This window comes from Megascapheus bottae, chromosome X, assembly GCF_031878675.1.
Source record: "Megascapheus bottae isolate mThoBot1 chromosome X, mThoBot2.hap1, whole genome shotgun sequence".
In the NCBI taxonomy this organism is placed as follows: Eukaryota; Metazoa; Chordata; class Mammalia; order Rodentia; family Geomyidae; genus Megascapheus; species Megascapheus bottae.
In genome coordinates, this window is record NC_143547.1 from 21,650,121 (window position 1) to 21,938,478 (window position 288,358).

A 288,358-nucleotide genomic window follows, 5' to 3' on the forward strand; every position below is an offset into this window, starting at 1 on the left:
AGGAGAAAAAATAGTCTATAATTTTACCACCCAGATAAGCTGGTTAACAACTGATCTTTTTTTTTCTTTCCTTTTTTTTTGTTTCAGTGTTACCTGTAAAATTTAAATTGGACCAGATCTAGGTGAGTGCTATTCATTGAAAGGAAAACAGCATTGTCCTTGGGCTTTCTGAAGGCTAGAGCTCTATCACTTGAGCCAAAGCACCACTTCTGGCTTTTTTTCTATATATGTGATACTGAGGAATTGAACCTGGGTCTTCATGCATGCTAAGCAATCACTCTAAGACTAGGCCAGACTCCTGTCCCTCCAATGATTATTCTTTTAATAAATGGTTTTGAATTCTTACTTTGGGTCAGGCCCAATTCCAGCTATCTTTACATATATTTCTTCTCTTAATTCTACTCATTTTTATATATCTAGGGCTACAGAACTTTTGGAAAGGATGAGTAGGAACATATTTTGAAGAATAGAAGCATTGGAGTTGGATTGGATTTATGCCCTAACTCTAGCCCTTCTGTTCAGTCCAACTCCAATGTTAGCAGTCCTTCCAAATTGAGTATAGTAATATGGATTTCAATAGAGGATTGTAAAATATATACAATTGTGATGCACACACCATGTATTCTAAATATATAGAATGGGAGACTGTGTGATTGATTAGATTAAAAAAGACAATATAAGCAGTCTGTGGATATTCAAGTGGAAAAAGGACAAACCATGAACAGCCTTCCGACCTCTAGGTTTCATCTTATTTCTTTAAATCTGATCACTACAAAGATATCAACATGGGCCACTGCATTTTAGGTGTGAGTTTTAAGTTTCTCTGTGATTAAACACTTGTACTTGAAGTGAAATTCCCAGCAGTTTAAGTTATAGTTTACATAATTCCAGAGAGCTTTCTTTTGCTTTTGCAGTCTATATGTGACCCTGTGCTACCCATGAAGGGCCTTTTAGGATTCCATAAATATTGATTGAGAGTCGCAATGTGTAGAGAAGAGACATGGGTTGGATGCATTTTCATGAAGGAAAGTCAGGATACAGTTTTAGCAATTGATGCATGAAATGAAACTTGTTTGAACTCCACTGTCAGTAGTACAACTAAAAAGGAAAAACAAGATTCCAGAGACTTTGAATGGTGAGAACTGAGATGTACGAGACATAAACTGATGTGAAAAGAGGGTTATAAAGAAAAATCCAGACTTCAACTTTGAAAACATAAAGCAACAGAGTGGGGAGCTGTATCTGAAGAATAGGGGACATTTAGTTTTAGTTTCAGTGGATTTTCAGTGGTTGGAAAGAAACCAGGATGGGAGGGAGATGGCTACTAGGAAGTTGGAAAAATAAGGTATTTTTAATTTTTTTAAATTATCGAGCTATTGTGTAGAGGAGTCACAGTTACATTCACCAGATAGTAGGTGCATTATTTCTCACACATTGATACCCCTTCTTATATTTTTGTTCCAATTTCCTTCCTCCTACCTCCCCCCAGTCAGTCATCTTGTTTTCCCCCCTTCCCTTTCCTATTTCAAATAAGTAAATGCATATACAATATACTAGGTAACAAAGTAAGATATACTAACAATATGAGATTAACCAAAGGGCAACAAAGGAGAAGAGAAATAACATAGCATATAAAGAACAACAATCACACAAGATAAACCTCTTGTTTCCATATCCTAGAGATCCTTTCATTTAGCGTCATCCTATGTGGCCTTATAGATCTAGGTTTTGAGCTATTGTAATCCTCTGCTAGGAGAGTCCTAGATGTGTACTAATTATTACAAATGAGGGAAACCATGGAGCCTATGCTCCTTTGGGATGGCTTACTTCATGAATATGATTTTTTCCAAGTCTTTCCAGGAAATGTAAAGTTTTGTAAGAAGGAGGTTACCTGCAGACCCTACATTATGATTGCATGATGATTAGGGAAAAATTGGGGAAGTTGGGATCAGAGGTTTGATTTAGGGTTCTTCACCTTGGAAGAAAGAGACAGGGAGATTGATAAATTGCCTGAGGGAAACAATGTAGAGAAAAATAGTAGAAAATGAAGAACAGATATTGAAATGAGCCTCCATTTAGAGTCAAGAGTTAAAAATGAGCTGGGAAAAGGAGCTCCAGGAGGAGGAAGAAGATGGGGAGAGGGAAATGAAGAGGGGAGGAGAATAAAAGGAGAAAGAGAAGGAGGAGGAGAGAGAGATACAGTGTCTCCCAGGAGGATATCTCAGCAGATAATGGACAGCCCAACCAGGCAGCCAGGCAGAGAATGAGGACAAAAGAACATTTTAAAAGACAACGGACAGATGGAGACCAAAAGGGAGGCATTGTGCCTACTGATAGCCAAACAACATCCAGTAAGGCACAAACGGAGCTGTAGCCCAGAAGAAGGATAAGGAACAGCGTAGGGAATTCAGAGTTTGTTTGAGCTTTATTTTGGATGACTAAGAAAACCACTGAAGTGTCTGACAGCTTATTAGAGATCAGACTATGTTTTCTGGAAGACAGATGGGAGCTCTGTATAGGATTTAAGTCCAGTTTCCAGGAAAATTAAAACTTATAATTTTATATACCCAAATTTATGATGATAAAATTTATGGTTTGAATTGCAAAACCTTGAATGCACAAAAGCATTTATTATCTTCTGCCTTCATAGATTAATTGCAAAGCACCTTGAAGTCTTCAAAGCTCTTCCCTTTTCATTATTTCCAAAGGAAACAGGGTTTGTGTGTAGCCATGCAAGAATCTCCACCCAAAACATTGGACTCCTGACTCAGAACTTCTGAAAGAGTTTGCTTTTTGTTGTTGTTTGTTTTTGTTTTGGTCTTTCAGGTTACATAAAACAAATTACATAAACTCAATATTCCTCTGGGTTAATACCTTACTAGTTCTGCTTACTGATTGCAATGAAATAGGAGTCCCCCCCCCATGTGTGTGTGTGTGTGTGTGTGTGTGGTGTTCACTTGTGAGTATATGTTAGTGAAGGGACAATTCAAAAGTTATTTTGTATCACAAACATTTCTGTAGCTTCCAACATATATAGGACAGCATAGTAGCCAAAAAGACTGGCTCACTGTATGATTTTGATAAGTTCCCTCACTTTCCATTGCCTCACTTTTTAATCTGTAAAACACGGGTGACAATATTTGCTTTCTAGAGAGGCTAAGAAGATTAAATGAGATCATTTGTGTAAAATACCTAACACTTTTGATCTTTCATTTGCAAGTATGCAACATATGATAGTGACTGTGTTACCAATACAAGCAGTGTACTGCTCTACTTCCAGATTCCATGTAATTTCATGGATATTGGAACTGCTCAGATATGATCTGTTGTGGCTTGGGAATTGGCTTTAGCCACTTATGCAGCCTAAAGGAAAAGCTAATCAGGCCAAAATGAAGAGAGATGGGTATTAAAACAAGGCTTGGCGTAGTTATCTGGGTATGTTTTTGTTTTCAGGGTTGCCTCACTAACATGTTGTTCCTTGAAAAATCTGTTACTATCTCAGAAGAAAGAAAGTGATCAAGCCTTGAATTATATACTATTAAGATGGGCCATTCCTTTCCATACATGAGGAGCAAAAGAAGAAAGCTAAGTGCTGACAGCCAGGTCCAATGAGCAGGAAAGGGGGAGCAGATTCTGAAGGGTTTTGAAGGAGCTATAAGGTGACACATGTGAGAGGAGATAGGAGGATCTGGAGGAGTATCAGAGGCTTGGAAAAGTGATAGTATCCCATCAGCTTTGAATAAAGCACACTTCTTCTCCATGGGCCTAATCCTGAGCTTTGGAGGGAGTTTTTCAATGGTGGAGTCAGAAAAGTTTGAGCTGTAAAGCCAGGGTTATTTTCCAAGGAGAAACACACAGATTTGAGTTATTTTTGAATTGTCAAGTTGTCATCCTGGTTATATCTAGAGTATATAATGGGAATCCATTGGATACTTGCTGATAGAACCACTGGATTAAGATTACATAGACACATTGCACTGAAACTCAGCAGATAAAGCTTTGCTTTAGCTGTCACCAGTGGCCCATGCTTGTAACCCTAGAGATACAGGAGGCTGAGATCTGAGAAGCATGATTCAAAGTCAGCCTAGGCAAGAAAATCTGTGAGACTCTTTATCTTCAATTAACAACCAAAAAGCCAAAGTAGAGCTGTGGCTCAAGTGTCAGCGTGATAGCCTTGAACAAAAAAAATCTAAGGGACTGTATGCATGCCCTGATTTCAATCCCCAGCATTGGTACAATACATGCATATTTGCACATGAATACACACAGACAGACAGACAGACAGACAGACACACGCACACACACACACACACACACACATACACACACCAAAACAACAAGGACAACAAAAACACAGCTTTGTTTTAGTTTACAAGTGGAATAGAAGGCCAGCCAAGCTCTGCCAAATCCTTGAGTTAAATGAAACTACTTCCTCAAAAAAGAAGTGACTTACAAAGGCATCAGTCATTATCATGGCATTTATGTTGCGACTCTGAGTGAATTAGGTCTTGGAGCAATCATGATATCCATTCTGGATGGGAAATAGAAAAGTTACCTCTTCTGGCTGCTAAATATTTTCCAGAGTTTTGCTGAAGTATACCTGAGTATACCACAGTGCTCTTCTTGTTGTTTTTTTTTGCCAGTCCTGGGCTTGAGCTCAGGGCTTGAACACTGTCCTTGGACTTTATCAAGGCTAGAGCTGTACCACTTGAGCCTCAGCACCACTTCCGGCTTTTTTCTATGTATGTGGTACCAAGGAATCGAACCCGGGTCTTCATGCATGCTAGGCAAGCACTTTAACCACTAGGCCAAACTCCTGGCCCGACAGTGCTCTTCTTTTAATCAAAATCCCTTTGCAAAAAGACTGACCTTTTCTGGTTCAACATATGGCTGTAATTTTATATCTGTGCGTCTTCTGGAGATATTTGATTTTTCCTTATATCATTTGTGTTCCCTACTAAAGTGATTTCTGATACTAGGAAGTAGGTTTCAGACATTTTGTGAGGAACCTGGGAGTTCCTACAGTCTCACAGGATGGACTAGTTCTGTATATTTCCCCCCATTACGGATTATGTCCCTATAATGTGAGCATAAGCTCTAGGTTCTAGCAGCCAGCCCTCTGTATAGCACATGGGTCTTCCCACCACATCTTTGACTATAGAAGGCAATCAATCTGCTTTGATCTGGTCCTTTGGGAAAGATGTATCAACCAGAATCTAATTTGAAAGGAAATAATTCCTCTAGACCAGCCAGAGATCTATTGAGTGTCCATAGGAGAGCATAGTAGCCGATCCCAGGATCCATTTGGTCCTATGCAGCTTCAGAAACTAGCTGTGTGTATTCCTTCTTGCTTCTCCTCAGCCTCTGGCTTGCCCTACTCCTCAAGGAAAAGAATCATAACTTCTCTTATTTGGTGGAGTCTGCAATCACATTAATGATTCTCAAAGTTGGATGTGTACCAGAATTCTCAAGAAACTTCTAAAATGGCCATAATAATAGCTTGTGCTTATTATATGCTAAGAAATACACATATACACATCTATGTACTTACTCTCATGACATTCTTCTGAATATAATTATTATCTGCACTTCAAAGATTAGAAAACTGGGTCTTGAAGTACTTCAGTCACCTCTCCCAGGCCCTGTAACCACGATGAGCTTAATATTGAAAGAGCACAGCTCCAGAGTCTATGCTTCTATGCACTATATTCTTAAGATTCTACTTTTCAGAGTTCCAATCTTGAGCTCTCAAATCAGGGTGTATTTTAGACATTCATATTTTTTGGCCAGACCAGGGTGCTGTCCCTGAGCTTCTTTGTGCTCAACGCTAGTGCTCTACCAATTGCAGCCTTTCCTTTTCTTTCTTTCTTTCTTTTTTTTTGGTGGGTCATGGGGATTGAACTTGGCCTGGGCGCTGTACCTGAGCTCTTCAGCTCAAAGGCTACTGCCCTACCTCTAGGCCTGGGCATTGTTCCTGTGCTCTTCAGCTCAAGGCTACTGCCCTACCCTTGAACCAAGCCCCACTTCCCATTTTCTAGGGGTTAATTGGAGATAAGAGTCTTAGGTCCATTTATGCCGGGCCTGGCTTTGAACCTTGACTCTCAGATCTCAGCCTCCTGAGTAGCTAGGGTTATAGATGTGAGCCACCGTGCCCGGCCAATTACAGCCTTTTCTGAGTAGTTCATTGGAATTAAGAGTCTTAAGGACTTTTCTGCTGGAGCTTGCTTTGAACCATGATCCTCAGATCTCAGCTTCTTAATAGCTAGAATTACAGGCATGAGCCACTGTCCCTGAGAATTTTTTCCATTCATTCATAATTTTAAGCATGATTACTCTTGTAACTCCACTGTGAATTAAGAGATGAAGAATATCATATGCCATAAGAATTCATTCTCTACTTGGCCAGGGAGAGATGTGTAGAAGTTTCCAAGGGACTGGTTATTGGTTTGTTTGGTTATTGGTTTGTTAGGTGAAGTTTCCCAACATTCATTTCTTATTCTGTAAGATAGGCAATACCAAAACACTTGGTTTATGTATTCATTAATGCTCTTGGCAAAATGTTAGTGCAAACTTACTATATACCACACATTGTTCTATATACAGGAAGAACATGGATCATATATTCTCTGTGTAGAAGGCAATAACCAAGTATTTAACAGTGATAAGTGCTAAATAAATGGTGGAGTTAGAATTAAAACATGGAGTTCTTGGAAAGTATCCTTGATAAGGATATCTGAATAAAGTCAAGATGGAGGAAATCTGGATTAGCAAGGAGTCAGAGAAAACGGCCTATACAAAGGCAGTTTGGTAGGTTGAAGGGCTATCTAGGAAGCCAGAGAAATTGAAGCCCTGTAATAGGGTTATAGGAAGGGGAAGTCTTAGATGAATCCAGGTTAAGGTCATGCAGGTTTTTACAAGTCTAAAGTATAGATTTGTATTTCATTGTGAGATGAAGACAAGTTGATGTGGTAATGAACAAAGAAACAACATGGTCTGACTTGCCTTTGCAAAGCAGCAATGTACAAAAAGACCAGTAGCAGCAGGGTAATGTTACCGTAGTAATCTCTGGGCTTAGACCAGTATGGTAATGTGAAGATGGCAAGAAGTGATTGAACTTCCACATTTTTGATATCCTGGTAGAGTCTATTTAAAGCCATAGGGACAGATGAGCCCACTTAGGCAAGATGTGTAATTAGAGTAGATAGGAGGAGCAACAGGGAATTTGAAGGATGCTTTGAATTTCAGAATGAGCAGAAAGAAGAAAGATTGAAGAAGGATACAGCAGGAATGACCAGTGAGGTGAGAAATCTGTCAAATGCTACAAAAAGATTCTTAGCCAGATGAGATGGAACATGAGCCACTGTGATTGACAATCTGAAAGTTGCTGGTGATGTGCAGGAGGGTAATTTCAGTACAGTGGATAAAGCTGTAAGCCAAAGTAGGGAGGAATCCTGAAAGAGTAGGAGAAAAGAAAGTGGAGATAGGAAGCTGGAATATGTTTTATTGAGAAGAGAAGCAAAGTGGGATGTGGTATTAACAGCAGGGGTAACAGAATGAATGGTTGAAGGTCGAGAACAGTTCAGGTTGTTTCTAGGTAGTTGGTTCTACCAGTCGAGGAAGGAACATTGGTATTTGTAGGCAAGATATTTTTGAGCAGTTAAGAGCTGATGAGATTCCAGGGCACAAAGAAAAGTGTTTCTTTAAGGCCCAGTGAAGGTCTTTTCCCACACTAGATGGTGGCAGACTCTTACAATGTTTCACTTCTGATGACTTCTGATTTTCGTTGTTCTTTTTTTTTTTTCTTTCTGGGCCAGTCCTGGGGCTTGAACGTAGGCCTTGGGCATGTTCCTGCATTTCTTTTGCTCAAGGATAGCACTCTACTACTTGATCCACAGCACCATTTCTGGCTTTTTCTGTTTATGTGGTACTGAGGAATTGAACCCATGGCTTCATGCATGCTAAGCATGCATTTTTACCACTAAGCCACATTCCCAGCCCGCCTTCTGATTTTCTTAATGAATGAGAAGGAAAGCTGGGAGCTAGGTGAAGAGGGAAGTCTTTCTCCTTATTCTACTTCATTGAACAGCCAAGTTTAATTTAAAAATTGTCCTTGCAGATATTTCAGTTATCACTGTTACATGTATATAACATTTCAAGACGGTTTTTTGAGAGGCATTCTACAATTTCATAGTCTTTGACAATGTTCTCTTCATAATCCAAACACAGTGTCTAGTCTCAACTGATTGCAATTTTTCAATGGAACATTCACTTCTTTCTCACAAGAGAAACATCAAATGGAGTCTTGTTAGCATTATATTTTAGAATGCATTTTTATTTATCCCTTGACTTATGGTCATTTTGTACTTTTAGATTTTAATGACAAACAGTTCAATTACTTTCTTTTCATTTCAGAAATACTTATATGAGGGTGTAGTGTGGTGGCACATGCCTATAATTACAGTTACTTGGGAGGTGGAGGCAGAAGGAGCATGATTAAAGGCTGGCCCTGGAAATAATATTTTTTTTGCCAGTCCTGGGCTTGAGCTCATGGCCTGAGTGAGCACTGTCCTTGGATTTTCTCAAGTCTAGAGCTCTACCACTTGAGCCTCAGCACCACTTCCGGTTTTTTTCTATGTATGTGGTACCGAGGAATCGAACCCGGGTCTTCATGCATGCTAGGCAAGCACTTTAACCACTTGGCCAAACTCCCGGCCCCCTGGAAATAATATCTTAATTAAAAAAATAAAATTAAAGAATCCCAGAAAACTAAAGGACAGAATATGACTCCGGTGTAAAGGGGCTGTTTTGCACACACTGAGTTCAAATGTTAGTATTTTTAAAATAATAAAAAAGAATATAATTATGCACCTCAATATTTCTGCCTTATTCCCTTACATATTCTCCTTCAAAAATAAGCAACAACTCTCTTCCAATTGAGTACCCAGTATACATACACCTTTGCCTTGTTTTTCCTATTACACTGATTATCAAACTTGTATATGCATCAAACCCTCTTGGAGAATGTCTAAAATGTTGAGTGCCCACCTGTGCTCGAAGGGTATCTGATTCATAAAGACAGGGAAGGAACCTGGAAATTCCTTTTGTATAAGGTGATGCTAATGCTGCTGGCCTAGAGACCACCGTATGTGAACCATGGCCCTAGCAGATTCTATCATCTTTGCATTTCTGGTAGTTTTGTGAGGGAGGGATAAGCAGCTACAAGGCTTTTCTCTGAGCCTGAGAAAAAGTGATGGGGAGAATGATACAGATGAGAATAGCACACCAGTTTGTTCCACCCCTTTCTCTTACCCAGAGAAGCTCGTGAGCTACCCCTGACAGAGGGGACCCTGGGCTGGGTGGACTTTTTATCTCCTCCGCACAGCCCTCTTTGATAATTTTCATGTCTGCCCTTGTCCAAAAACAGTTGGGACTGTAGCAACCCCAGGATGCTTTCACGTTTCAAGTCTTGATCCCTTGTGCCCCATCCCACCCACCTCTCACCCAAATCGCCTTTCCCTGCTCTGATCCCTGATCTTTGGCTTTCCACTGTCTGCTGCCAGTTGTTCCCCGTGAGCTCTTGGTACAAGGTGGATTGGCTTCATAATAATCCTGACAGGATGCTGTGGGCCAGGGCCTCCCCTTTGAGGCTGATGTGGCTTTGATTTTTAGAGAGATTAACAGCACATAGAAGCAAAGCCCATAGAAAAGGCTGGAGGGAAAGGACCCGTTCTCCACATGATGCATTCCTGTAGTACACCGTGACTGGCAGGTGAGGAGAAAATCTATTTGCAGTGCCCAGCAAGCTAGATGCTTGTTCTGAAGAGCTTGCGCAGCCTAAAAATACCACAAAGGGCAAGAGTGAGAGAAAGGAAACGTTAGCATGGAATATTTTCAAAAATTAAAAATAGACCTTCGATAAATGAGAGTCGCCAGCTGTTGTTCTGCTCACCACTTACAGGCTTTTAGGATTCTCAACAGACAGCCAGTAGCCAGTGTGACAGGAAGAGTGACATTATTTCTGGGAATGGAGTGAGGCCACCAGTAGATGGATGGCAGAGGAAAGTGTGGAGAGACAAAGGTAACACGTGGCAGACTGAATTGATTGGGATTGACAATAAACTAGTCTGGGATCTAATGAGATCCAATAGATGTGGGGTTGGCCTTCAATCTGATGAACCACTTTGTCAGGCTTGCTTAACCTTTGTCTCAAATCAGGGATGCTGTGTTGTCTGCAACATGACATGGATTCTTCTCTCTTGTTAGAATGTTAGGATGCAGCCCCCATCACCAAGCCTTTTCATTCATTCCTGGCAGGTGAATGGTTTATTTTGTTTTCCTTCTTACTGCTTTCCTAGGAAATGTTTGAATTGGTGAAATGAATGAGTACCCTCCCCCATGGATGAGTTAACTCAGTGACCCCATAGACACATAGCAAGACCTGAGGGCAAGGGGAACTGGATATTATCAAATCCAGAAAGGTTACCTTGTACCTCTTCCAACTCTTGGAAATAAAAAATCCTTACCAAAAGTGCAGTTGTATGCAGAAGAGGGACATCTTTCTAAGGGAACTCAGCAATTCAAGGTCAGTGTGCCCAGTAGGAAGAGATTTAGATAGAGAAAACATATTCTCTAAAATCAAGTTCTTAGTTAGGCACTGGTGGTTCACACCTATAATCCTAATTACTCAGAAGGCTGAGATCTGAGGATCATGATTCAAAACCGGGATGAACAGGAAAGTCTGTGATACTTTTTTGTTGTTGTTGTTGCTGTTGCTGCTATTCGTTGTGTGGCTTGAACTTGGGAACTGAGCACTGTTCCTCACCTCTTTTACTCAGCTCTAATGTACCACCACTTTAAGCCACAGTGCCATTTCCAGTTTTCTGGTGGTTAATTGAAGATAAGAATCTCACAGACTTTCCTGTCCAGGCCTGATTCAAACTGCAATCCTCAGATCTCAGCCTCTTGCCTAGCTAAGATTACAGGTGTGAACCACCAGCCCTGGGCATTTTTCCCAATCGTTCATAATTTTTAAGCATTGTTGTTCTTTTTTAAAACTCCACTGTGAATCAAGAGATGAACATCATGTGCCATAAAAATTCATTTTCTACTTGGCCAGGGAGACATGTGTAGAATTTTCCAGGGGACTCTTATCTCCAATTAACCACCAAAAAGCCACAAGTGGAACTGTGGCTGAAATGGTAAAGTGCTAACCTTGAGAAAAAAAAAACACCTAATGGACAGGTTCCAGGTCCTGATTTCAAGCTTTTGTATTGGCAAAAAAATAAATAAAAATAAAAATTCTCTGGGAAACAGAGCACAGAGCTGTGCAGCCAATGGGATTTATTTCTAGTTCATCTGAAGCAGGAAAGCAAAGAAGCAACAGTAAATGCTTACTGACTGAATAAATGGGTGATGGACTTAGGTATTAATGTCAAACTATGATACTGTCACATCTGTTGCATTTGTTAGGAGAGTACTCAGTGTGGAGTGAATTAAATTTAGGGTACTTTAGAGTACTCTGGGGTCTGACTGGCTACTAACTTTAACTCTCATGCATTCCTAACCATCAAGTTACCAACTGCATGCCAGGGGCCAGGCCCAGCTCCACCCACAGAGACAGTTGGCAGGGCCACTGTATTAACAATGTCACATACACAAGCATGACCTTAAAATGTCCTTGCAGTCTGCTCCTGTTCTGTTATCAAGCCTGTGGATTTCTGAAAATGCCTTCTTTCACCAGTTGGGTCAATAAATACTAAAGGTTGCTGAATTTCCATGGCACTCTGGGAACTTCAGAAGACTCCTAACCATGGATGTTATTTTGTTGTGCCAATTCTGGGGCTTTAACTCAGGGCCGGGGCACTGTCCTTGGGCTTTCTCAAGGATAGTGCTCTACCACTTGAGCCACAGCACCACTTCCAGCCTTTTCTGTGTATGTGGTTTCAAGTAACTGAATCCAGGACTCTGCATGCTAGGCAAGCACTCTACCACTAGCCACACTCCCAGCCCCATTGATGTTCATGTATATGAAAATACTTCTATGAACAGATTACCTGGACAAAAATTTCCTTTTAATAGACTTGACTTTAGAGATGGAAAACTGAAGAACTTCCTAGTGTCCTTTTCCAAATTTTGTTGGTGGATATTCAGAAAGATAGTATCTTGTATAATCTTTAAGGTATACATAAGACTAAGAAATATCCAACTTAAGATACATAGTTCAGAGACGTTTGACAACTTTCTTAAGACATCCAGTAGTTTAAGGCCTCAGGGTGTTAAAAATTAGCAAGCTAGGCTTAAAATGGAAGACAGGATCACAGAACTTTCTATATGGCACCAAACTGAATTCATCCTCATGACTGCGTGTACATGATTTCAAGATCAGAGATGGTAAGAGATATTAGAAAAAGGACCACTATTGAGCACCTTTTGTGTGTCTAGCATGGTGCCCATGCACTTCAGATACACTAGCATAGCTCATTTTTAATGTTCTTTTTTTCGTGTAATGATGAGATTTATTGATTAGCTTCTATTCGTTTGTTACAAATGTCCTCCCTGTTTTGTTTTTATTATTATCTTCAAGAAGTTGTACAAGGGAGTAATTTGGGTATTAAAAGCTAGCTTTTGCATTGATGTAAAGCAAATGGAAAGAAGTAGCTAAATAAGCACACTAAATTTAGGTATGTTATTTTGACTACAGAAGTAATATTTGATTTGCATTATCACTCACCAGACTGCCAACCAGATTAGCCCAGAGAGCTTTATAGGTGGACCAGACCCTACTCTCTAAAACTACCAGTGTACTAGGATTTTGGGTTAAGGGACGCAGAGGTGACATTGGCCTTGATACAACAATGCAAGTTGACACACTATTTCTTTGGTGATCAGTGAAGACGTAACAGAATTAATAATAGAAACATTATTGTAAACAACCACAAATTACATGATCCAAGATAGGAAACAATGGTCACTTCTATGTTCCCTTCACTGTCTCAATTGGAAGTTCATTTTTGAATGAGGCCAGCTTCAACCAATTCAGAAAGGGCTCCTATAATAGTTACAGAATGGCTGAATGAAAAAAGATCAGATTTATTTTAGGAGGTTCTGTACATGAATAAGGAGCAATAGTTGGAAATTAAATGAAGGCAGCATCAAGCCAAAAGGAAGGATGAGCTTTCTGGCAAGAGGTTCTGTATGACTGCGGAGTGTGGGTTGCTTCAGAGTGAGCTATATGTTCTCTTCCTTGGATTTGCTTGCTCAGGAACTTGGAAATACTTTGAAAGTTTGGATATATTTTCTACTGGATAATCTCCAAGGGTCTCAAAAAATCAGAGAATTTTTAGCATGTGATACCAACAGGTAGGTAATAGTTGAGTAGACGCTTTGACCTTTCTATCCTGACATCATGCAACACCTTTGCTTACTCTAGACATCATCTCCCTCAGAACTGACAGAAGCTGTAGTGATCCTGAATGCATCTTCAGTTGGAAACAAATTTGGCTCTTATCTCAGCCAACTCTAGTCTAGTACACACTGCCGGAAGAAGGATTTGGGGGTGGAGGATGAGACCCAAGTCAGATGAGTATGCGTAGTCCTACTTGAGCCATGAGAGATTTAAAGGAAAGAACAGGTGGTAGTCAAAAGGAGGCAAGACTGTCAAGATCCTCTGGAGGACCTTGAATAGTCACATGTTTCTTGTAGGCAGTCATATCATTGCCTGCGTAAGATACCTCAAAGACTGGCATTTGGCAACAGAAACTCTCTCAGGGGAGAGAAACTCTTAGCAAGGATTCTCCTAAGTAAATGTATCTATTAAAAGGAAACATATGCCAATCCAAAAACCCAGAAATTCTCTTCTGGATATATACCTAATAAAAATGGGATTTTTTATTTTCCAAAAGTCATTTTTTTGTTATTATCTTTACATAGTTGTACAAAGGAGTTGCCATTTCACAAAGCATGATGATTACAATGCATCTTGATCAGGGTCACCCCTTTTAACATTCTCACCTATTCCTCCCAAACAACTCCTTCCCTCACTTTTAAAAGAACTTTAGTAGGATTACATTGAATTCTTGACTGCATTCTCCCCCCTTCTCCTCATCACTTGTCTACACTTCTCCCCTTAACTGACCCCAACCCTTTTAAGCAGGCATTTTAAAGAAAATTCATGACAGCTTTATTCATAATAGCGCTCAACTAGCAATAACCTATAAAGCCCATCCATAATAAAATGGCAAGTAAACTTTGTGTTCGTAGAGTGAAATATGCAGTAAGGGAAAAGCCTGACTACTAAAGCCAGACACCAGTGTGGCTCATGCCTGTAACTCTAGATACTTAGGAAGGTGAGAACTAGAGGACTCTGATTTGAAGCCAGCCATGGCAGAAAGCTCCACCATAGTCCATCACCACTTGATTACCATAAAGTAGGGTAGGAGGCATAGCTCAAATGGTAGAATATTAGATATGAACAAACAAGCTGAGCAAGCATGAGGCCCTCAGTTCAAACCCCAGTACTGCAAAAGAAGTGATTACTGATATTGAAACAATATGAATATGGTTCATAGACCATTTCTTTTACTGAGTGAAATTTGACAAAAAAGTAGGTGATATGTAATTTCATTTATATGAAGCCCAAATAGCACAAATAATCTATGCTAGAGATATGAATAATAATTATCCTTTAAGAGAAGAGTATTGACTGAGATGGGACATAAACATAATTTGAAGAGTGCTGGAAATGTACTATATCTTGCTCTAATGGTGAACTCATGAAAAAATCATGTTTTGGGGGGCTGGGAATTTGGCCTAGTGGTAGAGTGCTTGCCTAACATGCAAGAAGACCCGGGTTCAATTCCTCGGTACCACGTACATAGAAAAAAGCCAGAAGTGGTGCTGAGGCTAAAGTGGTAGAGCTCTAGCCTTGAGAAAGTCCAAGGACTGTGCTCAGACCCTGAGCTCAAACCCAGAACTGGCAAAAAAACCCCAAAATTCATGTTTTTTTAAAACTTTTACTATATATGTAAGTTAGATAACAATTTTTTTAAAAAAATATAAGAGGTAGTAGTTTCTTTCTCTTGAAGACTGGGTTATAATCTAGATTTTTCCAACATTTCACTTTAAGGGGCAATTTACTGTTTTTCTGCTTTGATCATTTGGTTCTTAAACAAAAGAAATTATTGTAGCAATACCAGTGTAACCAATAATTACAGAAAATACTCAACGAAACATGTTATTATATGGATTTCAATATGCTCTGAATTCAGTTTTGGCTCCAAGATCTGAGTTCTACTTCCAGTTCTGCTTCTCATTAGTTGTGTGTTCATTCTTTTGTCATTTAGGGCTTTAATTTTCTCATGAATAAAATGGAAAGCCTGTCATTCATTCATTAAGCAAATATTTATTGAGTACCTACTGTGTGCAGTTCCCTGTGTGGGAGACCAATAAATCAATCTCTCATCGAGTCCAGGGGTTTGATTTTGCTAACAGAGGTAAAAATTGCATAATGTGAAAATGAAATAATAACAAAAAATTGTTATCAGGACATGGCAATTATACTCAATGCCACATTCAGTACAATGAAATAATTCTTTACCCTAGGAAATTGATACTTTTGTTAAAATATCATTCTCAATCTTCTATATTTATAAATGTTTGTATCTACTTGGAAATTGAATCCTGTTCTGAGATCTTTAATTTCAAATGTCCCTTTAGCTGGTACCCTGGTGGCTAATGTCTGTAATCCTAGCTACTCAGAAAGTTGAAATCCAAAACATCATGGTTTGAAGATAGCCCAGGAAGAAAAGTGTGAGTTTCATCTTCAATTAACCAGCAAAAAGCATTGCTGAAGATGTAACTCCAGTGGTACAGAGCCGAGCAAGATGTGTCTCACAAAAATGTGAGACCCCAAGTACAAATTTCAGTACTGGAAAGCAAAAGTCTCTTTAAATGATAACATGCAATCTAGTAACTACATAGAATACATTTGTACATATTTGGAAGTTAAATGTGTTTTGTGCCTAGTTACTTTGTCATGTGCTGGAAAACTACAAAATGAATACATAAGTTACAAAGGGAACAAAAAAAGATGAGTGTAGTATGGCATAACTTAAATAGGATTTTAAGCATGCAAGTGAATAATATATTGTTTCTATATATCTGCAAGACCACATGGTAAGAGTTAGAAAAATATCAAACTATGTCAACAGGCAATATAAAGTTATAGGAATATGCTTTTGACTGAGAGTCTAAGCACATCTGCAGATAGGGTCATTGGGCACAGAATTTATAGGACTATGGTGGGAGCCCAGAAAGCATGTAGGGGGAGACAAGAAAAGGGGAAACGCTGCAAGTCCTGTTGGGATCACTTCTGAGAGCAAAAAAAAAAAAGCCCAATTTTACTGTGGATAGTCAGAATTGTTTCCCCTAAGAACTACATCAAAGTTGGCCTTCTGCATCTACAGGTTATACATACATAGATTTCAGCTAACCTTAGCTAGATAATACTAGGGGGAGCGGAAATCCTAAAAGTTCCCCCAAACAAAACTTGATTTTGTTGTGTGCCAAGTGCAATGACAAATCCATAAAAATGAGTGGCATGGGGGGCACTTGGCTAGTGGGTGCAGCATCCAGGGCAGAGTGGGAGATGAGGAGGGGGTGTAGGTGCTTGATGTGTTGGCTGGTGAGTAGTGGTGGTATGGAAGAGGAGAAGAGTGCTACCGTGCGCTAGGGAGGGACATGGCTGGCCAGGACACCCCTGTGCCCGAGGCTCACACTGTGGAATATGTGGCTTAGGAGGGACAAAGCCGTCGCCCATGCCAAGACCCTGGGGCAGGACTGGTGTGCCTAGATGGGAGCCTGGGAGACTTGGGTCCCAGGCTAGGGCCTGGGGAAGCAGAAGAGCAGCTGGCGGGAGCCCTGTGGCCTTCGTGTTTACATTCTCTGCCATAAAACTGAAAAAAAAAATGAGTGGCATGGAAGTATATATTTTGTCCTCTCCTGAGCTTTAGATTCTCTCCAGACTTATTTGAACACAGATTTCCTTAGATTGGGGTTTGTGTGCCAGAAAATGTACAGGGAAGATACTGATAACTAAGCACAAACAAAAACATTGCTTAAGGAAGCTTCAGGAGTACCAATGTGAATACCTGCAGTCTTTAAAGCCTTTAGGGGACTATGGGAAGAAGTATTGATGGTTGGTCTTCCCTCTCATTGGAAAGACTCTCCTTACTAAAGCACTATCTACAGAACACAAGCCGGCTTTCTCCAGTGATTCTTCATCAACTCTGACTTCCAAATACAGAGTTTGAGAAGCTTATTCATCTTCTGTGTGAAATGGTGAATGCTTGAGACAGTTCTAATAATGATTCCATGCCCCTAAAAGCAGAAGAAAGTGATTTGTAACTTTCTCCAGTATATAGATCAGCTAGGCAGGATGACATTTTGCCCAGAGTATGATTCCTGTGCCCTTGAAGCCAGCATCTTTTACAAACATGAGTAATGAGTTTCTCTGTCTCCTTTCTTCCAGAGGTAGATTCACATTCACTAGTGTGTAGGCATGTTCACATGATGGGAAGAGCATCATTTATCTGCTATATGAATCCACAATAATGGTGGGGTTTTTTTTGGTCAATCAACTTAGCTATGGTATGTTAAATGCAATATTTCATCAAACCAAATGAGAATCATCCATAGTTGTGGAACTTAGATCATCTCCTCCAGTCCATTAACTACACAAATACCTTGAGTTTAATGTTTCCATCCTTGAATTAATTTACTTGTTTCTTATTTTCTTATTTTTATATGAGTACTAGCAGAAAAAAATGAAATTCCACAAATTTTGGTAGTGTTTTGGTTGAACTCACTACTTTTTGTACTTCAGACTTCATTATGCTTCACTGGTTAGTTTGACCTGTGAGAAATGATGTAGTTACATGTACTAATATAGTAAAATTATTATATAGTGACAAAGACATAAATTCCTTTTTTTTGTCAGTCATGGGCATGGGCATGAAATCTGGGCCTGGGCACTGTCCTGAGCTCCTCACCTCAAGGCTATTGCTCTACCACTTGAGTTACATCGCCACTTCTGGTTTTCTGTTGATTCACTGAAGATAAGAGTCTCATGAACTTTCATGCCTGGGCTGGCTTTGAACCATGATCCTCAGATCTCAGCCTCCTGAGTAGCTAGGATTACAGGTGTGAGCCACCAACAACCAGGTCAAAGATATAAATTATTAATCATAGTAAGAAAAATCTTATATAATCATACAACGTCATAACACATCTTCCTTCCTATGCTCAAAATAGTGAAATAAACCAAACAAAGGGAAGCCAGTATCTCGTAATCCTTGCTACTTAGAAAGCTGAGATATGAGGATCAATATTAGAAGCTAGCTCATGCAGGAAAGTCAATGAGACTCTTACATTCAATAAACTTCTAAAAAATCCAGAATTGGAGCTCTGGCTCGAGTGGTAGAGCAGTATCTTGAGGGAATGGAAGTTTGGCCTAGTGGTAGAGTGCTTGCCCAGCATGCATGAAGACCCAGGTTTGATTCCTCGGCACCACATACATAGAGAAGGATCTTGAATCAAAAATCTCAAGAGCAGTGGCTAGGCCCTGAGTTCAAGCCCTAGGACCAGCACATATACCTATAAAAATTAGGCCTAATTAGATGCATCCGTATCAAACTAATATGAATTTTTTTCTCATCTTATTTCTGAACACAAAATTACAACTATTTACTTATTTTTACATTGCATCAAGTATTCTAAGTCATCTAGGGATGATATGCATACATATATGTAGGTTCTATGCAAATATGATGCCATATTATGTGAAACTTGAACACTTGTGGATTTTGGCATGGTGGGTGGTAGCCAATGAGGGAAGACTGTATATTGGTACTTTCTCCATTGGAAGATATTTCTTTTTTGAAATTATATTTTTATTGTTTTAAGTAGTTTCCAAAAGAGTTACTATTCAATAAATCAGTTCATAAGTACAATGCAGTTTGACCGATGTTTCTTCTGGAGATGTTAATTTCCCCACATTTCCTTGATGAGGGTTCTCTGGAGGATTTTATGGAAAACCTTTGCACAAAATTAACTTGGGTCCTGGAAGTGGGCATACTGTTAGCATGGCTGAGACAGGAGTACTGGGGCATATGACATAGGATGCCAGTGTCACCTGTTCTAAGTTCTTATTCTAGGGAAGAGGAGTTCTTACTCCTGGGATAACGAAGAGCTCTAAAGGGAATTCTACCTGAATTGCTAATGTTTAATTTCATAAGAAAATACAGTAAAATGTTTAACAAAGCCGGAGAGCAGATGTATGGGTGTTCATTATATTATTTTTGATACTTTTCTGTATTCTTGAACTATTTCAAATTAAAAAATTAGGTTGCATCAGCATTAATTTGTTTCGGGGGAGCTCTGATTGAATAATTATGCGGAGCAGTTATGTGTCAAATAGTAATATAATTTGCCACTAGTTCTCAAATTAAGTTAATGTACCTAAGTATAATTTCGATGGAATTTGACTAACAAAATATTGAGTTTTATCCCAAATGTCATGGTTTAATTTTTATTCTACTTGATAGATCTCACTTAATACACTTTTGATTATATTTGCAGTTGTCTTACCAGAGTGCTTTTGTAAACGGGGGTATTTCTCCATTTTCTGGTTGGGAAAACTGTAACTCTGAGGAATTTACTAATTCACTTGAGATTACTCAGCAGTATAAAGTCAGGAGAGCAACTCAGAACTCTGCTTTTTCTTTTAATCCGGGAGTTTCCATCTCTGTTTTACCCAATTCTTCAAAAAATAAAGTAAATAAAAGGCAAACTCAATAGGACAAGTCTAGAGTACAACCTGGATACATATGTATGATCAGGTCAATATAGAAGTATGGGCCAGAGGGCCATAGGAATTACAATCTTTACACTCCAGAGTTTCATAATCTAGTAAAGATATGAATAATTACAAGAGCCATATCAGCCCATCTGGCGCTCTCATATGGGGCAATGGCCTTTGGTTTCTGCCCATAAAATATCAGCCACAGCAGCTTCTACCACATAGCTGTTTATCAAGCCTTGACTATACAGGGACTACTATAAGCATTGCTCATTTCCACATCTTACCAAACTCACCAAGTTCCTTTTAACCTTTCCTCAGATGTTTGTGCACTGTTTTGCCTCTTGATATAGGCAACTCCTTGGCCAAGAGCAATTTGTACTTAGCAAGAGATGTTTCTAAGAGCAAGCAAACTCAAACCTGACAACCACAGTAACCACAAAAAACAATACAATCCAACTTTGAGAACACCTCCCCCCTTGACTTTGTGCGATCTCTCTCCAGATCTCATGGCTCCACTCAAGCCAAACACTTTAGTTTCAAAGTGGTTGAACTTGGAACTTGAAATTAGAATCTCATTTTCCGGAAGCAACTTGATCAACCGTTTCAATGGTCAATGGGTAAATATTGCAAGAGAACAGCTCCAGACCTCTAGGCCTTTGAAACTCGTGACTGATGGAAAATGTCATTTGCACCCCTTGATTTGCATGTAAAATCCCCCGTGTAAAATTATAGTTAAGGGGCTTGTTATTTTTTTTTGCCTCTTCAGCCAAATGGCATTTTAATTGAGACATTCTTAGGGCACAAAAGTAGGTGGTCTGGTCTTCTCTATGTACTTTTCAGATCTATCACTGAACCTACGCATGGTTAAATATTCCTTTCTGTCCTAGCACCCTCATAGGTGTGCCCTAATTTCCAAAATTACTCATCAATAATTGACAGCTCTAACTGTTTCCATTTGGTCTTTGAGTTGTCAGAATAGTCAGTAACTGTGAAATTCAGAATTTCTGCTGAAACACACAAACAAAAAACCAAATTCTCTGACAGCAGCTAGTTCCTTAGTGGCTTCAGTGGAGACCCAGTTGGAGAAAGCTGGTATGGTGCCCTAGATGTCTGTGTGTCTGGACCACTTATCATTGCACATGTTAATCTTTAACTTTTTATCATAATCCAACTTCTCCCTCTGCACCATTTGGCTTCCTTCCCTTTCCCTGATCAAGGGTTAATCCTGAGGGCATTTTTGAATATACTTCCTGCATACCAACCTCCAAATCAGTCTGTCACCTGGAAAACTAGACCTGTGACAATGCCTAGGAATCATTCCTGCCCCTTGATTTACCCTACATTTCCATATATATATATATATATATATATTTGTGTGTGTTTGTGTGTACACATACATAATCAAAACAAAACCTTGTGTCTTGCCTATTGTGACTCAGAAACATCTGTTTGTGGATTCCTACTCTACTGGCTCTTTTCAGTTATGGTCCAGATGTCTCCTAACTACTCTCAGATTTCTGGTTTGCCCCTTTGATATATGCTCATCCTTTTGCCAATGGCACTCATTCTAAAAACTACATCTGACCTTACCACTATAATCAACAGCTCATTATCACCATAAAGAAAAGTTCTCTATGTGACCTTGCATTTCAGAACTTCTACTCCATAAATCCCTTATCTCCCAACATCTTGCCATATTGTGCTACAGCTAAAATGAACCACTTATTTCTAAGTTGACCACAATTTGGGGCCTTGGGGCCTGCCCTTCACATTTATTCCACACCTCAATCTCCCCCATGTAAGTACACATACACACATATGTACTTATATACATATCCACAGACAAGTATCAAATCAATATACTCTTAAAGACACTTTTTTTTTGCCAGTCTAGGGCTTTAGCTCAGCGCCTGAGCACTGTCCTTGGACTTTCTCAAGGTTAGAGCTCTACCACTTGAGCCTCAGCACCACTTCCAGCTTTTTTCTATGCACGTGGTACCAAGGAATCGAACCCAGGTCTTCGTGCATGCTAGGCAAGCACTGTACCACTAGGCCAAACTCCCAGCCCTACAAATCAATATACTCTTAAAGGATTTCTGTGCCCTCATTGTCGTACTGGCATCTCCACAGCTCTACTTTGGTGTTCTATAACTGAAAACATGTGCTGCATTTCTTAGAAGAACAGTCTGAATGAAGGTTCTTGGAAAACATAGTAAGCAGTATTCTAGAGATAGCTAAGAGTAGGAAGCAGAAGGGGTGGGTGTAGAGCCAGATGCATTATTAAGTCAAGTTCCTCAAGGGGTGAAGATCTTTGGTTCCATCCTGGGAGGAATTTGGAGACAGTGAAGGCTGCATCTCTGTAGAGTATCACAGTGAGGGCAAGGGTTTGGAGTGTGTATTTAAATTTCCTATTTATGGAGTATTTATACAACCAACAGCCAATGTGCTTCTCAGAAGCCTTGTCTTTTTTGTGCAAAAGGTCTGGTGCCAGCAAGTAGCAAGAGCCTCAGGCTCTGTGATGCAAAAGCCACAGTAAGCCCAGGAGGCCTTCAGATCTGAAGGCAGCCAGCCCTGGAGGGGACTATTGGAAATAAATCCACTGCCTTTACCATTACATTTAACATTGAAGGCGAAAGGAGTTAATTTCCTTATCCAAAGCCTCACAGACTAGCTGAAGGTCTGTGACAAATAGCAGAGCTGGGTTAGCACTCAGAGCTGGAAGCTTTTGCCTTTTTTTATTTGCCTTCCTTTCTGCTGCCCTGATTACATACTTCCACTCATTTGCCAATTCCCCCTTCCTTATATCTGAATTACTGCCTTTCTCTCAATACTTTTTCACAATTATTTTATCGAGGTAAAATAGGCATATACTGAGGTTCATTCAAAATGTACAGGTCAAAGGGCAACAACCTGTATGGGTACAGCCAAAGCAATCAACATTCCCAATATGCCCACGGCCATCTGAATTTCCCTTTGTCTGTGTGCTTGCAGCAGCCCCCTACTCCGAACTCCATCCCCAGGCACCCATTGATCTGCTTTTGGTCACTATGGATTAATTTTGTTTGTTCTCAAAGGTTAGATAAATGGAATCTTACCCTGTGTACTCTGTCCTGTTGTCTGTTTTAGTTTTTTAATTAGCAAGCATAATTACTTTGAAAACCTACCTTGACATTACATACTTTGTTAGTTTTTTTTTATTACTGAAGAGTTTTTCATTGTATGCCTATATCAAAATGTATGAAATTTTTTCCCCATTGATGAACATTTGAGTTGTTGCTAGTCTTTGGTTATTATGAATACAGCTTCTATAAATATTCTCCTTTGGGTGAAAGGGATTCACTGTGCACCCTGGTCTAGCTTGGAATTCATTGTTTAGCATAGGCTGGGCTGGCTCTTGTGATTCTCTTTCCTCTAACTCCTGATTTCTGCTTTTACAAACGTGAGCCACTACTCTTAGCCTCTGGAAATTTTTATACAAGGATTTATATATATATATATATGTATATGTATATGTGCATTTCTTTTGAGCAAATGTCCAGAAGTGGCACAATGGAGTCATATGGAGAGTGTATATTTAACTTTATAACTACCAAACTCATTTCTAAATTGGCTATAACATTTCAGTCTCACTAGAGAGTAGGCAAATTTTGCTTACTTTGTGTTTTGTCAACACTTGATACTGTCAAACCATTAATTTTATCCTTTCTAGCAGGTATATGTAGCTCTCTCACTGAGTTTAATTTATATTTCAACTATGGTTGTTGAGCACTTTTTCACATACATGTGGTTCATTTGTATTTCTCTCTGAGAATGTATCTGCATATTTTAATGGTTTGCTTGCATTACTATGGAGTTGAGAGAATTATATATTCTGTGTATGAGTGATAAATATTTCCTCTTAGTTTGTGACTTATAGCTTTCATTTTTTGCCAGCCCCAGGGTGTGAACTCAGGGCCTGAGCACTATCCTTGAGCATTCTTACGGCTAGATCTACCCCTTGAGCCACATCATCACTTCTGGCTTTTTCTGTGTATGTGGTACCAAGGAATCGAACCTGGGTTTTTGTGCATGTTAGGCAAGCACTGTACCATTCTACCACTCTACACCAAACTCCTGGCCCTAGCTTTTCTTTTTTTTTTACTTCTTTTTTTTTTGCCAGTCCTGGGCTTGAGCTCAGGGCCTGAGCACTGTCCTTGGACTTTCTCAAGGCTAGTGCTCTACCACTTGAGCCTCAGCACCACTTCTGGCTTTTTTTTATGTATGTGGTACCGAGGAAACAAACCCGGTCTTCATGCATGCTAGGTGAGCACTCTACCTCTAGGCGAAACTCCTGGCCCTAGCTTTTATTTTCTTAAAGGTACTTCTTAACTTAAAGTTTTATATTTTAACGAAGACCAATTTATTTATTTTTTCTTTTATGATGTGATTGTTGCTATCAAGGATTCTTTGCCTACTCCAGTGTCACATAGATGTTCCCAATTTTATTTCTGCAAATTTTATTTTTTCATCTTTTATATTTAAGTCCATGCTTCATTCTTGAAGCCTTTGAACCTCCTACAAGTCAGAAGGAAGTTGCTGATAGTGGAGGCAGGCTGACTACATAGCATAAGAAATTTCTAGTAGATTCATCAACGTTTTTGGTAGTACACCTAACAGGAATGGGAAATGTCCCACCCTCAGACAATTTAAAGCCCATGAAATCATTTGGTATTTGATTGGACAGACACACAATGTTTTTTTTTCTTTTGTTGGTAGTGAGGCTTGAACTCTGGGCCTGAGCCACTGCCCTTGAGCACTTTAGATCACGGCTAGCACTCTACCACTTGACCCACAGTGCCATTTTCAGTTTTCTGGTGGTTCACTGGAAATGAGAGTCTCATGGACTTTTTGTGCCCAGGAAGGACACAATGCTTTTTGTCAGCTGCTCAGGGCTTATTTGACTATACCGATAATTTTGTATGAGTGGCAGTGATGTCACAAATAATCCAACTGGCCCAAGGCTCTCAGATGCCTAGTAGAATCACTAGCCATGTGAAGTAGAGAAGCCATTTGACTATTTTGAGTCTTTTTTCCCCATCTATGTAATGGGGACAATGAAACTTGTGTTAAGGACTGCTGCCAGATAAAATGAATCTGCTCAATAGCCAACTGTCCTGAAACACAAGTCTGTCCTATTGCTACTCTTGATATTGCTACTGTGGTATCTTAGCATTTGAATGTCATGCAGATGGGTTGGCCTGCATTTTATGAAACAGGAGTGGATGCTATGAGTTGCCAGCCCTTTACAAGATCATTTGAACTGTTTTTTAAAAATAGAGTGTCTGCTATATTTGGCAGGTCACTGCTCTGGTATGAAGGGACTTTTAGGGCCATGCTGATGAAGCAGCTGAGCAGAGCTCAGGAGTGGCTGCCTGTCAGTGATGAGTCAAAACATCTTGTAAGAGTTTGAAAAATGAAATTATGTGCACACTTTCTGTTTATTCTCTGGAGCAGGGACAGATGAGAGTTATGGGAAGGAAGGTCTTACTCTTTCCTATGGCAGCCTATGTGTTTTCATCCATCTCCCTTCCCATCCACAGTGTCAGAGACTGTGACCCTAAGTCAAATTCAATGGAAGAAACAGGATAGAAGCACACATTTTAAGGCTTGTATTTTTACACATTGAGATCACTTTCCTTTAAGTCATTATTAGTGAAGTTGAATATTCTTTTCCCAGAACTTTCTCTGGAAAGGGACATTTTTAACAGAGGAGATCTGACCAGGGGCTGGAGTCAGTTGATCCTGTTACAATAATAAAAAACTCCATTCAAGTTATGTCACCTTGTGCCTGAGTTATCAGAAGGATGTTTAGGAAGGTCTTATTTGCACTTAACATTTTCCCTATGATCAACAGTGTCTACTTTGGACGTCACTGAGTAGTAGTTGATTAGACTCTCCTTGCTTCAATGACATTTGGTGGCTTCTACTTTTGTCCCAGTCCTTGGCTTCTAGGCAACTTCTTTAGAATCTGTCTTGAGAAACTCTAATTCCTGATACTTGTGCACATAAGAAAAAGCTTCTGTCCTTCATTCCAGTGCTGTTTGTTCCTCCAGTATGTTCTTTCTCCCATTCCCCTGCTCCTGTCCCTAGATCTGTGCACTCATACCTATCCATCCGTCTCCCAAACAATATGAAGGCCACTACCGAGTCAAGACAACTGGAAAAAGGGGACTCCATGATTATTGCTCCTCCTATCCTACTATAGGGCTCAGTCACACAATAGCTTCTGGAGCTTAGTCATTAGTGTTGCATGAAGATGCAAATGAGGATGTATACATGGAGAAAGAGAGACTTTCTTCAGGAGTACACAGGAGTCAGTACCATGGGGGACTCCCCCAAATAGCCTAGAAAATGGGGCATGCTTTCATGGCTACTAATTCTGACAATTGGGTTGAAACATTTCGATAGCCTAATATTGAGCAGAAGGCGGAGCTGCCATCTTACTTAAAGTTACCAGCTTACCAGGAACTGTGACATATATTTTAACTTGGGTTTGACTTGTGAGAATGTAAGAAGAAAATAATTCATTCTTTTTGACATTGCCTTATCAGACATGATTTCTCAGATACTTCTTTCTCACTGCTAGATGAAATCTCAGGAAGTCCCATAGGTTTTCAATCCCCTTTAGTCTCAAGTGCAATCTAATTTCAGTACATAAAAGGTCCCATCCAGTCTCACCCGAAAACTTCAATCTTTTATTCAATTTCAAACACCTTCTGATCCCTTACTCTGGGCGGCCTGTCTCTGACTAAGACATGTTCGCCTTTGTTCCTTTCACTGCCTCCCCTAGCAGTCTCTAGCTGCCATTTTTAGTTCTTCCATGGTTGATGTAGAGGAAGGAGGGGAAGACTGGGCAGAAAGCCTCTCATTAGACGTGTGCAGTTGTTACTTGAGAGGGAATTTTCCAGTATAGGGAATGTTCAAAGTTGATTCTGATTTTAGTACATTTCATGGTCCCTTGGGGCTGGGAATCTCTCACTAGCAAGTCTCTGATGAGGGTTCAAATCCCTTGCCTTACTTTCGGGGCGGTCCATTTCTTGGTAGAGCCAACTGTCCTTGTTAGTGGTTCTCATAAGCAATGCCCAATTTGGGTCATTCAAGTCTGCTCACTTCCAGCGTCCACATCCATCACAGGAAAAATGTGCGTGTGCTCTGGCTCCTCTAAAATGCAAACAGTGCTGGTGGTTCCCAGAAAAACTGCTTGCCTAAAGACTTGCATCTTTATACTTCCCCAGAATAGAGTCTGATGGCTGACACCATCTCTCAGTGGTTCTCTTAAACCCCACACTACCAGATTAAAACTAGAGTTCCCTGTTTCCCACAATCATGGTTTCTCTCCACTTTCAACTTCAGAAGAATCCCTTGGCTTTTTTTCCCCAGTCCTGGGCTTGGGCTCAGGCCCTGAGCACTGTCCTTGGACTTTCTCAAGGCTTAGCACTCTACCACTTGAGCCTCAGCACCACTTCCAGCTTTTTTCAATGTATGTGGTATCAAGGAATCGAACCCGGGTCTTAGTGCATACTAGGCAAGCACTCTACCACTAGGCCAAACACCCGGCCCCTCCCTTGGCTTTTCTAATGTAGTTTGGACTTAGGGGATAGGCCTACTAGCTTTCTAATTTATCTGTGACTATTTTTCACATGTATAAATTATTTCATTTGAGAGTACCATCCACACAGCATAATGAATAAATTGTAAGTGTATAGCTTGATGAATTTTAACAAAATGAACATGCCTGTGCAATCACCAGTTAGGTAAAATAACCAGGATATTCCCCAAACTCCAAAATACCCCTCATATAGTATCACTTTCCTTTAACAAGCAGACCCACTCTCCTGACTTCTAAAGCTGCAGTTTTGATATATTAAGAAATTTTGACAAGGGCATGAGGTAATTGACTCCAAAAATGGCCACAATTACTTCTCTTCTTGTAAACACATGCTATGTCTCCATATTTTGAGGTGGTAACTATTCTTACATGCCATTCATTCTGGGCTAATATCTGCTACTTTCATCAATAGAATGTTTCAAGTATGACTATTTATCTTGACTTTGAACTTCCATGTAGAAAGTCTATACCACTCTGTTTGGGAAAGATGGGGGGGGCTTAGAGAGGCAGAGAGAGGCAGAGACAGAAAAAGACAGAGAGATACAACTGATCCCAGAAATGTAAAGAAGTCAATCTTGATATATATGCAACAGAATTATCTGTGCTTCCATCAGAAAAATGGCATTGCCCCATTCATAAGGAAATGAAAAGACTTGGGAAAAATTACATTAAATGAAGTAAGCCAGATCTAAAAAAAAACACAGGCTGCATGGTTTCCCTCATTTGTAATAACTAGAACATGTCTATAAATCTACAAGGTAATCCAATGAATAATAAAATCAGAGAAATACACTTGGACATGATTAATCAAACAGTAGTCCAAGTATTCACACACTGAGAAAAAAGTAGGATGTTCTTAGGAGAGGATCACAATGGCTCAATTGCTATATGCATATGAATATATAAAATGATATTTATCGAAAAAAATTCCAAGAAATCAAAACAAATCGGATTTTTTATTGTACTGTTTGCAGTCATTTTTTGTTTATTTCATTTTTCCCCTTTGGTTTATTCCCTGCTGTCACCATTTTGAGTATCTGTACCCTTTGTCTTGTATTTAAGTTTGTCTGATTTGGGGAAGGGAAGGGGAATCACAGAGACAGTGGGACAAAGGGTGAATCAATGCAGCAGTGATACTTATTAGACAATACACTGGAAATGAACTTTACAACTTGGGGGGTGGGAGGCTGAGAGGGAAAAGTGGGAGAAAATGAGGAGGGGTAACACTTCAAAAATATACTCTTTACCTTACTTATGTAAGTGTAAGCCCTCTGAACATCACCTTTACAATAGAATTTAAATAAAAAAGAAGTCAATTTGAATGTTCAGCTCAGTGAAATTTTCCGAAGACTCCTGTCCCAGGGTCTATCTGACTACAAATGCTCAAATTCTCACCTGTGAATCTATAAGCAGAAATTCCCTGTGGTCTTTAGTTCCTATAACCCATCCAAGTGCAGTTAACATTACACAGAAATTACTCATTCTTCACATCTCCTTCTCTCTGGATGGTTTTTCCTGCCTTAAATAAGCCATGATTCTCATTTGATATGGAGATCCCGGGCATAAAAAGCATTATGTTTCTCCTGCAGGGCAAAAAATGTATCTTGCCTTGTTTGCTGATGACAATTTGCTGTAATGAGGGTGTCTAGATTATTACAGGTACAGAAAACATAAGATACTAACTGCTCAGAAAAACAAATTTATACAAATTACAGATTGTGATATGAAGTTCAGTGATGTTAGACTCTTCACAGAGACTTAGAAGTGGGTAGCTTCTAAGAATTATGTGTAATGTTAAAGGTAAGTAAAGCGTACCTTCTGGCTTTGTCATTCCTACTTTCACTCCATCTTCCTGAGGCAAATAGCTGATGGGATGCCAGAAAATGTCCAACCAGGGTACTCAAGGACAGAAGCAATAAGAAAAGCTTAGCTCAAGGTGGAGAGGGACCAATGGAAGAATCATTTCTACTCATATTTTGGAATAGAGCCATTTCTCCTTTTTGCGAACTAAGAGGTATCTTTGCTCATAGGGCTTGCCATGAGACAGCAATATCTCTGTCAATCGTTTCTCTGGGAATTATGCCTTCTGTGTAGCTTTTTCTCCAAACTTTTATAGAAATACAGGTTAATTGCAGGAGAAACAGGCAAAGCAGAGAAAAGACCTCAGGACTTTGGGGGCATTTATCCTTTACTGTTAAGAATGATGTATCATGTCGATCTTGAATTACTTTTACTACTGACATTCTGAACCCATGATTGTACCAGCTTGGAACTTCACTTTCTTTGAACTATAGAATGTACAGTTTATCAATATACATATAGCTCCAGTATGTGACTATCATAGGTCATATCCTAAGAAGGTAACAATTCATTTCATTTAGCATTTTTATTGGTTATACTTCCTAGAAAGGAAATATATTACCCATACTGTTTTAATGATTTGAAATGTAATTGCTCAGGATACTTGTTATGTATGTTTGTACACTATCATATGTGTTACCCTTTGAATAGTAAATGTCTCCCATATATCCATTAGTTAAAGATTTGTTCTGTAAGATAACAAAATCAGGAAGTGGTGGAAAATTTAGGAGGTAGAACTCAGTGGACATCTTGTAGTATATCAGTGGTGAAGGGGGAAACTAAAGGGTCTAGCAGGATACTAGATCCCTCCTCTTCCTCTTTTGCTTTTTGACCCTGAAGTGATTAGTTTTTTCTCCTAAGTGCCTCCAATCTTTGCCAGCCAGTATTCCCATTAGAGGACTACAAGTGTTCTACCTGACTATGAGTTAGGACCTCTAAATCCATAAGCCAACTAAAAACTTGGCTTTTTTTGTTGTTGTTAGTTGTGGGGCTTGAACTCTGGGCCTGTGCTCTTCCCTGAGCTCTTCAGCTCAAGCCTACCAGCCTACCCCCTGAGCCACAGCACCATTTCTGGTTTTCTGGTGGTTAATTGGAGATAAGAGTTTCATGGACTTTTGTGCCTGAGCTGGTCTTGAACCATGATCCTTACATCTCAGCATCCTGAGTAGCTAGGATTATAGGTGTGAACTACTGACCCCTGGCTAAGACTTGGCTTTTAAGGTGGGGTTTACCTGCAGTGTACAAACACTGGCAATTTTCTAGTTTTAAGAATATAATCTTAGAAATAAATACATGCTAAACTGTCTGGTTCTCATATGTATCTTTAAACTATGAACTTCTGGGGAAATGTCCATATCATACGCTTTGGGTTACTTAATCCATCATTTACTGTGATGACACCACAACATCATTCTTTAAAATCCATCTGGTTTGATGTCTGAAATAATTTGCAGGGAAGTGGATGAATCTAGAGCGAATCATTTTGAGTGAGACAAGTCAAGACCAATGGAACAAAAGGCGCATGGTATCCTTAATATGTGGCTATTAGATCCAAACAGTTCAAGAGTGAGGACTCAATATTTGCATACCCAATGCTATAGACATGGTAATGGAAATATAAACATAACTACATAGACATAAAAACCTATGACTCTATAGACATAATGTTTTATTTCATAAATTAATGTGTATCTATGATATATAAACCCTTAGCCTAATTTTGATTATATTCTAAAACCTAAGTGCCAGTGATTATATATAGAGATTCTCTTCTTGAATATTCATTTGTTAAACATGTCATTTGAGATATGATGTAAAAATCAATGTTAATAAATTCTTTAATAAAAAAGTCTATAAGAAAAGAAATAGGGAGAGACAGAGAAAAGTAAAATAAGAGTGTTATGCTTCAAATGACCTAGGCTAGAATAACCTAGAATTTTCTCTATTGATGGATAGAGAACAGAAAAACAGATGCTCAAAGAATAACAAGAAAGTTCTTGACATTTTTTCAGTGTCATTTTCATGATCAACACCCCAGTTTCAGAAGATGAATCAATGCATATGAAAAGCAGAAGCAACAGCCGATGGGTGAACGAGAGAAGAACATGTATTTGGAAGCTGTTGCCAAAACAGGTTCACAGTCTGTCAAAATCAACTATTAACTGAAGTTGGGGAGAGGCTGAACACTGAACAGAACTTGTCCATTTAGTTGATCAAAAAGCTTTAAAACCAAAGCCATATCTGATTTATCACGTCTTAGGCTTCTGATAAGTTGTTTTCCCCTCTAGTTAGACATATTATTTTGTTTTGATGTCACCATTCATTGTGTACTCTGTGTGCATATTGGGGTGTAGGGAGTGGAACACAATGGTCACACAATTTTAAGAACAATGAAAGCACACATATTTCTTAGTGAAGGTGAAAATTAGGTGTTTAAAAGAAAATTCAAGGCCAAGTGTATTCAGTGATGTTATCTGCCTGGTCTATTTGACTAAAGACCTCTGGTTTAAGGTCGTTGCATTTCAGTGCCTATATCTAAATATACAGATTAAAATTGTTGAACTCTAAGGTCTAAGTTAGCCTGACATTTTGTGATTCAGTGAAAAGTTGAGGCCAAATGCAAACCTGGTTTTCAAGTTTTCTTTAAAAGGAGAAAAACAGGTGATTGAAGAACAAGTTTATAATTAACTTGACTGATAATTCTGTAGGGCAAGTTGAAATTATGCTGAATGATGAGAATTTACCTTAACTGTGCTTTTAAAATAACTCCAATCTCCTTCTTGGTTGTCTTCTAAACAAAAGGGAATTTTCCCTGTTGGGACAACTGAATTTAGAAAAGCTAACTGGATTCAGCCTCTTTCCCAACGACTGGGTAATTCTCAAGTGCTGACTCACTGGAAAGACTCTGTCAGTGCCAAAAATATGTAGTTCACTGGGTTTCAAAACTCTAAATATATCTTCCTAACTTTGGCACTCTTGTGAGCTGATTGCAACATGAGCCACTCTTCCAAGATGATTTTGTTGAGCTGTCTGTTGAACCTCTTTACATTGTGTATTCCTGTATTCCTATTTCTATCTTTATTCCCTATAGTCAACAACCACCACAACCACAACAATCCATGGCCACACTGCTTTTTATTTCCTTCTCAATTTGCGTTTTCACTTCTCCAAAAGAGCCCCATGGTCACCTGATATTGAGACATATAAACCTCCTTAGTGGTTATATTTAGTTGGTCAATACCTATCAAACTATTGATGTTCCTCAAGGATTCATTCTTGTTTTACTTCTCTCTTCATTCAGCATAATTTCCATGAAATATTTTATCCCAACGTTTTATTTACATTCTAAATGCAGATATCTTCCAAATATATCTCTCTTGTCACATATATTCAAGTATACTTCTGCTTGAATTACCATCAGGCTCCATAAACTCAACATGTGTCAAAGGGGGAATTCATCAGTTTTCTCATTAAAGCTCCTTGTTACAGCTTGAACCTTAAAATTCCCCAAAGGGGAATGCTTGCTCCACCAGCCTCTGTTGCTATTTGGAAGTGGTAGAACCTTTAATAAGTGAGGCCTAGTGTGAAGAAGTTTGGCCATTGGAGGCATCCCTTGAAGGAGATATTGAAACCCTGCTTTTCCGTCTCCCTTTTGCTTCCTAGAAGCTATGAGGTGAATAGCTTTGCTTCACCAATGTGCTTTCTGCCATGATAATATTTCATTACAAGCCTAATGCAATGCAGCAGAATAACAATGAAGCAAAACCTTTGAAACCATGGAGCAAAGTAAATATTTCCATCTTATGAGTTGTTTAACTCAGTTATTTTGTTACAGTGTTAGAAATACTATTTCCTTTCTGAAGACTACCACAGGCACTCATTCCTTATTCTGTGTCCCAAAGAAACTTCGTACTCAGCCTTTCTCACAGTGCTCATCCAGTAATTATTTGGCTATTACTTTCATTTAACTTAGAACCTCCTACGGGCAGAGGTGCTGGGTATCTGGAATTTTTGTCTAGTCAGCATGCTCTTTCCATTCAGAAGCTGTTCTTCTACTTGATGAACTGTCCACTGTAACGTCTCATTTCTTCTACACAAGACACAAGGCCTCACCCAAACTCTAGTGTCCTCTATCCCATTAGTTATAGTAGTTGGTTTAGAGATAGATATGTGACCCAATTTGGGCCAATAAGAATCATTTATGGTACTTTAATTACGACTGTAAGATGTAAAAACCCTGTAAACCTACTGTGCAAGTGCCTTGTGGTGTTTCACAACAGCTCCATGGGAATAAAGCAACGTGGAAGAAAGTAGGCCTGAGCTGAGCATCTGGGACTGATATTCTGCCTCTAGACATCTTAGTTATCTAAGATGATTATTTTTATTTTAATTGAAATAGTTGTAGTTGGGATTTAGTTACTTGCAATTGAACATGTCCTGACATTGTGCAATGCCTATTGTATCTATAAGGAGTAGATTTTCTGACAGTTTTTGAATGAGTACAGAGCATTGTTTTCAATCCTCCTTTGCTTATAAGGATGGGAAAGTGTCTAATATCAATGATCTTTCATTTTCTTTGGTTCAATAACAATACCCCTTGACATGGAAAAAAGCAGAGAGGACAAGATTATTCTTCTCAAGGTCTTGGAATCATGAGAAGATTCTGATGTGAGAAGCCAAAGTATCATGCTTGTCTATATTGCAAATACTGACTATATTGCTTTCCCTCTTCCTCCTTCTTCTTTCTCTCTTCTGCTCAACTCCACATATGGTTGGACAGATAGAATATCCTCTTTTTATCTCCTGGAGCTTGAACGCTGGACCTAAGAGTAGTCCTTGAGCCTCTTTATGCTCATTGCTAGCACTCTTCCACTTAAGCCACAGCTTTTTCTGGGTAGTTTATTGGAGATAAGATTCTCATGGAGTTTTCTGCCCAGGCTGGCTTCAAACTGTGATCCTCAGACCTCAGCTTCCTGTGTAGCTAGAATTAAAGGCATGAGCCATAGGTGCCCGATAAAATCTACTTCTTTTAAAGGAGATGAACAGGAGAAAATTTGCCCAAATTCTGAAATTTGATATTATAACAATTTCTTGACAATTTGCTCACACTCTGCCATCTTTCCACTGGACCCATGCTGATTCTCATTCATGGTGGATAACACAGTCTAGTGTGGTCAACATTCTGTCATATTTTACTCCAAACAAGACATTTAAGAATGTCTTCCTGAAAGTGAGCCACAAATCCCCAAGATGCCATATTGTTAACTCTCTCTCTCTCTCTCTTTCTCTCTCTTGTTACTCTTAAATACTTCCATTTTTCATATGCCACAAATTGAAGAAATAATATTTAATTATTCTTAATTTTTAGCAAGAAATGTTCCACTGCTTACAGGGCTCCTGAATGCTCTACCAACTACTTTGAGCAAGGAGGGATGGGAAGGGGAATGACAGAAATATGTGAGTGCAGATAAGGCAGGGAGATTAAGACAAGCCAGTGTGGAGATTAGGGCTAGAATGAGGGGAGGCAGGAAAAGAAGACAGGTTTTCAAAAGAGTAATTATTTGAGTTAGATTCTAATTAGTCTTCTTGTATGTTTCATGATATAATCTTTCATCCTCCTCATCTCAAGAGATCATTAGTGGTTTTAAAGGTTCTGGGTAATATTAGATTTTTATTTCTCTGGATATATCATAGTGCTGAGATAGATACTGGCCTCAAGGCAACCCAATTTTATTTGAGTTGGACCAAAAACAATCAGATTACAAAGGCTTACATGGTCCATGACCAATTTCTCTTTGGGGAAACCAAATAGTGATTAAGATGACTAAAATATATATAATTCTCCTATGCAATAATTTCAAAAGTTATCATTACCTTTTAATTTAAGAACCTAGGAAAAATTTCAGTTGTAGAGCAAGGGTACCTGGGTTCAGATTTTTAGTTTTCCACTTAATACCATGGAAAGGTTGAATAAATTATTCAAATATATTGTGCCTAATTTTCTTCATCTGTACAGTAGAAAATAATCGATCATTTCACAAATGGTTGTTGTGGTAACAGAATGAACATATATATATATATATATATATATAGAGAGAGAGAGAGAGAGAGAGAGAGAGAGAGTTTATAACACCTCTTGGCACAGTACTCTATCAAAAGTTAGCTATTATATTAACTTTAACTTTATTTCAAAATAAAAACTCAGTTCAGAACATAGAAAAGGTATTGAAAAATCACCATATATATGTGTGTATATATGGGATTGTGCCCACATTTCTACATATTTGTGCACATATACATGCATACACACAGAAAGAAAAAAGGTTTCACTTTAGTAATTGACCCAGCATTTATTTACTAATTTATTCCATAGATAACTGCTGCAAATCTATCATGAGTCTATCTAACATGGTCAGACTTATGTATGTGTATAACAAGTATTGCAGTTGCTGAGCTTAGAAAACATTTCATAAAACGGAAACATAGGGAAAAAAACAGAGGGCAGGATGAGGTGCTATTTACCCAGTCTCAGATATTTTACCTGCAGAATTTTGAATATAACAGATCAGTCCAGTAGTCTTTATTTTTTCTGTTTTTCCACCTATGCCATAGAAATGATCACAGCAGCTTCATAAAGGGATTTGGAGGATTTATGAGTTAAATATGAACTCTTGCTGGCTCAAAGATCATCCTCTGCATTTCCTAAAACAACTCGACTTTAAGGCACAGGGATAATAATGGAGGGCACATTTTCTCTGTGCCTTGTAAGGATATTATAGCCAGTTCCTGTTTTCTATTAAAACTCATTCTAGAGTACCCCTGGAGCTCTGGTTCTTTCCTGTATTTGATGTGGACTCTTGCTGGAGGAAGGACCTACAAGGAAATGGATATTCCTCAAGCTATTGATGTGTTAAAAGCCAGTCACTTTAATAATGTATGCATAGAAGAAACCCAATCAGACATAAAGCCATATAGGATGAGGCCAAATTAATGGACCTCCAGGACATGGAAAGAAGAGCTTGATTGTAAGTGACTGTTATTCTTTATGTATCATGTTTTTCTCTCTTCTTTTGTGTTGCCCCTTGGTTAATCTCATATTGTTACAGTATCCCACTTTGTTACCTGGTATATTATATAGATGTTTACTTGTTTATTTGAAATAGGAGGGGAAAAATGAGGGGATGGAGTGGGGGGAGGGAAATGAGGACAAAAACAGAAGAAGGGATATCAATGTGTGAGAAGTAATGCAGTCTCTATCTGACGAATATAACTAACCCCTCTATACATTGAAATAAAAATTATTAAAATAAATAAAAGTAAAAATAAAAAAGAAGAAACCCAATCAGATAGTCTTTTGGCACACAAACCTTTGTTTATCAGCATCCTGTCTCTTGGTGTGATTTTGAAAATACACGTGGGGGCCTACTGAGAATTTTCCCTTTGCAAGGTTAGATATAGGGTAACCTTCACCTCTGATTCACTTGAACTCTGGTTCAATTCTGCAATAGGGAAATTGGAAGGGAAAAATAAAAGCTCTCTATTATAGAGTGTGGCTCAGGCATTCTTCTGAAAAGATTGCATTCAGGAGAGCACAACCAATACTGCTTTTGTAATTTCACACCTATAATGGCATATTGTATGGGAAAGGGTGGCAGGGACATCGTTTGCTTTACAATAATACCAGCAGTGAAACAGAACCATAGTGTCTCCCTGTTTTCAATCAATACTTTTGTGGCTGCCATATGTCTTTTTAAAATGAAGCTCTCGTCTCTGTCATTGTCTCATATATGAATCTTCTATGCCACCTTTTTATTTTGGATTCAGAATTGCTTTACATGTCTGAACATGGCCTATTTTGCTAATGTCATCATCATCTACCCAGCTCCCCTCTCACATTTTATGATCTAACCTCTCATTGTAGCTCAGATTTTAGATTTTGGAACCAGATTCTCTTGGCTTGAATCTAGGATCACAGTAGTATAGCTTTAGAAAAGTTAGTTCTTTTTTATGCTTTAGGTTTCCCATACATAAAATAGGAAAAAAAATAATACGATCATAATGCTACTGTGAAGGCTGAGCATGGTGGTTCTTGCCTGTAATCCCTGCATCTAGAAGGTTGAATAAAGATGATTGCAAGGTCAAGGTCAGTGTGAGCTACTTAAGTGGATGATGCTTCAAAAACAAAAACAGAACAAAAGACTACTATGAAGACTGAATGTTTTACTACTAAAAATATAGTGCTTTAAATCGTACAAAATACATAGAAGCATCAAAGAAGATAATACAACATAGTTATTATAAGTATGGAAATATGGTTTCCCTTTGACATGTACTTGTGTCTTTGCACATGAAATTTTTTATAACCTGGGCCTCATTCTGTTCTATCCATTCTTAAAAGCTAAGTAATGTATAACACATATAAAACATCAATTCTTTCCCTATCTTTGAACATCTCATGTTATATGATGTTTATCACAGTTTTGTAGAAATACATCTCTCTTGTATAGACTTTCTTTTTGTTTTCAGTATTGAGGATGGAACCCAGGGTCTCATTCATGTTAGGCAAGTGCTATAACACTCAGCTGTATTTCAAGTCAGATTGTGATTTATGATTATCAATGCTTTTGTTATCTCTAGGTCAGAGAACTTTTACTGTGAAACAGGCCTCGAAAAGTGATTTAGCCCTCACAAAAGCTGTACACATATGTTCATTTCAGGGTAAACAACCAGAATGCCTACCAACAGATGAATAGACAAATAGAATGTGGTATACTCCTCCAAGAGAATATTATACATCCACTAACAGGAATAAAGTACTGACACCTACTGAAACATGGATGAATCTTGAAGCTATTAAGGTCTGAGAAAAGCCAGTTATAAATGGCCAAATATGGTAAGATTTCATCCATGCATCATATGAAAATGTCCAGAATAGACAAACCTAGGCAGACAGTGAATTTATGCTTGCTGAGAACTAAAAAGGAGGTTGGAGGTATGAGGGGATGCAAGTTGCTTTGTTTTATACATTGGTACAGCATCTTGTTGTGGAGCACAAGCTGATCCAGAACTTACTACACAACTGAGGATGACCCTGAACTTGAAATTCTCCTGTCTTAGCCTCCTAAGTAGAAGCAAATACCGAGCTCAAAGTTTCTTTTGGAGGTGATAAGAATATTCTAAAAGTGACTATGATGATGATTCCATCACTGAGTCTAGGAAAACCCATCCAATTTGGCATTTTCAATGGGTGAATTCTGTGACATGGGCATTCTATCTGAATGAAATTACTAAAAAGAAAGGAAAAGACAATGACTGAGTAGAGAGGAACATGAACATAAGTGAATTTGCATTGGTGTTGAGTATCAACACTGCTACAGGCCAGATCTCAAGCTTCCCTGAGGAGAGGTCAGTGCTGAGGCTCCTTCATCTTCGCCAGTACTTGCTTCTCTTTCAGTCTCTCCTCTTCTAACTTGGATGTCCTTTCCTTCCCTTATAAGCAATCAGGCACTCAAGACAGTTTGCATAAGGCCATAAAGAGGATAGACACTTTCTTGGGAAACTGCAAGAGGAGAGTCTGGAAGCATCTATTCATGGGAACATTTTATTTAACATATAAATAAATGCAGCCTTAGGAAAATCAAGGAAATTTTGTCACCTTACACATTGAGTTAATAAGGACTGAAATTAGAATCCCAGTCTCTGTTCACCTGTTCAATGGAATCTCTGCCATCCTACCTGTTTGCTTCACTGCCCATATACCTGCCTCTAGGCTGGAATGAGCTGTATGTCAGAACAGGTGGAACTAATGAGAATCCCAAACCACATATTGAATAACTCACTACATATCACGTAGGTCCTACTCAATCTCTCCCCAAAATATTCAAGGCACAAATAATATCTCATTGCATTGAATTCTAAGAGGATTTCAAATCTTCTTTCCTTGGGTTTATTTTCATAAGTAATTACTTTTTCTGATTGTAGGGCTTGAACTCAGTTCTGGGTGCTCCTGGTGCCTCTTAGAGCTCAACTCTAGTGCTCTTCCACTTGAGCCATGCGCTACTTCTGCTTTTTGAGTGCTTTATTGGAAATAAAGAGTCACATTGGAACTTTTCTGACTGGGCTGGCTTAGAACTAGGATTCCTAGATCTCAACCACCTGTGTAACTAGTATTACGGTGTGAGTCACTGGTACCCACCTCATTAATAATTATTAATACATCATATAACACAAGGAACAGAAGACTGAAAATTCAGAGATCTAGCTTCAGTTTCCACTGTCATTAAACAGCTGTGTGACTTGTGCAAGACACTTAACCACGCTGGGCTTTACTTGCTCACTGTAAAATTAGAAGCATTTATTGTTCTTGCCTATTTCGGTGGTTCCATAATTTGGTAACTGTCGATTGCAATGACTATCACTTAAGATGTAGAGCTCGGTTCAAAATATACATTTTCTTCCAGGGAGAGTAGTGGCAATTAATTCTGATCAGCATAAACACATCTTCAGCAGCAGATGAACCCAGCAATAATCAAGGAAGCATTTTCATTTTTTAATTTAATTGAATTTATTTTACTTTTTACTCACTGTAAGTATCACTAGGCTATTTCAAGACACGACTGCTATGATAATAAGGGAATTAGAACCAAGACACACTTAAATGAAGGCAAGAAATATACACTCATTACCTTCATTTCTCATTTTAATTCCATCAGCCTTAAAAGGAAAGAAGCACAGATGTGAAAAGTGAGGATTAGAAGATAACCTAACTTGACCAGCTTCACAGGAAATTATGGGTGCCAGAAGAAAATGGCATCAAATCTGCCTGGAATCATTGAGTTACATTTTCTGCGCTTATTGGCTGCTAGAATAGTAACTTTCTAAATAACGTCCAAGAGTTGGAAAAGATGTCTATTTTGGCGTATGGTCTCCTACCACTCTAATTGTATCTAATGCTTCAGTCCCTCTGATAAGATCCTTAATTGATTTGGTATATTACTTGGCCCTAGCTGATTTCTATTTGACATAAGTTCTCAATGGCATTGACTGACCTAGTTTGGATAGGCAGGGTTTATGGTATAAGTGGGAAGTGGAAGAAACCTATCAGATGTAATAATGAATGTGTGGCTGGAATCCTTAGGGCCAATCGAGGCTATTAAGCTGGATGCAATTGTAGACCTAATATGAGAACTGATATTGAGAGAGAGATAATCTTAAGAAAAACCCTGTCCTGAGTAATGTTCTTAAACTTAAAAATTCTTTCTGGAAGTGTTAAAAAATCACAACTTACATAATTTGAGTAGTTCCTAACCATTTTGTAGTGGAACCAAGGATGTTCTAAAGAACTTCAGATGATTTATAAAGCTCTTGAATTAAAATTCACTGATTTTTTTCATATGAGTTTATGTTGAGGGAAAGAGAATCATCGTTTTCTTAATAAGTGCCCTCAACCAAGAAAATCTCTTCCCCACCCCTATCCTGGCAGGTGTCATGAAGCCTTTCATGTTTTTGGTCTCTCATGAACATTCCTTCTGCAGAATATATGGCTCCTTGCCAATATGGGAAAGGAAAGTTGAGCCTGAATCACCTATGATCCTCTTCCAAATGTCTGATAGTAAAAGACAGAGGTTTCAAGTATACACTCAGGTCCCTACTATACCACTTCTCTGTGTGTGAGGACAAGTTACTTAGCTCAGGGATCATGGTCAGCAGATAAATATGGATCCAGAGTTCACTGTTCCTAAAACATTGACAAACTTGGCCTCTGATTGTACGTTGTTGTCACTTCCTTACTCTCCTAGGCTACACTGGGTGTTCCCACAAACCTCCAGCAACTGAAATATTTTGTAATTCAAGTCAGAGTCTAAGTGTGGTCAAAGAGACCATTACTCATGGGCTAGACAAGTAGATGACTTCATAGATCTATAATATATATCTCTTTTTTCGTTGACACATGAACTTAATTACTCACTTTATAGCACACACAGTTGGTAACTGGCCTCGGTCCCTCTAGCACTCACAACCCTGTCACCCAGTGATATCTTACTGCACATGCTGGAGAGTCTCTTTCTGAAGGTGTTTTTCAGGCCCTAATCATGGAACAGATTGGAAGTTCTGGGAAGTTAGTACCCTGGGAACACATTGATGTTGGATGAGAATTCATTGTGTGAATTTTGACTTCCTCCTCAGGTAGGACAAACATCTATAGCACCTCTCACTGGTACCTAAAATACGGCTGATCCAAGGCTTCCCCAGTGTGGTGATGAATGAGGACTATATTGGCTTATTTCACCTCCTGATGCATTCCCTTGAATCTCATCCAGCAAAGCAGTGCTTCTTGGAATCACCTCCAGAATAAGCAACTTTCACCCAATCTTTGTCTCAAGGGCAGCCTCTGGGGCACCTAGGCTAAAACACATTCAAAAATAAATATTTACACGTATGTTAATGCATACATAATATTTTATAAATGTTGGGAGAAGAAAATTTTCATATATAATCTCCTCCCCAACATCAATAAAAACGCAAATTGAGAAATGTGAGATTTAATATTCCACAGTGGGCTGTCAGCAATTTCAAAGCCCAAAGATGTCTGATAAAACATGTAATTTATTCAACCTCATTTCCTATGATCCTCCAATATTTGCTTAACTGTATTAATACTGCGGGACTCATCTGCCTTAGTTGGAAGCCCTGTCCTTAAATTCTTTTTTAAATTAACGAACAGAAAACTTCTAACAAAAAATCTCTGCATCTGAAACGTATATCCTCATCCTATATTATTCAATGCTCGGGGAAGAATAGTCTCATATTCTTTACGGTATAAGTTAACTTTTTCTTGCCACTGTTCTTCCCACCCTGTCTGCCCATCATGAACTCTACTCAGCTTTCCCTTAAGATCTCTGTATGTGCCAGAAGAGAACTATAACAACTTTCCATCCATGGCTTAAGTTCTGCATTAGACATGGTTCCAGGACGACTTCAAAAATTTGGCCACAGTCCCCTAAACCAGATCACTCCTGGGAAACTTATCTCCAGCTTTTCCTTACAATTGCATACTTACAGTTAGTACCATACACATGCTTTCCTGAAAGAGCCATCCGTTTTAGTAGAGCAAGAAAAAAAGCTGCAAATACATGAACCCCGAGATTCCATTTCTTTATCTTTTTACTCTAGGGGCGTTATGAAAGGTTAGTATATGGGTCCACCATTGGTACAATGCAAACCAAGCAAAAGCATAATTACAAATTGGCAATGACAAGGTTTCCTCCAATACTTCTTTGCCACAGGTGTTTATACAGTTAGTGAAGGAAGTGAGGGGAAGTATGCTGGCAGCAAAGAGCCACAACAAAGCTTTCATTCTGTTCATCTCCACCACATTCTTTGTGAGCTATCTCAGGCAGCTATTGCCACAGTGCTGCATAACAAATTGGCTCCAGAGTCAGTATTTTGTTGCCTATGTGTATGTGAGTTTGCTAGAGATCAACTAATCTAGGCTGGGTTTGGTTTTTGGACTGTAAGTTAGAATTGGGTCATCTCTCATTTCTTTCTTTCTTTCTTTCTTTCTTTCTTTCTTTCTTTCTTTCTTTCTTTCTTTCTTTCCCATCCGTCCCTCCCTCCCTCTCTCCCTCCCTCTCTCCCTCCCTCTCTCCCTCCCTCCCTCATTCCCTCCCTCCCTTCCTTCCATTTTTTTTGTCGGGCATAGGGCTTGAACTATGGGCCTAGGCGATATCCTGAGCCCTTTAGCTCAAGGCTAGCACTCTACCACACTTTGAGCTACAGCACCACTTTCAGTTTTCTGGTGCTAATTTGAAATAAAAGTCTCATGGACTTTTGCGCATGTGCTGGATTTTAACTGGGATCCTCAGAGCTTAACCTTCCGAGTAGCTAGGATTACAGGCATGAGCCATCAGTACCCAGCCATTTCTCATTTTTTATCCTGCTTAGACCTACAGAATACAGATAATATATTGTTTTTATGTCAGTGTGAAGCCCTAGAGGGAAAGTTCATTTCAAGTAGCTGATCATATCATGTTTGTTTATTTCGTTGGGCTAAGGCAATCATACAGCGAAGCCCAAATTTCAGGACCCTAGAAAGCACTCCACCCATAGTGAGGCCATGGTAAACTGAATATATGCATGTATAATAAGAGAATTACCAACAATTGGTTTTCCAAATCTCATCATGACAACCCAGCATGGAAAAGCCTTCTAAAAACACTATTACAGTGCCCCAGCATTACATGGTCATATTTTTGAGGCAGCTACTAGATTGGGAGGCCAGAGCTAAGCATTTTCATCTTTGATTTCAGTGATATAGCAAAGAATATCGTATGTAGGATCAAAGCAGTCCAAAACCTGGATGCTCAATAAATGGAGACTAGGATAGAATTGAAATTACCTGAAGAGAGCATTATAAAATGTCTTTTATCTATCCATTAGACATTCCTCCCTAAATACGGTATGCTTAAAGTATCTACAAGTTTCATTTGAATCATCTTACATTCACAGTAAGATGCAATTTTAAATCATCTATCAACTAATCTTTCTTTTACACATGAATATTTGAATGGCAACATAAAAGAGTAATTGCTAATGTTGACTTTCCAAGTCTAATCTTGCTATTCAATTTTGCCCCCCAACTCTCTTTTTTTATTCCCCTTTGGTAAGAACTATCATTCTCCACTCATCAATAGTCAAAATTCTAAGGTTTATTCTTACCATATTATAACTTTTTATCCAGTCAAATTTGTGTGTAAACTATACAGAGTTATATTGATCCCTCAAAAGCTTTGGTAACCGGATTCAGTGATTGCATATAATTCACCCACGTCTATGTTGGCCTGCATAATCCATAACACTATAATAGCTATGTTTATTGGGAACTCAATGCCAGGCACTGAGTTCTCTTGTATGCATTATCTCGTTGTATGATGAAAGGATAAGAAGGGGATGTTCCAGGTATCTCTCCAGGGAGTTAGTGCTGCATTTAGACTCTTGACTATCTTGTACACACTTAACCATTATATTGTTCTGTCTTTGGATCTTTGATTTCTAGATTACTGGAGAGAGCTTGAACCAGGAAACAGGATACATCAGCTCAAGTTCTTTTTTTATAACTCAAGAGAGTCAGAAAGTATCTTTTCAACTGGAAAATATTTTTAATTTTGTGAATATCGGTTTATTGCTCTTAAGAAGAAACTCACAATTACTGACCGTGCAGTGGAGTTGATATGGAAATATTTTATAAATGTACAAATCCACTCAAATTATACTTTTGATAAGCTCAAAGACTTGTGCTTACTAGCCAAGCAATTTACTACTTCAGCTGAGTCCTTTTTCCTTCATGAAGTTATTTTTAGCATCACATATTGTGTGTGTGTGTGCGTGTGTGTGTCCCATTGTTGCTTGAACTAAGGGCCTCAGGCTCTCACTCGGCTTTTCCAATTACAGCTGGTGTTCTACCATTTGAACCATGCATCCAGCTCTGGCTTTTGGCTGGTTAATTGGAGATAAGGATTTCACAGATTTGTCTGCCCAGATTTGTCTGAACTTCAGTTCTCAGATCTCAGCTTCTTTAATAGCTAGTCTTAAAGGAATAGGCTCACAGAATTTTGTCTGGGCCATCCAGGGTTGTGGTCCTCCTATGTATGCCTATCTCATAGCAGAATTTACAGTCAGGCACCAACATGCCACCTGGCTTGATGATTGGGATGAGATCTCTAACTTTTTGACCAGACTGGCCCCAAACCATGATCTTCACAATATCTGCCTCCTAACTCATTGGGATCATAGGCATGAGCCATTACACCCAGATCATCCCACTCAAATTCTGAGACCACTTTATTACATTCTCTTCTAGTGTCCACCAACTCCTGTACTGTCCATCCACCTATTAGACAGACCTTCCTTCTTTGTTTCCTTCTGCATTTGCGGACAAGGCACATTTGGTCTTGTGTCCTGAGGAATTTCATTTCCCTCGAGCTTTTCTATTTGTTTGTTGAACAAAACCACACATCACTAGCAATATCATATTCTCGGGCTTTCTCACTATTTCTTGATTAATTTCCTCCTGTTGTTGCAGCTTCCCTGCTTTCCTAGGCTCTCTCCTGAGGAGATCTTCAGACTGTGTCTGGTTGTGTCTATACTTGCCAGAAGCCAAATGGGAATTTGAGAGCTTCAAATATTTAAAAAGTCAGTATTTTGTCTAATTGGATCCAAATATTTGCAAAGATAGGAGGCTTTTATTTCAGATCAAAGAATTTGGTTTCTGGTCAAGGCCTTCATCCCTCCTTCCCTTCTTTCCTCCCTCCTCCCTCCCTCTGTCTCACTCCCTGGGGATATAATGGTGACACCTGACCGTGTGTGTGTGTGTGTGTGTGTGTGTGTGTGTGTGTGTGTGTGTGTGGTGTTTATGCTTCAGTTGGCGCTAAGTATTTCCACTTAACTTGTCTTGCCTAATAAGAAAATGACAAAGGCAGACATTATATGTAAATGAAGCATCTGTATAGAATGTACATTGCTTAAGCCAAGGTTTCCTAGTAATTGGAAAATAATTTGCAAAGAACTGAAAAAAATTAAGCCATTGTTTAACCTGTGGCCATGTAGACATAATCTTCCCTCTCAGAGTCTTAGTGCCAGTTACAATTTCCTTTCAGCAAAAAACAATATCATCTATTATCTTCAATCAATGTCGTTAGAATTGCATTGGTGGTGGTATTTTGCTTAAATTAACTTGGAAATGCTTCAAGGCTTCAAAGACACAGGCAGACCAACTTAAGTATAAGGAATTTGTGGCTTTATATATATGCATGTAAAAAGCAATGTTTTCATTACATTCTTTTATTCAAAAATGAATATCCAAGAGAAACAAAATCATAAAAGTCTATATTCTACTCAAATTTCAAAACTACAAAAACTTCTGATTTTTCTCTGCACCTTCATTGATAGAAAAAAAACACAAACAAACAATGAAGGTATACCTTCTAAATATCACTTTGGTGGGTTTGGGGAAATAGCCTAAATGCAAACTTGATGTGTCTGGCTTTATCTCAAAAGTCATTTTCAAAAACTGTGTACTTCCTCATGTATAATTGGATCACATTACACACTCACTTAAAGTACTTGAGCCTATATTAGGTATCCCTGACCAGAAAAGCAAAGAGACAGACATGTCTACACTAGCAGGTACAAGAGGGCGATTATCAGATTATTGGAGGATACCACCTGTGTAATTTGGATTTCACTCTGGCCCCAGATCTTGTTCCAACCCTGTATAGCAATCAGTTCCTCATTGGTTTGCTGATGATGTTGTTGTTTCTGATGGTATTGGAGCTTGATCTCAGGGCCTGGGCACTGCCCCAAGCTTTTTCACTCAGTGCTAGCATTGTTCCACTTGGTTCATACCTCCACTTCAGCATATTTAGTGGTTAATTGAAGATAATCATCTCATGGACTTTCCTGCCTGGGCTGGCTTCAAACTGTGGTTCTCAGTCTCCTATGTAGCTAGGTTGATATGTGTGAACCGCCACGGCCTGTCTGCCTGCTGGTTTTGACTGATTTTAGGCAAGTGAAATGAGACAATGCCTCTCTCATGGGCTCATGAATTCTTTCTGGCCCTAGCATTCTCTGATACTGTAGTGGGGGATATGGGCAAGGGTCTACTCTGTTCAAATGCATGATATGGACAGTACAGTAAATGACCTTGGATTACCCTTGTCCAGAGTGAACTAAGCCCGACAAATGAATGCTGCCTCATTGTCCCCTGGGCAGGTGCATTTGAGGTATGTCATAAGGCTCCAAAGAATCCAGCAGTCTAAAGCACTTGTCACCTGTCACGGTGGCCAACTCTTTAATGCATCCTTATTAAGGAATACCATCCCACACTATTTCATCCCATTGTTTGCACTCTTGCTTCCAATAAACTCTGCATATAAGCCTTTGTCTCAGGCTATGCTTCTTCCTTAGGGTGAGGGAATTGCTAAAAAACAAATAAACCACTTTATTTGGTTCTTAACTGGAGAAAAGATTCTTAAGCACAAAAATTTAAATTTCCATCTTTTATTCTTCTGTTATTATTGTATATTTCTATTCAACTATGTAGAATTATACCATGTTATATATAGTTAAGCAATTGTTACTAATTATTAAAGCACATGTGCAGATTATTATTGAGGTTTTATTTATTTGATTCTAGAGACAGGCTCTTGCTATGTAGCCCAAGCTGACTTTAAACTCATAATCATCCTATTTCAGCCTCCCATGTGCTGGTATTATGGCATGCACCACCACATCAGGCATCTGCAGATTATTGGAAGTATAATATACAACATACAGACAGATTCATACGTTCCAATGTTGCAAACTACGGAACATAGGTATGTTACTTTGTGTAATTCTTTTAAGATTTTTCATAGGGAATTGAAACCTCTATATATGATGTAGGTCAACTCTATTTGTATTTAACATGAATCATTGCCAAGAAGAGTGTGTAGTGATAGGGTTACTTTAAAAAATTTTATTATAAAAATTAAACCTAGATTTAGCACAGGACTAGCAATTCTTCTCCTACTTACCAAAGGGAAATGAAAATGTGTCCACACAAATACTTGTACAAAAGGTATTAGATCCAGTATACAAAATGCTTGCTCTAGAGGCCTTAATGATAGCTGAACCTTAAAAACAACATAACTGTCTATCAGTGGAGACTGGTTTAAATGTCTTCTGTGTTCATACACTAGAATGCTGCTCAGCAGTAAAGATGCACAAAGCAAATGAATCTTAAAACCATTGTGGCAAAAGGAGCCAGACACCAAAGTGCACATACTATAGGATTCACTTAAATGAACTTCCAAAAAGCTGTATTTAAGTTATTGAATCTTTATTGCCTGACTTTTCATAAGCAACATGTGCTCCTTTAGTTCAAAAATAAGAGGAATAAAAGAGAAACCTAGAGGCTATCTCCTTTTGTCCTTTTGCCATTGGCCTAGAATCAGCTCAGTTTCTTGGGCCTGGAGGGTATATTAACTGTACAGGAGCAAAAATAAAAATTGGAGGAGGATGAAAATAGATTATAGCTCCATTGAGATGTTTTTCATATTTTTTGCCAGTCCTGGGGTTTGAATGCAGGGGCTGGGCAAAATCCTTGAGCTATCTCAAGGCTAGCACTCTAACACTTGAGCCACAGTGACACTTTCGACTTTTTCTGTGTATGTGGAACCAAGGAATCAAACCCAGAGCTTCATGCATGCTAGGCAAGCACTGTATCCCTAGGCCAACCTTCTGGACCTCTATTGTGATGGTGTTTATACAGACACATACATTTGCTAAACTCATGTATACTTAACATTTTTTTCTTTATATATCACCAAGTTGCTAATGGAAAACAGGAATTGCAGGTGTGGCTCAAATGGTAGAACATCAGACTAGCAAGGGAAAGACTGAGTTCAAATCCCAGTTATCACCATAAAACAAACAAATCAAAATGAAGAATTTTGCTGGGCACGGTGTCTCACACCTGTAATTCTAGCTACTAAGGAAGCTGAGATTTGAGGATCACTGTTCAGAGCTAGCCTGGGCATTAAAGAACCTGAGACTCTCATCTCCAATTAACCAGTAGAAAATGGCAAATGGGGCTGTTGCTGAAGGGGTAGGGCGGTAGTCTTGAGCTGAAAAGCTCAGGGACAATGCCCAGGCCTAGAGTTCAAGCCCCATGGCCCATAAAAAATGAAGAGTTTTCATATGACAAAGAAACAATATTTAAAATATTTGCTTTTTAATTGAAAGGACCTCCAGGATAGTGAAACAAAAGCCATATAATGAATGATTGTTGTCCTTAATGTACTATGTTGTCTCTCATCTCCTTTGCTGTCCCTTGGTTATCTCATATTGGTATAGTATCTCACTTTGTTATCTGCTATATTGAATTTATTTGTATCTGAATATTTGAAATTTGATAGGGAAGGGGGGAAAACCAAGACGGGTGGGGGGTGTGGGGGGGGGAGGGAAACGGGTACCAAGACATGTGAAAGGGTATCAATGTATGTGAATTAATGCACCTTCTATCTGGCAAATATCATGTAACCCTTTTACTAATTACAATAAAAAATATTTGCTTTTGCAAGTTGTAGAGGGTTTCTTCCTTGACCAATCCATCACTGTTATCCTTTGTTTGATAGGCCTGCTCTTTATCTATCTACCTTTTCCCAAAATGAGAAAACAAATACCCAAAGCCAGACTAGGACCTTTGACACTTATCTTCCAGCCTACTTTCTGGATTTCTCAGCATTATCTTTGTCAACAGTTTCACTAACTTTCTCAGCTAATAGTAAAATCGACTTTTAATCAGTTTTTCTTGAGACTAAGGTTGAAATAGCATCCAAAGGTAGCATCCAAAGGAGGATTAGCCTCGGTTTATATTTTAAACTCAAGCTTTTCAGGAGATGATAAAGGTTAGCCTTTTTTACATTTTAAAGCTTTTATTTGTTGAAGTTATATTTTATTATCCTTAAGTAGTTGTACAAAGGGGTTACAATTCAGTATGTCAGTTTGTGAGTGTGATGCATCTTGATCAAATATCACTCCTTCAACTTTCTCCCTCATGCCTGCCAAACCCACTCAACCCTTCAATTTTCCTAGTTTCATAGGATGTACATTGAACATTATGACTGCATCCTTAGCCAATTTTGTAAACTTGTCTGTCTACAGACATATTTTACAGGAATTCCAAGACCTAGGGTAACTCATTCCACTGTTTTCTGCTGCTCTGATTGTGAGTATAAATGTCATGGAAATAGTTCTATTCATGTCCCTTGGTATGGGAAGGTAAACTTCAGTATGTCGTGTGCAATCTTTTCTTTTCTGGCTTGCTTTATTCTTCAGCAGGGAGGACTCTTGACAGGTGAGGAGGCTGCCTCATTAGAATTCAGTGGGTGATCTGATTTTCCATTTAACTGATGAGGGAATTCTTGCACTGAAGGGATGGGGGAGGAGGTTCAGTCTGTCAGAAATCTGTTTCCTTCCTGCTTTACTGGCAGGAAAAGGGGCTGATTAGTGAAGAATAGAAAATGGCCAGCACAGGAGACACCAGAAATCCCCAAACCACTCTGCTACCAAAACAACCATCATTTTCAATCTCTAATTATCTTAGCATGTCACAAACACCAAATCTTTTTTTTTCCATCAGCCTTGGGGCTTGAACTCTGGACCTGGGTCCTGTCCCTGAGCTCTTCAGCTCAAGGTACCACCCTACCACTGGAGTCACAGTACCACTTCCAGTTTTCTAGTGGTTAATTGGAGATAAGAGTCTCACGGACCTTAGTGCTGGGGCTGGCCTTGAACTGCGATCCTCAGATCTCAGCCTTCTGTGTAGCTAGGATTACAGGTATGAGTCACCACACCCAGCTCACAAACACCAAGTTTTCCTTTTGAAAAATGACAACTATAGGTTATTCCCCTTTAGAATACAAAGACATATCAAATTGGCACTTCCTTTACTTCTAAAAGTTCCTTATGTGCAACTTTCAGCCTTCACAGAAGAGGATAAAGGACAGTAGGTTCCGTTAGGTCGCATTGAAGCTTTTACATTCTGCCTGTGATCACATTATAGAATTCTCTTTTCCAGGTTGATTTGCCAGAGACATTGCAAAGCAAGACCTTGGCTTTTTTCTAGCTTCATACATTAAACTTCACAACTATAATAGGGCTACAAGACTATCAGATCAAGCCCCTTTGTTTTTTGGAGGCAGAAGCTAAGAAGTGACACGAATAATCATTCAATTAGGGAGAAGACACTTAGAAAATCCTAAAAACTACATTCCCAATATGCAGGATTTACCATCTCTTAAATCACACCAATTGGTTCCAGCTTCTACACATTGAGGAAACTACGCCTCCTTTGTTTTTCACAAAGTTTCAGTCAAATCAGTTTATGAATAAAGATAACTTTAGTGCATGGGAGCACATTTTGCATGATTTATCAGACTGAAAGGAAATCAAGGTCTCATCTTAGATTTTATGAAGTATGTTTCCCTGTACCTACAGCTTTTTGACACAGGATCTATTTTCTAGGAGACAAAAGGTGACAACACACAGTGGTTTTCTTCAGAGGAGAAAGCAGCTTAACCTCTTGCAATCCAAGTTAAATGAAGAGTGAAGGAAAGTTGTTGGCTAATGATACACAGTGTGTAGATATCTTCTTTTTTCAGTCATGGGGCTTGATCTCAGGCCTGGGTGCTGTCCTTAAGTTTTTGACTCAAGTCTAGTCCTCTATCACTTTCAGCCACAGAAACAATTCTGGTTTTCTAGTGAGTAATAGGAGATTAGAATCTCATGGTCTTTTTGGTCTGAGCTGGCTTTGAACTGCTACTCTCAGATATCAACTTCCTGAGCAGTTAGGACTGCAGATGTGAGCCACCAGTGCCTGGCTTTGTAAATAAATACATTCTTTAATAGTTTTGTATTGCTATGAGTATTAGTTACTTTTGCATAGCTATGACAAAAAATACATGTCAGAATAACTTAAGGGCAAAAAGTTATATTTAACTCATGGTTTCAGAGCTTTCAATCCATGGTCATTTGGCTCTATGTTTTGGACCATGTGGTAAGGCAGAACATCCTGGTAGCAAGAGCTTGTGGAGGAGGATGCTGTTCACCTCATGGTGTACAGGAAACAGGGAGAGAGAGAAACATGAAGAAGAAACAAGATACCTCCAGGGTGCTATCCTCAGTTTCCCACTTTCTTTCTTCTCACTAGGCTTCACTTCAAAATTCCCTAAAATAATTTATGCCATTGCCAGGGAACCAAGGGTTCAAGTTATTTTAAAAATATGTTTGGGGTATCTGGAAGTATATGCCAGCCCTGTAGCTTTTACTCATGGCCTGGGCACTGTCCTTGCTAATATTCACAAAGATCTTCCCATTAAGGAATGTTACCCTGTTGGAAATTAGCTATTGTTATTTTCATCTGTGTAATGCATTTGGTATTATGTATCAATCACCTGAAGACGGTAAGAGGTATACAATTAGGGATATCATGTGTGGCATTAGTGAAGAAACTTGAACTTTCAGAGATAATTTGTTGATCACTCACTGGATTTGAGTTATGCTAGTCATATTTGTTCTGCAAATGAACTAAGAACTAGATGATGTAGATTACTTGGAAGTGAACTGAGTTGGAGGTACAGTAGGAACACTAGTCCTTTTTTGGCCATTCCTCAGGCTTGAACTTAGGGCCTGGCACTGTCTTTGGGCTTTCTGAAGGCTACTGCTCTACCACTTGAGCCAGAGCACCACTTCTGGCTTTTTCTGTGTATGTGGTACTGAGGAATTGAACCCAGGGCTTTATTCATGCTAGGCAAGCACTCTACCACTAAGCCATGCTCTTGGCATCAGGGGCATCAGGCTTAAAGTAGGAAGAGATGCAATTGAAAATGAGCAGAGTGTTGTAAAATAAGCGTGACTATCCACATGCATTCTACAGAACATGGCAAAACTACTATTAAAGGCCTAAGTTGCCAGCAACCCTGGATTGGTAGCATAAAACAATAGGGAAGAAGTTCAGTTTCACTTTAGGCCAGAAGCAGCTTTGGCAATTTGTAAGCAAACATTTTCTAGACAACTGCAACAAGACAGGCTGAAAGGGTCCAGAGGGAAAAAGGTGATAAATATATTGAAGTTTAGTTAAGGCTATGCATCCAAATGTATTTGTTAGTGGGAGTGAATTGATGTTTGTTAACTCATTCTGGAATACTCCAAAAATAAGACAGACTAATGAATGACTAAGAGGATGAATATATAAGAAAGCAACTGGAACAAATATTCAGTGTAAAATCTTCGTGTTGGATAGGTAAGTGTTCACTTTAAAATCTGTTCAACTTTTCAGTGTTTGAAATAAAGTACATTTCAAGGGAAAAATTAAACAAATTCCAAATGAGCTTATTTGGGGACAGTTTGTTTTTGGAAATATAAACCTATCCCTGATTGAGCTGCCATTATCAACAAGCTTGGTGTTTGCTGCCTCTTGTTCTTTGCTATCATCTGTCATCTTTAGCTTCAAGTTATTTCTTTGAATCTTTAAGCCAAGTTTTCCCATCAAACCTGCTTGGGTTGGTGGTGACAGAGCATTCACTTGTCCTGTCTACCCTTCTGCTAATGGAGTGATAGGTAACTTACAAAGTTACAGCTGTTTGACTCTTGACTGCACAATGGAAAAAAGAGAGCAGAGACTTTGAACTTGATATATTAGCAAACCTTACTTAATCCTGCTTCCTTCCTTCCCTACTTTTTTTCCTGAAATTTCTAGACTCTCTAATGACAGGCACTCTCATCTCCCCAGTTATACTCTCAAAACATAGAACACATTCCGTGGAATAGGTAGTCCTATTTTATAATAACGTTTAGCTAAATGCTCTCATTGTAGTATGTGTGCCTGGATGTCACCACATGTCCTTCCCACCATTGCAATCTCCCGCATATGCACGTCACACAAAAAGGCAAGTACACATCAAGAGGGGCTACTGGATGGACAATCAAAAACTAAGGCTCCCACAAGGTAATGCCTGTGGTCCTAGCTACTCAGAAGGCCTTGATCTGAGAATTATGATTTTAAGGCCAGCCTGGGCAGGAAAGTTCCTGAGAATAGTATCTCAGATTAACAACCAAAAAGATGGACATAGCGCTTTAGCTCAAGTGGTAGATGGCTAGCCTTGAGCAGAAAAGCCTCCAATAACCTAGGCCCCAAGTTGAAGCCCCAGGATCAGCACATAAAAAAGAAAAAAAAATGGGCAGGGGAAGCTTCCTTCTGATGGAAAATGATTTAAGCTGAAAACATTTACCTGTCCCCCTGACAGCCATATCTTAGAACTGTCATTGCTGCTGACTACACTGAATCATCTGTCTCCTGAACAAATATACCCAATGGTCTCAGAAGAGAGCCAGATCAAGGTCACATCTGATGCTGAAACCCCTGGCAGACACAGATGTTGTTGAAACCTTTTCTTCCTAATATTTAGTTGTAGGGGGATGTGCCATTTCCTCTTCAGCTGAGCTGAAGCAAATTCAGTTGCCCTTCTCAAGCTGTCCTACCAAATAAAACCTTTTGGTCTGTTGGGTTTCACCCTTTCTGCCCTTTTTCTTTCCTTGCACATTCTCCATGTTTATTAGCTTGAAAATGGAATGCTGCACTTGGTATTTTTCCATGTTTGTGCAGAGTGGTGAGACACAAATAAACAGACATCGTATAAAACGTCCAGGCAGGGGATTATGTGAACTAACACCTTCCATAGCATAAAAATTACTTAAAACAAAGTCAATTGGTTGAGAAAGCGGACATGTGGGCCGAATCACTTGTAGAGCCAAGATGGAACTACATCCCTTTATCTAGGTAATTATAAATTATCTGTGCTGACAAATTGAGATGTGATAGAGTTGATTTTTGAATGAAAACCAGGATTCAGGAAGGAGGATAACATACATTTGCATGAAGATCTGAGAATGAGCTACATGCTAGTGGCTCATGTCTGTATTCCTAGCAACCCGAGGAGCCTGAGATCTGGGAATAATTGGCTCAGAGCACAGACAGACAAATCTTCAAAGACTCCTATCTCCAAATGACCAGCAGAATCTGAAGAGAAAGTATGGTTAAAATTGTAGAGAACTAGCTGTAAGCAAAATGAGCCAAGCAAGGGCTTGGCCCTGAGGTCAAGTCCCAGTACGATGAAGAAATGACCTTTGAAGTTTTGTTTCTGTTTCCAGGCCAATTGGATTCATTTGACAACTACTGACATTGTACTTTGGTTCTTGGACACTCAGGTTCTTGTTGGGGGGGGGGCTTTGTTTTGTCTGTGTTGTTCAACAATTCCACTAGACTTCAGCATAATGGCTAAAACTTTGCTTATACTCACCTCAATATTTATTTTACCTTTGTTATTTCAATTAAAAATTGACCCAACCAAACAAATCTGGAAAGATGGCAGGAACTGCAGCAGTGGGCTTCATTTTAGAGTGTGGTATCTCCCACACTGGCACTTCTAAATGCTACCTGGCTTTAAAAGATTTGGCATCTGGCAACCACAATCCTGACCACCAGCTCCTGAGTAGCTAGAAGTAAGTCATAGTACATTGTGCCTACCCTATTTTTTGTTGACCAGCTAAGCTAGTCAATATCTTGCTATTTCTCTCCCTGAGTAGTCTTGAACCCGTGACCTTCCTGCCCTCAGCCTTCTGAATGCTATAGTTATAGGCACAAACCACACTCAGCTTGACATGAGTTTTCTAACTTTATTTTTGAAACAACATACATGTATAAGGGGAATTAATACTGACATTTTGCCGTACTTTGAACAAATTAATTCACTCCATCATATGTACATTCAATTTGCCCCTCCTTGCTTTGCAAACATTGTGTGGGCTTTATTATGCTGCATTTATATGAATTTGTTAGTCCTAGGTGCCGGGCCAGGCTATGGCAGGTATAGAATACAGTATTGTTGACCATCATAACAGTTTCATGAAGATACCAATGCAAGCATTAATGTTTTGGCAATGACTAGGGCTTGAAATCAGAGCCACATATTTATTATACCACTTTATACCACTTGAGCCATGCCTCTAACCCATGTTGCCTTCTTTTTCGTGTGTGTGTGTCTGTATGTGTGCGCGCGTGTGCATGTATATGTGTGTATACTGTGTGTATGTTGTGTTGTATAGTGTGTCTGTTGTTTGTGTGATGTCCCTTGATCTTTTTCAACCCTTAGCATCCCCCCCTTTTGCTGCCTTCCTATTTGAAAACTATAAATTATGACACATCTTGTCAATAGTAATCATTGTATCTTCCTTTACTCCTCTGGGATGTTTATTCTGTCACCATACCAGGATGCTAAGAAACCACAAAGGTCCTTTTTGCAGTAGAGTAGCCCTATGCTACAGAATTGTAGACAGTGTGTGTACTGGCCCCATGTAGCCTGTGTGAAGGGACGTAAGTACTTTTATGAAGTCTAGGAAAATCATCAGAAAATATTCATAGTTAATGGAATCCCGGAGATGATCAAATCCAACTTATTCATATTCCAAAACAAGCCAACCTCAATATACAAGTTACCTGGTATATTCTATATAGGTTTATTTGTTTATTTGAAATAGGGAAGGGAAGGGGGAAAACAAGATGATTGAGAGGGGGCGGGAGGAGGGAAACAGGGACAAAAACATGAGAAGGGGTATCAGGGTACGAGAAATAATACACCCACTACCTGATGAATGTAACTGTAACCCCTCTGTACATTATCTCGACAGTAAAATAAAATAAAAGTAATAAAAAATGAAAAGATCCCAAAATGTTATAAGCCTAGAGGAAGAGAGGTAGAATGCACACAAGCCCATTTATTTGGAACTTTCTAACATAATATAATCTTAAGGGGATAAAATATGGGGTGGATCCTTGCATTTGGAGTCAGAAAATGTGAGCTTATAAAAAGGGACTTCAGACAAATACGAATGTACCTGGTTTATCTCATGCTAGCATTAAAGAATCAGGAATATTGCTGGCACCAGGATCTGGTTGTAAAGCACTGCATACCACTCTAAGGGTTTGACTTATTTATATAGTAAGCTGGGAAACTATGTGAGAAAAACCAACCTGAGAACTCCATAACAATCATGGCAGTTATTACTAAAGATGGTTGCAATTATGTCAGGCTGAATCCATATGGCAATTCGTATTAGTGTTACAGAAATCTAGTCCTTGAGAAAGGGCATGGCTACATAATCAGTTGGTGTTCTCATACAAATTCCTAATGAAACTGATCTTAGAGTTTTATACCCTGGTGCCTGTACCACCCTGTTATATATATCTAGCTATTTTAAATTATATTTTTATTATCATAAAGTAGTTGTACAATGGAGTGATTATTCAACAAATTAGTTTATAAGTACAATGCATCTTGATCGATGTCATCCTTTTTATCATTCTCCCCCATCCTTCCAAACCCTTCCCCTCAATTTACTTAATTTCCTAAGATATACATTGAATATTGCGATGAATAACTGAAAAATTTCCAAATGTTTCAAAGTTAAACCACTTCTAGAAAAGTTAAAAATCAAAATTAAGTTACCAGATAAATCTGAGACTATTTTGAACTAAATATTAACCAAAACACAGGCCAGGAGTTTCGCCTAGTGGTAGAATGCTTCCCTAGCATTCGCAGAGACCTGGGTTTGCTTCCTCGGTGTACCACATACATAGAAAAAAGCAGGAAGTGGTGCTGAGGCTCAAGTGGTAGAACTCTAACCTTGAGAAAGTCCAAGGACAATGCTCAGGCCCTAAGCTCAAGCCCAAGACTGGCAAAAAAAAAATTAACCAAAACACTACACACGAATATTTGTGGAATACCACTAATACAGTGCTTATAGATAGAAAAAGGCCTGAATTTTCACCCTAAAAAGTTAGAAGGGCTGGACACCAGTGATTCAGGCCTCAGGCCTATATTCCTAGCTGCTTAGAAGGCTGAAATAGGTTTGAAGCCAGGATGGGCAGCAAAGTCTCAGACTCTTATCTCTAGCCACCAACAACCACCCAAAAACAAAAACAAAAACAAAAAAACACCTGGAAGAGAGCTGTGGTTCAAGGTCTAGGGCATTAGCCTTGAGCACCGAAGCTCAGACATAACATCCAGGCCCCTGGGTTCGAGCCCCAAGAACAACACACAAAAAAAGAAGAAAAAAAAAACAAACAAGACAACCGCATGAATCAGTATAACACAGAAAATAAATATACGATAGAGGAAAAGCAGCAAAACTTAAAATTGTTCCTTTAAATGTTTGGCAAAAGATAAACTTGCATTAAAAAATCTTGTATCAGAGTCATGAATATTTCTGATCAATTACCAATATTAAAAACAAGAGGGAAAGGGATTACAACTCTTGGAAGTCATAAAACAATAGCATACCAAGGACTGCTTAGCTCACACTTGTACCTATAGCTACACTTAGGAGGCTGAGATCTGAGGATTGAGGTTCGAAGCCAGCCCAGGGAGTTAAGTACTTGAGACTCTTATCTCCAATTAGCCACTAAGAAGCTGGAAATGGAGCGGTTGTTAAAATGGTAGACAAAAAGCTTACAGACAGTGCCCAAATTCTGAGTTCAAGCTCCAGAACAGTCACACAAAAACAAAAAAAACTAAAATGAGAAAAATCAGCAAAATTTAAAAATTGTTCTTTAAATCTTCAGCCAAATATAAAATCATGCATCTAAGTCAGGAAATACCTCTGACCTATTACCAACAATAAAAACAAGAGGACAAATTACTACAGCTTTTAAAGTCATTAAAACAATGTCTAACTTGGGGCGACGCACACTTGTAATCCTAGCTACTCAGATTTGACTCAGATTTGAGGATACAAGTTCAGTCATGATGTCAGTGAGACTCTTCTTTCCACTTATTCACCAAAAAAGATCAGGACCTGAGTTCAAATACCAGGATCAGCAAAATCAAATAACATTAACAAACAAACAAAAATAAACAATATAAAGCCAGAGCCAGGTGCTGGTGGCTCATGCCCATAATCCTAGCTACTCAGAAGGCTGAGTTACCAGAATCATAGTTCAAAGGCATCCTGTGAGGGTCTTATCTCCAATTAACAACTCGCCTCCCCCTGCAAAAACAACAACAACAACAAAAAAAACTGGAAGTAGAGTTGTGGCTCAAGTTGTTTAGTGCTAGCCTTGAACCCAAAAGCTCAAGAACAGGTACTCATCTCTGGGTTTATGCCCCAGGTCCAGCACCACAAATAATAAACACATAAAAATTAAAAATTAAAAACAAATAAAGCAAGTCAGGTACCCATGTCCCATGCCTGCAATCCTAGCTTCTCAGGAGGCTGAGTTACCAGCATCACAGCTCAAAGGCAGCAAGAAAATTTGTGAGACTCATTTCCAATTACCTTCCCCCCCAAAAAAAACCCCCTGAAAATAGAGCTGTGGCTCAAGTGGTAGAATGCTAGCCTTGAGCACAAAACTCAAGGAAAGCACTCCAGCTCTGAGTTTACATTCCAGGACCAGCACCAAAAATTTTAAAAATAAAGCAAGTAAGAAAAAAAAAGAAATGCCTGTAATCCCAGCTACTGAGGAGTCTGAATTACCAGGACCACAGTTCAAAGACTGCCCAAACAGGAAAGCCTGTAAGACTTATCTTCAATTAACAAAAACCAACCAAACAAACAAACAAAAAACCGGAGAACACTAGTTTTGAGCGAAAAAAGCTCAGAAGACAGGGCTCAAGCCCTGAGTTCAAGACCCAGGACCAGCACAAAAAATGAAATTGAAGAATATTGTGAATACTTTTATACAAATAACTCAATAGTTGAATGAAAGGGGCAAATTCTTTGAAAGACACAAATTATCTGGCTCTAAACACCTTGAATTTTGGACATTCCAGGTGGAATTGGGGAATGGCAACAGTAAAGTGCCTGTCTTTAAAGCGCTGTAAATAGAAGGTATAATATCCTTCTATGCAGCCTGTTGTGGTGGTTAATGTTGTACAGCCAATGTACTCATATTCCTGACCTGGGTTGAGTGCTGGAAGCTCGCCCTCTACTCCAGGTCCTTGCAGAACTTCGACATCTCCGTTAGCATTGGTTACTCTCAAACAGCGACTGTACAACTGACAAACCTCATCAGGACGTGCATCTCTTGACATTTCAACATTGATTCTGTACGAGAAGAAATACTGAGGTGGGTGTACAGAGCTGAGTTCTGGCAGGAACGATGTAGAAACTGAAACTGTAATGTCCCCGGTTGTTGCTACACACTGCGGGTCTTGCATGTATCTCAAAATCTGGTTTCTGATGACAGGGAATCTTCCTGACACGACATCATTGACATAAGAAGTAAACCAGTCAGTAAAAGAAGAAGCTGTGATGAACATTTCAATATTGGAACTATAAATCATTTGCTCTGAAGCATGGTAGAAAACTTCATTTTTGTTTCTGCCTTCTGCAGCTTCCACAGCGAGGAATTGACTCAAACCAGTATGTACACAGAAAGTTAAAGGTAGACAGTATCTCAATCCTCGTTTTGGCTGGAATCCTCCAGCAGCCACAAAAGCATCTAAAAAATCTTCAGAACGCTGGTGATTTAACAGTTGGATACTTCCAAACAAGCCGGGAACCACTAATTTTTGGCCATTGTGGATACGGAATGAACAACGGTAATCATCCGGAAGCTTGCAACCAATCTGGGCCTCGATGGCGTCAAGCTCTTCCTCACGAAGGCCTTCTTTCAGAGACAAAACTATCAGAGGGCACCGGGACCACAAATAGTCCTTGAGGTCATCCCAGGCCTTTCTAATAGCAGCATAGTGGTTAATGTATTTTCCCACATCCGAATAAAAGCGTATGAAGAGAGATTTCCAGCATTCATTCTTCCGTACTTTCTCTTCCTCCGTCACCAACCAATACTTTGTACAGTACCTTCTCCACAGCAGATCATAACCTGCTATCTGATTAAATCTCCGATTGACAAGGCTACAGTTGACGAGGTCTCTGTAGTCCAAAAGAGAAAAGATCATCAGCAAGGGATCGGCAGGCAGTGCCTCCAGGCTCACGAGAGACAGATCTCCCTCAACAGTCTCCATCTTGTCTGACTCGACAAAGCGTGACTCCGCGCAAAGCCAGTGGGTACATCTTGTATGGCACCGCCCCCATATACGTCATCCCGTCGGGCCCCTCCTCTATTATCGCCGTCTCACGTAGGGTAGTCCAGCCTGATGCCTGCTGCTTGGTTCTCATCTTACTTGGCCACTTGAAGTCTGCTTCTATGCCTGCCATCTTGTCTGATCTAGCCTTCACAGCTATCTTGCATGACGCTGTCCCGGTGGCAACCATCATATCTTGCCGGCAATCTTAGCAGCTCTTATCTTGCCTGGCCTGGGCCCCAGTCAGCCATCTTATATAGTCCTGCCCTTATGGAGCCCCGCCCTCATGAAAGTTATCTTTTTTAGCCCCGCCCCCATAGCCACCATCTTGTCTAGTCCCACCCTCACAGTTCTTTTGCCTAGCCCATCCCCCACGGCCTCTACCTTGTCTACCCTGCGCTCATGATCATCATCTTGTCTAGCTCAGTCCTCGCAGCTGTCTTGCTTGGGGCCAGCCCCATGGCCACCATCTTGTCTAGCCCAGCCTTCTCGATTGTCATCTTGTGTAGCTTGGCCATCAGAGATATCTTGCCTGGCCCCCACACCTTGTCCGCCTTCCTGTCTAGCCCTGTCCCATTACCATTGTCATCTTGTCCAGGTCGGTCCTCACAGCTATCTTCCCTGGCCCTTCCAACATGTCCTCATGTTTTCACTTTGCAGAGTATAGAACTAGAGTGATGATGATGACGATGAGGATGATGGGATTGATCTTGATAAGAATACTGATTATGGGTCATGAGAATAAAAGGGAGACTACCCAGGAGAGGACGAGAAACTTGAGGAGCGGATAAAAGGAGAGGATACTGAGGGATAAAAAGAATTAAAGAATGTTATATATCATGAAAGACTGGAGAACCCCATCAAATGCTGTTCAAAAAAACAGAAGAGGAAGAAAGAACATGAAAACAATAGTGAGAAGGTTCAAAGTTCATCATGTGCAGTACAAAAAATACATGAGCTTCCACTTATATTGTGAAGTTACACTAATTAAAAAATAAAATACAAAACAAAAAATGTAAAAAAATTCCTTAGATGAAAGGATGGCTGTAATTTGTTATTGAGCTACACAAATAAAGAAAATGACTAGTATATAATTAGTAGCAGAAAAAGAAAAGTATTTAGTTACTAAAAACTATCGTTTTGCTACTATTTGCTAGACATCATGCATCTCTGTTCTCCCTTATCTAAAATTTAACACTGATGTGCATATTTTTGGAAAAGCCCACTATATTTAATGGAATTTTTTCCATATATTTTATTCTAATTCATAGAAGGGTGACATTATATTCACCAGATAGAACGTGTATTACTTCACAAACATTGATACCCTTTCTCATGTCCTGGTCCCGATTTCCCTCCCCCCACCTCTGCCCCTCATCTTGTTTTCCGCCTTCCCTATCGGATTTCAAATAACCAAAAACACATATATACAATACCATATATCAGATAACAAGGTGAAATACTGTAATAATATGAAACAAACAAGGGACAGCAAAACCGATGAAAGATAACATAGTACATTAAGGAAAACAATCACTCATTATATGGCTTTTGTTTCTATATCCTGGAGGTCCTTTCATTTAGCTTCATTCTATATGGCCTTATGTATCTATGTTTTGTTCTATTGTAAATCTTTGCTAGGCGAGCCCAAGTTTTCTACTGATTATGGCAAATGAGGGAAACCATTGAGCTTATGTTCCTTTGAGTCTGGCTTACTTAATATGATTTTTTGTAAGTCTTTCCATTTCCTTACAAATGGGGCGATGTCATTCTTTCTGACAGCAGCATAGAATTCCATTGTGTATAAATACCACATCTTATTGATCCACTCTTCATCTGAGGGCATCTGGGTTGGTTCCATATCTTTGCTATGGTAAATAGTGCTGCAATGAACATTGTTGTGCTACTGGATTCAGTATGTCCTTGTTTCTGGACGATTAGGTAAATGCCAAGGAGTGGAATTGCGGGGTCTTAGGGGAGCTCTATGTTTAGTCTTTTGAGGAACTGCCATACATGAATGAGTTTGCACTCCCACGAACAATGTAGTAGTGATCCCTCCTGGCCACATCCCCTCTAGCATCTATTATTATTAGATTCCTTGATTATGGCCATTCTAACTGGAGTGAGGTGGAATCTTAGAGTTGTTTTGATTTGCATTTCTTTTATGTGTCTCTAGGCCATTCTTACTTCTTCAGAGAAGACTCTCTTTAAGTCTTTGGCCGATCTTTTTTTTTTTTTTTTGCCTGCCCTTGGGCTTGAACTCAAGGGCTTGAGCACTGTCCTTGGACTTTCTCAAGGCTAGAGCTCTACCACTTGAGACATAGCACCATTTCCAGCTTTTTCTATGTATGTGGTACTGAGGAATTGAACCTGGGTCTTCGTGCATGCTAGGCAAGCATTTTACCAAGAGGCCAAACTCCTAGCCCTGGCCCGTTTTTTAATGGGATGGTTGTTTCTTTGGAGATTAGTTTTGGACTGATTCAATTTTTGAGCTGTTGATATATTTTAGATATGAGGCCTTTGTCTGTTGTATGGTTAGTGAAGATCTTCTCCCACTCTATAGGCTTTCTAGTTAATTTGCTAGCTATGTCCTTTGCCATACAGAAGCTCTCCAGTTTAATGCCATCCCACTTATCCAGCCTTCCTCTGATTTGTTGTGTTTCTTGGTCCTTATTAAGAAAGTTTCAACCTGTGCCAAGGGGACCTAGTGGCTCTCCTATTCCTTTTTGTAAAGTTTTCAGTGTATCTGCTTTTACCTTTAGGTCTTGATCCATTTGGAGTTAATCCTGGTTCAGGGTGAAAAAGAAGGATCCAATTTTAGTTTTCTGCAGGTGCTTAATCAGTTCTGCCAGCACCACTTGTTGAAGAGGCTATCTTTCTTCCATTCTATTTTTTGGGCTCCCTTATCAAAGATTAGGTGGCCATAGGTCTGTGGTTTAATATCTGGGTCCTCAGTTCTATTCTGTTGGTCTTCAGGCCTGTTCTTGTGCCAGTACCAAGCTGTTTTGGTCACTATAGCTCTGTAATAGAGTCTAAAGTTTGTTATTGAAATTGCTCCTGTGCTGTTCTTTCTGCTAAGAAGTGTTTTGCTATATGATGTCTTTCATTATTCCATATGAAATTTTGGATTGCCTCTGCTATTTCCTTAAAGAATGTCTTGGGATAGTGATGGGTATTGCTTTGAATTTATAGATAGCCCTTGGCAAGATTGCCATTTTCACGAAGTTGATTCTTCCAGTCCAGAAGCATGGGAAGTTTTTCCATTTCCTCAGTTCTGTTTTAATTTCCTTTTTCAGGGTTTTAAAGTTTTCTTCAAAAAGGTCCTTTACATTCTTAGTTAAGTTAATTCCTAGGTAAAGTTTTCATCAAAAAAGATCCTTTACATTCTTAGTTAAGTTAATTCCTAGGTACTTTATTTTCTTTGAGGCTATTTCAAAAGGAGCTGCTTTCCTGATTGTTGCCTCGTTCCTCTCATTGTTGGCATATAGGAAGACAGTTGATTTTTGAGGGTTAATTTTATACCCTGCTACCTTGCCAAAGTTTTGAATCAGCTCAAGCAGCTTGGGAGTGGTGTCTATAGGGTTTTTTAAATAGAGAATCTTGTCATCTGCAAAGAGGGAAATTTTCACTTCCTCTTTCCCTATTTGGATCCCCTTTATGCTTGTTTCTTGCCTTATTGCTTTGGCTGGGAATTTTCATACTATGTTAAAGAGGATTGGAGAGAGTGGTCATCCTTGTCTCATTCCTGATTTTAGAGGGAATGGCTTTAGCTTTTCTCCATTAAGTATTTTATGGAATTTTTGAAGTCCACGCAAAATAATTTAATCTACAAAATTCATCAATTATACTTTATAAAGGATAAGATGTAGCAATACAGAGGAAGACAATTACTCAATGATGTGAAAGACAGGTTTTCTTTAAAATCCTCCTCCAAAATAAAGATACTTGTTTTGAAACATTGTTTGCTCTATTACAGTCCTGGGGAATAATGAAGTCTCTCCCCTCTATTGTTTTGCTTAAAGTCTTAATTGACAATTGTATCTGTCTTAAGAACACCTTGCATGTAACATATTTCAGTGAATCCACATAACCCTCAGATTGCACACAAGCAAGCAATCCTTGTTTTTCCCTCACTGTAGTTCCTCCACATAATCAGAGACTCCTAGAACCTCAGTATTAATGCTGGGGCAAATATGTTCGAGTCCAAGTTAATGGGAAGTGTTCAATCCATAGCTGCCAATGACTCAGCATGAAAAGGGAGGGATACGATAATATCCTTAATTGTTAAAGGCAGAAACCAAAGTAATTCCCATCTCTGGTTGTTGTCTATTTCGATTCATCATGTTGAAACATCAAAGAAATCCTTATGCCCCGTGAATCTTAAATTTCAAAACTGCCTCCTGTCTGGGAAGCTGTCAAATCTTTGGAATCAGTGGTCAGCATAAAAATGTTGGGGCTGATGAGACCATATATTACAGTACAAGCAGGAAATAATGAAAGTGATCCTAATATTCATGTTACTTAAAATATGAAGAAATAAACCCAAATAAGAATCTAGTACTTGCCTGGGAGTTTGGCCTCGTGGTGGAGTGCTTGCCTAGAATGCTTGAAGACCCAGATTCAATATTTAAATAGAAAAAAGCCAGAAGTGGCACTATCGCTCAAATAATAGAGCTCTTGCTTTGAGAAAGTACAAGGACACTCACTGCTCAGGCCCTGAGCTCAAGCCCAGGACTGGCAAAAAAAAGAATCTAGTACTCCAATTGGTTTAAGTGCATGCATATGATTTCTGTATGAAGATACATCTATTGATGTATGGGCATAAATTTAATTTTGCAGATATTTTGCAGTACAACATGTTTACAGAACACATTTAACAACTACAAATTTTACCCCTTTATGGAAGAGAAGATAATGTACTTCTATGGTAGACAATTCTGATGTCTACCACCCTTTTATTTCTATATTGTGAAGCCATGGAGGACTCCTTTTTAGACCTCTTACATTGATGTGAGGTCACACAATTATCTCTGGCCAGGAGAATGCTGAGGGAGGTGATTCTCTTGGGTTCTTCAACGCTAGGCCCCTCTGGTAAATTGTAAGCTCCTTCACTTGCTCTGAGTTTGTTCTAGTTAGCTGGAGGATGGATATAGATGATCTCCTAAGGATCCAGGGAAGGATTAAACCACCAGAGAAGGTGCTGGGGTCTTACCTTGGAAAGAGAAGTAGTATCTAGAAAAAGTCTGTCCAGGAGGACTTGTGTTGGATTTTCAGGAGGCATTCCATAAGCATTCATTGTTGAAAGTGTATTATGGTTTTACATGGTTAGAGTGTGTTCCTGATAGGTTTATGTACTAGAAGCTTGGTCCCAGTTTTTTGATTCTGAGATATAATGAAACCTTTAAGAGATAAGACCTTGGGTATGTCATTGGTAGATCATTAGAGGTACTACTCTTAGAATGAGTTAATCTCAGGATTAATGTAGTTCTCCCCAAACCCCAGTTAGTTCCTATGAGAGCAAGTTGTTATAAAAAGAGGAAGTAGCTCATACCTCCCACTTGAATCCCTTGAGCTTGCTTTCTTACCATGTATTCCTTTCTATATGTACTCCTGCTGCCATCATGATATCATCTGCCAAGAGGCCCTCACCACATACCAAAATGGGAGCATCATTCATAACTGTTCACTTTGGCTAGTTGTATTATTGCAGCTGTGAGATGGCCTTTCATCTCCAAATATAAAGACTTCATATAAAATCAAATGATGATGTCATTGTTTTCCCCAGACACCCACTAAAACCCTTAGATCTTAGTGAGGTAAAGAGATGGAAGTCGTGTATCAGGTGTATCTCCACTTCTGATCCAACACAGTACAATTAAGTGAGAAATTAATTCATGAAACCTTCATGATAATGTCTCTGTCTATTGACTGGAATGACAATATAAGAATGTAGACATGAAATCCCAACAGAAACCTGATGAGAAATTATTCTTCTGGTTTGGAACCATTAGGACTTCAGGGAACTTAGTGGGACAGCCTCTATGCTTTGGACTGAATGTTTCTGTCTCCACTAATTTCATATGTTGAAATACTAACTCTCAAGAAAATGGTATTGAAAGATGGGGAGTCTTCTGAAGGTGATTAGGTCATGAAGGTGGAATGTTCATAAATGTAATTAGTAGTGTCCTTATATAATAGACTCTAAGAACATCCCTTGCCCTTACTGTCATGCGTAGACAAAGCAAGACAGTAACAACTATGAACCAGAAAACAAGATATCATTAGGCATCAAATAGGCCAGCATATTCATCTTCAAGCTTCTTCTCTTGAACTGTGAAAAATCAATTTCTGTCACTTGAAAGCCATCAAATATGTGTTTTTTGTTATAGCAATCCAAATGTACTGAGAAACTAGGCCACTATTCACAAAGGATTTTTGTATATTAAAATGGAAAATGATCATCTTAACTCAGAATAGGCATACTATTAACTATTCCAAAGTTGCTCAAATTCTAGTAAGTAGCAGAATCCTCTGAGAGCTTATTTACACAAAGGCCTGGGTCTTACTTGAAAGTTTCTGACTTGGTGGATCTGTTGCAAGACACAAGAATTAGTAAGTCTAACAAGTTTCTAGTGGTGGGGATCCAGCTGGTCAATAGAACAGAACACACAAGAAACTCTGTTAGAACATCTGACCGCCTCTTATCTACTTAAAGACCGACATGGGCTGTTTACTTCTTTTCCAGTCAACTTTTCTCCAAAGTAAACATGTTAGGACCTTCATATTTTCTTTTTTTTTTTTTGCCAGTCCTGGGCTTGAGCTCAGGGCCTGAGCACTGTCCTTGGACTTTCTCAAGGCTAGAGCTCTACCACTTGAGCCTCAGCACCACTTCCGGCTTTTTTCTATGTATGTGGTACCGAGGAATCGAACCCGGGTCTTCATGCATGCTAGGCAAGCACTTTAACCACTAGGCCAAACTCCCGGCCTCATATTTTCTTATATCAGGCTCTGTCCCTTAGCATCTAAGGATGGAAAGTATTTGTGCTGTATCCACAAGAAGCTTACAATTGCATGGGTAAATAGAAAAAAGAATCTACTGGGCCAGAAGTGTGACCTAGTGGAACAGTGGTTGCCTAGCATGTATGAAGCCCTGGGTTTGATCCTTGGTACTACACAGAAAAGGATGGAAGTGGTGCTGTGGCTCAAGTGGTAAAGTGCTAGCCTTAAGAAAGTCCATGGACAGGGGCTGGGAGTTTTGCCTAGTGGTAGAGTGCTTGCCTAGCATGCATGAAGCCCTGCGTTTGATCTTGTTACCACATATGTGGAAAGAACCGGAAGTGGTGCTGTGGCTCAAGTGGTAGAGCTCTAGCCTTGAGGAAACTCAAGGACCACGCTTAGGCCCTGAGTTCAAGCCCCAGGACTGGCAATAAAAAAGAAAAAGAATCTGTTAATAATGTGTGTATTATACATATTTATTTTGTAGCTATTATATGTTGTGACCATTTCCAAAGGCTGCTGACTCAACAGTGAGGAATGTGCTATGAGTTCTTGTCTCAGACCAATGGAGGAGACTGACTAGTGAATAGGAAATGGCACTCCCGTGCGATAAGGGTGTGGAGAAGAAAAGCTGCTAAGCTCTGGTAGCACAGGGTAAGGACCTGAAATGGCAAAGCACAGCTGGGAAGTCAAGGCAGGCTTTTGGGAAGAGGTGATGACTACAGAGGCAGGGTTGAAGATCTGACTGTGGCTGTGATGTTTAGGTGAATAATCGCATTTATCAGGGCTTTGGATTGTAGTATTTCTAAGGAGGGTGATCATTTTTAATTTTTTTGCCAGCCCTGACGCTTGAACTCAGGGTCTGGGCTCTGTACTTGGGTTTTCTCAAGGCTAGCACTCTACCATCTGAACCACAGCACCACTTCTGTGTATGTGGTACCGAGAAATTGAACCCAGGGTTTCGTGCATGCAAGGCAAGCACTCTACTACTAGACTCCTGGCTCCAGGAGGGTGATCTTTTAAGGTTGGGAGAGCCTGCTAAAAAGAAAGGAGAACAAAGCCTCTAGATGCAAAGGATCCTGGGATCAAGTTCCATCTCTGCACAGATTCACTGTTGGAGCTTGAATAAGCCTCTATGAGAAGCTGCAATTCCAGGCTTCAAGAGTTTTGGTGGCAGGGTATCACATACTCTAAACTTGTGCCAAGCTGATTGTGTAAATATCTGCGGTTCTGGAAGGTAACTGTCTTGGCCCAAAGTGGCAGGTAGGATTAGGGAGTGCTGTGAGAGAAGATATACTGGCACTTGGAGGAATGAATCTGGATAGAGAAAGCAATCCCTCTTTGTAAGAAAAAAAATACCAAAGCTGAGATTCACTAATAGACAAATTCCTAGGTCATGTGCTCAGCAAGAATGGAAAGGGGTTTCTATTGTTCCATGTTTTTGAAGACTATATTGGAAAGGTGAATGTGACTGCACAATAAGGACTGGGGATAACGATTTGTGCATGATTTTATAATCTAAAATAAGTTCCTTTGATATTTGTTCAGTCACTCAACAAACAATAAGTGCCAAGACTGTGCCAAACATTCACTGTCTTGGGGATTTGCCAAGAGCACTTTTCAATTGGCTCTCCTCTGGGGATTTTCCTTGCCTTTTATTAATGTGAACAATTAGAAGTGACCCTAATTTCTTTTTCACTTCAGCCAGGCCCTAGAAAACTTCCATTTACATTGCTTTCCTTCAGTGATGCCTGAGTGGTTAGCTAGCACTGTGTGTTGTCAATCCTGTTGGTTAATGAACTGAGCAAAGAGGTTCAGGTCACTGTTTTGATCTCCAGGGGCTGATTTAACCTCTCCACTCATGTGCATTGTTCTTCATTCCCCACCTGCAGTGTGCCTGCTTTCCCAAACCTCAAGGCCTTTGTATAAGTTTTTCAGCCAGAAGCCATCTTGCTTTAGCCTCCAATTACTGAGTGAGGCAATGCCATTTCCCTCATCAATCTTTATTTTCCACTCAGATCTCATCAGGTGCCTCAGTTTGCATCCTTTTGGACACATGTAATTCTCTAGACTGGCATTTGTATTTACATACATATATTTACTAATATCTCTATTTGATAAAGATAAATAGTAAATATCAGTCAGGTAGCATTGAACTACAAGTAATAGGAAACTCAGCTGATTGTAGTTTAAATATCTGGGGGCTATTTATCACAACTAACAAAATAGGCCTTGGACCACATGGTTAGTGGCCCTGTGCTACTACATAGGACTCAGCATTCTTTTCTTTCTTTTTTAATCTGTTATTTATAGCAAGTGTGTGTGTGTGTGTGTGTGTGTGTGTGTGTGTGTGTGTGTGTGTGTGTTTGCCAGTCATAGGGCTTGAACTCAGCGCCTGAGCACTGTCCTTGGACTTTTCTCAAGGTTAGAGCTCTACCACTTGAGCCATAGCACCATTTCCAGCTTTTCCCTATGTATGCGGTACTGAGGAATCGAACCCGGGTCTTCGTGCATGCCAGGCAAGCACTTTGCCACTAGGCCAAACTCCGGCCCACATCTATCTATCTATCTATCTTTATATATATGCATATATATATATTTTTTTTGTCAGTCATGGGGCTTGAATTCTGGGCCTGGGTGAGCTCTTTAGCTCAAGGCTAGCATGGCACTACTTTAAGCCACAGCAACACTTCTGGTTTTCTGGTGGTAAATTGGAGATGAGAGTCCCCTAATTTTTGTGCCCAAGCTGGCTTTGAACCATGACCATCAGATCTCAGCCTCCTGAGTAGCTAGAATTAGAGGCGTGAGCCACCAGTGCCCAGCCTTTCATGTGGGTTTAATATTCATGCTTACCAGAAGGTGAATGCTAATACTCAAGCCAAGCATCTCTATTTTGATAGGAAAGTATAATGGAGAGGAGCCATGAACATCAACTGACTTGTATTGGTCAGAACTGGGTCATATGATCATTCCCAGTGGTTAAAAAAAGTTCAAAATGTAGTTGCTTCTGTTGCTATTTTTATTTAGTTTTATCACCTATGGAGTAAAGGTAAGGCAGATGGTAAATCAGCAGTGTAAACAAGACTACAGTACCTTCAATATGCTATTACTAAAGCTCAAGATCTAAGGTAGAAGGAAACATGTTTCTTTTATTTCCCAGCTATAGGTCCACCTCACATGTTTGCTTCATTGTAAGTAGCCAGTAGGTATATAACCGAGTGAAGAAATGAATTCCTAAAGATATCTGACACTATTCATCAGAAGGGGAAATAGAGGAAGACAGTCAGGTTAGTGCCATATTACCTTCACCAGCAGGAAGAGTTGAAGGCAAACACCATCATGGACCTCACTAGACCTTATGAGGTCTTTGCATGAATTAGGAAAAGGCATCCACCCCTACCTTAAAATATCTTACTAAGTGTGGTGGTATATGTCTGCAATCCCAGCTACTTGAGAGGTGAAGCTAGGAAGATGATAGCTCAAGGCCGGCCTGGGGAAATGTTAGCATGATCCCATCACAACAAACTTTACATGAAGGTATATATCTATGGTCCCAGTATGGGGAAGGCACAGGTAGGAAGATCAAGGTCTGAAGTTTGAAAAGTAAAACAAAGGCTGGTGTGGATGCTCAAGTGATAGAGTATTTGTTAACCAAGCAGAGGTATTGAGTTCAACTCCTAGTACTGCAAAAGAGACAGAAGACTTATTAATGCCATGTACTGGAAAACTACTTTAACAAAATAATGTATCTACTACTTTTATGCTCCTGCTGGCCTTAAACCTTGATCTCTAGATCTCCAAGTAGTATTATGTGCCTAAGTTATCATCCCCAGTTAAATCTACCACATTTTAAAATGTAAATTGTGTCCCCTTAGATGGGTAGTGTGAAGTCACTTAACAACAACAACAACAACCTAGAACAGCTCTGTGTCCACCTTTTGGTAAGTAAAGTCTACATGGCAAATGAAGGAACAAGCACACCTGCGAAATTCTGAACATTTCATTAGAGCAGAGGATAGTTGGCATAGGTAAGCACTTGGGGACTCAGGAGTGTAGTGAGGCCAGGTGTTTTTGCCCCTCATTCTTCACTTGCTACTTTTTATAATCCTGTGAGAATCACTTAATCCTTCTAAATCTCAGTTTCCTCATGTCTTAATCATGGACAAGAACTCTTCCTCCAAACATATGTTTAACATCCAATAAGATAATGAACTCATGAAAGGGTTGAGAGTTTGCTAAGCATCAGTAAAATGTAAGCTGCAGTTGGCAGGCACAGAGGGCTTAGAAGAAATAAGCATTGAGTGGGTGCTCAAATCCTCTTTGTACCACCCTGTATAACTACTGATCTTAAGATGTCACTTCATTTCCTGAGGCTTAAGTCCTCTCTTCCATGAAATAGGTATGATGATATCTGAACCTATTGTTCAGAAAATTTATGAGGACTCAAAATAATAAATGTTTAGTAAATTCTAATGACTAACAAAGGTCATTTGTGTTGCGTTGTGCTCTGCATTATATCTTTAGAACTACCCTTAAATGTTTGTTTGAATCACGGTTGATTAACTCTGAGAAGAAAAGAAAAAAGAAATGTAATAGAACTAAAGCTAAAATTGTGCACAAAGGGTAATTCATTCCATTTATTTGCCTCTGGTTCTGTTATGATGTCTCCCCTTCCCTACCCCTGCCATTCCCAAATACTTTTAATCAAACCTCCATATGGTTCTAACTGGATCATTGTTGTAATGTCTCAAGAAGTACTCACTGGGATTGACTGCATGGGAAATTCACAAAAGAAATGGGAATGGGGGAAAATGGCTATCCAGGCAGGGCAGGGCAGATCAGCCAACCAGAATGTCGGTTTTCCAGTGTTTGGATTCTCCCCACCATTTGCCTCCTCCTCCCTGAAGCCCTGTCTGAGGATTCAGACTACTGATAGCTAGAAAATCGTCACATTCTGGAGCTGTAAAATAGGAGGGCAGAGGAGTTTGATGTAGCAAGTAACAACAGGTCAATTCAACTGCTATACAACAGTTTACTTTCTCATTCACAGGTTCCCAGAACCCAACTGGCCCAACTGTCTAGTAGCAATATTTTATCTTGTCCTCTTTTCTGTTTGTCTACTCTTCACAGGCACCATGTCTTTCCTCCTGATCTCTTCAGGCTATAGAGTTACAGGGAAAGCAAGATTTTTTTTCTCTTTATTTCTTTATTTCTCTTTATTTCTCACATCCCATATACAGCACTTCATTTCCCTTCTTCAACGCCACCACAACCATTTTAGTGAAATTGTGCTGAGGGTCAAAGTTCCTGGACTTGCTTGCTATCTAGACTGATGCTGACATCTTTTGTGTGTGTCATGGTTTATGGTAGAGTGGTTAAAACTCAGTTCCCATTCTGGTGACTAAATTTTATTGACTTTTCCAGGGCCTGTAGTGGGACTGCCATGTCCCCTATTTAATTACTTCCTCCTTCTTGACAGCAGATTGAGTTTACCAGTGGACATGCAGGTGGCTCTGGGGCCAGAGAACTTGGAGTGGCCTTGGCTTGGCAGCTGAGAGGGGGTGAGCAGAGGCCTGGGGATGTAACAACCTGCTGGCAGTTGTGAGCTGTAGTTTTATGGCTGTGCTGGGGGCAATAATAGAACAGTGGGGCCTTTGGACTAATTTGAAGAATGCTTTGCATAAATCCCAGCTGCTCACCATATGTCCAATCTTTGTAGAGGGAAGGGTGTTTCCCCAAGCTCTTGTTTCCTTCCCTGGAAGTCAAGGCTAACCAAGCTTTTAAATGCCCAGCGGGAGTGAGGACAGGGCTGTGGGGGAGGAAGATAGGTTACAAAAGCTTCAGCTGATTTAATCATAACCTAAATGTATTTTTTGTTTTATCAGATTTTATTCCTTCCAATGATGTTGTGTCAAATCATCTTCAGAAAACTTCCAAACACAGGTCAAGTAAGAATTCTCCATCTGTGAAGACCAAGACCCGGTGATATGGTGACCAATAACAAAATCAGACTATGCATCAGACACTCTTATAAATATTTGAGAGATACTAATTAATTTCATATTTGCCTCAATCTTGCAATACAGGCACCATTATTATCCTTACTTCATTGATGAACGTGAGCTCAGAGAGGTTTTGTAACTTGTCGGAGGTCATACTGCTGGTAAGTATTGGAGTTGGGATATAAATTCAGGCAGTCTAATTCCAGAGACAGCACTTAATATGCTGCTGGCCAACTGGACACATGAATACTGACACACAGGTATGCACACTCCTAAATCCAGGCTTTCTTTATTCCATATCACTCATTTAAATTTGCTCCTCAAAGTTCCTTTCTTCCTGGAAGCATTTGCAACAGCAGATTAGGCTTGGACTCTTTTTATCTGGCATGGCAAATCTTTCACTTAAATTTATTTAACCAACCTCTGTCTATCTACTTACCATGAAGTCAGAAGCCTGCCCAGTCCAAAGGAGCTATAATGTGTGAGGAAATTATTATCAGGCTAAGATTTTGGAAAAAATACAGGTATGTAAGTGTCAAAAGTTGCTAAACTTGGCAGTCTACTCCCTAAATCAGATATTTTTCTCTGCCCATTTCCTGGGAAGAACAATTGTGGTTCTCAACACACTGGTTCATTTTTTAGTTTACGAGCATGCGTACTCCCAAATTTCCCATATCCAGAGAGTCAGCCTCTCCTAGCTCCCCTAACAGTCATGAGCCCCTTAGCTAAGATGAATTCCCAGCCTTTATTTAATCGGAATAAATCAGGTGAAAGGGAGGGATCTGTTTGAATGTGATTGCATCTCAGTTACCCAGGCCTACTTTCTCACAAGAAAAATCCCACAAAAGCTTTCCTTCATCTTTATTGATGTCCTAAAGAAGAACATTGGGTGTGCTCAGCGTTTTATGGTTCATACTCAAAACCAAATGTAGGTCACAAACAAATTAGAATGTGTAGCAATTACCAATTAGAGGATCATGACTTCCATTTTCAATTCTGAATAGTCATTTTCCTTTGTGGTTTACAAATGAACTGTGTATTGTGACATTGGACAAGGAACACCATGGAATTTTGGCTGAGAAACCACAGTAACAGTGAATGGATTCGAAGGTGAAGGACAAAATGGTTTGCATGATAGTGCTCCTTTGTTTGAGGCAAGCACTTCACCCCCAGAAAGCAGATCCCATGACAGAGGATTTGTATACAAGTTGTTTATTTGGGAGTTTATTCCAAAGCCCATCAGGGTGGGCTGAGAATGTAAATCAATGTTAGAGCATAAGTATGTACTTTGTGTACATATTTTCTGGCATAGATAAGGCCCTAGGTTTCATCCCAGCACCGAATGAATGAATAAATAGCATCATTAGGAGGTGAAGAAATGAAGTAGAGAAGAGAAAATCATTTCACAATCATTACATTTTGGGCTGAAACTAAAACTATATGATATTGAAGGATTCTGCTCATGTAGACAGTGTAGAACACCCCCAGGCCCCCTAGAAGGACAAGGAAGCCGGTATATATATTCACCATACACAGAAGGGTGGCCCCTTGCCTAAGTCTGTAGTACTTTGTTCTCTCCCACTTATCTCATTTGCCTACAGTAAGAAGATACCAGGTTACTTGGGGATGTCGAATATCGAAGGGATAGGAATAGGGCTCTGACATCATTGTCTCCTCTCTCTTTACAAGCCAAACAAGTTTATGATGGAGGAAGGTATGATGAAAGATTATAATTATAGTATTTTTTCATTTACAAGTCATAAAGTCCCATCTCAAACTAACTTGCAAAACAAAAAGTAAATGTATGTGAATTTTAACACAGCAAAGTCCAGGGGTAAATAGGCTCAGACACGGCTACCTTGTGTTTTCCTTTGGTTTAAGGTTGTTTCTTTCTATGCACACACACACACACACACACACACACACACACACACACACACACACATATATATATATACATACACACACACACACATATATATATATATATGATAATGTTTAATGTTTAAGTTTGGCACATTAAAAGGTTAATAAAAACAATAAATGAGAACAAGTGTAACTATACTATTATAAAAGTAATGTCTGGAAGTTTGGCCTAGCGGTAGAGTGCTTGCCTAGCATGCACGAAGTCCCAGGTTCGTTTCCTCGGTACCACATACATAGATAAAAGCCAGAAGTGGTGCTGAGGCTCAAGTGGTAGAGCTCTAGCCTTGAGAAAGTCCAAGGACAGTGCTCAGGCCCTGAGCTCAAGCCCTGGACTGGAAAAAAAAGTAATGTGAATGTGATCTCCCTCATTCATTCATTCAGTGCTGGGATGGAACCTAGGGCCTTATATATGATAGAAAATATGTACACAATGTACATACTTATGCTCTACAATTGATTTACATTCTCAGCCCACCCTGATGGGGCTGTGGAATAAACTCCCATGTAAACTACTTGTATAATTTCATCATTTTCCCTTCAGAAAAACCTTTTTCTACTTCGGAACATCACTATTCTTACACTTGGTGGCCATAGTCTGTCAAATAAGGGATGCTTGAAAACATGCACTGTAATTCTGTGACAGTCAGTCTGAGGAGTGAAGCTGCTGCTGAATAACTGACAACAAGCATAGCATATATAACATAGATATGCTGGACAAAGGAATGATTTGTGTCCTGAGTGAGATAAAGATTTTATTATGCTACTCTGAATGACAAGGGATGTAAAATTTATACGTTATTTTGTGGAATTTTTCCATTTAATGTTTTGGCTCTGCAATTGATTGGGCAATGAAAACCATAGAAATTGAAACTTATCATAAAGGAGAACTACTGTAGTACATTGAGAGGGAGCCTTCAAGCAAACAAAAGCCATGATTTAAAACTGATAGCCATGGCTGCCAACATGATGCCACTAAAGCATGGAAATGAGAAGAGGCACATGGGCCAGTACGAGCAGACTCCAACACACCACTGTGGATTTCCCCTTAAAGAGGGCTCCTAGGCGCCCGGCACATTTACTATAGCTGCACTGGGGCCAATGTGTATGTGTGAGGCCTTGGTATTTGTAAGGATCAGATTAAGTACTGACAGGGCATCTTCTTTGACATGGACAGTGCTTGGAATGAACCAGTATAGTAATAGTAGTTTCTGTCTCTGCCATTGCTCCTCTAGGAAATGCTTAACTGACAATTGGAGAACTTGACCATGATGTTTAGCAAAATGTGTTTCACTACTGTGGAAGTTCTTTGAGGACAGGGATTTTGCTCATTTGTTCATGATGTATTCTCAATTTTGTAGAAGAAAGCTGAGGAAAACACAAAGGCATGTGATGTGAATGCATGAGTGACCAACAAGTCCGTAGAGTTAAAAGTGCTCCCCAGTACTACGAAGGTATCTAGCTGTGTGCAACCATTGCTTACACACAAGGCGTGTGACATCCAAGGTGTGTGAATTCATGCTGCCCCAGGCAGTATGTTTGGCCTAGTGGTAGAGTGTTTGCCTAGCATGCACAAAAACCCAGGTTCAATTCTTGATAGAAAAAGCTAGAAGTGGTGCTGTGGCTCAAGTGGTAGAGCACTAGGGTGAGAAAGCCCAAGGATGGTTTTTAGGACCTGAGTTCAAGCCCCAGGACTGGCAAAAGAAAAGAACTTATGCTGCCTCCCACAGCTGCTACTGTCGACCCTCCAGATTTTCTTGCCCGAACCCTGGAAAGGAGCACCGCTGGTGACTAATGCCCTCAGTCTGTGAACTGTGCTGATTACTGATGTGAGGAACCATAAGTTTGATTCTCTGTCCTATAATGCTTATTTTGTGCTCCTTGCTCTATGAGTTTTTAAAGTTGGTGGTGCTTGTAGTTTTAGCTCAGGAAAGATAACTCTTCCTGTTTGGGGATCAGCCCTTTCAGGACAGGGACAGACCAAGATGGTATCTTCACATTAAGTTACAAGAGCCTGCTGGAGCATGTCTGATTAAAGTCTCCTTATACAGTGCTATAGAGAACTTTCTGCCTTTGCACTTTTGTTTCTGAATACTACTACTACTACTACTACTAAATTAAAAAAGCGAGCAGAGCTAGGAAGCTGCAGGTTGGAAAGCTGTTAAACACAGGCACAGTCACACCAAACTAGATTTGCTGATAACAGGAGAACTGGAAGGCCTGAAGCTGAGGGAGCGTTCCAAGGTCACTGGCAGAGAGGGGCCTGTGGTGGTGGTGATGGAAAAGATGAATAGACAACAGTTGAATGCATTATTTAGTGCGTTCCACATCGCAAAGCCAAGAATGGCTCCTTTGCACTAGAAGATTTGATGTATCAGGCTGGCTGACTCCTTGGAGGACGCCCCCCCACCACCCCCCTCCTGGCCGCCCAGTCTCCTCTTGAGTTCATGGGGACTTGGTTGTCTAGGTGACAACTGTCAGGCAAGAGGCTGTAAGCTAAGGAATAAAATCGCCTTAGCTAATAGAGCGGTGTGCTATTATGTACCTGAAGGTTTAAATGCTATATTACCCTGAAAGAATCATTTGGAGGGGAGGAAGGAGGCTGCTTTTCCCTGGGATACATCAGTGAATTCAATATCCATTGAAGAGAGACTTGCATGTTAAAAACCACCATGTGTGGAGCTTCCAGTTCTTTTCTTCTTTCGGTGAGAAATGATTTAATAATGAACTTACAACTGCAGGGCTTCTACTCAACCCCCTGGAGCCCTGGAAGAGGGAAGAGGCGGTGTGTGCAAGGGGCAGGGAGCTGGCAGGCTCCATCCTGTTTTGTCCCTGCTCAGGCCTAAGCTTTGTGACTGAGGTTACCCTGGAGCAACTTGCTTCAGAGGCATGTAGAGTCTGAGCGATAATTTTCCTCCCTCACAAGATTGCTGGGTGCCTCTAATTAACGACTGTGAATTCCTTAGATGGGGTTGTTATCAGATGGAAAGGGGCTAATTGTACCGGTCACAATAGTTAACCTCTTCCAGAAGGATGTGTGTGTGTGTGTGTGTGTGTGTGTGTGTGTGTGTGTGTGTGTGTGTGTGTGTGTGTAGGCTTTTTGGTTCTTTCTGCAAATAAGGCAAAAAGCTTGAGAATCATCAAAATTCTTTGGCATTAAGAGACCACAACACGAAAGACTGTATTCACTGAACTTTCACCAAGTCCAGTGGCCAACATTTACTGGACTCTTTCTATAGCTAAGCTCTTTACCAGTTTGATCATGTTTAATGCTCAGCATTCCTGAATCTTATTTGTGGTGATTATTATCCTTGCTCTACAGATGGAGAAACCAAGGTTTAATGAGTTAGGAGACTTGCCACAGGCCCCACCCTTTTACTTTCAGAAGGTACTGCCACACATGTAGAGCCAAACAAACAAAAACCCTGGAGCTTTTTATATTAAAGAGCAAACCAAAACCCTCATACAATGTTCCAGACAGCTTCATATCTGGGCATCACAGCTGTCTTTTGTCTTAACTTTTCCTCCAGTTCTTGGCTCTGTCTTGTGTTTTCATTGGTCCCCTTTGTTAGACTGGAAATCATCTGCAGATGATCTATTTCCTTTCTTTGCTAGTCCTGGGCTTGAACTCCGGGCCTGAGCACTGTCCTTGGGCTTTCTCAAGGCTAGTGGTCTGCTACTTGAGCCACAGCGCCACTTCTGGCTTTTTCTATGTATGTGGTACTGAGGAATCAAACCTGGGTCTTTTTGCATGCTAGGCAAGCACTCTATCCCTAGCCTGATCTGTTTCCCTTGAACCTAAGAATTTTGCCTTGCAATCATTTACACTCTTTCAGAGGCAATATTAGTAAGACATGCCTATGTTGGTCTTTATGTTCTGGAAGGTTCTGGGAAGCTAAAGAGACAAAGGTAAGTGATATTAAGACATGACAATGACAATAAGGAAAATAGTAACAAGAACTAACTTTGGAATATTTTCTGCTAGGCCTTCTGCTGAGCACTGAAAATGAACTCATGAAGAGAGGGACTATTAGTATTTCTATCCTAATAATGGGAAAATGAAGGTAGATGAAGGTTAGGACATTTGTCCAAGATTGTACAAGTAGTAAATGGCAAACCAGTCATTTGAACTACAACACAATTTCTTCAGAGCTGGTAACTACTGTGTTCTTTTGCTCATATACAGACCAGCATGCATATATTATATAGAAGATCCCACAAGTTACTTCTGAAGTAGAGAGGTTCAAAGAAAGAGGTAGATAAAGGGTATTAAACTGAGAAAGGAAAGGTCCATAATACTGGAGTCACAATGTAAGTACTAATCCCCTGTTTGGTTTTTACTTTAAGAGTAGTAAGAAAGAACATGGCTTTTCATATAATGAGTGATTGTTGTGCTTAAATGTACTATGTTATCGCTCATCTCTTTTTATGTTCCTTGATTATCCCATATTGTTACAGTACTTCACCTGGTTATCTGGTATATTGTTTATATGCCTATTTGGTTATTTGAAATAGGATAGGGAAGGGAGGAAAATAAGATGAGGGGCAGGGGTCGGGGGAGGGAAATGGAGACCAATACATGAGAAATGGTATCAATGTATGTGAAGTAATGCACCTTCTATCTGGAGAATATAATGTAACCCTTGTATTAATTACAATGAAAAATATATGAAAAATAAAATAAAATATAAAAAAGAATATGACTCTAGACTAGACATCTAAAACAATAATTAAAAAATGTAGATGTCTGCATTAGCTCTGGCTTTCATAATAAAATTCCATAAATAGATTGGATGGCTTGAAAAATAAAGTCATTATTTTTTACAGTTGTGGAACTAAGATGTCCAAGATCAAGATGCTGACATCCACTTCTCAGGATAGCATACTTCATGACTTATGGACAAGTCATAATTTGATAATGTGCTAACATGGCTTCTTTGTGGTCTTACTGAGGGAAAAATTCCTAGCTTCTCCTCTTTTTCTAATAAGGACACAAGACCCATTGTGAGAATTCCAGCCACATAATCTCATCTAAAACTAATTAACATCCCAGAGGCTTTACTTCCTGTTGCTGCATCACACCAGGGAATTAGAATATCAACGTATGAATTCTGAAGAGACCCACATATTTAGTCCATAACAGTAGGTGTTTACATGGGAAAACCCATCAACAACGGACTGGATTAGAAATCGTAAAGATGTAACAAGATAAATTAGAAATTTCATTCTAAAATTCAAAAGCTATATAATGCATGATTGTTGTTCTTAATGTACTATGTTATTCTCATCTTTTTTGTTGTCCCTTGGTTATTTATTCTCACATTGTTACAGTATCTTACCTTGTTATCTGTTATATTGTATATACGTTTGTTTATTTTAAATAGGAAAGGAAAGGGGGGGAACAAGATGAGGGGAGGAGTGGGAAGAGGGAAATGGGGACAAAACCATGAGAAGGGGTATCAATATTTGTGAAGTAATGCACCTTCTATCTGTCAAATATAACTGTAACCCTTCTATTAATTACAATAAAAATTATTAAATAGAAAAACAAGAAATTTGGTTATAAAAGTACCATCTAAATCCAGTTCGTGATATTAGTAAATGATGTTGGAAAAACGAATTAGCAATCTAGGTAAAATGGAAATTAAAATGGCTCTTACATCATGGAGTAGGAAAAATTCTAAATTTGTTACAAGATTCAACTAAAAGAAAGAGATTTAAAAGGTACTAGAAGAAAAAAATGGAAGAATTCTTGTGCAAGTTTGATGCAAGCAAGTATGACTTGAAATTGAAAACCTATAAAAGAAAAGCTTAACAGGTTTACATGTAAACCGTATTATAGGTTCTTCATGGGGGAAAGTGCAGTAGACAAACAAAGACAAACAAATGATAAACTAGAAGAAAAGTTGCAACTTTTAACATAAAGTACTGATTTCCTTTGAGAGATATTTCTCCAAGGAGAGAAATCGATAGAAAGAACAATAGCCTAATATAAAAATGAATAAAGGGTATAGATAGATTATAGAAAAGAAATGATTAGCTGGGCATCAGTGACTCATGCTTGTAATCCTAGCTACTCAGGAGGCTAAGATCTGAAGATTGCCGTTCAAAGCCAGCCTGGGCATGAAAGTCTGTTAGACTCTTATCTCCAAGTACCAGAAAACCAGAAGTGGCACTGTGGCTCAAGTGGTGGAACATTAGCCTTAAGCTGAAGAGTTCAGGGACAGAGCCCAGGCCAAGTGTTCAAGCCCCATGACAGACAATAAAAGGAAAAGAAATAATTAATGGCTCTAAAGGTTATGAGAAATGTAATATAACTAATATGAGAAACGTAATATAAATATACTGATATAGCATTTACTTTTACCTATCACAATAAAAAATTAACTAAGAACAAACTACCCTCTGTCTATTGCCAGAGTTACAGGGACTAGGCATATTCATACCTAAATTGACAGTAAGATGGCAGTAAATTTTGTATGATCCTTTATGATAGAAAAATTGTCAATATTCATCAAAACTACAGATGCTTATTCTATTTTGCTGGGCTCTTTAAATTTAGGACTTCGTCCTATAGAGACACTTGCCTTCATGTGAAATGGTGCCCACAAAAGGTATTCAATGCAGCATCACTTGAAATACAACGTGTAAATATTCCACATGTTCAACAGTAAAAGACTAATTAAATAAACTGCATTGTAATGTGTGTGTGTGTGTGTGTGTGTGTGTGTGTGTGTGTGTGTGTATCCTGGTGGTACTAAAGTTTGAATCCGAGACATAATACTCTCATTTGATTTATTCATTCTTGGATGGATTCCACACTTCAGTTATGCCTCAAATTCTGGTTTTTTGCTAGTTAACTTCAGGTAAGTCTCTCAGATTTGTCTGACTGAACTGGCTTTAAGCCTGGACCTTCAGATCACTACCTCCTGAGTATCTAGGATTATAGGAATGAGCCAGTAAGCCTAGCTATTCTATTATTTTCTTTCAATTGTTGTGAGAATGAATGTGGAGGGCTTCTATCTGTGGATATGGTATGATCCATTTTTGCCAGTCCTGGGGCTTGAGCTCAGGGCCTGAACACTGTCCTTGGGCTTTCTCAAGGCTAGAGCTCCACCACTTAAGCCACAGCACCACTTTTGGCTTTTTCTATGTATGCAGTACTGAGGAATCCAACCTCGTTCTTCGTACGTGCTAGGCAAGCACTCTACCACGAGGACAAACTCCCATCCCCACAGTATGATCTTTAAGATATACATTCTTAAGCAAGTTGGGTGTTGGTGGCTTATACCTATAATCCTAGCTATTCTGGAAGCTATGATATAAGGATCTTGGTTCGAAGCCAGCAGGGGCAGGAAAGTCCATGAGACACTTACCTCTAATTAACTACTAGAAAGCCAGAAATGATGATGTGGCTCAAAGTGGCAGAATACTAGCCTTGTATACAAAAACTCAGGGAGAGTTATTTGGCCCTGAGGTCAGGCCCTAGAACCAGCACACAAAAACAAACAAACAAAAACAAAATGAAAAATGCCAAGAGTTATCAATTTTTTTTGCTATTTTAGGAGGTTGAAATTGACAATGATATTCATGTATGTTTACATATAAATATGTGGAAAGAAATTAGGGAACAATCTTATGATATGTGCTTTTCCATATTTTAACAATTGTGAAATAGGAATGTGTTCCATTATATGGAACATATGGGATTATAATTATCCATATTATATTCTTTCTTGGTGGTACATAAAATAATGATGCATTCTACTAAAATGGGTGACATCTTTGATTTGATGGAGTGCAGTAATAACAGTGGTTACACATTGTGAAAGGCTACTGGGGAAGGGGTGGGTGGAGTGTCTGCATTTATGTGTTTTCAAAGGTTTTCATTTAAGCTATGGGAATTTATTTCCTATCCCCAAATTGAATAAATAAGAATATTATTAAAAATGAGATAATAGAAGCTAATATAAACTCATATAGTAGATCAATGTCTAGATTCAGAAACCTTCCTGTAGTGACGTTCTAAGTAAGAAATTTAGTCCTATATGATTAAAATAAAACAAGAACTCATCTAAGCTTGGCATATGCTGGTTAATGACAAATAATAATGTACTGTGCAAAGCTGGGTCCTCTTTGGAAGTTGTTGGCTCCTTAGCATCATAGTTCCTTTAATCAACAGGTGGGATATGTATTTCTTCCTAGATTAGATAAATTTAACTTTAATTTGGTAAGCAGAAAGACATCGATTGCATCATCATAAAGCCTTATGAGAGATAGAGGCACTGTCAAGGTTCTTACTGTGATCGAGTAGACATTTCAGAGAGATATTAGACAAAAGTCAATGCTTAGACAAACACAGGACTGAACCAGAACATTTCTTTTACCCTTCTCTCTTCAAAAGAACAGATGAAGTCTGAATTAGACAGGTTTTCCTTCTTGGCATTTGTTTTATTGATGACTGCAATTCCTTTTTTTTTCCATTTCACTCCCAGAAACTTCATCAGTTTCCTTAGGTTTAAATATAGTTTATAGGGGCTGGAGATCTCAAGCGTTCCCCAAAGGCCAGAATGGTGCTTTGGGAAGGTGGTAGAAACTTGAAGAGGTGTGGCCTAGTGGTAGGCTTTAGGTCATTGGGGTTGTGTCCTTGAAGGAAATTGTGGGGTCCTGATTTCCTCCTCTCTATTTCTCCTTTTTAGTTCCAGGCCCCATAGGGTAACCAGTTTTATTCTTCCACATATTCCCTCCATGATATACTGCAGGTCTGAAAGCAATAGGGCTAATGGATCTTGGATTGAAACCTCCCAAAATATTAGCCAAAATAACTATTTCTCCTTATATAGATTTACCTCAGGTATTTGTTATAATAACAGAAAGCTTGCATAATAAATAAGATGTTCATAGTAAGCAGGCTAACAAATGTCATTGGAAGGGTCATATGTCATCTTCTATGTTGTACTGCAAACTATATTTTATGAAAAGTAGAACTGGGAGAAACTCAGGTGTTTCTCTTATAAGTGGGTGAGTGGAATTATTTTTTGTTATTGTTTGCTTAGCTTATTTCAACACTTTGGAACGCCTGGGTGATTTTATAATACTCGTTTAGTGACTCTTTTCCTCAGCTTTCTTTCTTTTTTTTGCCAGTCCTGGGGCCTCAGCACTGTCCTTGAGCTTTCTTTAGTATAACATTCTAGTATTGAGCCACAGCATCACTTCCAGCTTTTTCTGTTTACGTGATACTGAACAACTGAACCCAGAGCTTCATGCATACATACTAAGTAAGTACTCTACCACTAGGCCACACTCCAAGCCCTTTCCCTCACTTTTCTTGTCTGAAAAATGGATGTGGTGATCTCATTTCTTGTTTCTTTAAGGAGTTAGAGTGAGAATTAAAGACATAGTGTCTGTGGGGACATTTAAACACAAATCTATCCGAGTACTACAGGCAATGGTAAGGCTCTGTTTCGCCATAATTCAAAGGAGAATCAGTTTGTGTTACATGGCTGTTTGACAGAAACTGATCACATCTTATCTAGTGTACTTTTTCTCAACTGCGCTGTGTGAAAGGAAGCCTCACTGAACAATGACAATTTGGAGCAGGGAGGAGCTAGGATTAGCACCACTTGAGGAAGGAACAACAATAATAACCAAGTGTCCATCACATGGTTCTTTTATACCTTTTCTATTATATTACCCACCCAACAGTTCCCTGAGTTAGCTATCAGCATTCTTATTCCTACCTTACAGGTGAGGAATCTGAAATTGACAGTTGAACTGTGTTTTGGACCTAGGTTTCTCTGGTTTCAAAATTTGTCCTGAATTCACTTAATGTCCTGTCTTTGTCCTTTATGCTCTGAAGTGATCCCAGCAGTATAGAAATCTAGGCCTTGGGCTCTGATATGAAACTTTTCTACATTTGATACAGGCTTTTAGCACGTGTATATTGGGGCATATGATAGCCATCTAGAATTGAAGCCATCTAGGTCATTGCTAACCACAATGTACTCAGGTTATATAGAATTGCAATGCTCTAATCCCCTACGTTTGCCTTCAGGGAGAATGCCTTTGGTAGATGGCGAGTTGTGATATTTCACAAAATAAAATATAAGTGGGCCATGGTACTCAATATGAAGATCATGTCCTAATCTCATCATAGATATCATTGTTGCATCTTGCCTTGCAAGATTGCAGAAACAAAAGGAACATACGCAATGGCAGTTCCATGAGTCAGGTGCTCAAATGAAGGCCCACATGAATAGTACCATCTGTTGCCAGGTAGAGCCCACCCAGCATAGGTAAACTATGGTACATAGATGAAATCTTGTCCCTGACATGTTCTTGGAAATATTTTAATTTTATTGAATCATGCAATGGTTTTTTTCATGTGTCATTTGTTTTTGTGCTTCAGTGTCAGAATTCTAGAGTTGTAGCAGAGGTGGTATTATTTGTAGGATGAAAAATGTTTAATATTTAACAATTTATGGAAAATTTAGAAGAAGAATACAAATCCATGTATATCCATGTCCAGAGAAATACCTAAAGGGGTTTAGAACTAATTGAAAAGTGCCAATAGTCTCATGGATTCAAGATTCAGGGAGCTGTAAACCATGTGTCTATCTATTTTACTTGGAGTCTGAAGAGTCTGAAATACCTGGCTAACCATTCTCCTTGCTGTCTTCTCTAACTCTCTGATGGCCAATTACAGTGGAGACAGAGTGAGCCCTTATTAGAAAACTATTGTGAGTGATGTCCCTGGGACATTGGAGCCTTTTCTTAGCAAATTAAATGCCTTGACAGGAAGTCTTCAAGGGATGGTAGAGAATGCAGTGACAGCACTAAATCAGGTTTTTATAGTCCTGGGATGCCTCTTAAACTACAACTCCAAACTAGTAGTTCTTGGGGGAACCCAAAACATCATCCAAGCCAAACGAATAGAATAGCACATTCAGAAGACTCATAGTAGTCAAGTCTTCCAAATCCTATTCCAGTATTTCCCTCAGTGCCCTAAGACTAAGACTAACACCAATCCATAGCACAGTATCTCAGTGAACTAATGACATCTTTATAGGTTCAGTATGGCCTTTTCCTTATGATTTGGACCTTCTAGACATAGATGGTTATTTGAGCAAAACCAAAACCCATGGTCATTCCTGAAGTTTTTTAGGGGTGAAGAGCATGCAGGGGGCTATGGCAAAGCCTTTGTAGACATATAGGAAACGAATGAAGGAGCAATGTGTGTGATAGTTGATGTATGGTTCTTTTATAAAGGACTGAAACAGTAATCCTGGGCCAGAACCATTGGTTCAGGAGCCAAGTCATGTAGACAACACAAGAGGGAAAGAGAAGCATATGTCAAGAGTTTTACTAAGGTCTAAGAGACTTTTCAGATCAGAATAAATATCCAAAGTTAGGGTCACTAAGTAAAAATAATGTTTAGAAAGGAGAGAGTTCCATTCAGATTGGTTGAGGTTGTAACATTAATGTACTGATGACATACTAACTTTCCTAGAATAGTGATGGTAATGTAGGCTCACAGGACTCCAGAATGCCTGTGTTGTTTTGCAGAAGGCTCTGCAAAAATCTAGAAGAAATGTTTGTAAAGTTAGTGTACATGATGACCATTAGTTCTGTAAAGATGTAAAGAGATAACCAATTATAAACACAGAGTCCCCAGGCAAAGGATTTTATGGTGGCAAAAAAATACCTTTCTAGGCATAAAAATAATTATGTCATTGTCACATTCTGTTCAGCGAGAACCTTCGCTCATACAAACAAGCATAAGGCCAGGTCAGTAGAAGACTTTAGCAGTATGGTGAGCCAAAAGTTAAACACACACACACACACACACACACACACACACACACACACACACACGGCAGACCTTGAAAACACTGTTTAGAAGCTTTATTGTTTGTGAAGCACGAATGGCAGATTTCCTCACCATGTATTTGGAAGTAAGAATGTGAGAGAGCAGACATGTTTAGAAATGAAATGCTCAGTATAATATTATTGGCAATTAGTCTAATTTGTCTTCAAGGATTGTTCTAAAGCAGCCGAGAAAATTAATTGGATACCTATAGGTACTGTAGTCTGAGGAAGGTACACAGCCACTTCTGTCTAGGACTTTTTTGCTTAGTAGGGGAAAAGCATAGCCATCTAATTTAGATATAATTTATTAAGATCCATAGAATTAAGAAAACACATAGAAGATCTCATTGCTCAGCGCACTATATTATGGAGACTTCAGAAAAGAGAAAATACTTGGTTCTGCAACATAGTTAGTAATGGGCTTAGTCAGTGAAGCAGAAGGAAAACCAAAGGACATAGAAGACAAGATAACGAGGTATTGAAGAAGTAATGAAGAAAACAGAAATGTAGAATAAAGAAGATAAGTGAAAAGCCTTCTGTTGGATTTAGAAATGTGGAAGACATTGGTGATCTTAGAGTGGAGGAACCAAGCGCTGGTGTTGAAGACTAAATGGAATTAAGTGGAAAGAGCTGGCATACGGTTACCCTCTGAAGGGCTGTGTCTGGGAATGGAAGAAAAAAGAATAGAGCCTGGAGGAGGTGAAATGAAGTAATGTGTACGTATGTCTGCGTGTGCAAGTATGCATATGTGTGCATGGGTTAAATGAAGGAGTGTGTATGTATGTCTGTGTGTGCATGCACGTGCATAGGGAACATTTTCAATTTAGTTTGGGGACTGAAGGAAATTTTGGAATTTTGGTTGGGGATTGGAGGCTGAGAAAAGAGTGACTAGAAAGGATACAATAAACAATGGGGATTACTGATAGAACTGTATAGGGCAAGTATGACCTTGAAGAAGAAGGCTGACTCATTCTCTGAAGCTGAAGGATAGGACTGAAGAAGAGTGGGAGCCCATGCAGTAGGTCATAAAGTGACAGTGGGGAAAACTTCCATAGCTTTACTTTTCTCAATTTGAAGAGGCACTGAGATTTTATGAGAGTCCAAGCTCTGGACAGAGGCCCAAGGAAAACAGAGCAATGACCCTGAGAGGAAAAGGAAAAGTGTTGAGGAGTTATATGAAGTTCACAGCATTCTGAGGTCTCAGCCACTGTGCTGTCCAGGTAACATCGCTTTGTGTGTTTAATTCACCATCAACTTACCCCATAACATGCTGTTCTGTTGCTTATGTTTATAGATTGGTCTTTATTTTTTAAATATTTTTAAATAGTTGTGCAAATGGATTTCCACTTAACATGTGGATTTAAGTATATGAGAGATCCGACTTTGAAGTCTTTGGTCTGTCTCCTTGGGGAAGGAGACTCTTTCCTCAAACATTTAAATAACAAGAAACCAATCTAGCAGAGTAGTTGAGGAATATCTGACTTTCTAAAACTAAGGCTTGTGACCTGATTGGTCCTGCCATTCTTCAGAATGACCCTGCCCTTCCTTTACAAGCTAGAGCAAGAGTCCTGCATGGTGTAGAGACTGGACTGCAGCCATTGTTTCCCATTGAAGTTCAGTTGCAACCTTCCCCCAAGTTTGACTGCCTATTAGAGCCACCCATCTTCTCTGCCAACTCTTAGTTTTTATTTAAAGAATTTATTAACATTGATTTTTTTACATCATATTTCAAATGTTGTGTTTAACAAACAAGTATTCAAGAAGGGAATCTCTATATACAATCACTCGCACTTAGATTTTAGAACATAATTAAAATTAGACTGAGGGTTTGTAGATACATATTAATCTATGTAATAAAACATTATGTCTATAGAGTCATAAATTTTTATGTCTATGTAGTTGTGTTTATATTTGCAGTATCATGTCCATAGCATTGGGTATGCAAATTTTGAGTCATCCCTTTTGTAATGTTTGGATCTAATAGCCACATATTAAGGATACCATGTGCCTTTTGTTCCTTTGGTCTTAACTTATCTCACTCAACATGATTCACTCTAGATTCATCCACTTCCCTGCAAATGCCATTATTTTTTCTTGTCTGTTGGCTATGTAGAATTCCATTGTATTTATATACCACATTTTTTGTATCCATTCATCTGGAGTAGGGCATCTGGATTGTTTCCATCGCTTGGCTATTGTGAATAGTGCAGAGATGAACATAGCTGAGCTGGTGCCCTTATCATATCCTGGGTTATAATGCTCAGGATAGATGCCCAGTAGTGGTATGGCAGGATTGTAGGGAAGGTCTATTTTCAGTTTTTTAGGAAACCTCCACACTGCTTTTCAGAGTGGCTGAACTTGTTTACAATCCCACCAGCACTGTAGTAGGGTTCTTTTTTTTCCCACAACCCCGCCAGCATCTGTCATTGTCTGAGTTCAGAATCTTGGCCATTCTTATTGGGGTAAGGTAGTGTCTTAGGGTTTTTATTTGCATTGCCTTTATGACAATAGATGATGAACATTTTCTCATATGCTTTTCTGCCATTTTAATCTCTTCTTCTGATAAGTCTCTCTTTAATTCCCTTGCCCATTTAGTGATTGGTTTGTTGGGTTTGGGTGGGATTCATTTCTTGAGTTCCCTGTAGATACTGGATATTAAGCATTTGTCAGATGTATTGTTGGTGAATATCTTTTCCCAGGTGGTTGGCTGTCTCTCTACTTTTGCCAATATGTTTTTATCTGCACAGAAACTTTTTATTTTTAGGTAGTCCCATTTATCGAGTCTCTCTCAAATCTGTTGTGACCCTGGGATTCTGTTCAGGAATCTGTTGCCTGTGCCTATGAATTCCAGTGTCTCTCCTACTTTATCATGTAGCAGTTTCACGGTTTCCGGTCTGACGTTGAGGTCTTTGATCCACTTTGAGTTAATGCTTGTGCATGGCGAAAGGCTAGGGTCAAGTTTTAGTTTTCTGCATGTGGCTTCCCAGTTTTGCCAGCACCAGTAATTGAATAGGCTGTGTTTGTTCCACTGTATATCTTTGGCTCCTTTGTCAAATACAAGTTGATTAAAGGTATGTGGTTTTATTTCTGGATCTTCTCTGTTCCATTGATCTTCTGGTCTATTTTTGTGCCAATACAATGATGTTTTTGTTATTATGGGTATTGTAATACCACCTGCATTGCTCTTTTTGCTTAGAATTGAGGAATTCGAGATTTTTTTTTTGCCAGTCCTGGGCTTGAGCTCAGTATGAGCATTGTCCTCGGACTTTCTCAAGACTAGAGCTCTAGAGCCTCAGCACCACTTCCGGCTTTTTTTCTATGTATGAGCTACTGAAGAATCGAACCCTGGTCTTTGTGCATGGTAGGCAAGCACTCCACCACTAGGCTAAACTCCCGGCACTCTCTCCACTCTTTTTTAAATTTTTATTTTATTGTCCAGTTGATATACAGAGGAGTTACCAGTGCAAGTGTACGATGAGTACATTGCTTGTCAAACATTGTTAATCCCTCTCTCACTTTTCTCCCACTTTCCCTCCCCCACCAAGTTCTAAAGTCCATTTCCAACATATTGTCTTGTGAGTATTGCTGTTGCATTGGTTTACCTGTGTCTTTTGTCTGCCCATTTTTTTCATATATTTTTATTGTAATTAATAGAAGGGTTATATTTTATTCATCAGATAGTGGGTGCATTTCTTCACAAATATTTAGACCCTTTCTCATGTCTTGGTCCCCATTTCCCTCCCCCTAACCCCGCCCCTCATCTTCCCCCCCTTCCCTATCCGATTTCAAATAACCAAATACACATATATCCAATACATCAGATAACAATGTGAAATACTGTAACAATATGAGATAACCAAGGGATAGCAAAAGAGATGAGAGATAACATAGTACATTAAGGACTACGATCACTCATTATATGGCTTTTGTTTCTATATCCTGGAGGTCCTTTCATTTAGCATCATACTCTATGGCCTTATGTATCTAGGTTTTGTTCTATTGGAATCCTCTGCTAGGAGAGCCCAAGGTTTCTACTGATTATGATAAATGAGGGAAACCATTGAGCCTATGTTCCTTTGAGTCTGGCTTACTTCACTTAATATGATTTTTTCTAAGTCTTTCCATTTCCTTACAAATGGGGCGATGTCGTTCTTTCTGATGGCAGCATAGAATTCCATTGTGTACAAATACCACATCTTGTTGATCCACTCATCAATGGAGGGGCATCTGGGTTGGTTCCATATCTTTGCTATGGTAAATAGTGCTGCAATGAACATCGTTGTGCTAGTGGATTTAGTATGTCCTTGTTTCTGGACAATTGGGTAAATGCCTAGTAGTGGAATTGCTGGGTCATAGGGGAGATCTATGTTTAGTCTTTTGAGGAACTGCCATACTGCTTTCCATAGTTCTTGAATGCTGTGAAACTGTTCACATAGTCCAATCTCCCCTTCACATGATCTCAAACTCACATATATTCTTCGGACCACTTAACTTCTCTGTTCCATTCCTGTGCTAATAAACTCTACTTGGGTGTAATGTTATTACAATATTTGTTTCCACTAGTCTCTTGGTATTTATTATCTACTGCCTTGCCCTTGCTAGTTTTTCTGTTAGCATATCTTATCAAGAAGATTAGTGACCTTCTTGAAGGCAAGAAGGAACCATGTACTTTTGTTTTAGCATTCGCCAGTACCAACCTGTATTTGCTGCTAAGTAAATATGGGGCTATTTTGGGATATGATGCTCTGCTTTGAAGCAAGCTAGCCCTTTCATAACCCATAGAACACTAGTATTTTGAAAGCAGCAAAGCAGACTCCCTCTCTTGTGGGAGCCATAGACAACATAACCAATACATGTGATTTTTAATTGAAAAAAATGTGTGCTAGTGTTTAGCAGTTATCAGTATTTCCTGATGGCCTCGGACACAATGCAGGAAGTCATTTGGAGAAGGATGTGGAATGGAAGCCTATACCTACTTTGGCTCCCACCATCTTCCTCCTGACCTTTTTTGGCAAATGACAAGTTACCCAGGACCCATTCCTGTATTTGATCTGTCATGCTGTAAAGGTGAAACTGATTTTTTTCATTTGATTTATACAGCAAGAAAAAATAACATTATGTAAGTAGAAACAAAAGAGATAAGTGCTACTCCTCAGATTTTGTTGAAGAGTTTCAAGATTCATGAATTTTTTGTTTTGATTGCTGACTCAGTTGCTCTTGTTTACAGGACTGAACCATCTTAGAGCAGTGGGAGGTCTACCTCTTAAATATTGATCTAAAGAAAACTCATTCTGATATGTTCAGAGTGGTATATGTCTGACTAAGTAATGATCTTGAGCATCCTTATTAGATGAGATACTGGGACCTGGTTTTTTAAACCTGGAAAAAATCAAAGGGGATTTCACTGCTTCTTCTAGTTAGAGGTGAATTAAAAACATGGTTTTTCTAATTCACTATCTTTCATTTTAGGTCTTGATGGTTTTGCATTTATCTCCTTTCTAGAGTTTGTTTCTCATACTAGAAACAACAAGGTAGTATTGAACACTTCAGGTTTCAAGGAATTTCATTATGATATTTCAAATTTCTTTTTCCTGTCCACGCCTCATTCCAGAACACCTGTCAGGTATCATTTATATGACACTTGGAACAGCCCTCTCTAAGTGATTCCTTCTAAAATATCACTAAATGTCACCAGCACAGAGCACAAGGTCACATATATAAGATAATGAGGCAATCCCTAGAGATTAGGAATGATGAGATGCCTCATTTTAACCACCTGCTGTGGTTTGAATGTGTCCCCAAAAGGTCATGTGTCGGAAACAATTCCTGATGCAACAGTGTTGAATGGGAGGACCTTTAAGAAGTAAACTATGGGGGCCGGGAGTTTGACCTAGTGGTTAAAGTGCTTGCCTAGCATGCATGAAGACCCGGGTTCGATTCCTCGGGTACCACATACATAGAAAAAAGCCGGAAGTGGTGCTGAGGCTCAAGTGGTAGAGCTCTAGCCTTGAGAAAGCCCAAGGATAGTGCTCAGGCCCTGAGCTCAAGTCCAGGACTGGCACAAAAAAAAAGAAGTAAACTATGAGAGTTCAACTTTCAAGGATGGATTAATGCTGTTATTGCAGGAAAAAGCTAACTATCACAGGAGTGGTCTCCTGATAAAAGGATAAGTTTTCTTCCTTTCACTTTCTCTTACGTGATCTCTCACCCTGTGATGCTTTCTAACATATGATAACATAGCAGAAACACCCTCATGAGATGTAGTCCTGCAGTTTCTCAGCCTGAAAACTAGTAAGAAATAAAACTATTTTTAGTATACTCTTCAGACTCAGATATTCTATTCGGATACCAAACAGACTAAAGCACAACCCTGATTTCCCTATCAGGTTATATTGAAGTGATAAATTCCAGAGTATTGATGTCCTATGATGTTTGCCTCTCTGTCTTATCAAGTATAATCAAATTTTAAAATTCAAGTTCTTTATACTTCAGGACAACACCAACTTTCTGATTCATCATGGAATCTCTTGGATTCCAATGACTGGTCCTTCTATAACACTAAATGTGATAGTTTTCATTCCAAAGATGTTGTTCTTTCTCTTTTTCTTTTTCTTTTCTATTGGATTGAACGCTGGGCCTGGAGCTGTCCTTTAGCACTTCATCTCAAGGCAAGTGCTCTACCATGTTGAGCCACAGCACCATTTCTGGTTTTCTGGTGTTTAATTGTAGATAAGAGGCTCATGGACTTTTGTGCCCAGGCTGGCTTTGAACCACATGCTCAGATGTCAGCCTCCTGAGTAGCTAGTATTACAGGTGTGAGCCACCAGTGCCTGGCTAAAGATGCTAGCCTATGTCTCCATAAACAAGCTCATACTTTTCAAGTCATGTGAGCCACGTTTGAATTATAGTATCTGATCATCTATAGCATAAGACAGAAACAAAGCTATATTTTTGTCAACTCTAATATATGACAATAATTCTAAAATCTGAGTGTGAATCATGTGAGATACTAAAGTGCTGATTCAAATCCAGTCGATCTGGGGAGGAACATAAGACTACATTTCTTACAAGTACCAAGGAGAAAAAAAACACATTGATTCAATATCCCTCAATGTAAGTATATGTATATGCCAAAAATGTAAAAATAGGTATTTTAAATTTGGCAGAATAAAACCATCTGGAAGTTTTCAAGTTTGGGTCTACTCTTACAACCACTTCTCCTTAACTCTTGGTTCATCTGCCTCTGATCCTAAAGGATTTGAGCTATTTGGCTTTTAATTTCATGGGTGTGCTATGATTAGTGCTTGGTGAATGCTGTTTGCTCTTACTGAGACTGATTATGAGTGCCCTTTGTATGTTAGGTTCTAAATCACTCTTTCAAGCATAGTGGCCCTAATTTTTGTCTTATCTAGCTTCCAACCTGTTGGATATCCTTAAGGCCAATAATCACACTATACTATTTAGTTAGCTTCAGATCAAGCCACTATCTGTATAGGCTAAAACCTTATTCTGTAATTTACCTGCTTCCACAGTTCAGACAGGCTCTGTCCACTTAAGAAAGGTGGAATCCTAGCAAGTAAATGGCAAAAGGGATTTCCAGAGGTCAGAACGTACACAGAACACATATTGATCATTCTTGAAATTATTTAGAGTTCTTCAGATGTCCTTGTATGTCTCTGTGTCATGAAATAGCCTGCTCCATAGTTGTGATGTTCTCATAGAGCCTTCTGTAGGACCTTCAGCCACATGTTCCTTCTCTGTCATTTCTACTATGGTATTGTCTTCTAGAACTAGCCCATCATTGACCATGTGATTTGTCAACAAATTAAAACGTACTACTCTGAATCCCTATGCCTTTTATTCATATGAAAACGTTAAATTTCTTCAATTATTTCTTGTGTGTTGATATTTGCAGACATTTCCTCCTTCTGGGTCTCAGACTCTGACTTTGCCAATATTTGCCTTCCCCTGGTCTCTCTGCTATGCCATGATCAAGCTTGGTTCTCAACATCTATACCAACAGCTATTATTTGCTTCTGAATTATATCAAATCAAGAAACTCCTTCAGGACTTTTGACAGGAAGTTGGGTGTCTCTCACTTTTATTATTGACTATTTGAATTTAAAGCATTTATTTTCCTAAATTTTATTTTGCTTTTTTTCATTCACTCCAACTATCTATGACTTTGAATCCTGATTCTATCATCTGGAAATTAGGACTTTCTTCCAGCTTTACCTTTCACACCTCTGCTAGATAATCTTATCTTTATCATTGCGAATAAATCTTGAAACATACAAGATTGAATGCTGATACTATGGCCTTTTACTCAGTCTGGTTGTCACTTCTGAATCCTCATCTGTGATAGTCTGCTTGTCTCCAGGAGAATCCCACTGGGGCTTTCTGATCCTCTGTATCACCTATAAAGCCAACCCCATATTCTCCTAAGCACCAACTTTCTTTATAAAGTCAGGACTAAGTCCTTGGGATTTGTAGAAATAGGACTCTGAAACAAGAATAAGAAGATCCTATGTTGTTTACAGCAGAGAGTGTCAAGGAAGCAGAGAGAAAGAGGGTGCAAGATAGGGTCTGAGAGAGGGAGAAGAGAGGAGGTAGAGAAGTAGGGAGAAGAAAGAGTAGGAAGAGGGAAGGCAAGGTGAAGGAGGAATAGGAGAGGAGGAGAGGAGGACAGAACAGGAAAAAAGAAGAGAGAAGAAAAGGGAAGGCAAGGGAAGAGACAAAAGAGAAAAGAAGGGAAAAGAAGAGAAGTAGGAAAGAAAGTAAATCCTCTTCAGATCCTATCAGAGGAGGGTTTGTATTTTTTAACCTTTTGACTGAGTGTAATTGCTAGTGTGGCTATTCAGATGTGGCTGAATGAATATGTGAGGTACAACTAGTATACAGACAAGCATTACCTACATGATAAAAACAGGACTTGATTGTTTGATTTGCTTAAAGGAGGGCAATCTTGCCCTAAACCTGAAAGCAAATAGTCTACAGATTGCTAGCTAATAGATTGTTATGGCCACTTCAAGTCACAACTCAGTAATTATACTTCCCTAGGCAACATGAGAAAAGTCAAAACTCTATGTTGATCTTTGCATTAAATCTTCTCTACCCCATTTAGGTTTCTTTTAGACTGAGAGGCTACAGCGCCAGGGTAGGGTGAAGGGAGATAGAATTCCTCTCTTCTCACTCATGTCCTTTTCCACTTTTCAGCCACCACTTGGTTAAAGTTGGAACCCAGCTGGCATTCATTGATGCACTGGAAGATGAATAAAGCTAATATCCTTCCTGGGCTTATTTTCTAGCCCTCTCAGTGATTCTCATGGCAGACCTCTACCCTACTGTCTCTTAAACTCTTAATATGTCTTCATAAAGGGTTATAGTTCCTCAGCTAGGCATTTGGAACTACACATCTATCCTTTTTTTGTTGAGTTCACTTTGTACTGGTGTAAGAACCCAAGGTGAATCCATATCAGCTCTGTCTCTTCTCCAAAATCACTGACCTATGGATCATATAGAAGCATCTACTCTCCCAACATACTTAGAGTTGAGGATCAAAATGGAGTCAGCTTATGCTGACTTGACTATAGTAGTCAATGTTCATTCTCTTCTATGGCTCCAGGCTGGCAGCAAACCCAAGTTCACAGCTTTCTATAAACGCATTCATGGACATAAATGTGGCCATGCATGGTTAACAAGTAGAGTTAAAAAGTAATACCTCAGTGTCTGCTGTGTGTGTGTGTGTGTGTGTGTGTGTGTGTGTGTGTGCGTGCGCGCGCACGCACGCGCACATGCGTGCACGCCTCTGCTGAAACTTAAACTTAGGGTCTGGATGCTGTCCCTTAGCTTTTCTGCTCAAGGTTGGTGCCGTGCCACTTGAGCCACACTTGTGCTTCCTGCTTTTTGGTGAATTGGAGAAAAGTATCTCATGGGCTTTCCTGTCTGAACTGGCTTTAAACTGTGATCTTCAGATCTCAGCCTCCTGAGTAGCTAGGATTACAGATGTAACACATTGGTACCTGGCTTCCCAGCTTATGTTTTAAAAGTGAGAGGAGGGTGCATTCACTAAAATACTTTAGCACCATATGTATTTCAACACTTAAGATCCTCTCTTGTTGGGTATAGGTGGCTTGTGCCTGTAATCTTAGTTTCTCAGGAGGCTAAGAAATAAGGATGGCTGTTCAAAGCCAGCCTGGGCAGGAAAGTCCCTGAGACTCTAATAAACAGTAAACTACTCAGAAAAAAAGCTGGAAGTGGTGCTGTGGCTTAAGTGGTAGAGTACTAGCTTTGAGCACAAAGATGCTCAGGGACAGAACTCAGGCCCTGAGTTCAAGCCCCAGGATGAGCTTAAAGAAATCCTCTCTTCCCATATTCTGGTACTATTCATATTCTTGAGATAGGAAATGAGTTTCAAAAATTCTTGAGAACAGCCATTTGAAAAAGTGGTTGGGGGTTGGGGGGTGTATCTCAGTGGTGGAGCACTTGGCTAGCATGCCCAAATGTGTAGTCACCAGCACCACAAATAAGCCAGCTTGGTGTTACCAGAGAGAAACTCTGTCATATACAGTTAGAATCATGTGTGAGGATGCTCATAGCAGTTCTGCCCCCGGGGTTACCAGACAAAATCCAGCATACATAGTTAAAATTCAACTTAGATGAGTCATGGTTTTTAACAAAATCACACCCCAAAGATTGCATGAGAATAAAATAATCACTTATCTGAATTCCAACTTGTCTAGGTGTCACTTATTTGCTATGACTGGTCCCTCTATCCCAAACCAAATGCCCATCAAAAGTACAACAGATTGTGGTATACACACACAATGGAAATTTAACAGTCATCTAAATGACTGGAGAAAGTTACACAGAAAAATATGGATGGATCTTAGCAATATAAAAACAGAAAAAAGGGCACAAAGCTAAATAATAATGTGATATAATGCTTTTAGTTGCAATAAAATTACAAAGAAGTGTAGGATAGATATATTACTTAAAACAGTAATAGAGCTTTCAAACAAGAAGGCAAAGTGATGAAGAATAGGCTACTATCTGGCCTGGAGTTTGGTATAGTGGTAGAGTGTTTGCCTGGCATGCATAAAGACCCAGGTTTGATTCCTCAGTACCACATACATAGAAAAAAGCTGGAAGTGTTGCTATGGCTCAAGTGGTAGAGCTCTAGCCTTGAGAAAGCCCAGGGACAGTGCTCAAGCCCTGAGTTCATGCTCCAGGATTGGCAAAAATTAGGCTACTATCAAATTCCTACTTTTTGTTTGGGATAGCGGCCTTACTAGTACTTATAGAATGCGCTTAGCTCAGTAATGAAAATATCCTTATCCACAGTTTTGCTTTCCACCATTTCAGTTACCTACAGTCAAGTGGAGAACAGCACAACAACTAGGTCATTCTCACTTCATTGTACCATCTCACAGAATTGCTATTTTTATAATAGTTCTTAAATTTAATTGTATTATCAGGGTGATGTACAGAGGGATTACAGTTACATGTGAAAGGTATTAAGTACATTTCTTATCAAACATTGTTACCCCTCCCACATTTTCTCCCACTTTCCCTCCTCCAGTCACTCCTCCCAAGTTTTATAGTTCATTTCCAACATATTGTCATGTGAGTATCACTATAACATTGGTTCACACTTTGTCCTTTCTTTCGCTATTTTGTTGTTCTCCTTCCCTTCTCTAATTTAAATAAACATTTATACAATAGACCAGGTACCACAATCAGATAGAGTGACAACAGGGAATAAACCAAAGGGGGGGAAACAAAGGAAAAAACGAAATGACTTCCTATAGTACATTAACAACAACAACCACAAAGAAAACCTCTTTTTTCCATATTCTGGAGTCCATTTCGCTTAGCATCATCTTATATGGTCATATGTACATATCTACCCAGCTATTGTGATCCTCTGCTAGAAAAATCCACCTGACAGAAATAAAAAAAAGGCTGGGTGTGGAGCAATAAGATACTTAGACATAAAGAGAGAAAGATCACGTACACATAACCTCTGTGATAGTATGTTGCTATATCTGTTCTGTTTTATTAAAAAAAAAACCATTTATTTGGCAGTTGTGGGGTTTGAACTCAGGGCTTGGGTGTCTTCTCTATGGCTAGGCTGTTGAAGACCGTATTTCACATGCTAAGAGGCATGGAATTTACCCTGAGGCCTCAGGGTGGGGAAACACCATATGAGTCGTGGCCTTGTAAAATATTGTTGTACCAGAGTCTCATGAAGTCTCGCAGGCAAACTACCGATAAAGCAATTGCTTATGGTGAATGGTAGAGAGAATTATAAAGAAAATTGCTAAAGAGAAACAAAACCTCCTGAATATTGTGGATGCTGAGTAAAAAACAGACAAGGGATGGATTATAATTATGATTCAAAATCATAGATACAAGCTGACTGACAGCTCTGAGAATAGAGATAGTTTATTGATTTAATGGGAAATGGGGAGTGGGGAAGACTGGCTTATTCTCCAAAGACAATTCTAAGAAAAATAAGAACAGTTTAACAAGAAATATTAGAAAATTCCCGGGATGGCACTTGTGGATGTCTTGTGTCTTGCCTATATCAGCATCTCCTCCCCACCAAGGCCAGGGAATCCAGTCTCTCAATTCATAGTATTCTAGTTAGCAAAATATACTGCAGTCCTATTCCTGTATGCCAGCTAGTATGTTGGATGCTGGAAAAATCAACATGAATAAATTACAATACTGATGTTATAACACAGAAGAAACACAAACCACCCCCAAGTATCTGTCCTGTGTTTGGAGAGTACTAGAATAAATACAAGTAACTGCAGAAGCCTGTGGGAACAAAGGGCAATTGGTACTACCTGTAGAAGAACTGTCAGAGCTGCTTGGTATTTGAGCTGGATTTAAAGACTGAGCTGCAGCTGGATGAGCAAATGGCAGCATAAAAACCAGAAAGAACAAGAGCAACATCATGAAGGTGAATTATTCAAAGGTAGGCTGGAATCAGGTCAGTATAGGCCTTCTAGATCTCGCTGAGGTGCTTGAACTTTGTCCTACTTTCAATGGCTCTTATGCAGGGCAGAGTCAGGAGTTGATCTTGATCTTTGGAACCAATCCACTATCGACATGTAGAGGATAGAATGGAGGGGGCAAAGGCCGAAGTCATGGCCAACAGCCAGAAGGCAGCTGTAGGAGTTCCCATGAGTCACTATGAGCCTAAAGAAGTCTTTAGGAATGGAGATCCAGTGAAATAGGAAACAGAAACAGCCTGGGTTGTGAGGTATGTCCCTCCTCTCATGCCAACCACATGAGCAGGCTGGATGTGCAAGCCACTGGCCTTACAGGAGACCATGACAGAGGAGAGTAGGGAAGGGCTGTAGTGGCAGGAAGGGTGTTTCCACTAGACACTTGCCAAGAGAAACTAGTGAGTCAGTGGATGGTATGTCTAATGGCCCAAAAGATTCTACAGTCCCCGGTTATCCTGGCTCTCATCTACTTCCGCAGTTCCACACAGCCTCAGAATTGGGACAACAGCCAAGGGGTGGTGTCCTTAGTGCCTTTTGTAAAAAATGTAAGATGCCTATCGAAGAAAGCACTTCTGGAGGAAGTGCATACCACAGGGAGATTGACAAAATTATTGTTTTAAGGACCATCATTCTCACCTTCCCCCCATCAGAGAGTGGCATGTCGGGTAAAAATGGAGTTCTATTATTCCTGAGTACTAGCAAGGGAACACCTGTTTAGAGAGAATACTGGGTTAGACACACTCTTCATTATCTGAGTCAATCTCTAGGACAACCACACAAGGCAAGCATTTCTAGTTTCATTGTATAGATGGAGAAGGAAGGCTGAGAGTCCTAATGGGCTTGGTCATCCAACAGAGTCTAGAAATATTCTTCCAATTCAAACTGGCTATAGGATTGCTGGTAATCCAACCCGTATATCGTTTTCTTTGTTAATGACCAGAACGCTGATGGCAGTCACGCTAGATGAAAAGCCCTTCCTTCTCTCCCACAGTACAAAGCATTTCTCTACAGCACAATCATTCCGAGAGCCATGTTTAGTTGCAAGGTCTTTTAAAAAACCAGCCACCGTGGGAATTGTGTTAGTGAAAGACTAGAGCTGTGGGGGTAATCAACAATGCCTGATATTCTGTTTGCTTTAGCTGATACTTAACAGTCCAGCAGTTAGAAGATGGAAAATAATTATTCAGTCTAGCTGGGAGATTGGGTGATAAAAGGAAACTTTAGGCTGCTGATTAAATTGTTTATTTAAGCGCAAGTTTAGATATGTCTTCAACATAATGTGCTGTAGGAAGAAGATAGGATTCGTCCTCACTGAGAGACCCCAACAGAAATGGTGAAAATTTCCATCTGTGCTCTCTCCACAGTGTGCTGGGGCTTTGTTTCCTGCATGGCTCTGAATCTGGGGAGGTTTGCACTGGGAAGAATGATAAGAATGGTAGAGCTCTTTGTCTACACTCTGTGTTTTATAGAAGAGAATGCTGATGCTAGGCTATTCATGACCATGCCCTTAAAGGTGTGTTTTGCTATTTACCTCTTCTATTTCTTGTCTGCATTGTCACCCACCCCCTCCCCCACACACTGGGTTTATTTTTGTTTTTAAAAGGACTTCCTTTCATCTCTGTTTTACTCTTTTATTTTCTTCCTTCTTCTTTGTATTAGAATATGCATAGTTTTTAAGTAATGTATAATTTAACACACTCCCTAGCTCAACTATCTCAGAAACTACTGGATCAGAGGTCAGCAAACTACAGCTCAAAGGCCCTACTCAATTGGTGCCTGTTTGGGTTAATAAAGTTGTATTGGAACATGGTCCCTGAATTTATTTACATATAAACTACACTTGCTTTTGTGCTATAATGGTAGAGTTAGGTAGTGGCAACAAAAACTATGGCCCAGGAAGACTAGTATATTTATTAGCTAATCTTGTGCACAAAAAGTTTAGTAATCTCTGAGCTAAACAAAAATATGACAGTCTTAATTCTAATTTGGATCATTTCTGCTCCAGAGAAATGGTTAGGCCCAGGCCTAACCTCTATGCCTACAGAATAATAGGAGATCTGCTTTGTGTTTACAGTGAAACCTTGAGAACAGGAGGATTCAACAAGCATGTTGTAAAACACTGTTAGGATTCTTCTGTACTGGAATTTGAACTCAAGGCTCACACTTGTTTGAGTGACACACTTAGCTTGTTCGCTTGCCTTCTGCTCGACCACTTAAGCCCTGCCTCTAGGTCTTTTTTGCTGATTATTCTGGACATGGGAATCTAGCAAACTTTTCTGTCCAGGTTGGCTTTGAACTGCTATCCTTTGGATCTCAGCCTCGTGAGTGGTTAGGATAACAGGCATGAGCCATTGGGGCCCAGCAGGATTGCTTTCCTCACCTTTAGTTTTTGATCTTTTAAACACTAAAGAAAATCAAATTCAGTTTCCTCTTATACTCTGAAGTCTTCAATGCCTCTTCCTCCAAGCTCTCATGGCATAGACTCTCACAGCCAAGTCTGCCTTTCCTGCTGACTTGCCTGTTCATCTGCAGGACTCGTGATCTAAACTACTTTGCTTCCATGAAAGCACACATTTGTTGCAGCCATTCATCTCACAGTGTGGAAGTGTAGAGGGCAGGACTTCATGAGTGCAGGTCATGATGCACGCAGGGTCACCTCAGTACCATCTTCCAAGAAGTGCTCTGAATAAAGGCATTTCTACTGGCATTTTCTTTCCCTTACTTACTTTGCATCTTGCATATGCGGGCCTGGGATCCTCTAGTTTGACTTAAGACTGTTGATGCACTCATAAATTCATGGGATTTTGGAAATGGACAAGTCCATGAGAAGGAAGCTGAGGCCCATGGTCAGGCACTCTAGCTTTTGCCATAAATGAGAGTCTTTCTTTTCTTCTACTATTTTGTTTTCTTTACAATTCTTGTCTAAATTAATATCTCTGTCATTTTTTGTAGCAGTATTGAAGGGCTGAACTCAGAGTTTTATGCTTCCTAAGCAGGAACTGTACTCATTGAGAAACTATTTAGTATCTTTTGTATTGTTGTTTTGTACATAGCATATTTCTTTGTGGATGGGTTGGCCTGGACTATATCTTCCTTTTTGTGCTTCCCCTTGTCACTGGTATGACAGGCATGTGCCAAAACACCCAGCCATTGCACTTCTCTTGTAGCTTGTAGCTTGGGATGACAAATATGTCCATGATGCCTACCCACTGGCTAAAATGGAATCATGAATTTTTATGCCTGGGCTGGCCTCAAACTGTGATTTCCTGACTTACAAGTAGGTAGGATTACAGACTTGAGCAATGGTGTTATGCCACATCTCTGTCTTTTTTTCTTTTTCCTTTTTGGTATATTGTAGGTGCTCATTCATTCTCTCTCCCCCCTCTCTCTCTGTAACACTCAGCAAGGAGCACATTTTTTTTGCCCAAAGCTCTTCACAAATTATGATGCTCACGTACCTTTCTTTCCTCGGGGATACTTTCCTCAGGTTATATTAGAATTATCTGAACTCACGTGGAAGGTAAATGCCTAGAAGAAAATGTTTGGGTTTGGGTTGTTAATTGAACTGTGGGGATCTTATAGCTCTTTCTACAGCCTCCTGAGATTTCTCAGTCTGATTTCTGGAGATGAGCATGGACTTTTGCCGCCTGCTGCTACCACCTCACCAGGTGACTGGTACCAGTTGTGCTGCATGTTAAATGTGAGAGTTAGTAGCTGAGAAGATAGATGATGATGCTTCTTTCTTGCTGGTGGGAATTTAGCATAGTATATGTGTCCTTATAACTTGGATGTGGTCAGAGAATAAAGGCTAAAACACTGATGCCCTTGTACCCAGTGGGGCCTCTCAATGCTGCATTTGGGCTGTGTAGCACAGTATAAGTTGATCTGGAGCAATACACTGTGTTCATGGGCTCACTAACGACAGAGAAAAGGAACTGCTCTCAATACCTTTCTTCAAGCAACCCTGAGATATTGCATGTGAGGAAACAGGCTCAAAGTCAAATTCGCTATGATGACTTTGTACCGTAGTATCAAAACTGGAATTGTTTCTCCAAATTCTGTTTTTCCCCTTTTCTGGCTGAGGTTATCTTGGAAAGAAATTGGAATGTAATTTGAAGGCAGAAGTGAAGGAAAAGCTATTTCTCGGCTGTGATAGGAGGAAGTGTGGTAGGTACTGTTGCAGTGTACATGTACTGTCATTGAACATCTTGCTGTGGAATGCAGCCATGGCTACAGTCCTTGTCCTTGACCTTCTTGGGGTCAGAGGGTTGGTGTGAATGGATTTGTGTAGGAGAGAGCACCAACCTAGACTACAAATCACCTGCATAAATCAAGTTTGAGCCTGTGAGAAGCTGATGCATTGCCCATCCAAATAAAAGTTTCCTACTTCACGTGTCACCTCTGCTTAGAGGAGGTTCTGTCCCCATGGTGCCATGTACTAGAGCTGATAAATGCTCAAAAACAACTGGAGAGATAGTGGTGACATGGTCTTCTGATGTACTGTGTCACTGGAGGACAATGGAGCTTCACTGGGGCAAGGATTGCCCCACAGTGGGTTTTCACTGAGACCTTCATCTTGTCTCACTGCACAGAACAGCATTAGGTTTGCATTTCAACTGCACAGCTTCCCAGACTTCCGTATGAATTGTGCCCCCTAGAGTTGACATTCAGAGGTACAAAACCCAGTAATGCTTGAAAGGAGGCTGCAGACAGAATCCTTTCTTTGCTCCTCTTCTTGGGGGTCTCTAAAATCCTTTCTGCAGCTTCTAATTGTACACAATCTCTACTAACTTGAAACCTTCCCCACGTCAGAAGGGAGAAGCTGGCATGAAGAACAGAGCTCATTTTGTTTGTTTGCAGTTTATGTTCAAACTTGGATGTCTTATTTCAGAGAGAGACTTGAGAAAGGCGCTTGATAAGCTGTCTGCCCAAAACTGCGTGGGATTTCAGGGTCTGGCTTGCTTTGCCTTCGACTTCATCAGGTAAGCTTGTTTATAAAGAGGAAACATTTGCTCCGCTCAGCAGATTTGAGAGACCCTGTGGGAAAGGCTGTTTATTTGTCTTTTGATCACAAAGCCTGGGGTTTGGCTCCAAGGCTGAAGGTCTTGAGGTTCTTTATCTCCTCCTCCTGAGACTTTAATCTCTCTTCTGACATTCCTTTGGCTCATGGGGTGCCTGGGGAGTTGGGGGCAGGGGGGTACTTGCAGGTGGACAAAGATTCCTGGTCTCATCAGAGTATCTGTCCTTAGTGTGACCTCCCACCAGGGACTGTGGTTCCTTTTGAGATCAGCTCCAGAGCTTAACCTCTCCCTCCCCTCTGTCCTACAAACAACCAAAAGAAGGAAAAACAAAGCCACCTACTCCCCCCTCCAAACCCCAGGAAACATTTATTTTTGAGGAGTAGATCTTTTGTGTGTGAAACCACATCTTGCTTGCTTTTTATGGAATGTGCAGTCAAAGTGAGGTGAAGGGTTGAGGCAGGCACTTTGCTCATTTTATAGATGAGTGGCGGCCATCTGCAGGAATCCTGGTGCCTGTCTCTAACCCACAAGTTCTCCATAAAGGTTGCTGGACTAGCCCCCCCATCCAGCTCTGTTGTGGACCTCCTCAGGCAGTTTTCAGGGCAGTTCTCCCACCTCCCACCGCCCTGTGCAGTATGATCTGCCCAAAGGGCAGACAATTTTTCTTTGAGTCAGCATGCACACCACATAGAACTCCCAAGGGGGGGGGCTGTTGAGAAAATAATATTCAAATCACCCCTCTGGTACTGTTTCACTCCATTTCCTGCTTGTACACAGAAAGAAGCTGATTTTGCAGGTGAGCTAATGAGTGAGAGGGTCACCTAGGCCCCTTCCTGTCCCCTGGTGCTTCTGACAGGACTGCCTGCGCCTGAGGATGGGAAAATCTCCACCTAGAACTTTGATCCTTGTCTCTCACTTCTGTAAGGAGCAGATTACCTTGTTCCAATAGGCACATGGGCACCCCTTCCTTGAACCTGAGGGCAATGAACCCGTGAGGGAATGCTGGGTGAGCTCAAGAGACTGTGAACCTATCTTGTTCTTCAAGTCATTCACTTTCACAGCATATTTTATGAAGTCTCTTTTTAAAAAAGAATCCCATCGTCCTTAATGATTTTACTCCCACCCCAAAAATGTAAAGGTAAAAGATGAAACCCAGAGAACAAATCTTTGTGCTCTCTGGGGCTCCTGGAAAAAAGAGGGCAGACAGGGCCCATGAACATGAGGCAGGATGGCTTGTGTAGAAGTGGAAATGCTCCCCCCTCCCCCGCCTGTCTTGCCTTCCACACTAAGTTGCTTCATTATATTTTCAGGCGAGTGAGTCATGGGTTCCTGGTGTGCGGTGCTGTCTTTTTCAATTAATGCTTTTCACAGAAGTTCAGGTTTTAAACATCTCCCCCTCTCTTCCCAGGTCTGTTACATTTCCCAGAATGGTTCCCAGCGCTGGAGATAATTCCTTTTCGGAGAACCTACATTTCTCACCTGCTGATTGCAATTAGCCACTGCCAGCTGGGGCCTGGTGTGCAGCTGAAAAGCTAACAAGAAGTGGAGACCACGCAGAACCCAGACAGGCATAAATAAGGAATGGTGCCTGTGTTGACGAGAGATGCTCCTATGAATTTGAGGCTTCTCGACCCTCTGCATAACCCTCCCTCTGGTTTTGGACTACCCACCCCTCTCTTGTTATATTTATTGTTTTATTTTATTGTATATTTTTGCTTTGGGCTTGTAGCTTACACTTAACATCACAGTCACGAATTTACCACTAAGTACATTTTGTTAGGCAATAAACAGCCTTGGAAGAAAAATGAAATCCGACTAGGACTTCTGTTCTAATAACATTTGTGAGCTGTGTTGGATCAGGCAGGTTCTGTATGAATATCTTAGCACTAACTTTCACCACGAGGGCAGAAACATCTGAGAGAGGCTTTGGACTCCTTAAACTGATCCCCTCATTTGATGGATTAATACAATGGATCCACCAAACCTGAAATGAGGAATAGGGTTTTGTCCAAAATCTTACAGGAAGTTGCAGGACTAAATGAAGTCTGTGGCACTTGACCCTCCCCTACCCCCAGTTCAGGACTCTAACCATAGAACTGACTTATTTTTGGTCATTGTGTGAGGAAAATGCTGAATAGATTGTCTAGGGCAAGAAGGCAGTCTCTTAGGCAATATGATCTCCAACACAAAACATCTCTTACCTTCCTCACAGATCATATCTTCCCCTCAACCATCATTACACCTCTGACTATTGGCATCCAGGGCAGCTTGCCCTTCAAGGGGCTTACTCTTGGCCTTTGGTTTATTCTTCAAGAAGCAGTGGGACAGACATCTATCCAGGAAAATTAGCTGCTGTCCCTCATAGCTCTTGCAGTATAAGTAGAGGGAGGTCTGCTTAGGCTTCTGATAGAACCATGTCTGTTTAGTAATATTGGAATGAATTCTTTCTAACCCTTTTTACTTGGATTCCAGGACATTCTCTTCCTGACTCTTCTATCTCCAGAAGAGGGTATCTTATGAGATTAAGGTTTAGGAAGTCGGATACACTTCTAGGCAGCAGGCAGGAATGAAAAGAACCTAGTTTGGGCACTAACTCAAGTTATGTTTTGTGGTAGGTATTTCAGCCTTTATTTTTTCATTTGTCACATGGAGACTGCTTCTTTTGATATAACAGTATACCTGAGGCAGAGTACTTAAAAGAAAATTTTATTACAACTCACTCTTGAGGAAGCTAACTCGGGACCCATGTGAACTACATTAATTCCTTCTATGATTAGTACCACCAATAACCTAACAGTTCTGCTAGAACCCAATTCTTAAAGGTACTACCCCAATGCTAATTATACCACAGGGCCAAGCTTCCAGCATATGAACTTCTTGGAGACAAACCACATCCAAACCATAGCATGATGCATAGCTCATTAGGCCTAGAGGGTAAGGGAAGTTACACAACTGAACACTGTTCCTTCCCTCTAGTTCTAACGCTCCCATTTTACTCACGTGGAAAACCAGGCTATAAGTGCTTCTGTTATTTCCAGTCACCTCGTCATCTTGCTTATCTCCCATAAGGTGCTCTGGGAAGATGTTACAAAGAGGTTGTATTATTATTATTTTTGCCAGTCCTGGGCCTTGAACTCAAGGCCTGAGCACTGCCTTTGAACTTTCTCAAGGCTAGCGCTCTATCACTTGAGCCACAACACCACTTCTGGCTTTTTTCTATGTATGTGGTACGGAGGAATCGAACCCGGGTCTTCATGCATGCTAGGCAAGCACTCTACCACTAGGCCAAACTCCCGGCCCACAAAGAGCTTTTTAAATACAAAGTCCATTCTCCAGAAACAAAACAAAAAGTAGTTCTGCATGCTGATAAATGTTCAACAATTAACAGAGGCAATAGAAGAGGGAAGGTGAGGGGAAAATTCTGATTTATAGAATTTTTTACTTTTACTTTAAGGTATAGATCCACATACAATTTTCAGTAATAATACGGGAAGCTCTTCTATATTCCTTATCCAATTTTCCTAACCAAAATCCTATTTAGGCGTTTTAGAAACACAGATAAATTCATTCTAAATTGTATATGGAAAGACGCAAGTCCTAGAATAGCCAAGACAATCTTAAGAAAGAAGAATAAAATGGGAGGAATCACTTATCCAATATTAACACTTAAAATTATTTTTATGTATGAAAATGAACATTTGCTTAGCAAGAGAAAGAAATCATTAATTTGATGAGGCGGAAAAGCCCATAAATACAAAAAACTTTTGTGTGTGTTCCACTATCAAGGTTTGAACTCAATGCTTCACACTTGCATGGTTTCCTTGTTTTTGGCTGATACTCTATCATTTGTAACATACTTGCAGCCTAGAATTTTACTGGCTAATTGGTAAGAATTCCATGGACTTTTCTGCTTACACTAGTTTTGAACTTCAAGCTCTCTGAGTAACTAGGATTGTAGGCACACAGAAAAATAAAGAAAAAATATACACACATAGTATTTGTATTAATTAACTTTCTGATGCATTCTATGATGTTTTCACTATAGGTTTCAAATGCTTCATCTTTAATTTCCTCCCATATAAGAATTGTTTTGTTATATTTTCTATGGTGAGAAATGAAAGATAAATTGGTGGAGAAATGGACACTGAATAGAGTACCTAGAAATAGACTTACATGAACATGCCCAATTAAATTTTGACTAACATACAGAAATAATTTAAAATAGAAAGAATAGTCTTTTCAACAAATAATGCCAGAATAATAGATATCCACAGGCAGAAGGAAGGATGAAAGGGAGGGAGTGAAGGAAGAAGAAAGGAATGGTAGTTGGAGGAAGAAAGGAAGGAATGAAAGAACTTTGATTTAAACCTTAAACTTTATAGAAAAATTCACTCAAGGGGTTGGGAATGTGGCTTAGTGTTAGAGTGCTTGCCTAGCATACATGAAGTCTTGGGTTTTATTCTCTCTCTCTCTCTCTCTCTCTCTCTCTCTCTCTCTCTCTCTCTGTATATATATATATATATGTATATATATACATATATATATATATATTTGTTGTTGTTGCTGTTATGGGGCTTGAATTCAGGGCCTAGGCTCTGTTCCTGAACTTGTGTACTCAAGGATAGCAATTCTGAGCCGCAACACCACTTCCAGTTTTCTGGTTGTTTATCAGAGATAAGGGTCTCGAGGATTTTCCTGCCTGGTCTGCTGGTCTGTCTTTAAACTGCTATGCTCAGATGTCAGCCTCCCGAGTAGCTAGGATTACAGGAGCGCGACACAGTTTCAGTGATGTATCTCAAGACATAGGTTTGTTTTTTTTTTGTTGTTGTGGTTTTTTTTTTTTTTTTTTTTTTTGCCAGTCCTGGGCTTAAGCTCAGGGCCTGAGCACTGTCCTTGGATTTTTCTCAAAGTTAGAACTCTACCACTTGAGCCTCAGCACCACTTCTGGCTTTTTCTAAGTATGTGGTACCAAGGAATTGAACCCGGGTCTTCATGCATGCTAGGCAAGTACTCTACCACTAGGCCAAACCCCCGGCCCAAGACATAGCTTTTTAATTCATTGATTTGGAGGGATGTTCTCATTTTCAATTTCACTTATTTCCCTTATTTTATTGTTCATTTCATCTGCCAGTTACGGCTTTTTTTTAACCCCTCTTTTACTTGCATTTGGAGGTAGGAGCTTATTGATTTGAGACTTTTCCCCTTTCTAAAATATTAGTGCTATAAAATAAAAATAAAAAAATAAACTATTATGGCTATAAATTTTCCTTTTAGTAATTCTTTAGCTGCATCTCATACATTTTGAAATGTCACACTTCATTTAAATTTAGTTTTGTGTGATTGTCTGAAATTTTTTAGGATTCCTCTTGGACTCATGAATTACTTAGAAGTGTTTTGCCTAATTTCCAATTTTTAAGCACTGATTTTTCCTGATTATGCTTGAAGAACATGTATAATTTCAATTCTTTAAACTGTTTGGCTATTAGTTTTATGACCCATACATGGTCTATCCTGGAAATTGTCCCAAAGATACTTGAAAAGAATGTGTATTCTGCTGTTAGATCCTACTGGTTAATGCTGTGGTTTAGTTCGTTGTCTTGACATATTTTTGTCCAGTAGTTCTATTGCCTTTTGAAGACAAAGCACTAAACCTAACTATAATTGTGGATTTTTATGTTTTTCTTCTTTCCTTCATTCATTCTTTCTTTCTTTCTTTTTTAATTTGGTCATGGGGCTTGAACTCTGGACCTGGGTTCTGGCCCTGAGCTCTTCAGATCAAGGTTACCGCCCTACCCCTGGAGCCACAGCACCACTTCCAGTTTTCTAGTGCTCAGGGACTTTAGTGCCCCGGACAGCCTTTGAACTGCAATCTTCAGACCCCAGCCTACCTATGTCATTGTGCTTGAAGTAGATTTAGTTTTAGAAAATATGTAGTTTAAATATAATATTTTATCTGGTATATGACTTTTATTTTGTATATTTACATAATTTTATTTAAAATAACTACCAGTCTGTTAACTTTAAGTCTACCATTTTATTATTTGTTTTGTTTTCCTTTTCCATTTCTTGTTGCTTTGTTTCTATTTTCTTAGCTTCCCACGACCTAGCTGAATATGTATTTACTTCCCAATTTATTTTATTCATACTATGCTTAGTTTCATTTTCTTAGTCATCACTCTAAATATGACAGTGTGTATATATGACTTATTATAGTCCATTGGGACTAATGTTTTATTGCTTTGAATGAAGAATTGAAATCTCACTTTCCTTTGTTTTCCTCACTTCTAAAATATAATTGTCTGCAGTGTTTAATCGACATTCATTAAGCACCATACAGATGTTGGTATAATTCTAGCTTCAACCAAATGTGATTAAGGAAACTCATGAAAGGGAATGTACTCTCTTATGTTTGCCCTTGTTTTTACCTACTGCATTATGCTTTTGTTCTTTCTGCTGTTCCAATCTGTGTTTTATAGTTTTCTTCCCACTCAGAGAGCTCCCTTTAGCCATTCTTTCAGAACAAGTTTGCTCAGAATTCATTCTTCTATTTTGTCTGAAAATCATTTTATTCCTCTTCATTCCTAAAGAATAGCTTCACCAGATACAGAAGTAATAGTTGATAGTTCTTTTTGTTTCAGTACTTGAGAAATGTGCCACGTCACTCTGGAATCCATAGTATTTGGTGAGAAATCTGCTGTCTGTAGTTACTGTTTTCTCTGGGCAATGTGTTTTTCCTTTAGTTGCTTCTAAGATAATATTTTGTCCTAAGTTTTTTTTATATTTTTTATTGTAATTAATAAAAGGGTTACATGATATTTGCCAGATAGAAGGTGCATTAATTCACATACATTGATACCCTTTCACATGTCTTGGTCCCCATTACCCTCCCCCCCAGCCCCCCATCTTGTTTTCCCCACTTCCCTATCCAATTTCAAATAACAAAATATAAATATATCCAATATATTAGATAACAAAGTGAGATACTGTAACAAAGTTTACAGAACCTTATTTGTCTTGGTGTGAATTTTTTTGAGTTTGCTTTTTTATGATTTATACAGTATCTTGAAGCTATATCTTTTGGTGTTTTGTTAAACTGGAAAGATTTTTCAGGAAGCCTACATAGTTTTCAGTCATAGATTTTTTATCTCCTTCTGGTACTCTGGTAACATGCATTTAGATCTCTCTAAACACTGTCTCTAAGTCCATGTGTTTCTGGAATTTTTTGTCTACTTTTCTGTAATTCATGTTCAGAAAATTTTATTACTTTAAAAATCAACTTCAATGATTCTCCTTAGGAGTTCATTTGGTGAGATTTTCTTAGATTTGTATTTTTCACTTCTATAGTTTCTATTTGTTACTTTTTGGTATCCTTAATTTTGGTACTGTCATGTTTTTAAATTTATTTCAAAGAAATGAAGAAATGTTAGAACAAGTTTATAGTGGCTATGTAAAATCTTTATCATATGTTCTAAAAGTTGATTCAATTTGTTACTGGTACTAGTTGATTATTCTTCTGGTGCAAGTTGTGATTTTTCTTAGATGATGAGTTATTTTTATTTTATCTTGGATATTTTGAAGTCTATTTATTTCAATCTATTTTAGCAATCTATTTGATTATACTTACCTTATAGGTTTTCTCTTTTTTGGTTGCATCGCTGGTGACAATTCAGTTTTCTAAACTTTTGTGATAATACTCTGGTCTGGTTTATTTGTCTGGCTCTGTTTAAGCCTCTACTATGTCTCTGCTGGGGTCATTCGCAAAAATGAAAGCTACTTCCCTGCACCTCACAAAATCGTTAAATAGGCAGTGGGAATGCTGAACCTACAAGAAGCTGAACATTTTCCTGGTCTGTTCATTGTCACATCATAGCTGTTGACCTCCTAAGTCTATATTCACAGGTCTTTCTGAACAAAAGCCTACTTAGATGCCGTCTGCCTCTGAGATGAGTTTCTTTCTTATATTAAGCAGAAAGTCTAAAGATACTAACTCTGGTTTAATTTTGGCCATTTATGGCTCGGAAACATGAACCCTTCTTTTTCCACTGATATTTATACCCTCCTAGTTCTGGTTTATATGGGTGCAGGGTTCATTGCTCCATTCAATACTCACTTGTCCATTTCTATTTTAGATTGTGAGTAAAAGGGATGATCGACATAGAGAACTCTATGAGTACCAGTCCTAAGAGCTGATTGCCCTACAATTGATGCGAATGTGAGTCACTCTGTTAAAGTCTTTGCTAGATTTCTTTCTTTATCATAAAACATTACAGACATATATGCACAAACAATCATGTACATACATGCGTAATAAAACCCAGGTAACTCATTGCTTACTATAGTGTTATTCTTCAAGTCATGAGTTCTCTAGCCCATTCTTCTATCCAATGGTCAGAATATTTTTCTCATTTTCTGTTGAAATATTTCATGGTATTTAGTTGTATTTAAAGTGGAATCGTAGAGAAAATTGCTTATCCTCCTGTCTCAGAACCAGAAGCTTTTTTTCATTTTTAATTATTATATGTTAATTGTACAAAGGATTTCATTAAACATTTCCATACATGTGTATAATTCACTTTAATCACATTCATTCATTTTATTACCTTTCATATCCTACTCCCTTGATACTCTTCCTGTTCAATACCCTAGTGGTTCCCTTTTTAATTTTATGCCCTTCTTACCTAGATTCTCTATATAAGAGATCATATGTGATATTTGTCTTTATAGACATTTTTTCACTTAACATGATGATCTCCAGTATCATGTATTTTCCTAAAAACAACATAATTTATAAATGACTACAATTCCATTGAGTATATATAACACATTTTTGTTATATATAATAGTCCTTGGATGGATACCTAGACTAATTCCATAATTAGACTATTGTAAATAGGTCTGCAGTGAACATGGGTATGCAGATATCTCTATTGTAAGCTAACATTGACACATTTTGTTATATACCCATAAGTGGTAATGCTGGGTCATGTGGAAATGCTATTTTATTTAAATTTTGTGGAAACTCCATACCAATTGTTCATAGTGACTATGTTAAAAATGTTCCTATCATCAATGTGTAAGTTTTCTGCCCTTCCATCTTTGCTAGCTTTGTTGTTACTTTTTTCTTCTCTCAAGAAATAAGAGTAAGTATTGACAAATGGGATTGCATCAAGTTAAAAAGCTTTTGCACAGTGAAACAATCAACAGAATGAAGAGACAGCTTACAGAATGGAAAAAAAAATCTTTGCCAGATATTTATCTATAAGACATTAGTATCCAGGACATATAAAGAACTAAAAAGTTAAAGAACAAAAGTACATTTAATCCAACCAATAAAGGGGTAACAAGAACTGATCAGTTTTCAAATGAAGAAATACAAGCAGTCAATAAAATATATTTTTATGTTCAATGTTCAGTCCTTAGCCATAAAGAAAATGCATTGAGATTCTACCTCATCCAAGTCAGAACAGATATCATCAATACAGGATGAAATGTAATCCATTTCTAAAGCCAAAACTATTACTCAAAATGTAAGTTTTTTCTGTATGATGGATATACAAGTCTTCATTTTAGCTTATCCTTTTTTGAATTCTTGTGGATTAAAAATGCCCCAAATTGCTAAATGTAGGTTATTCTAAATAGAAGATAATCTTCCATTACAATTATAGTTTTCCTATTTTGATTTATTCCATGTTTTGTTTCTTAATCTACAAAATATGTATGTGGTCAAGACTCATTAGCCAGGGCCGGGAGTTTGGCCTAGTGGTTAAAGTGCTTGCCTAGCATGCATGAAGACCCAGGTTCAATTCCTCGGTACCACATACATATAAAAAAGTCGGAAGTGGTGCTGAGGCTCAAGTAGTAGAGCTCTAGCCTTGAGAAAGTCCAAGGACAGTGCTCAGGCCCTGAGCTCAAGCCCAGGACTGGCAAAAAAAAAAAAAGACTCATTAGCCAGAAATGGTTTCAATCAATGTTAGTTTGGGTTGGGATGACCATCTGAAAGACTAGGTTAAAAATTAAGCAAAGCTGGGTGTGGTGGCTCACGCCTGTAATCCTAGCTACTCAGTAGGCTGAGATCTGAGATCATGGTTCAAAGACAGCCCCAGCATTAAAGTCCCGAAGATTCTTATCTCCAATTGACCACTAGAAACTGGAAAGCGGGGCTGTGACTCAAGGGGTAGGGCAGTGGCCTTGAGCTGAAGAGCTCAGGAACAGCACCCAGGCCCAGGGGTAGGGCGCTAGCCTTGAGCTGAGGAGTTCAGGGGCAGCACCTAGTCCAAGTGTTCAAGCCCCACTACTGATAACAAAAAAATGAAGCAAATAAAATTAATGCAAGTTCAGTCATTATGACTAGGGTATGGATCTCACAATTGCAAGAGTTACATATTGATATAAGCTAATCATTTAAGGGTCAATTTAAAAATTAACTCAATAAATGGTATGTTGGGACATAGTAAATATAAATGTATAAGATAAACTTTTCAAAAAACGTGAAGTAATATGAGGTTGAGAACTGTAAGAGCTTTGAGGTGACAATACCATCCATGAACTGTACTGTGTCTCAATTTTGAAGAAAACAAGTTATTATAATTGGTGAACCATATTATATAGCTCAAACATGTGCTTATGATTGCTAAACAAGTCATGTATGCAAAAATTTAATGAATAGTTTAACTACAAATGTGTCATAAGAAAAAGAATAATTCCAAGTGAATATTTTATTTTATATAAAATATGTTTAAAATACATATAAAATTAAATGTCACAAATAGATCTTATATTCTATTTATTTCAATTTCAGAGATTATATGTTTGAGATGAGCAAGAGTGTTTAGGGGAGATCGTTTTAGTTGGAAAATTGCAGATTACTTTAAATTGGATGTAGATTTATGCATAGTTACTTTAGTATCTCATATATCCCCCACCCCAAACTATAATTGTTAACCTATCACCTAGGTTCATAAAATGTTGATCTCTTGTTTTATTCACCACATAAAATTGAAATGAAATAAAATTAAAGCCCCTCATGTATCACATTCCATCCTCTTCTGTCCTCCTTTCTCCAAGTTATAAGTATGTTTCCATACATGTTTAATGTAATTGCCAGAGATATAGATCTGAAATCCTTCTATTGATCATATATCCTTCTACACTTCTGATGTATTTGAACTCATTTTAGCCATCTTATTTTGTGTTTCATTTTTATCATAGTTAAGGTACTTTCCAGCTTTATGGTGTATTAGAAATCTTTTCCCCTTCTTGTATACTTTAGAAGGATATGTATATATATATATACATATATATATATATTCCTCTTTTGCTTTCAACTTGCACATTTTATTTTGCCTTTCAAAATCTAGAGATAGTTAATATATCCATTCTCCTCTGCAAATATTTTACATGCTTCTACTATATCTTGTCATTTCTTTCTCTCTCTGTGTGTGTGTGTGTGTGTGTGTGTGTGTGTGTGTGTGTGTGTGTGTGCGCGTGCACACGCTCCAGTCCTGGGGCATGAATGAGTACAGGACTGGACACTATCTCTGAGCTCCACTTCTGGCTTTTTTGGGGGACAGTTAATTGGAAGTAAGAACCTCATAGGCTTTCCAGTCTGGGCTGGCTTCGAACTATGTTCTTCATATCTCAGTCTCCTGAGTAGTTAAGATTATAGGCCTGAGTCACCAGTGCCTCTTTCTAAGAAAGAAGTAAAATGAGTTTTACAAGGTCCCCAACACTATCTTTGAATTCAGAAATTCATTAATTCACTAATTCATTAATTCACTTTTCAATTAGGTCTAACCTAAAACTATCCTCATTCACTGATTGGTTTATTGATTTGGTTTTCATAATTTTGCTGTGATTTCCAAGATTGCTTAGATAGCTCATTTTCATTTCTCCCTGCTTCTATTTAGTTTTAGTCATTTTGTCTACTAACACATTGTATTCATCTGTTCTCTGTCTCTTTGAGGACTAGTCATACAAATACATTAATATTAAAGTTATCTTACTATCTTGATAAATTTTACTTTTTCTATTTTCAATTTGCAAATTTTATCAATTGTCTTTTCTTAATTCTTGTTTCTTTATGTGTTTGAGATTTGGGCTCTCCGGTTTACATTATATGAGAGTTTGTGTCAGCATCTATGTTGGTCATTTATGTGGCTGCTTCTCCCTGCTTCCCTCCATATGACCTAATAAAGTCCTAGGCCTTACAGAGCTCACTCAAAGATGCTATCTGATGATAATATTGGCATGTCACCAATCCAGTCCCAGGGCCATGAATAGCTTCCATCAGGTTCAGTTATAAGGCATTCTTTCTCTTAATTATAGTACTCAAACATCACTTCTGTTCCCCAACTTCAACCTAGTTACCTTATTCTGGTCTACTGAAAAGGAAGACCATAACTTTTGAAAATTACTGCTTTGAGTTTCTACTTTGTTTCTGTTTCCCAGGAATAATTTTTATTGTTTTTTTTTACTATTTTTATTATTTTAATTTTTTTACCAGTCCTGGGCTTGGGCTCAGGGCCTGAGCACTGTCCCTGGATTTTTTTCTCAAGGCTAGAGCTCTACCACTTGAGCCCCAGCACCACTTCTGGCTTTTTGCTATGTATGTGGTACCGAGGAATCGAATCAGGGTCTTCGTGCATGCTAGGCAAGCACTCTACCACTAGGCCAAACTCCCGGCCCCTATTATTTTAAAATTTTTAATTTTAATCTTAAAAAATTTGATTTATGGGGCCCGGAGTTTGGCCTAGTAGCAGTGTGCTCGCCTAGCATGCATGAAAACCCGGGTTCAATTCTTCAGTACCACATACTCAGAAAAAGCAAGAAATGGAGCTGTGGCTGAAGTGGGAGGTTTCTGGCCTTGAGATAAAATCCAAGGAAGGTGCTTAAGTCCTGAGCTCAAGCCCAGGCCTTGTCAAAAACAAATATTTGATTTAACCTTCCTTATTAATCTATTAGAAAAGAAAGAGGAAGTATTTTTCTTAATTTATGAAGTTCATTCTCTATTTTCCCTTGGTTTCATTTTGGTATCTGTTTAGATTAAGTTATTATTCAAAATGATTTATAAAAAGACCTCCAATCCTCCTTTGTTTTATTAGTAGCAGAAATAAATAACTAGATTAAAAACGCAATTATATTTTATCTAGATTTTGGTTCTTAGTGAGGCATCAAATCTCACTCACTTAACCATACATGTTTCATTACCTAAACTAGCTATTTATATAAGCTTTCTAAAGTGGTTCGGGCTTCTCTGCTTCATTGGTCTAGTCTTGGGTTTGGCTCCAAAATGAGGTTAGTTGGAGTTCCCATCTATCCTTTCATTCTGAAGGTACAAATAAAAATAAAAATATTTTTACAGGGACCGGGAGTTTGGCCTAGTGGTTAAAGTGCTTGCCTAGCATGCATGAAGACCCGGGTTCGATTCCTCGGTACCACATACATAGAAAAAAGCCGAAGTGGTGCTGAGGCTCAAGTGGTAGAGCTCTAGCCTTGAGAAAGTCCAAGGACAGTGCTCAGGCCCTGAGCTCAAGCCCAGGACTGGCAAAAAAAATATTTTTACATTATCCTTATGATTGTATGAAAGGGAAAAATGATCAGTCTCCAGAAACATTTGTCAAGTACTATGGTAGAAACATTGTAATTACATAGATGTATGTGTCTTGCTTTTGATGAAGCCTACGTTTAGGAAGAAAGGCAAGTTAACAAGCAATTTCAAAGGGTATGGCATTTCAAATGTTATAATAAAACCACAGTGTTCTCTATGTCTTAAGGGTTGGATACCTACAAATCAGAAAAGCTACCTTTAAGTAAAAGCTACAAAACTAGATCTTGAAGGCAAGGTAGATTTTTTCCCCCGAAGGTAAATACAGAGGTAGCAGTTATGCATGGAAAAGAGAACAATTGTCCAAATAGAGTAGAAGCTACAATGTGTTAGTAGCTGAAGAGGGGCCATAAAGAGGCCTAAGGGAAGGAGGGAGAAATAAAATTGAAGGAATGGTAGAGATTCAATCATGAAAAGCTATTTTTTTTGCCAGTCCTGGGCCTTGAGCTCAGGGCCTGAGCCCTGTCCTTGGAATTTCTCAAGGCTAGAGCTCTACCACTTGAGCCACAACACCCACTTCTGGCTTCTTTCTATGTATGTGGTACCAAGGAATAGCACCCAGATCTTCGTGCATTCTAGGCAAGCACTCTACTACTAAGCCAAACTCTCAGCCCACAAAGGGTTTTGTGAGCTCTATTTTTCTTTGTTTGTGTATGGGTCCTGTGGCTTGAACTCAGAGCCTAGGCAGTGCCTTTAACCCAATTTGCTTAAAGATAGCACTCCACCTCTTGAGCCACAGCTCCACTATAAAGTTTTCTGTGGTTAATTAGAGACGAAAGTCTCACTGACATTCCTCCCTGGGCTGACTTCAAACTGTGAAACTCAGATCTCAGATTCCTGAGTAGCTAGGATTACAAATGTGAACCATGGCTGAACTCTGTTCTTGAGTGCAAGCATTTTCCTAGACACAGTAGCAGTCATTTAGAAATTGTAAGCAGAGAAATGTCATGATGAGATTTGAATTTTAGTACTATTACCCCAATTGAGAGAACTTGATGCCAGATAGAAGTGAGGTGCTGGGCACGGTGGCTCACACCTGTAATTCTAGCTACTCAGGAGGCTGAGATCTGAGGATCACGGTTCAAAGCCAGCCTGGGCACTAAAGTCCAGGTGACTCTTATCTTCAATTAACCACTAGAAAACTGGAAGTGGCACTGTGGCTCAAGGGGTAGGGAGGTAGCCTTCTCCTAAAGAGCTCAGGGACAGCACCCAGGCCCAGAGTTCAAGCCCCATGACGGACAAAAATAAGATGAAGGAGAAGGAGGAGGAGGAGGAGGAGGAGGAGGAGGAGGAGGAGGAGGAGGAGGAGGAGCAGGAGCAGCAGCAGCAGCAAGATGAGGAGAAAGAGGAGGAGGAGAAGTGAGAATATGGGTATTGGCAGCAGCTAGAGGACTTGAAAAATGGAATGAGTTTTTTTTTTTGAGGCAGCCATGACTTTAGTCATTATGAGGCTGAGGTGTCTAAGCTACAGGAAAAATTTAGGATGACACATACCTGTGTGTATTTTCTGGTTAGCTGGACAGTGTGTTGTTGCTAGAAATAAAAAAGAGCGTATTTGTAGAAAGGACATAAGAGTAATAATAAATTGGATTTGGGGCATGTTAAATTCAAGGGGTTTATGGATCTTACCATCAGAGATGTACAATAAGAAGTGGAAGTGAAGGTCTGAAACACACACGAGAGTTGTCAGAGACATAATTTAAAAATTATCATTAGCATCAGAGGCCAAAGCCTTAAGTGTGGATTGGATCTCCAAAGGAAAACATAAAAAGAGAGAGGAAGAGAATTTGTTTTTATAATCTTGGTTCTTTGAATACATGCAAGCTGTTAAATCACCTCAGCCATGGAAGTGATTTGGCTGTTTTCCAGTTCTCATCCCTCTTACAAATTAAAGATCCAAGATCCTAAGGTTTGCTGGTAAAGCAAGTGAAAAGACCCAGAATCATTGTTCAAATGGAATCCACTGTTATTGAGTCTCTTTAGAGTCTGGACCAGGCCCCTTGTCATTTAAATGACCACATGAGGCAAAATGTTTGGCATAAATCAAGCATACATGTAACATCACATTCTTACCTGCTCCCCCAAAACCTTTCCATGAAAGCATAGGGAGTAGTAATTAATATGTTTTAAGTATACTAAACAGACCCAATAGAAAGAAATACTGCTAGTTTGTAGAAAAATATTGAAGTTAGGCCCGAGTGGGTTTTGGTTAAGTGCAAGAATGCTTGACTGAAAGAATCAGAATCGCCTTCCTCAAATACTTTTAAGTCATTTCACTGGGGGAAAAAAACAACCTTTAAAGTAATTTGGTAAACACATAAAAGTTTTTAGTAACTTTTACATAGCTCTCAGGAGAAAACAGAAAATTTCAATGGGGTTTGTTGCATACTTCCTTATTCTCACTTTCCTGTTGAACCTTCACCAACTACTTCCCTCCATTTACAAACTTACACAATTTTACACAATTTTACTCCTAGCAAAGATTCATGTTCATTTCCCTGAGTCATCTCCCTTCTGCATTATACTTCTTTTTTTTAGTATTTTTTATTGTAATTAATAGAAGGGTTACATGGTATTTGCCAGATAGGAAGTGCATTAATTCGCATACATTGATACGCTTTCACATGTCTGCATTATACCTCTTTTACATCTGATTTATGTTTCAAGTCTCATCTAACATGTCACTTCCTTTCAGTAAAGTTTCCTGGCTTTCTAAGTCATAATTGTCCATCTTAGTTTACATATATACCATTCAAGTATTATTTCTAAGAACTTACTATGTATCAGACACTGCAGACTTTTGGGAAAAAACATTGGGGGAAAATAGACTGTCAATTAACAATATTAATTAATGCAGAAAATGAATTTTGTAGGATAAAGAACATAACAGACTAAACATAGTAGTGCACACTGTAATCCTAGCATGGGAGAAGCCAAGAAAGGAGAATCAAGGGTTTTACTGCATCCTCGGGCTACATAGGAAGCCAAGAACTTTATCAAAACAGTTTACTCCTGGTTCATGAAAGTAGGCTTGAGTGTTCCTGACCAATAGGCATTTCAGTTTCTAGCAGTTGTGCAAGAACCCAGATCAACAGTAGTTGGTCTATTGTCTTACAAAGACTCTGTAGTTAAGACCCATTTAATAGACACATCTATGATTATATAATTTATCTATGTATCTCTTTATTGTCCAATATATTATCCACTAGCCATATGCAACTACTGAATTGAACAATTAAATTGTGTTTGGTTCAACTGAGGAAGAGAATTATAAATTTTAATTAATAGGAGTTAAGATAGCTGTACGAGGTTCGTGATTGGCTAGCCTATGGGGTGGGATAGCTTTGTTGTCAATCCAGCCAGTGGAATAGAAGGAAAGTGGAATTGTGTGGTCTGGGATGTCATCTTAAGCAAAATGAGGCCAGAGTTGTTCATGTGGCTCCAGCTAATACTCCATTGTTTCACTGTATAAGTTGTTTCAATTATAAGATGTAGCCAAAAGGAAGAAAATGATGCCAATTAAACTTGTATAATACTGCTTCAACATCATATCAAGTTTTGTTTCATATATATGAAAGTACCTCTTGAGATATACTAAGTACATATACATAAAGGCAAATATAAATGAAATAAATGCTTAAAACTTCTTTACATGGAGTCTAGCTTCTTAAAGTGCTTTTCAACTCAGAATTATCAATGTCTATAGTTTTTCCATAGAAGACCTTTCTCTATACTCCTTGAGAGCAGCTGTGTTGTGAAATTTCTTAAAAAAATGCTTGACTCTGCTTCCAGGATTCTCTTCTATCATGGTCATACCTACTTGGCAAGTTTGAATTCTGATGTTTTATTGTTGGGCCGAATTAATAGCACCATTTTTTTTCTTCCTTCGAAAAAAATGCTGCTAGAAGTTGAGCCATTTATAGTCACCAAATGCTGTCTTAACAATGGTCCTGCTTGACATATGAATTGGTCACATCAGCTTCTTGTGCCTTTGAAATTTCCTTTGTCCTGAAGGATTTTGCAATTTCCTGTGCTTCCAATTACATTGTTTGACATGAGATAAGACAATCTTTTTTCTTATATGTCAGAAGTAAAATACAACATAGCTTCTTCTATTTGTAGGTATCTTTCTTTCTTAGGTCTTATAAACATTTTGCTGTTGTGTTGCAAGAAAATACAAAATTATTTCCATCCTGCCAGTGATGAACATTTGCTTCACTAATATCAAATTTATGCCCCATTGCTCTGTTTACATGCCTTTCTGTGTACATGATATCTTTTCATTTCAATGCTAAATCACAGTATAATCTTTGTAAAGACATTCTAAACAAAAATTCAATTTAGCATGTCTAGCACCAGCAATGTGCAGATCGCAATTGAAATGATGGCAATATGAATAACTATGACCAACTTGGCATATACTAGGGCAATCACAACCATTTTGTGATGGCATCTAGGATAGAGTGATGGTGAGAAGCCATTGATTAGGGAGCAGGAATCGATGCCAATGCAAGCCAAGTCAAAGCCAAGCCAGTTACAGCTAAGCTAAGATGATTCAGGACTCTGGAAAAAGTGAAGAAAACCCCACAAATGTGCTGACTGAGAGAGCCCAGATTAGCTTTAAGTGAGAGGGAGAGAGAGAGGAAAGGGAGAGCTGTTTTCTGAACACTTTTCAGCTTTGAGCAATGGAAAATGCATACTGATAGAGTATGCACATGCACGTACGTACATGCTTGTGTGTCTGAATCAGCAAAGTCTCCCCTGAGCTGGTTCCACTGGGTTTCTGCATTCGCTAACAAAGGCTCAAATCCTCCTCTTTTAAGATCTGTTTCAGTTCAAGTGTTGACCTTGAGAAAAAAGAAAAGTCCAAAGAAGTTCATCTGAACCACAAAAGCAACTGCATTGCTTGGGTCAGTTTGGGGGATTCTGACTAAAGAAGAAACATGAATTTCATGCTGCTTAATATGAAGTGACACTCAAGCACATACCTTCTATAGGATTTCACCCGTGACTAACAAGCCTTTTAATCATGGCAAGAAGACACGGAGATTTCACAAACATGCTTTCGAAGTACCCACATTTGGTGTTCCTGACCCTGTTTTCTTGCCAGATTGTAAGAAGCACCTGCTCTTTTTCAAGCACTTGTCAGATCAATATTTAATCAATTGCCTTTTGATATTTGGTAGCGCTGAATAAATGGGATGCCAATATTTCCACACAGAGCCATTCCTGTGGTGTACCTCATTGCTTTTTTCTGAAAGCCTTCAGGAACCTCTGAACACTAAGCGGCTCATCTTCTGAGTTCTGCAGCCTCCCCCTCCGCTGCAGAGGGGTTCTGTGGCTCGAGGAAATGTGGAGGCTTGAGCTTGTGCCATTCTTATTAAAGTGACGTCCAAACCTAGTCATGAAAGCAGGAGAGCAGAGACGCATTCGGGACACTGGGGGGGCTTTGCCAGGTGAGGGCTATTTAATAGACCAGCCACATTAAAGAAAGGCAATGATGTAGTGAAAGGAGCCTAATGAGCAGAAGTGAGGCTACCGTATCTAAAGAGAAAAATAATGAGCTGCGAAATATCCCCCAAGGCGAGATTGCCAGTCTTCTGCAAGAAGGTCTCAGCCTATAGGTTAAAAAAAAGGGGTGGGCTCCTGTGGTCTGGTATCCTTGCATGGTAAACAGAACTTCTGTATATAATTAGAGGCTGAGCTGAATGTGAGATTTGAAAACCAAAAATGAATTGCCAGCTCTTTGGAGATTTCCATAGCCCCAAATCCCAGCTTTAATTCCCAAAGGAAATGGAACGTATTCAACCTGTGAATAGAAGCGAGAAATATCATCTCATCAAAAAAAATGGTAAGGTTTTCAGAGTCTGTGTAGCCAATGGACATGTGGATGTTAGTTTCAGAAATCTCAGGGATGGGCACTACAGAATCTTTATAAAGCTGTCCTTAGTGGCTGTGCCATGAGGCTGGCTTCAGGGCAAAACACCTCCTAATGAGATCCTCTTGGTCTTTCAGTAATGATACCCTCCTAGAAGGATCCAAGCTGGGCATGCTTTATCGGCGATTCTATTCCTTTTAGATTTATGAAGAATGCTGGGTCAGGTTTTGGTACATCTGGATAGGAAATTAAATACTAGGTATTACTACATTACTAGTGTGAAAGAAACAAGAGATGTGTGATTTAGTTCCTATCCTTCAGAAATGCACAAATCTATAGCACATAGACAAGTAATATTTACAGAGCAACTTTCAAGTTTACATAGTGGACGAGAGGATGTTCCTGTGTTTCCCAGGTGAGGAAAGAGAACAGGAAAATGATATACACATAACAGAACTGCGAAAGCAATATAGCTTTATGAGATTGATTCTTGTCATTTAGATAGTACTTTCTTTTTCAATTTGAAATCACTGCTTATAGCAGGCCTATGATGCAGGAAGGTTTGGTATTAGTTCCCTGTCTTACATAAGGGAAATGGAAGCCCAGAAGGATTAAGTAAGGACAAGGCACAAAATCAGCAGAATTCTCATTCAGGAAGCACTTTGAGGACCATATCTAAATAAAAAGAAATGCAAATTTCTACTGTAAAAAAATGGTATTGCAAACTAGTTTGGGCCAGGTATTATAATTACAGACATTTTGCATTTATTAATGATGAACTCAGTATTTAAAAATACAAAAATATTTTCAAGAATGAAAATTAAAAAAGATGGCCAATTGGAGATCATGCCATTACTATATTAACTTGAGTCAATCCTGCAATCTATAGAGCCACTCATAGGCCAGGATGGAATTGCATATACCACTAAAATTGAACTGTAACAATGCATACCAAAATTTAGCTTGATAAAACAGTTTTATTTTTTATTTTAATTGCACATAATAATGGAGTTCAGTATAATTCAGTGTATACTTTCTGTGTACACTGATAAATCCACTCTCTTTTTCCACTCGTTCCACCTCCTTCTTAACCCCAACTAGTCTCTATCCTATATTCAAGTCAACTTTAAAAATCTCCTTCCAGTTAGGAAACAATATGTGGGACTTGTCTTTTTATGTCTGACTTGTTTTACTTACTTGAAATGATTCCCCTATGTTTTCTTATAGCAGTTTTGTAGTTTCAGTTTTACACAGTCTTTGATTTGTTTTGAGTTAATTAAAAAAAATATTTATTATTATTATAGTGATATATAGCGGGGTTACAGATATATTCGTAAGATACTGGGTACATTACTTCTTGAACATTGTTACCCATTCCAATGTTTTCTCCCACTTTCCCCCACCCCTCCCAAGTTGTAGAGTTCATCCAGTGTAATGTCTTGTGAATATCGTTGTTACACTGGTTCATCCTTTGGCCTTTGACTCATCATCTTGCTTGTCCCCTTCCCTTCTCTGATTCAAATAAGCAGATAAATGTATATACATTGTACCATGTGCCAAAGTCATATACTGCAACAACAGAGTATAAACAATAAGGGAAAGAAAAGAAGAAAAAGAGAAAAAGAAAAAGTGAGTAAAGAAATATCTTCACATAGAACATTAAAAACAACACACCAAGGAACAAATGCTCTATGGCTTCCCTCATTTTTAATAATTAGTATGTGTCTAGGATTTTCCTAGCAGAGGAGTGCAATAGCTCAAAAGCAATGTGCATATGGCCATACAGGAAGAGGTTAAGCAAACTAAACTCCACGATTGAGTTAATTTTTATACAAGGTAAGAAGTACTTGTTGAGTTTGTCTTCTACATTTGGCTATATAATTTTGAGGGCAAAGTAGATTATGGAAATTAAAACATTTTCTGGGGAAATGACTCTTCTTGGCATAAAACATGACTAAGGGAGAGAATTTATTTTATAGATGGACACTTGCCTTGATGGTACCATGTCATACAATGCATCCTTTCTTTGAAGATGCTCAGACAACAATGACCCGAGTTTAGTGATCAAGCCAATCTTGAAATCTCTGGACTTAACTGGTAAAACAACAAATATAACAACAAGACTGATGTAATGTAGCAAGTGTAAGAACACAAGGGCATCAAATTCGAATTGAACACCAACCTCCACCAACGAAAACCCTGTAACTCATGGAGATTGAACAAAACATTGTTGAATCACCAATGGGTCATCGAGGAGATCAGAACAGAAATTCAACAGTTTATGAAATTTAACAAAAAGGAGCACACAAAATACCAGCTCCTTTGGGACACAGCAAAAGCAGTACTCAGAGGAAAATTTATAGCTCTGAGTGCCTACAATAACAATTTGGAAAAATCCCAAACCAACAATTTAATGTGTCACTTTAAGCTCCTGGAAAAAGAGCAACAAATAAACTCTAATCCCAGTAGAAGGAAGCAAATTATTAAAATCAAAGCAGAATTAAATGAATTGGAGTCTAAAAATATAGAAAGAATCAACAAAATAAGGATTTGGTTCTTTGAAAAAATTAACAAAATTGACAGACCCTTAGCAAATCTTACCAAAAAAAGAAGGGAACACACCCAAATAAACAAAATCACAGATGAGAATGGTACTATCACAACAGAAATTTCAAAGATCCAGAGCATCATGAGGGAATACTTTTCAAAAGTTTATGCCAACAAACCTGAGAATCTAGAAGACATGGATGAGTTTCTAGCCAATATTAACTTAGCCACACTGAACCAAGAAGATCTAATCCAACTAAATAGACCTATTTCAAGCACTGAAATAGAAATGCCAATAACAGACCTTCCATCTAAGAAAAGCCCAGGGCCAGATGGATTCACAGCTTCAAAGCAGAGCTCACACCAATACTCCTCAAGCTCTTCAATGAAATTGAAAATAAAGGCTCTTTGCCAAACTCATTCTATGAAGCCAGTATAACCCTCATCCCCAAACCAGACAGAGATTCATCAAAGAAAGAGAACTATAGACCCATTTCTTTGATGAATACTGATGCAAAACTTCTCAACAAAATACTGGCCAACCGTCTTCAACAACTCATCAAAAAAACTTACACACTATGATCAAACAGGATTCATCACATGGATGCAAAGCTGGTTCAACATACACAAGTCATTTAATATAATTAAACACATCAACAGGAGCAAGGACAAAAATCACATGATTGTCTCAGTAGATGCAGAAAAGGCATTTGACAAGATCCAATACCCCTTTATGCTGAAAGCTCTGGAGAAACTAGGAATCCATGGAACATTCCTCAGTATAATAAAGGCTGTGTATGACAAATCCACAGCTAGTATTATACTTAATGGCGAAAAGCTAAAGCCATTCCCTCTAAAATCAGGAAAGAGACAAGGATGCCCACTCTCTCCACTCCTCTTTAACACAGTATTAGAATTCCTAGCCAGAGCAATAAGGCAAGAAGCAAGCATAAAGGGGATCCAAATATGGAAAGAGGAAGTTAAAATTTCCCTCTCTGCAGATGACAAGATTCTGTATTTAAAGAACCCTATAGATTCCACTCCCAAGCTCCTTGAGCTGATTCAAAACTTTGTAAAGGTAGCAGGGTATAAAATTAACCCTCAAAAATCAACTGCCTTCCTATATGCCAATAGTGAGAGGAACAAAGCAACATTCAGGAAAGTAACTCCTTTTGCAATAGCCTCAAAAAAATAAACTACCTAGGAATTAACTAAGAATGTAAAGGACCTTTTTGATGAAAATTTAAAAATCCTAAAAAAGGAAATTAAAGTAGAACTGAGGAAATGGAAAAACCTCCCATGCTCCTGGATTGGAAGAGTCAACATTGTGAAAATGGCAATCTTGCCAAGGGCTATCTACAAATTCAACGCAATACCCACCAATATCCCAATTTCATTCTTTAAAGAAATAGCAGAGGCAATCCAAAATTTCATATGGAATAATAAAAGACCCCATATAGCAAAAACACTTCTTAGCAGAAAGAACAGCACAGGAGGAATTTCAATACCAAACTTTAGACTCTCTTACAGAGCTATAGTGACCAAAACAGCTTGGTACTGGCACAACAACATGCCTGAAGACCAATGGAATAGAACTGAGGACCCAGATATTAAACCACAGACCTATGGCCACCTAATCTTTGATAAAGGAGCCAAAAAATAGAATGGAAGAAAGACAGCCTCTTCAACAAATGCTGCTGGCAGAACTGGTAAAGCAGCTGCAGAAAACTAAAATTGGATCCTTCTTTGTCACCCTGCACTAGGATTAAGTCCAAATGGATTAAAGACCTGGAGGTAAAAGCAGATACACTGAAAACTTTATGAGAAGGAATAGGAGAGCCACTAGGTCTCCTTGGCACAGGTCGAAACTTTCTTAATAAGGACAAAGAAACACAACAAATCAGAGGAAGGTTGGATAAGTGGGACTGCATTAAACTGCATAGTGGCAAAGGACATAGCTAGCAAATTAACTAGAAAGCCTACAGAGTGGGAGAAGATCTTCACTAACCATACAACAGACAAAGGCCTCATATCTAAAGTATATCAACAGCTCCAAAAATTGAATCACTCCAGAACCAATCTCCAAAGTAACTACCATCCCATTAAAAGATGGGCCAAAGGCTTAAAGAGAGTCTTCTCTGAAGAAGAAATAAAATGGCCTATAGACACATGAAGAAATGCTTGACATCTCTGGTCATAAAAGAAATACAAATCAAAACAACTTTAAGATTCCACCTCACTCCAGTTAGAATGGCCAGGATCAAGAAATCTAATAACAACAGATGCTGGAGGGGATGTGGCCAGGAAGAATCACTACTACACTGTTGGTGGGAGTGCAAACTCGTTCAACCACTATGGAAAGCAGTATGGCAGTGCCTCAAAAGGCTAAACATAGAGCTTCCCTATGACCCTGCAATTCCACTACTTGCCATTTACCCAACCATCCAGAAACAAGGGCATACTAAATCCACTAGCACAACGATGTTCATTGCAGCACTATTTACCTTAGGAACCAGCCCAGATGCCCCTCAGGTGATGAGTGGATCAACAAGATATGGTATTTATACACAATGGAATTCTATGCTGCTGTCTGAAAGAACGACATTGCCCCATTTGTTAGGAAATGGAAAGACTTAGAAAAAATCATATTAAGTGAAGTAAGCCAGAGTCAAAGGAACATAGGCTCAATGGTTTCCCTCATTTGTCACAATCAGTAGAAATCTTGGGCTCTCCTAGCAGAGATTTGCAATAGAACAAAACCTAGATACATAAGGCCATATATAGATACATAAGGCCAGCATATAGAAACAAAAGCCATACAATGAGTGATTGTTATCCTTAATGTACTATGTTATCTCTCATCTCTTTTGCTATCCCTTGGTTATCTCATATTGTTACAATATTTCACCTTGTTATCTGACATATTTTCTATATGCTTAATTGTTTATTTGAAATTGGATGGGGAAGGGGGGAAATCAAGATGAGCAAGGAGGAGAGGGAGGGAAATGGTGACCATGACATGAGAAAGGGTATCAATGTTTGTGAAGTAATGCACCTTCTATTTGGTGAATATAATATAACCCTTCTATTAATTACAGTAAAAATATATGGAAAAAAAGAAGATTTGGGCTTTGGGGGATTTTCATTCCACAGATAAGTTTAATAAAGTAGTAGCCATACAAATGAAAGAAAAATATTAATACTTTTTAAAATTTTATTGTCAGGGTACTCCCAATCATCTTGTTTATAAATAAATATTAGTTCATTGGTACTATAATAAAACATGGACTTATAGAGTGTTAGCATTAGAAACTTAAAGGACATTTTACAATTTCACTTGCTTTATCACATTATATAACTTTTTATTTTGAAATTAGCTGTTGTATTATACTCATAAATGTACCCAAACCATTCCTACTAATTTGCAATGTAAAAGGACTACTTTTTCTTTTCTTGCAGTTCTATTCTTTAAAAAATATAAAATTTTGTGACATTTAAAAGTTAAAGGAATCATCCATACAATCTCAACTCCTGGACACTGAACCTCACTAATCCTAATATTGCTGGAGAAGTAACTGTCTTATTTGGTTGGTCATGGTTTTACAAACTCTTCCATTTTAAGAATGAGATTAGCTAAGGAGAAAGAATATATAATCTTGATTTCTGAGAGACATCGCTCCAAAATAATGCACTCAGTCCAAGTATATGGGTCATCTTAAACATGGATGCACATTTTATTTTCTCTTATTATTTTGGTATGAGAAGGACATTCTGGATATCATTTCTTAACATTGTATAGCCATATGTATTACATGGCTTGATCTTGCCCTGCACATAGCCTCATATCTGTTCACGAGATCACAGATGGCTCATATTCAGTTTCCATAACGTTCACAGTAATTTCCCCAACACATAAGTTCTCTTTTTCTTGCAAAGGACTAATTGCAATGCAGAAAAATAAGTGATGTAATTATAAATGTAAGTTTGAATTCATTCTAATTTATGTATTTTATCTTTATTATAATTATTAACACATATAAGGTATTCAAATTAACGAGGCTCATTGTGACATTTCCAAACACATCTGTATTGTATATTGATTACATCCATTCTCCAATTTTTCTTCTCTCATATTCTTCCCTCCCCCATAATTTATGTGTCTTAAATTGGTTTCAAACTTTAGTGTTTTATAATTATTTTTAGCTATTTTCTTGAGGAACGTCTCAGTGATTATGATATCCTCAAATGTCCTGGGTGGGCATCTTTGCTAAAAATTGCTAGGATTTGTGCCTAACCCAAAGTCATGTGGTTAATTATTAATCCCAACAGCATTGGGGTTTAAATTTTATATTTGGACTTATCTTGTATTTTCTTAGCTACCCTTTAGAATCATAAAACTATTAACATTTTTTAATAAAGCTGGGGACCTAAGATAGATGTAAAATAACATTTTTCAAAGGAAGTAAATTTAGCAACTTATGCTGTTATTTATGCATTTAATTACTTATTTAATCCTGAAAAGATTAGAGGAGCAAACATATGGTGCTGGAGAGGCTCTGTTTTCATGCCAAGTTAGACATTGTGATCTCTATCTTCCCACACACAGTTCTGTGGCAGTGCCACTCCTTGCTCTCCAACCTATTCCCAAGAACACTAGTGGTGAACCTTCAGAGGATGGGGCCGAAATACTGGATCATTGATCTTGCAAAATGAGAACTGTTAGGATCAGTTGGAGTGAATCCTCATAGCAGTGTGGAGTGCCATAGAGGTTAGAGCTATAATTGCTCCTCTTCTCAGTAGTGGAAATACTTTATGGGGAAGGAGGAATGGCAGGATCTGCCTCTCATTTCCACCATGTTGTCTAGAAGGTCCTGCTATACTCTTTACTTTGGAGGCTTACATCCTGTTCTTCATTGGGCTTTACTTCTTTCTTTATGGGAAATTTCTGCTAGGGGGCTCTCTTTCCTTCCAGACATTTTTGTATTTACTAGATACTATGTAGCTGGTATACACGTTTATGTCCATTGAACACACATATATCAATCTAACACAGAGACAAGACACACACCCATATATTATATTATCTGTATATATATGTATATATGTACAGATAAGGCAAACTTATATACATGTATGTATATAGCAAACTTAGCTCCTAGTAAATTGTGGAAGCATGTATACAGGTATATGCAAGTAGGAAATGAATACAATTATCTTAGGCATCCAAGTCTCCCAGCAACTCTTTAGGAAGATCTTTTCCAAGGATCTAAGGAAGAGAGAGCCAGCTGGAGCTAGGGCAGTTGCTGAAATAGCTTCTTATATGCATTTGAGCCTGTCTAAATTGTTGAATAAAAATGTGGCACCTTTCTACCTGTGTGTGGTTGTTGTCACTACTTGTTGACATTTCTTTTTCTTCATTTTGTAAGATCTAAAATGTCTAAGAAGTCCTGGATGCTCCAGGCCTCATTTTCAGTTCTTATTCTTCTGAACTGATCTGAGTGTTCTCTTTGTCTTCCTGAGCCTGGGTCATTCATGTTTCCTGAAGGATGAGACTAGATGGTCCCTAAAAGAGCTCCTGGCACTTCAGTGTTGTAGTTCCATGAGCAGATGAGTTTTTCAAGGTAATCCTAAGAGCTGTGAATTTTCAGTAAAATTTCCCCCAATAAAGCTTCTTGTGAACTCCACCAGAGTAGTATTGGTAAATTGGAAGATTAACTCATTGGCAACATCCACGTGGACTCTGAGTTTCTAATGCGGACCCCTGAAGAACCCTAGAACTTGGACCCCGGATTTCCTGCTCCTTTGTAAGTATCAATAAATGAAAACTGAAAGTATTGGGCTTCTATTACCTGCAAAAAAATTACAGATTCTAGAAACAAGAACTGGAAAGTAATTACAAGAAAAATAGCCATTGTGAATCTTCTGCAGAGTTAATAGACCGAGTCAATACCTTCTTGGCACAGGTTTTATTGAAATTGTCAACAGGGAAAGAGTAATGTAGTGAGCTGCAGAGGAAAAGACCTATTTTACTTGATTTTGGATCCCAAGAGTCCAGAGGACTCTGGCTCAGTTCCCATTTAGTGCAGAAATTCTAATAGATATAGGTCAACAGGTGTAATGGAAGGGAAAAAGGCTGGTGATCCACACTATGTTTACAGGGTTTCATATCCCTGGGTGACAACCTTGGGAATGGCTCTTTCTTCAGGAATTCTGGGCTTCTCCATAAGGAAAGGACATTCTAATTTCACTAAAGATCTTAGTTCCCTCAATTAACATCACTCCATCTAAGTTCTCCAGATCCAACGAAAGAAAGCTTATACATTTTCAAGATTTCTCTGTTCTCTGTCTGATTAGTTCTCATTTATTCACCAATATGCAGTTCAATGTCATATTCCCCTAGATTTCCTGAATTCCATAATTAAAAAGCAGACCTCCAGTCCCTTCCCCTCCCCGCCCCTCCCTCCCTCTCCTCTCCTTTCCTCTCCTCTTCTTTTACCTCCCCTCCTCTCCTCTGCTCCCCTCCCTTCCCTTCCCCTCCCTCCAGTACCTCCTGTCCCTCCCCTCCTCTCCCATCCTTTCCTCTCTTATCCTCTGTTCTCCTCTCCCCTCCCCTTCCCTCCCCTCTCCTTTCCTCTCCTCTTTTCTCTCCTCTCATCTCCTCTTCTCTTTTTTCTCTTCTTTTGAGCCCCAGAATCTTACTATAGCCCACTCAACTGTTCCAAGGCAGTTCACACTATGTCCTTTCATCAGTTAGAAAGTGTTTTAATTCTAAATCTTCAACATCAAAATGAAATAAAACACAGGCTTAAACCAGAATGAGAACTTACTGAGAAATGTCACCATATTCTGTTACAGATTGACTCGAATTGGCTGCTCAGAAGTATCTCCAAATCTGACTAGGTGAGTTCTACTCTTAGCTTTCCTGTGTATTCTAGATTTGTGTGTTCCTCAGGAGCTTCCAGTTTAAGTCACCTCAGAAATCCTTGCAATAAGAGAAAGAAACTCTTAATCCTGAAAGTAGGCACAGGAATTCTTGATCCTGACTGGTCTGGCTTACATTATGTGGCTAATCGATCACTCTGAGCTTGGAGGACAGATAGATCTAAATGGTTTGAAAGATGCCATGCGACCCACCCATGAAGTACGGAAGTGAAAATAAATTGTCTGAGCCTTGTGGACTGGGAGAAGCAGAGGAATAGTACTTACTACAAATAAAGTGAATGAATACTGGAATTAAAAAAAAAACAGTAGTGTCCAGAACTGTGAGTGCTACAGAACATAGCCTTATTTCTGGCACACAGGAAGCATTTAATAAATGACAACTGGGTTTATGAGTCAAGAAAAGAAGAATACAGCTTGTCTCCAACTCCTTCTTTCCTCTTCCTCTTCATCCATTGCCTACTCATGGTCACTGGAACTCCTGACCTGCCAAGGACTGAAGCTGAAAAAATAGACACCATTCCATATTTTTCTCTCACCTCTAATTCTAACCAACATGACTTTGATGGGTCATGATTGAAGTGATTCAATTCAGAAGCCACTGAAATGATTTCTTGCTAGTATTCTTGAAGAATTTTCCACAGTGATCAGATTATTGCTAATCTAATAAGACACCATATTAGTGATGTCATTATTAATGTTATGTGATTTTTTTCCAGCAATCACACTCAGTGGAGGAAAATTTTTGAAAAGTTTAGTTCCGAAAAAATTTAACTGACCAGATATACACATAGTTGTGTTACTTTGGAGCCACCTTATAGCACACTCATGAAAACAAGTGAACAAAGAAATAGAAACCTTATATTCCAATTGAACTACATATTTTATTTCAGTATTTTCACTTTATCAACAATGGGTATTCATAATTCATACCTTGAATATTTTTAGAGAAGAGGTGAACTTACAGAACATTCTATTCTCTTCTACGCTATTATCACTGTAGAGAAGACATCCTCCAGACTAGATGAGCTGCATTCAGGGCCTCTTTGATATAACTCAGAAAGATTATTCCCAGACCCAAGCTGGCCCCTGAAAGAAAACAAGTACAAATGAAAGCCTGCATTCTGTATTTCTGACTGTTTACAAGATATAATTATAATTATCCTTATGCATTGTTAAGTAAAACATATCCATCGTCCTACCTTGAAAATACCTGAGAATTTATCTGGGACTTTAGCTTTGATTTTAGAATTATTGGACTCTTAGAGTTCCTCAGTAGAACATAGTGGCATGGAGAATGGTCTACTTTTCCTAATTCTACTCTCCTCTTTCCACCCCTGGCTTCAACTCACAATGCCAGATGCCCCATATGCATACATGAAAACACTACATACTTTGTAACTAGCCACTACCTGGTCTCCTCTTAGGGATAGGATTCCTATAAAGTGTACGTCCACTTTCGGTGGGAAGGTCTGATGGAAAGGCCTGTATAGACACTAGGTCCATTCCCTTATAAAGAATCACTTATAAGGAATTCCCTTATAAGGATCACTCTCCATACTTCTTTGAAAGTGTGGAGAGTGATCCTCTATGCATGAAATTAAGAACAAGAGTATCTCTTGTTTAGAGCTAGCAGAAGAACTGCACACAACTGAATGTACTGGGTTATACTTATGATGAAGTAGCCCCTGTCACTGTGATTGCTGCTTCAGGAACATCCCTTTTCAACACACACACACACACACACACACACACACACACACACACACACACACACACACACACACACACACATTGTGACTTAGGTCTTAGAAACAATCTATGGTAAAAAGAAAGCTGTCCTCAGATGTCTAATGTGGAAGCTGCTTATCAAGAAGCCAGATCAACATGTGAACTGTGATCCAGAACCCTGGGTCCTTAAAAGTCCTGGTAAGTCGACAGCCAGCAGTGACCAGATAATATCAATGAATCCTTCAAAGTTGTTGAAACTGATATTGTTACTGCTCTGTCCACATTCCCTCAGCACTAGCTATTGTAGCCCTGGCCAACATTATTTTGGGACCACCCCAAAATCTCCTCTTAAAGGATTCCATTTTTTAGGTCATGTGCAAGGTTGATGACTTTAGGGCAGAATGATGGATGGACCTGGAGAAAGAATAACCCAGCTTCCAGGTGTAAGCATCTCTCTCAGACATATCCAGTGGCACTGAGTCTGGGTTGTTTACAATGATAGCTTGAAGGTTTAGGTTTCCTTTCTCTCACCTGTCACATGATAGACATCACTTCCCTACCTGTGTATCCCAGGATATTTTCCCTTGGATGTTTCCCTAATAAATTCCATGCACCCAAATCCTACTTTCAGCTGTGATTGGTGTACACAACCTAAGGCAATTCTCGATTTCTAGTTCTAGGAATATTGTTTTTGCTGGTGTTTAGGTTTTTTTAATATACTAGAGTGTAAACTCATGCTACCAGGCCAAGTGCTGTACCTTTGAGTCATGTTTCCAGCCCAAATCCTGGGAACCTTTGTTACTTGTAGCATGTCAGGCACTTCTCTCTGCATTTGTCTATTACTATCTCAGCTTCATAGATAAGGAAACCAAGATCAGTAAAACTGAATAATATGCCTGAGCTCTTACACCTAGAAGACAGCATAACAGGATTTGAACCATACAGTCAGAATCCCAGAGCCAAATAATCAATGATTGTGCTCTCATGGTATTATTTGTCACCCTACTATCGAACCTAACTTAGGCTTAGATTCGAACAGAATGGCAGTTCAGAGAGTTTGGAATCAGACTTGAAATACTAATCTACCATTTTCCAATTGCAGATCTTTCATGTTCTTCATAGTACAATAGGCATAGTAATAGTGACTACCTGTCACAGTTGTTGGGAAAGTTAAATGGCATGATTCAGTCACAGTGTTTCGCACTTTTCCAGAAACATGGGCTGTACCTTGTACACAATATTTGGCTGCCTGCCACCCAGTTTGCTCCTTTTCCTCAGGTCTCTTCTCTATATTGAAAGGAGACAAAAATGGCATAAAAGAATGTAGCCTTAAATGCCTGTAGTTTCCAGAAAGTATCTGGCTAATTTATTTCAAAAGATTTTGCTTCTATGAAGTTTAATAGAGTTGATGAGTATTAAAGGAATCATTTAATCTTCATTTGAATGTGAGCAGTAAATGTGTTTTGGAGATTATATTCATTCCCCAGTGACTCTAAATACTTTCCCATTCCAAAGCAGATTCTCATGTATCACAGCAAAAGGTTTTCCGCTCTGTGGAATTGCCTGAATGAAATGCAGAGTCACAAGCAAGGTGGCAGAGTTTACCCATATATGTCAGGACATATATGGGTATGAGGGCCATAGTGCAGATATTTGGGTCTTTCCTGGCCTGTCTATTTTCTTAAGCTTGTTTTTGAACATGTACAAAGTTCTAGGGCCTCTGTAATACAGGTTTGAGATGCATAGAGCTGAGTGATGAAGCTTATCTCTGCTCTTGCAAACTTGTGGCTCTTCTACTTTGCTGACCCCAATGGAAGGGCAACCCATCCACTAAATGTGGAGCTGCTAACATTTGGCGGAAGGAGGCATTTTGCCAAATGAATTTTAATAGCTTGGAATCATGAAGAAGAAAAGACAGGGAAACATACTTGGAATCAAATGTGCAATATTAAGTTTTTATATGCTGTGATGCACTGTTAGGTCTCATCCTCAACAGCACCCTCTCTTTTTTCTTTTTTTTATTATAATTAATAGAAGGGTTACATTATATTCACCAGATAGAAGGTGCATTACTTCACAAACATTGATACCTCTTCTCATGTTTTTGTCCCCATTTCCCACCCTCTCCCCTCATCTTGTTTTTCTCCCTTCCCTAACCTATGTTAAATAAACAAATAAACGTATATACGATATAAAAGATAAAAAGTTAAAATACTGTAACAATATGAAAATAACCAAGGGACAACAAAAGGGATGAGAGATAACATAGTACATTAAACACAACAATCACTCATTATATGGCTTTTATTTCTATATCCTGGAGGTCTTTCCCTTTAGTGTCATAGTACATGGCCTTATGCATCTAGGTTTTGCTCTATTGTAAATCTCTGCTAGGAGAGCCCAAGGTTTTACTGATTATGACAAATGAGGGAAACCATTGAGCCTATGTTCCTTTGAGTCTGGCTTACTTCACTTAATATGATTTTTTCCAAGTTTTTCCATTTCCTTACAAATGGGGCAATGTCATTCTTTCTGACAGCAGCATAGAATTTCACTGTGTACAAATACCACATCTTGTTGATCCAATCACCAACTGAGGGGCATCTGGGTTGGTTCCCTATGTTTGCTATGGTAAATAGCGACACCCTCTCTTTTAAAAAAAATTTATCTCAGCCATTTAGTATATCGACAGAAAACTAATACAATCATGATAATAAAGTAAATAAAGGTGAAAATTTTTAACCAGAGTTGCATTTTTATTGTTATTGTAGTGGTGATATAGCAAGGGGTCCCAGTTGCATAAGTCAGGTAAAGTGTATGTTTTTTTAAACAGTGTCACCCATTCCCTTTATTTCACCCAGGTTTTCCTTCCCAACCCCTTCCCCTACAAGTTGTATAGTTCATTTTCAGCATAATGTCTAGCATCTCTGCTGCATCTGTTCACCCTTTGTTCTACCACCTCTGTGTTCCCCTTTAGTTCTCCTCACAACGGATAAACTCACAAACAATACAAAAGATATAGAAAACAAAAACAGCAGCAAAGGAGAAAACCAAAAACCAAAAAATCCTCTTGTTTTCATTTCTTGGAAGTCATTTAGATAAATATCATTTTATATGATCATAGAAACATAGCTATTGAGCCTTTGTGATCTTCTCCAAAGAGTATCCTTTTTTGTCTCATTGTGTTAATATCTAGAATCCTATATAAATGATCATATTCAAGTATATATTTTTGTCTTTTACCATCCATTGTGTTTACTTGTATATTTACAGGCACACTCTGGTTACCACAAATGAGGGAAACCATGCAACCTATGTTTCTTTGAGTCTGGCTTACTTTGCTTAATATAATTTTTCTACGTCTTTCCTTACAAATGGTACAATATTGTTCATTCTAATTCCATTGTGTGTATGTATATATTTAGGCATGCATGTATACACATTTTCTTGATCCATTCATCCATTGAGGAACATCTGGGTTGATTCTATATTTTGGCTATGGTAAAGAATAATGCAATGAACATGGTTGTGAACAACACCTTCTTAACTGTACCCCTAAGCATATGACAAGACTGTTCTTGTCAAATGTCAGTGTAGTCAGAGAGATTAAAAAGACATTCCAGGATGGGAAATGTAGCTCAAGTGGTAGAGCACCTGCCCAGCAAGTATGAGACTCAAAATCTCCAACACTCACCCTCCAAATGAAAACTGGCCAAATTCTATTTTCAGGTAAGGTTGAGACTCAAATCTTTCTGTGACCAAAGCCTGTGTTCTTTTTTTTAAATTTTTTATTGTAATTAATAAAAGGGTTACATGGTATTTGCCAGATAGAAGGTGCATTAATTCACATACATTGATTCCCTTTCACATGTCTTGGTACCCATTACCCTGTGTTCTTTTATCAGCCATTACACTACCTATTAGCCAGAAAGAAGATATAAAAGCTTGAGTACATGTTCCAGTACTCACGGGGTCTTAAAAAAAGTCCCTTTCTCTGTTGGACAACCAGCTTCACCTATAAAATGGGGTTAAAAATTATTGATTTTGGGGTAAGGAATAAATGAAGTACTGAACTTTCAAGGTAGTAAAAATTTCCCCATGCACTAACCATTCATTAATGATGATGATAATGATGACATTGGTGATAATCACTGCATTACCAGAGACATCTCTAGAACACTTGCCAAGTAGCAACACCCAGTCATATGAGAATCTTCATGGAAAACCCCCACAGGATATATAATTTGAATGACTGTTACTGATCATGTAAAAATATGAAGCAAACAAGGGACTGGGAATCAGAGGCAGTGCAATTTGGAGGAAATGTACAAATGTTTGTATATTCTAAACTCAGAACAAGAAGATAGAAATGGGGCAGTGGCTTAGGAGGTCCAGCAAGACAACAAAGGAGAGATAGGGAGAAGCTATACAAGGCTGAAGCTTTAGCAGCAGTGAGATCTAAGTGTCTTTGCCAGTTGTTGTATATGGTGGCATATTTTAGAACAGTGAACAAGAGGCCTTGTGTAAAACCATCTGGGTCTGCAGTGGGACAAGTCTCCAGCTGAAAGAATACATGGAGGTAGAGTCTTACAATATTTATGGACTTCAGATGCATGACCTTTGGAGCTCCAGGAGATGAAAGCACATTCCAGATGCATAAAGGCTGAGCAGCAGTGTGTGATAAGCCACAGGAGGCTTGGGTAAGACAGTCCCAGGTGCAGCTGGATTACCGGGTTACCACAGATGGTAGAGATCCTTTAGAAAAATCCTAATTCAATGGGTTTATTTAAGGTGAGCATTCTCTTGTAGGAACAGGCGTGTAGCTGTTTGTTGGTTCTTTTTCTCCTTTGGGAAGTTGTACTCCTTGAGGGGGAAGGGGGGAGCAGGGAGGAGAGAGGGAAGAAATAGGTTACCCTTGTTAAAAGGTGCTAGAACAAATTCTAGCAATTCACTGGGTTTCATTATACAAGAGGTAGCTTGTTCCAAGCAGCTGGGATGGTAGCAATTCCTTTGGCCCTGGACTTTAGTCTCAAGCCTTTAGGCTGAGAGTTTACAAAAGACTGACTGTTAGAATGCATAAAAGCTCACAGTTTGTTGAAGGTGAAAAAGTGAAGAAAGGAAGAACTTTTGTCTCTTCTGGGCCACATGAGACTTCTCGGGTGTGACCTAGATTTGCGGGTAACTCTGAGTCCCCTCTCCGGATAGATGATCTCTCCCCTTTCCACATCAGCCCTTCACAACTGGCAGAGGAGCAGGGCTCCTACAAAGGCTGAGAGGAGAATAACCACTGGCAAAAGAGAAACCAGGAAAAGGACATTTTGCTATTATAGTGAGCCGCAGCAGCTGGCAGGTGAAATGGAGACAAAAATATGATCTTGTAGTAGCAAGTTCACTGAATGAGGCTTCTCCCCATGTCAGGAAGGGGACAGCCTAGGTAGCCGTTCTTCCCAAAGAGAGAAGACAAGATAGATCCCGGAAAGAGTGAGGACAGGTTTTGCCCATATACTTGAGATCTTTCCATTCCTCAAGAGCAAGCCTCTCATGCAAATAAAGCAGAAGCCCCTAAGAAAGAAATAATATGGTGAAGTCACAATATTTTCCCACAATCACAGGAAAAGGTGGCAACCATGGTGATCCTGGAAGATGGAGAACAGCTTTTGGAATATAGATCATCTTTCCACTGGCCCTGTGTGTGTTCGGCCTATCATTCAGGGTATCTTGATGACATATGTAGAAAACTATTAAACATGCTCTTAGAGGAGTCACAGAAAAGTTATAAATGGAGAATGTTCTGTTCATATTTGCATTCTGGAAAGCTTGTTCTGACTTCCACTACAGAAATGATTTGGGAGTGGTTTGGGAATCCAAAACCTAAGGACAAAAAAGACAGAAGCACTTAGAAAGGAGACTATTTAGAACATTCACGTGTGGAAATGGGGATAGAAATGAAGAAAACTCCACAAGAAAGTGTTATACTGAGCTCTTTCTGCACTTTCATTTCTTACATCTAACTTGATCAAATAATTCTTCTGTTTAAAACCTTTTCATGGCTTCCCTTAGCTTTTTTTTTTTGCTAGTTCTAGGGCTTGAACTCAGGGCCTGGGCATTTCCCCCTGAGCTGCTTTTGCTCAAGGCAAGCTAGTGCTCTACCACTTGAGCCACAGCACCACTTCCAGTTTTTTTCTGTTTATGTTGTACTGAGTTGAACCCGAACACAGGGCTTCACGCACGCTAGGCAAGCACTCTACCACTAAGCCACATTCCCAGTCCTCCATTAGATTTTAGGGGAAACAAAAATAAGTTTTAAGTTAATCAAATATAACATTTTATAATCGGATCCCTGATAACTTGTGTGATGGCAGAAGCAGGGATAAGGTATATTTGCTTGTTTCTACATATTCTTTGAAGTTTTGCAAATCTAAAGAAAAGTTGAATTGATAATACAATGAATAACACTGTGTGTGTCTCTGGACTCATCAGTTGTTAGCCTTTTGTTGTGTATTCTCTCTCTCTCTTTCTTTCTTTCTCTTTCCTTCTTTCCCCCCTTCTCCTTTCCTTCCCCTGCCTCCCCTCTCCTCTCAATATATCTCAGTATATACACGTTATCACTCATATACATTTTTAACTGGCACATCTATGTAAAGAGCAGGTATAACACCTCATCTCTAGATACATTGCTAAGCATCAAGAACAAGGACATTACAAAACTGCAATATCAAAGACATTTAAAAGTGATCCAATAATATCATTGATTGCATCAAAATTTCCCCAACTATCCCCAAATGCTTTCTTAATGACATTAAAAAGGGTATCAATGTATGTGAAGTAATGCACCTTCCATCTGGCGAATGTAATGTAACCCTTCTATTAATTACAATAAAAATATATGGAAAAAAAGGAACAGAACTGAAGCTGGGCACTGGTAGCTCACACTTATAATCCTTGCTACACAAATACACATACATACACATAGAAGGTACCTCATAATCTATTACTATCAACATTCTTTCCGTGTTCAACTAATGGAATCCCCTTTAAGAAGACTATTATGTCGTTCTGTTGCATCCATATTAGCTTTTGAAGCCCTTTGCTTTCTTATATAATGTTATTTTCAGTGTCATTTGATATTTTCCTTGAAGCACAGATTTAGGGGAAAGGATTTTCATTTTGGATGTTCAACATTTGAATTTGACTTACTTCTCTGGTATCTAGTGTCTAATAAGCAATTGTGCACACATTTGCATTCACTCTCAGACTCCTACTGCATCTTTAGCTTAGTTTTCTTTTTCTTTTCTTTTTTTTTTATCAGTTGTGGGACTTGAGCCTGGGCACTGTCCCTGAACTCTTCAGCTCAAGGCTACCACCACACCCCTTGAGCCACAGCACCACTTCCAGTTTTCTGGTGGTTAATTGGAGATAAGAGTCTCACCAACTTTAGTGCAAGGGCTGGCTTTGAACCCTGATCCTCAGATCTCAGCCTCCTGAGTAGCTAGGATTACAGGCGTCAGCCATGGTGCCCAGCTTTAGCTTAGTTTTCAATGTGCTTTAATGGTGGTCTTACACTTAACAGAGTCTACAGCCCCTTCCCGCTACACTGCATAAGTGGAAAAAGAAAGATGAATTCTTGAGGACTGCTGGCTGTCTCTATCATATGGAGTAATTGGGTTGCCAATTAGTACTCTTCCAGAATGTGAGCAACATGAGTCATTGAGAGGAAGAAGAAATGATCGGTGCTTCTATTTAGATTTATCTATATCAGGTTTCCATAGTCATATAATTTGTTATAATAAACTATTTACAGTAATGCACGCATGTCACCTGTAAATAAACATATATACAGATAAAATATTTTCTGCCCAATTTTAAAAGTGAGAGCATGATTGGAAATGTTTGCACAATCCTATTTAATTGTTATAAAAGCTACAGATTGAAAGTATTATCTAGGAGGTGTCTATAAAACAAAAGCAGGGGCCGGGAGTTTGGCCTAGTGGTTAAAGTGCTTGCCTAGCATGCACAAAGACCCGGGTTTGATTCCTCGGTACCACATACATAGAAAAAAAAGCCAGAAGTGGTGCTGAGGCTCAAGTGGTAGAGCTCTAGCCTTGAGAAAGTCCAAGGACAGTGCTCAGGCCCTGAGCTCAAGCCCAGGACTGGCAAAAAAATAAAATAAATAAAACAAAAGCAGAAGATCTAGAATGGAAGCTCCCAGAATCTACAACTTCTAGGAGATGAGAAATGAGCAATACTAGAGACTAAGAACGACTAATGGGAAAATATCTGTGAAGCACAATGATGAATATGTCAGCAGTTGTGTACACCAAAGTATGGCTGAGGAAAGTGAGATCAGGACGGTTTCACTGGTATGGCAGCATGGAGACCACATTGCTCACCAATTAAAGTGCCGTGAGGAAGAGTTTCAGGTGTGTAGAAAGGGAAAAAATAACCAAAAAGTGTGTGGAGTGAGAGAGAGATATGAAAAATCCTAAAAGAATATATAAATATCCCTTGGTTATCTCATATTGTTACAGTATCTCACTTTATTATCTGATATATTGGATTTATTTGTATTTGGTTATTTGAAATTTGATAGGGAAGGGGGGAAAACCAAGACGGGGGTGGTGGAGGGGAGGGTAATGAGGACCAAGATATGTGAAAGGGTATCAATATATGTGAATTAATGCACTTTCTATCTGGCAAATATCATGTAACCCTTTTATTAATTGTAATAAAAAATAAATTAAAAAAAGAATATATAAATAGATAAATCAAATAGTATGCTGGTCAGTTTAGCTGCTATGACAAATAGGACAGATGGAGGTTATGGAGTTACTGTTTGAACTTTTGAAGGACCTGTGAAGTACTTTAAAGCTTTGAGATATAAGGCTTAAAGTTTGTTTGACTTGGCCAAAAGCAGAGGGAAGCCCATGTATACCTTGGAGAATGTATGCGGATGGCACAATGCAAAACAGAATATGTGCTCAATCTAACAATGACCTTCAACTCTTCTTCACTGTGGCTGTGCTCAGTCTGACATGTTCTAGTATTTATCCCTAGCATATCCTGAGCTGGCCTGGTACAAACTTGTAACAGCTGTGGTTTTGTCTTTTTTTTTTTTTTTGCTGGACCTGGGGCTTGAATTCAGGCCCTGGACACTGTTCCTGAGGCTAGATCTCTATCACTTGAGTCATAGCACCGTTTCTGGATTTTTATGAGTAGTTTATTGGAGATAAGTTTCTCATAGCTTTTCCTGCCCAGGGTAGCTTCTAACCATGATCCTTACATCTCAGCCTCCTGAGTAGCTAGGGTTACAGGCATGAGCCATGGCACCTGGCTGTTTTGTGTTTTCTTATTTTGCCTTTGGTAGTAGTGGGAGATAAACTCAAGGCCTTGTGCTTCCTAGGTAAGTGTTCTGCCACCTGAGTCATGCCCTCAGTTCTTTTTGTCTTTATTTTTTGAAATGTTTTTGTGTATCAGCTGGCAGAATTTTCCTATTGTGCTTCCAACCCAGCTAAAATAATAACCAGGAGCCATAATATATAACTATTGTTTGAGATGATGGTCATGAGTTTATTTTGTTTTTTTTTTTATATTTTTTATTGTAATTAATAAAAGGGTTACATGATATTTGCCAGACAGAAGGTGCATTAATTCACATACATTAATACCCTTTCACATGTCTTGGTCCCCATTTCCCTCCCCTTCACCCCCCATCTTTTTCCCCCCGTCCCTATCCAAATACAAATATATCCGAAATATCAGATAACAAAGTGAGATACTGTAACAATATGAGATAACCAATGGACAGCAAAAGAGATGAGAGATAACATAGTACCTTAAGGACAACAATCATTCATTATATGGCTTTTGTTTCAATATCCTGGAGGTCCTTTCAATTAGCATCATACTATATGGCCTTATATATCAAGGTTTTGCTCTATTGCAAATCTCTGCTAGGAGAGCCGAAGGTTTCTACTGATTATGACAAATGAGGGAAACTATTGAGCCTAAGTTCCTTTGAGTCTGGCTTTCTTCACTTAATATGATTTTTTCTAAGTCTTTCCATTTCCTAACAAATGGGGCAATGTTGTTCTTTTTAACAGCAGCATAGAATTCCATTGTGTATAAATACCACATCTTGTTGATCCACTCATCAACTGAGGGACATCTAGGTTGGTTCCATATCTTTGCTATGGTAAATAGTGCTGCAATGAACATTGTTGTTCTAGTGGATTTAGTATGTCCTTGTTTCTGGATGATTGGGTAAATGCCTAGTAGTGGAATTGCTGGGTCATAGAAAGGCTGGATAAGTGGGACTGCATTAAACTGCAGAGCTTTTGTATGGCAAAGGACATAGCTAGTAAATTAATTAGGAAGCCTACAGAGTGGGAGAAAATCTTCACCAACCATACAACTGACAAAGGCCTCATATCTAAAATATATCAACAGCTCAAAAAATTGAATCACTCCAAAACTAATCTCCAAAGTAACAACCATCCCATTAAAAATGGGCCAAAGACTTAAAGAGAGAGTCTTCTCTGAAGAAGAAACAAAAATGGTCTATAGACACATGAAGAAACGCTCAACATCTCTGGTCATAAAAGAAATGCAAATCAAAACAACGCTAAGATTCCACCTCACTCCAGTTAGAATGGCCAGGATCAGGAAAACTAATAACAACAGATGCTAGAGGGGATGTGGCCAGGAGGGATCACTACTACACTGTTGGTGGGAGTGCAAGCTCATTCAACCACTATGGAAAGCAGTATGAGTTTATTTTGTGCATGAACTGATTTCAAACTGTGATTCTCCCTATCTCCATCTTTGGAGTAGCTATGATTGCAAGTATGAGCTACCAGCACCTTGGTCCTCTGTTTTATCTTTAATACAATCTAGTCTTTCACTCAGAGTTCTCAGCTCCTTTCATTCCTCACCCCACACATATAATCACAGTCATCTTCTAGCATCCCCCTACCAGAGAGCCCTCATATTTACTATTGTTTATGTCTGGAGTGCTCTGTTCCCATCATGTAGCTTAGGGCTACTCTGTTTATTTAAGTGTCTACTCACAGTCACTAATTCAGAGAGATCTTCCCTGTACAGATTTGGATTCCAGAGGCTCCACTTTTCTTTATTTTTAAAATTATCCCTCTGGTTGCTGGAAGGAAGATGGATTATAGAGTGGGCAAAAAATGGAGCAGAGAAACCAATTAAGAAGCTCCTCACAGGCATGCAGACATGAAATGCCGGTAGATTGGACTAAAACAGTAGACTTTGTTGGAAGTGGTCAGATTTAGGATTATGCTGACAGCCCTGGCTGATGAATTGTAGGAGGAAAGGGAAAGAATGGAATGAAGGTTAATGCTAAACCCTTGGGTCTATGGAAGTAGGCAAATTGTAGTTGTAATGGTTTGAATGTGTCCTCCAGAGTTCTTGTGTTGGAAACAGTCTTCAGTGCAGTATGTTAAGAGTTGGGGCTTTTAAAAGGTGTTTAAGACTCTACCCTTGAGATTGGATTACAGCCATTGTGGAAGTGTGTTAACACAAGAGTATATTTTCCATAAATGGTTGTATTCAGTCTCTTTCTTTTTCCCTCCTTATTTCTTCCCTCCTCTTTTTCTGTCCCTTCCTTTCTGTAACCTTGTGCCATGGGATACTATAGCAAGACGGCCCCACCAGATATAGGCTCCTCAACCTTAGATTACCAGCCCCTGAAACTATGAGGAAAATATATTTCTTTTGTTAAATTGCTTGGTTTGCAACATTCTCTTGCAACAGCAAACTGACTGAGTCAATAGTCTCATTTTATTTGATTTGGGCATATTTGACAATATCAGCAGCAGCAACATCCTATGATTTCCCCCTATTTATTGTGTGTCTGGAATAGTCGTGAACATAGGTGATCCAATATGATGATCAGGCTTAGCAGGAAAATGGAGTGTTTCTTCGGGAACGTTGTTTGTCTTTAAACCTTGGTGGGGTTGAAGGCTTTGTTGGCATAAAGGAAGCCTCTTCACCCCTTAAACAACAACAAAAAAACTAATCAGAAAAGCCCTTCCTCTGAACAAAACTCTAAAAGTAGGACTTTTAAGGCAGACCAGGCCATATTTTCAATGTAGCCTGATTCTTTTTGTGCTAGGAGCAGCGCTAAGATGAATCTTCTCTGTGTGTGAGAGACTTAGAGGAAGAACAAATTGATCCTTAGCTTCTCCCTTCCGTGTTCTACTACAAAAGGTCCAATTGGCTAAATATATCAGCTTCAGGGGGTGGCTACTGGATGCTTCATCCCATGTAAATTTCAGGGTTATAAATAACTAGAGAAGCATGAGCTTCTATGCTGTCCCTTGAATGGGAGTAGAGTCAAAGTAAAATGCCAGTGAATTCAGAAGTTCAAGTGTGCATTGTACAAGGTGGCTTACTTGACGGCCTGGAAATGCCCTTGCCTTTCTTAAGGGCTCCTTTACCTTCTTCACACTGGTGGCAGGTCACGTGCTATTGCTACTGTGCTCATCATAGGAATTCTCCATGTCTTGTTCACTGGGCTTCTCAGTATCATGAGGAATTGAGATGGCACTCCATCTCAAATCCTATGTTCCTCCTGACATCTGTGACTTCTGATCTACTTTTATGCTCACTGGCTGAAAGCAAGACCCTTCGCTGTGATCATTTCTAAAAAGTTATTCCTTGGGATTCTGTCCATCGCTCTTATTTCTATCTCCAGCTTGGATTTTCAGCACAATTTGATTGTGTTCTGATGTGTCCCAACCTCCACCTTCTATCTGTCCTTTCAAGCAGCATCCTACAACCACCTAGACTCCCAAGGCCACTTCAAATATAGATTATTGAAAATATGCTTATCCTTTGAATCTGGAAATCTGCTCCCAGCCATCATCCCTGATAACCGTGAATTGTTTCATCCTCTCTCTCTCCAGACCTCATCCTTCTCCCACTCCCCTGCCCTGGCCACTCCTCACACTTCTTCTTCCTTTCCTACCCTCTTCCATTCCCCACACCAGTCCTTCACATAGCTTAAGTCCACATATAATGTCTCCTGGAAACATGAACCTTTATTCAACTGCATTTGTCCCTTGGATTAGACCCACAGACTCTCCTTCGTTTTTCTTGTCATGTTCTTACTCTCCTCTATACTCATGATCTCTCTTACTGCCAGGTTAGCAAGCATTCAATGGGTCATTTCCTCTTTCTATAACATGTTAATCTTCTCTGTGTCACCAACTTCCTCTTTGCTTACTGCTTTCCTCAAGTCTCAGTTTTGATGGTACTACTGGGTAAAATCAAGAGAAACTTGCCTATATCTCATAGCCTGTAGCTCATGAATGAAGATGTGCCCTGTTCTGGGCTCTTAACCTTACTGTCATGACTCTTTTATTGCCTGGTTTCTTTCCTAATCAACATGTTCATTCCTGTTCACCACAATAGTCCCTGAACTCATCAGAGCATATGGCTCATAGGGACACGAAAAAGCATATTAAAGCAGTCTCTCTATAGCTCACCTTTAAACTAAGTCTTTGAGTGATCTTGGTATTAGAATAAGGTGAGTTCTTGGGAAGGCCCTTGGTGTAGGCCTAACCGCAGTTCTATCACCCTTTTGTGGGCCTTCTCTCCATGATATCGCTGACCTCAGCACAGGCAGATTCAAAGACCCAGCACGAACTCCAAGGCAGCCACACACTTCTTTCTTAAAACAGATGATCCTGAATATGGCTGATTAGAAATCAACCTTCATCAGCCAGTACAATATAGGTGCCCAGATGAGGATGCAAAAGGGCCTCTTTGACTGTCATATTTGGGTGTGGGAAGGAGCTGGAAAAGGCCATATGTTTCCAAATCTTTGTACAGTCTAGTTAGCTGAAGGAATAAGAGGTCACACATCTTATTATGGTATTTGTCACACTGGTTTGCCAGGGCTGGGACTAGATTTACCAGATTTTATTCATCTCTTGGGCCTCAGCTGGTGGCACAAAGCCTAGAAGACATTATAGAACTATGTCAGAGATATTTTTGTTTGTTTATTGAATGTAAGCCAGGAGAGGTAGTGGTGTATTGCTGTGCAAGCCCCCTTTATGAAATCAAGAGCCCTGGCCTGCATTCTCTCCATGTCGGGCATAGAGATGATGCCATGGGCTCCTTTTGAAGGGTCCTAGTGCCACTATGTAGGTAATAAGAAACTGTGATGCAATAATATGTGATGCAAGGGCCTCCCTCAACACCCGGTAAGGAGGAAGCCATGTGAAAGGGGCCAGGGTAGATGTCCCTGGACCCAATCCAGTGCTTTAAGAGCTTCTATTTCAGAGTGTTTATCTGGGTGTTACTGCCTCTGTGAATTTAACAAACTTATGTGAACCCTTGACAAAGGAACTCAGAGCTTGGGCTTCCCACCCTTTCTATGGTATTGGGACAGCTGTAACCCTTGGCACAAGGAATTATTCTTTTCTTTGTTGGGAGGTGACTGTGTAAGTGATGTAAGTTCAGGAAGGAAACTGTTCTTAAACAGGCCCCCACCCACTGAGCTACAATCCTTGTGCCCAAGTATGCAGCCAAGAAAAATGAGGAGTCCTAGGTTGGGCTCCCTGGGAAGCACAATTTGAGTCAGAGATTGGTATGCAATGAGTAGATTGGGAGTGCCTTTAAGAGCAGTACCTCTTAGGAAGGGTGAAAAGCAGGATTTCATAGGAGGAAGAAGTTGAACTGCAAGGCTATTGTGACAGAGGCCACAGCTGACTGCTCAGGGAATTCCAGAGTTGGGATGATCTTGCAGAATTTTACCAAACAAAATGTTTTAAGCCTTTGTACTGCACCAGACTCCTGGGAAGGAGGCATGACCTTGGGCCAAAAAACTTTTGTCATCTGAGAGCAAACCCTAAGGATGGACTAAGCAGCTGACTGTCCTGGTGGCTATTGGAGGAGTGCCTAGAGAAGACATCACAGTATCCATCACTGGAGGCTGAAAATGCAAATACTGTAGAGCAAAACGACAGACTGAGTGCCACAGTGTGCGTATGCAAAAGCACAGAAAATGTTCACTTGAAATAAGTGGTTGGGTTCGTATTGTTGATATTGTGTGTATGTTGTATATGTGTGTGTTACTGGGGTTTGAACTCGGGGCCCTCAAGAGCTGTTATTTGAGTCACTATCAGGCTTGTATTGAAGTAAGTTTTCAATCATTATGTACATCATTTGCAAAGGGTACTTCCAACGCATTCAGTTTACATGTGAGGAAAAAAACTCCAGAATTGGAAATAACTTGTCCAAAGTTATCCAAATCATCACTGCCAAAGCAGAATGGTTCCCAAATCCTTGACCTCTGGTTTAGGGTTCGTTCATCCTACTCCACTTTCTATAAACCTGTAAGAGGGCTGTTGGTCTTCCTAAAAGCAATCCCACGCTCAAGCCAGCTGCAAATTTTCTAAGCTAGTTTGTGTAAGGCTAAGGCACCCCTCTCTGCAGGAAGTTCCTGTCCATCATGGAATCCTTCATGGAAAAGTCTTTGTGCACATTAGCCAAAGGCCCAGCAGCCAGGGAGGTCTTTGGGACATTTGCATTTAGGTAAAAGGGGCCTATGGTCTTGCATTTGCAGCTGAAGGTTTTGTGGGATGGAAATTAAAGTGGCAGCAGCAGGAAGCAGAATGCGACCTAATTAGCAGTTTGGTCTCTGTGGTTGACCTCCTTTTGGGAAAGCTGGCACTCAGAGTTGCATAAAGCAGCTGTCGCCTCTTCTCTGCCTGGCCAGGTGGGTTCAGAGCAGTGCCAGCCCAGCCGTCACCCATTGCCAGATGCCCTCCTGGAAAGACTCACGCCTCATTCCCCAGAGCTCTGATCAGGACTGTGGAAGCTAGCAGTATTCTCAGCATGAAATCCTTTTTTAAAAAAATGAGGAAAGAGAGAACAAGAGCTTTTCCCATCCCTGTGGAGCAAGTGAGGCTTGTTGCCTTTGAGGGGAGCTGGAGCCCATCATGAATGTCTCACACCTGTTGTCCGCTGTGACCACACGTGCAGGCAATCCCAGGAGCTCCAGCAAAATAGAAGAAGAGTGTAATTAATCCATTGTTTAGCATTATTGGAGCTCACTGCTGCCACATCCTTCCTGGCAGTTCTCCGACTGAATAAGGGAGGTCGGCAGCCTGACGGTGGCAGTGGCTCAGAGAGCAAGCAGCAGGGATGGAAGGATTGAGACATCAGGTGCAGGAAGGGCCGCTGTTTATAAAGGGAAGCTCATGCCTAGGGATGTGGGGAGGGCAAGGCCCAGCTCTCCTCCCCACTAGGAGGTAATATCTATCAGTTGGCTCCTGCTGAGAAATCTTAGTGCTTGCCTTGGTCTTTGGAGGCTGGCTGAGCTGTGAGAGCAGAGTGGTTTATCCAGGGGCCAGGCTCTAGCCTCCGCATTCGATTGGGCAGCTTCTTGCTGCCTAACTTGTTCTCACATTTGTGGCCAGTGGACTTTTACCTCATGCCTCACATAAGTGACCCAGCATCACCTTAGGCAAGGTCTTACCGGCCTCCCTAAGAATAAGAATCCTCACTTTGTACAGCTCTTATTAAATGACAGACCCCGTTCTAAGCATTGGACTTTGCTTTTCTCATTGAGATAGATGCTGTCATTATTTTATAGATGGGGTAAGGAAGCCAGCATGAGAAATAGCTTACTTAATATAGTTAACTGGGTGCTGGTGGCTCACATCTGTAATCCTAGCTACTCAGGAGGCTGAGATCTGGGGATCATGGTTCAAAGCCAGCCAGTGCACAAAAGTCCATGAGACTCTTATCTCCATTTAACCACAAGAAAACCAGAAGTGGCACTGTGGCTCAAAGTGGTGGAGCACTAGCCTTGAGCTGGAGTGCTCAATGACAGTGTCCAGGCCCAGAGTTCAAGCCTCACAACCACCAAAACCAAAATGATAGCACAGTTAAAAGGGGCAAAGGTTAGCCGAGTGCTGTGGCTCATACCTGTAATCCTAGCTACTAATGGAGGCTTACATCTGAGGATCCTGGTTCAAAGCCAGCCTGGGCACTAAAGATCTTGAGACTCTTATCTTCAATTAACCACTGGAAAACTGGAAGTGGTACTGTAGCTTAAGGGGTAGGGCAATAACCTTGAGCTGAAGAACTCAGGGACAGCGCCCAGGCCCAGAATTCAAGCCCTGGAACCAACAAAAAAGGGTGTTGGCAAAGGTAGAATTCCATCACAGACTTGCTCCAAAGACTGTATGTCCAACTGTGCACTGTACAATCTCTCCCCAGAGTTTTGATTCTCATTCCATCCACCTAGATAGCACGGGGCAAAGAAAAGTTCTTCCCAGTAGGTATTTCCTTTCTCAAGTCTACTTGCCAGGGGCATTTCCATTTTTACTGTTTGGGTTCATGTTATCCTGTGGAGTGGTGGTGTAGTTTGGACATGGGTTTGTCCCCTTCAAAATTTAGGCTGAAATTCGGCCTCCAATGTGACAGTACTGAAAGGTGGTGAGACCATGAAGAGGTCTTTGCACCCTGATGAATGGCTAAATGGTACTTTTACAGGACTAGATTAGTTCTCTTGAGGGTAGGGTAGGTTGTCATAATATCACATTTGGCTTCCTCCGTTTGTTCCTGACTTCCTTACTTGCCATATGATCTTTCCGTTTGTTGTTATTGCTGTTGTTTGTTTAGATTTTTTGAGTTTTCACATTTATTTGGATTGCTTTATTAGTTTAGTCATGCTTCCCCCCTGCTTTTTTGCTGGATATTTTGAAGATGGAGTTTCATAGACTTTACAGACTCAGGTAAATTCAAACTGTCATCTTTTGGATCTCAGCCTCCTGAGTAGATAGGATTATAGACATGAGCTACTAGCACTCAACCTCTTCTGTTTCTTGTTGCTTTAACCATGAGTCTAAACAATACACAACACTCACTAATTACTGCTTGTAGTTCCTGAGGTGAGAGCTAAATGAACGTCTATTTTTCAGTCATCCATATGTGGTATATTTTTTGCCAGTCCTGGGCTTGGGCTCAGGGCCTGAGCACTATCCCTGGATTTTCTCAAGGCTAGGGCTCTACCACTTGAGCCACAGCACTGCTTCTGGCTTTTTTGCTACATATGTGGTACCGAGGAATCGAACCTGGGTCTTTGTGCATGCTAGGCAAGCACTCTACCACTAGGCCAAACTCCCGGCCCCATATGTGGTATTTTTTTTGTGGCAACTAAGATAGGGACTATGCTGACTCTTTTTAAACAAGTCTTCAGCATACCATTCATTCTTGGTCTGGTCTATGTGTTTAGGAAATCCTGGAGATAAGGAAGCTTACTTCTGCTCTGTGTTCTCAAATGTGAAAGGCAGCAGGCACCCTTCTAGTTCCTAGATACCTGGAAGCCCCAGATTTCTGGTTTCAGGCCCATCACTCCCTCAGGTTTCTCTCTCTGCAGTGGACACAATAGTGGACACAGTGTCGCTCTTCACTCTGTATCAGTACCTGTGGCAGGGATTCCAGAGCATCACTAGCACATCTGGTCTACACTGGGGCTAATGCAGCTTTGGAGGGTTTACTGACTCTCTGAGTGAAGAAAGGCAGGTAGAAAGTCTTGTGAAATTGTCTCAAAGAAGCCCCAGTGATGGCTATTACTTAAATGGATGATCATTAGATCACCACACATGAGCCTTGCTGACTCAATTCTTAAAAGCCTATTAAAACCCTGTTTGAGGTGAGGAAGGCATGGCTGGACAGATGGACAGAGGAAAACACTGTCTTTTCTTTCCTAATTCCTAGGAACCCATTCCTAGAAGCTGACATTGTCAAAGAAAAAATAAATAAAACAAGCCAAGGACTACCCAAGCTCCTGCGTGATTCCGAGGTGTTTAGAATGTTACATGAGGATGTTTTTAGTGGTTGTACTAAGGCTCCAAAACTCAATCTATGGATGAGTTTTTTTACCCATATACTATTGTGGGTTAAAAAGTGTCTTCAGATAGTTCAGTGTGGGGGTTGATATCCTGGCTTATTTAACTACATAAGTGCCCCTGTAGATGAGAAATCATCCTGCAACTTGCTGGAGCTGGAGTCCTATTTGGCTGGGTCAACTATCGAGAGCCCATCAGAGGCAAGGATATGCTCTAGGTCTCCTAAGGGCTAGGCTGTTGATCCTACCCTCTCTGGGCAGGGAAAAGCCAGGGAGGTGGCTATATGCAAATTTTAAGGAGGCATACACACTTTCAGAGTCAGGCAAGTACATAGTAAACCCTTGAAAGTGATTGCCTCCTTAAATATTGCAATAACCTCAGCCTAATCTTCCAACAGTATGGGGGAGGGATGTTTCAGGAGGTTGGCCTTGCTATAAAATATTCTCTTGGGACAAATTGTGATTGCATTCTTTCCAGAGACATATTTCCAGTTGCTCTTGTTCATACGATGTTAGAAATGTGTTTCTGGGAGCTTAGAGGGAGAGCAAGCAAGAAGGAAGGAATTTCAGGAAGTATAGAAACTCTCTGTCACAATTTGCTTTGTTCCAAAGCTCTTCACTTCTCTGGCTAGAGCACAGTGGGCCAAGCAGGCTGTCTCTTTAAAGAACAGCACTCTGAGTTCTCTCACTGTTCCCTCAGCTGGAAGCATTTGTTCTTAAAATATTTATTTGAAGTTCTAGACCATAAGGAATTCCTACTCTTAGATCTTATCAATGAGATGCTATTAACCTGATCATTCCTAAAACAGCCTCAGCAGAACAAATACAAGAAAATGGCTCCAAGATTCCAGTTTCCTGTATGGTTCCTACTAGCATGTTCTTTTTTTTAAATTGTATTTTTATTACCTTTAAGTAGTTGTACAAAGTGTTGACAACTCAGCATGTTAATTTACGGGTAGAATGTATGTTGAACCATAGCACACCTTTCGTGATTCTTCCCCTTCCCTCCAAATTCCCCCATTTCCTCAATTTCTCTAGCTTCATAAGCCATACATGAAATATTATGACTACATTCTTCCCTCTTCCTCTCTTCATTCATTTATCGCCCTCCTTTTGAATTCCTCCTACACACACTGCAAGTATCAGCTTCCTGCTATCCATTCTTGTAGACTATAAATTAGTTGTTCAAAGGAGTTGCATCACTGGAATTCTCACCTCAGTATATCATACTTTAGTCAATGTGTTGGTATATATGTTCATATGATTCTGTATATGTTTAGATCTAATAAATATATATTATATTGTAAATATTATAGTGTATTCTATTATTATATAATATATACATACACACATATATCACAGACATATATATATATATAAATTTCACATATGAGAGAAAACACGTATCCTTTGTCTCTCTTGGCCTGACTTACCTCATCTAACATTTCCTTTTCTTTTTTGTCAGTTGTAGGGCTTGAACTCTGAGCCTGGGCACTGTCCCTCAGCTCTTTGCTCAAGGGTAGTGTTCTATCACTTGGAGCCGCAGCTCCATTTCCAGCTTTCTGGAGGTTACTTGGAGATAAGAGTCCCACAGATATTTGTGCCAGGGCTGGCTTTGAACCATGATCCTCAGATCCCAGCCTCCTGAGTAGCTAGGATTACAGGCATGAGCCACCAGCACCCAGCCTGACATTTTCTTGTTCAAAAAAGTTGAATTCAATCCCTGATAATGTGGTTCCAAAGAAATATGAACCTGTGGACCCTTTGCATGCAACTGACTCATCCCTGTCCCATGCCTTCTGCTGGGTTGAACTGAGTATCAGCCATTCTGAGCAAATAAACCTGTTCTTTTTTTTTAATAGACTCATAAGAAGACAAGCTGTAGCCCAGACAGTTCGGGTTGGACAGCTACCTGGCTGACATGTTGAACTAAGCTTATCTCATGATAGCATCATTGTCTGCCTAAGACACAGGCTTTTCTAAGTTAAATTGTCCCTGTTAGTTTTCCTAGTCTTGTGATTTTTTGCAACTGTTTCTTCTTATTCTGTGCTTCAAAGACAAAGGGAAGAGCCAGCTACCAACTGCTCAGTAATAATTCTTCTTGTGTGGTATCAAAGAGATACATGAGAAAATGTGGGGTTAATGCACGAGTCACATTCCAACTTATTCATTCAGAACCTCAGGAAGTATTGTTGGATTTTTTTCGCCTGAACATCAACCAAGTATAATGAAGTCAGCTCAGGATGGGCTTGAAGCCCAAATTCACTTGCTTTGGGATTCGTCACTCAGGCTCCTATATTAAATTTACCTTGGGGTCTATGGTAAATTTTATGAAATGTTACTTTCCTCTTTATAGCTAGCATAAACATTTATTATACATCCTGTGATATATGTTTCCAGGAAGTAAGGAAATGCTGTTTTGGAAAGATATGATTCCCAACTGATTTGAAATATAGACAAATAGCATGTTTTAGAAAAGGGCCAAGACTTTAATAGAAAAAAAAAGTAGTATCAGATTTTTTTCCTTCTTGTCTTGCTCTGCTTTCTCTTCTGGCACCAGTTAAAGGAACATTTCTCATCCCTTCTCCCCATGCACACGAAAGATGATACCTGATATGAAATGCTGTCAAATTCTGCTTCATTAAAGCCCACAAAAGCTAATGCACAGCTCCCCTCACAGTGCCCTAAAATGGGAACAAAGAAGCAGAATAATGTCAAAATAGAATACAAAGGAAAAGAGTTTGTCCTCTGGGTCTGGGAGATGAAAGGTACCAAGAGTCATTTTTGAATGTTGGGCTGGGCCAGTGTTTCTAGGGCTTGTTTTAAAGATGATGGGGGATTTCTAGACTGGGCAACTGCTGTAAACACAGCAAGTGTACAGTGAAAGAGACTTCTAAAAGGGCCCAAGCCATGCTGCTGTCATTGAAGCAGTCACAGGCAACAAGAAACACAACCTCAGGCCATGGACAGCTAGATAGTAAAAGAAAAAGACTTCTCATTTATTGCCAATACATACAATAGAACATTCATTGAAGACAAAATGATCTGGGGATATGTATTTTGTTGGGGAACTCTGGTTAGGAGACTGAAGAAATAGTGGTGAGGGGTGTGCTGGCTTGATAAAGAGAGATCACTACAAAAAAATCATGAAAAATCCTTTATCACTACAGGTAGCATAAACAATCATGAAGACCAAAACACTTGTTTTATGGTTCATTAGCAGGATTTGCTAAACCAAAGATGAGACAAATATGATCTCTAAAAACGTGAGAGGGGACAATTCATCATCACTTGGGTGACACCACTAGGCAATGGCAGAACCAGGACTTGAAATCTCACACTAGGAGATGTGGTGATATGATGATATCTCTAGATCACAATGCTTGTTCACTTAGCTATTATTCAGGAAGAACTTGAATTATGGCTTCTCCTTCAGCTAATTTACTGTTCTAGGATCTGCAGCTAAAGCTGAGATTCTGTTGCTGGATACTGGGAAGAGACAAAATGAGGGTTGAATAGTCACTGGGATCACATTCTCTTTGGTTGGCAAGTGAAGTTGAATTATACCTGGGTTACTATGAAGCAGGACTGAAAACACACGTTTGGAAACTGCTAGTTCATTTGGGAGATTCCAAGGAGAAGTAGTAGGAGTATAAGTTAGGAACCTGGAAAAAGTAAAAGTAGGGTACATTATCAGGACACAGATCTATTGGAATGTTCTAAGAAACATACAAGGAACACCAGCTGTCATCAGAAGCTGAAAGAGGCAAGGCGGAATTCTCCTCTGGAGCTCCAGATGAAGTACAATCCAGTCGACAACTTCAATTCAAATGTGTGGCCTCTAGAAATGTAAGATTATATATTCTTGAAGGGCCTTTTTCAACTTTTGTATTAACATGCACTTATAGTACAAGGAAGTTTCATTGTAATAATTCCACAGATGCATATCATTTCTGTAGTCTAATGATACTCAGTTCATTGTAATTTCAAGGATCTTATATACTAGTTGTCTGCTAGTGTTTAAATTTTTTAAAAGAACCATTTCTCTAAGATAGTGATATAAAATAGTTCTTTAAAGTAGTAAGTTTTATGAAACAGTTGTTTTAATGGAATTGTGACAAATGAAAAATGAAGTCACATAATGCATGCAGAACCACAAATGACTAAGAAGACTGCCTGAATTTAACATCTCACCCACAACTTATTCTTCCATAAATAGCAATGTACCTTGGGTTAAGTTGATTAACCTATCTTTTCCTCCTCATGTTCTCTGTTTGTACTGTATAAATTGACTGTATTGACTGACAAAATCTTCTTCATAAAGTTTGTTTTGAGACTTTAAAGAGCATCATATATACATACATATATATATATAGTGTTTATAATAGAATTCATGCTTGGTAGGAACTCAATAGGTATTATTCAGGAGGAATTTCCATGTAAAGAAGTATTCTATACAAATATTCTATCTTAGCTACTCAACATGCTACAGATTATGATTAAGTCTGGCTATTGACTGAAAAGAAAGGCACAGAAAAACTGAAAAGTTTTCAGATATCATGGAGGAGCAGCTTATGAAAACCACCCCATGAAATTATTTATGAATTGTTGAGATCACCCCAGACTATGTATGCATAGATGCAATCTCAAACTATATATCTAAGATTGAAAAATTAATGAAGAGACCAACACACAAACCCAACAATGGTCACTGACTTATGTACATTTGAGGCAGTACTAAACTATGTGCAAAGGCTTTGAAAACACAAGTGACAGTAACACCATGAACCACAAATGGGTGATCAGAGCATTTTTCATAGGATACAAATAAGACCCATAATCTAGCAGCATAGTTTCCAACAAAATCTATGATATAATCTAAAATTTTTAGCATACAAATAACCAAAACATAGTGCTTAGATAGCACAGATGTTAGTATTGTTAGACAAAGATTTTAAAACAACTATTACAAAATTGTTATGAAAGAAGGACGAACATTCAAAATAGATGAAAAATCTGAAAGTCTCCATAATAGCGATCATGTATGTACAGATATATGAACTAAATAATATAGTAATGAAAATTAATTTTAAAAACCTTATTGGACAGCTTCAATAACAGAATGTAGATAAAGAAGAAAAGGATCAATAGGAATTAGCTAATTTGAATAACAGAGAAAATGATTGAAAAAAATGAATAAAACTTTATGAATCTAGAGAACAATACAAAAAGTCTTATAAATATCCTGTCAAACACCTAAAGGAAGAAGAGAAAGCAACCATGTCTCCCCATCTACACAACAAATACTCTGGCAGAATCTGTTTGGTGTAACTCATTTGGAACTCTGGATTTTATTTTTTAATTTTTAAATTTTTTTTTACTTTAAATGGGTCTTTTTATTGTAATGTATTGCAGGGTTACAGTTATATTCGCCAGATAGAAGGCTCATTACTTCTCACACATTGATACCCTTCTCATGTTTTTGTCCCCATTTCCCTCCCCCTCCCACCTCCCAATCATTTTGTTTTCCTCCCTTCCCTTTCCTTTTTCAAATAAACAAATAAATGTATGACAGTATACTAAGGTAACAAAATTAGATACTGTAGCAATATGAGATTAACCAAAGGGCAACAAAAGAGAAGAGAAACAACATACTACACTAAGAAACAATCACACAATATAAAGCTCTTGTTTCCATATCCTAAAGATCCTTTCATTTAGCCTCATCCTACATGGCCTTATGTATCTAGGTTTTGAGCTACTGTAATCCTCTGCTAGGAGAGTCCTAGGTTTGTACTAATTATTACAAATGAGGGAGACCATTTCCTGTGTTTCTTTGGGTCTGGCTTACTTCACTTAATATGATTTTTTTTTCCAAGTCTTACCACTTCCTTACAAATGGAGTCTGGATTTTTATTGTAATGCATAACTTTCAGGGGAAGGCTTGGATAGCATATTGTGGCTAAGTTCAGCTCTTAGCACAGTAATAGCTACACATCTCTCATTCTCAGCATTGTGGAAGACGGCTGTGTGTGTTTCCTTGGAACATGGTTTTCAGGGTCCCCAAAAAGGGACAAAAGATCCCTTTCTCCAAATAATAAAGATCTATACTCTAATCATAGATTGTTACTTCAAATGACAAGAAGTATAGCCATAGTTGCCCCTTCCTACATTGTTTCAAATACCTGTTTCTCTGGCTGGAATCAATTCCAGGAGATTTAAAGGGATAGGACCTTCTTTTTTCTCCATTAGATTTTCTCCTATGTCTTTTATGAGTGGCTAACATTAAAGACTGGGATATTCAAAGCAATTGCATACACAGATGAGATTACAATGTGATTACGTATGCCCAAGGATAAGTCAAGCCCAGAAAAGAAAAAAAAAACAGAAAAGACCTTAAGTTTACATCTCAGGTCTATTTCAGGCTAAGCCTTGTCACAGAGTCTACAATAATCAATATGTGAAGAAGAAACAAAAATAAAAATAAAAAGCATTAAACTCTGAGAAAGGGAAGAATCTGATTTCTAAAGTTGCCACAGTAAATTTAAATGTTCCTTTTTAAACTGAAGGAACACAATATACAAAAAGAAATACTAATGTATGGGACAAAGGAAAAATCCAAATCAATAAACATTGTCCTTGAGAAAAGCCAAGTGGTAGAGTGTAAGACAAAAGACTTTAAAATGGCATGTTAAAGATGCTCAAAAAACTACAGGAAGGAAAAGGAAAAATTAAGAAAATGGAAATATCAGTAAAGAGATAGGCAGCTGGAGAGAAACAATAATATGTTCTCAAGTTGGAAAAATGTAGTGAATAAAATTAAAATAAATCTCTAGAGGAATTCAAAGGTAGATTTCATTAGGCAGAAGGAAGAAATAATGAGCATGAGAATAGGAAATTGGAAATGATTATATATGAAAATAAGACAAATGATATCTAAGAAAATTAAACAAGAATGTAAGGGATCTATGAACCATAATCAAGTGGGCACATTTTAGGATTCCCAGAGAAAAGAAGAAAAGATAAAGAAAATGATGGTCAAAACTTTCTCAAATTTGATGCAAGTTATGACTATAAGCATATAAAAGCTCAATGAACTACAAGTAAGAGAAGTTCAAACACCCACACCAATGACACTCAAAACAAAACATTTTTTGAGATTGTCTCACTATGTAACCCAAGTTATATGTGGTCTTAAATTTGTGATTCTCCTACATTATCCTTCCAACATAAAAAACTTATGAAAGACAAAGGGAATTTTCAATTCTTCTTAAGTTGAGTTGACTCATGGTATGTAGGCTAATACACTTGCAATGGAAAAAAAGTCCTTGTCCACTGAGAGTCCTGTACACAGTAAAATGACCCTTCACAAATGAGGGGTGAAATTAAGACAGTCTCAAATAAACAAAGGTTGAGGGAGCCCATTACCACTAAATCTACCTGGAAAGAAATGCTTAAGAGATTACCACAGGGAGTGGCATTGTGGCTCAAGGGGTAAGGCAGTAGCCTTGAGCTGAGGAGCTAACCGACAACGCCCAGGCCCAAAGTTCAAGTCATACGACTGACAAAAAAAATAGATTCCCTGGGAGGGTAGCAGGATATAAAATTAACCCTCAAAAATCAACTGCCTTCCTCTATGCCAACAGTGAGAGGAATGAGGCAACAATCAGGAAAGCAACTCCTTTTGCAATAGCCTCAAAGAAAATAAAGTACCTAGGAATTATCTTAACTAAGAATGTAAAGGACCTTTTTGATGAAAACTTTAAAACCCTGAAAAAGGAAATCAAAGCAGAACCGAGGAAATGGAAAAACCTCCCACGCTCCTGGATTACAAGAAACAACATCGTGAAAATGACAGTCTTGCCAAGGGCTATCTACAAATTCAACGCAATACCCATCAGTATCCCAATGTCATTCTTTAAAGAAATAGAAGAGGCAATCCAAAATTTCATATGGAATAATAAAAGACCCTGTATAGCAAAAACCCTTCTTAGCAGAAAGAACAGCACAGGAGGAATTTCAATACCAAACTTTAGACTCTCTTACAGAGCTATAGTGACGAAAAACAGCTTGTTATTAGCGCAAAAACAGGCTTGTAGACCAATGGAATAGAACTGAGGACCCAGATATTAAACCCTACAGACTTGTGGCCATCTAATCTTTGACAAGGGAGCCAAAAAAATAGAATGGAAGAAAGACAGCCTCTTCAACAAGTGGTGCTGGCAGAACTGGTTAAGCACCTGCAGAAAACTAAAGTCAGATCTTTCTTTGTCACCTGCACTAGAATTAACTCAAAATGGATCAAAGACCTTGAGGTAAAAGCTGACACACTGAAAACTTTACGAGAAGGAATAGGAGAGCCACTAGGTCTCCTTGGCACAGGTTGAAACTTTCTTAATAAAGACCAAGAATCACAACAAATCAGAGAAAGGCTGGATAAGTGGGACTGCATTAAACTGAAGAGCTTTTGTATGGCAAAGGACATAGCTAGTAAACTAATTAGGAAGCCTACAGAAAGGGAGAAGATCTTCACCAACCATACAATGGACAAAGGCCTCATATCTAACAGCTCAAAAAATTGAATCATTCCAGAACTAATCTCCAAAGTAGCAACCATCCCATTAAAAGATGGGCCAAAGACTTAAAGAGAGTCTTCTCTGAAGAAGAAACAAAAATGGCCTATAGACACATGAAGAAATGCTCAACATCTCTGGTCATAAAAGAAATGCAAATCAAAACAACTCTAAAATTCCACCTCACTCCAGTTAGAATGGCCAGGATGAGGAAAACTAATAACAACAGATGCTGGAGGGGATGTGGCCAGGGTTGATCACTACTACACTGTTGGTGGGAGTGCAAACTGGTTCATCCACTATGGAAAGCAGTATGGCAGTTCCTCACTCCTATGACCAAGCAATTCCACTACTAGGCATTTACCCAATTGTCCAGAAACAAGGACACACTAAATCCACTAGCACAACGATGTTCATTGCAGCACTATTTACCATAGCAAAGATATGGAACCAACCCAGATGTCCCTCAGTTGATGAGTGGATCAACAAGATGTGGTATTTGTACACAATGGAATTCTATGCTGCTGTCAGAAAGAATGACATCGCCCTATTTGTTAGGAAATGGAAAGACTTAGAAAAAATCATATTAAGTGAAGTAAGCCAGACTCAAAGGAACTTAGGCTCAATGGTTTCCCTCATTTGTCATAATCAGTAGAAACATTGGGCTCTCCTAGCAGAGATTAGCAATAGAGCCAAACCTAGATACATAAGGCCATATAGAATGATGCTAAATGAAAGGACCTCTAGGATATAGAAACAAAAGCCATATCATGAGTGATTGTTGTCCTTAATGTACTATGTTATCTCTCATCTCTTTTGCTGTCCCTTGGTTATCTCATATTGTTACAGTATCTCACTTTGTTATCTGATATATTGGATAAATGCATATTTGTTTATTTGAAATTGGATAGGGAACGGGGGAAAACAAGACGAGGGGTGGGGGTGGTGGGGAGGGAAATGGAGACCAAGACATGAGAATGGGTATCAATGGATGTGAATTAATGCACCTTCTATCTGGTGAATATAATGTAACCCTTCTATTAATTACAATAAAAATATATGAAAAAAATAAAAAAATAAAGAAAATAAAATTTATTATGATCTAAGAGAAAAAAAAGAGATGCCCACAGGGAATAATGAAAGGATACTATACAATAACAGTGCTCTGTGTGTAAATATAGATCATAAGAAAAGTCAATATGTAGGCCATTATAAAACTTGTATTATGATTACAATAATTTGTAAATGTACCTTTGGTTTCCTTGTAATTTAAGAGATTCATACTGAATACAAAGTGTATTTTTCTAAAAACTAACTTGTTCTAACTTTGGCTCATGATTTCATCTTTTTCTACATAATTTAAGAGATTCATTCACTTAAAAGAATCATTCGTTTATGGATTTGGACACATAATTTATTAAAATGTAATTTCATGATATTAATAATCAAAAAGGGTGGAGACATAGCTATTGAAACATTGTATGTTATTAAAGATGAGCTGGTAGAACATATAGAAATCAAATGCAAATATTTCACTACAAAAGTCAGCAAAGCACAGAAGACAGCAGTGTAGGAAATGAGGGAAAAGGAACTATAAACATATAGAAAACAAATAGCAAAAGACAAAAATAAGTCCCTCTTTATCATTAATTACTTTAAATATAAACAGATTAAACTCTGCATGTAAAGACAGAGATGAGCTGAATGAATGATCTAATCATATACTGCCTATAGGAGATTCAATTTAAATCCAGACACAAATAGATTGAATGTAACAGAAAGAGAAAATATTCCGTGTAAATAATAAGAAAAAAGCAAGGGTTGTATACTAATATCTGACAAAACGGACATTAAGTCAAAAAAGCTCAAGAGACAAAGTCACTGGATATTAATAAAAGGGCCAAGAGAGTAAAACTATATAACAATCACAAATATTTTGTACTAGAATATTAGTAAAATGTCTGAAGTAAAAAGTAGGAGAATGGAATAGAGAAATCGATATTACTACAATTATAAATAGCTGCTTTAGTACCTCATTCTCAGTAATGGATGGGATATCCACACAGAATAGGGAACTAAGAACTTAAACCACATACTGCTAGACAACTCCACACACATTCTTATCAAGTACACATGGAGCATTTTCCAGTGGAGACTATATGTTAGGCTACAAATCAAGTTTCAATAGAGAAATGAGTATGGTGGTTCATGTATGTAATTCCAGTACTCAGGAGGCTGATGCAGGAGGATTTTGTGTTCAAGGCCAGCCTGGGAGCTGGGAGTGTGCCCTAGTGGTAGAGTGCTTGCCTAGTATGCATGAAGCCCTGGGTTTGATTCCCCAGTACCATATCCACAGAAAAAGCCAGAAGTGATGTTATGGCTCAACTGGCACAGACCTAGTTTTGAGGCAAAGTGTCCATGAACAGTGTCCAGGCCCTGTGTTCAAGCCCCAGGACCGACAAAAAAAAAGAAACAAACAAACAAAGGTCATCCTTGGCTACATAGTGAGATCTTACCTAAAAATGTTAAAAAACAAAACACTACCTTCCTTCCATAAAAAGATAAAATATTTAGGCATTTAGTCATTAGGAGGCTAAAAGTTTACATGATGAACATTATAAATAAAGGAAGACACAATTAAATGGAAATATATTCCATGTCCTTGGAATCGATGGAAATATTGCCAGAATATTCATACTACGATTTCAATATAAAGTATCTCTCTAATTGCTCTGTGTTGAAGGCCTGAACCCTAATGCCATGTTCAGAGGCTGGGGTTTGAAGGAATGATTGTACCGTGAGGACTCTGGACTCTTCAGTAGGTTAATTCGTGGAAGGTTCAAAATTAGATGAGATTATTAGAAGTTGACAGAGACTAGGAGATAAGGCTTTGCTTCAATATGCTGCTGTCATGATGTTCTACCTTTTCATGAACTCAGAAACAAAGGGGCCAAGTGACCATAAAATGGAACTTCTGACATCTTGAATCAAAATAAAAGCATCCTTCCTTTTCTCAGGTATTTTGTTGCAGCAATAAAATCTAACTAACAATCCTCAAAGTGATTTGGATTGTGTAATCCCTACCAAATCCCAATGACATATTTATTCAGAAATAGAACATCTCATTAATCAGTTCTTTTTATTATCTTTAGTTGTTCAAAGGAGTTTCAACTCAACCTGCCAATTTATGAGTATAATGAATCTTGATTAATGTCATCTCCCCCGCCCTGGGAAAGGTATCTTAAAATTGAATTGGATCTCAAATATCCAAAAAGAATCTTTTAAAAGAACCACAAAGCAACTAGAGGATTCACATTTCCTGATTTCAAAATCTCCTACAATGCCAAATTACAAAATCAGTCTAGGTGCTTATTAGTAGGTGAATGGATAAGGAAATATGGCATCCTATACACACAGTGAAGGTTTGCTCAGTCACAAGGAACAATGGACATATCATTTGCTGGAAATGACAAAACTGAAGATCATTTTATTACGTTAAATAATGTAGTCCCACAAGGACAAATATTGCATTTTCTCTCATTTGTGGAAGCTAAGGTGACATAAAACAGTCAAGGTCATGGAAGTAAACAGGAGACTGATAGGGAGGTAGAAGGAGAAGGTAAAAGAGAAAAGGAAGACAGTGACAAGATAAGTAATAGAAAGGATGAAGATGATGTACATTTATGGAACCTTAATGCTCTGTTGGTGGTAGTAAAAAATGGTAGAGCCACTATAGTAAACAATACATTAATAAAAGAATTGAAAGCACAATTTTCTGAAAAGATATCTCAAATCTACCTTTAAACATCCTTGTTGATCGTAGTATAAGCAATAATTAAAACATGGACTCATCCCAAGTACATATTCTAGATGAATACATAAGCAAAAATTGTGTCAGAAACATTCAATGGGATCTTATCTAGCTCCAAAAAAGAAATGAAATTCTAAACAAAATAAAAATAAAATAAAGAAGAATGAAATGCTGCAATATGGCACAACATGAACGATCCTCAAGGACATTATGCAAAATGGAATAAACCAGTTACGAAAAGGTAAATAGTATCATGTCGCTTGTTTGAAGCGCTGAGAGTGGTCAGGATTATGAACACAGGAAGTGGAATGACAATTTCAAGAAGCTGGTGGTTAAAGGTGGGAATTTGTTGTATAAAGAAAATAGAACTTCAGTTTTACAAGAGGGAAAGCATTATGGAGATGTATCTGGTGATGGCTGCACAAAAGTACGTATTTCAATGCTCATCAACTGTTCCGTGAGCATACCACAAAAATGGAGGAGAAAAAGAGAATGCTCTTACTTGTAACCTTAGCTAATCAGGATGCTGAGATCTGAGGCTCACATTTTTTAAGCCAGCCCAGACAAATAAGTTCATGAGACTTATCTCCAATGAACTGGCACAAAGTTGAAAGTGGAGCTGTGGCTCAAGCAAAAGAAACTTGGGTTCAGTTTCCTGAATTCAAGCCTCAGGAATAGCACATGCAAAAAAGCAGAGAACGTACTAATGTTACCACCGCGGAGCATGAATGACCTCTGTGCCAGGTCCGGTTCTAAGTTGTCTCTGTGAATTAACTCATGTGTGGAAATTAAAATCCAGCAATTTGTCCAGTTTAGTGTTTTTGTTTTATTTCAATGGAGACTCTTGTTAAAGTGCATATTCAAATGCAGTAGGGATAGGATGGGTTCTGAGATTCTCTATGAGATGCTACTTTTCCTTATTGGCATGACATTCTGGAAAGCTGCAATTTCCAGTTTCACATTTATAGCAAATCGAGACCAAGATCCCTACTCTGATCATCAGTGCTAAAGCCCAGTGGTCTGCCATCACCAGAAATTTTTCTGACTCCTGCTGTCGTTTGATAGAAAGCAACTCGGCAGTTAATTGCAGGCTGTCAAATTCAGACAACAGTACTGTGCTGCAGAAAACAGAAACTACCCTTTTTCATTCAGCTCTCCACTATCAGCTTGGCTACAGTAGTTGTCTAACCCCAGTAGATATGACCCTAGGCACATCATGCTCCAAGATTGAACTTTAAAATACAATGTCCTGAGACTGACACGTTGGTTGTGGGCATCAGCATAGCCCCTCAGAGAAGGAACAGGGGTAGAAAAATAATGAAAGAACATAGGACAGAGAATGAATAGACAATGGAAGAAAGTAGGGGTTGGAGGAAAACGAGTCCAAAATCTTTATTTAATTTGCTTGGGAATGATTTGGAGCAAAGCATAGCTGTTCAGGTGGACTCCTGAGTAATTCCTCTGTCATAGGAGCCTGCTGATTATTTATTTGCATCATGAATTCCTCATTTTGCAGACCTGGCTGTCTCAGCCAGCATACTGACTGGCTGTCCAGACATGGGGCCATCCCTGATGATGATGGATTTCTGAGTTAGCTGCTTTCTCTTCCTCTGTGGAATACTGCACACTACTAAATCAGCACAGGGAAGGACTGTACATGGCCCTCTGGCTCCTGAAATAGGTAAGGGCAAGTGAGACACCATGACATCTGAGCCTGGTACAATTGAAGATGAGCATAGAACCCCTTCATTTTTGCAAGATTTCTGCTTTAAAGGATATGCTGTATTATAGTGGCATAAACCTTTTTTCTTTTTTTATTTACTTAAAAATAAGAATGTATATACACAAAATAAATCTGAAATGTGCAGTTTGATCTTTTACATGTGTAGTGTATATATGTATAGGTTTTTGAAATTATTTATCCTATAGACATAACATGCTCAAAGATCACAACATAGTACATATTAATGGTAACAAGGGAATGAATCAAATTTCAATAGTTCTTGTCCCACCACAATTAATGATCAGATGATTAATATACAAATGACCCTCTATTAGTTCACTATGTACTTATTAAAGAGTCTGCATACATTAATCAGCTTTTTATTCTATACCAAATATATGAGATATCCAACATAGAAAGAGGAAACATTTGGGGTCAAGTTTGGGATATTTCAGTCCATAGCTAGATGGCCTAATTGTTTTGGCGCCTGTGATGAGGTAATGCATCATAGGGAATACGTGGCAAAGCAAACTGCATCTCATGATTTGAACACCCCCTCCCAACCATCTTGCTTCCCCCCATTCCCCTCCCTATTTCAAATAAACAAATAATTGTATATACAACACACCAGGTAACAAAGTCAGATAGGGAAACCATGTGAGATCAACCATAAGGGGTACAAAAGAGAAAAGGAATAACTGCACATAGTACATTAAGAACAACAGTCCCAAAGATAAATCTCTTGTTTCCGTATCCTAGAGTTCATTTTACTTAGTTTCATCCTATACGACCATATGTACATAGCTTTTGAAATATTGTGATCCTCTGCTAGGAGAGTCCTAGATGTGTACTAATTATTACCAATGAAGGAACCATGGAGCCTATTGTAAAGAAATGGAAAGACTTGGAAAAAATTATGTCAAGTGAAGTAAGCTAGACCTAAAGGAACATAGGCTCCATATATGTCTTTTTATAGGCAATGTCAAAAGATCAGAAAATGTACTTTGAGAGCTGGAATTTCAACACTTTTGTCTCACTCTATTGGCCAAAAGAACTTGCCAAATTCTGTAACAAGGGAGACGTATATTCTTTTTCTTCACAGAAGTGTGTGCAGATACAAGTGAGAAGAAATATCATGATATTTGAAGCCATGTACCATTATTGCTGAGATATACTGTGTTCCATCTCATCAGAATTTTCTACCAGGTATACTACCCTGTAGCATGGCCAATACCATTATGGCAAGAACCAAACTATGGGGAAGAATGAAATGTATTTACTATAATCTGAGAAATAGATGCTTGTAATCTTGACTTCTTTAGAAACTTTAATAGGATGGGAATTTTTTAAACTTATCTTCCTTCTCTCCCTAGGATCCATTAAAGCAGGGATGAAAATGCACTTAGGTGAGATCTACCATATACATACAAACACTACTCTTCTTTAAGAGCAGGGGTCAAGCTGGAGCCCTTCTTTTTATTGCCTGTGAGGACCTCAGAAAGTCCCAGTGACACTGAATCAAATTTTCCTGCTTGGTTAACAGATATTCAGCATGTATTTTCTTTTCACAACAACCATTTGGTTAATGAGTTTTAGTCATAACAACTTTTGGAAAGTTATATCACTTTAAAAACCGTTCCTTTTGTATTGTTATACTTTTATTTTATTTCAATGTAATAATTTTCTCACAGCAGACATACTAAATGAATAAATTATAAGAAGTGATATTTTGACATTATGGTTACAAGCAAAGAAGCACACACAAAATTAATTGACATTGGTTTTTAGAGTTTATCATGAGGCACAGATTTGTACTGCAAGATATGCTTCAATGAACTTAAAATGTTTTGCCTTGTACATTTAGGCTTACAAAGAAGGATGGAGAGGGAGTATTTTTCTCTACAACTTTTTCGGCTGTTCACATGTACAGTTCTGTCTTTATTTTGCCCTAGATGTGCTTTTCCATGTTACAACCGTTTTTAGAGCACTTTGAATGAAATATAACAAGGAATCTCAAAAAGCTGAAATTTGAGTGAAGAAAATAAGAGAAAAAAATGGATGCAGCTTCCAAATAATGGCTTTCTCACGTCCTTTTTCTATCATTCATCACTACTGGCAAATCCTACCTTCTTTGGTAAGAACTCCAAATCTTCATGATAGGATATTTTGTGCATAAATCCTTTTGATACTTTTGATTTATTTATTATTTATGTAAAATTAATCATTTTTCCAGTAGTAAGGCTTGAACATAGGGGCCTTATTTTGCTTGGCTTGTTCGATCCCAGTTGATACTTTACCACTTGAGTCGTGCCCAGCATTTTGTTAAGTAGTTGGAAATGAAGTCTCTTGAGCTTCTCTACATGTGATGGCTTTGGCTCATGATCCTCCAGATGACTCATTCACGATTCTATATCCAGAGAAATTAGACTGCAGGAATAAAGGCAAAATCAAGGCATTCTCAAACAAAAGAAAATGTATTGCTAGCAGATTTGCCCAAAAGGAATAGCTGAAGAAACCTTTGCACTAGGGGTAAGAGAAGGAAACATAACATCGAGAACAAAGAAAAACACACAATAATGAAATATGTGGATAAGCTCATTATTCTTTTTTTTCTTTTCATGAGTTCTGGACATTTTGTGAGAAGGCTGAAAACAGAATTCCAAACTTGTCTTACATTGTCTTGATATAAAGACAAGAAATATTTAAGAAAACTGAATTGAAAGGAGAAAACAAAAGAGGACAAAATGGTTAGGTTTCCTACATTTAAATCCAAGAAACTATACTAAAAAGTGAAATAAGTTATATATCTCTACTGAAATCCCTTGAGTAACTACTACTCTATAGTGAGACATGGTAGCTATCACTCAGGAGGCAGAGCAAGCGGATTGTGAGTTCAATACCAGCCTGGCTACATAAATGTTGTCTCATAAAACAAAACATAAAAAATAAGAACAAAAACTCTATAAAGAAATAAATCCAAAGCCTATAGATAAAGCAAAAATGGTGCTAAGAAATATTTAAGCAACTTAGAAGGCAAGAAAAGAGGAAAAAATTAAAAATAAAGTCATAAAATACATAATGAAGCACTAAACCAATGTCTAAAATATCCATATTTATTTTAAATATAAACAATAGAAATATGCCAAATATATAGCAGTGCAAAATTATTTTCTTGGTGGTACTGAGGTATTGTGCTCTACTAAGTTTTCTTGCTCACTCATGGTACTCTGCCACTTAAGCCACATCCGTAATCTAGCATTTTGTTGCTTAATTCTGGATAGACTTTTTTGCCTAGGTTGACTGTGATCCTCCAGACCTCAGTGTCCTGATTAACCACTGACAACCAGTGCAACAATGTTTTAATGCTGATTTTGTATCATGCAACTTTACTGAATGAGATAATATGATACTTGCACATCCATGTTCTTTGCTGCACTATTTACAAAAGCCAAGCTATGAAAACAGCCCTACAATATATGAGTAGATCCAAAGAGCCTTTAGGAAAAAAATGATACTATGTCATTTGCAAGGAAATGGATGGACCTAGAGCAAATTATATTAAGTGAGGTAAGCCAAGCTCAGAGAGACAAACAGCACATGTTTGCTCCCATATGAAGAAGCTAGGTCTAAATTATACTGGGACATAATAAATCATATAGGTATCCAAGAATTCACACACAGTGAGGCCAAAGGAGGATACTCTTAGGAGAGGAACATAAAGGCACAGTGATTATGTGCATCTGATCATAACGTAATAATATTTATTGACGTGAACTCCAAGAAATGGAAACAAAAGGGGTTTCTGGCTATTTTTCTTTTCTTTTCTTTTTGTCTTGTTCATTTATATGTCTTTGGGAATGTAAGGGGAGGCACAGAAATAGAGTGAAAATTGGAAACATATACAACAATGGTATTTATTAGACACTGTTGAAAATGAACTATACAACTTGTGAGTGTAGATCAGAGGGAAAAACTGGGCAAAAGACAGGGAAAGAGTGCCATGGTCCTAAAGGGGATGAACTCTTTACCTGAGTTATATAAGTGTAACCTCTCTGTACATCACATCCAATTAATTAATTAACTAATTAATTAATTTTGTTGGTGGTGGGGATAGGACACAGGGTTTGGGAGTTGTTCTTGAGCTTTTTCACTCAAGGCTAGCTCTCTGCCACTTTGAGCCACAGCACCACTTCTTGCATATAACCTCTATAATAACAATTTTTTCTTAAAAAAAGATAATCTGATCCCGAGTGGTATGTCCTATTGTTATAAATCACAAGATGGGGACAGGACATCAGTATGGTCCATTATAGTGTATTGGCTGCCATATTCTTGTAAAATTTAACATCTTTACCTCACATTTTTTAAATACAGGAAGGAATAACAATGTTCAAGAAATAATGACTCAATACCTTGTGAATGTAACTGTAACACCTCTATACATCACCCTGACAATAATTTTTTAAGTAACATCTTAAGAAAAGCACCATTTCATTTGATTATTGTTTGAGTCAGCTAGTTATTTTTCTTTTTTTTTTCTTATTTTTTTTTGCCAGTCCTGGGCTTGAGCTCAGGGCCTGAGCACTGTCCTTGGACTTTCTCAAGGCTAGAGCTCTACCACTTGAGCCTCAGCACCACTTCCGGCTTTTTTCTATGTATGTGGTACCGAGGAATTGAACCCGGGTCTTCATGCATGCTAGGCACGCACTTTAACCACTAGGCCAAACTCCCGGCCCCTCACCTGGTTATTTTTCTAAATTGATCTGGATTGGCTGAAACTGATGGTTCAAGATGTCCTCATAGATATGCATGGGGTCTGAATTGAAATGTCTAGGATGTCTGAATGACCAAGGTTCATTGCCTTTCATTCTCTAAGTGGCTAGCTCAAGCTACTTCACATGTTGACAAAAGCGTTCACAGAATCACGGTAATGAATTGCAAAGCACTTTACAAGTTGCAAATAGAAGTTAAGGTTATTAGTATCCTTAAGCCAAAGCAATTCACATGGCCAAGCCAAAATTCAAGGGGTAGAGAAATAGTCTCCATTCCTTAATGAGAGAGGGTATAAAGATTTTAATGAACATATTTTTTGCACTCTGCTGTAAACCCTTCAATAATAGCATACTTATTATGAGTAACATTTCATGCAGTGAAATCTTGATACAACCAAACTGTTAGGTAGTCTCCTTAAACTTTGTTTCAACAGCATCAGATTGCTATTAATCACTAACATACATAAATTATATAGAAGTAGCATTTCTGACTTCAAATATCAAACTAATCACCTTGCTTCTTAATTTATGTTTGGCTGAAGAAGTCTTAGACTCACAAGTCATTAAAAATTATAATAGTATTTACATGGGTATAGATTTATCATTTGATTTCATCACACTGGTATTTCTTGACATCTTCTTGACATTAAGAATGCACACTTGAAATTACAACAGCCAAAGAAGGTAATAATCTATTTTGAAGATACAAAATACTTAGACTTCATTGCATTTGGTGGTTCAAAATAACAGTATACAAAGAAGTATCTACCAGAGAAGATAATGTAGTAAATTGTTATTCCACTCCTGGATGGTTTGATTGAAGTTATGAAAAAGCATTGTGTTGCCAGAAGTACTCTAGGAACATTAAAAAGCTATGAATAATATAAATTGAATCACATCCTGAACTGTGATTGAATATGTGGGCAACTTAGGTGCTTCAGGATACAACTGTTCAGTGACTAAAACATCATGAGACTATATGTACACACTAGTATGTATTTGTGTAAATATATACTAATACCCAATATTTGTTAATTATTGCTTTCCAGGCACTGATCCAGGTGCTTTACTAAAATGAAGTCATTTAATCTTTATAACATCTCTATAAGGTGAAGCACTGCTTTAAAAGATAAAAAAATCTGAGGCATGAGAAATTAATTTCCTTAAAATTCACACAGCTAAAACCTAACAGAGTAGGCATTTGGACTCAGCCTGGTTCAAGAGTCTGCTTTTACAAACAGTGTACTATTGTGTGTGTATGTGTGTGTGTGCATGTGTGTATGTGTGTGTGTGTGTGTGTGTGATTAAGTATGGAAAGACACAAGTAAATTAGCTCATTATTTCCAGCTAATGAAATTACATATGTTTTTGTTTTTGTTTCTTTTTTAAAGTGTATCTTTATTATCTTTAAGTAGTTGTACAAAAGGGTTACCATTCAACAAATCAGTTGATCAATATCACCCCTTTTCCGTTTGTTTATTTATCTTTATTTGCTAGTTTTCTATAATGTATAATAAGCCCATTAAGCACTTTGAAGATTAAACCATTAACAACTTCCTCCTCACCTTAAAATAAAAACTCTTCAAGATCTCAAGCCAGAAGATGATGTCATCAGTGACAGACACTTTTTCCCTTTCTGTTTTGACAAACACTGTGTTAGCATTTTTCATTCATGTTTTTAGACTCAGAACTGAAAGATGCTTGCCACAACTCCAAGAAGCACAACTACATTCAGGAACAGGAAACTGTACTGGTAACCAAACACACACACACACACACACACACACACACACACACACACACACACACACACACACAAGACTTTTACATTAACAGATCACACAGATGATAATGCATCTTTCCCTTTTGCAAGCCCTCATTCCCTGTGGAAACTCAATTGCTAACATGTTGCTCTCTGTGCATCATTTGCGTTGTGTTTATGTGTGGATATGTTTTGTTTTCTTGGATGAAGCCAATGCCTTTTGTGGTAGATACTTGGATTGGGGTGCTTGATTTTATCCCACGCTCTTTTTGTAAGCTACCTTTCCATAAAGCACAGGCTAGAAAACTAAAACCACATTATTTTACCTTCAATGAGAACTTGGATTTTGGATATGAATATTAAATTCTGTACATGCACTCATGTGAGTTCTGGAAAGCACAAATGAGGCAGAGATCATAGTTCTTCATTTTGGCTACTTTTCTGCAAATGACTTTATTTTTGCCAGTGCTGGAGCTTGAACTCAGGGCCTGAGCACTCTCCTTGAGCTTTCTCAAGGCTACAGCTCTATCACTTGAGCTAGAACACTACTTCCGGCTTTTTCTATGTATGTGGTACCAAGGAATCAAACTCCGGTCTTTGTGCGTGCTAGGCAAGCACTCTACCACTACGCAGAACTACCTGTCCTGCAAATGACTTTAAAGTGTGAGATTCCCATGCCTGTGCTCCATGTTTCTTGATGCAAGAAAAATACTGATAGCAATGGATTAAGGGATAGTGGCCCAATTGTCCTCTGGTTTCTGATCCCAATGGTCTATTGTTGAGCTCAATATTCAGTTATGATTAGTCTCTTAGGTTGTACTACTCTGGTGGATCAATACTGAATTGTTCTCTGAGTCCCTCATCGGGATGCAGCTTATCAGCCTTCCAATATATTATGAGTCTTCAAGTCTCTGTTTGCTTGATGTTTCCTGAAATGAATCCTAAATGTTGCTTCTTTTATAACGTCTATCAGTACACATTTAAACTAAAATAAACATGCCTACCTTTGGATGGCCACACTAACCAGGCACTTCTCTATTCTATGTCATAGTTATGATCCTATCTGCCTTCACTCTGTCCTTCTTACCGAATGTATACTGGAAGAAGCACACACAGAGGCAAAGGATAATCTCCCATGGGGATAGTTTCTTTTGAGCATCTAGTAAAAAGGGAGCAGGGAACTTTAAAACACAGATCTTGCTGAGAAGGGATTTCATGGGTTAGAATTTGGTAATGCTGTAGAAAATCAACACCTTAATTTTATTGCATTGTTAATTTCGTTTCACCAGTTTTACTTAGTGTGGGTTAGGCACAATCCCCGTGGAACTCAATTCAAGAGTTAGAGTAGACATGGGCCAATGCTTTGGAGATGCCAAGTAACTCCTGAATTCCAAAGCATAAAGCTCACATTCACATTCTAAATGTTCACATTCTATTTCCACCTGTGTTTTTTTTTCTGCCAAGATCCAGATTTCAGTAAGCAAAGGAAAGTTAGCATATGTATCTAAGAGGGAGATCTCAGCAAGGCAAGTAGTGTATTTCTGCATGCCACAGAAAAATTTTGCTAGAAGGCCAGCAGGAAGAGTACATAGGCTCACAGGTGTGAGATACTCTGGGAAAATGTCTTTGTGTAAGTTTCTAATCAGATCTCTTCCTTCAAACTTCTCTTTGTGATAAATAGTTTTAAGAGAGGCGTTAGTGAATTAATGAAAATTATCTTGTTATATTTGAGCTGTAAAAACTTACCAAAAGTGTTGTTACATATTAAAAAAATTTGCAATGAAGACATGGCTCGGTGGTCAGGGTGCCTTCCCAGCAAGCAAGGAGCTCTGAGTTTAAGCTCAAGCACTGCCAGCAATGTATAATGAAAAGAAAATTACATGAACTGTTCAGTCAGGAGGAGAGGTAGAGGAGAGCTAGAAGTAGTTGTCAAGGGTTTTGTTTTAAAGAACAACTTGATAGAATGAGGAAATTGGGGACATTTTTATCCAATAAATTTGATTTATCCTAAAAATAATCAGTTCAACAATAGACTTATGTCCAAGGATGGTCACTGGAGGAGTTTTTATAAAATATTGAAGTAGGGGCTGGGAGCATAGCTTAGTTGTAGAGTGCTCAACCTAACATGCACAAAGCCCTGGGTTAGAATCCTCAGTTCTACATACACAGGAAAAGCTGAAAGAGGTGCTGTGGCTTAGGTAGCAGAGCAGGAATCACGAGCAAAAAGTGTCTAAGGACAGTGACCAGGCTCTAAGTTCAAGCCCTACAACTGGCAAAAAAAATATGAAAGTAGGAATACTCAAAAGATCTTTTAATGGAAAATTACTTGAATAAAATATAATGGAGTTTTCCAATTGCATATTATGATGAGGCAGAGGGAATTATATATCTTAATACAGACTACCATAATGCTATTACAATAATCTGGGAATTGATTAAAGATGGTTAGTAAAATTTTTTCGTCACTTATGGGGCTTGAACTCTGGACCTATGCAATGTCCCATGTGCCTGACCTCTTCAGCTCAAGGCTACAGCTCTACCACTTGAGCCACAGCATCACTTCTGGTTTTCCAGTGGTTTCCAGAGATAAGGGTCTCTAAGCCTTGGCTGGGAGCATGGCCTAGTAGTAGATTGCTTGTCTAACATGCACAAAGACCAGGATGTGATTCCTCAATACCACATATACAGAAAAAGCCAGAAGTGGTGCTGTGGCTCAAGTAGTACCAAGGACAGTGCTCGGGCCCTGAGTTCAAGCCCTAGGACTGGCAAATAAAAAGTGTCTCTGGGACTTTGGTAAGATTTTCTTTATATATTCTGTGTATTTTAAAATATTTGTATATTCATTTACCATTTATACTTGATTCATGACAGATGCTTAATTATATATAGTGAATTAATTTATGCAAAATTATTTTTGTGTGTTTGCATATGCATCACACTGTCTAGAAGGATATATGACTATCTGTTAATCTTGATTATTTTTTTCATAATTGGGTGTGGTTGAAGCCTGAGGCCATTGTTGGGAATATTAAAAACAACTTTGCTTTGCAATTACTCTTCTTCTGAATTATTTAATTTTTAAAAAATGTGCTGTTTTATAATAACTTTTAAATTGTATTTCTATTTTAAAACAATTCTAAATTCTCTAAAATTTTAAAGATAAAGTAACCCAGGATATTTTAGAATTCTGGAAATCAAATAAAAATAGAAAAATGGAAAAAATGATATGAACAGGCTATTCACGGGAAAACATTAGAAAATGTCAAGATAAAATAGTGGGGTACAATTTATCAGTCATCAGATTTTCAAAATGTTGTCTTACAATGCCATATGCTTTTAAAACTATAGGGAAACAGAGATACTCAGTCACTCTGAATTAGCATAAGCCTTTTGGAAACACCCAATAAAATGGAAACTATGTCAATAATTGCATCAAGTTTCTACCTTAGAGAAAGCATTACTATTTTAGAGAAAGAAATATGCTTCATTACTTTGTTGTGTTTTTAAACACTCTAGTGATTTATTTTCATAAAGCAAGGGAAGTAGGTTGGAGGTAGTGAAGGAGCCAGGCAAGGTTTGATTCCAGAACAAGGTCAGACAGCCTCAGATGATGCAAAGGAGGAACTCGAGGGTTTTCCTTCTCTTGTATCTATCAGTCATTTGTTAAGAGACTCTTGGGACAATATAAATGATCAGGCACTTCTGACTCTGTGACTGAAGGCACAGTAGCCCCAGCAACTCAAAGACAATCTCCCAAGCCTTCGTTGTAGATCGTTAGATGAAAAACTCCACATAAAGCAGGAAGGGGCACAAGGAAATTGTAGAAAATATATCCTAGGGATCTCAATGGAATACCAATGGCTTATGCAATATATGCAAAAAATACACTGGAATGACCCTAAGCAACTTCATAGGTTTCAGAGACAGGTAGTAAATGGATCAAGGCCTTATTTACCTATAATTATTTATTTATATTTTAGAAAGATTGAAGACAATGCTAAGTACCAGTAATGGATCATTCCCACTGGTGAAAATATGGACAAAAATAAGATCCTCCTATATGATCACACTACACATTGTATGTACCCAAGCACCATGGCTGATAGAGAGGCAAAGGAGTATCCCATGATTTGATTTGTGGTAGGAATTGTGATGGATCAGAGGGACCAAATTTTCCTTAACAGTGTTCAGTTAGAGGTTAAACACTACTGAGATTTAATTTTATGATAGATCCTTATTATAAGCAACCTTTAGTGCTTTTCTTTTTAAAATAAATGACAATCAGGAATAGGCCAGTTAGCCCTTTGAATGACAACTGACAGATTTTTCTCTTATGCGTAACTTTTGACAGACCACCTCTTTGTATACTTTACAATCACTCTGAGGAAATTCACACTAACTACAAGAACTGTTGCAATCATGGCTGCTACTGAAGTAACAGTTCCTGCTTCAGAAGGCCTTGCTCCAGTCTCAACCACTCCAGCTACCTTGTACTTGCTGTGGAAGATTCCATTCAAGAAAAGATAAGCTTGTTTTTCCCTTACCTTCCTTCCCTTTTTCAAATAAACGCATATACAATATACCAGGGACCACATTCAGATACAGTAACAACCTGAGATAAACCATAGGAGGAAAAGAAGAGAAAAGAAATAGCTTTACATAGTACATTAAGAACGCTGATCACAAGAGGTGGGGAGGGGAGGGAAAGTGGGAGAAAAACATGGGAAAAAGGGGTAACAATGTTCAAGAAGGAATGTAACCACAACCTGATGAATGTAACTGTAACCCCTCTGTACATCACCCCAACAATAAAATTAAAATAAAAAGAGGAAGAAAAGGACAAGCTTTGGTGAACTCTAAATATCCTGCTTACTCTGAAGCTGTTCTAACTGGAAGGGGAGCATGTCCACAATGACTTCACCGAACGCCTGTGATAAGTGAAGCATGAGGCTTGTTATCAATTGGAATGTAAGAATTGTGACGTGTGGAGTTTAAGCTATACATATGCAAGAGTGTGACTGGTGGATTTCCAGTGTAAGCACAAGCATGTCATACACTTCTGCTGGCTATATAAGCACACTTATCACTCTTTTCAGGTAAGTCTTGGAGGCTTTGTTTCTGTGCATTAAACCCTGGTGTTGCAACATCAGGTCCCAATGAACACTTTTTTCAGATGGTCTCTTTGCCTGTTTGTGGTCTTTTTTTTTTTGCCAGTCCTGGGCTTGAGCTCAGGGCCTGAGCACTGTCCTTGGACTTTCTCAAGGCTAGAGCTCTACCACTTGAGCCTCAGCACCACTTCCGACTTTTTTCTATGTATGTGGTACCGAGGAATCGAACCCGGGTCTTCATGCATGCTAGGCAAGCACTTTTAACCACTAGGCCAAACTCCCGGCCCCTGTGGTCTTTATCTTATCACAGGAACAGCAAGCTGAGTTGGATACATAGAGAACAGACAAAAAAACTCTGGGGATTTCGGCAGTATGAGAAGACAGTAAAGAGTTCTAAAAGGCCATGACAACTAAGACCTTCATATGGTATAACAGGTGAAACTCTGAGCTATCATAGATGAAAGCAGCTGAGGAGTTCCAGAGATTGACTGACTATAGGCAGAATCTGCAAGAATCTGACTATGAAGGCTGATGGTAGGCTATGGAAGAGGAGAGGCTGAAGAACTATAGGCAAGAGCTGAGGATATGAAGGCTGCAATTCCAGCTACTGGAACAGCTCAAAAGAATTAAAGTGTTAAGGGGCTAGGAGCAAATGAATGAAATGCAGGAGTTGTAACTCTAGCTGTTGGATGTTACTATACTAAGTTCACAACAATGAGCCTCTGCCTTGAAAACCTGGGGTAATAACCGTCCAGTTTTGAAAGCATGGAGCTATAGACTCATTCCCAATGTTTAAAATCATGTCTCTAGATTTGAGACTCTAGCTTATTGTACACCCTGTGAGAATGCTTCTCCTTTACTTATCTACAATATTTATCTATATAGACAGAAATGACCCTTACATAACCATTTGTGTCAGAGTCAGGGAATTTTCTGCATGTAAGCTCCATATGGACCTTGAATAATCAGAGCTAGCGTAGAACCCAGCATAAAGCAGAAACTTAAAAAGTAGCTAATAAATAATGAGATTTGGGGGGCCTTTTAAAGATGATTACAGGCTTGGTCCTATAGACAACTTAATTTTGGCATTTTGAAGATATAGTATGACTTGGTAGCAATAGTTAAGTAATATTTCAGAGTAGGAAAAAAGTAACCATTTTTATACACACCTCGAGGACACCCTCCGCACACTCCCAGAAATGACACAGGCAGTAAGATAAATTAGTGTAGGATTTTGGTAGTAGCAGACACACATCACTTAACGGTAGTGGGATGGATGTAAGTTTCTTTGGGATCAGTGGAATGTCTTCTAAAATTAGACTGCTCTAATGGTTACTCATTTAAAACAGAGGACTTTTAATTAGAGTGCCAGTGACTCATGCCTGTAATCCTAGCAACTAAGGAGGTTGAGATGTGAAGATCACAGCTCATAGCCAGCCTGGAAAAGAAAGTCTCTAAGATCCTTATCTTTAATAAATCAGAAGTAGAGCTGTGGTTTGAGAGTGCTAGCCCTAAGATTAAAATGTTCCTGGGTGGCACCCAGGCTCTGAGTTCTAGCCTTGGGGCCAGCACGCATCTGCACACAAAATACGGTTTTATGTGATGTAAATTGTACCTCAACAAAGCTATTTATTAAAAACTGAATCCTTTGTGCTTGAAGATAACTCAGTAGCTGAGCTGGGACCAAGGGATAACCTGTGACTCCTAAGAGGACCCATCTATACTTTTGTCCTGGAATATACTGTGAATTCTGGGGAATAACTTTTTAAAAGCTGTCAATATATTGTTAATATATCTGGAAAACCACCTAGCTTATAGATTTCCTAGGATATTACTGATCCTTATAGCTTTGGGGGCAGCTGCCTGTGGCCTGGGGTACAAAGAAATCCTTTGTCAATTACCACTAACCAAGAGCCTCCACCTCCTCCATTTTCTACAGTGTGTCAAACAAATATAAATTTACTGTAGGTCTCATGATGTGGAAAATGCTAAAACTACTTTAAAGAACTACTTTAAAGAAATGCCACATCTGTCAACCTTTTCTATTTAAGTATTTTTTAATGAGAGCCTTGGTTTTGTGTAGGTTAGAATGGTAAGAGGACAACTGCTGTTGGCAGATGTAGACTTTATTGAATGAAAGGAAGTAAGGCTGAGGAGCTAAGAGAGGGTGCCCTGGGTAAATGTGAGGGCAGCCAGAACCAACTGTGGGAATGGACTTGGATGCTTCCTATACCCCTGCAGAGAATTACGTTTATTCACCTGGAAAGCAGAAACTGTTGCTAACTGGAGCAGAAAGGTAATTTCCATTTGGATGTAGCAAAAGAAGACCAGAGCATCAGAAGAGGAACTGTCATATAAAAGAGACAGGTTCATCTCTGCTTTCATTTTCAAAGATGCAGATCACAGTCCAGGATTAAGCGATCTGAAACCACATGGGAATTACTTTCAGTCAGATTTTTGAAATCCTCTCCTAAGATTACCTGAATTTATCTTGTTTCTATGACCTACCAATCTTTGGTAAAGGTTAGAAGGATGCTTGACTCCTCGACTTCTGGTGTTTCCCAGAGTCTATTATAATCTATCACTAGGAGAACATTCCTGTTCACATTTTGGTTTATCTAGAAGACAATGGGTTGAAGGTAAATAATTAGTTCCATAGTTGAGGAAACTCAGAAGGGGATGTACAGAGAGAGATAAGGCTGGGAAGAAAAAAGAAGGAAACTAATAAAAAATATGTTAGCAAGCAAGTCACTGCTTTGGATCTTATGAGCTCAGCTCACCTCACTGAGTGTATCTGGGGAAATATAAGACACACATCTCAGAATGGTACCTGCTGAGATGTAAGGGTCTTTATTCATTCCACATTAGTTGACAGTATTAATTCCTCTAGCAACCCAGCCCCTATACATTGCCCTTTTGGCCATTATAAACAGGTAAAGTCGGGCCGTTAGGGCAGAGAAAGTGCTAGGGAGACATGGGGGCTTTCAGTTTTAAAATGAGTGCACTGATGCAATAAGGGAGGAGACATAGATGGGTACCAACACCCTTTGGTTCACATAGCTAAAGTCTTCTTGCGTTTTGAGTACTTGCAGCCCCCTCTTTAAAGAGTCATACATAGCCAGGCACCGGAGGCACAGGACTGTAATCCTAGCTACTCAGAAGGCTGAGATCTGAGGATCACAGTTCAAAGCCAGCCTCGGCACAAAAGTCCGTGAGATTCTTGTTCTCAATGAACCACTAGAAAACTGGAGGTGATTCTGTGACTCAAAGTAGTGGAGTGCTAGCCTTGAGCTGAAAAAGAGCTCAGAGAAAGTGCCCAGGTCATGTGTTCAAGCACCACGACCAACAAAAAAAAGTAATAGAATTGGATTTTCACTAACCACTTTTTCTCGGGGAAGAGACCTCAATACCACTTCTGGCCCATCATATTGTAGAATTTGCAGCTATTGAGGATGCTTAAGTTTTCTGTTGGTGATTCTGAGAACACTCAGAGAACAGCTGAAAAGGGACCACCACTGCATTGGCCTGTTTAGTACTGGTCATCCATGTCCGTGTACTGTCTGAGATCACTTGTATCTCTGACAACAGAAGCTGGAGCCTCCAGCCACAGCTGTCACATCTGATTTTTAGCCTACTGTGTCTCTAAAACAGAGGAGAGTTGGTGGCCAAAGAAAGTGGGTCACACTGAGCTCAGCTGTCATGATGTCCTTGTGAGGTAACAGCAGGGCCCTTGGTTTTCCATGATACCCCATTCCTGACACCCACACTTTAGTACAGCAGTGTAGCACACAGGTATAGGTGCATGTGTGGAAGTTTTCACTTCTCAACTTCAAATGCCAGCTTACTGACAGACTCTTTGTGCCTCAGTTTCACTCTGAGGCACAAGTATGAAGTTTTAGAAAATATTTAGAATGTTTTAAAAGCACCTAGCCAACAACTGGCAAATGTAAACTTTAAAAATTCAAAATTCTACTTATAAAGAAGTTAAAAAATTAAAATATTGGTATAGGGAGATATACTCAAAGTTACTCTTTGTCTGATTCAGACTAGATAATTTAGGAAGAAAGGGGGGTGATTTGTCTTCCAATTCCAAGAGCAGGACACTGAATTGAGAACATTGAATGAGAACTTCAAGTTGTATCATAACACGCCAGAGTCAGTATATGGTAAGACAGAGGACACATGCTAACTCCACTCTCTTTTGTTCTTACAAATTCCATCATGAGACCTGACCCTCATGACCTCATCTCATCCCAATTGCCTTCCAAAGCGAAATGCTATCCACAGATGAAATTGAGGATTAAGTTTCTAACACATGAGCTTCTGGGAAGCACATCTAAAACACAGTATTCAGGATGTAAATTGGATTTATAACAGAAAAGAATTGTTCCTAACAGGCATAACCCAATGCATAGGCCAGCAGTACTTTATACATTTGGAGTTTCCTGACATGTTAATTCTAATGGCAAATTCCTATCATTGTAATTACTCCAGTACATAGTCTAGGATTTCAGCATTGACTTTTCATAGCTAAGATATAAACTACATATAGGGCCTAGTCCCAAACCTTACTCTCCCAGCCTCACTCCCACATGTCCCAATTTCCATGCTTCAGTTTACTACATGGTCCTTATTCCATTTCCCTTTTCATTCAGTACAATTCCTGGCACTAAGAACATGCTCTAGTATGGGAACTTATATGCAATAATCTACCTAGCAAATTACTATGAGGAGCAATGCTGTTATTCCTTCCAGAAAAAAAAAGTCCCAAGAGTAGCAGGAGTCTATCTGGTCTTCGTTGCTAAACCTGTGAAATTATATTATGTTTGCTTGAATTTCCACATGAAACTTACCATGTATTCCTCGGTCCCATGCTCATTCTCAGCTATCTTGTTCCAATTATTAGACATTTATCTAGATAGAGAAAAGACTATAACACCTGATTCCAGACTCAGCCTCTAAAACAAACCTTTTCTACAACAAACTTCTACAACACTTCCAAATGAGCCAGCACCCCTCAAAATCAGTCCTATGGAGGTCTTGTGGCTATTTCTGCTCCTTCCTCTTTTCACTGCTCTGGTAGATGATATAGTGACTACTGACCTAGGCGATAACTAAATTCCTCTTGGCTTCACCACATTAATTCTTTTCCACCTATGATAAACGGGATGCCTCTGGCTTCAGATTTGAACCCTAGTTTCAGAATTATATTTTCATTGAGTCAGACATTGGTTGGTCCTAAAGCTATGAAATTCACTAATTGAGATAAAACTGAAATAATTTTTGAAACACAGCAACATAAGTCTACTCAAAATCACTATTACTGTTTTTTTTATTGACAGTTTAAAGTGACAGAGGTGCAAAAATTAATAAGTCACATCAGTTATCTCCTGATGGAGAAGGCAGATGTGTAAGCAAAAAGCTACTGTATGAGGGCATAAATGCTAAAATGACTGTATCATTAAAACAGTATGGGAATGTCAATAAAGAGGAATTAATCCTATGGGGAAAGGTCAAAGAAAGCCTGAGAAAGGCGAACTTTGAAAGGTGAATGGAACATCAGTTGGAGAATGGCAAAAGGCATTTTATTTTGATTTTTTTCTTTTTTTTTAACCTGGTGTTAGGAGAGCTTTCTTAGCTATATATCTCAGTTTGCAAACTTCATTGATCCATCCAAGTTTCACTTTTTGTCTTCTTTTTCTTTCCCTTTAAATCTTTAGTTCCCCAAATTTGTTTCCTTGTGATATCATTGAATAGAGTTCTCTATATCCGCAGGGAATTGGTGTCAGGAACCCCAACGATAGTAAATCTGTATATGCTTCATGCCCTTACATAAGACAATTCAGTCTTTACATATAACTTCTGTGTATCTTTCCACATACTTTAAATCATCTCCAGATTAGTTATAATACCTAAAGCAATGTATGTAGTTGTTATACTGTATTTGGGGGAATAAGAAAATGTACATGTTTAGTAAGTGTACAATCTTTTTCAAATATGTTTATCTACAGTTGGTTGAATCCATGAATATGGAACCCACATAGAGGGCCAACAGCATTCTTTGTATTTGTATAAAACAGAGTGTCATCTTATATGTATGTATTTTCACTTATATAAATGGCATTATGCCACACATGTCATCTTCTTTCTTACATTATTTACTCAAGACTTTAAAGACTGTGTGTGTGTGTGTGTGTGTGTGTGTGTGTGTGTACGTGTATAATTTTGTTCTGCTGCAGTATGCTGCTCTGTGATGTACATGCAGCTCATTTTTCTCAACAGCACCTCCAATAATAGACAGCTAGGTTGCTTGTAACTCTCTGTTCTCATAAAGAACATCCTCACATATGTCCCTTTCCAGACCTGTGCATGAATTTTTCTCAGGTATAACCTCAGGGGTGGGATTTCCAGGTCATGGGGCATCCACGTATTTAATTCCACCAGATATTGGCCAAAATACTTTCAAAATACATGCCTTCAGCAAAGATTTATTGAAAAGCAACCACATTTTAAATACTACTGTAGTCATAGGAGATTTCACAGTGAACAAAGTCTCTGCTCTCAGTGAACTTACAGTTAACACAAGAGATTTCAATGACTAATAAACGTTTAATGAAATTGAAGGCAGTGAGAAGTGCCATAAAATAAACCAAAACAGATACTGTGGGCCAGTGGAAAAACCTCTGACAGGTGATATTTGATGGGAAGCCTGAATGAAGAGAGCCAATCATATACTGGGTTTGGGGGAGAATATTTCAGGCAGAGAAGGCAACATGATGTGGAAATGGAAGCATTTTGAAGGTGGTTAGTTCAGCAAAGGACAATGTTTGAGGGTTTTAAGCAATATATTTCTACTAAACAATAATGCTAGCCCAACCCCCAGCACCATGTAAGTGGTCACTTCTTGTAAACAATTATCACTGGAGTATGCCGATTAGATTGAATATTTGGAAAGGTCCTTCTCATGACAGAAGGGATGGATGCATTGAGTAGAGGCCAAATGGACAGGAGGACGGAAGCCTGGGTTGGGGCAGTATAGTTTTGGTTTAGTACTTTTTAGGTAGCCCTAAAAACATTTTTGTTTGTTTACTTGTTTCCAAATAACACTTGAAATCTGGTTTTTAGACCCAAAAATTGAGCTGATGGTTCTCAGCCATTTTGATCACCAGAGAGGGCGTATACCCAGAATATGGTCCCTACAGAAGAGAAATTTTGCCCCAAGGACTGAGGGAGGTACTCAAACAATAAGCTGGCCCAAAGTACATCCTTTGCTCACTGGGAGTTTAGAGTGAATGGCATCTTGGCAAGATATTCCAACTAAATGCCCAAATGATCAGCTAATTACTTGGGTCTGAACACAGCTGAACAAATCCACCTTCCTAAGTCACTGCCAGAGGTTTAAGCAACTTCATTCTGGCTGGATTTCAGCACTACATAACAAGAATCAGATGACTGGGCCAGGAGGGACATTTTTCACTTTTGTGCTTCCTTCTAATACTACAACACAATCAGTTTTCTTACCTATAGATTTGACGGGGGCTGTAGAAAATATGAGAAGAAATTCAGCCTCACTAGAAATCAGTGTGATGCAATTATAAACAGAAATGAGAGGCCATTTTTTATCCGATGGGTTGGTAAACATCAAAGGGATTGATAATATCCAGTGTTGGGGAAAGTGGGAAGGAAATGAGCACTGCTCTATACCTTGGTGGGAGTTTTAATTGCCAAAGACATGTTGGAGGACAAATTGGCTGCTTCTAGTAACATTTAAAATGGTTAGAGCCTGTGTCCCAGCATGCCCTCTTTCAAGCAAGCCTCTAGAAACTCTATCCCATAGATACAGTTATGTGTGTAGCCAAATATATATAGTAAAAATACTGTTGACCTAAATGTTCATCCATAGAGGAGCAGTTAAATAAATTGTGACATATCTGTACAAAGGGGTCTTTGGTAAGCACTGATGAGGAAAGACATCATTATATGGATATATATATGTATACATATATGCATATATATATATACATAAATAGAGTGTCCATATAGTATGTATACATAGTATATATAATTACATATATAATCTATACTCATTCATTTATATGTACAATATTCCTCTAGAAATTCTGGAAAAACACACTTTTGCTGTTATCTCCAACAACTCCATGAGGAAAGGAGTAGAAAAGGACAAAAGTAATTTAAAAGCATTTTTCTATCTACTAATTTAGTGCTCATTTGTTATAGGAGCATTTAAAGTCAATGCTATATGACAAATAGAAACCAAAGGGCTACCATTTGTACTTTGTACTTATTTCATATTCCTCCTCTCCTCCATAGTCATTACCCTGAGCATTCCTTCAAATCCTTGAACCTCCACCCTTCCTTGGCAAGTGAAAAACCCTGACCCCTAAACCCCATCTCACTGTGGTTGATGGACTGTCACATGTGAATTATTCATGCTAATGGAAGGTGCTGGAGACACAGATAATGAAAAAAATGAAAAAGAATAGATCTCTGAAAGTCTGATCGAGTCCCCTCTTGGATACCATGGAAGTCACTTGCATTCGGTAAATATTTACTAAGCAATAAATATTGAGTGTTATAGATTGGTATTTGTCTATGAATTTTTTTTCTAGTCCTGGGGCTTGAACTCAGGGCCTGAGTGCTGTTCCTGAGACTCTTTGTGCTCAAGGCTACCACTCTACCACTTCAGGCACAGTCCCAATTCACCAGCCTTTTTTCTGGGAGCTTTACTGGGATGAGTCTCACAGACCTTTTTCTGCTTGGGCAGGCTTTGAACAGTGAGCTTCAGAGCTCAGCCTCCTAAAATAGTTAAAATGATAGGCATGAGCCACCATCTCCCATCTTGTCTTTGAAATTTTAAGTCTTCCACATCCTCAGGCTTACAGATACAAACCTTTGGGCAGTACATTCCTTGAATGTTTTACTGACTTGAACCTACTAGTGGGCCTGACCTCGGTGTACAAGAATGAGGTTGGTGGGTGTTAGGCTTCACATGAAGATTGTTATGTCAGTCATTACCCACAAAATGCTAGTCCCTTCATGGATAAAACAGGTGATGGGAGTCTTTTACTAGTCAACGATTTTTTTGTTTTGTTTTGATTTTTCTTCTACCAGTACTGAGATTTGAAGTCTAGGCCTCACACTTGTTTGGCTTTTTCATTACAGTGTGTTATCTACCATTTGAGCCACATATCCATTTCCAGCTTATTGCTGGCTAATTGCTGATTAGTCTCAAGGATTTGTATGCTTAGGCTAGCTTTGAATTATGGGTCTCAGATCTCAGCCTCTTTTGTTAGAAAAAAATATTGTGGGTTCTACTGGGCAAAATACATATTTAATACATTCAAAGTATTAATACACTTTATAACCATAAGAGTTTATCTGCATAGGCATCAGACAATTTTAAAGATTATCATAATCAATTCTCCTAGCTTCCACAATACTCTATCACTTATGTCTTATATCACAAAACTCAGTCTAACTACGTAGACTACTAATTGCTTGAGTGCCCAAGAATATAAACCAAGTCACTTTTATTAATGCTACTTGATTTAGGTTATTTTTCTTGTGGTATTTACTTATGTAATTATATTTCTGTCATGCTTATATTTCTGGTCTCTTTGCAGTTAAGCACCTGTTTATATTTTTGTACATGTCTGTGATGACAACAGAAACAGAATAATCTAGAATATTACAGAGTAAAACTAAATTAATACTCCCTATATTTAAACCCCAAATCGGATATTCTGCTAAGCTAACATAAACAAGCCACTTAATATCTCTAGATTTTATTCTGTCAAAATATTGATTATGTTTCTGGGCACCAATGGCTCTTACCTGTAATCCTAACTACTCAGAAGACTGAAGATCTCAGCTTCTTGAACAGCTAAGACCGATCAACATCTACTGTTCAATATTTTTTTTACCAAAACTTAACCGGTGACTTTTCTTCCCTGTGGATTTCCAATCAGCTTAGGCTCACAAACACAAACAATCCAAACAATTTTTTTTTGCCAGTCCTGGGCTTGAGCTCAGGGCCTGAGCACTGTCCTTGGACTTTCTCAAGGCTAGAGCTCTACCCCTTGAGCCTCAGCACCACTTCTGGCTTTTTTCTATGTATGTGGTACCGAGGAATCGAACCCGGGCTCTTCATGCATGCTAGGCAAGCACTTTAACCACTAGGCCAAACTCCCGGCCAATCCAAACAATTTTATATGCTGCTGATTGGAATGGCTTGAGAATAAACATATCCTGAAATATGTAAATAAATTAACAAGTTACAATAAAGCTACATGATGGAATATATTCAACAACAAAAAGGAATAAACTGACAATTCTTCCAAAAACATGAACTTCAGAATTGAACTTTCTAATTGAATATTTACCAAGAAGCTTACTTCTGTAAAGGGAACTTGGAAAACCATCCACACCCATTCTCACCACAGGGCTGACATATGAACTGTCACAGTTCAAGGAGGTAGAATAAAGACTTTCTTCAACAGGCCCAACAAACTGGTGCTGGCCAGTGACTATAATGTAGAGTTACATGATTTTTTTCCATTTCCCTTAGCTTTAGCTTTCCTGTCTAGAAACAGCTGGTTTCTGTAACTTATTTAATTCTTACCCTCAAACATTGCATTCTTGTATTCATCTTTCAAGGGGGAGAATGATTTCATCCACTGGAGTTTCATATATAGTTGGGTAATAGTGGCCCCTTTAGGAAGGAGGGCATTAGTGTCTGGTGCTAAATTTATGCAAATGTGGTAGCTAGCCAGGACAACTCTTGAAGGAAGAGAATGTTGAAGGCTTTTATAATGAACTCGACACTTTAGAGTAGAGAACTAACAAATGAGTTAACGTATAACCTATACACTGAGTACTGCTCACCTAAGCTTCAAAACAGGCCCCCCTAATATCAGTAGAAAAAAACCATAGAAAGCTACTTCATAATCAAAGTTCTCAAATTGTCAAGACATCAACAATAACATCATCTCACTGACTTTTAAAATATAATTTATGCAATATTTAGTAGATTAAGTTTAAAAATGTTCATTTTTCATGTGGGCACATTTAACTTTTACGTAAATGCTATCAAGATGCATTTCTCATTTCTTAAAATCTGAATTGGCAAGTTTGTTCATTATTATTCTATTCATCTACCATGCAGAAAGATGGTTGCTGGGCTTCTCAAAGGATTGCGTGGCAATCCTGAACCATCATTCTCCATATCGTGAATTTGTTATTGTTCTAGATGCCCAGGGAGCCTAGTACTGTTCCTTCCAATTATTCACCAAGTTGTCATTTCCATGCCTTTTTCCAGGCGAATTTGCAGTGTCTCTGCTCTCCATTGGTAATAACTTGGCCATATGAGTTGCCTAGGACCAACAGATAGTTATTGGCAGATGGGATGCAATGAAAGACTTGAAAGGGGCTTATGATGTTGAGTTTACCCTTTTGTACTTGTTCCATACCATGGAAAAGGATCCCTCCCTTCAAACACCTTGAACCTTATGACTCTTTATCCTGACGCCAGGATAAAAATATGGAGAATTGAATGTCCCTTGTAGATCAAAGCTAATCCTAGCTACATCGGAAGCTTGAAGTTGAGTCTAGGTCAGCTGATTCACAGATATCAGCAGACCTACAAATGTGAGATTCGATGGTTATTTGGTTTGTCATTGAATCTGTAGTACTAGCTGACTATGTTGGAACTCAAAGCCCCTTTCTTCATTTAACTAAATAATGCAATACATGAATACTACTACAGGTGTTTGAGATTCTATAGCTTTGTCTGTTAGCAACAATTTTCTTCATGGAATATAAACTTACATAATATAGGGCAAGAAGAGACTAGCTTTGTTTAACATTTTTTTTCACATCACTGGACAATACGATACTTTGAGAACTTGAATCTCTAATTCCCATCTTCCAAATAAGATGGGTTTTGTTATTAAGAAAGCTGCAATTTAAAAGTGTCATTGAGTTTCCAAAGTTCTGGAAAATTCTCTGGTGATATATTTGCTTACAAAACATTTATTGTTTACTTATTAAGTGATGCAAAAGCTGAGAAATTGATACCTCTGGCAATAGAGTCAATCAGGAGTGAGGAAAAGGGATTTCTGAGGCTTTCATCAGTGGAAAACTAGGACTTTATGTTTCCATTTCTATTGGAACACTGGCAAATGTGAAGCCACTTGGCTTTATTTTCACTGGTTTAGATGTGGGGTTTGGAAACAGATGACTGGGTCCAGTAACGAAGTGGCCTTTGGTGAGTTACTTAAACTCCATGCTTTGGTTTATTTCACCTCAAAATGGAGAGTCTATACTCCCTCTTCTAGAATTGTCTGGGATTAAATGAGACAATGCATACATACAAAGTAGTTACTTAACACCGTATCTGGCTTTAACATTCTACAGTTACACATGATAAGAGTTCCCAAATCAAAATGGCTAAAACAATTAGGAAATAGTTTATTTCATATATTTCAGTAAAGAAAGACCATTGTAGATGCAATGTAGTCAGGGCCTGACCAGGTGTATTTGCCTTCTGTTTTCTCCCACTTTGCTTAGACTCACCCCCAATGGGAGAAAGATGGCTACTGACATCAACTGGGGCAGTGAGATTGCACGTCAATAGACAATGACAAAGAGAAAATCACTCCCAAGTATGGAAAGAAAGTCCTTCCTTCAACCTCTTTAGGCCTACCTGGGTTATTACCCTCCCTGTAAATCAATAATTATGCTAGAAGAGAAATCCATGATGATTGACTTTAGCATGAGTCTCTGAACCAGTCAGAGAGAGAGGAATGGATTAGGGTCACTTAATCACATGAGTTAGGATTCATCTTTGTTGCTGAATCTAGGGGTTGTGCTCTCTTAGATTACATGATTTAGGTGGAGAGTGGATGATTGCCTGAGCAACATGACTTGTTAGAAAAGAGGGAGGTGGAGCCAGGCATGGTAGCTCATGCCTGTAATCCTAGCTACTCAGGAGGCTGAGATTTGAGGATCAAGGTTCAAAGCCAGCCCTTTGGCCTTATTAATTAATTCCAATTATAACATATAATTATAGTAGTAATTAACATATACCATATTATAATTATAATAATTAGTATATACTCTAAATGATAAATTTTGGAATTCAGGGATATCATTTACACTGAATGTTTTCCTTTCTGTTTTTGGACATCAATCCATCTTAAAAATAAATTCTATGAACCTCTGAAGTCTTGGATGGGATAGTCTAAATTCAATTCTTTGATATATTGTTACCTCAAAAAGAAAAAGTTGAAAGGTATAGCATTTTCCCCCTTCTTTTTGCCAAGCAACCATTTTCTTTCAAAAAATATTAAACTTCAACTGTTTTGTGTAAAATTCTGGCACTTCGTGGTAGAAAAATATTCATTGAGCTATGTTTCTCCATTTAACAGAAACTATTTCCAATGGCAGATCTATTCTGTGTGATCTGAATGAGGCTGGCCTCATATATACATGTGCATATGTGTATATACCAGCTAGATTAACCAATCAGAATTTATCCTTTCTTTTGGAGAAAATGATTGGTTCTAAGATGAGCACATGATCTAAACACAGGTCATCACATTCTCTTTCTGAAATTTTGAACTTTAATTAACAAGCATAGTTTAATTAATAATTATCAGAAAAACCACAGCTGAATTCTTACATAATCAGTGCCTGGAAAATATATTTTTATATATTCCTGTTATTTGTACATAAAAATAGGTGGACTCCAGTGGTTCCCAACTTCTGATTGTCTTGCTAGCTCAGCTCTCTGAACTGCCTGGGATTTCACTAATGAATACTGCTATGAACTGACTTGAATCCTCCTCCATAAATTTATATGCTATACTTCTAACTCCAAATGGGTCTATATTTGGAGACAGGTGATTTATTTTAGAGGGAATCTGGGTTTTAAAAAGCCTTTAAGGATGGAGTTCTAGTCTGAACATAAGTGCCTTATGCCTATAAACATGTAGCTCCTTTAGATACACAGGGGACCGGGAACCAGAGAATCAAGGTGGAAAGCCAGTCCAGGCAAAGAAGTCCATAAGACTCCATCTCCACCAGCCAGAAAAGCTTGGCTGGAGGAATAACTCAAGTGGTAGTGTACAACCGGTGAGAAAGCAATCTGAGAGAGTTCAGACACATGAGTTCATGCATGGTACTGGCATAAAGGGAAGAAAGGAAGTGAGGAAGGGAGGAAAGATGGAAGGAGAGAAAGAAGGAAAGAGGAAGAGAAAGAGAAAGAGAGAGATTGAGAAAAAGAAAGAAAAAAGAAAAGAAGAAGAGAAGGAAGGAAGGAAGGAATATCAAAGGAAAGAAGAGGGATAAAGGGAGAGTTTTTTCTTTCCATGTTTAGGCAGGAAGGAACTTCATGTGAAGACATGGTAAGAAGGTTACCATCTATAAGCCAGCAAGAGAGCTCTTACCATAACAGACCATGATGGCAACTTGATTTTATAGATTCAGCCTGCAGATATATTGGAAAACTAGTTTATGTTGTTTCAGACATGCAATCTATGATGTTTTGTTATGACAGCTGAAGCAGACTAAGAAGTACCCCTTTCCCTGGTTCAATAGCCAGCATTAATGTCTGCATTTCTTGTCATTCATGGTTCTTCATTTTGGCTGACTAAACTGGCACCCCCTGTGGCTTCAGACAGATTCAGTGTGCCTATCCACACTGGAACTTCTGGGCCAAGAAGGAAAGCGTCGGGATGTTGGTATGCAGGAACTAACTTGTCATAGTTTCTTTTTAAACTAAGGCCCAATATGTAAACCTGTTAGGTGATGAAGCAAAAGACAATAGTATATAACATTGTTAAGACAGACTTCATAATGTGACTAGAAACCTCAAATGCCTGAGAAACTTACTCCATATCCTCACTGGGACCAAAAAGTCTTTTGATATACCCCAAGATAAACTTAGAATTCACTAAGACAGGAAGGAGAGAGGCACAAGGGGATAAAATTAGTCTCAAGAAGAGGTCTGTTGAATATCAGAAATCTTTGGCTACCTTCCACATATCTCCAGGTGAGTACCCTGTGCTTGACAAAAGTAATAATTATTCTCATTGTAATAAACCATTTACTGAAATTGAATGGCAACTTTGAACTTGGAAGCGAGGGACAGATTAAACAGGCTTCACAACTAGCCTGTTGTTTTCTTATTGTCCGAATATAGAGGCCAAAATGGAAGCTGTTAGACTAAGAAGGTAGGGTTATCTGATGCACACTGAGACCAATTATGAAAAAAAAGGAAGCCACAGAGATGGAGTCCAGGTTCAAGCACAATAACTCAACAAGAACTGCAGATTTAATTAGAGTCACGGCTAGGTTGTGTGAGGATCCCTGCGCACGTTTATTCTGGAAGGGGGCAAGGGCTAGATATATAAACAACTTAATTTATTTTTCAGTGCCAAGGGTGGAACCCAGAGACTCACACATACTCTGCAAACATTCTATCACTGAGTCATACCCTCAGCCCATAGTTTATTTTTTAAAAATTTTTTCCAGAGCTGAAGACTGAACTCAGGGCCTTGCATTTGCCAGGCAATGGCTCTTTCGCTGAGCTAAAATCCCAACCCCCCACAGTTTATTTTTAAAACATGCTATGGGCTTGCCAGGAGTTTGGCTTAGTGGTAGAGTGCTTGCCTAGCATGCACGAAGACCGGTGTTCAATTCCTTCGTACCACATTCATAAAAAAAAGCAAGAAGTGGTGCTATGGCTCAAGTGGTAGAGCTCTAGCCTTGAGAAAGCCCAAGGACAGTGCTCAGACCCTGAGCTCAAGCCCCAGGACTGGCAAAAAAAGAACAGGAAATAGTTTTTGAGACTTCCCTCCTGCAACCATGTCTTTGACAGTCCTCTAGACAACAGTGCCAGAGTTCCTTAAAGGATCTTACCAACCTGTCTCTGGTGGCTGAGAGGATATAAATGGTTAGAGAATGGCCCAAAGAAAAGACAAAACATGGACCAGGGTCCAAGCAGGTCCTGGTCTGTGTTTAGGGAACCCCATCCATGTGGATGTGACTGCTAGCTCTGCTGCTCTATTTGCAGCAGCATAAAAAAATGTTCAGTGACTAAAATTCTTGTGAGACGAGGGCTCAGAAAGGATATGTCATTTCTGGATGGTACTATGGGGCCAGTTGGATTACTGAAGGTGAGGACAATATTTCTAAGGAGGAACTCTAAGGCACAGAGCCCCTTGGGGCACAAAGGTCAGACAAGGGTTTTGCTTACTGTGTAAAACCCACCCTGTTTTTTTTTGTTTTTTGTTTTTGTTTTTGTTTTTTGCCAGTCCTGGGCTTGAGCTCAGGGCCTGAGCACTGTCCTTGGACTTTCTCAAGGCTAGAGCTCTACCACTTGAGCCTCAGCACCACTTCCGGATTTTTCTACATATGTAGCACCAAGGAATCGAACCCGGGTGTTCGTGCATGCTAGGCAAGCACTCTACCACTAGGCCAAACCCCCGGCCCCTGTTTTTTTTTTTTTATTACTAGGTAATTCTCTTTTTGAGAAACTCAAAGTTCACCATCCATTGAGATCTTAAATGATATGGCATGGCTAATGTTTGGAAGGGAAGGTTCTGTGGATGTTCAGACTCACAGGCCTTAATAACTGTCCTGCTACATCTTCTAAAACAGAAGTGTTTCTCACTTAAACTCTTGGGGAAGTTCAGGCAATACAATGCCTATGAACTGATTTGGTGAATGGTTAACTTTTTTGTACAACTATTAAAAGATAATAAAATATAATTAAGAAAAAACTACTTTCCTGGGTGCTAGTGGACTCCGGAGGCTGATCATCATCCTTAGATGTTCAGGCAGCCTGAACAGGAAAGTTCCTGAGACTCATATCTCCAATAAACTACTAAAAATGTGGAATGTTGAGCTGTGGCTCAACTGGTAGAGTGCCTTGAGTAAAAGAGCTCAGGTTCAATGCCGAGGCCTTGAATTCAAGCCCCAGGACCTACAAACACACACACACACACACACACACACACACACACACACACACACACACACAATTTATTAAAAAGATACAATCCTGATAGAGCCTTGTTCTCATTCACAGAGTAAGAGTTTTTGCCTTCTACCTCAAAGGATATATAACAAGGATGATCTATACATTTATTTATTTATATGAAATCCTGAACTTCTTGTACCTTGCAGTCCTCTCTCCTCTCTCATCTTCTCTCCTCTCCTCTCCCCCAAAGCAAGTAGCTTTTATTATTGTTTATTGTCCTTTACCACTGCCTATGAGTAATAGTATTGGTAACTTGATTCATCAGTTAGGTAATGTCTATTTTCATGAATTTCAAGTTAAAATTTTAGTATTTCCCTCTCATATCATTGCAAACAAGAGGCTGTGGTAGCTTTCTTCAACATAGATCTTTGATAAATCATATATGTTTTGTATCATGTGATATTTGTGAGATACCTCAAAATGCCCTTCATAATCCTCCCTTTTGAAATTGTGGTAGTTACTACACCCGCAACTGGTTCTTGCTACTTCATACAAGTACATAGATTTCCGTACCATAAACTGTTTAACAATATTTTGCTAAATATATAGCAAGTATGTTTAATTTTTCTCATTTAAAAGCATAATTCTGAGAAGAAGCCCATATGCATCACTAGAAATTCAAAGCCTTCGTAATACAGTAAGTTTAAGAAACGCTGATATATACCATGTGTTGATGGCTCATGCCTATAATTCTAGCTTAGATTTGGAAGATCAAGGTTTGAAGCCAGCCAGACAAAAGAAGTCCAAGAAATTTCATCGCCAAAATAAATAGCAAAAAACAATCTGGAGATGTGGCTCAAGTAGTAGAGCACTAGCTAGGCAAGCAAACTGAAAAAGCACTAGATTCTGCATACTAACCTCAATCCTAGAAAAACAAAAACAAACCTTACCTGTGTCTCTATAAAGAGCAACATACAAGCCTGGCTCAGATATTACCAGGGCCATGAGTTTAACTTAGTATCTGGAAAAGACTGGTTTCTCTTTACCTCTTCCTCTCTGCCCTGCTGTCTCTCTGTCCCTCTGTCTCTCTGTCTCTGTCTCTCTCTGTCTCTGTCTCTCTGTCTCTCTCTCTCTCCCTCCCTCTGTCTCTCTCTTTTTCCCCCCTCCCTACATCCCTTCCTTCCATCCTCCTTCCTTCCTTTTTTTCCTTCCTCTTCCTGAAACTGTGTACAACTTGCTCATTGTCATTATTTTTGATCAGCTGAGGTTACAATGAGAAAGCTGTGCTTTCGTAGCTCCTTTCAATGAAATATCTTCATGAAACATCTTCCATGACACATCATATCTCTCTCTCATTCCAACCTTCTACCTTTCTTCTTGTTGCTTCACTTTGATTACCTTTATTCTGACTTCAAGGAAACCTGAATTGGGAGAGTTATAGATCCAGTGCCAGGAGTGAATTTGAAGAAGGGAGATCCCATGACCTCGGACTGCCCAGGGAAAGAATTTGTCCTCTAGATTGTGCGTTGGTCCTGCTGCTACCCTGAGCAGCTTTGTATCAGCTAAATCCTTCCTGTTGTGGGAAGACCTAATTAATGCGAGTGATTATTTGTTCTTCTCTTCTAAAGATTTCACTTCAGATTAATGATTACTGGGTGGCACATAAGGTATCTCTTATGTATCTTTAATAAAAAAAAACAAAGGCTACAATTTATAGTTGCCTTACTACTTTTAGGAGCCCTGGGCTAAACACTCTATATTCTTTATTCCATTGCACTCTCCTGCTACGCTCTGAGGTAATTCTTGGTCATTATTTCCTCTCTGTACCAGGGAAGAAATTTCAGTGAATTTCTCAAGGTCATGATATTAGAAAGAGTTAAGATGAGTTTCATACCAAGTCTTGTTTGATTTTTTTTTAGCACTTGACCACTTGCCATTGTGCTGTTAGGTTTTTAATGGTAAGAGGAAGTAAATAAATTTAATAATAAAACTTGGGAACCGTGGCTATAAAAATGAGAGAGCCTTGTTGCATCATTCTCACAATTATCTTTCTTTCAATCTCCTTCCTTGCCGTTGCATTTCAATTACTCTGGGAATAGTGAGGGCACTAGATAAGTAAGGGAATGTGGTTGAGAAAGCAGCAGGCTCAAAGTTTGAAGCTCAGCCCAGTCAATTGGGAGGTACCATCCCTACCTCAACATCCAGCAACCACTTACCATAGAATTGCAGGGCGTGGTGTGGAGGGCAGCGGGAGAGGGAATGAACTGAGATGGTCTGCACCATTGGCTAATCTGCAGCTCTGGGATCTTGGAGACATTTCTTAATCTCCTTGGGTTGGCTTCTGGTTTGCATCATAAGGAGCTCTGACTATGTTTGTTACTAATTCAGGCAGTGTATGAGGCTAGTTTCTATCTTCCCCTCCCTTCTGTCCCCTCCCTTCCTCTCCTCTCCTCTCCTCTTCTTTTCTCTTGCACCATCCCCTCCTCACATTCTGTTCTGTTCTGTTCTGTTCTGTTCTATTCTGTTCTGCACTGTTCTGTTCTGTCCTATCCTATCCTATCTTATCCCATCCTACAAAGTCTCTCCATGCAGTTCAGGCTGGCTTTAACTTGTGATCTCCTGTTTCTGTCTCCCAAGTGACAAGATTACATATCCATGCCACCACATTTAGCTTAGCTTAGAGACAAGATTACATATCCATGCCACCACATTTAGCTTAAAAGGGAAAAATAGAATGTTGTTCTAGTACACACATTGTCAGAAAGGTTCTGAGCCTTCCAGCCCTTGTGGATGCTCACCCCTCTGATGCCGTGTCAGCGCCCCTGAGTTGCCTTGTGTTACTATAGGAATGGACCCTCTTCATAGTTCACTTCTGGCTGTCATGAATGTCTAGAGTTTATCTCTAACATGAGGAGGAAGAGCTCTGGCTCAGAAGTCAGATTGTAGGGACTCATGTTTTCACTCTTTTGTTTACTCTCTCCTCCCTTGTTAACAGGAGCAATAATGGTGCTTTCTGATGGAGTTGTATGAGGACTGAAGGATCCATTCAGTTAAAATGTTCTAAGCATCTCTCAGTAGCAGGCACATGGACCCATTCTTTCAAGGTCAGCAGTTGCTAACAGCAATTGAACTTCAATCAGCAAGCATTTTTAGGAAGAGGGGCATGCCTCCTAAGAGTAGGACTTCCAGTGTTAAGTGTTGGATCTTTGGGAGTCAGAGAAGCACATTCACAATCCTGTAACCCAGAGCTGTATGTAGTGCTCCCCAAACAGGTACTGAGACAGAGTGTGAAGTGTGAGATGTCTCTTGGAAACCACCTGTAGGTGAAAAAAAGGGAAGAAAGCAAGACTGTGGGAGGAGGTCCTGGGTCTATGTATGAGGCAGATCTGTCTTGGCCAATCAGCAAGAAGCTCTAAACAATGACTGAACCCTTAGAGGAAAACATGACCTTGGCCCAGACAGCTCTTACTAACTTCTGCAGACCCTATAGGAGTTGATAAGTGGAAGCCATCTGCAGGACTAGACAGTAAGTCTTTCTTTGGGGAATCTAAGCACACAACCAACATCCACTGCTCTCATGAAGTTCATAAAAGAGTAAAGGGAGAAGGCTTAGATTTGTCTCCAGAGAAGACCCAGGCTAAACTGAGTAGTGGTCTATATGCAGGAAACCCAGAGTCAAACATGCTACAGCAAGAAGTCAAAGCCTTATACAGACTGTGAGATCTGAACTCCATGCCACATGGAGGAAACAGAGTGAAGTTAAGCTCAAGAGCAGAAATCAGAGAGATAAGAGTCTGGAAGAAGCAAAAGGCAGGACGAGTAATTCTTTTCATATGGATAAGTCACATGACTATGTTGATGTGAAATTTCCAAAGCATGAACACATGTTCTGACCAATGTAAAGGCCATGGAAAAATAATAGCTGCACAGCAGACTGAACAACCTGGTACCTTAAAGGCTGAACAGATGCTAAACAGTTAAATTAAAGGCCCTCTTAAACAGGTATGATGAAAGACAATGCAAAAGCATTCTATAGCCCTTGAACAATGCCTGAGAATAAAAGTGAGGGCACATTCTGAACTCAAAACCGGATTTGCTGGCTCCTTATTTGATATGTCTTGTTCATCTTCCACATTCTTTGGGTACTATCTTTGCATCATAGTGTTTTTTGTCTTGGGGCTTGAGCTCAGGGCCTAGGCACTGTCCTTGGGCTTTCTCAGGGCTAGAGCTTTACCCCTCGAACCACAGCACCACTTGCAGTTTTCTGTATGTGTAGTGCTGAGGAATGGCACCCAGGGCTTCGTGCATGCTAGGCAAGCACTCTATCACTAGGCCCTGCTCCTGGACCTGCATATAGTCTTGATCACAATGGCGATGTCTGTTTAAGAAAATGACATACAATAAGAGGGGCATGCAGAGTTCAGAAAAGGAGAGTGACCTCCCATCTTGATTCCCATAAATCTGGAGAACAAGCCTGCAGGCATATTATAGTAGGCCTGGTTTGCTCAGACAATGAAGATGCCTTCATTTGGCAACCATTTGGGAATCACTGAAAGCTCTATGATCTGGGAATGGATGGATAAGTTTGACTTAGGTTTTGACAGGATTCATTCGTCAGCAGTATCCTAGATATTTCTAGACAGTGGGAGATGGCACAGTGGGAGATCTAATATTGAAGGCCTAGTGTCTCAGTCTACCTAGGTGGTAATGGAAGGAAGCCTAAGCTGGGGACCAATAGGGAAGAAGGGTTGGATAGGAGAGACAATGCAGTGACCCCCACACTTCTAAACTTGGTAGAAAAAGATGGTTTAGAAGAAAATTGGCTAGAGAGAGAGAGGGAGAGGGACAGAGACAGAGAGACGCAGAGAGAGAAAGAGGGATTAGAGAGATGCATTTCTTTTGCATATGAAGTATTAATGAAAGAAAACAAGATTTTGGATGCAAAGTCAAGACTGGGTTTCCAGAAGAGCCTAAGTGATTTATTAAGTACTAGTACTCTTGGAGGAGATCTGCAGAAAGTAGGGCAAACAGGAAAAGGGAGTAGTCATGTAAGGTCACACTCAGGTGGGCCTCAGCCTTAGCGTGACCTGCAGGGGAACTCAGGAAGGTTAGCTATGCCTCCTCAGGTTAGACAGCTAGGAACTGGTGTGTCTGTACCCGACAGTGATTGATTAAACGCTATATCCTCCTGACACAAAGCACAAATTCTGTGAAAAGCACAGTGAAGGGAACAGGCTACATAACCAAGGGATCCAGGGAATCTGGGCACCACCTCAACATTGTAGGTTGTCATAATGAGTACTGTCTGGGGCAGGAAGAATGGCTTGCCAGCAATGGCTTTGATCTAACTGTTCTACTTCAGCCATCTGCTGTTTCCAGGAACAAGATCCGGAACCCTGGCCAGTGTCTGCTACAGACTTCAACTTGGATTTGCCCTTGACCATAGAAAAGGGGAAGCCAGGGTATATGTCTCCATGTGAAGCATCCTATGGGTCAGAATGTACTCTGGCTTTTGGCTTATCACCATGCTCTGGTTTGGAGTGGGGGTAGAGCAAGATCTACTGAGGCTCACAGAGAGCTTCTGGTTCTAGCTCATTGTTAATGTCAATGCCATAGCTTCCATGATGAGGCAGCCATTACTGCTTCTACCCCTGGCAGTCTTCTTTAAGCATGGCCACTTCTCAGCAGCTGATGCTCTCTGATCAGTCTTGCTAGACGACTTGGAAAGCAGATGATCCAGGCATGTTATAATGTCATGTGAGCTGCTTTGGCTAGAGGATCCTGGGCCTAAACTACAAGGGAGGGGCAGGGAGGATTCTGCCTCCTCCCTTGCAAGTACATGAATAAACAAACAGCAATTGAAACAGAATACAAATAGACACTAAAGGGCTTCCTTGTCAGATCTACCACTTCCCACCCATAAAGGCTTTGTCCTGAGCCTTCCCTGATTCTTGAGTATTGAGTAAGATTCAGGCCAGGACCTCAGATGAGCCAGCAAATTAAAAGTTAACTCCTGGTGCAAAGAAAATGTTCTGGATCTCACTCCAGCCTCTGGCTTCCTTCTTTCTTCATGGTTACTTCATGCTGGTTGTTAAATGCTTTCCCTCTCACCCCTGCTAATATGACTCCTATCTCAATCTTCCAATTCCCTGTTCCTCTCCTCCCATTTAACTCCCAGGAAAGGAAGGAAGCAGACTTGACGTCACCCTTGTCTTTCAAATAGAAAAGAAAGGAAGCCTTTGGGAGTGAACACAAATGCCTGGACACTCTCTCTCTCTCTCTGTCTCTATCTATTGAGGATCAGTGAACTCTGTGCTCCAAAAGTGCCATCCTTGGGACTACCTTGCTTCCTGTCATGAAGACTGGGCTGGAACATGCTTATTGAGGTAACAATTTCTTCAAGTGTGGACCAGGCCAACATCCCCCAACAAGCCTCTCTATGCATTTCCATTCTCTTGTTTCTCTCATGCTTGGCATCTTTCCAATCCCACAGGAATTTAGCTGATAAATGAATTCATAGTTATAGGTTATTGACTTAATTTGTCATCTCCACCTCAGAGTTGTTTGCATGGGAAAAGAAATCCACCAAGGGGCTGAGAGTTTGGCCTAGTGATAGAGTGCTTGCCTAGCATGCACGAAGACCAGGGTCCAATTCCTCGGTACCACATACATAGAAAAAGAGGGAAGTAGTGTTGTGGCTCAAGTGGTAGAGTGCTAGCCTTGAGAAAGCACAAGGACAGTGCTCAGGTACTAAGTTCAAGATCTAGCAAGAAGAGAGCCAGGTTTAACAGGAAAGAAGGCCTTTCTAATGGTGGGGGTAGCAGACAGAGTGTCCTTCAGAACATCACAGAGGTGACCTTTCTCTCAATAAATTCCCACTGCAAGGATTTCCCAACTTCCATGAGTATGAGAGTGACCTCAGGTGTTTCTGAAAGATGGAAGATTCTTGGGCCCTGGATTTCATTCAGTAGGGCTTGGTGCAGCCCAGGAACCTGCATCTGAGTACACTCATCATTTTCTGATAAAAATCAGCCTCTGTGGATTATAATTTGGAATGCTATTTCAATGTGTGTTTGTCTGTTAAGATTGCTGTAGTGAAATATGAGACTAGATGGCCATGGTAGCAGATGCTGGTAATCCCAGCAGAGTAGACAGAATAGGTAAAAAGGACTGCAGTCTAAGGCTAGCCCTCAAGTGGAAGTATGGCTAAAACCCTAAGTTCAAATACCAGTATGGCCAAAAGAAAAAAACATCAGTCTGGATATCTTAAAAAACAGAAATTTCTTCTTCTATATTTCTGAAAGCTGGAAGTCCAAAATGGAAGTGTTAGTAGGTTTCTCTCTGCTTGGATGGATGTTGTCCACATTCTCCTCTTTGTCTTTTAAATTGTACTTCTTTTTTGTTAATTGTATTTTTTTTAGTGTAACATGTAGAGGGGTTACATTCATCAGGTAGTGGGTACATTACTTCTTGAACATTGATATTCCTTCTCATGTTTTTGTTCCCCTTCTCTCTCCCCACCCCTACCAATAATCTTGTTTTTTCCCTTCCCTATTTAAAATAAACAAATAAATATATATACAATAAACCTGGTAACATTCTCTTATTTTTCACATGATCTTTGTTCCATGCATGCACTCCTGTCTCTGTGCACCCAAGCTTCTTTCTCTTATAAAGACAGCAGTCAGATAGGATTAAGCCCACCTTGACGGCCTCATATTAACTGAATTGCATGGCCAAACAGTTCCATTCTGGAGTCCTGTGACATACAATTTTAGCATATGACGTTTGGCAGAGTGCACAGTTCATCCCATCATAGTATGCAGGAATCAAAAGAAGAGAGATGCTAATGAGAGGGCATCAGAAATCATCAAGATCCCCTCCTTTTAGGAAGTGAAAAAAATTACCCAGTTTAAAAGACTGCAGAAAACCCTGCAACTTGTCCACCAATGGGACGTACAGCGCCCCCTGTTGGTTGCTACTGGCTCACATTCAGGCAACCACCTTGGCTCACCCTCTAAATTGCTTTTCCTGATATTCCTCTCTAGGTTTCGAGCTAGTCTTTCTTCTTTCAGCTTCGTAGGAGAGAACAGTGTTTGGCACTGGCACCAGCGTAGCTGCCCGAGGCAGCCCTTGCCTGCGCCTTGGAGGATATTTCTTTCCCCAGAATAAAGCAAAGACCCTTCACCCTCCCCGTTCATCATCACCACGGGCAATCTAATTACAGCCTTGTCTTAAAAGAGGAACTCATTTACAATTGAGACTTCTTCCTTATGAAAATGTAACATCTTGAACTATGTTTTTATGTCCCCCCTTTTACAAAAATAAAAAAGGAAATTAATTAATTTCCTTGTACACAGGAAAGACTCATGAGGTCTTGCTAGTTGTTGGGGGGAGGGGGAGACTCCTCTCTCTCTCTCTCTCTCTCTCTCTCTCTCTCTCTCTCTCTCTCTCTCTCTCTCTCTCTCTCTCTCTCTCTCTCTCTCTCTCTCTCTCTCTCTCCCTCCCTCCCTTTCTCGGCCTCCTGCTGTGTGACAGTGAAATGCTAAAATGATTTTGGCAGGAGAATATTCTCAAAGGCTGTTTTTATTTCGGCAGCAGAGGAGTATCTGGGAAGGCAGGCTGCACCTCTGCCCTGTGGGGCTGTTTCTAATTGCAGGAGGTGAGCTGCAGAGCCCTTCCCCCAGCTGGGTGGGGAGGCAGCAGCAAGAAACCTAAGGAAGATAATCGCTTCTGCCACACTCAGCGCTCACCACTTAAAGGAATTAACTTGTTGGAATAAAATATTTCTATGGGTGCTGGAAAACTATGCATTAGAATAATGAGGCTGACCCCTTCCTCACGCTTTGCAATCACTGGGGTTTGTTTCTTCCCTTTCTAATCACAACATGCTATCCCGCCCCCCCTTGCTCACACCTCTAGAGGCAAGCCTGGCTGAGAATACTTTAGATTATCACCTTCTCATTTTCAGTGTGAAATAATTGCCCAAGGATGGAAAGTGAAATGTGGATTTCGGGAAGCAGCCCCTTGCTATTTAGGATAGCCAAAGTAGTGTGGAGGCACGTAGATACTTGTCTCACCATTTCCTTCCATCCTTCCTTCACTCCTTTCAGATAAAACGCCTGGTACATTTAGAGGAGTTGGCCATCTTCAATTCAAGCAGGACAGTGATATGCTTATTTAAATACCTATACAGAAGCAGCAGCAGGAGATGAAGTTATGGGGTGGGAGGGGGGGAGCCTCGTGAGTTTATATTCTTGCTCCTGCAACTTATTAGCTGCGTGATGTTGGACAAATCACTTAACCTTTCTGTGTCATTGCATTTTCCTTTACTTAGAAACAAGACAGTAACAGTGCTATATGTAATGGTGAGGTTTGAATGAGTTAGTACATGACCAGTGATTAAACTAATGATGGACACATGGTAAACTCTACCTGAACATCAGCCTTTGGTATCTGTGCCCTTGCAAAGGGAATCACTTTGAGTGTCATTTACCTTGCAGTTAGGAGATGCAATCTTAGCTCTTGTCCTCAGGACACTTCTGTGGTTCATGCACTGGATGTGTGCACAGTTTGTGATCACTAGAATTAAGTATTCCGCAAGGGCAAGAGTAATGTGGCATAGCAGCCATAGGAGAGGATGCTGAATTAGAATAAAGGATTGTGGAGAGTGACATGGAAGAGGTAGCATTGCACCTGGACCTTCATATAGGGACAAAAGAAAGGAGTCCTCATTGTGGGAGGAGCAAAAATACAGGCCAGGGGAGATACCACACCAATGTACCTTTAGATAAAGGTAAGGATGTGTGTGTGTGATGCTGAGACAAGTCAGAGGCCTCCTCTATCTTACAACCTATATTGTGATCTGTCTTTCTAGGTAAAATGACTACGAAAAATATTGCAGTGCTTGAATATTCTCTATATCTGCCCCCCCATAAAGAATTTGAAAATGCTTAGTGATGGAGCATAGCACTATAGTGGCCACCTGCAATTTACCAGAAAGAAATCCCCAGTTCAGTCCACATAAGGTCTCTTATTCTACCCAGAGAAGTCTTTGTAGTCCCCATAAGCATGCAGTTACCTCTGGGGTACGCTATTTAACTGTCACGTAACATGACAATCCAGTGTCCTATTAGAGCTAAAATTTAATTGTGAAGACGGGTACCATATTTAACTGCAATCCTGGGGGGAATTTAGGTTGACAGGCTGTAATTACCCAAACTGGAACCTGGCCAGGACACACCTACTCTTTGCCAAAAGAGCGATGGGGTTTTAACCACCTCAGGCAGGCGTGGGAAGCTGGCAGTTCTGTAGGGTAGAGAAGGAAAGTGGCGCTTGCAGCCCCACAGCGCCCCCTAACTAAACTGCAAGCAAGCGCAGGCAGCCTGGGAGCAGACCTTTACTGACCTGCTGCACTCATGGTTTCCAGTGAAGTACTTCTTGCCCCCCACCTGGCTCTAATCTGTCATGCATTATCAGAAACTTGCCGTTTAAGGTCGTGCTTCTTTGCCCTGCAATCATGGTCTTATCTGTGTCTGTCTGTCCTGTGTGTCTCCGCTGAGGTCTTGCTACTTTCCTTATCAGGACAAAAGGGCTAGTCCTGCTCACATAATTATCTATTGAAGGACAGCATTCCCATCAGAACTGCTGTTCCTATATAGGCACCAATTAGAGGCGTCTTTTAACTGGGGAAATGGGCTGATCAGGCTAGTTTACAAAAATCACATTAGGATTCTTACTGTGCAATGTGATGTACTTCGTTTTTCCAACGCAGTTCTTACCAGGAAAAACAAAAACCAAAAACTGGATTAAGAAGAGTCGGAAATGTGGCTTCTCAATGTCAGTGAAGGGTTAAAAGGGAGAAAGTTCTAGGCTGCAAGCAGCAGTGTGAATAAATGTGGTCTTAATTTAAGGTTATGGATTTTTAAAAAGCCTTCTTTTTGTCTTCAGAAGTCTTTGCATTCATATCAGTTAAAAATAATTTAGACAGAAAATAAATGTTGGAGCAAACTCAAATTATTATGTGCATTTTAAATAAACCTGTGTTTTCTGCTGCAGACATAGCATATGAATAATAACATTAATAATGATCATGATAATTTGTCAACTGATGATATTTTCCTTCAGATCTTTCAGGCTGCTGGTTCATGGCCCTGCTATTTAACTTAGGCAACCTGTCTTTCATGAAGGGAGTTGACGGTAACAACCTTCACTCCCTCTGCAGGGTGAAAAGATAGAAAAGTCCCAGCTTCTAGTCCCAGCTTTACGCTAATTAGCTGTGTGACCTTGGGCAGGTTGCTCAACATCTCTGGCCTGCTGTCAAAGAAAAGAATGTTCTCAAGGGAAATCAGCAGAAATGAAATGAGCAAAATCAAAAGCAATACAGTAATGTCACTTGGGAAATTGTTTTCCTTTCTCCAAAATACAAGTTTTGAAAAGAAAAAAGAAGTAAAGTCAAAAAATCAACTTCAACCAAGCAATTATTGATCAGGGCACAGCCTGAAGTTAGATTAAAAGTAATTTTTAAATGACAAGTAGAATGAATTTCTACTCAGTTTCTGAAGACCTTCACACAAATAGGTATCTTTAGTCAGACATCCCACCAAAAAGTACACTTTGCTACTTCTCTAGAAAGGAATTGATGTTGATCACTCCACAATGGCAAGAGTAACATTATCAAGACATGACGGTCTGATTCTTCTACTAGTCATATACTTTCAGTGTACTTACAGTATACGAATAACATGGAATTGGGCCATATGAAATTGCCATTTTGATAAGTCAAATTATATAGTTTGAATAAATACACAATATGCTATAGTTTAGCTCATGTGCTGAAGGTTTGATTATCAGCCTGTGTGCTAATGGGAAGTGGTGTATCCTTTAGGAAGTAGGGCCTAAAGGGAGGCAGTTAGATACTAGGGTATTCCCTTCAAGGGGATAGTAGGTTCTCAGTAGCTTCCCGTGTCTCTTTTTTTGTTTATTTCCTCTGTGTGGTGTTTGTTGTTCTGCCTTACAACAGGCCCCAAAGCAATGGAACCAGCTGACCATTGACTGAAACCTCTGAAGCTATGAACCAAAATAAACACTTCCATGCTGTAGATTATCTCAGGTATTTGTCACAATGATTAGGATTTGACTAATAAATAGTATATATAAGCTGTGGGTATATATATATATATATATACATGTAAATATATATATATGTGTGTGTGTGTGTGTGTGTGTGTGTGTGTGTGTCACATACATTTAAAAAAGAATTTAAAACCAGGCACTGATGACTCACACCTCTAATCCTAGCTACTCAAGGTGCTGAGATCTGAGGATTATAGTTCCAAGCCAGTTCGTAAGACTCTTTTTTTAATACATATTTTTTATTGTAATTAATAGAAGGGTTACATGATATTTGCCAGATAGATGGTGCATTAATTCCCATACATTGATACCCTTTCACATGTCTTGGTCCCCATTTCCCTCCCCCCCACCCCCACCATCTTGTTTTCCCCTGTTCCCTATCCAATTAATTAACCACTAAAAAGCCAGAACTGGAGCTGTGGCTCCAGTGGTAAAGCGCTAGCCTTGAACAAAGAAAGTTCAGGAGTAGTACTGGCTCCTATTCAAGGAATAGGGTACCTGTACACTGCACACAAGTCCACAAGACTCATAATAGAGATTGCTCTGTGAGACCTCGTTGGGTTGGTTCCATATCTTAGCTATTGTAAATAATGCTTTCACTGATTCTGGGCTTTTTGATGTCACAGTTTAATATTTTTAGACATTGAATAAGTTAACCTTTGGCTTGGATTGCAGGCTTTAAGGCCACTATAGAAAGGGGGCACCTTGAGCTCATTTTCTTTTTCCATCCACACTGGGGTACACAATTGCAGCTCTCATTTTCTTTCAAATTGTTTTTCTTGCTACTCTCCAGAGGTTTTGAAGGGAAAGGATTTGGAACTTTGGAAACAAGAGCAGAGGACACATGGCTATCTATAGTCACACTTGACATTTGTATGGCCAATCCACTATACAATCACTAATTAGGACCCCTTTCCTATCTTAGCCCAGGAATTACCTGCTTACCATTCATTTATCCTCTGGGACAATAAGGCCCAGAAATGCAATGCCTGAGTACTCCTGGTGAGGGTCACTCTCACTGACGGGAATTTAAACGAATGATACAAACTACTCTATTTAAACCAAGGTGAGATAATCCACACATAGGTAGCAGGATCCTGGATGAAATGAGACCATGTATGAGTTCTGTGCATGAAAAACTGATGCTGTCCCTTCCCCTTCCTCAGAAAAAGGAAGTCTTGTCATTTAGGATACTTGAAAACCTGGTGCCTCTCTCTTTTGTAACCAGAGTTCTATGCCAGGCATTCAATTCCAGGGATTTCACAAAGCATGATCTGGCTACTTGCTTGAATATGCCAAGTAAAAAGATGAATAATGGTGGAGGGAAGAGAAAGCAATTTTATTACATGGCATGAGCATGTTGTAAGAAGAGGTAAAGTAAGCATTTCAATTCATCTTTGGGATAGAGGCATAAACTTTAGGCTTAAATAGAGGAAGAACTGAAGTAGGGTGGTGCTAAGAGGTATATATAATTACTAAACAGTCCTGACCACAAGTATGGTGCGGTGGTCACAGATGATCAGAGGTCTGAGCCAGTTGGTCATCATCTCATGCTATCCTTTTGGACATTTGCAGGCCCAAATGAAGAGTTGGTGCTTTTCAGTCAGTGATTCCTAAGTACTTGGTATACTTTGATTTAGACCACAGAAAGGACAGTATCATTTTGTTTTGGGTAGTACTGGGATTTGAACTCAGGGCCTTATACATGCTAGACAGGTGCTCTAACACTTGAGCCACACTCCCAGTTCTTTTGCTTTTGTTTATTTTTTCCAGACAGACTCTTGAGCTTTTTCCAGGGACAGCTTAGACCACAGTTATCATAACTTTACAGCCTGAGTAGCTTAAATGATAGGCGGGTGTGTATAAATCATTGTTCCAGGTTTAATTTCCTTAATTTTTACAATCAAGTTATCTAGTGAAAGCATTGGGGTAGTCATAAAAAAAAACAAAAAAAACAAATAGAAAGAAAAATGTATTTGAATTTGGTGAATGGAGGGTGACCCCACAACCACCTCATATGGAACTCTTTCATACCACGGAAGTTGATTGCACTTCCCATATGTAGGTAAAGGACTGGGGACAAATGATGCCTTCATCCATAGTGGAGTCTGATAAGGACTGTTATGAGAGCCACAATCTGGAGGGCAGGTATGCCCTTTCTGGTGACTTTAGAAATGTACAGGAGTTCAGCAGTGACCACAATATGGGTGGTGCTAAGACAGATGAAGGCAACATGCAAGTTGTCAAAGACACTGGAGTATGAATGAAGTCAGGAAATCCAAAGTCAGAAAAGACAAGGGTCAGAGCAGTGCTTCTTCCATTAAAGGAGAAAGATCTAGATTCTGCCACTCAACTACTGATCCCCTCCTTTACTGCCAATTTAATTCAAGTCAATAATTATGTGATTAAATGCAATAAAAATGAATTTGAAAAATCTAACAAAATAGTGACACCATAGTCTCCTTTTACTATGAGAGTTAGATGACAAAAATTACTTGATCTGATTGCCACAGAAATTTCTCTTATTCTTAATTTCTATCATGTATCTTGCAGAACAGCATTAAGTTGTTAGTATGGCCCACTCCATAAAGCATGCTTTTTGAGTGGTCTTAAACTCCAGCATTCAGGAGAGGAGATAGGATTGGTAGTGTTTAGTGATTAACACCAAGGTGTTAAGTAAACAAGGTCTGCTGTGTGCCTTTTTAATGTAGCAACAAATAGATATCTGTAAAGAGCTCTTTTCAAAAATTGTATTTTGTTGTTGGGGTAATGTATAGAGGGGCTATAGTTACATTCATCAGGTAGTAGGTACATTACTTCTTGAGCACTGATATCTCTTCTCATGTTTTTGTTCCACTTTCTCTACCCCACCCCCTCCCAGTCATCTTGTTTTTCCCCCTCCCTTCCCTTCCCTATTTCAATATATATATATATATATATATATGCACAATATACCAGATAACAAAGCCAGATACAGTGACAGCATGTAAAGAGCTGTTTTGATGGAGTAGTTGAGACTGAAGCCAGTCTGTCAGAATTCCTCTGCATACACAGAGACTAAGAACTATAGAAACATGAAATACTAACTGCATTCTACTGCCAAACATCATCATGGTTTACACAAAACTTAATGAAAATCAATGTTGTGAAAGATAATGGCTGTGCACAGTGGTGGCTCACACCTGCAATCCTAACTACTCTCAAAGTGCAAATAGAGAATATCATAGTTCAAGGCCAGACTGTGTAAAAAGTTCATGGGACTCTATTTCAGTCAATAAAAGCTGGTCATGGTGGTACATAACTGTCATCCTAGGTATGTGGAAATTGCAAATAGGAAGATTGTGACGTCTAGGCTACCACAGATATAAGTGGGAGACACTCCTCATAAAATAACTAACGCAAAAGACCCTGAATTCAAACTCTATACTACCAAAAAAGAAAGAAAAATAAGTTATTAGACAATGTCAGTCTGTCTATCCAGAGGCATGGATTGTCAGATGGTCAGTCAGGTGATCATAAGCTCTGTGCACAAGTCATTCATCTCCTCTGACCCTCAGTATCCTTTACTACCAAATAAAAAGGTTGAGCGGATTTCTTCTCTGTATTTGTAACTTTCATATTCTACAATCTTGATTTAAAAGAAACTGCTAGTATTACACTTAATGGTGAAAACCTAAAGCCATTCCCTCTAAAATCAGGAACGAGACAAGGATGCCCACTCTCTCCACTCCTCTTTAACATAGTACTAGAATTCCTAGCCAGTGCAATAAGGCAAGAAGCAAGCATAAAGGGGATCCAAGTAGGGAAAGAGGAAATAAAACTATCCCTCTTTGCAGATGACATGATTCTGTATTTAAAGAATCCTATAGACTCTACTCTCAAGCTCCTTGAGCTGATTCAAAACTTTGGAAGAGAAGCAGGCTATAAAATCAACCCTCAAAAATCAACTGCCTTCCTTTATGCCAACAGTGAGAGGAACGAGGCAATAATCAGGAAAGCAACTCCTTTCACAATAGCCTCAAAGAAAATAAAGTACCTAGGAATTAGCTTAACTAAGAATGTAAAGGACCTTTTTAATGAAAACTTTAAAACCCTAAAAAAGGAAATTAAAGCAGAACTAAGGAAATGGAAAAACCTCCCATGCTCCTGGATTGGAAGAATCAACATTGTGAAAATGACAATCTTGCCAAGGGCTATCTACAAATTCAACGCAATACCCATCAATATCCCAATGGCATTCTTTAAAGAAATAGAAGAGGCAATTCAAATTTTCATATGGAATAATAAAAGACCCCATATAGCAAAAACACTTCTTAGCAGAAAGAACAGCGCTGGAGGAATTTCAATTCCAAACTTTAGACTCTATTACAGAGCTATAATTCTCAAAACAGCTTGGTACTGGCACAAGAACAGGCCTGAAGACCAATGGAATAGAACTGAGGACCCAGATATTAAACCACAGACCTATGGCCACCTAATCTTTGACAAGGGAGCCAAAAAAATAGAATGGAAGAAAGACAGCCTCTTCAACAAGTTGTGCTGGCAGAACTGGTTAAGCACCTGCAGAAAACTAAAGTTGGATCCTTCTTTGTCACCTTGCACTAGAATTAACTCCAAATGGATCAAAGACCTGGAGGTAAAAGCTGACACACTGAAAACTTTACAGGAAGGAATAGGAGATACACTAGGCCTCCTTGGCACAGATCGAAACTTTCTTAATAAGGACCAAGAATCACAACAAATCAGAGAAAGGCTGGATAAATGGGACTGCATTAAACTGAGGAGCTTTTGTATGGCAAAGGACATAGCTAGTAAATTAATTAGGAAGCCTACAGAGTGGGAGAAGATCTTCACCAACCAAACAACGGACAAAGGCCTCATATCTAAAATATATCAACAACTCAAAACATTGAATCACTCCAAAACTATCCTCCAAAGTAACAACCATCCCATTAAAAAATGGGCCAAAGACTTAAAGAGAGTCTTCTCTGAAGAAGAAACAAAAATGGCCTATAGATTCATGAAGAAATGCTCAACATCTCTGGTCATAAAAGAAATGCAAATCAAAACAACTCTAAGATTCCACCTCACTCCAGTTAGAATGGCCAGGATCAGGAAAACTAATAACAACAGATGCTGGAGGGGATGTGGCCAAGAGGGATCACTACTACACTGTTGGTGGGAGTGCAAACTCACTCAACCACTATGGAAAGCAGTATGGCAGTGCCTCAAAAGGCTAAACATAGAGCTCCCCTATGACCCAGCAATTCCACTACTTGGCATTTACCCAGCCATCCAGAAACAAGGGCATACTAAATCCACTAGCACAACAATGTTCATTGCAGCACTATTCACCATAGCAAAGATATGGAACCAACCTAGATGTCCCTCAGTTGATGAGTGAATCAACAAGTTGTGGTATTTGTACACAATGGAATTCTACGCTGCTGTCAGAAAGAATGACATCGCCCCATTTGTTAGGAAATGGAAAGACTTAGAAAAAATCTTATTAATTGAAGTAAGCCAGACTCAAAGGAACTTAGGCTCAACAGTTTCCCTCAGTCGTCATAATCAGTAGAAACCTTGGGCTCTACTAGCAGAGATCTGCAATAGAGCAAAATCTTGATACATAAGGCCATATAGTATGAAGCTAATTGAAAGGACCTCCAGGATATTGAAACAAAAGCCATATAACGAATGATTGTTGTCCTTAATGTACTATGTTGTCTCTCATCTCCTTTGCTGTCCCTTGGTTATCTCATATTGTTACAGTATCTCACTTTGTTATCTGATATATTGAATTTATTTGTATTTGGTTATTTGAAATTTGATAGGGAAGGCGGGAAAACCAAGTCAGGTGGAGGGGTGGGGGGGAGGGTAATGGGTACCAAGACATGTGAAAGGGTATCAATGTATGTAAATTAATGCACCTTTTATCTGGCAAATATCATGTAACCCTTTTATTAATTACAATAAAAAATTTTAAAAAAGAAACAATAGCAAATATTTATGCTTCTGAAAATGACCCAACTTATTTAGTCTGTTATTTAGGTGTCTAGCATGGTGGTACAATACCTGACACTAACAACTTAAGAGAGAAAGGATTTGTTTTGTTCCAGTTTTGGAGGTTTCAGTCCACCATGACAGGGTAGGTGTAAAGGAGCAGAGCTCACATCATGGCATCCAGGAAGCAGATCAAAGACCCACAGAGGGGGCTGGGACAAGATACACCTTGCAAGGACCTGCTGTCAGTGATCTACTTCCTCTAACTCTAAAACTTTACAGAACTTCCCACAATAGTGTCCCCAGCTTGGGACCAAACTTTAACACATGATCTTTTGAAGGAGAGGGGCACTTCATACACCAAACCATGACAATTATCAAGTTCTCTCGAATCTACCTGTCCATCTTTACTCACCAACAGGTGCCAGTAGTATCTTCTCACTTGGTTATAAGATAAACCTTTCCTTCCCCCTAAACTTGTAGGAACCAGAAACCTTATAGTTAAAACTATAAGTTCCACTTGAAACTTTGGGATGAAAGCCCAATTAGATCTTAGAAGCATCAGAAATGCTGAGAATTCAGTTTCAGAATCACTTGAAGTGGCTCATAGCTGCCCAATTTTCTAACCCTTGGTTAGAATGGCTCACAGGAGAACTATATTTCTATTGCCCTGTAGGAAAAAGCATAGAAACCATGGATTCTGTGACCTTCTACTGGAAGCCAGGTGATCTATGATAAAGCTGCCATGGCCTTCTGGAGGGAGAGAAGGCCAAGTTCAAAGCCAAATCTTGTCTTGACTTATCAATGCATGCACTTTCTGCTAAGATCCTAATGTGTCTGGGCATCAAGTAGAGGTTGCAATGTGGTCCAGCAGGAAAGGCAGCATAGTCAGTTGGTGTATAGATAGCAAAGTTTTGGTCATGATTCAAGCTGGAGGAGGGGATCTCTAATGTGTCAGGATTCTTGGCAGAATCCTTGGTCTATAGCTAAGAAATTGACCTATCCACCTATCATTACAATCCCTGATATCATGGCACTCACATCTGCCAAGATGTCATAGAATGTCACTGCAGGTCTTTTTCATACCCATTATGTTTTATCTTTTTTGCTAGTCCTGGGACTTGAGATCAGGACCTGAGCACGGTCCTTGGGCTTTCTCAAGGCTCTACCACTTAAGCCACAGCACCACTTCCGGCTTTTCCTATATATGTGGTACCAAGGAACTGAATCTGCGTCTTAGTGCATCCTAGGCAGCACTCAACTGCTAGGCCAAACTCTCATCCCTGTGCATTATCTTTTTTTATTGTTGTTGGCAATACTGAAATTTGAACTTGATGTATCCTGCATGCATGGTTTACTTGGCTTGCACTTTACCACTTGAGACACGCCTCCAAGCAAGCTTCTTATCACTTATTTTGGTCCCACAGACTTGTAACTGGGGCGGCCTAAAGCTTTTTCGTTGTTGTTGGTAGTTGCTGGGCCTGACCCTGAACCTCTTTGTGCTCAAGGCTAGCACTCCAGCAGTTGAGCTTTGGTGCCACTTCTGGTTTTTGAGTGGTTAATTGGAGATAAGAGTCCCATGGGGACTTTGCACCACTGGCTGGCTTTGAATTGCAGTCCTCAGATCTCAGCCTCTTGAGTAGCTAGGATTATAGGTGTGAGCCACCAACATCTGGCTAACTTTGGTCCTGTCAGTCTCCACCTCCTCACAAACTAGAATTACAGGAAGTAACCACCAATATCCATCATGTATCATCTTTGAATATTACTCATAGGTTTACAGATCTTCCTGTGCCCCTGCATGTCCTCGTGGGAAAAGCTTACAAAGCTCTTATTCTCTCTCTCTCTGTCTCTCTGTCTCTGTCTGTCTGTCTGTCTGTCTGTCTGTCTGTCTCTCTCTCTCTCTCACACACACACACACACATACACACACACACAGATGCACCTTCTTTATTCAGGCAGAGCAGGAGAAAAGTGTTGAGTGAGCCCAGGTAAACAGTGAATTGTCACGTGCTTCCTGCAGAGCAGCTCCTTGATCACTGGCAGGCTTCAAAGCAGGAGCTGTTTTCTGTGGTCCCCTTGTAGCTTTCCATTGCCCTCTGCCTATTAGCAAAACTGGAACAAGCCATTTTGGTGGCTGTGGCCAGATCTGGCTGAAGAAGTGCCCAGCTGTTGCTCTTTCCTCTCTCCAGTTTTCAGTCCCCATGATGTGGACTCATTATGGCTGTGATCGTTGCTGATGACATTAATGCACTGTGCTGCTTCTCCATCGTACGTGCCATCTGCTCCCATCAGCCCTGTGGGGTAAGTGGTAGGTAATTGTTTCCCATCGGTAGTCCATTTTCCTCAGATAAAGGATGCGAGATTCAAAAATAAACAACTACTCTGAGGCATTGTGAGAAAGCTAGTGTAGATGTGGGGGCAGCCACCCCTTCTACTGCTAGTAGTGGGTGAGGCTGCCTTCCCCGGAATTCAAGTCGAAGGGCAATTTGATTCATTAACAGTGACTCTGGGGGTGGAGGGAGGTTCAGGAAAGTGCAGACACACACAAAAAATTCCTGAGAATTCTAGCCCAACAGGGTCGATGCAAAAGAGAACAGGAGAGATGGAACGAGAAACTGGTGATTCATCAGTGAGGGCTGGAGTGTGGATAGGAATGAAAGATAAAAGCCACCTCCTCTGGCTCAGCATCCTCATTAGCCAAGGCCACGACAGACTCACCAAGGATCGTAAGATCCAGAGGGCAACTGAAAATGGAGCCTGCAGGTGAGCTAGCAAGACTGAGCTGGGAAGGCAAAAATGGACAAGCAGAAAGGGCAGGATGGGCCTTGCCAAACAAGAGCCAAAAGCCTTACTCCCAGAAATTCTGACAGGGTAGATTAGGAACCCATGATTTAGTTACAGTTTTGCAGACTCCTAGAATCACCTATATGGTTTTTATAAAAAAGGAAATTGCATCCTGTGGTTCACTTTTAATGTTTTCGTTAAGCATTTTCATGGTGTCCTTAGTTTGACCTTCACCTCCACTCAAAGGTCATCTCCAAACAAATCAGTCATTGACTGAATAAATATTTATTGTGGTAATACTAGCTACCAGGTACTACATAGTCTCTAAGGTTGCAATGGGCCTCTAGAGCTGGCCAGATCATGTTGTACCAACCTGTATCTGCTCTGCTGCCAAGTCTCCTAATCTTGAAGTCTGAAAAAAGGACTAGGATAATGAATTCATGAACTTCTCCTTTCTCCCCCAGGCCCCTCTAGCATCTTCTCTCCCCAAGCATGACTAGCTGCTTGACCCAAGTAACAAGACTTCCCATCCTTCTCTGGGCTGGGTGAGCAGCTTTCCTACCAGTGTGTCCTCCTACCAAGGCATTGCTGTTCAGTTCTGGAGAAGGAAATTCCCTAACACTAGGCTTGCTCCAATCACAGCCAGACCTGCTAATTGATTCATGTTATTTTATTTTCTGTACTGGTGGTTAGAGCCTCAAGCAATTTTATGCAAATTTATGAATGTTATGCAAATGAGGGCATCCCTAGACTAATTGCACACAAAATGGAAGCTTTGTGGGAACCTCCCCCATTCAACTGTGCCCTGACTCCTTCTCATCCTTTAAGTAGGACCCCAAATCCCATATCCACAACTGCTATCAGATCAAGGGCCTCCTCTCCTCCCTGCCTTCTACCTCCTACCACCTACAGGCTCCTCAGTGGCAATTTTAGGAAGTTCAAGGGACAGCCTCAGCTCAGTTTGCATGGGCTGCCAGTTGCCCCACATCCCAGGAAACCAGAGGTAGCTTGGGGATTACCCCACCAAGCTTAGTTTGACTTTAAGACATTTCTCTTCTAGCCACACCTTCCAATCCTCCGAGGTCTGGTGAACCAGTTCAGGGAAGCCAGGAACCTGTTTGAGCCCCACAACACTGGCCTATTGTGGTTCTTCCTATTTAGAGGGACCAAGTTCATAACTCTATCCTAGTTCACTGAGAACTAATCCTCAAGATGGTCTGCCTAGAGGTAAATCCTCCTAGAAACAGAACTCAAAGCAAGAATTGGGTGTGTGGGTGTCACATTCTTGCACATCTTGAGATAAGGGGATGAAACTTGTACACACACCCTCCCTTTTACATGGTGGTAGGAGTAGCAATTGCCCAAGCATTTGTGGGTAAGAAGAGGAGTCTCCTATCCTGTACACGCAAACCAACTCTAAGCAAGGAGTGGATGGGTACGCTGAGACCTTGAGGGACACTGGTTTCATCTACTATAGGGATAGTTCTTTCCTTGTTTAACTTAATTTCACCTTCACACCCCTGCCAGCAGCCATCTCCATTATCCTCAGGTTATAAATGCTGAAGATTATCCCTTGATTGCACATGAGGAGATGATGTCCACTGACCCTCCCGGATAAAGAAGAGAGAATAGGGCTGTGCTTTCGACTGCTTACTTTCCTGCCTGCCCAGCCACACATGCAGCACACTGGGACATTGTCTCCAGTTGCTTCCCTGTCTCAGGACAGGATGTATCACACCACCATTCTCTTATACAGCTAACATTTCTCTAGAGCCTACCTTCTTTTACTTTCATGTGTACATGCTTCTTTTTACAAAATTCTTCAGAGAGAGAGAGGTGAGACAATGCATGTATCAGGGTGGAGTGTGGCAAGCTTTCCCATCTCACCCTTTCTTCTTCTCTACTTTCCCCTCCCCCTCCCTCCCTCCCTCCCTCCCTTCCTCCCTCCCTCCCTTCTGTCCCTAGTTCTTTTTCCCACCTCCATTTCCCTTCCTGTCTTTGCTTACACCCTTCACTTCAACTTCATCCTTGGCATACCCTCCCCTTACCCTTTCATTTCTCTTCATCTCCTTACCTGCCTCCTCCTCCTTTTTCTCTCCCTCCTGCTTCTTACCCCATCCCATCTCACTACCTCCTTTCCTTTCCCTCTCCTTTGCAACCTTCTCTGCTCATTCCTATTCCTCTTTCAATCTTTCCAAATCTCCCCGTTCTCCTTCCTTTTGGTTCTCGGACTTCATCTTCCCCTGCTTTTTAATCCCCTCCTCCATTTCCACCCCATCCTTTATCTCTCCTTTCTCTCTTTCATCTTCATGTCTCCTCCTTCTTTCTCACCATTTTTATCCTTCATCCTCCATCTCTGCCACCACCATTCCCCACCCCTGTCTTGACTCCAGATGAGCAAAGCTCTGTCCTTAGCAGGCTACAGCAGATTAGGGCGAGGCACGTCTCTGTGGCCCTCTGCACAATAGGGAGGTGACTTATCGCAGGACAGTGCTTCCTACCATTCTCTGTCAGTCGAGAATCAGGGAAAAGGAAAGGAGGCCCAGGTGGCCAGAAGTCCGAGTTTTACAGCTGTAGGGTGGCGGGGCTTCCAGGGTTGGTGCAGAATCAGGAAGCAGTACCCAGATCCACCTGGGAGTGGCAGTCTCGCTCGGGGGCCGGCGAAAGGACTGAGCTGGGTGGGCGATGGAAACAAACGGCTGAGAGTGAAGGAATCATTTTGTCTTGATTCGTGGGAACAGCCTGATGTTAGGCAGCTCAAATCACATTGAAGGATGGAGGCTCTATGGCCTCGCGCGCGTCTGCAGTCTGCCAGAAGAGAGAACTGAGAGGCAATGCCTGCTATGCGCCTGGACCACACCCTGGCCGCCCTTTCCCAGGACCTGAGGCCCCTCACTTCCCTTAGGTTCTCTTTATCCAGCCAGCCCAGACTTCCCCTGCGCATTTCCTCTCTACGGGGATAAGATAAGCGGTGGAGGGGAGGACTAGGGAGACTCCTAGTCCTGTGGTGCCTTTTTCCAGCTTCCCCTCTGCAGGCCCAGTTAGGTTCTCATAATTATTCAACTTCCATTTCTTGATTTCTGGTCTTCCTTTAGAAACCTTCTACCCTCTTTTGAATTTTATTACCTTCTTCCATGGCTGAAACTTGTCTCCCAGAACAGATCCACTATTTTTGCCAATGAAAACCTCTTTGTGGATTTTCCACACTTTAATAATTATTTCCAGGTGAGTGAACCTCATTCTATTTGTATGGATATCCACTCTAGGAGTCAGCGCATCCTTTAGCCCCATTTTACAGATGAAAGAAACCAAGACTGAGGGGGGTTGAGGCTCTACCTTTCCCTCTGGTACATGGTCTCTCAGAACTACATTTGAAGGCGGGAGGGACTATTCAAATTGGAGAGGTGTACTCATCCAGGAGAGTGTGGAAGCATGTATGCAGATTGGGCCTCCAGGCCAAATCAAGTAGTAGTGAAGGGAATGCCTATTCCTCCCTATGGCAACACATGGAATTACACACACACACACACACACACACACACACACACACACACACACACACACACACACACACAACTGGCAATATGCCTAGGAGATAAGCCAAGCCTTGAAAAACACAAACACATTTGTGTTTCCTCTCAGCATAGCTGTGCTTCCTTTCTCTTGTTCCTGCACCTTTGCTAAGCCAATTTAAGTGAGGTAGCCTATTAGATACTCAGAGGAGCCTGAAGCAGATTTGAGTCAGCTCAGTTGTTTTAGTCAACCTGCCAGGCATTTTCAAGTTTGGCTCAAATCCTAGCTGACATACACGTGACCATAGACCAGGAGCAGCCTCACTCAACCCAACTGAGCTCAACTCAGTAGAACCACACAAGTTACTTCACTTAGTGATATGTGTCTCGCTGACTGATGCAGATAAGAAGGAATGTCTTACTCAAAGTCTTACTCGAAGCAACCAAGGGGATAGACATCTCACTTTGAACAATAGCTTGTTAAAGTGGGGGAGCGGAAGAATGAAAAATCACAGGCTATAGCTTGCCTGGTGCTTTTATAAGCACTTCTATTAACCTTCTAGGACATAGACTAGGAAGCTGCTTGACTCCCATTTGCTAGAGAAGAAAGCTGAGTCTCGGGAAACTTTCATGACTTCTCTAATGATTCAGTAGCTATGAAGGGATAAAGACAGGACTGTAGCCAGACTGTCTGGCTGTAGCCCCATGCTTTTGCCACATTTTGTCCTAGAAACTCAGTTTGTGAAAATAGGAGCTATAGGCATTGTTACTGCTGCTGCTAAGACTGAGGCATCCGGGAGCACAAGACCCCTGGGAAAGCTCCAAAGGGAACATATATAACTGGAAGGGAGAGGAGAAAGAGGAGCAGACCTGAACACAGGATTCCAATTTGCTAGTGAAACAAAAAGAGGAGAATAGGCACTCTGCTAAAAACAGAGAACTACATCTTTTAGCTCCCGTAGGAGCTGGCCAGGGCCCTGGGAGGCTTGAAATGAAGGGCAAGTAACAGTCTACTCTCTCTTCTTCTTAGAACCTTTTCTGTACAGGGCAACTGACTAAGGAGTGTTATCATAATTTAAACCTGAGGCAGGGGGTTCTCTAGTTTGAGGCCAGCCTGGGCTACATCACAAACCAGTACCCCCCAAATCCACTAATTAAATACATCATATTATAATAGCACTTACCATGTGTTTCATATTGTGTGTAGTTTTCTCATTTTACATATAAGGCAATTGAGGCACATCACCAGCAAGTTGTAGAACTAGGATCCTAACGTGAGCAGACTGGCTGCAGAATGTTGGTCTTAACTTTGACACCACATTAACAATGACCTCTCCCCTCATCTTAGTGTTTTACCAATCAGGATGCCTCAAGAGGCCCAAAGGATGGGGACAAAGTCAGCCCCAGGCTTTTCTCAAAAAAAATACCTATAGAGGGGCTGGGAGTTTGGCCTAGTGGTAGAATGCTTGCCTAGCATGCACAAAGACCTGGGTTCGATTCCACATGCATAGAAAAAAGCTAGAAGTGGTGCTGAGGCTCAAGTGGTAGAGTTCTAGCCTTGAGAAAGTCCAAGGACAGTGCTTAGGCCCTGAGCTCAAGCCCAGGACTGGCAAAAAAAAATAGCTATAGAAACAGTCTCATATTCTTGAGGGGGGGCAATTGCTAAAAAGCTAATCACTTCTCTCTACCTCCTCCCTGAACACTGTGTGTTTGTGAGTTCCTGGATCTCTGGTCCTCCATGCTTGTTCTGGCTATATCTCAAACCCTCTGAAACCTATTTTTTTTCCCAAGAACAGGAAGAAAATAATGTGCAGTTTTTCTCCTTGGCACCTGCCCTGGTAGCCCCTCCCCCCACTAATGTATGCATTCTTTCTGTCTCTGTGGATGATCGAGTAGCCTACAACTATTGTCATTTTCGTTGTAAAGGAAGGTCATGTTCATAGTAGTCTTGAAGACAAAGCTGATACCTTCTAAGGTCCCATTTCGTTTAAGCACTAGTGACAATAGCTGCTGTGTGTTGGAAGAAAGGTGGAGAGAGAGAGAGAGAGAGAGAGAGAGAGAGAGAGAGAGAGAGAGAGAGAGAGAGAGAGAGAGAGAGAGAGAATGGTTTATTTTTCTATTCCATCTTCTTTTGAAGTCCTGACTGAATTAGCAAATAGCCCCAGTTGAAATAGAAGCAAAATCTAAGAGCTGCATTGAACATGTTCCTGTGTGTGTGTGTGTGTGTGTGTGTGTGTGTGTGTGTGTGTGGCCAGATGCGGAGTATATCTCCATATTCTTGTCTACAACAGAGCTGTTTGAGATGGTGAAGATGACTGACGGAATCCCAGCTTCATAGACCCTTCTGTATGCATGGTTGTCAGAACTGAGCAGTGACGCTCTGGGCTGCCTTCTTGGTGGACATGTATTTTGTCACTTGGAGGATCTAGAGAGGTCTGCACTACAAAGAAAGGACAGAGGCTGCTGGAGACGAAACACTTCCTGTTTCTTGGGTAGCTGGGAGAGGAAAAGGCCCTTTTGACCCAGGAATCATGAGGAATGACAGACTTCCCATACCTTTGTACCCTTTGATTTCAGGAAGATTGGAGAACGACAAATGGTGCTGAATTAGAGGCCTTTGCTAAGAGGATATGAAGCAGAAGCTTAAGCTGTAAATGATGCCTTTGGATCTGACCTCCAAAGCAGCTGGCTCAGCATGAAACTAACAGAAGTAGAGAAAGTGGGATGATGTAGAAGGATTCTAATTGTATAAATGCTGGTTCCTAGTGGCCTGGGAAAACTTCTCTACAAGATCCAACTTCCTCATTGGCAGCCCTGTACCTGCTGCTCCAAGCTGTACCGAATACTGACTCCCTTGTAGGCCGAGCCATAGAGTACATTCTTCCAGTAAAGGACACCAGCTGCAGCACAGAAATAAGGCTACTTCTTCTCTAAGGTTGCAGAATCAGGTTCAGGGCCATCAGTCCTTTTGTCAGCATCACGATATGCTCAGAACAGGAAAACAACCATCTCTGGTACACAGTCTGGGCTGGGGCAGCTGCATACTTCTCAAAGTCATAGACATGTGCATGCCCCCAGAGCTCCATCTTCTCCAAGTTTCTTCACAAACACTGCAGCTATTAGGGAAGGATAAGAAGACGACAGAGCAGCCTCCGCAGGTTTCCTTGCCAGGAAGAGAGGAAAGCCAGGGCCATCTGTGTTTGAGACTTCCATTCACTCTTCTGAGTCAGAGCCTAGAGTTTCTATAATAGGGATGCTTCCTGGGGCTGGGGTCCCCCACATCTGTGCTGACAGGCTTTGCTAGAAGGGAAGCTTTGGCTATCATTGCTTATTGTTTTCTTATTTTCTTTCAGGGAGCCTTTCCTCAGTGTCCCTTTACAGGAAGGATGAAGGATGGAGTGTTTCAAAAAGACCATCCCAAATAGGGCCACGTCCCCAGGCCCCTGCTCACGGCAGCTTCAGAAAGAATTTTGAATGACATTCAAATTTAGTTAAGGTAGCTTAAGGTAAAGGAGGCTTCGCCTTCTTTCCCATTTCTTTGGGGAAAGGACTCTGAACATGATGAGAACACCTATGTGCCCATGAGGTATTCAGAAAGCTTTTAGAATGGGCTTCTAATTTGCACAAAGCAATCCCCCTCAACACACATACTCTCCCAGCCACAGACTCCAGGCCTACTCTAGCCATTGTGTCTCTTGTAGTTTGGAATGATGTTTTAATCGGTCCTAGAAATGGCCAAACTACTCCAGGTGTCACTACAAGCCTTGTGTCTTCTCTGACCAATGGTTGGTTACATTTGCTGCATGCCAGGTCAGACCGGGCACCAGACATGCACTAACCTGCCTATCGAACTCAGACTTCCTCCCATCTGTGGGGTTCCAGGAAGGCACCATTTCCATATTCTCTGGCAATAACTAATTAGCGATTATAAAGCTCTTTGAAATATGAAGTGCTGCATGATAATATCTGTAACGAGCCTGATTCTTTCCCTCTGCATAAGGGAGGGGGAGTATGTTTTACACCCTTGAAGGGGAATTGTGAGAGGCAGTTCCCTTTCCGTGATCTGCCTCAGATTCTTGCTGATCAAGTAGCCCCAGGGAAGGGCACTGAGCTTTGGCAACTGGCCTGGAAAAGTAGCCCACTGGCCAAGTGGCATTTTGACACCTGCCCTCTTATGATGTACCCATCAGCTGCTTCTCAGCTGCTGATTTACCCTCCCCTGCCTGGGGAAGGGGTGAGGATGATGGATGGAAAGAGGAGAAGAGAAAGGTGGAGTTAGGGCAAGGAGAACAGGTTGGGCTCGTGGTATCCTTAATGTGATTTAGAATTTCATATTAATATATCACCTTGGAAAAAAATTAATGAGAAACGTGAAGAAAATAGGATAATGAATATGATAATATATGGGGAGTGCTCTGGGCTTCTTAGAACAAAGGTGCAAGGAGTTATTGCTGTGATTTTCTCACGGTGCATATATATTTTTATTAAACTCTAAAAAAATTGCCAGCAGACTCACTTCTTTGCAAGGTATTAACGCCCCGCAGAGGAGTCGTTCTTCAATTAGTTCGCTGAGCCGAAGCCCAGTTCATGGCTGTTTTCTCATGGCTCTTTTGGAGACTTCCAGCTTAAGGGACATGGAGAGTGGATTAGAAGAGTCAGTGGCTTTACTGAGAGTCCTCATAGCACATGTACCTGAAGAGATAGATGGCTTCTTGGAAAAGTGGGAATCAGGACGATAGTGGGGAGGGGAGTTGAATGTTGAATAGCACTGGAAGTCAGGCCTTGGATGAACAAAAACTTGGGGGAATCCATGAGAAACAGAAATCTACTTGTGTTCAATCTACCAGCTTTATTCTCCTACTCAAGGGAACACTCAAGTCGGATATCTTTTTGATGATTTAAATGTAATTCAATGTAAGTTCCCAGGTGGAAGGGAATGTTCTGAGGCACCTTGCCAAGGGACCAGAAAGATTAGAGCTGAGAGGACAGTGACAATCACAATCTGCTTGTCATTTCTCTATACAGATGTTCTTTAATGACGATGGATTTTACAGCCAAATAAGCACATTGCTGGGTGTTAAAAATGTCACAAAATGCATTGAATGCCCCTAACCTATAGCACGCACTTAGCTGAGTCATACAGCACACTGTAAAGCATCCATAGTTTCTCCTCCTGATCACAGGACTGAACAGGAGTTACAGTCAGTCACTGTCCAGCATCAAATCACCAGATACCCTCCCCAGAGAAAGGTCAACATTCAAAATCTGAAGCATGAGTTTTACTGAATGTATAACACATACACATTGCAGTTCAGTCAAAACCTTTGTAAGTCAAACAATTGAAAGACTGGTTTACCGTGCGCTATGGTTCTTAAAATATTGTTCATAAACACAGAATTAATATCACTAAGAACATGCTAGAAATGTCCCAAGGCCCTCCTAAGTCCCACTGAGCAAGCTATCTTCTAACAATTTCTCCAACCTGCTTAAGCTACAGTGCCATGGGGCTGTAGTGAGCACTCCCACAGGGAGCTAAGAGCTATCTTGCCCCAGGAGGAAGTCAAGGGGCTCCCTGTCCTTAGTAAAAACATATCAACTATGTACAGCAGCTAAGCTGATAGCAGATAGGTCTGAATACTGAATGTCAGGTGTCAGGGGGTTGGTTTCTGAGAAAGAATAGTGAGATGTTTAGCATGTGGCACACTCATTAGGCTATCTCTGGAAAGAAAGAGGAAGAAAATGTAGGAAGGATAAAAAGTGATACAGGCTTGAAGAGGGACAGCTGTAAGGAGCTCTGGAATGCAAGTGACCTAAGTGAATTGCAATGAAGTAAAGACAGCCAGATCTCTTTGCTTTTCTCCAATCAGTTAGGTACGGTCCAGCCTAGGAGGAACATGGCATTGGCCATGGCTCTCTCAGCACTTGAGACTTACCGTGAAATGACTGAGAGTTCAAAGCTATCCAGTGACACAACTCTGAACATCTGGCACACAAAAGTACCCACTATAGAATTTTAGTTGTTATAGATAAAGGGGAAAGTGAAGTGAATCTCTATCCGCCTATCCCAGCTCATATGAGGACCAGGTTTTTCAATTCTGTCTGCATCATTCAGCCACTTTAATTGCAAAAGACAGATACCTGGTATCCCATCAGCATGTACACATAGCTGTCATCTAACAGAGAAGCTCCCCAGAACATTGAGGGCTTGGGTTGCAGAGGGCCACAGGCATGACTCTTGGCTCTGCTATCATTGATTGACCTTAGTCTTATTTCTCCCCCTCTTTGAGTCTGTTTCTCAGTACAAAATTGCTATGAGTTCTTTATATTGTTGAAGCAGTCCTAAGAAAAGTCAAATGTCTTAATTCTTTCTACAAATATTTATTAAAGACCAACAACAAATATATCAGGCTAGAGATCCCTCCCTACCATCCAGCCATTGAAAGTCTAATAGGGAAATCAGAAATTCAGTAAATGAAGGTTTAACTACATATCATGGTAAGGGTTGATAAGGAACAGAAGAATATCAAAGGGATCTAATTTAGATCTGGCAATGGGAAAGAAAAGCCTTTCACTCTCCAGAAACCTCCATGACTCTCCAGATGTGACATTAAGCAAAGGAATGAAGGTTGAAGTGTTTCTGGAGAATTCTTTTGGAGCAGGGAGGGCAGCAATACAAAGTCCCTTAGGTAGAAAATGGATTGGTGGTCAAGAAATCAGGGTGGGGACAATAGAAGATGAGTTAAGAAGTTTTGTGGATTAGTGAAATGGAAAGCCAATAAAGCATTTTAACTAAGAGAGTGACAATAGCCCTTAACACTGCATAGAAAACAAAGTTAAGTTCAAAGGTGAGTGTAGAGAGATGCCTGTGTCTCATGCCTATAATCCTATCTATTCAGGAGTTTGAGATCTGATGATATTAAGCAGAAATGTCTGTAAGACTATTGTGTGTAATTAACTACCCAAAAGCTGGCAATGACGTTGTGGCTCAAAGTGGTTGAATTCTACCCTTGAGCACAAAAGTTCAAGGACAGTGCCCAGATCCCAAGTTCAAGCCCCAGGACTAGCTCACACACATAAATGATAGTAGTGAGTAACTATGGCTATGTCCTGGCAAAACATGATAGTGGCTGGGACTAGATAGTATCATGTAGGTGGAGTACAGTGTGCTGGTTTGAAATAGGTTGTAACACTTAGTGGTTGTTTGGAAGTGAGGGGTGAAGCCAGAAATGAATGAATTGAAGTTGGTGTCTTTTTCATTTATGGCTTGAACATCTGAGTAAAAGGAAGCACAGGAAATAGCAAATCAGCAGCTAATATTGCCTGAGTCCCTACCATGGTCCATTGCCAAACTAAGCACTTTATACCCATTGTTTCATTTACTATGAAGCACATAAAAATATCCTCATTTTACATGCCAGATGATGCAAGACCAGAGAGATCATGTACGTTATCCTAAGCCACATAGCCAGGAAGGAGTGAAATCAGGCTCAGAATCAGGTAATGCAGTGCTAGGTCCTTAACTTAGATACACTATCCTTTGCTGCCTCTCATGAGATCAGCCAATGCTAAGCAGGCATCTACAGGACCCAAGAGCAGCTGCAAGTATGATATATAGTTCTTCCTGAAGTTCTTATTGCATCAAGGGGAACCTCAAAGGCCCCCAACCAGTAAAGGGATAAAGCAGTATTTAAACCCCTATCTCTCTGCCTCCAAAATCCCTCTGTCACCACTATGCTGTTTCTTTCCCTATAGCATGCAATGTCTTTAAGAGTAAGGATCTAGGGGCCGGGAGTTTGGCCTAGTGGTTAAAGTGCTTGCCTAGCATGCATGAAGACCCGGGTTCGATTCCTTGGTACCACATACATAGAAAAAAGCCAGAAGTGGTGCTGAGGCTCAAGTGGTAGAGCTCTAGCCTTGAGAAAATCCAAGGACAGTGCTCAGGCCCTGAGCTCAAGCCCAGGACTGGCAAAAAAAAGAGTAAGGATCTAAAACACATTTCCTGTATTTCATCCCAATAACCAGTTTTTAAGCATGTGATAATAACAGGGATACAGCAGATACTTGTTCTTTCCCAGCACACCCACACCTTGACCCTCTCTCAAAATCTTGGAATTGTAGTCTTTATCCCTTACTTATTTATCCATCTCCCAGTGTGTGCATCCAACTAGCCAGCAGTTCTTGAGACTTACACATGTATATAGGTATGTTCTGAGTTCTAGGGTGCATTGGAAATTTAATATAATTCAATAACTCGGATATGGGATTTTATGCTTTTGTCTTCCAGCTCGGAAGGCAACGGTGCAACCCCAGCGAAATCAAAGTCGTGTACCTCAGGTACAGTGGTGGTGAGGTCGGTGCCACGTCTGCCCTGGCCCCCAAGATCAGTCCCCTGGGTCTGTCTCCAAAAAAAGTTGGTGATGACATCGACAAGGCAACGGGTGACTGGATGGGTCTGAGGATTACAGTGAAGCTGACCATTCAGAACAGATAGGCCCAGATAGAGGTGGTACCTTCTGCCTCTGCCCTGATCATCCAAGCCCTGAAGGAGCCACCAAGAGACAGGAAGAAACAGAAAACCATTAAACACAGTGGAAATACCTCTTTTGACGAGATTGTCAACATTGCCCGACAGATGAAGCACCGATCTTTAACGAGAGAACTTTCTGGAACCATTAAGGAGATCCTGGGCACAGCCCAGTCTGTGGGGTGTAATGTTGATGGCCGCCACCCCCATGACATCATAGATGACATCAATAGCGGTGCAGTGGAATGCCCGGCGAGTTAAGAAGTGCAAGAGACTATTTGAATAAAGAAGCACTGACAACCTGTAGCCTCTATTCAGTTAACTTAAGATGGGTACTCAGAACCTAAATTTAACAAAAAAAATGATGAATATTAGTCCTGCATGTGAAGTTAAAATAAAAGATATGGGATTTTACAATGTACTTGGAGAATAGTAAGTTGCATTTACATAGCCCTTTTTGATCTCCTTGGCACCTTCTTTTTTTGTATGCATTCATGAGGATATTCATGAGGATATGATGAGGATATTGAATTTTGCCAATACAAGCAAGCCTTTGGAAGAGAATCTTGAGTCCCATAAAGACACACAATCTGGCTGACATCTTGACTGCATCCTTATGTGCTCTGAGCAGGGGACCCAATCAAGCTGGGTTCAAGCTCCTGAATCATGGAAATGATGGAAATGTTCGCCTGGGAAGCCATTAAGTTCATAGTAGTGAGGAATACAACATTGGAAACTAATCCTGATGGCCAAAGCAATAGAGTCTATCCTAGGTGACTTTCTTTGAACAGTAGTGCCTAATAGTTCAAATGGACTTATTTGTGACTCCTTGAAAACAAGAGGTCAGTGATTGACAGTCATGACACTGGTTTTCAGAACTTAGTCATAAAGGTAATGTGATTTCTATCTTGCCAGTGCATCACTTGTATGTGGAGCCTTCCACTGTCAGGGATGAAATTCAAGAAGTCTGAGACTTCTATGTTAAGAAGCCCAGGTTCAAGGGATATGCCCTACATAGATATCTCATGTTAGCTGTCTTAACCTTTAAGTTATCCCAGGCTTAGCACATGTGAGAAAGCAGGTTTTTCAATGATGCCACTGATTCTGTCGCAGCTATTTAGACTTTCCAGTTGAGCTTCCAGACATCCTGAAGCAAAAGCCAGCTACCCCAATGTGCTGTGACCCAATGTGCTGTATGGGTCAGTTCCTGACCCATAATGATCAGGAGCATAATAAAATAACTATTGTTAGGGTCTAAAACAATACTCACCAGAGAACATTGCCAAAAGCCAAATCTATAAGGTGGCAAACTAAGCTCTGTCTATTCTATGGTGAAGAACTTCAAATTCACATGACAAAGAGCACAGATACATCATTTGTATATTGGAAGGGCCTGAGGGATTTGGAGCAATGCCACAGTTACCATAAAACGTATCCATTTCTGCTGAGAATTCCATGGAAGTACAGAGATGTCTCCTGTATTGTCTGTGCTTTAGTGTCCTGGTATCAGAATCGACATTAAAGGACACCCAGAACTGTGTACAGCTATGCATTTTCTGTACCTTGTGCAGGAACTAATTGAATGAACTTGACCTGACAATGACCTTCTCAATGAAAGAGAAACCAAGTGAATGTAGATCATGAGCAATTTCGTTAGCTTTTAAGAATCCTGAGACTGAAACTTGTTGTAAATAGTTTTACCATATGGGTATTTATTGGACTTCGATATCCTATAAGTCTGTTTTGTGATTGCTCACTTATGATGGGTCACTTATTTTTTAAAGATTATTAATGTAACATGTAAGAATCATATTTGTTACATTTATACATATTTATATCATACATTTGCAGTATATAGAAGCACTCAGAATATATATTATTTATAAGCATTACTGTAGCTCAGGTTGGTTAGAAAGGCTTGCAGTGAGAGCGTGTTTGTAAAGTGCCCTGGGGTCCTCTGGGATGAGGGCAGCTATGTAAGTGTAAGTCATTATCATTAAATGAAACTGCCTTACTCCCATTACTGACAGCCCAGAAGAGGTTCTCTGCTTTCCTGGCCCTGTGCACAGCCTAGTAATGCCATGGATAGTGTATAAGAAAGTAAGAGGCCCCCAGAAGGCCACAGGGGGCTGGTGTAGGATGTTCTACCTATGGCTATGGTTCCAAGCTAAGTGTAGTTGTAGTATAGCATACCCTAAAAAATCTTACCCTTCCTTCTTTCCTACAAAACCTCCAAAATTCTTTTTGAGTTCAGTTGACTCTGAGGTTGGGTCAGATCCTATTGATACAGAAAGATGTTTGGAAATCTAGCCTAGTCTAGCCCTACTGCACCCCACTGCACTTTAGGTGATCTCCAAATCCAAAGGAGGCCCCAAATAGACCTACAGCCTCCCACTTTTATTGGAGGGTATAACTGGGAGGTCTGTAGAACCTTAGGCTTGCAACATGAAGTGAATCTCTGGCCTTGGTTGTCCCTTATAACTGTGATGGATGATAAAATTAAGACTGGTTTGAAAGAACTATGTTATCGTCCTTTTCCTCAGAGAGTTGCATGGCGTGGTTCAAGTGTACATACCTATGACAATGGCTATACAGATACCTGTATCTTTTATTTTCTGGAAAGGACACTTGTGATGAGAAGGTTCTTAAAAGGAATGTATTGACAGTAGTTTTTGTATTTCAGGACAATGAGATGAAATCTGCATCCTCCATCTCACTTGATCCTTGTAACATCTCTGTGAAGCCTATATCACTGTATCATTTCCATTTCATAGGTACGGAAAGGAAGGCTCAGAAAATTTGAGTAAGTGGACCAAGACAATACGTGGAGAGGATTAGAACTGTAATCCAAGCATTTGAATATAGGGTAAATAGCCAAAAGAGGATTTGTATAGCAAAAAGGGATCTCTCCAGTTTTGCCTTGGAGAGGATAAAATCTGAATGGAGAAAGCTATTGTACTGGTTATCTGGCTGTACAACAAAGTACCCCAAACCTAATGTGGGGTAATACAATGATCATTCCATGCTATCATCAGTTTGCAGGTAGCTGGCTAAAGGTGAGGGCATCTTTAAGACTCTCACACCTGAAATTCGACGAGACTCAAGTCACTGGGGCTCCACAGTTGGGTTCCTAGTTCTCTGTGTGGTCTCTTCATAGTGCCTCTTTGGCAAGGTGGCATTGGGACAGCTGGATTTCTTACATGGAAGTTCAGGGCTCCCAAGGTGAGGGTTCCTTGACAGGGAGTCCAGGTGGAAGCTATGTGACTTTTATGATCAAGCCTGGATAATCACAGAGTGCAATTTTTTTTATTGCATTTGTAACTATTTCTTACAACTGAGTCTTGAAGCCCAGCTCATATTGAAGGGGATAGGAATTCGGCACCATGTGTTTCAGGTTTTAAAACCATCACAATTCTGTTCAGACCACTTTTCAATGATCTTCCTTTCAGGATCCTCAACAGGACACAGGCAGTTGTTACTGCTCCCCCTCCCACACACCTACCCTCTCACCTGCTTTCTTCAGCCTGCCAAATTACCAGTAAACCCCACTGTGATCAGGCACCGGCTGGCACAGTATAAGATACCAAAAGCCTGTGGCCAGGCAGGGATCCCATAGTGCCCTGTGTTTTGATTTGGGAACTACAGTAACCTTTAGCAAAACCCCTAAAGAGAGAGGCTCCCAGAAAAGTGTTCTGGGGAGCGGCCACCCCAGAAGATAGCCTCCTGGCTGGGACTGCTGAGGTGTGTTTGCCTTTTGGCTGAAATACTTTAAAACCCCAGTGTCTCCGTTTCATTTTGAACCTGACAGATAAAAGGCCGACTTTGACTGAGAATATTAACTTTCTGGCACCCGCCCAAGAAAGCTGAACAGATGAGGAAATAATATAAAATAAAAGGCGTCTGCAAACACTGATTGTCGGCTGCTTTCCATAAAATACGCCCACTGTTATGTGTAACACTCTCCCAGGCTTTCATTTCTCAGCCCCCTCCCTTCTCCTTTGCTCCTGGTGTTGAAGGAACTGCCTTCTCTTATTTAGGCAAAAAGACAGAAAGAAAGAAAAAGTGCTATGCAACTAAAAAGCCCCAGCTCCTGTACAAAACATGCCAAGTAGATGTACCCCCCAGGCTAAAGCTCCCAGTTCCTGGAGTAGCCCCAGGAGAGCCCAGTTCCCCCACCCCTCCCTAGGAACTACTCGAAGTTGCACATAGGCACCAGGAGAAATAGCTCTTAGGAAGGGGATTCTGGCTGCTGCTTGAGGACAGGCAGGGTTGGGCCTGGCAGCCATGCATGGACTATCCTGGACTTCTAGCAAGATAAGGGAAGGCTGGGGGCACAGGCTGTGGGGAATTCTCGGTGTGGGCTCTCTGTGCCCACTCTGCAGCTGCTGTCTATGGCCAAGAATCTTTGTCATAGTAATATTAGGATCCACTCTTAAGGCCTCCGTTTAGTGTGAATGCCTCTTATAAAGACCCTGAGTCTAAATATTGTCACATTCTAAGGCACAGGGGACAAGGGTTTCAACATGTGAATTTTGAGAAAGACACAAATTCCATATGCCTTAATTAGAAATAGCAATAGGAGCATGACTCCACCATGCCCATCTGATGGGCACCACTCATAGTGTGGTATCCTATTTTGGCCTGACTTTGTGCTTGGCTGTCTCTGCTTTTTGTTTTTTTTTTTTCCTTTATCACTTCGACAGTAGAAGCACAGAGCTTAGATGTTTGAAGTTAAGAGATTTGTTGAGTCCTGGAGAGCATTGACTCTCTATACCACCATCTCAGCTACTACACAACTGACCTGGTTCATGAGGGACAGATTGTGAACTCTCTAGAAAGATGAAAATGCTACTGGGCATGGTGACACATCTATAATACCAGCACTTGGGACTCTGAGTCAGGCAGATCATGAGTTCAAGATCTACCTGGGCTACAGTGAGATATTTTGTCTCACTAGAAAAATATACATACAGACAGACAGAAAGAAAGACAGATATATAAAATTACTAAAGAAAACAGGATGGACCCATCTGTTCTTGATGATATCCATGAACTGCTAGCACAGCAGAAGGAAATTCTGGCACTAACTACATGCAGGATATGAGGCAAACAATCATCGTTCTTCACAATACATAGTCTGTAGAATGAACAGGAAATGTAGCAACCTATGATCTGAAACCCCATGAGGGTCCTGTCTTCTCAAGTTTGGCCTTCTTCATTGGTGGAACAGGTGAGGCTAGCTGTCCAGGTGACCTGAAGAGGGGGGGGGGTTTGACCCTTTCACAAACCTCAGAGAAAAAGATCAGAAGGTCCTTGAAGTTGAAGAGTATCAAATAAAACCAGTGCCCAGTCTTTGAAATTTGACCAAAAATGAGTTGCCCATGGTACTGTTTATTCTGGATTACATATTCTTTCCCATCCATTAATGTATGTACCCTTTTGCCAATATCATACTGTCTCAGTTTCTTTAAATATAGAGCTATGAGTTAGCTATAGAGCTATAGTTGGCTATACTCTATTTGAGTATACTTTAAAATAAATGATGTTATTGTGGTGGGGCAGTAGAAGTGGGGATTGTACTGAGGACCTCAAAGGTTCTACTACTTTAGCCACACCCCTAGGCCTTTCATTTGTATTTTCATGCCTCGGTAGTTGGGATTAAAAGCATAAAACACCACCCAGCTGTTTCTATATTTTCAAATTTATTTGTCTCTTTTGCCCTTCCATGTGACTTATAGAATCAGATTATTTATAAATATATAAATTCTTCTGGGATCTTGTTTGGCATTGAATTAAGTCTGTAAATCATTTTGGCAAGAATTTACTTCACTATGTTGAACTTTTACAATCCATGACCATGGTATACCGCTTTACCATGATAACTCACTTTTTCCCTCCCATGTTTTACTGTCTTATTCAACACTGTTTTATTTTTTCTGTCCATATCAATCATTTCTGGTATATATTTTGTTACATTTATGTTTAAGTAGCTCCTTCTTTTAGGGCTGTTATAAATTGTTTTGCTCTTTAAAATCTTGCTTGAATTTGGTTTTAAAATTATGCCAGTAAATTGCTAAAGGTACTTAATTGTTCTAGAAAAAATTATTTTTGTTTCTGTTTGTAATAGTGGATTCTTAATTTTTTAGAGTTGATTTGGGGAGGCGATGATAATCATCCTTACCTTGTGTCTGACTAAATTGGGAAAGCATTCCTTTTTTTTTTTTTTACCATTAAGTATGGTGGTTTCTGTGGGCTTATTTTAGCTGCTCCTTATGGGGTTGAGAAAGAGCTCTCCCATTTCTAATTTGCTAAGAGATTTTTTTCCCCTAAAATCTTGAATGGATATTGAACTTATCAAGTGCTTTTTTTTCTGCATCAATTGATGTGACCTTTGGAGGTTTTTTTTTCCTTCCTGAAAACTGTCAATATTATGAATTAAATCTACTCAATTTTTAGTATTACATTTCTGGGATCGACCCAACTTGTTTGGGTTACTGTTTTATATATCGATGTGTGCGTTTCTAATATTTTACTGAAGATGTTTGTATGTGTCCATGAGAAGTATTCATGGGCAGTTTTATTTCCTCGTAATTGCTTTGGCTTTAGTATCAGGGTGTTGGCCTCATAAAATAAGTTGGGAAGTGCTCCATCTTCTACTGTTTTCCAGAAGAGATTTTTATAGCACTGATGTCATTCCTTCTATAAGTGTTTGGTAGAATTTACCATCTGGGCCTAGAGACTTTTCTTTTTGGAATGTTTTGAAGTATAATTTAAATTTCTTTAATAGTCAAATGTCTATTTAGCTTATTTATTCATTTTGAGTAAATTTTCTTATTTATGATTTGCAAATCCATTTCATATAAGTTGTCAAATTCATGTCTATAGTTACATTATTATCTTATTTTCCTTTTAATATTTGAAAGCTCTAGGGTGCCACTTCCTTTTTCCTTCTCAATATTGATAATTCTGACTCTTATCACTCTTTCCAAAGAATCAGTTTTGAGGACACTTGATTTTATTATTTGTTTTATTATGTCATTGATTTCTGCCTTTTATTTTTTCCTTCTTTTGGCTTGATTTTTTTTCTTTTCTTTTGCCAGTCAAGGGGCTTGAACTCAGGGCCTGAGCACTGTCCTTGGACTTTTCTCAAGGATAGAGCTCTACCACTTGAGCCACAGCACTACTTCCAGCTTTTTTTTATGTATGTGGTACTGAGGACTAGAACTCAGGCCTTCGTGCATGCTAGGCAAGCACTCTACCACTGGGCCAAACTCCCAGCCCTGATAGTCGTTTTTTTCTTTTTAAACTACTTTCTTAATGACAGAAGCAATTAGCTATTATTTAAGACTATCTTTCATTTCCTACTATAAGCAATTAACACTATAAAATTTCCTCTAAACACTGTTATTGAGAAATAGCACCAATTTTAATAGGTTGCATTTCTGTTTTTGATCAGTTCAAAATCTTTAAAAAAAATTGTCCCTGTTATTTCCATTTTGATCCACAGATTGTTTAAAAGTGGGCTGTTAATCTTCCCAGTGTTGGAAATTTCCTTGTCACCCTTTTAGTATTGATTTTTAGTTTAATTCCATACAAATTAAGAGCATGAATTGTACAATTTCAGTTCTTTTAAATTTAAGGCATGTTGTACATTGTCTATCATAGTGACTGTCTTATGTTCACCTGAGAAAATGTGTATTCTGCTGTTGTTGGGTGGAATATTCTATAAATGTCAATTAGATCCAGTTGGTTGACATTATTGTTCAGTTCTCTTATGTGCTTGCTGATTTTCTGTCTACCAGTTCTATTTATTACTAAGAAAGGAATATGAAAAATTTCTAAGTACTACTGCAGATTTGTCTGTATCTTTTCTCAAATCTGTCAATTTTTGATGCATGTAGTAGAATTCTTTTGTTCAGTACATATGCATTTTGTCCTATTATATCTTCTTACTGAATCGATCCTTTTATTGTCACATAATATCCCCCTTGATCCTGGTTGTGCTCTAAAGTTTCCTTTGTGTCATAATAATAAAATTACTTTGTCTTTCTTTTGATTATTGCATTGTTTTGTTCTTTCGTTTTTAATCTACCTGTATTACTATATCTGAAATGAGTTTCTTGTAGACAGTTTATAGTTGGGTCCTGCTTTCCTTTTTTAATTTTTTACTATTTTATTGAATTGTATAGTGGGATTACAGTTATATTCACCAGATAGAGGGTGCATTACTTCTCACACATTGATATGCCTTCCCATGTTTTTGTCCCCATTTCCTTCCTTCCACCCCCTTCCAATCATCATCCTGCTTTCCTTTTATTGACAAGTTCTAATCATCATTGCTTTATTCAGTATCTTTATACTATTTATATTAATGTCATTATTGATATGTTTGGATTAAATCTATCATTTTTATTTTGTTTATGTTTGTTGCATCAAATTTTAAAAATTCTTTTGGCTCAACTTTCTGGCTTAATTTTTTAGTTTTAGTTTTTTGGCATTTCTTAAGGTGTGTGTGTGTGTGTGTGTGTGTGTGTGTGTGTGTGTGCAAGTACCAGTACCAGGGCCTGAAATCAGAGGATCTCACACAGATATTTTAATGAGTGCTCTAGGAATGATAAAATGTACACATCTCATCATCAAATAATAATCAATATTTTGCTATTTCAGTTGAAATGTAGAAGACTAACCACTCATTGGGAGCCTTTTATCTCCCCCTTTATGTGGTTCCTATCTTATATATCTACCCACATTTATAAAAATCCAGATGTAGATAATTTTGCTTTCAATAGCCAAATGTATTTTAAAAATATCTAAATAGAAACAAATCTATTATTTTTGCCCAAATATAAACTAGTTCCATTTCCCTTTGTTTATGATATTAAAGTTTCCTCCTTTTGTTTGGAGAACTTTCTTTAGCAATTCTTTTATAGCAGATCTACAGATTCCCAATTCAGTTTTGTATATCTAAAAATGTTTTTCACTTTAATTAATTCCTACTATATATTACTGCTTATTTTTATTAACAACAATAACACTATTTTTTCTTTCGGCACTTTAAAAATACTGGGCCACTTTCTACTAGCATTGGTCATGTCAGATGAGCCATGGACAGTCATTGAAATTGCTAGCTCTCCCTATTGCTAATATGTTGTTTCCTTGGGTTGCTTTCATCAAATTTTCTTCATCGTTATCTGTTACTAGTATTTAGGAATAGATTTGTTTGGATTGATTTTATTTGGATTCACTTGGTTCTTTAAGTGTTTAGGTTTATGCCCTTTGCCAAATTTGGGAAGTGATATAATTTCAACCTATACTGCCACCCTAAAGTGCATGTGGTCTTCACCTGATATTATTGGGAGGTAATAGAAATATTGAGATAAGGCCGGATGGAAGAAAGTTAGGTCACTAAGTCTGTGCCTTTGAAGATCATATTTGGGCCCTGAACTCTTCTTATTTCTTTCTTTGACTTCTGACTACTGTGAAATGATCAAGTTTCTCTACCACAAGTTCCATCTGTGATGTACTGCCTTTCCTCAGGTCTAAAGGGAATGAATCCAAATGATCATGTGTGGAAACCATAAGCCAAAATAAACCTTTGCTCTTTTATGCTGTTTACTTTGTGTATTTTCTCAGAGTGATGGAAAGCTGACTAATAAGAATTTTGCTGCAATTTATATTTTTAAGAATTCTTCTTTGTCCTCTTCTATGAGTCTCTACTGACATGAATGTTAAATGCAAAGATGTCTGGTGCTCCATTTAGTTTTTCAGATTGTTAATCACATTAGATAGTTTATATCGATTTGTCTTGGGATTCTTCCTTTATTTTCTTAAATTCTGGTAACTTCATTTTTTCATTAAAAAATTCCATTGTAGTTTCCATTCACTCTGTTTTGTGTTTCTTCAGTAAAATTTGTCTCAGGAAAGTTTTTGATTATTGAATAATTATGAAAACAGATACTTTAAAATATTTGTTAGATCATTCCAACAAATGGATTTACTCAGCACCAGTATCTTTTGCTTTTCATTTCCCATGTGAGTTCAGATATTCCTGGTTGTTGTATGATGCATAATTTAGAGTTGTCTGGACATTTTTGTTTGTTATACTATGAGTTTCTTAGTCTTCTTTAAATTTTATGGAAAATTGCTACTTCTCTTTTATAAAACATTTCATCTAGTTAAGTTCAGGCTGAAAACTTCCATTCATATCCTTTGGGCCATCGTGGCTGTGTCAGATCAATTTTCAAAGCTTTTGTGGTATACTTCAGATCTGTCCTTGGTGTGAGGTATGCAGTAGCTTGTCTAGGTCCTAGGCCATGGTTTATTCCTTGGTTCACTTCTCAAAGTCTTTGATATGTTAATTAAGGACACATTGGTACCTGTGTAGATTAAGGGTTACTGGCAATAAAGTCTTGGCAATTATTTTGGCGGAGGTGGTACAGTGTTGTAGAAGACAGCTGTAGCAACCTCTCTAGTGAAGAGAGAACCACTCTACAGTCTTTAAAATTCAGAAATCTGGACTATTTTATCCCAATTACGGGCCCCATCCAACTGGCCCCTGAGCAGTGATACCAATGGAGTTGTCCCACTACAAAATGGAAAAAGAACAGAATTAACGCTCATATAAATACAATAAACACATAAATCCATGCATCCAAGAATATAAGGTTTGTATTCTTTTTCCCCCCCAGGTTTGTATTCTGAATCATCTCATGCTATCATCCCATTATATGTTTTCTGTAGGCTGGATAAACTTAAAAATTAAAGTAAACTTGACTTTACTGTCAGTTATCACCATGATTACTGTCAACTGAAGAAAATTTAGCTTGATTTAATCTGGCTCATTTTGTTGGCAAGGAAAAAAATGTATACTGAAGGGATTTTGTAAGAAACTATCCTAACCATTTAATGTTTGAGGGATCAATGTGGGTGTTCTGAGACCTCTTGTTCTCTAACCTCAATCACAGTCTTAATGATTCAATCACTCTCATGACCTTAAAGTGTATCTGTGGAGTGTGTATGTATATGTGTGTGTGTGGGGGGGTGTCAATGCCAATGCTGCCTAATTGTAATTGTGTTATCTCTGATCCAGACCTCCCCATTTTGACTCTACAGTTGTAAATTCAGATACCCAGTCAGCATTTCAGTTGTATATCTAGTATTTAAATTTAAGAAAACCCACCACTGCATTGTGATGATTTAAATAACAATGAAGAGACTGTAATTTCAAACCTGTATAAGTCACAGACACCTGGTAACAATACTGGCTTCTGCCATCTTCCTGGCAGAGCGGGCTAAATAATCTGGGGTTCTTCAGTCTTTGAATACTTTCATCCCTTCCTTTCCAGTCACAGTGTGAGATTATCCAGTACTTCCTCTTTTTTTCTGGTTTATCATGACTGCATTCCTAGGAAGCCATCCCCAGTAAAATGATCCATGTTGTAGTTACACTGCTTCCACTCTTGCAGTAGAGTTTTTCTTAGCATACCTGCTAAGTTTTCCTTCAGGAACAAACTCTCATAACCTGATCTTGTATATTTTCTCCTCAGAGGTTCAATCTTTGCTCAGTCATTATTGGCACATTGACCTCTGTGGTATTCTAGTATTCCAGCCTATTCCTTTACCATGGCCTCTGTATTGACTTATGCACTGCCTGGTCTTATTGCCTGCGTCTGTATTTCTAGCTATTTTGTACAGTTGACTTTGCTCAACTATCTTCTTTTCAGTGATCCCATCCCTGAACACCTTATTTTGAATTGCAGCACATTTTACCTTTCTCTGCATTACTTTTCTCCCCGTCTTATTAATTCATTAACTCTATAAATTGTGGATTCTTTGAAGGGGAGAGGTTTCTATCTTTTTTCCTGGTATATGTTCAGGATATGATGCAACATTCATGCGTGATAAGTATGTATTGAAAGATCTATAGCCACTAGAAATCAGAAGTTTGAGTTTCATTGAATGTGTCTGAGAGTGGACACTGAACAGTTCCTGAGTATTTGCAAGAATAGCCTGGAAGTCTTGATCGTATAGGATCTTCTCAAAGAAATCAATGTTTTAGACACCTGCTGTTAGTGCATCCTCCTAGAATCAAGTATCAGAAATGCCAAAAGCGTGAGGTTCTGCACAGATTGACTCTTTCCAAGGTGTTGGAAACAGGTACAGAATTAGAAACTGAGAGCTTTGTACTTGGATTGATTCACAGGTTTCAGCATTTCAACTTCCCAAGTGCTGCTGCTGCTAGTTTCTGAAATATCTCACAAACTGCCACCCTAGCTTTTGCTGGTGTGTGCACGTGCACATACAGACACACTCATGTGCTTTCCTACACCAGGTATGGCTCAGTACTACCCCTACCCCATGCAAGCTTACATCTAGAAGGCTGCTATGATTGCTCAAGGAGACTTTTGTTGTGATAGAATTTTTCAAGCTCCTTGGTCCCAAGGGAATGAGGTATGTCTGGTGGTATCCACAGCTCCCTCCTGCATCTGTCAGCAGAGTAATCTCTGGCAGATAATAGGATTTCACTGCATTGTGGTAGTTTAAACAAGCATGACCAGATTGTGATTTCAAACCTGCATAAGTCATAGGCATATGACCAACAGTGATTTCTCCACCATCTTCCTGGCAGAGCAAGGAGAATAGCTTGTTTATTCTGCAGTCTTTGAAGACCCTAACTCCTCCCTGTCCAGTCACAATGACTCTGCATTCTCTGGACACTATTTCCATGAATTCAACTCTCCGAGGCTGCAGACTTGTGAGATAGAAATCATCAGACAGGGACAGGAGCATAGCCTAGTGGTAGAGTGCTTGTCTAGCATGCACAAAGCCCTGGGTTAAATTCCCCAATACCTCATGCACAGAAAAAGCCAAAAGTGGTGCTGTGGCTCAAGTGGTAGAGCACTAGCCTTGGAAAGCCCAAGGACAGTGCCCAGACCCTGAGTTCTTCCCCAGGACTGGCCAAAAAAGAAGTTATCCGACAGATTTTGTAAGATAGAAATTATTTGAGGTGCTTTTTGTCTGAATTAAGTGAGTTGTGGACATTCTTGGAATATCTAAGTTTATTCCTTTTTGTAATACATATACATATGTACACACAATTAAAGTGTGTAAATACGCCTATAATTCTAGGTTAAGAATATGACCTATTTTAACTCCAACAATAAAAAAAGAATATGAACTATTTTAAAATCAGTTGCATAGATAAATGAACATACAACACGTATACATATTTTAAAAGTTATATTTTGGTGCATTTTGGTGAATTATAAACCTTTATAGTCATTACTCCATCATGAAATAGAAAATATCTAGAATGTTCCTTGTGCTCCTTTCTTTTCAAAACCTCCTTGAACCAAGAGAATCACTATTCTGAGATCTAACACCACAAACTAGCATTGCCTATTCTAGAACTTCATGGAAGTGGACTCATATGATACGCAACCTTTTGTGTCCAGTTCTTTTTGTTTGACATGTTTTTTCAGTTGAACCCATGTCAAGACACTGATTGATTTCTTCTTTTCATTTCTGAAAAATAAAGATATATCTGTTCATTCATTTGTTGATGAATAACTGGAATCATTTCTGAGCATTTATATGTAAGTCTTGGGACATATGATTAGGAATAGAGTGGTAGGACATGTTTAATTTTTAAGAAACTGGTTAACTTTTTCCAAATGTTTTCTTGTTTAACCATTTGCATTTCGGTTCATATTATAGAAGAGTCCCAGTTGTTTTTTGCATGTCAGAAGAGGCTTCTAAGGAAAAAGTAGAGATTATCACTCAGAATGCCTATACTGGTAGAATTTTAGGTGGTCATGGTAGAGGAAAGTATTTCAAGTTTGGAGAGACCTCCCAAAGTTCCACAAGTCACAGCAAATGAGTCAGAGTCTGCTTTTCCCAGGAATAAACTTCCTGATATGTATGTGCCCACAAGATGGAAGCCAAGGAAAAGATAAGGTTGTGTGGAAATCAAGGGCAAGGCAGCATGGAAAGAACCTTGAACTTGCCATGAAATCCCAGTTCTGCTATGGAACAGCTGGTGACCTTGACCCTTCATCTGGGTCTGGGTGTCTTCATCTGTGAAATAGAGATTCCAGGGCCTGCACTACATGACTCACAGCACTACAGTGAGGGGTAACCCTGACAGTAAGGCATGCAAAGGCCTCATAAAGGACAGATGTGATAGTGTTGAGGGGCTAGTGTGACTCCCAGATGCTCAGAGTTCTAGAGCCTTGGAGTCCAGACACAGAAGTAGAGATGGCACCACTTCCTTAATAACATAATGTAGGAGCATTTTGCCTTGCTCCCAAGCTGAAGAGTTAAATGTAAACTCCTGGTACAAACAACTTTAAGACTTTGGTGCTCTGAGTCAAGTCTTTACACAAGTAAGAAAAATCCTTTTAACCTCCCTGAACTTCCGTTTCCTCCCAGGTAAAATGGAGATGATAATATCTTCTTTCTCATTCAACTCTAGAAGTTGAAAGAATTCTATGAGATGAAAGTATGTTGGGAAATTGCTGCATTTGCCACATTAGTGAGTGGACTGAAGCGATGGATGGAACTGGACTGGGGTTGCACCTGTTAATCAGTCCAGGTCTTTGGAGTTTTAGAGACAGAACCCAATCCTAATGATGTCCTTATTCTTTTGCTGTACTTATTAGGCTTTAGGCTCCCTCTATGTAAAACAGGGTTAGTGATACCTTATGGGCTAAAGGACTAAATGAGACAAAGAATGTGAATAAAATCCCAGGCCCGGGGTTGGCAGAAAGATACTGCTCTGTAAATGAGATAGAACAGCTGAATAGGAAGGTTAAAACTATCACTATTGTCCCTTAGTCACTTATTTATCCTCCCACTTAAGGTAGGATCTCAAGGGATGGTCTTAGAGATCGGACTGGGAATGGGAAAAGGATGGGGATGAAGATAGAGATGGAGGCAGAGACAGAGATGCAGATAGAGATGATGTGAGCACAAGAAGATTATTGAGATGTGCCTTGAACCAAGAGGCTTCAGTTGGCCCCTGGGGCCGCTGGAGCAGGCCAGGTCATGTTGAGCTGTGCCGAATTGATTGAAGGCAGCAGTGTTCTATACCCTTGCCTGACTCAGTTTTTGTAGGGGCATTCAATGACAGCACAGCCAGTAGCTGAGTGTGTTCATCTTGAGGTGGGCAAGTGGGCAGTCCCCAACAACATCAGTATAGTCTCCAAGCCCCACTGTCCTCATCTACAAAATAGGGGCAGAAATTGTGCCAACCTCATTGGTTTAAAGTAGGACTGAAAGAGTTAATACAGGTTCTTAAAACCATGAGTGGTGCATGTTTTTCATAGTACTAGTGTTTTTAGAAAACATTCAATAAAATGTGCTTTAAATGGATGAATAGATGAATGAGCTCTTTCAACCCTGTCTAGAAGGGAAGACAAATGTCGTGTTTACCCATTGGGGAGGAAAAAGCCTAGTAGCCAGGTGACAAAGCATTTGACTGGAAAGCAGAGAATGCCATGTATTTTAAACCAGAGTACTCGCATGCACAGAGGAAATTGAAATCGCTTTTTCAAAACATTTGTTGCACCTGAGGGTCCGGTATTCCCCCACGTGCTCCTTGCCAGAGTCCTTTACCCTCAGTATGTTGAGCTGCAGTATGGGGACTTGACAGCTGAAGACAGCTCAGCAGGGTGCAGGAAGGCAGACATTTAATGTGCTTTGACAATACAAAGGGTTATATAAACGACCCAGTTTCTGTAATTTTGCTGTAACTGTCATGGGAATTGCTACAGACAGATACAGAGAAGGCCCTGTTTATGCACTTAAACTTTAAAAGGTTTAACCACTAAACACACAGTCTCTTTCTCTTCCCCTCCCTCCTTGCAATCTTGCATTTTAAATTGCATTGAGGTAGGGGTATGGAGTGAGGTTGAAATAATGGGCTGTCTTGATCTAGCCAGATTCTGGTTTGGAGCCCCCATTTTCTGATTCCCTGGCCTGTCAGAGCACATCTTGGCAAGCCCCCTTACCTTTCCTTACCTGTTCTCAGAATTTCTTACCTGTTCTCAGAGACAAGATGCTCACTGGAGGAGGGAAGGCAGGAAGTGAAATACACTGGCTCTGAGCTCCAGGCTTTTGCCCAATTTAAATCTGGTTCCCATCCCAGTGTTCAAAGCATGTCGCTGTTTGATTCTTGCCATCTCATCTTAGGATACTTTTCCCAAGGTGGAGGTGGGGGTAGTTTTACAACCAGACAGGAGGTGGGAGGGTTTATACAGGCAGATACCACAAGCTTCCAAGCTAAGTGCCTTAGCAGGGAGAGCTCCCGGCTGCTGCTGACATTTCTCAGACAGGAGATCAATAAGTGGGCAGAGCTTGAAAAGAAAATCATGCTTCTACCTGCCCTGGGGAATCCTCAGCAACTGTCACTGGCAGAAGAAGTGTCCCAGAGGAGTCAAGAAAGACAGGGGGACACAGATAGTCTTGATACAGCTGAGATGAAGGCAGGGAAAGGGAGACTGCCCAAGGAGATGGAAGGGATAAATGCTGCTATCTCCCCTGCCCCATCCTGCCTTTACAATTCTTGCTGAGTGTGTTCAGACCCCAGACTTCTGCTTCCCACATAAGACTAGACACTGGAAGTGGATTTGCAGTTCATATGGCAGTTCTAGTCTAAATGAGCTGGTCCTGAGCATCGAGACCCACTCCAGCTGGGAAATCATGAATCAGTGGTCAGACCCCTTTAAAGACAGAAGCCTTATACTCTGCCTGACTACACCAATGAAGGGTTTAAAGATGCTCCATTCATATATGCAAAGGAATTTCCTGAAGCAGATATACACATGGACACACATGCAGGCACCCTCTCATACATGAAAGCACACATACAAGTAGACAATAAACTTGTTTCTGATCTTCCTTGATCAACTCCAATAGTTTAAGCAATCTCAAATTTTAGAAATTTTGTCTCTAATTATCCTTTCTACAATGTTATTCTTCTCTTGATCTTCCCACGACACCTGGGTATGGAGCAGAAGCATGCATAACTGACAATAGACAATGCTGACACAATGCAGGCAACAGTTGAGGTTTATGGATTTTCTTCAACTTACTGAATTTGTGGTATCCCTTCTCAGCACCTTGTGTTCTGCTCTGCTATTTCAGATCTACTTGTCTCTGTTTACTATTGAAGACTTCCTAACTCCTATTTATCTGGACAAATCATGTGGTTCTAGGATACTTTACTGTCCATGATGACAAATCCATCTGGTGAGTTCTCCAGCGAATGTTTTGGCAATATGTACTATGTTCTGCTGACACCTTTGAAATATTTCTGGGATCTTGTGCAAGCCCAATGGCACCCAGAACCACTCAGAAATGTGAACTGCAACTTGCTTTTTGCCTTGTTGCTAGTTGCCCTAGACAGAGAATTAATGGCTGTGCTTCTGCCCTTGACTATAGTCAGACAACTCCCCATTCTACAACTGTAGTCCAGAGAAGGCTAGAGGAAGCAGGTTTTTCTAGTCGGGCTGGAATTTTGCTCATATCTTCATGACCCAATTTTCTCCATGGTGTTGACTTAATAGAAGAAACTGATCAGAAAAAGAAATAATTTCACATGTTAGTTTGGATTCTATTCAATCACAGCATGATACAAGGTCTTGGGAAAAGATAGTTACATGGAAGATGATCCAGTGAACTAATGATGTGAAGGAATGAAGAAAAATAGAAAGATGGAGACAAGGTAGAAATAGATCTCAATAAAATGTCAGGAAACAAGAACTGATTTCTCAGGAAATTAGAGGTGTTGTGTTGTAGAATTCTCCACCTGTAGTATAGGAATCGGAGGCATTTTCAGGTCAGGTTCCATCTACTTCTGGTTACAGATTGTCTCTTGGAAGTTAATTCCTTAACACTTCTGAGCTACGTAAAGGCACATACCAGGCAACAGGTGGAGAAGGCCGAAGGGAGGAAAATGATGGACATGCTCATATGAGCACAGCTAAGGCCTAATCAGAGGTAGGTCAAGGGAATGTTGATGATCACCAGAAATGTGTGGCATTCTACTTACCTCCAAAGACAATTCACACAAGGAGAAATTATTAAGAATGTAGCATTAATTAAAATTGTCTTCTAACCATTGTTTTCTAACCATTTTCTTGTTTCAAATGGGGGAAACTGATGCCCTAAGAAGATCCAGTTTTCCTGAGATCAAATTTATTGATTATTTTGAGTCGCATCTACAAGTTAGGAGCCAGAGAGTAATGTGGGAAGTTCTTTCTACCACCGTGATAAAAGCAGTCAGCAGATGGTATCTTGATATGGTGATCACTGTTAATTTTTGTTTTCTAGGAAATTATAATCTGGAAGATAAGAAATATTCAGTCCTTAGAACTATTATTAGAGTTTGGAAGAGAGGGGACTGGCTTAAACACCCTTTATTCAATCAGGGAATGTTCTAGAAACACAAAGAAACCAAAGGGGTCTAGAAAATACAGTTCACATATTGTAAATATATATTCAGCAAACTTTTGAGTCTTTAGGCCCTTGAAAAGTTCTCTCCCTCTTGGGTGAAGGCTAGATCTAGTGACTTATTTCTAATGGATGAGATATGGAAGAAGTGGTAGGATGTTGATTCCAAGATTAGATTTATAAAAGGACAGTGACTTCTGTTCTGGATTTTTTTTCTCCCACTCACTTATGTTATTTACTTCTAGGTAACCAGCTGCTTTATCATGAGACAACTCTACAGAGAGGACCACATGAGTGAGCTTGGAAGTGGACTTCTGAGACCTGCCAACAGCAATATGAATGAGCCTGGAAGCACCACCTCCCCAAGTTGAGTTGACTGTGGCCCAATTGATACCTCATTTACAACCTCATAAAAGATGATGAGCCAGAAGACCTAGCCAGATCACACCCAGGTTTCTCACCTGGTGATGAGAATTATCTTTTTTTTGCTAAGTTTTAGACTATTTTTATAAAGCAATCATTAACTGAGATGAGTGACGATAAATGTATGAATAATGTATGGACTTAGGAGAGGGTTGGAATCAATTCAAACTATCTTTAAAGGAAAGGATCACATGCTTAAAGAATTGTGGGAACTCAAGGGGAAAATGTATGAAAAGGTGAATTGGTGTTACTCACTATACATTGATGAAAATGAACTATATAGCTTGTGGGCAGATATGGAAGGGAGAGACTGGGAGAGAGTGGAGGAATAGAAGACACTGTGTGAAAGGAAATGTACACATTACCTGACTCATATAATTGTAATCTCTCTGTACATTACCTTTATAATAACCATAAATTAAATTAACTTAAGAAAAGAATTGTGGTTGTCTCTCAGAATGTAAACATGAAAAACATCCACGCTCATGAAGATGAACTGGAGCTTACAAGGCATTGCACAATAGGATCTTTTCCTTGTATTTTTCTATGAAGCTATTGAATATTTTGTGATAACCTACTTCTGTCTTAGTGAATAGAGTGTTCTACTTCTATTTTTCCTGTAGACGAAAACATCAGGCATCCTTGGGGTCTTACATTTTGGAACTGCTGAATTTTTGCATTAATTTGACTGGACCAAATTTTACTGGGCTATTTGGATGTCCAAATAGTTAGTAAAACATTTCTGGGTGTATCTGTGAGGGTATTACAGAAAGAGCATTTGGACTGGTAAATCGTATGAAAACTGTTGTCCTCACCAATTGGTCAGCAAGAGCCTAAATAGAACAAAATGGTACAAGGAATGTGAATTCATTCTCTCTGCTTTGACTGTGACATCTTCTCCTGCCCTATATCACCAGTGTTCCAGAATTTAGGGTCACTTGGCTCAAACAGAGGTTTACACCATTGGCTCTTCTGGTTCTCAGGCCTTTAAGCTCAGATCAAAACTATACAACTGAGTCTTCTGGTCCTCTGGTTCACAGACCCCAGATCACTGGACTTCGATGCCTCCATAATCATGTTAGCCAATCACTCATAGCCTCTCTTTCTCTGTCTCTGACTCTGTGTCTCTGTCTCTGTGTCTCTGTGTCTCTGTGTCTGTGTCTCTCTGTGTCTCTGTGTCTCTCTGTCTCTGTGTGTCTCTGTCTCTCTCTCCCTCTCCCTCTCTCTCTCTCTCTCTCTCTCTCTCTCTCTCTCTCTCTCTCTCTCTCTCCCTCCCTCCCTCCCTCCCTCCCTCCCTCCCTCCCTCCCTCCCTCCCTCCCTCCCTCCCTCCCTCTCTCTCTCTCTCTCTCTCTCTCTCTCTCTCTCTCTCTCTCTCTCTCTCTCTCTCTCTCTCTCCTTTCCCTCCCTATCTATCTACCTACCCATCTATCTCATTGATTCATTTTATCTGAAGAGTTCTATATCCTCATCATTTGTGGACAACAGATACTTACTTGAGTTTCTGTGATTGAATTTTCAATACCTGGAAGAGAACAATTGACATATGTTAGATCAGCCGTCCTTACAGTGAACACAGATGGAGTTAGATCTAGCTTCCTTCTCAAAGAACTTTTGGAAGAAGGCATGGGAAGTGCAAGCTGAACATCCAATAAGTTTTTTTTTATTGTCATGGCAATGTATAGAGGGGTTACAGTTACATTTGTCAGATAGTGGGCGCATTACCTCTTGCACATTGATACCCCTTCTCGTGTTTTAGTCCCCATTTCCCACCCTCCCACCCCAATAAGCTTTGTGAACTTCCCTCAAGAAGTTTGCAATTGACTTGACTAGACTGAGAGAAAATGAATTTGGGCTATTGGGCATTTTATTAGTACATGTTTAACTGTAGGACTAGGAGTATATCAGACACTTGGATCTAGCTGAGAAGCTTCTTGAGGGGGACTGTCTGTTGCTGGGCTTCAGCTTCCTGTAAAATGAGTAAATTAATGCTAAGTAATCTCTTCTAGCCCTCCTAGCTTTGAAATCCCATGACCCTAAGGAAATGAGAAGGAAAGGAGGCATTTCCAAATATCTGTATGGAATTTGATGTCTTGGTTCAACTAGTATTTGGCATTGTATGGTTGGATGGTCATTGATTTTAGCATTTGTTATGATGCATCTGGCCAACAATAACTTTGACATTGCAAACTGTCAAGCCAACCTGCCACAACTTCTAGAGCAAATGTACTCTACAACGTGAGAGGCGGTGTGTGGGGGGGGAAGTGGGAGACAAACATGAGAAGGAGTAACAGTGTTCAAGAAGTAATATACTCACTATCTTATGAATGCAACTGTAACCACTCTATACATCATTCTGATAATAAAATAATTTAAAAATGTGCCTGAAATGATGCAGAAACACAGAAGTTTGAAAGCTCTTGGTGTTCTTCAGCCTTGTGTGTTGAAGGCAACCCAAATAATTTACAAAACAGAATATTCTAAAATAGAAAAACCATTGCACCCTCTAGCGTGTGCTAAAACTTCTTCATGAGTTGTTGGGATATCCCTGGTTGCATTGTTTGGTGTCAGTCTTGGAACTTGAATTCATGGTCAGGTGTTATTTTTTTCTTTTTTTGCTTTTTGCTCAAGGCTGGTCCTGTATCATTTGAACCATAGCTCTACTTCTGGCTTCTTGCTGGTTAATTGGAGATAATTTTTCTGTCTTGGCTGGCTTCAAATCACAATCCTCATATTTCGGCCTCCTGAGTAGTTACGATGACAGATGTGAGCCACCAGCACCTGGCTCACAGTTACCATTTAAATCAGAGGTTAGGGCATATCTCTGTGTCCTGTTGGCTCCATGCATTTTTGCCCCCAGACTTTCTCTTTCACCTGCACACAGTTGCACTTGTGCATGCAATGTACACACAGAATCTTTTTTCTTTTGAGACAAAACATGTAGATCAGGCTTGCCTCAAACCCATGATATCCCTGCCTTTCAAGATGTACAGTATCATACCTGGCTCTCCTGCATTTTGATCTCATTAATTCTCTTCCCAGCCTTGTCTCACCATTGACAGTTCAGCCTGATGGTGACATCATCACATTTTCAGTACAACACCAATGAAGCTGCTCTCTACCTGGTGTCATTTGTATGTCACCATCTTATCCCACTGTTAAGTGAAGATTCTGGTTTATGTTTTATTAATTTCAGTGTAGAAATGCCTTCATATACTACACATTTCCATTAGCTGGAAGGAGAAATGGGTGGAAATAATTACCTCTGTTCAGGTCAAGCCTGAAATAGAAGAAGGTGTGTCTCAGATCTGGAATCTGATAGAAGGTGCCTTTCTAGAATATAGGACTTACATAAAGAATACCAATTTAATGCAGTAGACACGTTTTTACTTTGCTTTTGTCTCCTTTTCATTTTCCCCCCTTTCACAAAGAGAAAGCACTGTGTGTGCTGAGGGGCTGGGAACCGGGCTACATCTTTGTGATAGCAGGAAGCCACCTCCCTCACCAGGGAGGATGGATTAGTTAATGCCTGCTAAAGGCTTTGAAATGAAATATCTTCTGTGCCCAAATACTCAATCTGATTATAGCTGTAGGTCTGCTATCACAGGAGGGAAATGTAGTTCCTGGCTGACATCACAGCTACTGAAGAAGGCCTTTCTTTGTGGGAACTGTGATTGCTGCTTCCTTCCTGATCAAAGGACAACACCTAGGAAAGGGGAAATGGCACTAGGGGCCTTGTCCAATGGCTAAGGATGGGAAGGGAGGAGGGCATAGAGAAAGATACATGGGAGCAAGAATTGTTAAAAGTAGCTAAGAAGGAGACTAAGGGGAGGAGAGAGAGAGGATTCCAATTATTATCAGAGTCAGAATTATAGCCTACCTTTACATTTCTGTGAATCCTGCTAAAAGCACGTGCAGCCTTGGAAAAGATAAGGTTTACCCTAACAAAAGCCAGCTGTTTTTCTAAGTTAAAGAGCCAAGGATTGTTTTGCTTGCCTCTGCATTATCCCTTTTCCTATTTGATTAGTGGGTTACTTAGTTAACTGGGTTTTGTTTTTAGTTGAAATCTAATCAAATATAATTCCTTTGTATTTGGCCAATTAGATTTTCTTCTTCTTCTTCATTTTTATCTTAACACGTGGCCTGATCACCTGTTCTAGTTGCAGAAAAACACAGGTTTTCCTTGCATTAAATGGCAGGCCCAGACTGCCTTGGACCTTCTTGGATTCTGTTCTTGTCTTTATCCACCTCAGCAAGACCTGTGTTCAGGCAGTCATTGTGGCTGCCCTTTAGAATGCAGGCAGCTGAAGTGTGCTCATCCCCTATGGTCATGCTGAGCCCGCTAAGTTGGATTCCCTTCTTTATCTGTGGAGAAAAGGACACAAGGAAACTTAGAAAAGATAATGAGCAATGACAAGAGAGGGCTTCTGTCAGGGAAAATCTGACATAGAGAAAGTATGAGTGCTGCTGAGGCTGTGAGTTACCCTCCCTGAGGCTGCCTTACCCACTGCAAGCTACAGGTTCACTCACTCAATCATTCATTCATTTATCACTTTCTTTCTCTTTCCCTTCGCTACTTTCCTCTCTTTTCCTTTCACTGCTTCCTTCTGCCTTCCTTTCTGCATCTCTTTCTACCTTTCTTCCCCATTTCTTTTAGTATGTTACTCACTTACTCTATGATTCATTCATTATAGTACTTAGTAATTCTTCATTTATTCTATAATTATTTAAACAAACATTTATTGAGCATTTTCTGTTTCCTGGACTTAGAATGATGAATGGGGAAATGTTTAAAACATAATGAAATATATAACCAAATAACCATATTATAAAACCATGTTATAAATTCATGAAAATGTTTGTCCTGAGATAATATGCCAGTGATGCACACATATAATCTTGACTACTCAGGAACTGAAATCTGAAAGATTATAGTTTGAAGCCAGGCCAGGCAGAAAAATTCAAGAGTCAAAAATGAGGTATAGCCGAAGTGTTAGAGTTCCAGTCATGAACCAACAAGCCAAGTAAGCACAAGTCCCTGAGGTCAAACCTGGTACCAATATGCATTTAAAAAAAAGACTTGTCCAAACTGGTGCTAGGGAAGTTGCCTGTGTGCTCAGAGGTCAAAGTTTAGGTTCAGTTGGAGGAAATCTTAAAAATTCATAGAAGAGATAGCATTTCAGTTGAGCCTAGAGAGATGGAAGGAGATTCATCATAGCCAAAGAGGAGTAGCAAAAATACACCTGGTAGCCAGGCACTAATGGTTCATGCCTGTAATCCTAGCTTCTCAAGAGGCTGAGATCTGAGGATCTATGTTCAAATCCAGCATGGGGACGAAAGCGCGTGAGACTCATATCTATGACTAACCACCAGAAAACCAGAAGTGGGGCTGTGGCTCAAACTGGTAGAGCACTAGCCTTGAGCTGAAGAGCTCAAGGACAGCATCTGCCTGGGCCCAGAGTTCAAGCCCCACAACCCAAAAACTAAAAACCAGAAAACAAACAGACAAAAAACAACACTTGGTAGAAAGCTAGTCTTAGGAAGAGTATAGAGACTAGATATTGAATAAATTCCAGGAACAATTTACACTCATCACAACAGAGGTACAGAGCCAAGTAATCAGGGGAAGAAGGTAAGTTTGAAAGCTGGAAAACCCTGTGACATACTGCTTTCCCTTACAATATTTCCACAATTCTAGTGGTAAATCTGCCCCTTTCTGGAACTGCAAAAAGGTCTCTAAAGATCACAGCTAAAGCACAATCATTTGAGAGAAATAAGAGCAAAAGCTTCCCTTATAGGAGGTGAGCCTCCTGGTGTTTTTTCTCATCAATAATTCAATTTAGATTCATCAATCACATTTATTAATTTTTACATAAGTAGCATGTATCTGAGTCCAACTGAGAGTATATAGAAAAATGTCATTCAGAATGCTGTGTTTGGGATTATACAGACCAGTATGGTTTGTAAACATCCAGGGGAGGGCCAAAATGTTGTCAATTTTGAGTTTTAGCAAGAAAGAATGTAGTCAAAATTTTCCAATTTATGATCACCATCTGTGGCCAAAACAGCTAATTGCCTACTGAATATCTATTTTCCCCTTTTCCAGACAAACAAAATGTTATTTTATTTGAAATAACCACATGGCCATGTCAAAAGCCATGTTTTCCGTCCCCTGTTGGTCACTGAATAAAGTACCTAGGAAAACTCTTGAAGAGAGCTTTTCATGGTCTGAATGGCTTGGATTTTTTCCCAATGCCTGTGTTGTTCCATCTAATTTAAAATCACCACCTTTGTGGGACCACAGTGCACCAGCTTTATTAACATGGGGTTCATGCTGAGTGACTTACAACTTCCCTTAGGAAACTAGAAGCAATGCATTTGCCTTGTGCTTACATTCTTCCAGCCCTCTAAGTGTGTTCCCTAGTTCCTTTCCTTGCTGCCCACCCAGTAGATGCTTTCTAGGCATGCTTCCTTTCTCCCTTTCCATGATGCCTTTTCCATCACTTATCTTGCTTTTGCTTCTGCTTTATGGCAGGAACTATCTTTGTATGAAAAATAAGAAATAGCCTTCTCATTTCATAGGTAGCACTATGTATATTGTATTAGTTCATGTTCAGCCAGGACAGACATAGATATGTGGAATTTGTTTCCTGATGCACTGGATGGGCAGAGGAAGTGAAGTGTAGTGGGTACCATGATGCTCCACCCAGAACCCCGTAAAAGGAAGGATTTGTCCTAGCTACTGAGGGCATTGCAGGCAAATAGCCACAGCTTTCAGAAATCTTCCGGCCTGCCTCTGCTGTAAATTGCATCTTCCTCCAAGTATGTACCTTTAGGGCAGCATTTTGGACCACTGTCAGATAATTAATGGGCTCTATGTTTTCCAAATCTCCCTTGGGATTTCCACAGACCCATACTGTAGTTTGACTTTCCTTCAATCCAATCCTGCTTGGCTGAGATTTTCTCTGACCCACATCCCAATCCTTCTTCCTCCCACTCATTCTTTCAAATGGCAATCCTTAGTAAATATCTAGTCTGCCAAAGTCCAGCTATCTGCTTTCAGAGATTAGGCACTAATTGCAGGAAGTCACAGAAACCCTTAGGCTGAAGGACAGAGGGCAGGAAGCAGGTCACTAGAGCCCTAGGTCTGCTCACCACTGACAAGACTGAAACATTTGGCATGATTGGAACAGGGCCATTGCTGAAATTCCAGAGGCTCTTCTTCTGAATCACCCAGACCACTGGAGTCTAGAGCTGCCCAATGCCAATTAAGACAGAAACAGAACATTGTCTTCTGAAAACCTTCTCACCCTCCCTGTACTCACCACTTCTTCCCATTACAGGAAACTGCCCAGAAGCCAGGCGCATAGAAGTCTGAGAACTTGGTTTTGTAGGATTCCAATCCTGAGTGACAGAGTAGGCACAAGGCCAAGATGGAGATGAGAGAAAGAGTCAAATGAAAAACAATAAACCTCAGCTGCATGTCTTACCCTGTAGCAAAAGGGCTAAAGAGGAAAAGCAGGTATGAGTGCTCAGATGAGGCCCAAGACTTGCCTGACCACTTGACTGCAGCCTCAAGAGAAACTGAAGCAGGAGACTCTGCTTAAACTGAACTCAGTTTTCTGACCACCAGACACTGCAAGATGATAAATGTCTTGTTGCATGAAGCTTCTGGATCTGTGGTGATTTGTTACACAGCAATACATGACTAATATAGTCAATGGTTAGCTGAGTAGAATGGGGCAATTTAGGAGAGCATCATAGAGAAAGTTTAGAATGAAGAACTATACTTCAAGCCAAGCACTAGTGGTAACATGTGCAATGTCAGCTATTCAGATTGCCAAGTTGTGGAAGATCTTGGTTTGAAGCCAGTCTAGGAAGAAAAGCTCTTGAGATTCTATTACCAAATAACCAGCAAAAATCCAGGCTGGAGGTATGATTCAAGTGGTAGACGACCATCCAAGAATAAGCCAGATGAAGTCAAGGCCCTGAATTAAGATTCTGGAACTGGTAAAAGAAGACAGAAGAGAAAGCAGGAGGAAGAAGAGGGATTAGTAGCAAGGAAAGGGAATAAGAATATTATAAGCAGTGAGAATAATAAATTGAAGTAAATTCATTTCAATGCATAGTGTGTTACTGCTTCTGGCATGCAAAATGTCAAGATCCATTGGAAGAGACAAAAGCCAGGAAGTCAGGGAAGAAAGATTGGTGGCTCTAAAACTTAGTTGTGCATTAGCATCAACCAGGATACTTTAAAATTCCTGATACCTGTTTCTCAACTCCAGACATACTGTTAAAAAGGTGTGGCATGCTATGTTGACTTTAGCCTTAAAAAAATCAAACCTCTTCAGGGCTGGGAGAGTAGTGTAGTGGTAGAGTGCTTGCCTAGCATTCAAGAAGCCCTGGGTTCAATTCCTCTGTACCATATACTCTGAAAAGAGCTGGAAGTGATGTTGTGGCTGAAGTCCCAGAGCTCTAGCCTTGAGCAAAAAGTGTCCAAGGACAGTGACCAGGCCCTGGGTTCAAGTCCCAGGACTGGCAAAAAAGCAAACCTCTTCAGTGATGCTTGTTCAGGTACAAAATTTAAAAGGACATTCAGAAACTTCAGTTATCCAAAACCGTAATAGTGAATTCAATATTTAAGTATCAAAATTAATTCCTTAAGTCCATGCTAAACATAAGGAAAGTTTTAAATAAAGACTGAATCTTTGGGTAGTTGTAACTTCCATCCAGCATTGGGAACCACTTCCCTAGACCTTGAATAAATTTGTATATCATCCTGTAAACCCTGAAATTTGTACCTGGCAAAGTAACCAGGTCTGGGCAGCAAGCAACAAGGAGATATCATCACATATCTGCTGTTTGGAAAGTTCCTCTGGCTGCTGAGTGGTAAGTAGGTGGGGAATGGGTGGCACAATATCCAGACTAGAGAGAAACAGACTAGCTGGAAAGATACTGCATAAACCCTCCTGGAAAATGATTCAGTGTGAACTAAAAATCAGTCATGGCAAGGAGTTGGAGTTGGGGGGGGATTAGCCAATGGTGTGCTGAAGCTGACGTTTTTCAAGGATGGTTTGTATGTTTCTCTTTCCCAATTCCACTTTCATATCACATTGCTAGTTTGAAATCAACTTTGGTGATTGCCACATACGTTGGCAATCATAAACCAGAGCAACACGGTTTGTGCATCCTTGTTGTTGTTGTTGTTTTGTTAGAATCCGTTGTCAAACATTTCCTAGTACATCCATGGCTGAAAAACATATTTACAAATCCCAGAGAGATTGTGATGGTAAGTTAGGCATGGAAGGGAAAAAGAACTGAAATGGCCCATTAAGATGACTTTCTGGGACAAGCAACTACATTATGAACTTTAAAAGAGGGAATTGGCTTGTGTTTAATTGGTAATTGTAAAGGTCAGTGTCCCTGGAGGCATCTGAGGTCACCCTTGTCATCTCTGCAGCTGAAAGAATTATTCCAAAGATGTCTATTGTTATAGTTCAAAGCAGATATGAACAGTAATGAATCCTGAAAGATTTAGGGTATGCTTACAGGACAATGCAAAATAAGCTGATGTGGAAAAAGTTAAGCATCCATTTACTCATCCCTTTGGTCTGGGATCTTTGGAAGCTATGTCTAGGATGAAACCACAGGTGTCACTAGGAAAGACATGGGGTTTATTAAAACCTCACAGAAGGATTAGTTCCATCTAATCACCTGGGAACGCACTAAAACATTGATTCTAGGGTCTGGCCTTGACAATAATTTGTTAGCTACCTTAGGATAATTCATTAAATCTCTTAGTTCCCTATTTCTTTATCTGTAAGATACTCTGACTTTCCTTTCCCATTTTAAGATGTGATTATGAAGATAAAATGAGATAACAGCTGTTTGGTTCCCTTAAATATTTAAGAGAATTCTTTTAATGCAGTATAAGATTACACAATTATGAAAACCACTATTACACTAATGCATTCCGCCAATCATATAATAATTTTCAATGAGCTGCAGGGACGACTGTGAAGTCACTAGAGCCAGGCATTTGCCACTAAAGGGGTTTGGGAAGTTGGTTACATTTAAATTTTACAGATGAGAATGAACTAAATTTGGGTTTATTTTTTTGCTTTTAACTTCATTCCTTTGGCATTTAAGAAATTACTGCCATGTCAGAAAGTGAGGAAATTTATTTGGCTTCGTGATGAGAAATTTCATTTTAGCTTGCCTACTTGTGTTTGGGTTCAAAGTTTCTCTGGATATATTCTCATTTAAACTAGGGGGAAACAATCTTCCTTAACTAGAGCACAGGTATATGACCTTGCCTCTATGATGGGCAGCTAATCCACTTAGAACCAGTGAGTCACTTTGTATAATTTATAAGACCCAAAAGATGAATATTTTAGCTGTCTTCCCTTCCATTTCATCCTCTGCATGTGGCAGCAACAATCACATGAATCATTCCTGAACTGAATCGATATCAAACATCCAGAGCTTCATCTGCATTCCATGAAGGTCCAACTCATTCAAGATAAGCTCCTATAGGACTTCAAATACATGGCAGATGTGCCTTTGACACCTCTTACCCCAACCTGGCTGTGCTGGTTTCAAGATTTTTTAAAATACCTTGAAATTCTTAGACAAGTTTTAAATTCATATTTAAAGGTAGGTGTATGTTTCATTTCCCCTTGAATAGGGACAGCTGCTTTCAGCAAAAGTGCAGTAGGAGTACATTATATATGTGACTTGTGAGGTTTGGTCAGAAAATATCATTCAGACTTCTCTCTTGAAATGCATGTTCTCTGGATGTGCTCTCTCAAGACACCCCCTTTTAGAAGCCAAATGTATTCTAAAAGAAGCACAGTCTTCCAGGAGAGGCCACAGATAGAAGTTCTGGCCATTGGGCTGGGAGTTTGGCCTAGTGGTAAGAATGCTTGCCTAGCATGAATGAAGGCCTGGGTTCAATTCCTTGGTACCATACACATAGAAAAAAGCCGGAAGTGGTGCTGAGGCTCAAGTGGTAGAGCTCTAGCCTTGAGAAAGTCCAAGGATAGTGCTCAGGCTCTGAGCTCAAGCCCAGGACTGGCAAAAAAAGAAGAACTAGTTCTGGCCAACCACTCCAGGGGATTGAGTCTGCAATGATTTAAAAATCACCTCAGCCCAGGCACTTAGCATATTAACAAAGGCAGCTCCCCAATTATTTCAGTCCCCAGCCATGGATGAATGTAGCCATTTAAGACTCGCTACTTGGGTCATATTGTGAAATAAAGCCATTGGAGATCAAGGCCAAGTCATCACTGCTGTCCTTGGATAAAAGAGAACCCCACAGGATTCATGAGCATAATAAACAGAGGGTGCTTATTCTATGTTTAAGCTGGTTTATTGTGTGATAATCAATAATCGAAACAATGAATGACTAGGCAAAGGTCCTTTTGCTCTCCCAAGTACATGCAATTTCTGGCTTGATCAAAGGGAACAGACTTCAACAAGCAGAGTTTTAGACTCACATAGTAAATAAGCCTCTTAGAGGGAGTTTTAGACTTTTTGAAAAGATCAGCTCTTGCTGTTGAATTTCCTCTCTTTCTTGTCTTACAAGTTTTTGATAATCCATTCACTATTTTTTTATTTATCAAATAAACATTTATTGAGTCCCTGCTATAAACAATGTGCCATATGCTGAAAGTATAATGGTGAGCACACAGGCTCTCTATATAGAGACTGAATCCAGTATAGGAGTCTTAGGTACAGGAGGTTTTTTTTTTGTACCATCAACACTTTGAACATCTAGTAAAGTCTCTGGGTCATTTTTCAGAATTGTGGTTTGTGTGTGTGTGTCTATGTGCTCACGTGCATATGTACGTGTGTGAGTGTGTGTATGTGTGTGTGCACTCGCCCATGTGTGCCAATACCAAGGCTTGAATTCAGGGCTGGCTGCTCTCCAACATTTTCTTGCTCCCAACTGGTGCTCCACCTCTTGAGTCACAGCTCAAACCCAGTAATACGCTGGTTAATTGGAGATGAAGTCTCAAAGATCTTCCTTGACTGTCCCTGAACCTCAACCCTTAGATCTGAGCTTTACAGATAGCTAGGATTACAGGTATGTGCCGTGGATGCCAGCTCAGAATCCCATTTTCAAATCTTTAAAACCAAATACCAAAGTTCAGGAAAGAAACTAATTATATTACATCAGTTAACTATTTTTGGAATATTTATTAGATAGCAGTGTATGTATTTCTCTATTAATACATTAAATACCAAGATGTAGTGGTGAGCCTGATTATGTTCATGGTGCCGATGAGCGAAAATAATATATGGAGATGTTTATAAAAATTATTATGAGGGGCCGGGAGTTTGGCCTAGTGGTTAAAGTGCTTGCCTAGCATGCACGAAAACCCGGGTTCGATTCCTTGGTACCACATACATACAAAAAGCCAAAAGTGGTGCTGAGGCTCAAGTGGTAGAGCTCTAGCCTTGAGAAAGTCCAAGGACAGTGCTCAGGCCCTGAGCTCAAGCCCAGGACTGGCAAAAAAAATTATTATCAAAATATCTATGATGTATGTTGGTAACAAATTCAAAGATGCAGTCAATGGTACATGTGGCTTGTTTTCTATATATCTAGTAGAAGGAAGAGTTAAATTTCGGTATTATTTAGTGAAAAAGTCACTAAATAATCTAAATAAATTTCGCTTAATCTTTCTTATCCAAATTAATGGATAATTAGTATTCTGTGGTCTAGGTATCTTGAGTTTAAAACCCTTGGTGTTTGTGTATAGACATACACCATTCAAATAGCAATGACATATAATTAACATGTGATAATTTGAATATGAAAAAAATCTCCAAAGCCAGGTATCAATAAGTGTGAATTTTTGTATACTACTACTAATAATAATATTAAGTAGCCTGTGATGCCTGCTGTGTAGTGTTAATTTCCTGAAACTGTTTTTTTTTCCTTTTTCTTTTTTTTTTTTTGCTAGTCCTGGGCTTGAGCTCAGGGTCTGAGCACTGTCCTTGGATTTTCTCAAGGCTAGAGCTCTACCACTTGAGCCACAGCACCACTTCTGGCTTTTTACTATGTATGTGATACCGAAGAATCGAACTCGGGTCTTTGTGCATGCTAGGCAAGCACTCTACCACTAGGCCAAATTCCCGGGCCCTCCTGAAACAGTTTTAACAACTAAAAACTTGGCTTTAAGCAGCAGAAATCTATTATTTTAGTTTTGGAGTCCAGAAGTCAATAATGAATATTATTTGGCTCTGCTCTTCTTTGAAGCTCCCAGGAAAAAAACCTGCTCCTTGCCTCTTCTGACTTCTGATGGTTACTGTCTTTCCTTGGCTTATAGGTGCATCACTCCAATCTTCAAAGTCACACCATTCAAATCCCTCTGCTTCTTCTTGACCCTCTCTATATGTATGCATATGTGTGTCACAGCTCTCTCTGCTTTTTTTGTCAGTTGTGGGACTTGAACTCTGGGCCTGGGTGTTATCCTTGAGCGCCTCAGCTCCAGGCTACAGTCCTACTCCTTTTGAGCCACAGCACCACTTCTGGTTTTCTGGCAGTTAATTGGAGATTAGAGTCTCACGGACTTGAATGCCCAGACTGGCTTTGAACTGTGGTCCTCAGGTCTCAGATTATAGAGTAGCTAGGATTACAGGTGTGAGCCACTCTATGTGGCTCTCTGTAGTTCTTATAATTACAGGGCATGTATAACTGCATATAGAGCCCAGTAGGCTAATCCAGGGCAATCTCCCTATCTCAAGATCCTTAATTTATCTCATTTGCAAAGTCTTCGACATATAAAGTAGCACACATGACCATTCCAGTCGTCATTTTCCACTCTACCACAGTGACTAGGGACCTCATCCAACTTGGGAGATGATGATGGGTCAAGGATAGTTTGTTTGTTTGTTTTTGTTTTTTTAAAGAGGAGGCTTTGGGCAGATAACTGAAGGAAAAATAAGATGAAAGAAGTGGACGGGGCAGCTAAGATCACTTCAGATAATGGGACTGTTTCTTACACAACCTAGAAGCTAGAATGTCTATGTCACATTCTGGATACTATGGTTTAATGTCCCTTCCTGAACCCATACTGTGACAGTATTGGGAGGTGAAACCTGTAAAGAAGTGATTTTGTTAGAAATGAACTAATATTCTCATTTTGGGAGTGGGTTAGTTGTTAAAGGAGTGGCTTTATCATAAAAGTGAACTCTTTCATTCTCTCTGTCTCTCAGGCGTGCTCGTTCATATATCACCCTCTATTATGTTGTGACACAGAAGGAAGACCTTCGACAAGCACCAGCACACCAACATTGGAGATCCTAGATTCCAGAATTGTGAGAAATAACAATTTCTTTTCTTTATAAATTACTCACTCTGAGGTATTCTGTTATAGCATCATAAAACAGGCTTAGACAGAAGACAAATAGCATGTCAAGGGGCCTAGGGAAAGGGCATAAAGATCAGTGGAGGCTACTTCCTGATCTGTTATGTTCCTTAGAACACTGAGAAGACACTGGAGAGTGCCAGAATCATTCTGGTTTAAATGAGAAGATAGATTATAGAGTATGAGTTACAAAAATGAGTGGTAAGAAGAACCAGTTAGAAGTTATGGCAAAGTCTCAGCCCGTGTCACTGGTCACTTGGGGTAGTTTATAAGTGATGAAGGAAGATTCAAGTGGAAGTTAAATCAATGAACATTTTTAGAAAAGCTAGCAACTCCTGGCACAACACAAGTTTGGGAAACTATTTAAAATATGGACCAAGCTGAAGTTAATGTGGGTATGTATTCATTTTTAATCACAAATATTGCTACAAGAAATAAATCCCGTATTTCTTTTACCACATTTAACTTAATCTGCTATGAGTTGGTGGAAAATTCAGTCTCAGTACTACTGAGAAGTTGTCATGCCCACATCCTAAGACTATGTAAAACTTTCCAGCACTTTGAAAATGGGATCGGGGGGTGTATTTAGTGTTCAGTGATCATCACCCTGATATACATACAGTCTTGGTTGAAGTACTCATGTGCTCTTATGGCTTTCAGGGACTATTTGAACCCAGGCTCTGAAATCAATAGCTCTTGGTATTTAGGAGCCCATACCCCCTGCAATTGCAAAGTAATCTCTGCAGTTCCTAAGTTCCTTTCAGAGATAATTGAAATGGTGAAGCATTAATGACTTTTATATAACCTGACTAAAGAATGCAGAGTTAGAACAATTTTCATCACTCTCATGAACAGTTGCTAACATTTTTAGGAAAATGCAGGACACTGTATCCTACCTTAAGGCTTGGGCAGCCCTTTCAGTTGCTGTTCTTCTGTGTACTCCAAACACCATCTTGCTTGAGACCAGATTCTAGGGTTATGTCGGGGTTTTTTTCACTGTATTTTTTTGTCTTCTCTTTTTTTGTACTGGGGATCAAACCCAGGACGTTACACTTGCTAGGCAAGTGCTTTTACACTTAGCTACATCCCAAGGGTTACGTCATATAATATCTTCTTATAAATGCTGGGTACAGGATCACTTAGGATCTCTAGCATAGAGTTGCCTATAGATATGGGCTACAAACCTTGCTAGCTTTGTATGGCCTAGTCACATTTCCATTTGGGTTCTCCAATAAGCAAGTGTTTAAATGCAGGTAGAGCAATTGGTAGGTAGAAGAGAGAATAAGTGAATCCCAGGTAGAAAGGCTAGACAGTTAAAGGAATGTCATCAAACCAGTTAGGTAACTGGAGTTTTTGCCTGCAGAAAAAATGCTGGAAGCAAGTTTTGAACACATGCTTCTAACGACTCCCATCAGAGTAGTGAAAGAGTTGCAGTATTTATGTACCCAATCTTGTTAGCTATATTGGGAAAGACATTCAAATGGGTTAGTTTCCTGAACTTCTGGCTGGCCATGTGAGTTCCATTGACAAGAGAAGTCCCATAGACTAGGCAAAGCATCTAATGGGATTGATATTAGGCTGGTATATCCAGAAAATAAAGATGAGTGGCTTGCAACAGTACCTGCTTCAGATGGCAAGTTCCTATGGTAGGCATTCTTCCTAATAAGTCAGTACTTTCATCAGGAAAATTCACTCTCATAGTATCATATAGGAGTTATGAAAAAGGCCTTACATGTTGCTTGAAATGCTCTCAATGGCTTATTTGGAATAGACAACTCTGGAATGTGTCCTTTCTGATTTACTGTCAGCAAAGCACTTCTGGAAGAGGCAGCTAGTGTCTCCTTCAAACATAAAATCACATAATCTATTCCAAAATCATTTAGAAAGAACACTAACCACCAGTGTATTCTAGAGCCTTTCTGTTGGAAGAGCTAACTCTACACACTCACAAGAGGTGGACAGGAGATTTCCCATCATTGCAGGACCCACAGCAACCTGGTCCACTTCCTTAAAGGGTTTCTCTAGCATCACTCCATTTCTCCTTCTTAAAACTACTTGACTTCTGAATAATCACATTTTCTATCTTAATACACACAGACAAACATGCTTGCACATACACAAACATACATAGAGGTAGACACACACATATTAAAGTACATGCACACACACACGTGTGTGTGTGTGTGTGTGTGTGTGTGTGTGTGTGTGTGTGTGTGTGTGTGTGTGTGTGTAGTTGCTCCTTTGGCGAGAAAAAGTGCTTCCAGTGGCTTTGGATATCTGAAAACCCATAGACCAGCGTAGTATTTGTTATCCCATGTCCGGATGGCTGCATGGCTGCAACTACATTTTTCGATCACTCTACAAAGCCCCAGAGATTCAAGAGCACTCAGCTTCTCTTCTTGTGAGAGGATAAAGAGAAGAAAAAAATGTTTAGAGCGGCAACATTGAATTACAAATTAATATCTTCATAAATTACCCTACCACATTTGTGTAAAACTTGTCTTATATGCTTTTTTAAAGATAGTTTAAAAACACATATAGAAGTATGTTATCACAGCATAGTTTCCATTTACTGGATGCTTCTATGTTTCAGGGGATATGTCAGGGATATATATATATATATGTACTTATATATGTATATATACGTATATATAATATACGTATATATACATATATATGGAGAGAGAGAATTCAATATATATGTTTAATTTCTCAAGTATGCCAGATGATTCATGTATATTTTGATTTTACAAACAAGGAAACTGATTTTCTTAGTGACACTTTTAAAACATTTCTTTAAAAGTACAAAGAATGTTGGTAAGAAAACAAAAGCTCATGGCTGGGGGTTTGGCCTAGTGGTAAGGGTACTTGCCTAGCATGCACAAAGACCCAGGTTTCATTCCTTGGTACCATATACATAGAAAAAGCTGGAAGTGGTTCTGTGGCTCAAGTGTGGAGCACTAAGCCTTGAGAAAGCCCAAGGATAGTTTTCAGGGTCTGAGTTCAAGCAAAACAAAACAAAAGCTTAAAGAAAAAAGCAGAGACCCCACTATCAGTACAATTTATATTTTTGATTATATAATTCTCATATTTTTGTATCTATTTCCACATACAGTTTGGAAAAAATTGGGTTCTTTCTGTAGCAATCTGTTTTATACATCCTTTGGGAATGCCCAGGGATGATTTTCTGACAGAGATTTGTTTTTGAGTTAGAAACTAAATCTTTGCCAGCACAATCTTAAAGCATACAGGCTTCAAATCATTCACAGTGTGAAGAGATACGTGCTAAAAACCTGCAAAGCAACTTCATTGTATAAAATTTGTGGGTTCTTTGTAAAACTCTTAGCCTGAAGCTTACAAACCTTTACCTGATTTACCAAATGGCCTGGGATCTTCTATCTGATTGCATATTCCCAATTTGGATTGTGTTCCTTTAAAATCTGAGACCATCCTCACTGATCAACTGGGACCATAATAAAAATCTTCACATTTTATTATTTCTATTTTCTACTTTCTCAAATATGAGCCCTTTTGAAAACTCTATTGAAGTAGAAAACATTTTTAGAGTAGCTCTCAGTGGCTACAAAGAATGAAAAAACAACTCTGTTTTGAGTCTTCTAGCCAAGCTCTTCACAAGCCCACGATTGTATCAGGTCTGAGTCCCAACTGAGTGAACACATTCCCTGACTGGGGCTCAGATGAGGCCTGGCATCTTCCCGGTCTTCTGCTTTGTTGTGAGGATAAGGGCAGCCATGGTGGTATAATAGGAATGGGGAAAATTGGAAACTCCCTGTACAGGGCGTGGATAGTTTTACCCATGGCAACCAGACTCTGCAGCTCAACTCCTTTCAGGACATACAGTGCCCCCCCCCAATCACACCATACCCAGGCCACAAACCACACCCCAGACCAAGAAGCAGTTTATGGCAAGAACTAGGACTGATCTATTTTAAGTCCCAGCCCATTTCTGTTTAAAATATGCTAAGGACTAATACTGTGGCCTAATGGTAGAGTGCTTGCCTAGAATACATAAGACTATGGATTTGATTCCTTGGTACCACATACAGAGAAAAGGCCAGAAATGGTATTATGGGTCAAGTATTAGAGTGGTAGCCTTGAGATAGCTCAAGGACAGTGTTCAAGCCCTGAGTTCAAGCCCCAAGACTGGCAAAATAAACAAACAAACAAGTAAATAAAATGCTAAATGAATAAATGAGTGAATAACTAATTCTCACAATATCCAGAAGTTTCCCAGAAGCAGCAGGCTCACCTCTTTAAACTTCTGTGAACACACCAAGGCTTTTCACAACCACATATCTTTGCATATGCTATTTGTTCAATAAGGTGTTTTTCACTTGCACTTACATTACTGCAGTTTGACAGTCTTTGGAGTCTTTCTCAAGCGCTGCCTTCTTTACTGATTTTTCTTTGAGGATTTTGTTTCTTAGGGACAGGGCCAATTTCATTCAACTCTGTATTCCAAAATGCCTAGTACTGTTCATGGTATAAGAGCAAGTGATCAGGAAATGCTGGTTGAATAAACACATGAATTAACCATTGCAAGAACAGGTGCTATTAATGACGGCCTTCCAGAAAAGCTCCAGAGTTTAAAATGAATTCTGAAATACAGGATGTATGAGAATAAATGAAAACTCATTGGAAGACCATCGTTCACTGTTGACTTTAGCTGAAAAAATTTAGAATTATTATATGCTGACTGGCCTTCCTCAATGAAACCAAAACCGGAATTAAAATATAACTTTGGTATATAAAGGGGTGAAGTTTTCAGAGTGAAACTAAACCATAGTAACTGTGTTAGGTCTTCCTCATCTCACTTTCATTCAATCCAGCTTTTATCCATTTTTCCACTCTTCTCACCTTCAGAGATATATCCTGGCTCTCCTGCCAGCTGTTCTTTGGTTAGATTCTTTCCCCCTACTCTACTTGCTGCTGATAGTGTCTGGGTATCTCAACATTCCTGGTCTGTTCCTATAGTCCTTTTTATAGTGCTTTCAGTTTCCTTTCATTAAACTCTTTTCAACTATCAAATTTGCATTTTGTTTCCTGCTAGGATTATATCTAATTCATCACCTGTTAGAAACATTACACAATGATTTTTTTCTGGTCCCCAGTGAATTTCTTTCTGAGCTAAAGGCACTACACATCACAGTCAAAGCTCTCCCAATGGAGATGGATTTCCCCAGTATCAAATGCCACTCCACTCAACAAAGAAGTCAGACAAAATTGGAAGGTGTTAAGATGTCTTCCACAGCCCCCAAAAGCTAAGCTTGAGGAAAAATCCATTTTTTTTTCTGAAAATCAGAAATTTAAACCTTAGTAGTCCCTGAATGGTCTTAGTATGAGTTTTGTGGCTGCACATGCAAAGGTATGTGGCTATGCATTCTCAAGGGAGGTCTGATCCTCTGAATTTCTTTTCTTCTGCAAAAGAAGCTGGCCATGTAGAGTAGATGATTTCTTTTCCCTGGGTCTCATCCTCTTGACACAACTGTGACTTGAATGACACTATGGAGGCCAGTTTCTGTGAAGGGAGAATACATTCTTCTCTTACTCTATTTTTCCCCATATTTCTACCTCACACTTTCCACTGAAGCTGTGAAAGCCTGTTTAGTCTACAAGCAAGGATAGACCAGAAAGACAGGGAATAACCTGCATTTAACACTGAGGCAACCTTCAACCTGATGGTAAAAAAGTCAATGGCAGAAAGTCCCAGTTCCCAAGGTTTCACCGGACTCCTTGAGGGAGCATTCTGTAGGCTTCACAGAAGTATCTACAAAAGAAGTCCCCTGACCCTCTAGCATCTTGTCACTGCTTAATCTGACTTAATCTACCAGTGCTTAATCTCTGTCTCAGTCTCACTCCTTCACTCCTGATCCTTGGGGGTCGCCTCTAAATTTAACTCAATGAAGCCAGACATGGTGATGTACACCCAAGGTTGAGCAAAAAAAAAAAAAACAGGAAGTCCAAGATCAGCCTGGTAAAAACAACACAGAAAAAAAACCCACAAATGAACAAATGAACAATCCATAGAATGGAATAGAATGAATAGAATAAAACAGAACAGAACACAATAGAATAAAAAAACTAATTTTCATCCAAGTCTTTGTCTTGAGCCCTGCATTCTGGAAAGACAGACTAATATACCAGGAAAGTCTGACCAACTCAAAATTTTGTTTCAGGTGTTGCTTACCCCATCGTCCACAGGGATTTTCAGCCTCTCAGGCCCATCAGTGCTTAATAAAAGGTTTCCTTTTCCCACCATGAATTCCACAAAGTCCACAGTTAACAATCATTCCACCTGAAAGACTAAATAATTCTTCTTTCTTCATCATCCAGGAGCTAGAACAGCATCACTTTCTCTCACTTGTGTTCTTTGTCTAACAGTGCCTTTAACTATCATACAACACTACTTATACAATCAAAAGCTGGAGGATAGAAAAGTCCATCTTTATCCTAGAGGAAGGAAAATCCACTGGGGCCTTATTAGGCTTTCACTGATTGCTGGTCATGCTTTCATCCAAATATTCCAACATCTGCTGTTACTATTACCAGAACACCTCAACCACATCAACCACATTTCATGGGTGGGAAAAATGTGAGAAGAAACTGATGGAAAGGCTGGATTCATTCTTTGTGTGACTAAAGGAAACCAGGATTACCCACCATGATATTAGTCATCTATTGCTGAATAACAAGCTGTCACTGATGTCACTTTAGGCTATTAACTCAGTTTGCATGGGCCATAAGTCTTGTTTACCATGACTTGATCTTCTGTCACAGCACAGTAATAGGGGTATTGACTGAGAACAGTATCTCATCTGAGACTTAAGATCGTCTTTCAGCACCATACTCCTTTTTGCTACAAGATTGACTACTGGTGGCTTGCTTTCTGAGGGCCAGCAGAATCTTTCTGACTTTTCCCATCTATGACATTTAAAGTATTTGGTCGACCCAGGCAATACCACCTCTACTCAGAAGCAGTTACAATGTGAAATGCTGGGCCACTAGGACATCTTAGAATTTCACCTTACATCCACCCTTAACTGGCCTCCTTTGAGAACTACAAGATAGAGGTAAAGAGGATGAAACTGACTCAAGTTGTTTGCTTCATTTGTTTTTCTCTGTGAGTAATACTTTCTATCATGAGATGTTTTACATTTTAGAAAATTAATCATCCAAGAAGTAAAGGGAGCCCAAACATATGTGATGATATAATAAACTTACTTAGTTACATGACACTCTGTACTTTAGTTATCACCAGGTACTCAAGACAGAAACAGGGGATCATGTTGGATTTTACCATCTTCTTCTGCCATGTAAATAAATCATTCTATCAATTTGACCTCACATACATCTCATGAACCCATGACTTCTACCAAGATGGCCTGACTGGCCCTGCTGTCCTTCATAATTCATTTTATCTGCAACAGTTTCAGAGCTAGGAAACCACACTTTTGGCTCAGGGCAGCTTGATGGATTGTGATCATCCTCCTAGCCTGTTCAGTCCTCCTTAAGGACAATTGGATATTCTCTTCGTCATCACACTAGTTTCTGTGCATGTCATACTAAGTACAGTAAACTCTGTGTTTGAAGATGATAGCAATTTGTTTACTCAGTTCTGGAAGCCAAAAGTTTGAAATCAGATATCGATGGGGCCATCTTCTCTCTGAAGTTTCTAGAAAAGTGTTTTTATCCTTCTCTCTCCCAAATTCTGGTATTCCTGGCATTCCTTTGTTGAAGAAATCATCTTTCCAATCTCTGCCTCTATCTCAAAATTACTATCTTTCCTCTGTATCTGCATGATTCTTGTGTTTTCACACAGAATTCTCCTTATGTTTGTGTCTCTATTTTCCCTGTTTATAAAGACACCATTCATATTGGATTAAGGCCCAGTCTATGACCTCATCTTAACTCAGTCATCTGCAAAGACTATTTCCAAATAAGGTCACACTCATAGGCACTTCAGATTAAGCACTTTAGCATGTGCTAAAGATATCTTTGGGGGGAATATAAGGAATAAAGTTCACCCATAGCAATCTCTCTGATTAGAATTCAGATACTAATTCTGATACTTTATGGGTATCATTATTACGCACTTTGATTGACAGTGGAAGAATACAGACTTGGGGACCAGGCTTAGCAGGGCCACCTTCAGATAGATACTTTACTGGCTACTGAGAGACAAGAGCCTAGTTTTATAAAGGTTGAAAATGTATAGAAGAGCCACATTTCAGCATATGTGACAGTCCCACACACAAGAGAAAGGGATTTAGGAGCAGCAATGACATTAAATGTACCCCTGGCATACTTCTCTGGCTCACACCCAGACTTTAGATCTATCCTATGCATCTTTCAGATTTAACTCTCCTCCCCAGGACAAGCCAGACTGAACTCTCTAGCCAGGCTCAGGCCTCCTGTCATCTGCTCTCTCAGACTCCATCTACCTTCATAGCAGTCACATAGGCATGACTATTGGATGTGTCTTACTCTGTAGACTAAAGCTCCATGGCTTTCCCCCAGCTTCTCACCCATCACTTAACATAGGCCTGGCAATGAGAACATATTAAATAACTGAATGAATGAATGAATGAAGGACCATAAAGCCATTTGCCTTCCTGGACATCTTGATAAATGGCAGAGATGAGAACACCTGGAAAGTTATAGAGCCCTGGTATTTGTGATAGATGCATCTTTGATGAATCCTCAATTTTCTGAAAAGAGAAATGTTTATATGGGCTTTCTCTGAAATTATAGTCCCATGGAAGCTAAGTTACTGCTTCACATTAGCCTCAAAGTAGGTGGCATTTAAATATGTGCTTCAACAAAAGAGCAATATAGTGTGATAGGTCTTTCGGGCTTCTGGTGAGAAAGTATAACTTCTTCCTTAAGTTAGACTAAAGATGGCCAAAAGCCACTGTAGTTGGTATAGGACAGAGGAGTATGTAGGCACCCCTCTCCTCAAGATGAGGTCCTCAGGTTGGCAACAGCAGCATTATCTGGGTGTTTGCTAAGGAAACAGCCTGGAGACCTATCTCTCCTGCATATCTGAGTAAGAGCTGCATTCTAACAAGGACCCGATGTAATCTACAAACCCAGCAACATTTGCGAAGCCTGGGCACACAGTATAGGTGTCCTCGGCATGTAGCTATGGACACTTACAGCATGACAGAGATAGAGACAAGGACAGAGACTGGAAAATGGGATGGGAAGAGGGAGAAGAATAGGAATAGAAAATAAAGAAGAGTTATCAAGGTAAAACTTGTAAGATTGCCTTAGTTGTCATGCCATTCCCATTACAATCATTTGGTTATGATTGAATCACCAATGCCTACATTAAGAAAAACTCTACCTCTCAATAGGGAAAGTATAAAGGATTTGACCACCTATAATCTGCCCCATGCCTCTTTTCTCCATGAAACAGATCTGTCTACTGAGAACACATGGAGGAGAATTCAAACAGAACCCTTCCTTCTCACTCTTGGTGGAATCTTGAGCACATCCTTTGATCTGCCTCAATCAATGCTCTCATATATGAGAGAATCTCAAAAATGGGAGCGCATATTTTTTTATTTTCTTTTGTGAGGGATGGTACCGAGGACCTTGTACATATGACTCAATTTCTTTACCACTTAGCTCCAACCTCATCCCTCTCCTAGCAGTATTTTAAGTAGTGGGATACAAATAAATAAAAAGGTAGTATAAAAGAGATAGTTACTGCTATTATTAATTATTAATAGCAAGAACTAGGACAATAATGGTGTAGGTTGTTAGATGTTTGCTTACTATCCAAGAGTTTCTAACACTGATGGAAATTTCAGGAGGCATGCAGATTGAGTGGAAAATGTTTCTAGGGATAGAGAATTTTCTGTTGCCTCTACCTTGACCAATACCTGGATCCACTGTTGCTTTGAACATGTTCTGCAGTCTGCATTTTTGAGAGTAAGAATAGCATCACAATCACAGCCATAAAAAACAAAACAAAACAAAGTAGAGTCTCTGGCTGTCTTCCCGTTGGCTCTGCAGGGATTAGGAGCCCCTTGAATTTCTCTGAAATGGTTCTGAGCCTTCCTGCTGTGTTCAGCAGCTTCCTGCTCTAGAGGGCCTGTGGCATCACACTTCTCCCTCCCACTGCCCCTGCAGCTGCTGTGGCAGAGTCTCTCATCCCTAAATAAGCCAAATGGCCCTTTCATACTCGGTGCCTGCCAAAGGCACTGATGTGACTGCCTAGCTGTTCCAAAGATGCCCTGGCAGTCACAGATAATCACCAAGGTCTGATTGGGAAGCTGAAACCCCTCATTGGACAGTTGGTGTTGGTTTAAGAAAACCAGCTTCAGTGGGCCACCAAGAGGCTGCAGCCAGCACTACCCCACCATAGCTAGGGAATTCCTTTGTCCTTTACCACATCTTCCCTATCCCTTGCTTCAGCCTAGATGCAAGGATCATCTTGTTGAACATTAGTGGCACTAGCCCGTTCCGTTATACTGTTCTAGAATTAAGGCCAGGTGGTAAAGGTTAGGTAGGCCAGGTAAAGGAAATGAATCATCTGGGACTGAAGTGAGATAATGTATATAATACTCAGTATAATTCCTGGCACATAAGTTCTTCAATAAATGCAAACTATTAGTTTACTTCTACCCTTCATTTTTTTTTACTACTCCTGGGCTTGAGCTCAGTGCCTGAGCACTGTCCTTGGATTTTCTCAAGGCTAGATAGGGCTCTATCACTTGAGCCTCAGCACCACTTCCAGCTTTTTTTCTCTGTATGTGGTACCGAGGAATCAAACCTGGGTCTTCGTGCATGCGAGGCAAGCACTCTACCACAAGGCCAAACTCCTGGCCCTCTACCCTTCATTCTTAATGAGAATTCTTTCTCAGAGGTCATTTGAACTCAAATACTAATATATTTCTGTTTCTCCTCCTATCCTTATAAATATGATTGGTCAAGTTTGAATCTGGCAGTTACCACCAATTAGACTTGATCCAGGACAATTACTAGAGTCCAAATTATTGACTGGAGTAGTTTCTATGCATTTCACATAACATTGATTCTAATGCTGATAATTATAAGAGTGAATACTTATTGAGTAATTCCTATATGCTAGGTACTGGGCATGTAAAATTTCAGCATATTTGATCCTCATGGCACATATATGAGGTAGGTGGTAATATTACTTACATTTAACAGATGATGTGGTAGCTAGACTAGGCTTATACAACACAAATTCATTTCTTGTACTCTTGGAAGGTAGAGATCTGAGATCAGTGTACTAGCATAATTAAGTTCTGGTGAGGATTCACTTCTGGCTTGCAAACAATTGCCTCTCACTGTATCCTCACATGGTAGAGGAAGAGAAAAAGCTCTCTATTGTTTCTTTTAAATGCAGTAATTCTACCATGAAAGCCTTAATCTCATGAACCTATCTACACCTAAGTGTGTTAATCAGTCATTAATCACTGTTATTTCTTCTCGCTCATAACATCAGAGGTTTCAGTCCATAATCCTTGGCTCCATTTGTTTCTGAGCCCTTCATGAGGCAGAGCATTATGATGGGGAGTACGTGGTGGAGCAGAGCTGCTTACCTCATGGTGGCCAGGAAGCAAAGAATTTGAAAGAAAAATGCAAGCGAAAAAATACATTCTTCCAATTATGCCACCATTATGAGAGAATCATTGATGGATTCAGAGCACTCATAATCCAACCACTTCCAAACATTCCACCTCTGAACACTGATTTACTACTAACCAAGCCTTCAACACATGAGCCTTGTGAGGGAATATTTCATATTTAAACTGTAGCACGAATTTCTAAATCTTTATGTCTGATTCCCTGTAAGCAAAGAAGAAATTTAAACAAATAATTCCTTCCCCAATTCAATTGTCATCCTTCATACTTATAGTGCTGGACTGCATAGCAATGTTTTAGTCAGTGACAGACCACACATAAGATGACGGTTACATAAGATTAGAATGGAGTTGAAAATTTCCTGTCACTTAGTGACATTGTACTACATGTTTGTGGCAATATTGGTGCAAACTAATTATTACTTTTACTCTATTACATAAAAGTATAAGAAATTATATAGAATAAACAGTAATTTCTCAGTATAAGTTGGCAACTTGCTCCACCCTGTTTCATTCCCAAATTGAGTGAAAACTGATTGATGGTTAGTTGTTTAAATGCCATTTAAATAAGTAACAAGTGACTTTTTTTTGCTGCTTCTTAGGTTTGAATTCAGAGCCAAGGTGTTATGCTTGAGTCTCTCTGTGCTAACTGATAGTGCTCTACCACTTGAGCCACAGTGCCACTTTCGGCTTTTTCTAAATAGTTTATTAGAGAAAAAAGTCTCATGGACTGTACTGCCTGGAATGGTGTTAAACTTTGATCCTCAGAACTCAAACTCCTGAGTAACTAGATTACAGGTGTGAGCCACCTGTGCTGGCTACCACTAATTTTTTTTGACAGTCCTGGGCTTGAGCTCAGGGCCTGAGCAATGTCCTTGCACTTTCTCAAGGCTAGAGCTCTACCACTTGAGCCTCAGCACCACTTCTGGCTTTTTTCTATGTATATAGTACTGAGGAATCAAACCTGGGTCTTTGTACATGCTAGACAAGCAACGTACCACTAGGCCAAACTCCCAGCCCCTACAACTAACATTTTTGAGTGATTCCTTTGTGCCTAATGTTCTGTGTGGACTTTTGCATATAATCCTCAAATCAACCGTATGAGGTAGTTGCCTTCATTGTTCCCATTTTATTGTTGCAAAAACTGAGATATGGAAAAGAGAGGCAACTTGCTTAAGGTCATACAGCTTGTCAGTAGCAATGATGTAAACACTGTCAGTTATATGGTCTCAACTTTTCTTTTTTTATTGTAAAGGTGATATACAGAGGGGTTATAGTTACAAAAGTAAGGAAGTAAGTACAATTCTTATGGAACATTGTTACTCCTTCCCTTGTTTTCTCCTGCTAACCTTTCCTCCCTAAATCTCCTCCCACTGCAAGTTGCAAAGTTCATTTCCAACATAATGTGTTATGAGTATCTTCTCACTGTCTGAAGTGAGGTGCCTCATTATCCAAGAAAGCCCTTGAGTAAATAGTTCACAAAACAGCATTATTTTCATATGTGTCAGTGGTATCAAGTCCCATGTTTGAATAAGGAGTTTCATTAGAGAAAGGAAGACATATTTTTGGAAAGAACCATTTGATTGTGAGAACAAATCTCATTATCCACCTGTGTTGTATGGGCTTAGAGATCATGGTTTAGGCTGCATCTACTCATGGTGGTGATCTCTGGCCTGGGGCTGGGTGGATGTGTGTGTGTGTGTGTGTGTGTGGTTGTGGGGCTTGAACTCTGGGAGTAGACGCTGTCCCTGAGCTCTTCAGCTCAAGGCTACTGCTCTACCCCTTGAGCAACGCCGCCACTTCCATGGCTGTGTCTTGTACAGACTTCTGCTTCCAGGAGTTAAGTAACCCACAATTCCAGATAAGACCCAAGGATGCCTAGAATCTTCTCACTGGGGTTCTTGCTGAATTTCCCATGGAATTGTTGAGGGGTATGGGAAGGAAAGGGTCATGGAAATAGAGTAATTGAAGTTGTTCCCACAACTTATGTGTGTCTAGGAGAACCTTGCCTCAGTTAGATGTCTCCCTCAGGACAGAAAGGATGATTTGTGGGTATTGGATTTTGGATATCAAAACTTGAAACTTTAGCCTTTCTTAAGCATGGGAGAGAAGCCCTAAAAGAGAAGTTACCAGGGGCAGGTAGCTGCCCCCTCACTTGTCACTATTTAGGGATAGTCCTTGGGCATCCTACTCCTAAGCTAGAGCTAAGGTAATGGAAGAGAAGAAATGAAAGAAAATGAGAACCTATCCCCAAAAGACAAAGAGGAGGAGTAAAACATCCCACAAAGATGTGGAGCAGAGTGCTGTGTGTAGTCACAGAGACCTCTAGTGCCTTGAAACTCAACAGGAGAGGAAACCTTATTGGAGGAAGGGGCTTCATATGGCTATTCCAAGGGCAGATGTGAACACCTCTAGTGGAAGCAAAAGCATTTCAGCTGAAAGAATGGCTGTAGAGAAATAGAAATATATGGATGATTCCAAACCTGACAGAGTGATACATGCCTATAATCTCAATATTCAGGAGGAAAAACTTTGGAAAGCTTATGAGTTCAAGGTCAGCCTGAGCCTTATAGCAAGATTGTGGAAGAAGGGAAGGAGCGGGAAAGAAAGAGGATGAAGAGGAATGAAAAAATCTGGGTCTTAGAAGGAAATAGGTAACAGGAAAAAATTAAGGGGGTAAGTAAATTAGGTGGGGTTGGAGGAGGGAGATAAGTTACTGATTACTGAAGCAAAAGATAAGAGCTGTTCAAGCCTGGGGAAATAGGAAGCAGGTAGGGTGGAGGTAATATAAATAGAAATCTAAATAGAAGCCATGTTTTCCCAGTGTTTATAAGTCTATTTTTTATTATTTTTATGTTACTATTTTATTTTATGACAATCCATTTAATCCAGGTAATTCAGGAAATGGAAGACATTTAGAAAAACACTTGAGACAGAGACACCCATCTGGGCCTCAGCTAGAGAGTAGGAATCTAAGTTGTTTATTCAATGTCTTTCTTTCCTTCTGATAGTTTTGGTCTCCAATATGAAGCCTCCACCTGAGGGAGAGGGATGATTGTTTTTTTTAATTCTGAGAGTTAAATCTTATAATAAAAACTGTGGAACAACTGGCCTTTTAAAGCATACAACAGCCATTTTGCCATTAATTCATTGCTTTAAAATGCAGTACTGTCTCACCCTAACACACACACACACACACACACACACACACACACACACACACACAGCAGCAGCAGCAGCAGCAGCAGCAGCAGCAGCAACTCAGTTTCATTTGGTGCAGATACAGCCATGGTTCTTGCACTTTTCTCATCCACAAGCTCAAACCTGGCCCCAGGTTTAAAGAGTTAATAGCAACTCCAGCAATTGGGATTGGGATAGAAAGAACAGCAATAAATTCCCCATTCCTTTTCACCACATCCACCCCAACACATCCTTCTGAGCTAGATGGTTCTGCTTCAGTACCTGATGCTCTTCCCACAAGCTTGGCCTTCTCAGGGTTTCTTGCTGTCCTGGACATCTTCTGCAAGGGCACTTTCTCCTTAACCTCCACCCTGTGGCTCACTAGCTGTGGAACTCAGCAAACATAGTGTACAGGCAACGCATGTACCTCCCAGGCCCTGCTTGTGGCTTCTCAGCCTTACTTATAATGGTCACCTTGAGTAATCTGCACCACATGTAGTCCTGATTGTGCCACATTTGCCAGAGGACTTTGATGAAGCCAGTCTGTTTGCCTTCCCTGTTTGCCGTCTGGTCTGTGTAGCCTCTTTGCAGCACTGATTTGTGACCTTCCAGAGAGGCAAAGAAATAATGTTCCATCACATGTACACATGTGGTCATGACTGACAGGTTTGGAAGGTGTGTGTTTGTGTGATGTGTGGTGTGTGTGTGTTTGTGTGTGTGTGTGTTTGTGTGTATGTGTGTGTTTGTGTATGTGTGTGTGAGAGAGAGAGAGAGAAAAAGAGAGAGAGACAGAGAGAGAGACAGAGAGAGAGAGAGAGAGAATGCGTAACTATTTGGGGTAGGATGAATTGGTTAGCTATCAGGTAGAAGAAAATTAAGGCCATTAGCTATTTTCGATTTTTTTCTGTGACATCAAGATTAGCAAGCCAAATGCTCAAGGAGAATATTTGGAGGAATTTTGAGTGCTCGGTGGAACCTGCAAACCTCTGCTGAGGGAGATTGCCTGGAATTCTTTCCCATCTACCCTTTGAGTGGATAATAATAACCAGAGAATTAGCAAGCAGACAGATGCGGTGCGCGCGCACTGGTGCACAGCGCTTGGTGTTGTATAATAATGAATGTATTTACAAAGGCTCTTTTCAGTGGCTGTTTCTTAAAAATGATAAAGTTAATTTTGCTGGGACCTCCTTTATTTTATAAACCTGAGCATCACAAAGGATGGAAGCTGAAATCATCTCTTATTCTTTTATTCACAATGGTTTCAATATGGCATTTAGAAAAACAAACAAAAAAGTGTGTTCTTCAGGGAGCTCAGAATTGCCCAAAGCCTGGTAGGTTCTCTCTGCATCTGGTTGGTTGTCCAGTGATTGTTTCTTTGTTTTGATCTTGGTTGGTAGTCAAGCAGATAAACCCAGTCCTCTAACAGTAGGGTATTATTGTTCTTATTTATTCCAAATCTAAGTAGTTTTTACTTTTTCTGGTGTGACTGCCAATTGTATATTTTTTCTCAATAATAGTAGTCTAAACAGCTGGGCTGGTACACTGAGCACCTTGTGTATGGCAGTGTAGCCTGTATGCTAGATGCTTTTCATATGATTTCAAAATACAGCATGAATTCTACAACTTCGTAGATTCAGCACAGGAACTTTCTGTGCCTATTGATCAGAACATCAAATGTAGGCAATTTCATGTACTTCAAAAGCGTGTGATTTCTCCATTTGGGAATGAAACATACTCAGGGACATTAGGTTACTGACACATGGTCACCCAGAAAAAAGGGCAAAGCCAAGTTGAACCCCAGATCTGCAGGATCCTTCAAGTCTCTGCTCTACCCTAAGCACAAGCCAACTTGTTTCTTTGGTTCATTATAATTTTTTCCAGTACCATCCAAAATACTAGGGCTAAAAATAAATAAATAAAAAATAAAAAAAAATACATGCTCTAGGCCACAGACTCAGTGAGAGGCAAGGCCGGGTTCAAACTCCATGTCTTAGGGGAGACCATTAATCCTTCCCTTTTGCAGTAAAAATCCAAAAATAAGATAAGCTTCATGTGGAGTGGCAATGATGACTGAACCAGAGCCTTTCCATTTGGCAAGCAGTGAGTCCTGCTACACCTAATTCCCGATACCCTCACCACCCCCACGGAGTATCATGCAGTTCTCCCACAGATTACTCAGAACATTTGCACTCAAAATGCCCCGTTTATTCCTTAACTCTTGAAACCTAGCCACTCTGGAATGGTGACATTTTAATGGTACAAGTTTGAAGACACTGTCTTAGTTTGGATTTCCCTTTGACTAAATGCTTTGACAAAGCCTTGAGGGCAAATAGTTTATTTGGAAGTCAATTTCAGGTAATACTGGTAGAGAAGTGGCAAAATAAGACAGCAGCAGAAGGATCAATCCTCCAAAATGGAAAATCAAGTGACCATGGAGGGTTAACTGGAGCTCAGGTCTTCCGGAGACCTCTGGGCCTCAGTATGATATTATGTCCTTGAGGTATCTGAACCAAGGGTAAAGAAGCTGGGGTGTTCATTTACCAACATTGTCAGTTGAAAGTTTCTAGCACCTCAGCTCTTTCCATCTGAGAATGTACCATGATCCCACAGCCAAGAAAAGATATAGGCTAGCAGGTGTTCCATGAGAGCTCCTCCAGAATATAGGAGTGGGGAAGGGCATAGAGGTGGATGACAACAGCATCTGCTATAGGAGGATCCATCCATGGGGAAATCAAACTAAGACAGTGTCCTCAAGCAACAAGAGCATTGTCTAATCTTAGAGGAAGGAAGAGGCACTCCTCACAGGAACTTTGGAGCTCAAGAACAGTTAGGACATCTGATGAGCCTCCGCCGCAGCTCACCTACCACTGTCAAAATAGGCTCTCACCAAAATAAGACTTTCTCCCCTTTCTCCAGAACACCTCATCTACAAATGTGAGAGCTCCCTATGATCCATCTTCCCATTTGGCATCCATTCACAGCTTCTTTGAGGTTACTCTCACCTGACAGAAATAGGCAATTCCTTTGGGACATGAGAGAAGCCACCTTATAAGTTGTAGATCTTAATCACTGGTGGAATTTTTCTCTTCTTTTCCCCATCTTTAATGTGGCTCGAACTCTGACTTCATTGCAGAGCAGTGAAATCAAATTAGGAAATGGGAAAAGTCCAACCCCCTTCAAACACAATCAAATTCCGATGGCTTCTCCAAAGCTCTAATGAATCTGAGTAGACCTCCCCAGTAATAGAAGGTTGGTTTTTTTCTTTCTCTTTTTTTCTTTTTATTCTTTTGAGCTCTTTGGATTATTTTCCTCCTTTCTAAAAAGAAAATGATTTAGCTCATTAGCCCACAAGTAACCAATGCAACAAGGTATTGAAAAGTCTTGGCTTTTGACAGGTAAGTGAGGAGCCTAGGGGAAGATAAGGAGTCTGAGTGATAGGCAGAGAAATCGTACGCAGCAGCAACAATGTCTAACCCTGGTGATTCTGTTCTGTACACTCCAATGTGCTGGATGTTGTATGGAAACAAAGAAGGGAAGGCATAGTCTATGACGTTGATTGGCTAGCAGGCTCTTTGTTCAAAGCCTTGTTACTCCAAATGTTACTCCAATAGACAACATTAGAGAAATGCAGAATTTCAGATCCCTCACCCAAGACTGTCTGATGCAAAAATCTGAAATTTCATGGTATCCTCAGGGGATTTCTAGATACAATAAGGTTTGAGGTACACTGGCCCAAAGGTTTCCAAATCTGTTTGTAGGTCGTACACACTGGTCTCACCCAACCGCTTCATCCTAAGCTGTCACTAATCCTAACCATCCCTTGAGAACTTATGCTTTTCTGTCATGATCACATCATGTCCTTCCATCATCCTCATGCTGTTTCTTCCAGTAATGATGTCCGAACATCATACTCTTTGCCTATTGGAAATCTTCTTCAAGACTGGGGCATGGCTCAAGTGGCACCTAGCAAGTTCCGAAGTCTGAATTCGAACCCTAATATCACTAAAAACCATTCTTACTTATCTTCATGTCCACATATTTCATTGAGAAGAATGTTTCAGGTCCTTAATCAGAGAGTATCATTGCTATTAATTTGCCCTCACTGCCCTTATTAGGGTTAGATGTTGGCATACAGCATCATAGTTAAAAGGATGACATCAGAGCCTAATCACACTGATTCTGAATCCCAGTTATACCAATTTTGATCTATGTCAAAATGTTATTGCTGTTCATTTGTTTATGTTCCTTCTCTATTAGAATCCAGAACCTTTTAGAATCCTAAATCTACCTCAGCCATTTCTATATGATTTTGTGGTTTCTCTCACTTGGCTGGGTGTAAAATACTTCTGTGTCCATTGATGTTGGTCCTGTCCATATGATTTGAGTTGGTTAGCAGAATGTGAGTGATAGTGACTGTGTGATTTAAAAGACTTACTGTGGGGATCAGGTTCATGGTCAAGTGGAAGAGCGCTTGCCTAGCATACATGAAGCCCTGGGTTTGACTCATTGGTACCACATTCACAGAAAAAGCCAGAAGTGGTGCTACGGCTAAAGTAGTAGAGTGCTAGCCTTGAGAAAGCCCAAGGATAGGGCCCAGGCCCTGAGTTCAAGCCCGTGGACTGGCAAAACATAAATAAAAAATAAAAATAGTAAATGGCTTACTGAGTTTCTAATTCTCCCTCTGTGCTTCTACCATCAGTGTGAACAAGAGTCCCAGATTAACTATTGAACATGAGACAGATAGACCATGTCATACATGTAGAACAGATTTGAAATCAGTTTGCCAAACTGAGTTACATATGTTAAAGCAGAACTGGGAAAGGAAACCCTAGTACCTATGCTAAGGAAAAATCAGGCCTGCTGTGGTATATCACACTGTTTTGTAGTTGATTGAATAGAATTATTTTTAGCATTACATAGCTGATGCTTTATGCTTCTCTAAGTCTCAGTTATTTTTATCTGCATCATGGGTAAATAAATGTACACCTCACAATATTATGTTGATTATTAAATTGTGATGATATATGTTAACAAAGTTCATAGTAGTTCTTGATAATGAGCAGTCTATTTTATACTATTATTGTTTTGTCTTCCTACTAAGCTGAAGACTTTTTAGGGGTAGTATCTTAGTCTTAATTGTTCTTTTACTTTTCTCAGTACCTACTAGGCTTCTAAAGATACTTATTAAATGAATCCAAATAAATCCTAATATAAGAAGTTTTTCTTTTGCTTGGGTTGGTATTGCCCTGTAAATCCCTATCCAGTCTATAGTGATGAACCCTAAGTTATCATATCATAAAAGCTTCAGGACTGAAGGTCTTTTGTTCAAAACAGTGTTTATAGTAGGCCGTGGAGGTATTTGTGGTACTGCTGCATAGTTAAGGAAACTAATACTATTTTGATTTGTTTCTCAATTATAAATGCTATACTTAGCAATACACAGAAAAGAAGCAATTCATCTTCAAAGGAAGTTGTGAGGGATGTGGCAACACCTGACCCTTCTGTCTTCCGACTTTGAGTACACACCTTAAGTGAATTCTTCATCCCGTGTAGAGTTTAACCTCTGAGACGCTAGCTCTGGAGGTGGGAGAGAGTGATGACTGGGGCAGGACCTGATGGCATCTGTCTCTTTAAGAAATAGAAATGAAACCTAATTAGCATAGACTGGCTGCAATTAACATATAAGTCCCAGTTCTGGGAGTTGGAGGAAGGGAAAAGGATAGAGCTAAAACTTAATGGGGTTTTGTTAGACAAAATTAGCTTCCACAGAACAGCCATAAAAATATCTAAATTATGAGAGCCTCGTGCCATTTGCCATTAACACGAGGGGACATGCTAATATTTAGTGGCGCCATGTCCTGGAAATTAACTGCTGTGAAAGAAGCCCCAGAGGCATCCCTGTGAGCACTGAGGGCTTGTCCACTGTCTTGAAAGTGACCAAACTGCTAGCCTAAATGCTTTCCAGCAACTTAGAACCTACAAATCACACGTGTCTTAGCCAGTCCTTTGGCAGAGGTACCAGAACTATAGGATGATCCTTTCAAGGATGATAAATGGAAGGCTGGAGTTTCTTTGGACAATCTTTTAATTTGTAGACTATTTTCCTAAGAAGAAGTCATTGCTAAGACTGATTTGTGGCCATTTGAAGATGCTTCCAATTCTTTTCTCTGTCTAGCCTTGTACCTTCCTAGGAGTTAACTCATATGCTTTGTGTATTCTGCCAAATCAGCTGGAATGAGTCTCCATAAAACTCATGCCAAGGTTTTATTCCTTCCTCCCGTTAGGGAAAAGGGTTAAGTTACAAAACTCCCTATTCTGTGTTCCTAGAAGTCACCAATGATCATCTAAACATATAAGGATTTTATTTAAGCTGGGAACCAATGGTTCATGCCTGTAATCCTAGCCACTCGGAAGGCTGAGATCTGAGGATCCCAGTTCAAACCTAGCCCTGCCAGGAAAGTACACAAGATTCTTATCTCCAATTAACCCACCAGAATACAGGAAATGGCACTGTGGTTCAAAGTGATAGACCACTAGCCTTGAGTGAAAAAGCTCAGGGATAGCGCCCAGGCCCTTAGTTCAAGCACTACAATCAACAACAACAAAAAAGAACTTTTTTTTCAAGGTTCTCAGTCTCCTTGACCCCCATTTCATTAGATATAGTTGGCCATGTCTGCCTTGCTTTGGTTTCCATGCAACATTTCTATGAAGCTTGTTCTCTCTGCCCTTTCTCTTTTCGTAGGTCCCCTTTTTTCTTTCCCAACTACAGGTATTGCCCCTGGCTCCAGGCTCTGCCTTAGGGTCTTCTCTTGCTGTTCACTTTAAAGACAATTACTCATTATCTGCTGGTGTCTACCCTCACTCAGAGACAGATGTCACTCATATCTGAAACTTTAGGTCTAGCCATTAGTCTGGTATTTTCAGTTCCCAGCCGGACATCTGCAGTGAGAGTTCCTGCTTTCACTTCCAGTTCAGCCTTCTCACACCCCAGTTGGTTGTCTTTGTCTATTTTATTGAAGTGCTCATTATTTTCTTCCTACATGTCCTCATTTGCTCTTTATGGCTCTGGAGAGTTCATCCTATAGGCTGGTCATTCATAGTACCCCTCACCCTAATTGGGTCAGGGTCGTGTGTACCTGAACCGGGAGCTGATCCACTGCATAGCCTGAACATACCCAAGAAGTTAAACTGAATAGAGAATAAAAGCACTTTGGAAGGGCAGCATGGAGTGAAGATTCATCAAATTTTGCTGCTGAGATCTCTAAGCTCAAGAGGTAAGGCTTGAGTGTCAGATTTCCTTTGCATTTCTGCAGGACACCACACTAATTTTCTGAAGCTTTGAAGTAACTCAGTGAATCATGCTGTACTTGCCTGTCTGCCATAGCTTCTATATTGATATCTTTGTCATTACTGTTTTCCCAGACATTGAAAGGATCAATTTTGAGGCATCTCTGAAGCCAAGCCTTCCTGCCTTATAACTCACCTATCTTATGTCTTACTGTCTTCTTCTTAAATGTTCTTGAGATTTTAGATCCTCCCTTATCCAAGTACTTATCATTTCCAAGCTGGGTTTCCCCACTCGAAACTCTATCCTTCCACCATCCTACTTGTTTATTCTTCTTAGACTGTTTCTCTATCAAGGAACCTCTCTGAGGGTTGTTGATTGTCTTTTGTCCCTCAACTGTTCAAGACTTCCATTTATCGTGACCACCCAAGGTATTTTAGTCCCATTTAGAAAAAAATAAAAAAGTGTTCTATACACAGATAGCTATTCCCTGATGTACTGGTTAGCTTTAGCTGCATAACAAGCTATCTCAACATTCAGTGTCTTAAATAGTACTTACTTTATTTAGTTGTCTATTTTGTGTGGTGGTTGGGCATGATTTCCGGTCCTAAATGGCTAGACTGCTCTCTGTTGTATTTGCTTATGTATCTGTGGTCAATTGGTCAATCGACTGGAAGTAGGATGATCAAGAGTGGTCTCCCTCATATGTTTGATGATTGTCACACTCATGGCTAGAGTGTCTTAGTTGTTCTGCATACATCCCCTCTAAAAGGTTCATTCAGGGTCATTTATATGGAGTCTTAATAGTTTCAAATACAGCAAAAGGACAAGCCCCAATAGGTACATATGTCCTTTTCAAACTTCTATATGTTCCTCATTTGTTAGTGTCCCATTGGCTAAAACAGGTCATATAGACATCCCGTCTTCAAGAATCAGAGAAACAGACTGAATCTCTTAATAGGAAGATGCACAGTGTCATATCACAATGATATGGATGGTGAATGAGACATTTGATAGGTGCATTTAGAACCTATCACACTGACATGAGCTGGGAATTAGTTTCATTGGTAATCACTTCCTGTCCACTGTGTTATGGGACTCTTCCTCCCTGCTTTTCTCCCTGGATTCAAATTCTTCTTGCCAAATGTTAGGAATACTGTTTTGAACTCTGCTGTAAAGGAATATCTAACAAACTCAGCCCTTTCATCTCTCTGTACCTTCGCTTACTTTTTGCTATTTTAGAGTCATGTCTTGAGCTCATGTTTGTCTTCTGAATTGAGACACAATTTTCTGAGGGAACATGTACCTTGTCAACAGCTATGAGACATATAATCCCACTTTTAATATAACGCCATATTCATGCAACAATTAGTATCTAAAATGTGCCAAATAATAGTTGTTGGTTATCCACTCTAGAGAACAACCTTAGAATTCTTCTAAAAGCCATCAATTTTCTCTGAAATTTATTCAAGTTAAAAAATGAATACATGACCTCACACACCTAATACTGGGGTGTGAACGCAAAACTTTGCACTCAGCTTGTCTTCTCACAGCAGATGCTCTACTACTTAAGTCACACCCCATCCTGGGTTTTTTTGCTGATTATTTTGGAGATACGGATCTCAAAGACTTTTCTACCAGGGCTGGCTTTGAAATCGGAACTTTGATCATTAAAGTCATGAGCCACTGGTTCCCAGTCCAACCTTAATAAGTTAGCTTTCTGAATAGGTGAGACTTGCAACTTCAACTGGGATGTTTCTCCCAACTTGGGGTTCAGTAAACTTTCTGGATTTCCCTGGACAGTTTTGTCAGCCCTTTCAACCCAT

At 39.6% G+C, this 288,358-nt stretch overlaps 1 pseudogene; it reads right to left on the reverse strand.

The window, feature by feature from the left end:
* Nucleotides 1-59,752: 59,752 nt before the first annotated feature.
* LOC150040583 (F-box only protein 3 pseudogene) lies at nucleotides 59,753-60,988 on the reverse strand (annotated as a pseudogene).
* Nucleotides 60,989-288,358: the final 227,370 nt, after the last annotated feature.